At 43.5% G+C, this 288,358-nt stretch overlaps 10 protein-coding genes across 22 annotated transcripts; 4 read left to right on the forward strand and 6 right to left on the reverse strand.

The window, feature by feature from the left end:
* Nucleotides 1-20,192: 20,192 nt before the first annotated feature.
* On the reverse strand, nt 20,193-44,158 carry LOC115168068 (synaptophysin). The gene is made up of 7 exons (XM_029722953.1): nt 44,039-44,158; nt 42,480-42,545; nt 25,367-25,491; nt 23,353-23,551; nt 22,959-23,150; nt 22,508-22,840; nt 20,193-22,310 (listed from the first exon to the last, which is right to left on the reverse strand). The coding sequence occupies exons 1-6, from the start codon at nt 44,054-44,056 to the stop codon at nt 22,538-22,540; spliced, it is 903 nt and encodes a 300-aa protein (XP_029578813.1). The 5' UTR covers nt 44,057-44,158; the 3' UTR covers nt 20,193-22,310; nt 22,508-22,537.
* An 882-nt stretch (nt 44,159-45,040) lies between these two features.
* LOC115168069 (voltage-dependent L-type calcium channel subunit alpha-1D-like) lies at nt 45,041-75,483 on the reverse strand. Its single transcript, XM_029722954.1, has 47 exons — nt 74,715-75,483; nt 70,830-71,031; nt 69,255-69,360; nt 66,136-66,275; nt 65,895-66,040; nt 65,406-65,558; nt 64,940-65,136; nt 64,429-64,532; nt 64,160-64,302; nt 63,976-64,041; nt 62,107-62,173; nt 61,989-62,015; nt 60,922-61,082; nt 60,479-60,704; nt 59,779-59,986; nt 59,420-59,540; nt 59,088-59,163; nt 58,885-58,945; nt 58,639-58,696; nt 58,446-58,539; nt 58,200-58,329; nt 57,762-57,821; nt 57,517-57,623; nt 56,475-56,562; nt 53,806-53,913; nt 53,669-53,721; nt 53,389-53,535; nt 53,089-53,290; nt 52,775-52,933; nt 52,469-52,579; nt 51,885-51,968; nt 51,567-51,587; nt 51,211-51,396; nt 51,022-51,087; nt 50,845-50,936; nt 50,414-50,573; nt 50,130-50,257; nt 49,839-49,935; nt 49,585-49,687; nt 49,373-49,474; nt 49,007-49,131; nt 48,450-48,560; nt 47,660-48,255; nt 47,179-47,489; nt 46,962-47,074; nt 46,443-46,811; nt 45,041-46,117 (listed from the first exon to the last, which is right to left on the reverse strand). Exons 1-47 carry the CDS (start codon nt 74,725-74,727, stop codon nt 45,911-45,913), a joined length of 6,405 nt encoding a protein of 2,134 aa, XP_029578814.1. The 5' UTR covers nt 74,728-75,483; the 3' UTR covers nt 45,041-45,910.
* Nucleotides 75,484-77,904: 2,421 nt separating this feature from the next.
* praf2 (PRA1 domain family, member 2) lies at nt 77,905-79,943 on the reverse strand. The gene is made up of 3 exons (XM_029722956.1): nt 79,642-79,943; nt 79,180-79,397; nt 77,905-79,046 (listed from the first exon to the last, which is right to left on the reverse strand). Exons 1-3 carry the CDS (start codon nt 79,848-79,850, stop codon nt 78,907-78,909), a joined length of 567 nt encoding a protein of 188 aa, XP_029578816.1. The 5' UTR covers nt 79,851-79,943; the 3' UTR covers nt 77,905-78,906.
* A 27-nt stretch (nt 79,944-79,970) lies between these two features.
* Nucleotides 79,971-86,409, reverse strand: LOC115168073 (mitochondrial import inner membrane translocase subunit Tim17-B). Of its 2 annotated transcripts, XM_029722958.1 has the most exons (7): nt 86,138-86,409; nt 85,471-85,554; nt 85,144-85,243; nt 84,986-85,049; nt 84,641-84,769; nt 84,345-84,455; nt 79,971-81,077 (listed from the first exon to the last, which is right to left on the reverse strand). In XM_029722958.1, the coding sequence occupies exons 3-7, from the start codon at nt 85,201-85,203 to the stop codon at nt 81,004-81,006; spliced, it is 438 nt and encodes a 145-aa protein (XP_029578818.1). In that variant the 5' UTR covers nt 85,204-85,243; nt 85,471-85,554; nt 86,138-86,409; the 3' UTR covers nt 79,971-81,003. The 2 variants fall into 2 exon arrangements, with proteins under 2 accessions (XP_029578818.1, XP_029578817.1); XM_029722957.1 differs by lacking the exon at nt 85,471-85,554.
* A 37-nt stretch (nt 86,410-86,446) lies between these two features.
* Nucleotides 86,447-93,275, forward strand: pqbp1 (polyglutamine binding protein 1). The gene is made up of 7 exons (XM_029722955.1): nt 86,447-86,561; nt 86,777-86,844; nt 86,930-87,041; nt 87,186-87,286; nt 87,655-87,837; nt 87,947-88,004; nt 92,842-93,275. Exons 2-7 carry the CDS (start codon nt 86,778-86,780, stop codon nt 93,005-93,007), a joined length of 687 nt encoding a protein of 228 aa, XP_029578815.1. The 5' UTR covers nt 86,447-86,561; nt 86,777; the 3' UTR covers nt 93,008-93,275.
* Nucleotides 93,276-96,629: 3,354 nt separating this feature from the next.
* On the reverse strand, nt 96,630-112,582 carry LOC115168074 (G-patch domain and KOW motifs-containing protein). Its single transcript, XM_029722960.1, has 11 exons — nt 112,337-112,582; nt 103,701-103,894; nt 103,432-103,571; nt 101,037-101,143; nt 99,200-99,401; nt 98,808-98,940; nt 97,998-98,172; nt 97,628-97,739; nt 97,435-97,504; nt 97,223-97,308; nt 96,630-97,075 (listed from the first exon to the last, which is right to left on the reverse strand). Exons 1-11 carry the CDS (start codon nt 112,546-112,548, stop codon nt 96,947-96,949), a joined length of 1,560 nt encoding a protein of 519 aa, XP_029578820.1. The 5' UTR covers nt 112,549-112,582; the 3' UTR covers nt 96,630-96,946.
* A 2,962-nt stretch (nt 112,583-115,544) lies between these two features.
* On the forward strand, nt 115,545-165,281 carry magixb (MAGI family member, X-linked b). Of its 2 annotated transcripts, XM_029722962.1 has the most exons (18): nt 115,545-115,613; nt 126,869-127,158; nt 129,287-129,403; nt 140,411-140,530; nt 141,526-141,726; nt 148,100-148,274; nt 148,433-148,509; nt 149,602-149,769; nt 150,976-151,666; nt 151,923-152,481; nt 152,587-152,650; nt 152,798-153,208; nt 162,155-162,355; nt 162,588-162,664; nt 162,840-162,986; nt 163,101-163,239; nt 164,420-164,507; nt 165,186-165,281. In XM_029722962.1, exons 1-18 carry the CDS (start codon nt 115,588-115,590, stop codon nt 165,190-165,192), a joined length of 3,558 nt encoding a protein of 1,185 aa, XP_029578822.1. In that variant the 5' UTR covers nt 115,545-115,587; the 3' UTR covers nt 165,193-165,281. The 2 variants fall into 2 exon arrangements, with proteins under 2 accessions (XP_029578822.1, XP_029578821.1); XM_029722961.1 differs by lacking the exon at nt 165,186-165,281 and having other exon boundaries at nt 164,420-165,172.
* A 5,289-nt stretch (nt 165,282-170,570) lies between these two features.
* LOC115168076 (IQ motif and SEC7 domain-containing protein 2) lies at nt 170,571-221,889 on the forward strand. 7 transcript variants are annotated; one of them, XM_029722964.1, is made up of 16 exons: nt 170,571-171,449; nt 171,569-172,596; nt 196,076-196,243; nt 210,400-210,724; nt 210,870-211,190; nt 211,366-212,381; nt 212,584-212,745; nt 212,872-212,994; nt 213,174-213,340; nt 213,699-213,838; nt 214,036-214,161; nt 214,332-214,431; nt 214,717-214,878; nt 215,086-215,277; nt 216,975-217,024; nt 218,020-221,889. In XM_029722964.1, exons 2-16 carry the CDS (start codon nt 172,115-172,117, stop codon nt 219,400-219,402), a joined length of 4,917 nt encoding a protein of 1,638 aa, XP_029578824.1. In that variant the 5' UTR covers nt 170,571-171,449; nt 171,569-172,114; the 3' UTR covers nt 219,403-221,889. The 7 variants fall into 7 exon arrangements, with proteins under 7 accessions (XP_029578824.1, XP_029578825.1, XP_029578823.1 ...); XM_029722965.1 differs by having other exon boundaries at nt 171,673-172,596; XM_029722963.1 differs by having other exon boundaries at nt 170,571-172,596.
* An 8,150-nt stretch (nt 221,890-230,039) lies between these two features.
* Nucleotides 230,040-249,305, forward strand: LOC115168078 (lysine-specific demethylase 5C). Of its 5 annotated transcripts, none has more exons than XM_029722971.1 (28): nt 230,040-230,321; nt 232,220-232,367; nt 232,619-232,696; nt 233,134-233,256; nt 233,431-233,601; nt 233,802-233,933; nt 236,230-236,289; nt 237,326-237,449; nt 237,593-237,873; nt 238,205-238,363; nt 239,541-239,660; nt 239,820-239,978; nt 240,211-240,392; nt 240,644-240,806; nt 243,783-243,902; nt 244,032-244,226; nt 244,493-244,674; nt 244,781-244,905; nt 245,069-245,216; nt 245,302-245,386; nt 245,512-245,885; nt 246,041-246,179; nt 246,394-246,573; nt 246,881-247,000; nt 247,202-248,045; nt 248,141-248,340; nt 248,519-248,704; nt 249,195-249,305. In XM_029722971.1, exons 1-28 carry the CDS (start codon nt 230,287-230,289, stop codon nt 249,201-249,203), a joined length of 4,842 nt encoding a protein of 1,613 aa, XP_029578831.1. In that variant the 5' UTR covers nt 230,040-230,286; the 3' UTR covers nt 249,204-249,305. The 5 variants fall into 5 exon arrangements, with proteins under 5 accessions (XP_029578831.1, XP_029578830.1, XP_029578835.1 ...); XM_029722970.1 differs by having other exon boundaries at nt 230,041-230,321; nt 233,799-233,933; XM_029722972.1 differs by having other exon boundaries at nt 230,042-230,829; nt 233,799-233,933.
* A 1,386-nt stretch (nt 249,306-250,691) lies between these two features.
* Nucleotides 250,692-279,019, reverse strand: LOC115168079 (PDZ domain-containing protein 4). The gene is made up of 7 exons (XM_029722976.1): nt 275,954-279,019; nt 263,272-263,588; nt 263,064-263,154; nt 262,826-262,924; nt 262,680-262,742; nt 262,490-262,591; nt 250,692-253,689 (listed from the first exon to the last, which is right to left on the reverse strand). Exons 1-7 carry the CDS (start codon nt 276,011-276,013, stop codon nt 251,674-251,676), a joined length of 2,748 nt encoding a protein of 915 aa, XP_029578836.1. The 5' UTR covers nt 276,014-279,019; the 3' UTR covers nt 250,692-251,673.
* Between the last annotated feature and the right edge of the window lie 9,339 nt (nt 279,020-288,358).

A 288,358-nucleotide genomic window follows, 5' to 3' on the forward strand; every position in this document is an offset into this window, starting at 1 on the left:
GTAAACAAATATGGGTAGGTTTAGTGAGGGGAGGGGGTTCCCTTCGCCAACCCTACCCATATTTCTAGAGAAAACTGAAATATAGGGGGCTGTTTGCGCAGGAGGGTGGTTTTGCTGTTGGTTTGATTCACTGTTAGTTTGGGATTTCTGAAAGTAACAGTATGTGCCATTCAACATGGTTTCAAATCTAGTGGGTAGAACCGGAAAGCAGTATCTATCCTATGCAGTTTTTGTGTGACAAGCCTCTGCTTTGGCAACAGCGTGGACTATGTTCTTTACAACTAGAACTGCCTACTGATAGGCTACTGGTAGGCCTGAAAGTTGCAGGCTATAAAGTCACTTCCCTTATGTGCCCAACAGTACTGTTGGCGCATACTTGTCAGGCACATACGAGAAGCCACTTTATAGCGCGCACCTTTCTTACCCAGGGGGATGTGAGCAGTTGTTTTTAGAGCAAACAAGACTGGGAACAGCTGCCGCTGTGCTAAGGGATGTATGACACATGATCTTTTATAAAATGTGTTATTTCACTTAGGTCTGCTTTGCTCTATGCAGAATAGAATGGTATAGAATTGGAATAGGAATATAATAAGACTTTGTTGTTTATTGATTGTTCATTAAACCCAAGTATTGGACGATTTAGAATTATTCCTGTATTTATTCAAACAGCTGAGATTTTTTTTAAACCATATTAAAAATGCTTTGAATATTTTACCAACACTGATTATGAAAAAACATTAATTGCGTTTCAACTGTAGAATTCTGGAAAAGAGAGATATCATGCCATCATGTGGCAAAGCAGCAGAGCTACATGTGTTTACAAGTAGCAGAACTGCATGTGTATGGAAGATGGTGACGTGTGCCATGTGATGTAGACTTGCCTCGTAGTAGGCCTATTTACCTTATACCCTCAGTGAACCTCATAATGAGCTCCGGGCACTGCTGAACATCAGCACATAGAGTACAACTGTGTTGTTTATTGATTGTTCATTAGTGAGAGGTGACAGTTGTCAAGGCCTTTGGGCCCAACAAGTGGCGGGAGTCTTTGAAGCCCCATTTAAGGCCACCTCCCGCTGTTCAAAGACCATCCACTGGCATTTTCTACAAGAAATCTGCCTCCAGAAATAAAAGCTTCTCCCAAGTGGGTGTGACACCTACCCCCATTGCCTGCTGAACTGCTGCTTGGATTCCACCTGGCGTTCTGTTCACCGTCTGCCCTAGCCTGCCTCCCACTGTCTAGTACAGGTACCCCCACCACACTCCCCCCCTCTCCCGAGCTTTCGCTCGCCTCCAGCACACATGCACTGTTGGGGCGAGTCACTCTGAACTTACAATGGCTAGCCCCAAGACGTTATATATATATATTTTTTTTTTCTTGTTCATTTTGCTATTTTGCTATTTGCCTCATGACTCCAGCATTCTTTGTTGACTACGAACTTTCTTTACCAGACCGTGGGACAGACTAAGTTTGTTCCCACACTCGGGAGTCTGACTCTCTATTGGTTACACAGACTTTTGGCCTCCCGTCCTATTCTAACCACCTCTCGCCAGCTTTGTTTTCATGTTACCTGATGAAATTGCTGTACAATATGATCTTGTTGCCATCTGATGCACATTCAGATGTCATAAATCAGCACTGCAGAGCTCTCCCTGTCCTATGCCGTGCCCTGATTGTATTACTGTTGATGATATGTGGAAATGTGCATGTACACCCTGGCCCATCTAATGTTGCTAGTCCCAATTCTGACTTGTGCTCTGATATCTGCTTCACTGATTTCTGTTCTCGTAAAAGCCTGGGTTTTCTGCACGTTAACACTAGAAGCTTATTACCTAAAATGGATCAATTGAAAGTGTGGGTTCACAGCTCCAATCCAGATGTGTTGGTCATTACTGAGACATGGTTAAGGAAGAGTGTTTTGAATACTGATGTTAACCTTTCTGGTTATAACCTTTTTTGGCAACACAGATCTTCCAAAGTTGGGGGAGTGGCAATCTTTACCAAGGATCACCTTCAGTGCTCGGTTGTCTCCACCAAGTCTGTCCCTAAACAATTTGATTTGCTGGTTTTAAGCATTAAACATTCAAATAGCTCTTTGTTGACTGTTGTTGGGTGCTATCGTCCCCCATCAGCGCCGGCCTGTACCCTACCTGCCCTAAGCTCTCTCCTGGCCCCTTACACTGAGTCTGAATTTGTCCTGCTAGGTGACCCAAACTGGGACATGCTTAAACCACCTGACCAAGTCCTAAAGCAATGGGACTCCCTAAATCTTTCTCAGATTATTACCAATCCCACAAGGTATGACTCCAAACATCCAGAAAATGCTACTCTCCTCGATGTTATCCTCACAAATAATCCTGATGGATATCAGTCTGGTGTTTTCTGTAATGACCTTAGTGATCACTGCTTTACAGCCTGTGTTCGTAATGGCTGCTCAGTGAAACGACCTGTTGTGATTTGTCATAGACGCTTGCTAAAAACATTGATTGAGCAAGCCTTCCTTCTTGAATTGGCCTCTGTAAAATGTTATAGAATCAGCTTGATCCCCTCTGTTGAAGATGCTTGGACCTTCTTTTTTAATATTTTCAGTGTTATTGTTAACAAACATGCATAAAGAAAATGAAAATGAAAAACAGGTTCAGCCTCTGGTTCGAACGTGATCTTGCAGAGTTACCCCACCTCAAGAATTGCATTTGGCGAAAGCTCGGCACACGCATACTCAGGCTGACTGGCTCTGGTTCAGGCAAATGAGAAAAAAGTGCAGTCAGGCTCAAGTTAGTGATAAGAGAATTATCTAATGAAGGTAAATGAATCAATAATCCATTATGAATTAGTAGTTATGTAGCATGGATAATAAACTCTAAGTCAATGTGCATAACGTTAGTCCAATCAAGTCTAGACATGGGTGTGTGAGAGATTAGGGTGTGTGTGAGATTAGGAGCCTTCAAGGTTCTCATAATCTATGGGGAAAGGAACAGGCAGTGCTGGAACAGTGGTGGGAGGTCAAGGAAGATATACTGTTCACTTACTGTCTGTGCGTATGTGTGTGCATAGGTTATCTACTTTTGGGTGGGGATGTGTGTGCGTAAGCGGAGAGAGAGGATAAAATGAACATCTTGCCTCTGAGTCCTTGCCTAATTATTAACCCAGTGTCTTACAAACCCTGGGGATTAGTCAAGGCTTATTGATTGTTCATTTATAGCATTAGGATAGAAAATTCCTTAGACAATTGGTCCTTCGAGCTCGGATCTCAATATCTGCTTCTGTCGGTCCAGGAAGACACTGAAACCATGCACGGGCAGATGAAATATCCGTAGATCAAAGACCTGGCCCCTTGCTAAGGGTTCTTTACAGGCCGGTGGCAAACTGGTATGCGACAGAGGCGGTGATGAAATTTTACCCACATTGAAACCTCAGCTGCAAAAAAGAATAAGGTCAGTGCTCTTTATTCACAGATTTGGGGGATAGCACCTGTATGATTGCATTAAATGTTGAATTGACTGATGGTGAGAGTGAAAGGCGGGAGTGTTTATAAAGGATTTTAATGTACTCTGGGTGTTAGACGCTGGTATATCCGAGGGGGTTTATATCTGGTGACCTGTCTTTATGATTTTGTGTAGAGAAAAATGTTTTAAAGGCAACCAAGTATTCTGTGCAAATGGAAGATAGGAATTGGGTATAAATCCAAACAGGAGGATGGAGGCCGTGCCCGAAATGACCCTGTGCAACCGTGGCCACTGCAGAAAACAAAACTAGCTTATGGTGAGACCTGAAAACGTAAAAAAGGGTCGAAAGACATAAGGAGAGATTCGTAAATTGGAGGGCGGAATATAGTAATAGAATTATGAGGGAGGAGGTCAGAGTCATGATTGTATTGATATAGATCGTCTATCTAAATAACGACGATAGAAAGGGATGGTCAGATCTTCCGGAGGCGCAAATCTAGGTCTGATTATCCATTGAAGAAGGGAAACCTAATATAGCGGAATGAGATACGAGATATTAAAGTCAAAAGTTACAAGGAGCAACAGATAAATAGGCCGTTAACTAGGGCTTTACGACCCCTGGAAAATAGCTTATAGTTGCATACGTATGCAACCTAATGTCCGATCAAAAGACAACTCTATAGAAAAAGTTTCGAGAGAGATAGAGGAGACATAGACTACAGCACACACACATAGATTGTAAAGTGAAAAGCACCCACATAGAGAGGAAATTAACAGTGGGTAAGGAGTGACAAACACATAGATGCATTGGGAAATTTCCACAGGGGTAAGAGGATAATTGCGTGTGAGATAGATGAGAGGGTCAAAAGCCATATACATGTGAGACCTAATGGACCTATCAAAAGTCATGAAAGAAATTATTCTGGGATCCTAGAGGAAATTACCAGTAGGTAAGAGATACACATAGAATATAATAGCGGTAAAAAGCACACACAGAGATGAATAGAAAAACACACATAGAATTGGAAGATAATTAGTCGCATGTGAGGTGAATATATTGTTCAGTCAACAGTCGCGAGAAAAGACAGGTATTGGTTCGTCTACGCATGAGATATGAATGTGTCAGGGTCCATACGAATAATTATTCTTCAATTCTAGATTAACAACGGTAAATAGCTTACAGATAAAGATTAATAGCAAGTAGACACAGGTTGTAATTGAATCAGAGTTTAAAAAGAAATAAATAAAAAAAGCACAAAGAATAAGAAGATAATTCAAGATTCATACAAATACTCCTTCTAAAATTCTAGATTGTGAGAAGGAGCAGAATAACTACGATAGTAATAACTGTGTTCAAGAAAAAAAGAAAAGAAAAAATGGATAGGAAAAAGGCAAATACATGTTTCAACTGTCAGAAGTCGGGGCATTATGCAAGAGACTGTAAAACACCCTGTGAACATTGTGACCGAGTAGGACACAACTACCGACATTGCAAACATAAGCAATAGCATTTGCTTAAAATTTGAGGTGCGGATTGTCATTCAACTGTTGGTATGTTTTGCCTGGAAAGATACGGTTGTTAGTGGTTGTTTAAGATATAAACCGAATGTTTTGAATGCTTGTTAAGTTTAAATTGAAGAGACAGTTACCTAAATCTAATGAATTATAATGAGCGGATAGGTGATTGCGATAGAATAGTACTGAGCGAAATGGGTTTTTTTATTTGAAAGGAGTTGTATTAAGTATTTTATAAATTTGGAGATTTACATGGTACATTTAAGCTCATAGACATTTCATAAGTGTGAAGCCAAAAGAAAGGAGTAAGTTGTAACATATGTTTTAAACCTACGATAGAGGTTAGGCAGAACGTTGTTTGAGCGCTCGCAGGGATATATATATATATATTGGCTGTAAAGCGGTTCAGGTTTGGATAGTTGAATCGTAAAAGCTCTGTGATAGTTTCTGGTTATTGATTCTTGGTTCGATTATTTAGTAACATCAGTGGATTGAGAAGGAAGTGAATGGATTCTAGTCTTATAATCTTTTTCCATTACGTGTTGCAGTCCACTATGAGCAGCACGGAAAAAGTGAGAGAGAAAAGAAGGAACGGAAGGGTAGAGGTGGGGAAGGGTAGAGGTGACAAAAGAGAACGGAATAGCAGGACAGCAGAGAGGGATTCAGATGTTTCAATTGTGACAAGCCAGGACATTTTGCTGGAAATTGTGAAGCACCGTGTAACCACTGCAATAAAGTAGGCCATAATCACCGAAATTGTAAAAATAAAGAAGACAGGAGAGGCAAGAGAGGGGGTCGAGACAAATACAGAGAGAAAAAGGTCAGGCGCCCACAGGATTTTCAGGATTTGGTTATAAACAGTGATTGTTAAGTTTTTGAATTGGCTACGATTGATTTGGCATTACAACAGGACCAGAAACCCTATTTGACACTAACAGTAATGGGAAAGAGAATCACATTTCTGTGTGATACTGGGGCGTGTCGCACAGCAATCGGTGCAGACGAGGCTCCCAAAGGGATAAAAAGTAATGGGGAACAGATAATAGTACGGTCAGCATCAGGACATCGATTCATGGAATGGTTATCTGCTCCTATAACCCTGAAACATTAGTCATCTGGGGGAGAAGCCACTGTCCCTGTTCTAATATCTAAACTATGCCCAGTAAACTTGTTGGGCAGAGACATGATGACGAATATGGTCGTCTGTGGGGACGGGGAACCATATTATTGGTACAGTCAGGATTTGCTGATGGGGGGGGGGGGGTAACAGATATTCCTAAAACCTTGATGGAACTCTCAGAACAACTAGTATCAGGACTCATTAAAATGTCTCCCGATGACTTACACTGTACTCTCTGGTATAACAAACACCCAGGTCCAGATCCTGTCTATGAGGAAGCATTACTTAGAACCCCAGAGAGAACTATAGGGTTAAAGTGGTTACACTATGACAGCACTCATGTTGCTGCGGAAGCGGAGCTACTTCCAAAGAACCAGACATTGTTCAGAGAAAGATGGAGCCCCCATGTATCTCTCGCCAGGGAGCTCTCAGAAAGGTGGGAGGACATGGGCCAATGGGTGTCACAGGGGAGGAAAATCACAGACTGGGTAGACATGATTAGTGGAGATCAACACAGTTCCTCAACCGATAGGTATCGCAAGAAGCTAAATTGGAGAGCTAATAGTGTTCCTTCTGTACACCTAGAAGCCACGATATCTTAAAGGGGTATACACACATATGGAATCTTAAAAGTTATAAACACATGGAATCGTTGAAGTTTTGTTTTCTGAGTTTCAATTAAACACGTGAAATTATTTTGATAGGGAATGTTCTGGGAACCTGGCATACAAAATGTAGATAAAGTTCTTAGCTTTCATTTGTCTACTGTAGTAAGAAACCCGGTTCTGAAAGGGTGGTATGACTTTTGACCCCTCTGGTGACTTTTCCTTTGCAGTCTGATCAGCCTCATTGAAAAGCCATTTGGATAGTGAATTTAAGGTCATTTGTAATACTAATTTTAAGGGAATTTGTATAACTGATAATGATGATGGAGTTTAAAGTTCTTATACATATTTGTAATTGGAACCAATGAGAAGACTGAAAGGGCAAAGCCTTAGACTAAGGGTAGGCTTCCTTAAGTCTATTTTCCTAGAACGATAAGGGTACAATAATTTTCCTTTGTGGAGTAGTTCAGATTAGTCATTTTGATCTGATTATGTTATTTGAATATCTTTTGACCAGTAGTAGTATTTTTATACATTATTTAGATAAGTATTTTCCTTTAGGTAATCAGCTGTTGTTGTATTCAGTGGAAGAGATTTAACACAACAAGGCTGTGGAATTGATATAATAAGTATTATTATATTTTGTTATTGAACAAGGTTATTGAGTTAGCAAGAAAAGTTTAACTTGTTATGGATAGGGGGCAGTATTTTCACGGCCGGATAAAAAACGTACCCGATTTAATCTGATTATTACTCCTGCCCAGAAACTAGATTATACATATAATTATTAGCTTTGGATAGAAAACACTCCAAAGTTTCTAAAACTGTTTGAATGGTGTCTGTGAGTATAACAGAACTCATTTGGCAGGCCAAAACCTGAGAAGATTCCAAACAGGAAGCGCCCTCTCTGACCATTTCTTGGCCTTCTTGATAATCTCTATCCAAAACAGGGGATCTCTGCTGTAACGTGACATTTTCTAACGCTCCCATAGGCTCTCAGAAGGCGCCAGAACGTTGAATGATGACTTTGCAGGCCATGGCTAAAAAACAGTAGCGCATTTGGTAAGTGGTCGATATGAGAACAATGAGACTGGTGCGCGCGTGCACGAGACGACTCCATGTTTACATTTTCAGTCTTTGAACGAAAACAACGACTCCCGGTCGGAATATTATTGCTTTTTTACGAGAAAAATTGCATAAAAATTGATTTTAAACAGCGTTTGACATGCTTCGAAGTACGGTAATGGAATATTTTGAATTTTTTTGTCACGAAACGCGCTGGGCGCGTCACCCTTCGTTACCCTTCGGATAGTGTCTTGAACGCACAACAAAACGCCGCTATTTGGATATAACTATGGATTATTTGGAACCAAACCAACATTTGTTATTGAAGTAGAAGTCCTGGGAGTGCATTCTGACGAAGAACAGCAAAGGTAATCCAATTTTTCTTATAGTAAATCTGAGTTTGGTGAGTACCAAACTTGGTGGGTGTCAAAATAGCTAGCCATGATGGCCGGGCTATCTACTCAGAATATTGCAAAATGTGCTTTCACCGAAAAGCTATTTTAAAATCGGACACCGCAATTGCATAAAGGAGTTCTGTATCTATAATTCTTAAAATAATTGTTATGTTTTTTGTGAACGTTTATCATGAGTAATTTAGTAAATTCACCGGAAGGGTTCGGTGGGAATGCTAGTTCTGAACGTCACATGCTAATGTAAAAAGCTGGTTTTTGATATAAATATGAACTTGATTGAACAAAACATGCATGTATTGTATAACATAATGTCCTAGGAGTGTCATCTGATGAAGATCATCAAAGGTTAGTGCTGCAATTAGCTGTGGTTTTGTTTTTTGTGACATTATATGCTAGCTTGAAAAATGGGTGTCTGATTATTTCTGGCTGGGTACTCTGCTGACATAATCTAATGTTTTGTTTTTGCTGTAAAGCCTTTTTGAAATCGGACAGTGTGGTTAGATAAAAGAGAGTCTTGTCTTTAAAATGGTGTAAAATAGTCATATGTTTGAAAAATTGAAGTTTTCAGATTTTTGAGGAGTTTGTATTTCGCGCCACGCCTATCATTGGATATTGGAGCAGGTGTTCCGCTAGCAAAACGTCTAGATGTAAGAGGTTAATAATGGTAGACTTATGTCAAGTGTTTAGGATATATTCTAAGCCAACGGGACAGGAATATATGACATCTGTAGGTGATCCAGGATCATTGAAGGTATCGAGATAAATTCAAGTAGCTATGGAATAATCTTGATATTAAGACTATAGACATGTTGATTTTTCTAAAATATTTGGAAACAACCCATATTTGATACTGACTGTTATGAGAAAAAGCTACAGACAGATAGAAGGAAGGGCAGACGGAGAAGTCCTCCCCTGCACTGCTGAAACCTTGAGGGTTGGGGAGTAGCAGGAAGAAAGGAGGGGGGCCAGCAGGAGAAGATAGATTCTCAAGGATGAAGGCCCCAGGGAGAATTGGACATGTGAGGTCTGACATAAGGATAATTTACTAATCTTACCAAAGACATTGTTTAGATATGCAGCAATATTGATACATGGGCTAAGCCATGTATCAATAGGGGGGAAGAATGGTAGAGCAGGTAATAGAACAGGTTAGGATAATTACTTAAACAATTTTTTTTGTAGAATATCCATTCCAACATTTTGAAACGGACTTATTGAACTATTCCAAAGTGAGGGGAAGAAGGGGTGTTTAACAATAATAGATAAGTATAGCAAATGGGTAGAAGCGGTACCAACTTACTTGGTGGACATGATTATGGTAGCTAAAATATGAGGTCAAGATATCATCCCTAGAGTTGGTTTACTAGGATCTATCTCTTTAAATGATGGATGACATTTTAGCTAATCGGGTTGAACAAATAGAACATTAGAGTTAGAGATACCAGAACAGGTAGACATAGAAGTTGAAGAAAACGGTTTGTTAACCAAACGTGTATGTCCAAGATTGTGTGTCCAACAGGTGAATTACAGGAGAAGGTGATTCACTCAATCCAACCAGGAGACTGGGTGTGAATCCAGTCCCTGAGGAGAAAAGACGTGAAGCAGCCCCGTTGGGAAGGCCCATACCAGGTTCTGTTAAACCACTGCCTTTGCCATTAGAAAAGCTGAGAGAGTCACTGGGGTCCACGTTACCCACTGCAAGAAGGTATGTACACATATGAGCACTGCTGAGCACACACAGAGTTAGGAGAAGAACCGAGTACCAACATGGTCCGGGGGTTACCTCCTTAACCTGTTAGGGTATAGGGGGCAGTATTTTCACGGCTGGATAAAAAAATGTACCCGATTTAATCTGGTTACTAATCCTACCCAGTAACTAGAATATGCATATACTTATTATATATGGATAGAAAACACCCTAAAGTTTCTAAAACTGTTTGAATGGTGTCTGTGAGTATAACAGAACTCATTTGGCAGGCAAAACCCTGAGACAGATTCTGACAGGAAGTGGATACCTGATGTGTTGAATTGACTTTAAGACTATGCCAATGAAAAACAAAGGGGCTGAGGAATGTTTTGGCACTTCTTATTGCTTCCACTAGATGTCACCAGCCTTTACAAAGTGTTTTGAGTCTTATACTGTGAGATCTGACCGAATAAGAGACTTGGAACTGTGATGGCCGATTAGACCCCTGGCGCGCGTGTTGATGGTGGGTACTCTCGTTCCGAAACGTTTTAAAAGAGATCCCAATCGTCCGCCTTGAATTTTATTCATGTTCTGGTTAACCTCTCTGGCGCATGTGGGACGAACTCGTCCCACCTACGTAACAGCCACTGAAATCCAGTGGCGCGATTTTTGAATCGTTAGAAATACTATTACTTCAATTTCTCAAACATATGACTATTTTACAGCTATTTAAAGACAAGAATCTCGTTAATCTAACCCCACTGTCCGATTTCAAAAAGGCTTTACAACGAAAACAAAACATTAGATTATGTCAGCAGAGTGCCCAGCCAGAAAAAATCAGACACCCATTTTTGAAGCTAGCATATCATGTCACATAAACCCAAACCACAGCTAAATGCAGCACTAACCTTTTATGATCTTCATCAGATGACACACCTAGGACATTGTGTTATACAATACATGCATGTCTGTTCAATCAAGTTCATATTTATATCAAAAAACAGCTTTTTACATTAGCATGTGACGTTCAGAAAAAGCATAACCCCCGCAAACTTCCGGGGAATTTACTAACAGTTTGCTAAATTACTCACGATAAACGTTCACAAAAAGCATAACAATCATTTTAAGAATTATAGATACATTACTCCTCTATGCACTCGATATGTCCGATTTTAAAATAGCTTTTCGGATGAAGCACATTTTGCAATAATCTAAGTACATAGCCCGGCATCACAGGGCTAGCTATTTAGATACCCACCCAGGTCAGCCTCCACCAAAATCACATTTCCTATAAGAAAAATACCTTGCTTGTTCTTCGTCAGAATACACTGCCAGGACTTCTACTTCAATAACAAATGTTGGTTTGGTCCCAAATAATCCATCGTTATATCCAAACAGCGACGTTTTGTTCGTGAGTTCTAGACACTATCAGAATGCTTCATCACGGTGTCGCGCATGGCGCATTGGCGTGTCAAAAATGTCTAAATATTCCATTACCGTACTTCGAAGCATGTCAACCACTGTTTAAAACCAATTTTTATGCCATTTATCTCGTAGATAAGTGATAATATTCCGACCGGGAATATGCATTGAGCCTAAACAGCCGAATAAAATTTATCCTCAGGAGCGAATCGTGCACGCGCATCATTCAAAGGTCCTCTGAGCAGCCACTTACAAAAGGTGATAATGTGTTTCAGCCTGAGGCTCCCTCGTAAACCTTCAGTTATTTCCCGGGCTCTGAGAGCCTATTGGAGCCCTGGGAATTGTCACGTTACAGCTAAGATCCTTACTTTTCAATAAAAAGATGCAAGACGCACGACTCCTTGTCAGACAGGGTACTTCCTGCTTGAAACCTTGTCAGGTTTTTGCCTGCCATAGGAGTTCTGTTATACTCACAGACACCATTCAAACAGTTTTAGAAAATTCAGAGTGTTTTCTATCCAAACCTGAACAATAATATGCATATTCTAGCTTCTGAGTTGGTGTAGGAGGCAGTTAAAAATGGGAACATATTTTTTCCAAAATTCTCAATACTGCCCCCTATCCCCAAAAGGTTAAAAAAGGCACTAATGATTTAAGCTATACAACGTTTGACATGTTTGAACGAACATAAATATATTTTTTCCGTTCGTGAAGTGAAGTGAAGTCCGGCTGGCTTAGATCATGTGCTAACAACACGGAGGTTTTTGGACATAAATGATGAGCTTTTTTGAACAAAACAACATTTGTTATGGACCTGGGATTCTTTGGAAGTGACATCTGATGAAGAGAATCAAAGGTAATGGATTATTTACATAGTATTTTCGATTTTAGATCTCTACAACATGGCGGTTAGTCTGTATCGCAATGCGTATTTTTCTGGGCGCAGTGCTCAGATTATTGCAAAGTGTGATTTCCCAGTAAGGTTAATTTTAAATCTGGCAAGTCCATTGCGTTCAAGAGATGTAAATCTATAATTCTTTGAATGACAATATAATATTTTACCAATGTTTTCTAATATTAATTAATTATTTTGTTGTCATGACTTGACTGCCGGTATTGGAGGGAAACGATTTCCTGAACATCAACGCCATAGTAAAACGCTGTTTTTAGATATAAATATGAACTTGATAGAACTAAAAATGCATGCATTGTCTAACATAATGTCCTAGGAGTGTCATCTGATGGAGATTGTAAAAGGTTAGTGCATAATTTTTGCTGATTTTATGGTTTTGGTGACGCCTGTCTTTGAATCGACAATACATTATACAAAGCTATTGTCAATGTACTCTCCTAACATAACCTAACTTTATGCTTTCCCCGTAAAACCTTTTTGAAATCGGACAACGTGGTTAGATTAAGGAGATGTTTATCTTTCAAAGGGTGTAAGTTAGTTGTATGTTTGAGAAATTTGAATTTTGACATTTATTTGGTTTCAAATTTGCCGCTCTTGAAATGCACCTGCTGTTGATAGGGTGCGCCACGGGTGGCACGCTAACGTCCCACATAGCCCCAAGAAGTTAATGAAGATTTCCTATCCCGACCGTTCATCACTGTGTGTCCTCCTAGGGGTGTGAGTTTGCGGCAGTACCTAGCAGATCGACTAAGTGCAGGACAGGGTTGGCGGTTTTTGGGAAGAGTAGAAACTCTGAGCTGCATCGTAGTCTTTGTAACCTTTCTGATACATTCAGATCAACCACCTTCCGGTACTAATCATACGACACTGTTGTCATTTATAAGAATGAAAAGATAAACTATATAATAAACTGATGAGTAACTTACAGAATAGGAGTCAATGAAGGTCAGGATGTAGGTTCAAGGTAAACATTGAACAATTTCTTGGGAAAGCAAATAACTATACAGGGATTGGGTTGGCCAGATTGAAGTACTCAGCCAACCCACCTCGGTTCACTTTAACTCCTGATGAATACCAGTGTTATAGATACAAGAATGGCACCGAGAACTTAGATGATTTTAATGGCTGAAAGGTAGTCGTTAATGTGACTGACTTAGGTTTAGAAGTACAGGAGAAAATTCTTAACCTCACCGCACCTATAACTGATGTAGGGTGGGCTAGTACCAGCAAAGGACGCATACAACAGAAATTACCACAAAGGGTGGTTAGGAACTTGCGCCTGGGGTTATAGGTCCAACCAGTTCAAGTTAGTCATCAGAGGCCAGTTATAGGAGGCTAAAGTAGGCATAGGAGGAGTTTTGACCAGGATGGGAGTAGCTTTGTCTAGATGGATGCTATTGGCATCCTCAGGGAAGTTCCAGATGAATACAAAGCTATGAATCAAATATGTGAAGGCTTTAACACTACATTATTCTGGTGGTTGACAATAAATAAAAATGTGGATTGGATTAATGACATCTTTTATAATCAACAGAGTTTCATGAATGAAACCGGGGATGCAGTAAAGAGGTTCTCTGACCAATTGTCCGCCACCTCCCTCATGACCTGGTAAAATAGACTGACTCTCGATATGTTATTGGCAGAAGAGGGCGGTGTAGGTAAAATGATTAGGTTCATTGCTGTACGTACATTCCTGATAACACAGCTCATGTTTGGGAAATGGAAAAGTGTTGTAAGAACTGTATAATGGGCTGCTTTCACCTGTATGAGTGTGCTGATATTGTGTGATTGATGAGTATATGCCATGTGTGAGAGGTTTAATCACCAATCACTCCGATCAGTGGGAGGATGAACACGTGCCTCCAGGCCAGGAAGATATCTCTGTTTCTTTTAACCATGAGGAGCCAATGTTTGATGAAACCATTTTCAACGCTTAGATTAACTGTTCCTTTAATGATAATTATGATGAAAATCCTGTAAACGAAGTGTCATAATTGGAAATAGGCCAAGGACAGTCATTGATGAGTATCGGATGTATATACATGTATTGGTTTGGTTAATCCTTGTATCACAATTGTGTTTCCATATAGCATTTGATAATCAATGTGTATTATTAGTCATTTAAGGGTGGAATGATAAGATAATTATCTAATGAAGGTAAATGAATCAATAATCCATTATGAATTAGTAGTTATGTAGCATGGATAATAAACTGTAAGTCAATGTGCATAACGTTAGTCCCATCAAGTCTAGACATGGGTGTGTGAGATACCGGGAGGAGCCTTCAAGGTTCTCCTAATCTATGGGGAAAGGAACAGGCAGTGCTGGAACAGTGGTGGGAGGTCAAGGAAGAGATTCTGTTCACCTACTGTCTGTGCGTATGTGTGTGCATAGGTTATCTACTTTTGGGTGGGGATGTGTGTGCGTAAGCGGAGAGAGAGGATAAAATGAACATCTTTGTTATTTGGACCTCAGAACGTTCTCTGAATAAAGCCGAATGAACCTTTTGCAGAAAGCTGAGTCCTTGCCTAATTATTAACCCAGTGTTTTACAAACCCTGGGGATTAGTCAAGGCATATTGATTGTTAATTTATAGCATTAGGATATAAAATTCCTTTGACAGTTATTTACTTTAAGGTCACTGCCCAGATCATCGCCAAACTTATCACCAACCTTTTTAACTTGTCTTTCCTTTCTGGGAAGGTTCCCATTGCTTGGAAGGCAGCCACAGTTTGTCCTATATTTCAATTTGAATGGTGCCGAAGAACATGGCTGACGTTTACATTCTCCCAATCAATGGTGCTATTTTGTTAGTTTTTTTGAGTTTTGTGTAACTTATTTTTTTACTTATTTTGTACGTAATGTTGCTGCTACCGTCACCTATGACCAAAAATAACTTCTGGACATCAGAACAGCGATTACTCACTGCGGACTCAAAGAAAGGTTTTCCTTTAACGAGTCCGACGAGAAGAATATACTGTTTTCACGGGAACAGGCCGAGATCCCCATCATTTGCTTGAAGAAAAGACGCAGGAAAAGGGGTCGCAGATCGGGCTGCCTTCTGAGAATCCGTAGGCAAGCGAGTAAACTCCCACTGCCATCCGTTCTTCTTGCTAACGTGCAATCATTGTAAAATAAAATTGATGACCTACGATTAAGATTATCCTACCAATGGGACATTAAAAACTGTAATATCTTATGTTTCACTGAGACGTGGCTGAACGACGATATGGATAATATAGAGCTGGCGGGATTTTCCATGCTCCATTTTTAATGCTCGCCTAAGGTAGAGTACCTTATGATAAGCTGTAGACCACACTATCTACCAAGAGAGTTCTCATCTATATTATTCATAGCCGTCTATTTATCACCACAGAACGAAGCTGGCACTAAGACCGCTCTCAACCAACTCTATAAGGCCATCAGCAAAGAAGAAAATGCTCACCCATATGCGGCGCTCCTAGTGGCCGGGGACTTTAATACAGGCAAATTTAAACCAGTTTTACCACATTTTTACCAGCATGTCACATGTGCAACCAGAGGAAAGAAAATCCTAGACCACCTTTACTCCACACACAGAAATGCATACAAAGCTCTCCCTCGCCCTACATTTGGCAAATCTGACCATAATTCTATCCTCCTGATTCCTGCTTACAAGCAAAAACGGATGCAGGAAGAACCAGTGACTCGCTCAATACGGAAGTGGTCAGATTACGCGGATGCAACACTACAGGACTGTTTTGCTAGCACAGACTGGAAATTGTTCCGGGATTCATCCAATGGCATTGAGGAGTACACCACCTCAGTCATCGGCTTCATCAATAAGTGCATTAACGAGGTCGTCCCCACAGTGACCGTACAAACATATCCCAACCAGAAGCCATGGATTACAGGAAACATCCGCATCGAGCTAAAGGCTAGAGCTGCCACTTTCAAGGAGCGGGAGACTAATCCGGATGCTTATAAGATGCCCTTAGACGAACCATCAAACAAGCGAAGCGTCAGTACAGGATTAAGATGTAATCCTACTACACCAGCTCTGACGCTCGTCGGATGTGGAAGGGCTTGAAAACTATTACGGACTACAAAGTGAAACCCAGACGCAAGCTGCCCAGTGACGCGAGCCTACCAGACGAGCTAAACGCCTTTTATGCTCACTTCGAGGCAAGCAACACTGAAGCATGCACGAGAGCACCAGCTGTTCTGGATGACTGTGTGATAACTTTCTCGGTAGCCGATGTGAACAAAACCTTTAAACAGGTCAACATTCACAAAGCCGCTGGGCCAGACTGATTACCAGGACGTGTACTCAAAGCATGTGCGGACCAACTGTCAAGTGTCTTCACTGACATTTTCAACCTCTCCCTGACCGAGACTGTAATACCTCTATTTTTCAAGCAGACCAGGATAGTCCCTGTGCCCAAGGAAGCAAAGGTAACCTGCCTAAATGGTTACCGCCCCGTAGCACTCACGTCGGTAGCCATGAAGTGCTTTGAAAGGCTGGTTATGGCTCACATCAACAGCATCCACCCGGACACCCTAGACCCACTCCAATTCGCATACCACCCCAACAGATCCACAGTTGATGCGATCTCAATCGCACTCCACACTGCCCTTTCCCATCTGGGCAAAAGGAACACCTATGTGAGAATGCTGTTCACTGACTACAGCTCAGCGTTCAACACCATAGTGCCCACGAAGCTCATCACTAAGCTAAGGACTCTGGGACTGAACACCTGCCTCTGCAACTGGATCCTGGACTTCCCGACGGTCCGTCCCCAGGTAGTAAGAGTAGGCAACAACACATCTGCCACGCTGATCCTTAACACTGTGGCCCCTCAGGGGTGTGTACTTAGTCCCCTCCTGTACTCCCTGTTCACCCACGACTGCGTGGCCAAACACGACTCCAATACCATCATTAAGTTTGCAGACGACACAACAGTGGTAGGCCTGATCACAAACAACGATGAGACGGCCTATAGGGAGGAGGTCAGGGAACTGGCAGTGTGGTGCTAGGACAATAACTTCTCCCTCAATGTGAGCAAGACAAAGGAGCTGATCGTGGACTACAGGAAAAGGCGGGCCGAACAGGCCCCCATTAACATCGATGGGGCTGTAGTGGAGAGTTTCAAGTTCCTTGGTGTCCACATCACCAACGAACTATCATGGTCCAAACATACCAAGACAGTCGTGAGGAGGGCACGACAAAACCTTTTCCCCCCCTGGAGACTGAAAAGATTTGGAATGGGTCCCCAGATCCTCAAAAGGTTCTACAGCTGCATCATCGAGAGCATCCTGACCGGTTGCATCACCGCCTGGTATGGCAACTGCTCGGCATCTGAGGGTAGTGCGTACGGCCCAGTAAATCACTGGGGCCAGGTTTCCTGCCATCCAGGACCTATGTAATAGGCGGTGCCAGAGGAAAGCCCATAAAACTGTCAGAGACTCCAGTCACCCAAGTCATAGACTGTTTTCTCTGCTTCCGCAAGGCAAGCGGTACCGGAAGGCCAAAAGGCTCCTCAACAGCTTCTATCCCAAAGCCGTAAGACTGCTGAACAATTAATCAAATCGCCAGTGGACTATTTCCATTGACCCCCCCCTCCCTTTTGTACACTGCTGCAACTCACTGTTTATTATCTATGCATAGTCACTTCACCCCTACCAACATGTGCAAATTACCTCAACTAACCTGTACCCCAGCACACTGACTTGGTACCGGTACCCCCTGTATATAGCCTCGTTATTGTTATTCTTATTGTGTTACTTTTTCTTATTATTTTTTACTTTAGTCTATTTGGTAAATATTTTCTTAACTCTTCTTTAACTGCACTGTTGGTTAAGGGCTTGTAAGTAAGCATTTCATGGTAAGGTCTACACTTGTTTTATTTGGTGAATGTGACAAATAAAGTTTGATTTGATTTGATTTAATATGCCTATTCCTATTTTGCCCTGTTTATCAAAAGTGTTGGAAAAACTTGTCAATAATCAACTGACTGGATTTCTTGATGTCTATAGTATTCTCTCTGGTATGCAATCTGGTTTCCGCTCAGGTTAGGGATGTGTCACTACAACCTTAAAGGTCCTCAATGATGTCACCATTGCCCTTGATTCTAAGCAACATTGTTCTGCTATTTTTATTGACTTGGCCAATGCTTTTGATACGGTAGACCATTCCATTCTTGTGGGCCGGCTAAGGAGTATTGGTGTCTCTGAGGGGTCTTTGGCTTGGTTTGCTAACTAGCTCTCTCAATGAGTGCAGTGTATAAAGTCAGAAAATCTGCTGTCTCAGCCACTGCCTGTCACCAAGGGAGTAGCCCAAGGCCTGATCCTAGGCCCCACACTCTTCTCAATTTACATTAACAACATAGCTCAGGCAGTACAAAGCTCTCTCATCCATTTATATGAAGATGATACAGTCTTATACTCAGCTGGCCCCTCCCCGGATTTTGTGTTAAATGCTCTACAACAAAGCTTTCTTAGTGTCCAACAAACTTTCTCTACCCTTGGCCTTGTTCTGAACACCAAAACAAAGGTTATGTGGTTTGGTAAGAAGAATGCCCCTCTCCCCACAGGTGTGATTACTACCTCTGAGGGTTTAGAGCTTGAGGTAGTCACCTCATACAAGTACTTGGGAGTATGGCTAGATGGTACACTGTCCTTCTCTCAACACATATCAAAGCTGCAGGCTAAAGTTAAATCTAGACTTGGTTTCCTCTATCGTAATCGCTCCTCTTTCACGCCAGCTGCAAAACTCACCCTGATTCAGATGACCATCCTACCCATGCTAGATTACGAGGACATTATTTATAGATCGGCAGGTAAGGATGCTCTCGAGAGGCTAGATGATTTTTACCATTCGGCCATCAGATTTGCCGCCAATGCTCCTTATAGGACACATCTCTGCACTCTATACTCCTCTGTAAACTGGTCATCTCTGTATACCCGTCGCAAGACCCACTGGTTGATGCTTATTTATAAAACCCTCTTAGGCCTCACTCCCTCCTTTCTGAGATATCTACTGCAGCCCTCATCCTCCACATAAAACACCCGTTCTGCCAGTCAGGTTCTGTTAAAGGTCCCCAAATCACACACATCTGTAACGTGGGTCGTATAAAGGGGACCAAGGCGCAGCGTGTATAGTGCTCATATTTACTTTTTAATGATTACACAAAACAACAAAACGACAACAGTTCCGTCAGGTGACATACACTAAACAGAAAACAACTACCCACAAAACCCAGGAAGAAAATCGAGGATCAGCTGCCTCCAATTGGAGATCAACCCAAACAACCCCAACATAGAAATAGAAAAACTAGAACTAAAACATAGAAATAGAAAATATAGAAAAACACAAAACACCCCCTGTCATGCCCTGACCTACTCTACTATAGAAAATGACATTTTACTAGGGTCAGGATGTGACAACATCCCTAAGTTGCTCCTCTTTTCAGTACCCTGCAGCTAGCGACTGGAACAAGCTGCAACAAACACTCAAACTGAACAGTTTTATCTCAATCACTTCATTCAAAGACTCAATCATGGACACACTTACTGACAGTTGTGGCTGCTTTGCGTGATGTACTGTTGTCTCTACCTTCTTGCCTTTTGTGCTGTCTGTGCCCAATAATGTTTGTACCATGTTTTGTGCTGCTACCATGTTGTGTTGCTACCATGTTGTTGTCATGTTGTGTTGCTACCATGCTGTGTTGTCATGTGTTGCTGCCGTGCTATGTTGTTTTCTAAGGTCTCTCTTTATGTAGCGTTGTGTTGTCTCTCTTGTCGTGATGTGTGTTTTGTCCTACATTTATATATATAGTTCATTTTTTAATCCCAGCCGCGTCCCCACAGGAGGCGTTTTGCCTTTTGGTAGGCTGTCATTGTCGAAAGGAATTTGTTCTTAACTGACTTGCCTAGTTAAATAAAGGTTATATAAAAATGAATAAAAAATAAACATAGTACAGCATAAACAATACATATGATCGCTAAGATTAGAGACATAGACAAGACATTTAACCTTCAACAGAATAATTTCAAGTTTATTTGATTTTGTTTCACATGGATTCCATAGAATAAGAATAGAATGGATATATTGTCATAGTCATTATCATAAATACTAATAAGAATACATCATACACAATAAACACAGCACTATCCAAAGGCGTAAAGAGTATCACAAGACATCATTCACCACTAACAACAGAGTATATGTACTTCATTGAGCATATTTATAAGAACTACAGAGAGAGAGAAAAAGAGAGAGCGAGGGAAAGAGAGAGATAGAAAGTCAGGTGTCTCTACACAGCCTGATAAAAAAAAAAATTATACAAAAATGAATTAATCCAAAACTGCATAAAGGAATAATATGAATGAAAAACAATATCAGTTTCCATTGTGATGATAACTATGGAAGCAAAATCTATCGCTCAATACACACCTGTCCTGTCACCATTTGGCAAAACAGTTTTTCTTCTACCCAAACAGAGGATTGGCAGTACAGCGGGTAAGCCAACCTGATTATTGTAGCACATGTACTCTGTGTGATTTGTGTGAAATATATCGGAGCTGCTCTGTGCTGTCACCTTATGATGAGCCAAACATACATCATATTACGTAATATGCTCTAACAGGGTTAGGGTTAGGGTTAGGGGGAAAGGCCACTTGCCTTTCCCCCTTCACTTTTGTTCCAGGCTGCTTTTAGTCCAAGAGTCAGACATGCAAAACCTCCTTTGTTTTGAGAGTAAACGGGTGTTGTGGGGGTGGGGGATGCAGGATTTATGTTTTTACATGGAAATAAGATATTGTTCAGAACACCTCAGTTGGCTATATTAATATGTTAAAAGTACTGTAGCTATTTCCTATGGCTTGTGTATGGTCTTGAAAACGGCGCAAATTGTGCCATACTGATTTAGTTCTGTGTAAATATTTGCATGCATTATGATCAGACGAGCATTAGAAATGGTGATTAAACATGATGACTAACTCTGTCTGATGACTCATCCCAAGACTTCATAAAAATAGGAATGGTTCTGGACCAAATTTTTCAGATGCCGATTTCTAAACTACATTTACAATCCAAAGAAATAAAAAAACGATGCCCCTCGACATCAGTTGGCTTCCCTGATTCACAACCTAAACTCATCTCTAAATAAGAGTGTTGATAGAACACTACGTACAGCAGTTTTTAGCAACAGCATAATATTAGCAAAATACCAAGTGCTACCATGCTAACTACTTTTTCATTATCCTAGATGCATTTCTGACTTTTTACATTTCAGCTTTTAAGAGATTCTCTGGAACAAACATAGCTTAATCATTGCTTGAGTAATATTTCGATGGAAAAACATAAATGGCAATGAACACAAGTTGTAATGAACGTAACCTATGTTAAACACATAAATCACTGCTAACAACTCTCCACTGCTGTCACAATCACAAACTCGCTCAGTAATGTTGAACAAATAAAAAAGCACAATGAGAAAATAGAAAAGAGGTAACTCTATTCTGAAAATGGATAAACAAAAACATCAAAATGAGAAATAAAAACGAATATGGAGAAATAAAATAAACACACAACATAAATATTAGAGCACTATGAGGGTTGAACTATGTGACCTAAACAGAACTGAAGTAAATACAATTGAATAACTCTGTGCTCTACATTTGTTGTATAACAACTAATATGGAGTGCACAATTATTCAACTGTGTACATATATGAATATATTAATTTGTTGATATTTACACAGCACAGACAAATACATTCTCCCAAGTTAAATACTACTACCATTATTGTCCATTTAAATGTTATTCCCTTATAAGATTGATCTTAGTGGGTTTTTTTTAATATTGTATTCAAGTTTTTCCTCACATGATCAAATGGAAAACCCCCTGTTGTCTTCTACAGTTAAATACATCAACAGAAGAAACAGCATGTTACTGTAAGGACCCATTTCCCCCTCACCAAAATAACCCAAACGGACACGGTGTTGCTAAATTCCCCTCCCAAAACCTCACCTTCTTCCATCCCTCCCTCCTCTTGTCAACTCATAGATGCACAAACAGACAAACAGAGGAGTATGGAATTGTGGATGGTGGTCAGGCACCACACACCTAAATCACAGGGTGGCCCTGGAGAGAGCGAGAGAGAGCGAGAGAGAGAGAGAGAGAGAGCGAGAGAGAGAGAGAGAGAGAAATAAATTACAACTAATGTATACATAAAGCCACATAGTCTGTATTCCCTTAGGAAGAGTAACATTAATACAGTATTTCTCAGTCGTTTACCTCGGTATTCTCAGTGTTGCTCCAACATATGTACTGACACTCACCAGCTTCCAGATGCTGTAGGGTGGACCAGCTCACATCTGATTGGCGAAGGAGGTGGGCTGCTGTTCGTATCCCCCCTGCTGATAGTCTCCTCCTCCCTCGGTGTAGCCGCCCTGGCCATAGTCAGGCTGGTAGCCTCCCTGGGTGCCGGCATAGGCGTCCCCCTGCTGTGCATAGCCCTCTTGCCCATAGCCTTCCTGGCCAAAGGACTCTGGAGCAGGCGCCTTCTCCTGGGAAGGTGCATACGTGCCTCCGAAGGCTGCCATCCAGCCGGTCTCTTTGAACACAAACCACAGGTTTCCTCCCCACAGGATCAGGTTCAGGAAGCCAAACGCCTGGGGGATGAATTGAAAAAAGAAGAAGAAGAAGTCAATATGTTGTAGTACAGGTTTTTTCTGTCATATCCTCAGCAGTCAACACTTTTACTAAATACACCATTCCTGAAAAACTTACCACAGATGTGTTGAGACCAGAGACGACAGGGTCGTGGACTTCACGGCAGCGGTTCTCCGGTTCGTCGCATGCCTCGATCAGTAAGAGGACCTTGTCTGGGTCGGTGGCTGCCTTCACATCCGACAAACCTTTAGCCCAGGCAGAAGAAGCCACCAGCCAGAAGAAGGTGAACACAGACGTCACAACGAAGTCCTGAGGAGCATCAAGTTATAAATCATTAGCAACATACATCATCATCAATCTCAAATCCTCAACAGAAACGTAATCAATCTCATCATTGTCATCAGCATTAACATCATTATCATTACTAGGATATTAATAATAGTAGCAGAGGTAGTGGAATATGGTATGGAAGATGCCTACTAGATACAAGAAGATCGAAAGACAAACTCACAATCTGGGCTCCCTTGCAGCCTTGACGGTATTTCTCCAGAATGAAAACGTACACAGAAAGGGCTGCCATGGAGTAGAGGAAGGAGAAGACCCCGACGGTGACAAAGAACTCAGCTGAGGAGGAGTAGTCTCCTATCAGGAACAGACGCTCAGGGCTTTCCCCCTTACAGGTTGGGGCATCGAAGTACACCTGATGTAGCCTGGTAAGGACAAGGGACCGAGAAAGACAGAGAAGATGGGAATCAGAGAGAGAGAGAGAGAGAGAGAGAGAGAGAGAGAGACGAAGAGAGACGTCATATTGGGTTAATATATACTGCTCAAAAAAATAAAGGAAACACTTAAACAACACATCCTAGATCTGAATGAAAGAAATAATCTTATTAAATACTTTTTTCTTTACATAGTTGAATGTGCTGACAACAAAATCACACAAAAATAATCAATGGAAATCGAATTTATCAACCCATGGAGGTCTGGATTTGGAGTCACACTCAAACTTAAAGTGGAAAACCACACTACAGGCTGATCCAACTTTGATGTAATGTCCTTAAAACAAGTCAAAATGAGGCTCAGTAGTGTGTGTGGCCTCCACGTGCCTGTATGACCTCCCTACAATGCCTGGGCATGCTCCTGATGAGGTGGCGGATGGTCTCCTGAGGGATCTCCTCCCAGACCTGGACTAAAGCATCCGCCAACTCCTAGACAGTCTGTTGTGCAACGTGGCGTTGGTGGATGGAGCGAGACATGATGTCCCAGATGTGCTCAATTGGATTCAGGTCTGGGGAACGGGCGTGCCAGTCCATAGCATCAATGCCTTCTTCTTGCAGGAACTGCTGACACACTCCAGCCACATGAGGTCTAGCATTGTCTTGCATTAGGAGGAACCCAGGGCCAACCGCACAAGCATATGGTCTCAGAAAGGGTCTGAGGATCTCATCTCGATACCTAATGGAAGTCAGGCTACCTCTGGCGAGCACATGGAGGGCTGTGCGGCCCCCCAAAGAAATGCCACCTCACACCATGACTGACCCACCGCCAAACCGGTCATGCTGGAGGATGTTGCAGGCAGCAGAACGTTCTCCACGGCGTCTCCAGACTCTGTCACGTCTGTCACATGTGCTCAGTGTGAACCTGCTTTCATCTGTGAAGAGCACAGGGCGCCAGTGGCGAATTTGCCAATCTTGGTGTTCTCTGGAAAATGCCAAACGTCCTGCACGGTGTTGGGCTGTAAGCACAAACCCCACCTGTGGACGTCGGGCCCTCATACCACCCTCATGGAGTCTGTTTCTGACCGTTTGAGCAGACACATGCACATTTGTGGCCTGCTGGAGGTCATTTTGCAGGGTTCTGGCAGTGCTTCTCCTGCTCCTCCTTGCACAAAGGCGGAGGTAGCGGTCCTGCTGCTGGGTTGTTGCCCTCCTACGGCCTCCTCCACGTCTCCTGATGTACTGGCCTGTCTCCTGGTAGCACCTCCATGCTCTGGACACTACGCTGACAGACACAGCAAACCTTCTTGCCACAGCTCGCATTGATGTGCCATCCTGGATGAGCTGCACTACCTGAGCCACTTGTGTGGGTTGTAGACTCCGTCTCATGCTACCACTGAGTGAAAGCACCGCAAGCATTCAAAAGTGACCAAAACATCAGCCAGGAAGCATAGGAACTGAGAAGTGGTCTGTGGTCCCCACCTGCAGAACCACTCCTTTATTGGGGGTGTCTTGCTAATTGCCTATAATTTCCACCTGTTGTCTATTCCATTTGCACAACTGCATGTGAAATTTATTGTCAATCAGTGTTGCTTCCTAAGTGGACAGTTTGATTTCACAGAAGTGTGATTGACTTGGAGTTACATTGTGTTGTTTAAGTGTTCCCTTTATTTTTTTGAGCAGTGTAGTTTAATATAGATTAATATTCCATCCGTGACGTTTGCAGCCCAGTGGTACTGTAAAAATGACAGACAAACCATATTTGTGCGTGTTCAGGGGGCTACGTGTGACTGATTTAGGCATACTGACCTGAATGGATACTCAAACTCCACCTCAATGCTCAGGTCACTCTCTGACCGGTTTTTACACTCCACACTCATCTTGAACATGCCAGAGTAGCTGCCGCATGTCGAGAAAGCAAAGATAGCAAAGATCTGAAAGATACAGAGGGGGGAAGAGAAGATGACAAGAGTTAGAGACAGGACGTCGAAGTAAAAGGGAAGTGAAAGAGAAGGGGCCGAACAATTTACAGTAGTAGTGAGATCAAAGGAATGGGAAAGAATAGGGTTGTAAGAATGAGACATGTTGGGAGAAGCAAAATACATGTATTAAATTGCACTAATACTGGAATGATTCTTTGGAGATTGAGTTTGGTCTGAAATAGGTGTTGATGAAAGGAAAGTCCATGCAGTATAATGGCAACCCCCGCTAAAGGTCTACTGTTACTGAAGAAGCTGACACTGAGGTTTCACCACCTGCTGTGTCTTCTGCACTCCAATGTTCCACCAATCACAGCAGGCTGTCGACAAAGGCACCCAGAGTGCAAATCAATGTAGCTATATCGCCAGGTTACAGAGCTACACCTGTTGCCATGGTTACTCCGACACCTAAAGTTGTGCACTTGAGGTATTAAGAAAATACATGTTTGGTTGATATGGATGTACTATCTTTTGTACCAAATAAGTTATGATCTACTCTATGTATCAGGCTACATTACTACAGTACTAAAGTAATGTAACCCAGCGCTTGTGCAAGTGAACGCTTATCTACTCTCTTACAAACACGAGCGTGCACATAGACACACTCTCACACATAGGAGATTAGAAAGCCAGCTATTTTTACCACACCCTCCCTTCCCTGCAGGCCAGATCCGATTGGATGGAAAATACGGCTATTAATCTGACGGAGGTGCTCCTCCATCTGTCACTAAAGGACGCTGCACAGGGCTACTGTACACACACACTCACACACAGTCATGGACGCATGTGTGCGCAGCTGCAAAAATACACACACACGGACAAATGCACATATCTGTATACCAACCTGCTCTCATACTCTGGAATACATTGCTGTAAATACTCAGAATATATTTCAACATGGCTTCATCGAGCCTTCGAATACACACAGATTCATCCACACTCCTCTATTGATGAAAAACTGTACAGATGGTTCACATAACTTATTTCCTTGTCTCATTTTTATCTACAGCACTAACACAGTCACACCTCCTCCACTTCCTCTCCTTATCAACAGGTTTTAATAATGATTGTAGAGGACTGTGAGGGGAGACGATGCTACGTTTTGTATGAGGAAAATGCAGATCTAGCACCAGGATACTTAGCTCTCCCACATCCTTCAACATAGTTACTCTAAATTTACAACGTTTGCCAAATGATCCTCTTGTAAGATTGTAGTCTAGCATACACAGTAACATAGATGATCATCATTTTCCTTGATCTGCAACAAACAAGAACTTCTTGGCCTGGTTAATTAAGATGCTTTGTCTGTTCACACTGATTTACTGGTTGCAACAAGCATTACCACACTGTTATTGCTGTTATTATTGCCGGTGCAGCGCAAAAATTCAACCAATATGTTATGTGTTTAATGTAACTACTTGTAAAGCCTTTATAAATCCTTTATACCATACACCTTAATGTTAAGTGTTACCAATTTGACTATGGTTTCACTAACAAGAGGTTGAGGTTAAAAAAAGGGCAAAGGAATGAATGGAAAGATGTTAAAGAAAGAGAGACGGAGAGGCAGGCTGCACACAGTGTCAGATACTATGGTAACGCTATTGGCAACATAGAGCATAGAGGGTGGAGTGGGCACAGGGAGGTTTCCACTGACATGTTGCAGTGCGCTCACATAAATTCACTACCACTATTCAAACATGCACAAACACACGCACACATGCATAAAACAAATACGAGTATGTCACACATGCAGCAAACCAAAATATATGGAAATGTCTACTCTACTCAAAATGAAAGAAAATTGTGATAAATAAAAAAGTATACCAGTTTCATTTAAGGACCAAAATATGTACAGCTGTGCCATATAGATTGCAAAAAAGTTGGGTAGAGATTTTCAATGTACCGATTCCATGGCATATGGTTTTATGAACTGATACACACAACGACACTGTATTCAAAACGTAAGAGTTTTTACATTTAAATGATTATACAAAATTCTTGCAACCAATATAATGTTATATATATGGGGGATACAACCATCCCAGCTCTGCAGATTTTGCTATGAAGAGACAGACTCATTAGATCATTTGTTTTGGTGCTGTCCAAATGCAGCTTGTTTTTGGTTGCAGGTTCAGGAATGGATGAAGAAATGCAACATAACTCTGAAATTAGCACTGCTGGGTGATTTGAAAAGTAATAGTCAATCGATCAATATTATAATAACACTTTCAGCAAAAATGTTTATCTTTAATTTACAATCTGTAGAAACTATGAAAAAAGAAAGGTTCAGAACTGGGCCTCCCGAGTGGCGCAGCGGTCTAAGGCACTGCTTAGCAGTGTTGCGGCGTCACTACAGCCTGGGGTTCGATCCGGGTTAGTTGTCCGGGTTAGGAGAGGCTTTGGCCGGGGGGATGAACAGTGTTTCCTCATACACATTGGTGCAGCTTCCGGGTTAAGTGAGTGGGTGTTAAGAAGCGTGATTTGGCAAGTCATGTATCGCAGGACGCATGACTCGACCTTGGCCTCTCCCTAGTCCTTTGGGGAGTTGCAAAGATAAGACAAGATCGTAATTGTCACGTCCTGACCAGTAAAGGTTCTGTTTGTTATTGTAGTTTGGTCAGGGGGTGTTTGTTTAGGGTGTTTCGGGGTTGTTTGGGTTATGTTCTATGTTTGTGTATTTCTATGTTATTTCTAGTTGGTCTATTTGGTGTTTATTGGGTTGACCTTCAATTGGAGGCAGCTGCTTCTCGTTGCCTCTGATTGAAGGTCCTATTTATAGGGGTGTTTGTTCTATGGGGGTTTGTGGGTAGTTGTTTCCTGGTTTAGTGTTTGTTGCACCTGACGGGACTGTTTGGACTCGTTTATTTTTGTATGCGTGTTTATTTTGTTTTTCCTTCTTCAAATAAAAAAGAAGATGAGTATACATTTTCCCGCTGCGTTTTGGTCCACTCCTTACGACAATCGTGACAGAACTACCCACCACAAACGGACCAAGCAGCGGAGGAAGGAGCAGCAGGAGGAATATAAGGATTCATGGACATGGGAGGAGATCCTGGACAGGGCAGGACCTTGGCACCAGGCTGGGGAGTACCAGCGCCCTAAGGAGGAGCTGGAGGCAGCCAAGGCGGAAAGGCGCCATTACGAGGTGTTATACACGCCGATTGGCAAGTGCGAGAGGCAGCCCCAAGAAATGTTTTGGGGGGGCACACGGGGAGAGTGGCTAGGTCAGGTAATAGACCTAAGCCAACTCCCCGTGCTTATTATGGGGAGCAACGGATCATGAGAGCACCGGTGTATGCGGAAGTGCGCACGATCTCGCCCATGCGCACGCACGGTCCGGTGCGAGCGATCCCAGCCCCTCGCAAGTGCCGTGCTAGAGTGGGCATCCAGCCGGGTAGGAGTATGCCTGCACAGCACATCTGGCCACCAATGCGCCTCCTAGGCCCAGGCTACCCTACGCCTGCTCTACGCACGGCAGCCATCAGGCCTCTGCACAGCCCAGTTCGCCCTGTGCCAGCACTCCGCTCGTGCAGGGCTACTGTTACCATCCAGCCAGGATGGGTTGTGCAGGCGGTGCGCTCCAGACCGCCGGTGCCTACTAATGACCTAGTGTATCCAGTTCCCGCTCCTCGCACTAGCCTTGAGGTGCGTGTTTCCAGTCTGGCGCCTCCAAAGCCAGCACCACGCACCAGGCCTCCAGTGCGTCAGCCCAGTCCAGTACGTCCTGTTCCCGCTCCTCGCACTAGCCTTGGGGTGCATGTCTCCAGTCTGGTACCTCCAGTACCAGCCCCACGCACCAGGCCTCCAGTGCGTCAGCCCAGTCCAGTTCGTCCTGCTCCTGCTCCTCGCACTAGCCCTGTGGTGCGTGTCCCTCGTCTGGCGCCTCCTAAGCCAGTCCCATGCATCAGGCCTTCAGTGCGCAGTCCCCGTCCAGAGCTTCCGATGACAGTTCCCCATCCAGAGCTTCCGACGACAGTTTCCCGTCCAGAGCTTCCGGTGACAGTTCCCCGTCCAGAGCTTCCGGTGACCGTTCCCCGTCCAGAGCTTCCGGTGACAGTTCCCCGTCCAGAGCTTCCGGTGACAGTTCCCCGTCCAGAGCTCCCGGTGACAGTTCCCCGTCCAGAGCTTCTGGCGACAGTTCCCCGTCCAGAGCTTCTGGCGACAGTGCCCCGTCCGGAGCTTCCGGCGTCAGTGCCCCGTCTAGAGATGGCCCACAGTTCGGAGCCTGCAGAGACGGCCCACAGTCCGAAGCATGCAGAGACGGCCCACAGTCCGGAGCCTGCAGAGACGGCCCACAGTCCGGAGCCAGCAGAGACGGCCCACAGTCCGGAGCCAGCAGGGACGGCCCACAGTCCGGAGCCAGCAGAGACGGCCCACAGTCCGGAGCCAGCAGAGACGGCCCACAGTCCGGAGCCAGCAGAGACGGCCCACAGTCCGGAGCCAGCAGAGATGGCCCACAGTCCGGAGCCAGCAGAGAAGGCCCACAGTCCGGAGCCAGCAGAGACGGCCCACAGTCCGGAGCCAGCAGAGACGGCCCACAGTCCGGAGCCAGCAGAGACGGCCCTCCAGTCCGGAGCTCCCAGAGACGGCCCTCCAGTCCGGAGCTCCCAGAGACGGCCCTCCAGTCCGGAGCTCCCAGAGACGGCCCTCCAGACCGGAGCTCCCAGAGACGGCCCTCCAGTCCGGAGCTCCCAATGACGGCCCTCCAGTCCGGAGCTCCCAGAGACGGCCCTCCAGTCCGGAGCTCCCAGAGACGGCCCTCCAGTCCGGAGCTCCCAGAGACGGCCCTCCAGTCCGGAGCTCCCAGAGACGGCCCTCCAGTCCGGAGCTCCCAGAGACGGCCCTCCAGTCCGGAGCTCCCAGAGACGGCCCTCCAGTCCGGAGCTCCCAGATTCGGCCCTCCAGTCCGGAGCTCCCAGAGTCGGCCCTCCAGTCCGGAGCTCCCAGAGTCGGCCCTCCAGTCCGGAGCTCCCAGCGACGCACATCAGCCCGAGGTCTCCAGCGACGCGCATCAGCCCGAGGTCTCCAGCGACGCGCATCAGCCCGAGGTCTCCAGCGACACACATCAGCCTGAGGTCTCCAGCGATGCGCCTTAGTCCAGAGACTTCGGGAGGGGTAAATGATAATAAGCAGTTAGCGGGGGTGGACAGGTTAGGTTGGGGAGTAAGGCCGGAGCCTGAGCCACCTCCGTAGTAGGAGGTTGGGGAGGGGGGGTGTAGCACAAGAACCGTCGGTGACGGTGGCCACCCTCTCCTCCCTTTAGTTAGGGGATTATTTTTGTGTTGGGGTTTATTTTTTATTTGATTTTTGTGTTTAATGTGCATCCGGGGTCTGCACCTTTGGGGGGGGTACTGTCACGTCCTGACCAGTAAAGTGGCTGTTTGTTATTGTAGTTTGGTCAGGGCGTGGCAGGGGGTGTTTGTTTAGGGTGTTTCGGGGTTGTTTGGGTTATGTTCTATGTTTGTGTATTTCTATGTTATTTCTAGTTGGTCTATTTGGTGTTTATTGGGTTGACCTTCAATTGGAGGCAGCTGCTTCTCGTTGCCTCTGATTGAAGGTCCTATTTATAGGGGTGTTTGTTCTATGGGGGTTTGTGGGTAGTTATTTCCTGGTTTAGTGTTTGTTGCACCTGACGGGACTGTTTGGACTCGTTTATTTTTGTATACGTGTTTATTTTGTTTTTCCTTCTTCAAATAAAAAAGAAGATGACTATACATATTCCCACTGTGTTTTGGTCCACTCCTTACGACAATCGTGACAGTAATTGGATATCACGAAATTGGGGAGAAAAAGGGGGTAAATTTTTTTATAAAAATAGAAAGGTTCAACATAACAGCACAGTTGAAATATATTTAGCAAATAGAAATCAAAACTGGATGATGTTCAGAGAAAGATGGGAGGGGATGAGTGGAGCTGAAGGGTGGGACTAAAAATAACAAGATAACTAACGTAAAGTATACTGCGTCCGTAAAATGTATATACTGTACGTTCAGAACTTTTGTGAAACAACACAGTTAAACATACAGTTGAAGTCGGAAGTTGACATACACCTTAGCCAAATACATTTAAACTCAGTTTTTCACAATTCCTGACATTTAATCCTCGTAAAAATGCCCCGTCTTAGGCCAGTTAAGATCACCACTTTATTTTAAGAATGTGAAATGTCAGAATAATAGTAGAGAGAATGATTTATTTCAGCTTTTATTTCTTTCACCACATTCCCAGTGGGTCAGAAGTTTACATACACTCAATTAGTATTTGGTAGCATTGCCTTTAAATTGTTTAACTCGGGTCAAACGTTTTGGGTAGCCTTCCACAAGCTTCCCACAATAAGTTGGGTGAATTTTGGCCCATTCCTCCTGACAGAGCTGGTGCAACTGAGTCCGGTTTGTGGCCTCCTTGCTCGCACATGTTTTTTCAGTTCTGCCCACAAATTTTCTATAGGATTGAGGTCAGGCTTTGTGATGGCCACTCCAATACCTTGACTTTGTTGTCCTTAAGCCATTTTGCCACAACTTTGGAAGTACGCTTGGGGTCAATCAAAACTGGATGGTCTTCAGAGATAGATGGGAGGGGTTGAGGGTAGTTGTAGGATGGGACTTAAAACAAACAAAAGATAACTATTGTAAAATATACTGTGTCCGTAAAATGTATACAGTATGTATAAGCTGGAAGTAGAAGCCTAAGAATTGTTGTCCATTAGTTTACTCCAATTAGGAGAGGGGTGGTAGGGTTAGAGGAAAATAATAAAGGGAAATATATTTTAAAGAAATGTATACAGTACCAGTCAAAATGTTGGACACACCTATAGTACTCATTTAAGGGTTTTTCTTTATTTTTACTGTTTTCTACATTGTAGAAAAATAGTGAAGACATCATAGCTATGAAATAACACATGGAATTATTTAGTAACCAAAAAAGTGTTAAACAAATCAAAATATATTTTATATTTGAGATTCTTCAAAGTAGCCACCCTTTATCTTGATGACAGCTTTGCACACTCTTGGCATTCTCTCAACCAACTTCATGAGGTAGTCACGTTGAATACATTTAAATTAACAGGTGTGCCTTGTTAAAAGTTCATTTGTCTAATTTCTTTCCTTCTCAATGTGTTTGAGCCAATCAGTTACGTTGTGACAAGGTAGGGGTGATATACAGTAGATAGCCCTATTTGGTAAAAGACCAAGTCCATATTATGGCAAGAACAGCTCAAATAAGCAAAGAGAAATGACAGTCTATCATTACTTTAAGACATGAAGGTCAGTCAATCCGGAAAATGTCAAAACTTTCTTCAAGTGCATTCGCAGAAACCATCAAGCACTATGATTAAACTGGCTCTCATGATGACCACCACAGGAAAGGAAGACCCAGAGTTAACTCTGCTGCAGAGGGTAAGTTCATTAGAGTTACCAACCTCAGAAATTGCAGGCCAAAATAAATGTTTCACAGAGTTCAAGTAACAGACATCCCAACATCAACTGTTCAGAGGAAATTGTGTGAATGCACAGAAGAAAAAAAAAATAATGTATGAAATGTATGCATTCACTACTGTAAGTCGCTCTGGATAAGAGCGTCTGCTAAAATGACAAAAAAAAAATGAATCAGACCTTCATGGTCAAATTGCTGCAAAGAAACCACTACTAAAGCACACCAATAAGAAGGAGAGACTTGATTGGGCTAAGAAACACGAGCAATGGACATTAGACCGGTGGAAATCTGTCCTTTGGTCTGATGAGTCCAAATTTTAGATTTTGGGTTCCAACTACCGTGTCTTTGTGAGACACAGAGTAGGTGAACGGATGATCTCCGCATGTGTGGTTCCCACCGTGAAGCCTGGAGGAGGAGGTGTGATGGTGTGAGGGTGCTTTGCTGGGGACACTGTCTGTGATTTATTTAGAATTCAAGACACACTTAACCAGCATGGCTACCACAGCATTCTGCAGCGATACGCCATCCCATCTGGTTTGCACTTCGTGGGACTATCATTTGTTTTTCAACAGGACAATGACCCAACACACCTACAGGCTGTGTAAGCTCTATTTGACCAAGAAAGAGCGTGCTGGAGTGCTGCATCAGTTGACATGGCCTCCACAACCACCCGACCTCAACTCAATTGAGATGGTTTGGGATGAGTTGGACCACAGAGTGAAGAAAAAGCAGCCAACAAGTGCTCAGCATATGTGGGAACTCCTTCAAGACTGTTGGAAAAGCATTTCAGGTGAAGCTGGTTGAGAGAATGTCAAGAGTGTGCAAAGCTGTCATCAATGCAAAGGGTGGCTGCTTTGAAGAATCCAAAATCTAAAATAAAATCTAAAATATTTTGATTTGTTTAACACTTTTTTGGTTACTAAATGATTCCATATGTTATTTCATAGTTTTGATGTCTTCACTAGTATTCTACAATGTAGAAAATAGTGAAAATAAAGAAAAACCCTTGAATGAGTAGGTGTGTCCAAACTTTTGACTGGTACTGTCACGCCCTGATCTGTTTCACTTGTCCTTGTGCTTGTCTCCACCCCCTCCAGGTGTCGTTCATCATCCCCAGTGTATTTATCCCTGTGTTTTCTGTCACTCTGTGCCAGTTCGTCTTGTTTGCCAAATCAACCAGCATTTGTCTCCTAGCTCCTATTTTTCCCAGTCTCTGTTTTTCCAAGTCCTCTTGGTTTGGGCCCTTGCCTGTCCTGACAGAGAATCCGCCTGCCTGACCATTCTTCCTGCCCTGACCTCGAGCCTGCCTAACGCCTTGTACTGTTTGGACTCAGACCTGGTTACTGAACCCCTGCCTGTCCTGACCTCGAGACTGTCTAACGCCCTGTACTGTTTGGACTCTGATCTGGTTTATGAACTCTCGCCTGTACCCGACCTGCCTTTTGCCTACCCCTTATGTTATAATAAATATCGGAACTCAACCATCTGCCTCCTGTGTCTGCATATGGGTCTCGCCTTGTGCCCTTATAGGTACTGTATATATGGGGGATTGGAAGTTATGCAGACAATTATATTGATGGAAGCCACAATCTATCTGCAATATTAAAACTGACAATATTAAAGCTGATAATATCCCACTATGCCCTCCGACAAACCATCAAACAGGCAAAGCGTCAATACAGGACTAAGATCGAATCGTACTACACCGGCTCTAACACTTGTCGGATGTGGCAGGGCTTGCAAACCATTACAGACTACAAAGTGAAGCACAGCAGAGAGCTGCCCAGTGACACAAGCCTATCAGATGAGCTAAACTACTTCTATGCTCGCTTCGAGGCAAATAACACTGAAACATGCAGGAGAGCACCAGCAGTTCCGGAAGACTGTGATCACGCTGTCCGCAGCAGATGTGAGTAAGACCTTTAAAAAGGTCAACATTCACAAGGCCGCAGGGCCAAATGGATGACCAGGATGTGTACTGCGAGCATGCGCTGACCAACTGGCAAGTATCTTCACTGGCATTTTCAACCTCTCCCTGTCCGAGTCTGTAATACCAACATGTTTCAAGCAGACCACCATAGTCCATGTGCCCAAGTACACTAAGGTAACCTGCCTAAATGACTACCGACCCATAGCACTCACGTCTGTAGCCATGAAGTGCTTTGAAAGGTTGGTCATGGCTCACATCAACACCATTATCCCAGAAACCCTAGACCCACTCCAATTTGCTTACCGCCCTAACAGATCCACAGATGATGCAATCTCTATTGCACTGCCCTTTCCCACCTGGACAAAAGGAACACCTATGTGAGAATGCTATTCATTGACTACGGCTCAGCATTCAACACCATAGTGCCCTCAAAGCTCATTAATAAGCTAAGGTCCCTGGGACTGAACACCTCCCTCTGCAACTGGATCCTGGACTTCCTGACGGGCCGTCCCCAGGTGGTAAGGGTAGGTAACAACACATATGCCACGCTGATCCTCAACAGAGGGTCCCCTCAGGGGTGCGTACTCAGTCCCCTCCTGTAATTTGTAAGTCGCTCTGGATAAGAGTGTCTCCTAAATGACGTAAATGTAAATGTACTCCCTATTCACTTATGACTGCACAGCCAGGCCCAACTCCAACACCATCATTAAGTTTGCCAATGACACAACAGTGGTAGGCCTGATCACCGACAATGACGGGACTGCCTACAGGGAGGAGGTGAGAGAGCTGGCTGTGTGCTGCCAGGACAACCTCTCCCTCAACATGATCAAGACAAAGGAGATGATTGTGGACTATAGGAAAAAGATGACCGAGCACGCCCCCATTCTCATCAATGGGGCTCTAGAGGAGCAGGTTGATGTCACGTGACAGGGGTTTTTTCTAGTTTAGTTTTTCTATGTTGTTATGTTCTAGTTTTGTATTTCTATGTTGTGGTTTGTTTGGGATGATCTCCAATTAGAGGCAGCTGGTCCTCGTTGTCTCTAATTGGAGATCATACTTAACTTGTTATGGATAGGGGGCAGTATTTTCACGGCCGGATAAAAAACGTACCCGATTTAATCTGATTATTACTCCTGCCCAGAAATGAGAATATGCATATAATTATTAGCTTTGGATAGAAAACACTCCAAAGTTTCTAAAACTGTTTGAATGGTGTCTGTGAGTATAACAGAACTCATTTGGCAGGCCAAAACCTGAGAAGATTCCAAACAGGAAGCACCCTCTCTGACTATTTCTTGGCCTTCTTGATCATCTCTATACAAAACAGGAGATCTCTGCTGTAACGTGACATTTTCTAACGCTCCCATAGGCTCTCAGAAGGCACCAGAACGGGGAATGATGACTTTGCAAGCCATGGCTGAAAAACAGTAGTGCATTTGGATAGTGGTCGATCTGAGAACAATGAGACTGGGGGTGCGTGCACGAGAAGACTCCATGTTTTTATTTTTTCGTCTTTGAACGAAAACAGGGTTTCCCGGTCGGAATATTATCGCTTTTTTACGAGAAAAATCGCATAAAAATTGATTTTAAACAGCGTTTGACATGCTTCGAAGTACGGTAATGGAATATTTTGCATTTTTTTGTCACGAAACGCGCCGGGCGCATCACCCTTCTTTACCCTTCGGATAGTGTCTTGAACGCACGAACAAAACGCCGCTATTTGGATATAACTATGGATTATTTGGAACCAAACCAACATTTGTTATTGAAGTAGAAGTCCTGGGAGTGCATTCTGACGAAGAACAGCAAAGGTAATCCAATTTTTCTTATAGTAAATCGGAGTTTGGTGAGTACCAAACTTGGTGGGTGTCAAAATAGCTAGCCATGATGGCCAGGCTATCTACTCAGAATATTGCAAAATGTGCTTTCACCGAAAAGCTATTTTAAAATCGGACATAGCGATTGCATAAAGGAGTTCTGTATCTATAATTCTTAAAATAATTGTTATGTTTTTTGTGAACGTTTATCGTGAGTAATTTAGTAAATTCACCGGAAGGGTTCGGTGGGAATGCTAGTTCTGAACGTCACATGCTAATGTAAAAAGCTGGTTTTTGATATAAATATGAACTTGATTGAACAAAACATGCATGTATTGTATAACATAATGTCCTAGGAGTGTCATCTGATGAAGATCATCAAAGGTTAGTGCTGCATTTAGCTGTGGTTTTGTTTTTTGTGACATTATATGCTAGCTTGAAAAATGGGTGTCTGATTATTTCTGGCTGGGTACTCTGCTGACATAATCTAATGTTTTTCTTTCGCTGTAAAGCCTTTTTGAAATCGGACAGTGTGGTTAGATAAGTCTTGTCTTTAAAATGGTGTAAAATAGTCATATGTTTGAAAAATTGAAGTTTTGGGATTTTTGAGGAATTTGTCATTCGCGCCACGCCTATCATTGGATATTGGAGTAGGTGTTCCGCTAGCGGAACGTCTAAATGTAAGAGGTAGGTGTTTTTCCCACCTGGGTTTGTGGGAGATTGTCTTTGAGTTAGTGTATGTTTCACCTCTGCGTCACGGTTTGTTGTTTTGTTATTCAGTTTATTTATATGTATTGCATAGTTTCACAGTTTAATAAAAATGTGGAACGATAATCATGCTGCACTTTGGTCCGCTCCTTCCTACGACAGCCGTGACAGTTGAAAGATTCAAGTTCCTTGGTGTCCACATCACCAACAAACTAACATGGTCCAAGCACACCAAGACAGTCGTGAAGAGGGCACGACAAAACCTATTCTCCCTCAGGAGACTGAAAAGATTTGGCATGGGTCCTCAGATCCTCAAAAGGTTCTTCAGCTGCACCATCGAGAGCATCCTGACTGGTTGCATCACTGCCTGGTATGGCAACTGCCCGGCCTCCAACTGCAAGGCACTACAGAGGGTAGTGCGTACGGCCCAGTACATCACTGGGGCAAAGCTTCCTGCCATCCAGGGCCTCTATACCAGGCGGTGTCAGAGGAAGGCCCTAAAAATTGTCAAAGACTCCAGTCACCCTAATCATAGATTGTTCTCTCTGCTACCGCACGGCAAGCAATACCAGAGCGCCAAGTCTAGGTCCAAGAGGCTTCTAAACAGCTTCTACCCCCAAGCCACAAGACTCCTGGACATCTAATCAAATGGCTGCCCAGACTATTTGCATTGCCCCCCCCCCCCCCCTTATACACTACTACTCTTGCTACTCTCTGTTGTTATCATCTATGCATAGTCACTTCAATAACTCTACCTACATGAATATATTACCTCAATTACCTCGACTAACCGGTGCCCCCGCACATTGACTCTCTACCGGTACCCCCCCTGTCTATAGTCTCGCTATTGTTATTTTACTGCTGCTCTTTAATTACTTGTTACGTTTATTTCTTAATCTTATTTGTATTTTTTTTATTTTTTTATTTAAATGCATTGTTGGTTAAGGGCTTGTAAGTAAGCATTTAATTGTAAGATCTACACCTGTTGTATTCGGCGCATGTGACTAATAAAATTTGATTTGATTTGACCCCCCCCAAAAAAACACACGAGTACACACACTCTCTGAGTTAAAATCAGCAACGTTTATAAATACCTGCTCATCAGATTTTATAGCTGAGTCAGACAAGACTGAAACCACAGATATTCCTAAATAAACGTGGGTAAATGGATAACTGACGTCAATACATTGATTGATACATGAGTATAAATGGACGTTGTAGGACCACAAGTCTAGCCATCAACATGTAAGTACTGTATGTATGCTCTCAAGCTTATTTCTGCTGCAGAGTTTGGCAGGAACCCAAAGTGTGATGGAACTAACAGCTTCAACCAATCACACCTCCTCTAAGCAAGGGGCAGTGGAGTGGGCAGAAAGCCCTGGCAATAAGTCTGCAAAGCTTTAACATATAAACTCCTCACACTATACACTCCTACAATCAGCAGCTTTGATGAGCAACACCTGTAATAGAATACTCAAATCAAGTCACATTATATTTCTCACATCCGCCTAATATAACAGGTGTAGACCTTACAGTGAAATGCTTACTGACAAGCCCTTAACCAACAGTGCAGAGCGAGAAAATATTTTCTAAATAAACCAAAGTAAAAAAAAAAATAACACAATAAAATAACAATAACGAAGCTATATACGGGGGTACCAATACCAAATCAATGTTCAGGGATTCAGGTTAGTCTAAGTAATTGAGGTCATATGTACATATAGGTAGGGGTAAAGTGACTGTACATAGATAATAAACAGTGAGTAGCAGCAGTGTCAAAAAAGGGAGTAAATGCAAATAGTCCAGGTAGCCATTTGATGAACTGTTCATCTGTACTGGCTAGAGTGTTACAGATCTGAGGGATACATTATTATCAATTCAATGGATAGTTCAACTGAAGTCCAGCTCTGTCAATGTATTGACCACACAGTATGAAAACTGTTCTTACAGTACATGATGCACTGAGTGAATCACTAAAGCAAATATGTAAATTGAGCAGTTAACTGTAAATCCCAGGTTAAGACACAATGACCCTATTTCACAAGCATAACCTGGGGCAGGGTGTTGTTATGGTAGACACAGTGGTTAACCACTCTCTATACAGCTTTAAGTTTGTTTGGGGAGATTTCGATGTGTCTCCCATCATCCATCAAAACTAGGCTTCGTCAGCACACAGCTCCCAAGAGAGAGTACAACAGCAATGAGTCATACACACGCACACACACTAATACACTCATACACATACACTCTCTCCCATACACACACTCGCTGTCTCCATCTCTCTCTCTCTCTCACACACACACACACACACACACACACACACACACACACACACACACACACACACACACACACACACACACACACACACACACACACACACACATATACATACATACATACATACATACATACATACATACATACATACATACATACATACATACATACATACATACATACATACATACATACATACATACATACATACATACATACATACATACACACATAGCATAGGCATGTTTCATCATTGATTCCTTCTCAAAAAAACACAAAACAGGGTTGAGGATCCTAAAGCACAAACATATATTTTCCGTACTACACATTAGAAGAATCTAGGCAATAGTGACAGTCCATTTATCTCGCTGTACTACAGAGGGCAACACCCTAGGACTTCTGCTTTCAGAAGATTAATAATTCAAACCAAAAACACCCATGTGACCTTCAAATCCCTAACACACGCAGAAAATCAGGAACAGCAAGGTGTGTGTGTACTGTACAGGTACTGTATTGCCATATGAATGAACTGACATGACGCATGATTATAGGTAGGCTAATCTGTCGTGGATAGACTACGTAATATATAGTATGGTAAGGTCACAGTAGTTCCGGTGCTTTGGTTTTCCGTCACTGGTTAGTTGGATTCGGTGACAGTGGTGCTGAAAGTGGGGGCGGGATTTCAAGCAATGATTTGAACCAGAACGTATTTGGAAGGTGTGGGGGGGGGGGGGGGGTTGGTTGGCTGAGAATTTCGGTTTAGGGGGTTGTGGAGACTTATCTTCTCTGGCGCAACTACACAAGATTTTAGTTCCGGGTTTCCGAGATTTTAGCTAGACCTATCGTCAATGAATGTAATGCAACCTAGGAGCTACATGTGACTTGTAAATGGGTAGAATGCTCTGGTCTTCTGCCTGTGTGCTGCTGCATCCATGGAGGTTTGTTAACCATGTGACCCAGAGAAGCAGCAATGTGATGTTCAAGCACTAGCAGTCCCCCGGGGAAGGACTACAGACAAAGTCATGCTGTCAGATTTGTCCTCTCAGTCTCTGCTGCCCTGTGTTATTCTGCCCTGCTGTGAATTAGAGTAGAACATTGTTTGGGTATCTTCTGCTGATAACCTGATGTTGCTTTGTGTATGTAGGTCTATGTGTCTTCTCATATATTCATCCTATTCTTTCAATCAACCAATTGTCATGGCGTTCTACCAAAGTGAGTCAAAATGGAACATGGAAGGAAGCGATGTCATTACTTTTACCTTCCTCAATGAGGACATACATTGTTCTGTTTAGCGACAGTGTGTGTGAGTAAGTGGTGAGTAATAGCTGTGTATCGTCAGCATGTGTGTGTGTGTTTGTGTGTGTGTGTGTGCTAGTTCTTATGCTGTAATTACAAATAGTTGAGAAAGAAGTGGTAAAGTGCTGGAGAGGTGTTCCTAATTACAAATTGCGTACATAGTACACAGTACATTCATATTTTGTCCAAATGATTACAGTAATTCCTGCGTTACATCATTATTCTGAGAAGGAGACTCGGTGAGATTCAATGAGACTCTTCTTTGTAGAATTGAGAGAGCCTATCTTCATAGAGGAATACATCTAGCCCTTGGCACAAAACACTTTGGCAGAGGGGTCACCCTGTGCCTACAAGGTTACTGAATAAAGAGAAAAAAGAGATCATGAATTGATGTGCATGCCAAGTACATTTTGTGATATCGGCCTGTGGAATGCTTTATCACAGATTCATCATCAATTGTCCATCAAAGATTGTCATGCTGCAGCACAATACAACAAATAGTCGCGATGTATAATATAGAGCATTGTGGTGATTTTGTAACATGAAGAATTGTAAAGGTAAACAGACTTGTAAAGGTAAGCAAATAGCACTTACAGCGGAGATTCAGATTCAGCACCATGGATAGCGGTCAATTAAAACCTGCGATTTGACATTTCAGAACCCCTGACAGTGGACAGTGCCTGTTTCAGGGGGATGCTGCAGCAATGTCAATGGCCAGGTTTAAGTTAGGTGTAGGCCTATACTTAATCTTTATGTGCCACTTCCAAAACATGAAATTGTATTTAAAAATAAAAGGTAACACTATGTGATTAGCCCTAGGAGTGAGCAACTACACAACTTGTAAAGAAGCAACTATAGTAACTACACCTAAATGCATGAAATATGGTCACTAGATAGATTACAGGTCAAACGGTTAAGGCGAGAACCATACGGTGGATCAGATAGGCTATACAACAAACTCCACAGGAGAGGAGACAGAAACAGTGGGCTGGATGATTTGAACAGAGATTTGGAACAGTTACCATGATCGAATTACAGTAACATGGTATAACTGAAACGACATCGAGCTTTCAAGAGTCCTGCTTGCCGGTGGTGACCGAGTAGCAGCAACGAGTGGGAGGATGGGCAGTGTCATCCGCCTTGCGCTGCCTGTGTGTCGTCACGAGCACAAAGCTTCACGTAGCTTTTTCTGACCTCTGCGTGACAGAAGGACACGTTCTGACACGGTACAGAGACACAACATGACTATAACAGGGCCTACCTACAGCATAATATATTGGCCTATCATTTATAGCTTTTAAGTGTATTGGTTGAAACCATCACAGTGAGATTTTATGCATGCAATAGTCCTACGTAATACTCTCCGTGGACTTCCATACCCACGCATGCGCGCAGAAAGGATACGTGCGCGCACTTTGACATCTCACACACTCACTCCCATCATAAACCAAATAATGAAACATTGTATGAAAACGGTAACTTACCCATTGTAGGATTTTCATAAATCCCAAAGGCTGTTTGATTATGGTGAACTGCCCGGTGGCCACCAACTATCAACACAGAAATCCACATTGTCTTCAGAATTTGTCGAAAAGCTTAGATTCTATACAAATTAAAACACTCGAATGAGTGCTCACAATCATAAGCCGTGCGCACAATCAAGCAACAGGACACAGGTTATCTGACAGACTCGAATAATCGTTTGGATGCTTGTAGTGTGTATGCCTACTGTCGCCTACATGAATTGTCAGCATATATGTTGTTACCCCACAGTTTGCACCTGTCAATTATTTTCAATGTATCTTTCGGGAGCGGTGATACGATAATCTTTCTCATGCTGTCATTTGTTCGCATGGTCATCACAAAAGGCTAGTACGCTACAGTAATTGTATTGTTTTACTTGGGGCGCGACAGGCCGGGTGACAAAGCACACATCGTTTAGGGGAGACGAGGGAGAGGGAAGGAGAGACAGAGCGAGAGAGGGAGGGAGGGAGGGAGGGAGAGATAGACTGCCAGTATTAGAATTAGGCAAAGCTGCTTATCACACACGTTTCTCTGTTCCCCAACGCTTGACTGACAAGCACTCTACTAGGAATTGAGACAGAACTAAAAGCTCAAGTCACCGGGGTGGGCCCTTAGTTTTTGCTATAATTTGTAAACCCTTGCCATGTGCGGGTGATTGCGCCCCATCAGTCGCAAATGAAGGCGGTGTGTCCGTCTGTGAGCCCCACGCTGAAGCCATAGCCTATCGATTCACCTCGCAATATTTTACTTTTAACCCCCGGTAGGTCTGCCGGCCCTAACAAATTGATAGGCCTATAATAAACCTTGCTACATTTAGAGACGCACCACGTCTTATATTGCGGTATTGACAAAATAGGGTCAGTCGCTATTCCTCTTGATTTTCACTCTCCTTTCCACCTCTGACATAGGCTCCCCTGCACACAACACATAAGCTTAATAGATAGACTACGAGACAAATAACCCCCTCACAGCACATTCAGTCAACGATTCTGTTAGTTAAATAGCAGTGGCTGTGTGCAGTGCAGAGCAATTATCTCTGCATATCCTACTACCAATAGATGTCAGCTCAAATAATAACATGGATGTGTTGGGCCTATTTGTCTGCGTGTTTTGAAATGCCGTTCAAAAAATAATCATTGCGCAGAGTATCGTGTCCAATTCTTTGGACTTTTGGACCATGGTCTATTTATGAGCCAACCGTTCCACTGCACCAGTCCACTGCTGGTGCAAAATTGGCTAAACCACATGCAATCTATCACGCCGGTATTGCGGTGTTTTGCGGTCAGTGCACGGCAATTCGTTCACATGAGACGACCACTAAAAGCACTGCATTTCAGACTAACGGTCCGCGGCTTTACAATTACAGCGCGCCCTGTTATAATGATGGTATATTGTTTCCCCCAAACCGCTACAGTGTCAAAGTGCGCATTCTGCAGGAGTGCCAAACGATGGCTCATCAGATATTTCAATTCAATGAAAACAATGTTTGATATTGCTGATTTTCATCCCAGAGCCCTACCTGGTTCACAACATCCATCTTGGCCGCCTGCTTGTAGATAAGAGGATCAGATGGGTGGAGGGAGGGAGGCGTTTCATCCTGAAGAGCCCACCGGGGGACGAGGGTAAAGAGATGGGAATAGCTGTAATACGTCACAAACTCGTCGGGGACATCTGGAGCGTAAAGACGTCAGAGAAGTCATTGGACATAGAGTAATGACGCGCTTGACAGCCTGGCCAATCATATGGCTGCATTATTCTAGGGGACTACAGAGATTGCCACAGGGATAACAGAGAGACTACACCAATGTGTGCGTGCTTACGTCTTTTACTACGTTGGTTAGGAGGTGGGCACTGGGCAGGTTTTACATTTCAACATCATATTGTAGAAGAGAATCGAGCTGCACTGCCAACAAGTCTAAGCTTCAGGGCTTCAGTTTGACGCGCATACATTTGTAAACCATACATTTGTAAACCATTTCACACGGTTTGATACTATTAAGCCTACTAACATTTTGTTTAATTGTCACATACACCAACATGACAGACAACGGATCTAAAGGTGCTTAATACATCTATGGAATTATATTATATCTGCTTATAACACAGTCTTTTTTTAATCACCTTTCAGGCTGCTCATGATGTGAGGAATCAAACAAGATCTCCAGTAGCCTAGTTTAAGTGGGTGCTGACCATGACCAGCCTTGTAAGTCTTTATTTATCTTCCTTTCTGAAAAACAATAACACCTGAAAATCATCCACTAAACCAAGTGTTGCCATGGTAATTAAAGAGGAGTTTCTAAATGTAGAATGGAGTGGGCCAAGGAAACACAGATGTTCTCCATCTGCCAATGCACTAATGAGTCATTATGTAATTCATGTGTTTCTTTTGTGCGTTTTGTTCCTTAAGATCACTCTCTATAGTTGTTTAGATATATACAGTGCTTACCAGATTACAAATAACTACATGCTTACCAGTTATTTAATACAAGTCCTGTCTCCACTAAATGATCTGCATTACAACTTTGAGAAAAAGACATGACACTTTATTAATGTACACACATAAATACCTGACATTTCAAAGTATTAGCATTCCCAATAAAACAAAACTAGCAATTGTTATTATTACGTTTACAAGCTGCTTTCCTCTTGACCATACATGTACATAAATACTACTTCAAAGTTTCTCACTGAGGAAGATTATGATGACTTTCAGAATCTTCTGTGGCATTTCTGTTGATATAATTATACATGACATGGTTCAAATGTCTAATGCTAAGCTAATGCTTCACTGGGCAACTGACATGACACACACAGACCCTGTTTCATGATCTATAGTTACAACTGGAGCTCACTTGCACAACAGACAAGGGGTTTATTTATTTGTTGGATTTATGCCTGCTTTTAATATATTTCTATGGTCTTAGCAGGGTGATTGTATGATTTGGGGTTACATAAAGGGACAGCAAATCAAGCTCAGTACAAAATGGAAATACAAGGCAAAAATGCTGCTTTTGAAATAGCGATAAATACTTCATAGTAGAATAAGAATTGTAATCACGTTTGGAAGGCTATAGTACTGTGCACTCTTCCATTGGAAATAACTGTTTAAGAGTATTGTGGCCAAACCTCAATAGATACTCTATGTATGTGCTGTCAAATGTAGTATGGTTATTTCAGGCTCTTGTTCAAGACACACTGACACTTTCAACAAAGCCAAATTACCCGAGAAGATCTGGAAAATACCCTGATCAAAGAGACATTGACAGTTTGCTAAGATCAATAGCTTGCCTCACCATTCTTACCCCCTATGTTGATGGAGACAAAAAGGTAAGGATCTATCTCATTGCCCTCCAACTCTCCCTCCCTTCCTCTCTGTTTCCTCTCTCTAGTCTCAGTAGGAAATCACACAGTTCATCTCGTCAGCCAGCTCCTCCTCGAAGCGTCCTATTGGCTGGCCCGCTGAACGGGTCAGCAGGTCTGTGGCTGCGTTCTCCATCTCATCAATGGTCATGTTACATGCGTCCGCGATCTCTCGCTTGGCGAAGTTCACGAACTTTGGGTCTCTTGCATAGAGGCCCAAGCCTTCCGATATCAGGATCTGTGGGAGAGTAAGGAGAGTTGTGAAACAGTGAACACAAATATCTCTCTCTCTTTCTCTCTCTCCCACCTACAGCATACACATGTTTATTGAATATTCATAAATAGAGGAACTTTCATGGGGTTTAAATCACTGACTAACTTACACTGTAGGCAAAATGAAATTCATAGCAAAGATTTTTTTGAGGTGAATTACTGAGGCTTGGAGTGCTCTTGACTTTTCCACTCACTATTACCCTGATAAGTACTGTATATCCTAAGCAGTATGTAGCCTTGGGACTTTTATCTTACTCTCATCAGGACATCCTATTTCATCCATCACTTACCGACTCCACCAGGCTGTCTGCACTGCCCTTCTCGATGAGGCTCTGGCTGATCTGGGAGGGCACCCTGCCATTGGTGTAGCTCCTGTTCTGGGGGGTGGGCACAGGGAGTGTCGGGGCTCCAGGGTACCAGCCACTGGGCCTGGTTGCAATAGCAGGGAGGCTGGAGGTGGCCTGGGTCCTGTCTCCCCACACCTGCTTGGTGCCCCTGCCCTCATCCACCAGCATCAGAGGGGCGTAGAGCAGACGCCCTCTCTTCGCTGATGCTGCCGACACCCCTGCTCCTGGCGTCGACCCTGCATGTCCTCCTCCGTTGTTGGCCCAGGAGGCAGAGGACATGGAGGAGGCACTGCTGCGGCGGGAGTCAAGGGGCTGGAGGAGGATGGAGGACAATGATTAAAATCTTGATTTCTATTATTACATTCAAACGCTTTCAATTCCAAATTTGGCACCAAATGAAAATGTGTCTCTGATTCATGTAAGCATTGGTTGACTATTCTTTTGCATGTGTCTGTGTCTTACCAGTCTGGATCTACATGGGGGCGAGTTACTCTCGTACGTGCCAGGGATGGGGATGTCATCTGCGCTATGCTGTGCCCTCAGACACTGGATGTTAAAGGAGGGCGGCTTGCGACCTGGAAGAGAAAATACATGGAAATGTACTAAGACGGTCACTGGTTTCTAGTTCTACTGATTCTACTGGTGTTGAGGAGAAAGACTGAGACCATGTGATGATTACCTGCAGGAGTGGGAGGAAGAACACGTCTCCGGACATACTGCTCAAATGCGTTACCGTTGCCATTGTAGCCGTTTCCATTGTAGCCATTTCCATTGTAACCATTGCCAGTGTAGCCACTCATGCTACTTCCGGTGATGCTACCTCCATTCACACTACCTCCATTCGTACCGCCATTGTAGACGTTCCCATTCATGCCGTTTCCATTGGCGTAGGGCACTCCTGCAGCTCTCCCATTGGTGAAGTTAGGAGTAGGACTCTGCATGTAGTCTGACGGGATAGGGGATGCTACAGGTTGCTCTTGATACACATGACTGTGAAGTTGAGGGAAAGGGAACAGATATGAATACACACACACACACACACACACACACACACACACACACACACACACACACACACACACACACACACACACACACACACACACACTGACTCTTCAACCCCTTTCACCCAGATCCTCTTCTCTCCCTTTTCCACTCACCCATTGTTTGTTGGTCTGTCCACTGGGTACTGTGGGTAGTACACCTGCTGTGGAGTGGAAGTTTCACCTCCTCTTCCCTCCATCAATGGCTCTGGTTGAGGTGGGGCAGGGGCTGCCTCTAACACTATTTGAGGTGCCTCTGGTTCTGGTGGGGCTAACACTATTTGAGGTGGGGATTGAGCAACCACCTGTGGTGGAGAAGCAACATTTGGTGAGGATGCAACAGGGGCTGGTTGGGGCTGGGATGGGGCATTTGGTGGGTTTGCGGCTGGTGCTGGTTGGGGAGGGGATGGATCTTTTGGTGGTGATGCGGCTGGGGCTGGTTGGGGCGGGGCTGGGGCTGGTGTGTCTTCTGGTGGAGGGATGGCCTCAGATCTCGTGGGCTGTTCCATCACTACATCAAAGGATGAGAGAGCCGATTCTGGTTTCTCGCTGACTGTCAATGGCTGTTCTGTGACCACGTTGCTGGATATTGTGGGCTCGATGAAGGGCTCCATGAAGATAGTGGTGGTGCCCTCCTCTATGTCAGCTGGCATGTGAGTGGTGGATGGAGTACTTGTGGCAGAAGTGCCAGGATCTTCGAAAACGTTGTCATTCTGGAGGGAGGGGGAAACAAAGAGATTTGCTTTAATATACAGTCAACTGTTTTTTGTTGTAAATATTATAAACATTTATTTTGCTTACCTATTGTATGTGATATTTGCTTATTTGAGCAATGTCAAATACAGAGAACAGACAAATCACTTCAGTATATACTGTTTTGATACACTAATGACAGTCAATCACTTACCTTGAAGAACTCTTCATCCAACTCTCCCTCCACACCCTCCTCATCCTCTCCCTCCATTGCCAAGGCCAGATGCAACTCTGGGGCCAGTGCCTGCAGTGACCTGAGCCCTGCCTGACACACAAACACACACAGTGTGATACACAAACACATACACAAAGACACCAAACAGTAACAACACGTTGTGGTATCCCAGGAGGTCTACCCCGGGGGATGGTAATAGAGGGGAGATACGTGAGGCGACGTTGGCTCCCTCTGCTGGGAAGACGGGAGCTGGGCACCCTGACACAGACAGCTCTAAGTGGAGGTAATTAGAGGAAAGTGCCAACCAGCCGTGGAGGCCAAATAAAAGGAGCACAGTGGCGCACCGCAAGAGAGAACGGGGAGAGACTGACACCAAGCAAAAGGAGAGTCAAATGTCTACTGTTTGTTATGTTTATTTTCTGTATTATTAAAGTTGTTTTAATGTACTAAGGCCTCCCTGTCTCTGTGTCAATCTCTGCACGCTCAACCCAACACCCCATGGTTTACCACAACATGTTAACAGGTAACTGGTATACCTGGAGTGAGTCTTTCTTGTCCTTTCCCTTCTTCTTCCTCTCCCGCTCCTTCCTCTTGCGGAACTTTTTAAAGTAGTCCTGGATCAGGAAGCTGGCATAGAACTTCCCACAAGTCACCTCTTCCCCTGAGTCAGGAAGAATCGCAACAGAGGAGGAGAACAGGGAAAAAATATATCTTAAACAAAGGGAGGAGGCAAATAGGAATGTGATAGGGACGAACTAAGAGAAAAAAACACAGACAATAGGGAGATACAGAAAGAAACCTGAAAATGCATAAACTACCATTAGAGTGGTCTGTGTGGTTATACGGTAGTATACAGTAATACGTCTCTCTAGTTGGTTGAAATGGCACCTCCTATGGTTTACCTCTAGGGGGTGGAATGACCTCTTCAAGGAGCTTGGGCTTAGTGCGCTTCCATATCTTCTTAATGATGGCCCTGAGCTCCTCGTTGTCCTGGTCAACAGGCCCTAGTGGAGAGACACAAGACCTTTAAAAACATAGGAGTAAAGGCCGCAAGCACCACTGCACTAAATAATAATGTGTGAATGATACACTCTGTGTATGTGACCTGACTGACCCTCGGTCTTGATCTTCAGTGAGGTTCTGACCAGCGCAAACAGGGTGGCATTGAAGGTGACTGTCCCGTCGCTGTGCAGCGGCACGTTCATAGCAACCAGCCTCTAACAGGACAAGCAAGCAGATGAAATAGAGTCAATTCTCACTGCACAATATCTGACATATATCAAACATTCAATTATATAAATATAAGAAGTAAATACTTTTATCATTTCATTTATTCAACCTTTACCATTAAAATGTGATGTGCCCTACCTTGCAGGCCACACGATGGGGGCAAAGTTTGCCAAAACCAAGGGGTGGCTGGATCCTGCGCAGCATAGTGACCACATCGATATGTTTGATTCGACCCCTGCAATACAGACAAAAACAGCACAATTAAAGGACCAAATGGGGGAAAGGGATGGACGAGAAGAGAGTAAGAAGTAAAAGGAAGATAGAGGACAGAGATACAGAAGGGGTTTCCTGAATAAAGGCCATATCCCGTTTATCCTTTTTCAATTTGAAAAGAAAAATCTAAAAGCGATAGAGAGAGCGGTCTCTTACGTGGCCTCTGGGTCATAATCCGACCAGACTCGTTTGAACTCGTCCAGGTGATGAGTACCCAGTACGGTCCAATCTCTGGTCAGGTACTCAAAGTTGTCCATGATGACAGCAATGAACAAGTTAATGATCTGAGAAGAGGAACACAGAGTGTATCAATCACAGCTGGTCTGCTTCAGATTGGCTGCAATCAACATCTTTTTAATGAACCTTTATGTACACAAGTTGGTCTCATTGAGATGAATTTGTCTTTTGCAAAAGACACCTCTCACAGACAGTTGTCTCACCAGGAAAGCGCAGAGCATGAAGAAGCTGATGAAGTAGATGTAAGCCAGGTTGCTGCCGCACATGTTGTCATCCCCGGGCTCAAAGTCTGACTCGGGGTCACAGGGTCTCCCTGGCAACGCTGCCAACATGATCTCCTGCCACTGCTCTCCGGTGGCACACCTGCAGGAAGAGCACACACGTTAGGACTAAGGAAAGGAAAGTTGACACAGGAGGAAGAGGAGAGAAGACACAGGAGGAAGAGGAGAGAAGACACAGGAGGGAGAGGAGAGGAGAGGAGAGGAGAGGAGAGGAGAGGAGAGGAGAGGAGAGGAGAGGAGAGGAGAGGAGAGGAGAGAAAAATAAGAGCAGAAATGGAAGTGGAGAGTTGGGGGAGAAAAATAGACTGTGGTTGAGCTTCTAACTATCTACCTCTCTTTCCTGCAAAACTCACCTGAAGAGCAGCAGGACAGACATGAAGAAGGTCTGGAAGTTGTTGTTCCTGTTGATATGTGAGTTGTCATCTATAGCAATCTTTCCAAATGTCTGCGAAAGGTTAGAGCATAGGTCATATTGTCACCAGTTGCATTTTAAAGACTTAAGGGGATACAATGAATGGGAGGAGACCCACCTGCATGCCGATCACAGCGTAGATGAAGAAAATCATTGCAATAAGTAGACCGACATATGGCAAGGCCTGTGAAAGAGGGGGAGGTATAAACATACATTTTATTTACCAAATCTAAATTATAATTATACACCAGTGTCTGTCTGTCTCTCTGTCTGTGTGTCTTGACATCTGTTTGAACATAGCACTGACCTGGAGGGACTTGACAAAAGTCCAGAGGAGGGTTCGAATGCCCTCCCCTTTGCTGAGCAGCTTGACCAATCGCAAGACTCGGAACAAACGAAAGAATGTGATGGACACTTTTCCGCTTTCCTTCTTGGCCCCGGGCGGAGCTCCGGGAACGGCTACAGCTGCAGCTTGAGCTGCAGCCTCGATGGCCTGGAGAGAAACAGAGGTTTAGGGAACAGCTGCTTGTTTTCACACTATTCACGGAGAGACAGAGGAAAGGAAATATGTTATTTTTTTCAAATGAGAGAGAGAGGGACAAATAGTAACAGAGATAAAGAAAGAGAGAGAGAGAGAAAATTGTGTTCCTGTCGTGGTCTTACTTCAACATCCTCGTCTCCTCCCTGGATTGATGAGAAGTTTCAAAGATACCAGAGACAAGAAGAAAACAGAAAATATACATATAAGATACAATATAAGATATCATTTAGTATTTGACAGAACATACACAAGAGGTTTATAAAGCTATTTGTTTGTTAAACAGAGATGTTACAATGAATAACTGTACACAAATCGTTTTGCAGGCCTTTATTGCAAGCATTTTCTAAGTATCACGTTTCCCTGAAGTAAAGAAAAGGGTTGAAGATGGAAGAGATGAGGAAACATGAAGCAGCTAAAGGAGAGACAGAGAGCGTACTCACACTAAGCTCTGAGACCACGATGTCTAGCACACTGCCCACAACGATCAGAGCGTCAAAGGAGTTCCAGGCATCAATGAAATATTGCTGGATACACGGAACACCATCAATAGTATGGAACATTAGAACATGGTATCGGAACATTAGAACATGTTATTGGAACATGGTATCGGAACATTAGAACATGGTATCGGAACATTAGAACATGCCATCGGAACATTAGAACATGGTACCGGAACATTAGAACATGGTATCGGAACATTAGAACATGGTATCGGAACATGGTACCGGATCATTAGAACATGGTATTGGAACATTAGAACATGGTACCGGAACATCGGAACATGGTATTGGAACATGGTATCGGAACATTAGAACATGCCATCGGAACATTCGAACATGGTATCGGAACATTCGAACATGGTATCGGAACATTCGAACATGCCATCGGAAAATTAGAACATGGCATCGGAACATTAGAACATGGCATTGGAACATTAGAATCTGGTATCAGAACATCAGAACATGGAACATTAGAACACAGTATTGATATCAAAATGTGTCCAGCGAAAGCCTGTTGAACTCACATGTGTTCTGAGAGCCAGTAGCTTGATGATCATCTCTATGGTAAATAGGGCTGTGAAGATCAAGTTGAGGATGTCCATCACAGAGTTGAATGTTTTAGACTGCTGATAATGCTGCAGGGGGAGGACAGAGACACATAGCAATACATTACCATTCATTTATTTGAATTTGGATTTATCTTCCTCATGATAAACTATGTAAAATATTTCCAATCACTTTCTAAAAAAATGATTTACAATCTTATTCCTGTTGTAATATACATGATGTGTACATTATGACTGGGCGTAGTAGGAACTGCAGTATTGTACCTGCACAGCCAAGGTGAGGGTGTTGAGAAGAATTAAGACAAACATGATGTACTCAAATTGGCTGGAGGCGATGATTTTCCAGAACTTTAGCTGGGACGGGTTTCTGGGAATGTAGATCTTGATGGGCTTGGCTTTCAGAGCGTACTGTACACACTGTCTCTGTGAAGGGCAGGACAGGAGACACAGGGAAGGTGGGAAGTGAAGTGAAAACTCGCAATCTCAGTAGACTGAAGGGCTTTCACACGATAATAAGGTATAGTAGCTTTGTGATTATGATGAGCGTCGTAATAAGTTATTCAAGGAAAATAACTAACTTGATTTTTGTTCAGTTCGCAGTTTTTGAACTCAGATTCTCCCTGTTCACGGAAAGTGATGATGACGAAGCCCACGAAGATGTTCATCATGAAGAAGGCGATGATGATGATGTAGATGATGAAGAATATGGAGATTTCCACACGGTAGTTGTAGATAGGGCCGTGGTTCGCAGCATTGGCGTCGATGGCCTTGTACAGCAGCCTACGAGTTTATAATAAGAGAGATTTAAACAAGAACAACAGCTATAATATATAAACAGATAGTCATCATACGTACTAATGCGTGGTCTTGGTACTCACTGTGGCCAGCCTTCAAATGTAGACACAGTGAAAAGGGCCAGCATGCCCTGCAGCACATTGTCAAAGTTGAATTCACTGTTTTGCCATTTCCTCTCTCTCACCATAGGGTGATTCATATCACCGTCCTTATACACCACAAACGTCCCCCTAAACACAAAACGCAAGCACACATACACAAAGCTATGCTTATTAGTAATAAAATATAGTATGTAATGACAGGAATTTGAGTGAGGCATTGGCTAAGAGAAAGACAAATAAAAGACAAAAAATAAAGTCTTACATGCACTCATATGGAGTGTGTTTAGCTTCATCGGTGCAACTGTAGAATCTTCCCTGTAACACACAGAGCAGACAAACATTACTTTATAACGAGAAGACACCACACGGATTGTTTTCAAAAAAGCAATGACCAAGTACCTTGAAGAGCTGCACTCCAATACAAGCAAACATGAACTGGAGGAGCGTTGTGACGATCAAGATGTTTCCGATGGTTTTGATTGCCACAAACACGCACTGCACTACATTCTGTCAACAAAAGCACAGGCACAAGAGCACGTTTGTACAGTTATTTGAGAGAGAGAGAGAGAGAGATGGGATTGAATAATCCATAGAATCTAACCACTTCTGGGTAAATTGGAACACACTAAACAAACAACAACACAAAGAGCTATCTATCCAAAATGGAGATGTATGGATAAACCACTTCTCCAATCTTTTCGGACATATAAGAAAGAACCAAGAGCAAAAATATATACATGATAATTTACAAAACTTACAATCAGCTATTAAAGACTACCAGAAGCCACTGGATTCTCCAATTACATTGGATGAGCTACAGGACAAAATAAAAACCCTCCAACCCAAAAAGTTGGTGTTGATTGTATACTAAACAAAATGCTAAAATATACAGACCACAAATTCAAATGGACTATTCTTAAACTCTTCAACATTATCCTCAACTCTGGCATCTTCCCTAATATTTGGAACCAAGGCCCAATCAACCCAATCCACAAAAGTGAAGACAAATTTGACCCCAATAATTACTGTGGAATATGGGTCAGCAGAAAACTCCCCAGGAGTATCATCGACAGAAGACTAAGACATTTCCTCAGTGAAAACAATGTCCTGAGCAAATGTCAAATTGGCTTCTTACCAAAATACCATACGACAGACCATGTGTAAACCCTGCACGCAATTGTTGACAAACAATCAAAGCAAAACAAAAGCAAAGTCTTCTCATGCTTTGTTGATTTCAAAAAAGCTTTTTACTCAATTTGGCAACAGGGTCTGCTATACAAATTGATGGAAATCAGTGTTGGGGGGAAAGCATTTGACATTATAAAATCAATGTACCCAAACAACAAGTGTGCAGTAAAAATTGGCAATAAACACACAGATTTCTTTCCTCAGGGCCGTGGACTGAGACAGGGATGCAGCTTGAGCCCCACCCTCTTCGACATATATATCAAGGAATTGGCGAGGTCACAAGAACAGGCTGCAGCACCTGGCCTCACCCTACTGAACTCAGAAGTCAAATGTCTACTGTTTGCAGATGATCATGTGCTTCTGACCCCCACCAAGAAGGGCCTACTGCAGCACCTAGATCTTCTGCACAGATTCTGTCAGACTTGGGCCCTGACAGTGGGTCTCAATAAGACAAGAATAATGCTGTTCCAAAAAAGGTCCAGTAGCAAAGACAGCGAATACAAATTCTATCTAGGCACTGTTGCTCTAGGGCACACAAAGAATTATACCTACCTCGGCCTAAACAGCCACACCACAGGTAACTTCCACAAGGCTGTGAACGATCTAAGAGACAAGGCAAGAAGGGCCTTCTATGCCATCCAAAGGAATATAAAACTCAACTCCCCAATTAGGATCTGGCAAAAAATACTTAAAGCCGTTATCGAACCCATTGCCTTCTATGGTTGTGAGGTCTGGGGTCCACTCACCAACCAAGAATTCACAAAATGGGACCAACACCCATTTGAGAGATTGCCTGCAGAATTCTGCAAAAATATACCTTGTGTACAACGCAAAACCCCAAACAATGCAGATCAGAATGAGGACTATACACACTAGTTATCAACATCCAGAAAACAGCTGTTCAATTCTACAACCACCTAAAAGGAAGCGATGCCCACACATTCCACCACAAAGCCATCACCTACAGAGAGATAAACCTAGAGAAGAGTCTTTTAAGCCAGCTGGTTCTGGAGCTCTGTTCACAAACACAAACAGACCCCACAGAGCTCCAGGATAGAAACACATTTAGACGCAACTAAATTATATGAAAGCAAAAACATAACTATTTGGCACACTGGAAAGAATCAAACAAAAAGCGGAGTAAATTGGAATGCTATCTGGCCCTAAACAGAGAGTACACAGTGGCAGAATACCTGACCACTGTGACTGACCCCAAATTAAGAAAATCCTTTACTAAAATCCTTGACTATGTACAGACTCAGTGAGCATAGCCTTACTATTGAGAGAAGCCGCCATAGACAAGTTATGTGCCCACTGTCCACAAATTGAGGTGGAAACTGAGCTGCACTTTCTAACTTCCTGCCAAATGTATGACCACATTAGAGACACATATTTCTCAAAGATCACACAGACCCACAAAGAATTTGAAAACTAATCAAACATTGATAAACTCCCATATCTGTTAGGCGAAATACTGCGGTGTGCAGTAACAGCAGAAAGATTTGTGGCCCGTTTCCATGAGAAAGGGGCAACCAGTGGAGAACAAACAACATTGTAAATACAACCTATATTTATCTGTTAATTTGTTCCCCCTTTTCATAATTGTACTACTTGCACATTGTTACAACACCGTACATAGCCAATAATATAACATTTGAAATGTCTATATTCTTTTAAAACATTTGTAAGAGTTAATGCTTACTAATGTTTCCCTTTTATTAATTGTCTATTCCATTTGCTTTGGCAATGTAAACGTATGTTTCCCATGCCAATAAAGTCCTTGAATTCGATTGAGAGAGAGAGAGAGAGAGAGAGAGAGAGAGAGAGAGAGAGAGAGAGAGAGAAAGAGAGAGAGGTGGTTAAAGTGGTCAAATGATTACCTTGAGTCCCTTGGCTCTGTTGATTGCTCGAAGAGGCCTGAGCACTTTGAGTACCCTGAAAATCTTGACCACAGAGATAGCGCTGGAACTGAGAGTACAGGAGAAGCAGATATGAGTGTTGGAATGATCCACACAGCACTTTTCTTGTCTGACCTGCAGAGAGTGCTGTTACAGTATTATGTCTATACAATCAGGGCCAATACTATCCATTGACCTGTAAAGGAACAGCAGTTCATCACCCTTCCAATGTCCCTTTTAGGACCGAACCAATTCAATTCAAACTTTATTGTCTTTGCAAATGGGAAATGTATTGTGTAGCCAGAGTATGTATTTCGTAAGACACAAATACAGTATACATAACAATATGCGCACACACACACACACACACACCGATAGCTGATCAAATCTTACATTCATCTGTATAGCTAGCTAACTAGCTTGTGATGGCCGTTGAGTTGATGGTCCATTAAAGTCTTGGTACAGTTATTTTCAACCAACATTTACTTGGTGATACTTTCTTCGTTCTTGATTCAGAAGACACCAGTGTCTTACAAACGTCTGTTCACAGTTGCTGCTGGAATCCAAAAAGCTGAGAATATTCAGAAAAATATGAACTGAAATGTCTGTGCTGCATGAGGAGTTTCCTCACCATTTTAGCTGCCAGACATCTGGCATTTCACAACAGCTTAGCAGGAACTAGTCATTTGTAAGCGAAACAGCCACATGTAGAATAAGGCGTCACACAGTGCGATCCAAACAACACAAACAAAGATTTACACGTGAGAGGCCATTTCTCACTCTCTACAAAAAGTTAATTTAATATCTATTCTCTGGTTTTTGGAGTTCCAACTGCAAATGGAAACAGAAGTTTATGAGACACCGGAGCCTTCCGAATAACGAAGACAGTATCACTAAGTAAAGGTTGGTTGAAAATGGTTGTACCATACTGTTAATGGCCCTCCTGCTCGAATTCAGGCACAAGCTTTTCAGCTATGCGCCTGAGGTTCGAGCCCGCTTGGCTAATATTCCGACAGATACTCACTGGAGGAAGAAGGACGCGAGAGACACACTGACAACCAGCAGGTCCAGGAGGTTGAAGGCATTCCTACAGAAGGAACCAGGATGAAGGAACGCACCAAAAACCGTCACCTGGAGAGGGAGAAAAATCACAAGAGTTAAGAGTGATTCTAAATGGTATTTACGCTGCCATGTGCACTCCTGTATATGTTTATAGATAGACATAGATCTACTGCCTGAAGGAAAGGAAAGATAGGAAAGACATTTTACCTTCAGTATGATTTCCACAGTGAATATGGAGGTGAATGCATAATCAGCGTAGCCAAGCATCTGAAGATAGAGAAGATATTCCACGTCAACATCATGACAACAATACAGAAACACTATTTGGTGGTGGAAAGGGAAAGGGAAAGGGGGATACCTAGTCAGTTGTACGACTGAATGCATTCAGCTGAAATGTGTCTTCCGCATTTAACCCAACCCCGGTGGGCAGGGTAAGGTGAGTATGAGAACAGCAGTTTTGGTTGAAACCATTGAGCAGTGAGGGTAGATATATGGTAGTTGAGTGAGAGTGTGAACGGATAGTTTTGAATGCCAGTTATAGACTATAGATATTGATTGGGCGCTAGGTAGTGCTTGGTTGTGAGGGCGGGACTGACAGTTGGATGAGTAGATATCTAGAGGGATTTTTTTTTTTTATTGCCTTACGTTGTTCCTAAAGGAGTGAGCTCTGATTGGATCCTCAGCGGCCAGAGAAATACTACTGGCGATGATGAAGACGAGGATGAGATTGGTGAAGTAGGAGTGGTGGATGAGATTGTGACAGGCCACTCGAAGGCTGAGGGGAGAGGAGAGACCATGCAAGTGACATGGGTGCTCTGAAATGGCACACAATTCCCTATATAGTGCATTACTTTTGACCAGGGTCCATAGGGCTCTGTGACTGTGACTTACCAGTTTCTCTTTCCAAGAATGAAAAAGGAGCTCCCATCTGGAATGGGTTCAATCTTCTCTTTCGGAGCAGATTCAGGCTTCACAGGCATGATTCCTAGAGAGGGTAGTTGATCAGATCAGTCGATTTAGAGAACAATCCATGTGTCACACAGTCTGAGGAGAACCCTTCTGAGGTATACGGAACGACACTTACCCTCCAGACCCTCGATGGCTCTCAACTCCTCATTCTCCTCCCAGTCATCCATCTCATTCTGCACAAGGAAAGAGAGAGCAAGAAAGAAATGCAAACATGAGATTCTTTTTTATCTTTAAAACACTGAGGAGCACAGATACTCCTTCCAAACCATTATCAGTTAGATAAGGTTGCAGCCCATAAGAGTAGCTGCTGTAGAAAATATTGTACTGAGTTGGTCCCCTGAAACAACATTTAGGTACATACCGCCGCATCTTCCTCTTTGTCTTCATCTTCATCCCAGTCCTCTTCATCATCCTTTTTCTCTCTGCAAAACCATTAATTCACCACTTTGCTTTTGTTCACCATCTACTTATTCTCCTCATTACTGATGCTACTTAGCTATGTCCAGTGATATAACCAGACCATCAAATTATACATTTTATTAGTTTGGCTTCTGTGATACTTACTCTACTTGCTTTTTTCCACCATCACCACCTGCCAAGTTGTCCACAGCGATAGCCAAGAAGACATTGAGCAGGATATCTGATCAAGAGATATCAAGGAATTGACCAAGAGCTTGACAACATCAGTGAATACCGATCTTATAGAGTACAGTCTGTATTGATAGAGGTTTGTGTACATGCAATGACTTTGTAGGCCGTCATTGTAAATAAGATTTTGTTCTTAACTGACTTGCCTAGTTAAATAAAGGTTAAATAAAAATAAATAAATAAATTGTACAAATGCAGATTATATATATATAACCAACTCTCTCTGTCTTGGTTAATAGAAAGGATACAGTTGCCGACAACAAAGAGGGAGACGAAGTAGACACACACAATCATCTGTGGGAAGACTGGCCCGCCATAAGCCATGATCCCATCATACATCACAGCATTCCAGTCCTCTCCTGTAAGGATCTACAGAGGAGAAAAGGAGAAGGAGAGAGGGGGGAGAGAGAAAGAAATAGAGACAAAGAGAGAGAGAGAGAGAGAGAGAGAGAGAGAGAGAGAGAGAGATAGACAAAGAGAGAGAGAGAGAGAGAGAGAGAGAGAGACAGACAGAGACAGATAGAGACAGAGACAGAGAGAGGGCGGCTGTAATGAAAAGCATGTAGAATCTGATAGTAGCGTGAGGAGTGTTAGAATTATAAGTCACCTGGAAGCAGGTGAGCAGGGCCTGGGGGAAAGTGTCGAACGTGCTTCTCTTCATCTGAGTCTCATCAAAGTTGAACTTGCCCCCAAACAGCTGCATCCCCAGCAGGGAGAAGATGATGAGGAAGAGGAAAAGCAGGAGCAGCAGGGAGCAGATAGCCTTCATGGAGTTGAGCAGGGAATTGACCAGGTTTGATAGGGCTGCCCAGTGCCTAAACAGGAGACAGGTAGTTTCAGTGTTTGAGAGTAAAGAATCAAGGTATGTAGTAGCCTTCCATACTGAATACATGTATGAAATGTATCAATTGCTGAGTGACATTCCATATAGTGCTTTCAAAAGTGCATTTGACTTGCATACCAGCGTATTCCGGAAAGATCTGGGACCAAGCTAGCAAGTCAGCCCACACAGACCTGTGACCAAGCTAGCAAGACCATAGACAATATGAGCAAGACAACACAAACAGAACTGGAACCAAGCAAGCAAGACAGACCAAACAGATCTGGGACCAGGCTAGCAAGACCGTAGGCAATATGAGGAAGACAACACAAACAGAACTGGGACCAAGCTAGCAAGACAGACCAAACAGATCTGGGACCAGGCTAGCAAGACCGTAGGCAATATGAGCAAGACAACACAAACAGAACTGGGACCAAGCTAGCAAGACAGACCAAACAGATCTGGGACCAGGCTAGCAGTTACCGACCGTGTCACTTTGAACACCCTGAGCAGGCGGACACAGCGCAGCACAGAGATGCCGATGGGAGGGATGATTTGCAACTCTACCAAGACTGTCTCCAGGATGCCACCACACACCACGAAGCAGTCGAAGCGGTTAAACAGAGCCATGAAGTGAATCTGGAAACCGAAACTGTACATCTTTAACAGCATCTCCAGCGTGAACAACATCAACAGGATCTTATTGGCCCGCTCTGAAGAAAAGACCAAGGAAAATAAAGGTTATTTATTGATTTATGTATATATATTTTTCCTGATGTCTATGTCAACATTTCAACCTGCTGAATTAGGGATAAAATTACATAGAGAAAAGGAAAGAGGGGAGGAGGACATGCAGAAACAAATAGAAACAGGTAGGTGGAGAGAGAAAGAATAACAGGAAGAGATGTAGAGAAGAGAGTGTATCCTGACCCTGCATCTCAGTGAGCCACTTGGGCTGGCCGTAGTGTTCAGAGGCACTGGCTGCAGTGTTGAGAAACACCAGAAGAAGCACCAGCCAATAGAAGTTCTGGGATTTGACTGCTACACGGCAGTTTTTCCGAAAGGCGTGGTTCAGTTGGCATAGCTGTTCACTGAGTGAAGAGAGAAACAGGAGACAAGTTATATGAGGAGCGGAAGGGTCAGAAACCGGCTTTGTCAAAAGTCTGTAGTGTAGTGTACTTTCTCATTAAAAAAAACTGAAAATAAAACATTGTGTATATTCTTAGAACTGTCATGACATTGCCCTGTTGGGTGAGGTTTATGACTCCCCCCCATAAATACCTTTCCCCCTTTTCTCTCCACTCTACAGAATGGACTCTTGGAAAGCCCTTTGTACCACAGAGAAACTATGGTAACATCAAAAGGTTGGGGAATGGAACAATATTTCCCTTTCTCAATCAGTTGAAAGTGTCAATTGGTACTTAAAGAATATGATGTCAGATCAGTTGTTGTCTGGGACATTATATCTGATGACAGTCCGACATAAATTGTATCTTGGAAAGTCTACACATTCTAGTTATCAGATTCACATGGAATTGTTGCACAATTTAAATGTTTAAATATGAAACTATTTGTGAGAAGACAAAATCTGATTTTAGCTTCTAAATGAGAGAATTGTTTTCATAAGTACACTTATGCTCACTCATTGGCTACGCCCAAGTGAACAGACATTGGTTGGAGAGGGATGAAACACGCCCTTCTCTTCCCCAGTACAAAAACCCCTGTGACCCAATTGACGTTAGATTAAGCAAACCCCGGCTTGAGTTGTGGTTGCGAACGGTTGAAAGACTACTCTATCTAACAAAATGTACATGAGACCAGATCCCCACGCTGGAATGGTGAATTTCGACTAGACCAGCCAGAATACAGCATGAGCTGATTATGGCAACTTCGTATGAACTTTGAACTGTTATTCACTAAAGAATCGATTTGATAAAATAGCATGTCATATAATTGAATCATAGTCAGACACAACTGAGCTATCCTACTCAACTTACCAGAAACTGTTGGCCATCATTTTAGCCCTGAAAAAAAAGGCGAAAGAAGCATTACATGACAACAATGACATCTAATTAACAAAGAATGAAATTCAAATACATTTGTTTATTTCCTTACATAAGAGATGCGCAGCAGCCATTGTCGTCATCTAGATATGCTTCAAATTCAGAGTCTGAATCCGATTCTGTTGAACACGTAGCAGAGCCATGGATTAGACTACAGAGAGCCAAGTAGTACAAATCAAATCAAACTGGATTTGTCACATGCGCCGAATACAACAGGTGTAGACCTTACCGTGAAATGCCTACTTACAAGCCCTTAAAGAACATTGCAGAGTGAGAAAATATTTGCAAAATAAACTAAAGTTAAAAAAAGTTACACAATAAAATAATAATAACTAGGCTATATAGAGGGGATACCGGTTCCAAATTAATGTGCAGGGGTACAGGTAAATCAAGGTAATTGAGGTCATATGTACATGTAGGTAGGGGTAAAGTGACTATGCATAGATAATAAACAGTGAGTAGCAGCAGCATAAAAAAGGGGGTCAATGCAAATAGTCCGGGTAGCCATATGATTAACTGTTTAGCAGTCTTATGGCTTGGGGGTAGAAGCTGTTAAGGAGCCTTTTGGACCTAGACTTGTCGCTCCGGTACCGCTTGCCGTGCAGTAGCAGAGAAAGTAGTCTATAACTAGGGTGGCTGGAGTCTTTGACATTTTTAGGGCCTTCCTCTGACACCACCTGGTTTAAAGGTCCTGGATGGCAGGAAGCTTGGCCCCAGTGATGTACTGGGCCGTACGCATTACCCTCTGTAGCCCCTTGCAGTCAGATGCCGAGCAGTTGCCATACCAGGCAGTGATGCAACCAGCCAGGATGCTCTCGATGGTGCAGCTGTATAACTTTTTGAGGATCTGAGGACCCATGCCAAATCTTTGCAGTCTCCTGGGGGGGAATATGTGTTGTCGTGCCCTCTTCACAGCTGTCTTGGTGTGTTTGGACCATGATAGTTTGTTGATGATATGGACACCAAGAAACTTGAAGCTCTCGACCCGCTCCACTACAGCCCTGTCGATGTGAATGGGGCGTGTTCGGCCCTCCTTTTCCTGTAGTTCACGATCAGCTCCTTTGTCTTGCTCACGTTGAGGGAGAGGTTGTTATCCTGGTACCACACTACCAGATCTCTGACCTCCTCCCAATATGCTATCTCATCATTGTTGGTGATCAGGCCTACCACCGTTGTGTCGTCGGCAAACTTAATGATGGTGTTGGAGTCGTGTTTGGCCATGCAGTCGTGGGTGAACAGGGAGTACAGGAGGGGACTAAGCATGCACGCCTGAGAGTCAGTGAAGACACTTGCCAGTTGGTCAGCGCATGCTCTGAGTACACGTCCTGGGAATCCGTCTGGCCCTGCGGCCTTGTGAATGTTGATCTGTTTAAAGGTCTTACTCACATTGGCTACAGAGAGCGTGATCACACAGAACAGCTTGTGCTTTCATGCATGCTCCAGTGTTGCTTGCCTCGAAGCACACATAGAAGCCATTTAGCTTGTCTGATAGGCTTGTGTCATTGGACAGCTCGCGGCTGGTCTTCCCTTTGTAATCCGTAATGGTTTGCAAGCCCTGACACATCTGACAAGCGTCAGAACCGCTGTAGTAGGATTCAATCATATTCCTGTATTAACGCTTTGCCTGTTTGATGGTTCATTGGAGGGCATAGCAGGATTTCTTATAAGCGTCCGGATTAGTGTCTCGCTCCTTGAAAGCAGCAGCTCTACCCTTTAGCTCGGTGCGGATGTTGCCTGTAATCCATGACTTGTGGTTGGGATATGAACGTACAGCCTCTGTGGGGACGATGAAGGTGGTCTAGAGTTTTTTTTCTTCTGGTTGCACATGTGACATGCTGGTAGAAACTAGGTAAAACGGATTGAAGTTTTCCTGCATTAACACACAGACAGTAACAGTGAGAAGAGTGACAGGGCATCATACCTCCGTCCTCGCTGTGTTTATACCAGCCAAACTTCTTCATCATTTTCTTCTTGGCAACAGCAGCACCTTATTTGGAGACAAAGGAAAGGTTGACTATATGAGTGCAAGGCTGTGTTTGTATGCGTGTGTATTTATTTGTGTGTTTATATGTGCGTGTGTATCTCAGTCAGTCAGTTAACCATACGTTTGTTTCCTTCCTCATCCACATCCTCGGCCTCGATAAGCCAGTCCATGTAACCACACATATCCTCCTCCATCTGTTTCTTATTCTGGGCGTCCTGCAGCTCTCCACGAGCCACGGCCTTCTCTCTTTCCTTGGAGAACTCTCTGCACATACAGACACACGTACAGACGCACATATAGACGGTCAGCACATGACCTACACTCGGACAAGGCCTTCACACACAAACGTAACAACAAGACAAACATTCACACAGACTTCCACTCACTCACCCGCTCAACACTCCCAATACAAGGTTGAGTACGAAAAACGAGCCAAAGATGACCAGAGAGACAAAGTACACCCAGGGTATTTCAAAGCCAATTGCATCATTCATCTGCAGGAATACAGAAAGAGACAGAGGGAGATTAAGCATTGTTAATCGTGCTTCTACATCTGCATTGGGGTGTTTTACGCTGGGTTTCTGTATAAGCACTTTGCGATAACTGCTGATTTAAAAAGGGCTTTATAAATACATTTGATTGATTGATTGTTTGATAGATAGATAGATAGATAATCAGAAACTATTCCATATTTATATGAAGATAGATAATTCAATTAAATCAGAGGAGTAGTTAAGAATAGGAAGAAAAGTACTAGGGGTGCATTCAAAATGACACCCTTTTCCCTATGTAGTGCATTACCTTTGACCAGGGTCCACAGGTCTCTGGTCAAAGTACCACACTATAGGGAGTAGGGTACCATTTATGATGCAGCCAAGAAAGAAAGAGAGTGTGATGTTACCCAGTAGAGCACATCGGTCCAGCCCTCCATGGTGATACACTGGAACACAGTCAACATGGCAAAAAAGATGTTGTCAAAGTTGGTGATCCCGCCGTTAGGCCCCTCCCACGGTCCTCTGCACTCGGTCCCGTTGCCCACACAATCGCGCCCATTCCCAGCAAACGCACACGGTGTGGGGTCATCATCCACGTTCAGTTCTGGGAGAGAGGAAAACACGAGGAGGTCACTCATCGTGACAAATGTCTTAGTCTTCTTAGTAAAAAGATGGAAATCTCATAAAATCCAGGCTTACAAAGCATTAGCTGGTAACAAACTTGTATGTAAATAACTTGTTTTACCCCTGTCTGCGTACAATGACTCAAATGCAACTCTTTAATATAGTTTTAGGATGTGTATGTACAGTATAGAGCAGTGTATGTACAGTACAGTGCAGTATACTTGTTTGTGTTGTAAGTGAAGTTTGTACCTGTGCCCAAGTAGAAACAGGTCTTGTGCATCCTGCCGAGGAAGAGCTCCAGGCCGATGATGGCATAGATGATGATGACAAACATGACCAGCAGACCAATGTGGAGTAGGGGAACCATGGCCTTCATGATGGAGTTCAAGACAATCTGGAGACCTGCACACACACACACACACACACACACACACACACACACACACACACACACACACACACACACACACACACACACACACACACACACACACACACACACACATTCACCCAGCAGAGAGATGGGTTTTACTGAAACACACACACACATTCACCCAGCAGAGAGATGGGTTTTACTGAAACACACACACACACACACACACACACACACACACACACACACACACACACACACACACACACACACACACGCACACATTCACCCAGCAGAGAGATGGGTTTTACTGAAACACACACACACACACGTACACACACACGTACACACACACGCAAACCTACTGGGTACGCCAGACACCAGCCTAAGGGGTCGTAGCACCCTGAAGGCTCTGAGAGCTTTGACATCCAGTCCTCCTGGTTTGCCTGCTGCGTGGTGGGCCTCTCCAGGCTTGTGGTCGGCCGTCCCCTCAGCAACCACACTGAACAACCTGCAACAACAGCCGCACAACAACAATACAGCTAAAACACCATAAACAGAATGGAGGGTGTAACAGAAGAGGAATGGAGACATGAGCTAGCGTACCCGACGACAACGATGACAAAATCAAGCAAATTCCAGCCACTGCGGATGTAGGCGCTAGGGTGCATGACCAAGCCATAGGCCAGGATCTTAGTGAAGGTTTCAATGGTGAAGATGACCAGGAAGACATACTCTACTTGTTCCTGCACTCACAGAGAGGGAGAAGACAGCATGGTCAAATATACATACTTCCTCATTTGTCCATTACTGTAATCAGTGAAGAGCAAAGACATCTGTTGGGAAAATGAGGTAAAGACATTTTACAAGATGTCTGTGGATGTTCATAATGCAGGGTTAATATCCGTCTAATATCCAATTCATATGTTATATTCAGGGATGTAATGTTTAATGTTGATATATCTACTGCATGTGGGGTGGCAAGGAAGCCAGGCACTGTCACGTTGATGGCTTATACTGTACATGTATACTTTAGGTCAAAATTAGTGCACAGGAATAGGGAGCCATTTCGGAAGTAGCCAGAGTCTGTCCTGTAGGTAGTGATTACAGTAGCTTCAGCCCTGTTAACTTACAGCCTAAAACAGGCTTAATAAGCCAGTCACTAGTGCGCTAGTCAGTAACCCTTGGACTAATGCTTCTTAACGCTGCTAATCTTTGGCACCACAGTCGCTAGGCATCAGGCTGGAATAGGAATGCAGCCAAAAGCTGGCTATAGCATCGTGGTCAAACAAGGTGATGTGACCGATTAGAAGGTACAGTACCTTCACTATGGAACGATAAGCTGTAGTGTAATGAATGAAGACAGCGATTGCATCGTTCTATTCAAATCAGGACAGCTGTCGCCCCTGAAGTGAGGACCATTACCCTATAAGTATTTCTTAACACCATACTACATGACCAAAAGTATGTGGACACCTGCTCATTGAACATCTCTCTCCAAAATCATGGGCATTAATATGGAGTTGGTCCCCCCTCTGGTGCTATAACAGCCTCCACTAGCCTCCACAAGGCTATCCACTAGATGGTGGAACTTTGATGTGGGGACTTGCTTCCATTCAGCCACAAGAGCATCATTTAGGTTGGGCACTGATGTTGGGCGATTAGTCCTGGCTCGCAGTCGGTGTTCCAATTCATACAAACAAGATGGGAACCACACCTTTTTGTTTGTCTGAATTTGCGGGTTTTACACACCAGCCAAGCTTCTGGGAGAGCATGATGGTTCTCTTTTGATGAGGCGTTCCAATTCATCCCAAAGGTGTTTAATGGAGTTGAGGTCAGGGCTCTGTGCAGGCCAGTCAAGTTCTTCCACACCGATCTCAACAAACCATTTCTGTATGGGCCTCACTTTGTGCACAGGGGCATTGCCATGCTGAAACAGGAAAGGGACTTTCCCAAACTGTTGCCACAAAGTTGGAAGCACAGAATTGTCTAGAATGTCATTGTATGCTGTAGCACTAAGTTTTCCCTTCACTGGAACTAAGGGGCCTAGCCCGAACCATGAAAAACAACCCCAGACCATTATTCCTCCTCCACCAAACTTTACAGTTGGCACTATGCATTGGGGCAGGTAGCGTTCTCCTAGCATCCACCAAACCCAGATTCGTTGGACTGCCAGATGGTGAAGTGTGATTCATCACTCCAGAGAACGTGTTGCCACTGCTCCAGAGTCCAATGGCGGCGAGCTTTACACCACTCCAGCCGACACTTGGCATTCTGTATGGTGATTTTAGGCTCGTGTGTGCCTGCTCGGCCATGGAAACCCATTTCATGAAGTTCCCGACAAACAGTTAATCTGCTGATGTTGCTTCTATAGGCAGTTTGGAACTCGGTAGTGAGTTTTGCAACCGAGGACAGACGATTTTTACGTGCTACGCGCTTCAGCACTCGGCAGTCCCGTTCTGTGAGCTTGTGTGGCCTACCACATTGCTGCTGAGCCGTTGTTTCTCCTAGACGTTTCCACTTCACAAGAACAGCACTTACAGTTGACACGGGCAGCTTTAGCAGGGCAAAAATTTGACGAACTAAGTTGTTGGAAAGGTGGCATCCTATGATGGTGTCACGTTGAAAGTCACTGAGCTCTTCAGTAAGGCCATTCTACTGCCAGTGTTTGTCTATGGAGATTGCATGCTTGATTTTATACACCTGTCAGCAACGGGTGTGGCTGAAATAGCAGAATCCACTAATTTAAAGGGGTGTCTACATACTTGTGTATATATAGTGTATATATAGTGTATGTTATGTATGAGTGTTAATGTGCTGTAAACTACCGTAAAGATTTCATACTGGAATCCCTATAGTAGGGAGGGGGGTATTACAGTGAAGCGTCAGACTTCAGCTTGAGGTCCCTTCCACAAGTCTAATCCAATAAAGGGATCCACGCCGGAGAGATTTAAGTACAGTACTAACCAACCACTGTCCTGCCCCACAGCCAAGCAGATGGACTAGACAGACTCAGCATGATGAGGTTGTGTACTACCCCCCATCCCCACACTTCACTCCCCTTAGAGGAATTCCCTCATATCACTCTACTAAAAGATTACATTGTCTATACCTTCCCTGCTATCTGTATGCATCCTATAGTCCCCCATATCTCTACCTCTAAATGTCGTGCTTTATTCTGCTCATGTAGACCTTTTTGTTTATTATGAGTGAGCTTTAACCTCTGGCATAAAGAGGGGGTGGGGGGGGCTGGTTGAGGGGCTTAATGTGGGGGTGGAGTCAGACCCCCAACTTTTCCTCTTTAACACTATTATGCTTTAGGATTACACCCCTAACTTCTCTGAAACTGTTGTAATCTACCTGTTTTCCATGGTATTTTGATACATCCTTTGATATGCCACATCTCACAACGAGGCTTCCAGGCTTTTCTGATCACCTCTCGTCATTTGATTCAATTGACATGGGTTCAAGTAGTATTTGAAATTGTTCAAATAGTTTGAGCATTTGCTTGAGCCTGCCTGAGTCCCAGATGGATTTAGCACTTTAAGAAGTATTCCACTGATTAAACTGCGGCAAGCAAGCTAAATGAATCAGATTTCAAATATCTCTATTTTAACCCAGGTTTGGTCCTCATATAGCACTCCCAAAATAACCCTCTCTTCAGCCTCTATGATCTCCATGACTGACACCTCAGCCTCTGTATCAGCCGCCGTGCACCAACTCACCAGGTTGTGGTTGGTGGAATTGGAGTCCTCCTCAGGGAAGGGTTTAGATACACCCAGGGCCACACAGTTGGCAAATATAGCAAGTAGAATGAAGATATCAAAAGGTCTGCAGGACCACAGTTAAGGGTAAATGCTAAACACCACATTGAATGCATCATTGACTTACAGTTTTTCTCAATCGCGTACAAGCAATTTTGGATCTGTGTTGAAACGTATCTACAGCAGAACAGCAATGATCAAATGCTCAAATACATTTACAGAACTTCTGATCATTTTCTTGCCTTGTACCTGACTTGCATATCTAAGCCCACTTTTTGCAAAACTTTAAATACAAATGTCATCAATGAATACAAAATTCAGTGTTACGTTGGGACTGTGTAGTCTTTATGATTTTTTTTTTCAACATTGTGGACATGCAGAGATGCAGCGAATGAAGTTGGGTTACTTCTAAGTAACTTTGGTTTACTCCTAAGTCATCATCTCCAACATTTTGACCTTCCATTATAGTAGGGCCGGGATGATACCAGTACCACAATATTTTTTCCATGACAAAAATGAAAACACAAAGCATATCTGACCCTTTGGTCCTTTACAAACCTGCTTTATGTAAAATGTTGTGTGCTATAGCTTTAAAATAAATATATGTGATTCTGGATGACAACAAAATTATATTTGTTTCCAACATTAGGGCAGTTTTTCTAAAGAAGTTAAATCCGCTTCGTGTTTTTTTCCTTGACACGGCACAAACGAGTATTGCAACACTGGTATCATCCCTACATTATGGAGCTTTGCTTTGGTGTGGATTGAGGCCTATACATTCATATCAGTTGAGTTACTCTATTGAAATCACCTTTCCTTATTTCTATTTTGTGTTGCTATGAGCAAACCAGCCTATGATTTGAATACATGGAATTGGATTGTGATGATCACAATAAATGAATCCTGCACACAATGTCCTTATTTAAAATGTTATTTTTTCTAAGGAATAATATTTGATTTGACGTGTATGAAATTGTTTGATGAAATATACATAAAAGGAGAGTAGTTGCTCATAATTCTGCACCTTTGGATAGTTGTTCTTCCAGTTTTGATCGTCATGATTTAGTGACGACAAAGAAAATGTATTGATCTACTGGGATTTTCAAAAGACAGACTTACTTTCTGTTTTGCCTGCTTGGACTCAAGAGATAAGTATGGTTGCACTCTTTTGATAAATGTATTTTGAATTTTGGTGGTATAATATAGTTATGATGAATGTATTTATGTTTTGGCCACTGCATTTTGAAAATGCATTTACTGTTTTGCAAAAGGCCACAGGGTTCTGTGTCTCTTAGACTCTGTTTTGAACATCAACAACATTTGTTCCTAAAAATGCTTGTACGCGATTGAGATAACTTTAATAGGGTCTCTCAACACAGTAGGCGGTTTAAATGCTCTCACGCACACACACACACACACACAAAAAACACACACACACACACACACACACACACACACACACACACACACACACACACACACACACACACACACACACACACACAGAGAGAGAGGTACATCATCATTGAAGGATATTTCCATTCAACAAGGGCTAAGGCAGCCATGCGGATGGGGTTACTGAGGGTGAGGCAGCAGAGTGCTCGAGGGGCTCGGAGAGCAGATTTGTTGGCTTGTATCTGCTTCTTCTGTCCACCACCCCTCTTCTTGCCCGAGGCAGCAGAGCCGAGGGTGTCGGACTTGTCCCCGGCAACCGAGCCGGCCAAGGAGACGCCATCCTCTGCAGGAGACAGAGAGAAGATAGTCACCATTCATTTACCAAGTTCATTATCTAGGTTATTGTTATGTAGTTACTATGCGGCAGGGTAGCCTAGTGGTTAGAGTGTTGGGCTAGTAACTCAAAGGTTGCAAGTTCAAATCCCTGAGCTGACAAGGTACAAATCTGTCATTCTGCCCCTGAACAAGGCAGTTAACCCACTGTTCCTATGCTGTCATTGAAAATAAGAATTTGTTCTTAACTGGCTTGCCTAGTTAAATAAAATAAAAAAAACAGTGTGTGTAAAATGTTGTGGACCATTTGTTTTCACTTTGTTTTTCAGTCTTCAATATCTATCAAGTGACCTACTCTTTAATATTGTGTCAATTACTAAAAAATTGGCCAATATTCATTGACAGTAATGAAACAAGAGTAAGTGAATAGCCTTGCATGAGCTGGAACGGCTCATAGGAGCAGGAGCCTATCTCCTGTTTCTGTAGCGTGAGGCAGCTTGATGTACAAGTACACCCCCTGGACAGAACGCTAGTCCTTTGCAGGGACTTACCCCCAATCTATCTCCTTAATACTGAGTGCCAAGCAGAGACGCATTGTGTCACATTTTTACAATCATTGGTATGACCCAGCCGAGGATCAAACTCCAAACCTTTCAATCTGAGAGGGGCACTGTAACCACAAGGCCACTGAGATGGCTAATGAAACAACAGTATTATTAACATATTGGATAAGATGATTGACATGTGGCCAGGGGTTAGGCAGGTATTGGTTTCAGCCTGGACATGACTGGAATACCTACAAGGTACAGTAATGCATGATAGGCCTACAGATTATATAAAAGGTATGGTAGGCTTACAGGGTACATTAAGGTATGATAGGCCTATAGGGTACAGTAAGGTATGACAGGCCTATAGGGTACATTAAGGTATGATAGGCCTATAGGGTACATTAAGGTGTGATAGGCCTATAGGGTACAGTAAGGTATGACAGGCCTATAGGGTACATTAAGGTATGACAGGCCTATAGGGTACATTAAGGTATGATAGGCCTATAGGGTACAGTAAGGTATGATAGGCCTATAGGGTACATTAAGGTATGATAGGCCTATAGGGTACAGTAAGGTATGATAGGCCTATAGGGTACAGTAAGGTATGATAGGCTTACAGGGTACATTAAGGTATGATAGGCCTATAGGGTACAGTAAGGTATGATAGGCCTATAGGGTACATTAAGGTATGATAGGCCTACAGGGTACAGTAAGGTATGATAGGCCTATAGGGTACATTAAGGTATGATAGGCCTATAGGGTACAGTAAGGTATGATAGGCCTATAGGGTACAGTAAGGTATGATAGGCTTACAGGGTACATTAAGGTATGATAGGCCTATAGGGTACAGTAAGGTATGATAGGCCTATAGGGTACAGTAAGGTATGATAGGCTTACAGGGTACATTAAGGTATGATAGGCCTATAGGGTACAGTAAGGTATGATAGGCTTACAGGGTACATTAAGGTATGATAGGCTTACAGATTATATAAAAGGTATGATAGGCCTATAGGGTACATTAAGGTATGATAGGCCTACAGATTATATAAAAGGTATGATAGGCTTACAGGGTACATTAAGGTATGATAGGCCTACAGGGTACATTAAGGTATGATAGGCCTATAGGGTACATTAAGGTATGATAGGCCTATAGGGTACAGTAAGGTGTGATAGGCCTATAGGGTACATTAAGGTGTGATAGGCCTATAGGGTACAGTAAGGTGTGATAGGCCTATAGGGTACAGTAAGGTGTGATAGGCTTATAGGGTACATTAAGGTATGACAGGCCTATAGGGTACATTAAGGTGTGATAGGCCTATAGGGTACATTAAGGTAAGATAGGCCTATAGGGTACATTAAGGTGTGATAGGCCTATAGGGTACATTAAGGTATGATAGGCCTATAGGGTACATTAAGGTATGACAGGCCTATAGGGTACATTAAGGTATGATAGGCCTATAGGGTACATTAAGGTATGATAGGCCTATAGGGTACATTAAGGTATGATAGGCCTATAGGGTACATTAAGGTATGACAGGCCTATAGGGTACATTAAGGTATGATAGGCCTATAGGGTACATTAAGGTATGACAGACCTATAGGGTACATTAAGGTATGATAGGCCTATAGGGTACATTAAGGTATGATAGGCCTATAGGGTACATTAAGGTGTGATAGGCCTACAGGGTACATTAAGGTGTGATAGGCCTATAGGGTACATTAAGGTATGATAGGCCTATAGGGTACATTAAGGTATGATAGGCCTATAGAGTACATTAAGGTATGATGGGCCTATAGGGTACATTAAGGTATGATAGGCCTATAGGGTACATTAAGGTATGATAGGCCTACAGGGTACATTAAGGTGTGATAGGCCTATAGGGTACATTAAGGTATGATAGGCCTATAGGGTACATTAATGTATGATAGGCCTATAGGGTACATTAAGGTATGATAGGCCTATAGGGTACATTAATGTATGACAGGCCTATAGGGTACATTAATGTATGACAGGCCTATAGGGTACATTAATGTATGACAGGCCTATAGGGTACATTAATGTATGATAGGCCTATTGGGTACATTAAGGTATGATAGGCCTATAGAGTACATTAAGGTATGATAGGCCTATAGGGTACATTAAGGTATGATAGGCCTATAGAGTACATTAAGGTATGATAGGCCTATAGGGTACATTAAGGTATGATAGGCCTATAGAGTACATTAAGGTATGATAGGCCTATAGGGTACATTAAGGTATGATAGGCCTATAGGGTACATTAAGGTATGATAGGCCTATAGGGTACATTAAGGTATGATAGGCCTATAGGGTACATTAAGGTATGATAGGCCTATAGGGTACATTAAGGTATGATAGGCCTATAGGGTACATTAAGGTATGATAGGCCTATAGGGTACATTAAGGTATGACAGGCCTATAGGGTACATTAAGGTATGACAGGCCTATAGGGTACATTAATGTATGACAGGCCTATAGGGTACATTAAGGTATGACAGGCCTATAGGGTACATTAAGGTATGACAGGCCTATAGGGTACATTAAGGTATGATAGGCCTACATGGAACCATAAGATGCCATATTGAGTAGAACAGCTGTGATAAAAGGGCTGTTTGACAATGTGCCTGCCCACTGCCCCCAGCCACAAGTGTTGGCTATAATTCCTTATTGTGTTTCGTGACAATGGTACTGTATGTAGGCCTAATTGGATAAAGACACAAAGCTGACAATAGTTGTTATTGAAAGTGACTAGGACTAACGGTTTATGATGTAAGAGATCTTTGAGTTATTATATTAATACATTATATTACAGACATTATGCCCATTGATTCTTGAAGGATATTAAAAGCCTTATGAGTCATAAGTACCCTATTATAACCCCAAATCTGAGGTTGTATGACATCATTGTTTGTTGTTTTTGCATTGGCATTTGTAAATAAACAAAGTATAGTTTCAAGATACGTTTAGAATTACAGTATCATGACAATCTCATGGACGTTCAGTCCTTGCATGGACACTTTCTCAGCTGTCCCTTACTCCGTTTACAAAACAAAGTCACAGGGTCAGCCGTTTACAAGTACAGATTGGGACCAACCAAAACGACGTTTTGCATTGCAAATATTTTACCTTTTCCTGCCATGTCGCAGTTCAAAACCACGATATGCCTTCAGCTTCAGGGAAAGAGCCACCATCAAATAATTTTGCAAGTTGCAGAGTTTGACTGACAACCAATGTTGAAATTGGCTGTGCACCGCGTATTGAAAAACAAAACACGTATAGAGAGTTAGCAAGCCATTTCACAATCCGTGTCAGTGCTCCACACCGATAATTGGTCCATCCTTGTCGAATTATTTCTACAGCAATTACTCATGAAATCTGATATTTGTATTTATTGGTCCAATGCAGCAGCATTTTTTTAAAAACATGTAAGCACAGATAAAAATGTACAAATAATAGTAATAAACTCGTCCCCACACACTCTGCAGGTTGCTAACGATCTGCTGTAGTCAGCCTTGAACTCAGGATTAGAGTAATTGAGCTGTTTAAAGGGATGACCGTGAAATCTTTTAAAGGGAGGGTGGAGGGAACGTTGAGGAACTTCTGGTCAGTGTGGTCCATGGATATGATTAATACAATTCTTTAAAAATGGGGACTACTAGACCATCTTGCGCCAAGTCCTTTTGGACGCATTTTCAGCACCATGGACAGCAAGCGATCAGTCACGGACAGACGGAGAAGTGGTGCAGGAGAGTTGCTGCAGTGCACACATTGTGGGGTTTACTTTCCTCGTAAATGTCAACAAAAAATGTACCGACGGTAACGTCTATTGGACGTCCTCAAAAATTTTTTTTACAGTACATTACAGTAAAGTACACACACTGTACAGAAAAGTATAGTACAGTACAGTAGAGCACAGTAGAGTACAGTAAAGTGAAGAAATGTAGTGTATTGTATTGTACCCTACTTTAATCTAATGTACTCTATTCTACTGAACTAAACTGTACTGTATTCTACTGAATTAAACTATATTGTACTGTACTGTACTCTAATGAATTAAACAATACTCTACTGTAATGTACTGTACCATACTGTACTCTACTCTACTGAATAAAACTCTACTGTATTGTACCGTACCATACTGTACTGTACTCTACTGTACTAAATTGTGCCGTACTGTACTGTGATGTTCAAACGTGTGAAAGATAGCCTAGAAGTCTATGATTGTTCAGACTTGAATCTGGTCCATTCTGACCAAATGTGTACTTGTTTGGGTGGGCGGAGCTCATTAAAATATAATATCCAGCATGCTGTGCAAGTATTATTTTGTTTTTTACATTTACATTTTGGTCATTCAGCAGACACTCTTATCAGTACGAATGTAAACAAAACAAAATACATTAGACAAGATGGGATCTTTATGTGTTGGTAAAATTAATTATGCGAGAAATGGCAGTGGAAACGCTTTTATGCCGAAATATTTATAAAATAACCATCATATCGAAGTAAACTGGGACTCACACGATGACATGTTGTGTGGTCCTCACACTCATTTGTATATTTTATCATTAATAACATTAGCATGCTGCACAGAATATTTGGGTCCCCCGTGCTGGCCTCTGCTGACCTCTGCTGGTGCATGTTTCAGTTGTTATTGTGCGACCAGGCAGGATGTACAGTCGTGGTCAAAAGTTTTGAGAATGACACAAATATAAATTTTCACAAAGTCTGCTGCCTCAGTTTGTATGATGGCAATTTGCATATACTCCAGAATGTTATGAAGAGTGATCAGATAAATTGCAATCAACTGCAAAGTCCCTCTTTGCCATGCAAATTAACTGAATCCCCCAAAAACATTTCCACTGCATTTCAGCCCTGCCAAAAAAGGACCAGCTGACATCATGTCAGTGATTCTCTCGTTAACACAGGTGTGAGTGTTAACGAGGACAAGGCTGGAGATCACTCTGTCATGCTGATTGAGTTCGAATAACAGACTGGAAGCTTCAAAAGGAGGGTGGTGCTTGGAATCATTGTTCTTCCTCTGTCAACCATGGTTACCTGCAAGGAAACACATGCCGTCATCATTGCTTTGCACAAAAAAGGGCTTCACAGGCAAGGACATTGCTGCCAGTAAGATTGCACCTAAATCAACCATTTATCGGATCATCAAGAACTTCAAGGAGAGCGGTTCAATTGTTGTGAAGAAGGCTTCATGGCACCCAAGAAAGTCCAGCAAGCACCAGGGCCGTCTCCTAAAGTTGATTCAGCTGTGGGATCGGGGCACCATCAGTACAGAGCTTGCTCAGGAATGGCAGCAGGCAGGTGTAAGTGCATCTGCACACACAGTGAGGCGAAGACTTTTGGAGGATGGCCTGGTGTCAAGAAGGGCAGCAAAGAAGCCACTTCTCTCCAGGAAAAACATCAGGGACAGACTGATATTTGGCAAAAGGTACAGGGATTGGACTGCTGAGGACTGGGGTAAAGTCATTTTCTCGGATGAATCCGCTTTCCGATTGTTTGGGGCATCCGGAAAAAAGCTTGTCCGGAGAAGACAAGGTGAGCGCTACCATCAGTCCTGTGTCATGCCAACAGTAAAGCATCCTGAAACCATTCATGTGTGGGGTTGCTTCTCGGCCAAGGGTGTGGGCTCACTCACAATTTTGCCTAAGAACACAGCCATGAATAAAGAATGGTACCAACACATCCTCCGAGAGCAACTTCTCCCAACCATCCAGGAACGGTTTGGTGATGAACAATGTCTTTTCCAGCATGATGGAGCACCTTGCCATAAGGCAAAAGTGATAACTAAGTGGCACGGGGAACAAAACATCGATATTTTGGGTCCATGGCCAGGAAACTCCCCAGACCTTAATCCCATTGAGAACTTGTGGTCAATCCTCAAGAGGCGGGGGGACAAACAAAAACCCACAAATTCTGACAAACTCCAAGCATTGATTATGCAAGAATGGGCTGCCATCAGTCAGGATGCGGCCCAGCAGTTAATTGACAGCTTGCCAGGACAGATTGCAGAGGTCTTGAAAAAGAAGGGTCAACACTGCAAATATTGACTCTTTGCATCAACTTCATGTAATTGTCAATAAAAGCCTTTGACACCTATGAAATGCTTGTAATTATACTTCAGTATTCCATAGTAACATCTGACAAAAATATCTAGACACTGAAGCAGCAAACTTTGTGAAAATTAATATTTGTGTCATTCTCAAAACTTTTGGCCACGACTGTATCTATTCTTCGACTTTGATCGTCAAATCTAATAATTTAAAATAGGCTGATTGCAGAATAACATAATGACAAGATATTGCAAATGTAAGGTATATTATTTAGTAAATGAAGTGTAAATACATGTTGACAGCATTGTAAAAAAAAAAAGCACACATTAAGTCCATAGAAGGCAATGATCAAAGAAATACAAAATATTCTCAATTGAATAGAATTTTACACAATGAAGGCAGACTGACATTAATGTTCTTGGCACCAAATAACGCGTGGACAGAGGCATAAATAATCCCGGTAAACATTCTTGGAATAATAAAATCATAGAAGTAGAATTAATTATATTTCTATGCAAAGCATACAGTTGTTCCACTGTTGCCCTTCTATCCCAAAACACATTTAAACTTTCAACTGCATTAAATTGCAAAACCCAACAATAGTAGATGTACAATAACACAAAAAGCAGTGTGGTCAGGAGTCACAGAGTAGTGACTCATCAAACACCTTTAGGTTTCTATGTAAAATCATTTCTGTAACCATAACACTGGCGTTAAATCGCATTTTAAAAACCATCTTATTGTAGCACTTACAACACACGTCTGTTAGGAGGCCACGTTTACTTCTCAGCGCAGATTTTCAGCTCACGTCTTTTTTTATTTCTGAGGATACAATGTAAACTATATTAGGAGCTTGTCAAGGGGTGCAAAATGACTTACATTGTGGGAGAAAGAACCCACATCAGTTAGCGTGTGCATTACATAGGCCTAATAGATTCCACAGAATTTGCAATCTGTTACACCACTTTTGTGACACTGAGATATCATAATAATCATTGCACCTTTGCTTTACTTCCCTCCTCTCTTCCTCTACTTTTCTTGCACTCTCAGTATGAGGCCTCATTCCATTTAAGTCTCTAGCCCCTACCCCTGTGATTACATATCTGGGCAGGACAGGATATATGATGGAACTTAGCTTCATCACCATATTGCTAACATTTATCCATTCCTTTCAGATTTGGGCATACCAAAAGGAGCAAGAGGCAAGAGACTGAAATAGAACAGGGCACATATCTCTCCTTTTTCCTCCTCTAAGATCCAGCTTCCTGTTCCTGTCCTAGTGACTCCAATAGGAGCCCCATAGGTGTTCTCTTCAGACCAATGCTCTCCAGCTTGTTCTCCAACTTGTTCTTGAGGCTCCGCAGCCTAACAGAGGCGTGGATCAATATCACTGTAACAGCGATAGAGGGAAAGAGAATATAGAGGTCAGGGGCATAACAAAGGGAGAGGGGGAGAGAGAGATGTATATGTTTACATTGTGGCAACAAGAATGGGGGGAGGTGAAAGAGAGAATAAATACTAACATAAGATGGGGAAGGCTATGCCGAAGAGGAAGACGGCCACTCCCCCAAGCACTGTGAGGAAGAGGTAGCTGGCCCCCAGAATGGCACCCAGGGCCAGGGACGGGTGGTTCCGGCGGAACCGTCTGATGGGGGCCTGGTTCTCTGCTGCCCACACAAACCCCATGAATACCAATGTCACAACTGTGGCCCCCAAGAAGAGATTGAAGGGTTGGAAATACCTGTCAGACCAGGAGGGATATAGAGATGGCTGATGTTAGTTGACTTTTCTCTATAGGTTATAACTCATTATGTCCCATTGGACCATGAATCCAATAAAATGTCGATTAGCTAATATGTGATTATGGAACATGGACCCATCACACCCATATCCACAGAATTTGTGATGACTCGTACTACAATACAAAAGCAGCTAACAAAAGCAGCTGTGCTTGCATGCAGAAAACGTCCACGTCAGAAACTTACCCTACTATTCCCAGGATTGTCAAAAACGAGACAAAATAGTTGGACTGGTAATACAGCAAGTTGTTTATGATCCGATTGTTCCATCTCTCCAGATTACGAATATCTGGCACGGCGAACTGAGCCGAGCCCAAAACAAAATCATCTAAGGTTCGGATAGGCGGCGGCTGCACGTCCATTTTTTCCATGTTCAATCTAATAACAGACCACATCTCCCATAATTCAAAGCATAGTAGAGGGCGTGTTCGGTTACGGACTTACGTAGGATAATCAACCACCCCCATATTGCTGCGTACTTGATTGCATCAGAGGGGATGGATAATAAGCCATACAGAATCAACAATTTAATATATTTTTTTCCAGTCAATTACACTGTTAACACTTATTTTTCTGCATCATAAATAAATTAAAATCAACAAATATGGTACAGCATTCTATACATTACATTTCACATGTTTTGAATGACAAAATTATATCTAATTGTGTCAAAAACCATCTCCATCTCAAGTTTTATTACCATAATAACAAATAAAGAGATGGAGTAGGAAAGTGCTCTGGTTTAACAAAGTGGATAGACCTTATAGTGCTTAGGCATTGGAAATGTGTGGGAATGCATGGCATAGTAGCAATAAAGGGAGCGACGTAAACAGCAGAACAAAGAACAGCGGAGCAGAACACATGAGCTGTGAATGTATATGGACATGGCATTCCATTCCAGCCTTCTGAGTTTGCAAATGGAATCAAAAGATTGGTGTTTGTGATGTGACCCTGAATCCTTACCGTTATAAGCCTCACAGTTATGAAAGCTGCCATAAGGAGAGGAAATGGAATGATAGTGCAGTTCTCCTCCCTCGGTGCATTACATTTTACAAGCAAAATCGATTACATCAGTTTTGAACAGCATTGATTTTGTCACCCCGACACTAATTCTAATCCTAAATACAGTCATTACATTCTCACACATACCTGTATTAATGCCTATTCATGATTAGCTACCCATTCTATTTCTGTAACTGCGGTTATACAGCACCAAAAGTCTTAGTCACCACAAAATGCTGGTTTTGTGCATAAATTAATCTGATAAATGTGGGTATAATTCAGGACCAGTCAGAAGGAACACTGGTGAACCGATATACACAAACATATTCGATATACACAAACAAATAACTCAAATAACCTGTAATCTACCCCTGAGGAATAATAACAATAATAAAGTGCATCTACATTCTTATGACCAATGGGAGGATGGTTCAGGGTGAGGTTGCTTACACCAGTGAGGTCAGGTTTCAGAGCACCCCTCTCCTCTCTAGTCTGAGATTGTCACAGTTCGCAGGGCTGTAGTTAGGCCCAGCAGCTCCATGGAACCTACTGGAACCCAGTCTGCTGTTGGCTGGCATCCTTAGGAGGAAGCTGGCTGGGGTCATCCACAAAGGGACTCGCTGGATAGGAGAAAGAACCATATTTCTACTGTGGTAGTTACTGCTGTGTGGGGGTTTTCAGAGGAATACAACTAGGGTTGTGACATTTATTCAATTCCCATTAAAATGTACAGTACCAGTCAAAAGTTTGGGAACACCTACTCATTCAAGAGTTTTTCTTTATTTTTACTATTTTCTACACTGTAGAATAATAGTGAAGACATCTTTACCCTGAAATAACACATTTGGAATCATTTAGTAACCAAAAGTGTTGAACAAAATATATTTAATATTTGAGATTCTTCAAAGTAGCCACCCTTTGCCTTCATGACAGCTTTGCACACTCTTGGCATTCTCTCAACCAGCTTCATGAGGAATGCTTTTCCAACAGTCTTGAAGGAGTTCCCACATATGCTAAGAACTTGTTGGCTGCTTTTCCTTCACTCTGCAGTCTAACTCATCCCAAACCATCTCAATTGGCTTGAGGTCGGGTGATTGTGGAAGCTAGGTCATCTGATGCACCACTCCATCACTCTGCTTCTTGGTCAAATAGCCCTTACACAGCCTGGAGGTGTGTTGGGTCATTGTCCTGTTAAAAAACAAATGATAGTCCCACTAAGCTCAAGATGGGATGGGATGGCGTATCGCTGCAGAATGCTGTGTAGCAATGCAGGTTAAGTATGCCTTGAATTCTAAATTGAAAAAAATTATTTATTTTTTATTTATTTCACCTTTATTTAACCAGGTAGGCAAGTTGAGAACAAGTTCTCATTTACAATTGCGACCTGGCCAAGATAAAGCAAAGCAGTTCGACAACATACAACAACACAGAGTTACACATGGAGTAAACAACATACAATCAATGATGCAGTAGAAAAAAATAAGACTATATACAATGTGAGCACATGATGTGAGATAAGGGAGGTAAAGGCAAAAAAATGCCATGGTGGCAAAGTAAATAAAGTATTGCAAGAAAAACACTGGAATGGTAGATTTGTAGTTTGAAGAAAGTTCAAAGTTAAATATAAATAATATGGTGCAAAGGAGCAAAATAAATAAAATAAATAAATACAGTAGGGGAAGAGGTAGTAGTTTGGGCTAAATTATAGATGGGCTATGTACAGGTGCAGTGATCTGTGAGCTGCTCTGACAGCTGGTGCTTAAAGCTAGTGAGGGAGATAAGTGTTTCCAGTTTCAGAGATTTTTGTAGTTCGTTCCAGTCATTGGCAGCAGAGAACTGGAAGGAGAGACGACCAAAGGAGGAGTTGGCTTTAGGGGTGACCAGAGAGATATACCTGCTGGAGCGCGTGCTACAGGTGGGTGCTGCTATGGTGACCAGTGAGCGGAGATAAGGGGGGACTTTACCTAGCAGGGTCTTGTAGATGACCTGGAGCCAATGTGTTTGGCGACGATTATGAAGCGAAGGCCAGCCAACGATTTTTGTAAATGACATCGCCGAAGTCGAGGATTGGTAGGATGGTCAGTTTTACGAGGGTATGTTTGGCAGCATGAGTGAAGGATGCTTTGTTGCAAAATAGGAAGCCAATTCTAGATTTCACTTTGGATTGGAGATGATTGATGTGAGTCTGGAAGGAGAGTTTACAGTCTAACCAGACACCTAGGTATTTGTAGTTGTCCACAAATTCTAAGTCAGAACCGTCCAGAGAAGTTATGCTGGACGGGCGGGCAGGTGCAGGCAGCGATCGGTTGAAGAGCATGCATTTAGTTTTACTTGTGTTTAGGAGCAGTTGGAGACCATGGAAGGAGAGTTGAATGGCATTGAAGCTCGTCTGGAGGGTTGTTAACACAGTGTCCAAAGAAGGGCCAGAAGTATACAGAATGGTGTCGTCTGCGTAGAGGTGGATCAGAGATTCACCAGCAGCAAGAGCGACATCATTTATGTATACAGAGAAAAGAGTTGGCCCAAGAATTGAACCCTGTGGTACCCCCATAGAGACTGCCAGAGGTCCAGACAGTAGGCCCTCCGATTTAACACACTGAACTCTATCAGAGAAGTAGTTGGTGAACCAGGCGACGCAATCGTTTGAGAAACCAAGGCTACTGAGTCTGCCGATGATCAGTGACAGTGTCACCAGAAAATCACCCCCACACCTCTTCCTCCATGCTTCCGGTGGGAACCACACATGCGGAGATCATCCATTCACCTACTCTGCGTCTCACAAAGACACGGCGGTTGGAACCAAAAATCTCAAATTTGGACTCATCACACCAAAGGACAATTTTCCACCGGTCTAATGTCCATTGCTCGTGTTTCATGGCCCAAGCAATTCGCTTCTTTTTATTGGTGCCCTTTAGTAGTGGTTTCTTTGCAGAAATTTGACCATGAAGGCCTGATTCACGCAGTCTCCTCTGAACAGTTGATGTTGAGATGGATCTGTTACTTGAACTCTGTGAAGCATTTATTTGGGCTGCAATCTGAGGTGCAGTTAACTCTAATGAACTTATCCTCTGCAGCAGAGGTAACTCTGGGTCTTCCTTTCCTGTGGCGGTCCTCATGAGAGCCAGTTTCATCATAGCGCTTGATGGTTTTTGCAACTGCACTTAAGAAACTTTTAAAGTTCTTGAAATATTCCGTATTGACTGACCTTCATGTCTTAAAGTAATGATGGACTGTCATTTCTCTTTGCTTATTTACATTTTACATTTTAGTCATTTAGCAGACGCTCTTATCCAGAGCGACTTACAGTAGTGAATGCATACATTTCATACATTTTTTTTTCTGTGCTGGCCCCCCGTGGGAATCGAACCCACAACCCTGGTGTTGCAAACACCATGCTCTACCAACTGAGCTAGAGGGAAGGCCACCTTATGTGAGCTGTTCTTGCCATAATATGGACTTGGTCTTTTACCAAATAGGACTATCTTCTGTAAACCACCCCAATTGATTGGCTCAAAGAAATTCCACCAATTAACTTTTAACAAGGCACACCTGTTAATTGAAATGCATTCCAGGTGACTACCTCATGGAGCTAGTTGAGAGAATGCCAAGAGTGTGCAAAGCTGTCATCAAGGCAAAGGGTGACTACTTTAAATAATCTCAAATATAAAATATATTTTGATTTGTTTAAAACTTTTTTGGTTACTACATGATTCCATATGTTATTTCACTATTATTCTACTAAGTAGAAAATAGTAAAAATAAAGAAAAACCCTGGAATTAGTAGGTGTGTCACTGACCTGACTGCACTGCTTGATTTGACTGCATACAGAGTTCAGTCAAATCAGGCTTCTACAACGGTTCCAGGGATGTCTCTTAACATTACTTACGGTTCTGAAACTGCTGTGCGGTGTATCTGGTGAGAAGGATCCCAAAGCCCTCGATCAAGGCCAACAGGATGCCCCCCATCATGGCTGACCCCACCATAGCCAAAGGCCCACCTGAGGAGAGCACAAAGCCAACAGTCAAGCCCTTGAGCTAATCTGACTTTGTTGGGTGGATGGGGCAAGATGGTCAGGCAGGAGGTGGAGATCAGAGGGTCTTGAAAAAAAAAAAATGAAATATACTAAATCTGTTACATGTAGAATAAATGTATTGTCAAATAAATGTTTGTCTCAACACTCACTGCGCGCAGCCAGGACTGCCCCAGTCATCGCCCCACTAGTTATAGAGTTCCAGGGGTCCTCTTTCCCTCGAATACGGACCAGACCACAGTCGATTGTAGAGAAGAGTCCACCCCACACAGCAAAGCTACCTGCAGGAACATCACACACACCGTTAGTGATATATAGGGCTGGCACAATTACTGTATAACATGTAACCAACGGTTATGGATAAAGACCATCATGAAAATAAAATAACCATCATAACCAGCTGACTGATGACTGGACGGCCGGCATTCGTGATGATGAATGGTGTTTGTACTTTGTGCAGTACAAGAGAGAACTATTGTAAAGACAGTGACCCTTACCGCCGATCTGTGGAGCTCTTAATCTCACAGCATTGGCGCTACCTTTTAGTCTATGCCGAAAGCCCTGTGCAGAGATGGAGACATTTCTTATCGATCACTGTTCTTATATTGATCTTAAAATATCTTTCATAAGCTAAGAGAGACTCTTTCAAACTCACCACCGGAGCATTCCGAAAGCCCTTGACTGACTGGAACACCCCTCCGCCGATGGCCCCCATGGTGAACGCACCACCACAGTCATCTACTATTCTCCAGGGACTGAGAAGTGTGTGTAAAGGCCATGGGTAAATAAACCACAATACAGATATATTAACGAGAAACCACTTGTCTATCTATGCATAAATATGTAGGCCTATTGCTGGTATATAAACGATTTACCTAATATACTGTAGCAACCCGCTTGGACAGTTATATGACTGTGTTCTGATGTGTGGTTATCAGGGCACGTTTATCAGTGTGCTCTGGGTTTGGCGGATCCAGCATACCTGCATACATACCAGTCCCCCTTGCTGTCTGCCAATCAAAGGAGTGCCTGGAATGTTTCAGTGCCAGGCATCCTTGTGTGAGTTCTGGTTAATAAAACGTTAAATTTGAAAACGCCATCCTCTGTTGTGGACATTCTTTCATGTATGAGCTATCAAGGTCTTTACAATACTATAACTATCTACCTAATACTAGTTAATAGTAATATTAGCTTGGATACGAATTATAAACCATTAACAAACCTTTTATATAGATCATTTATAATGGCGAGTTTAAAGCAAGAACCAGTGTAAGCACCAGTTTTGTCACATCATTTACTAGTTCAGACCTAAATCTTCCACATCCTTAGACAATGTCAAGCGAGCTAGCTATGCCTGGCTAGTTGTAGCAATGTTACGCAACATGTTTAGCAAGCTAGCTATGGTTAAGTTACTGCTAGCGGACAAAACTCCACTCCATGGTGAAGGAACTTCGTCAAAAACTTCCTTCATCATGGATGGAGTGGAGTTTAGTCTGCTAGTTAGCTAATTCAACCATCATTTGCGTAATGACTCGGGCATAAAAGGCATAATAACCATTATGGTGAAGCAGAAAAGTATGTTGGCTAAAGAGAGATAGCACCAACATTGACAACCCTCTACTTAATTGTCTGTCTGAAATGTACTTTACCAAGGTTCACGGGCATATTCCTCCATGTTTGTTGTTGCTGTCCGTGCTATGACGACACATTTCTGAGACTAATACCACAATCGGGAACAGGAAACAAATCGGAATTCCGACCAAAGGGCGTTCAAAACAACTGGGAACTCGGGAAAAAAAATGAGCTCCAATTGGGAAAAAAACAATTTGAACAATCATTCAACTCAGAATTCTAACACAGGAACTCGGGCCTCTTTCTAGAGCTCCGACTTTCCGACCTGAAGACCACTGACGTCAGGATTTGATCTCGTATGTTTCCGAATTCCCAGCTATTTTGAACGCGGCAACCGACTCCCTCCCCCAACTAATGACGCAATCAGTGTGCGCTTGAGCTGTGCGACTAGCTAGATTTCGATCCACATCTGAACTAAAGTAAGGACACATTTGGATGCAGGTAATTATAAACGGGTATTCACATTTGATTACATTAACGTTTTCCCTATACGACTAATTTTGATTGGCTGCAAACGTTAGTTAGCTAGCCACTGACGGTGGGTAGCGAGTGAGATAGCTAGCTACACGTTAGAAAATAGTATGTATGGCTAGTTAGCTAGTTTGGTACCATCGACTCAACGGGCTATAACGTTAATCGTTCATTTTCTCCTGTAGGATGCCTCTGCCCCCGGCGTTACTGGCTCGCCTAGCCAAAAGAGGGATTCTTAAGCACTCAGATCAAGGTATGGCTACAACAACAAATAAATAATTTTTACTCACTGCAAAAATGCTAGCTGGTAGGTAAAATCTTTCACGTCCTTTCTCTAGATGCGGATGAGGAGATCATTGCTGAGGACTATGATGACAACAATGTAGATTATGAAGCCACTGCACGTGAGAATTTACCTCCCAACTGGTACAAAGTATTTGACCCTATTTGGTAAGCACTCTTTTTCAGATTCTCCACTAAACATGTAAATTGCACAACACCTATTGGGTATGGCTAGCGGACAGCAGCTATTATGGAGTGATTTGTTTTTGGTTGTGGACTGACTTTAAAATTCCATGTATTTTGTATCCTTAGTGGTCTGCCATACTACTGGAATGTGGAATCTGACCTGGTTGCCTGGCTGTCCCCAACTGACCCCACATCTGTGATAACCAAAGCTGCCAAGAAGTCAAGGGGTAAGAATAGTTCTAGCTTGACCACTAAGTAGAGCGGAGACTGTTTAATGTATTTAGGATGGATTTGATTCTGACAATCTTGGTCTTGCTGCTGCTCCAGTTTCAACTGCTCTGCCTACGGCTATGGAACCCTAACCAGTTCACCGGATGTGCTACCTTGTCCCGGACCTGCTGTTTTTGACTCTCTTTCTCTCTATCGTAGCTGCTGTCTGTAACTCTGAATGCTCGGCTATGAAAAGCCAACTGGGTTTTAGGCTGGCTTTCTGTATAGCACTTTGTGACATCGGCTGATGTAAAAAGGGCTTTATAAATACATTTGATTGATTGATCTTACTAACTGAAATATTCTCTGTATTTCTATCTTACAGCAGAGGTTGCGGAGGACAGAGGAGAGAGACAAATTGAGAAGCCAGACAGAGAGAGGGAGCGAGAGAGGGACAAAGATCGGGAACCAGAAATGGAGAGGGAAAGAGGGAGGAATGATGGGAGGGAAAGAGACAGGCGGATGCAGAGGAGAGAAGACTTTGCTCCCTACAGCAAGAACAAACGAGGTAAAGATTCATAACATTGCATCTCTTGCTCAAAACAAATATTGCAACCATACCCAAATCAAATGGCTTATGTACACTTGCTAACAGGTTTCTGTAAACTATTTTGCAGGGAGGAAGGATGAGGAGATGGACCCAATGGATCCCAGTGCTTATTCTGATGCTCCCAAGTAAGGCCACTGACCCAATCATTCATTGCTACCTTTCCTTGCATCATAAGCTTATGTCCATTGTCAGAAATCCCTGGCACTCTTTTTCTCCTGCCCTGTATGTAGGGCTGTGGTGGTCATCAAATTATGTCAACTGGTAACTGTCATGCAAATAACTGCCGTCGCACGGTAATTGACCATTAATTAACATAAACACAATTACCATAGCCTACAAGCCACTGATCCGGACCTTTGGAACATCTACATTTTAAAAAGTGTTGTCAATCCATTTAATATTGCCTACACCATCTCAATAAACCCATTATTTATTTTGGGCAGTTCTAAATAAATATTATATGAAGTAAATGTAGCCTATTTCGGAAGAATAGAATAGCATATTCTGAGTCATCCTTATGTTAGGCCCTGATCTGGCTATGCCATATGGCTGTGGGCTACACTAGTTCATTTAGCAGGCAAGATTGCTTATACTTCCTGTGGCATTATTTTATAGTAAGAACAATACAAATGAACATCGCTAAATAAAATAGAAAGGATATTTTTCCCCAAACGATTTCAGAGGGAGTGCGCACATATATTGGCATTCCACATGAGAAAGGTTGCCGACTCCTCGTGTAGCATATTACCGGCAACTTCAGGAGAATAATGGCAGAATCTGCGAATGTCAGCAGGAGCGGGAGGAGAATAGTTGGGTCAGGTATTTTTACTTCTGGTTATCAAGATCTATCTAGATCTCTGGCGCCCTCTTGAGGCATCAAACCGTAAGCTTAAAGCATCAGACAAGCTCAATGCATTTAGTTGGTTTTATTAAAACATATAGGGTGTGTCTATATATAGAGAAATACACTTTACACATTTCGGCTCATCGATTGGTCAAAAGAACAGACTACTTTTGGTCGACTAAGATTTTTTTTTTGTCGGGGATAAGCCCTAAAATTAACCATATAGGAGGACCTGTTTCAAATGATCACTTTATTTTTGTGTTGAGTGGTTAATAAAGTGATCATTTGAAACAGGTCCTCCTATATGCCTAAGTTTATACCACGGGTATGACAAAACATGTATTTTTACTGTTCTAATTATGTTTGTAACAGCCAAAAGGGACCTTGGGGGTTTGTGGTATATGGCCAATATGTAAGGGCTGTATCCAGGCACTCCGTATTGCGTTGTGCATAAGACCAGCCCTTAGCCGTGGTATATTGGCCATATACCACACCCCCTCATGCATTATTGCTTTATTTTATAGGAAGTAACTGTAAAAGTACTACTGGTGATATATGTAATGGGGAATTGACATACACTAGTTATGAAACAATGAATGTGCACAATTTGGCTGGAGAGAGTGCATTCTGCGGTCAATCTGACATCTGCATCGGCCATGCAGCATTTACGGTGATATGGCCTCAACAGAAGTCAGGGCATTCATGCTTCTTGCGCTTCACGGGGCAGTGCAGAGCTGTTGTCAAGGAAGTGAGTTTGTGTTTATACAGGATGTACTGCCCCCACCTACCATCAACCAATCATGTCAATGCAGCACTATACAGTGCCCTCTGTATTGTTACAATATTAGGGAGGCGCATGGCGACGCGCTACAGAGCTCTATTTGGCCTATGGAGACTCACAATTGCATCATAACCTCCATATGGAGCCTCCAACCACATTTCTGAATCAAGCATAAATGTTTTTTTTTGTCTAGGCCTCCAATGGATTCATTCACTGAGATGGCTGCAAATTTATATAGTGTATTCAGACCCCTTGACTTTTTCCACATTTTGTTACGTTACAGCCTTATTCTAAAATTGATTCAATTGTTTCTTTTATCTCATCAATCTACACACAATACCCCATAAAGATAAAGTAAAAACTATTTTTTTAATACATTTTTGCAAATGTATAAAAAACCAACTGAAATCACATTTACATAAGTATTCAGACCCTTTACTCAGTACTTTGTGGAAGCACCTTTGGCAGCGATTACAGCCCCAAGTCTTCTTGGGTATGACCCTACAAGCTTGGCACACCTGTATTTGTGGAGTTTCTCCCAAACTCCAAGTGGGCTGTCATGTGCCTTTGACTGAGGAGTGGCTTCCGTCTGGCCACTCTACCATAAAGGTCTGATTGGTGAAGTGCTGCAGAGATGGTTGTCCTTCTGGAAGGTTTTCCCATCTCCACAGAGGAACTGGAGCTCTGTCAGGGTGACCATCTGGTTCTTGGCCACCTCCCTGACCAAGGCCCTTCTCTCCTGATTGGTCAGGCGAGTTTTGGTGGTTCCAAACTTCTTCCATTTAAGAATGATGGAGGCCACTGTGTTCTTGGGGACCTTCAATGCTGCAGAAATGTTTTGGTACCCTTCCCCAGATCTGTGCCTCGACACAATCCAGTCTCGGCGCTCTAACGACAATTCCTTCTGCCTTTTTGCTCTGACATGCACGGTCAACTGTGGGACCTTATATAGACAGGTGTGTGCCTTTCCAAATCATGTCCAATCAATTGAATTTACCACAGGTGGACTCCAATCAAGTTGTAGAAACATCTCAAGGATGATCAATGGAAACAGGATGCACCTGAGCCCAATTTCAAGTCTCATAGCAAAGGGTCTGAATACTTATGTAAATAAGGTTTGTTTTTCATTACATTTGCAGAAATATCTAAAAACAAGTTTTTGCTTTGTCATTATGGGGTATTGTGTGTAGATTGAGGGGGGTTAAAAATAATTGTATCCATTTTAGAATAAGGCTGTAACGTAACAAAATGTGGGAAAATGGAAGGGGTCTGAATACTTTCCGAATGCACTCTGTGTGAAATAATTTTTTAGAATGGTCTACAAAAAAAGGTGTCATCCATAGCCTACTTGAATGGAGGAAGCGCTTCACGCAGTTACGTTTTTAATATGCCTGGTAGGCTACAGCTGTTGTAAAGGGGTTTAATGTGCTTCATTTTAAGAATTGAGTAATAAATATAGCAGCATGAGAAAGCTTGGAAACTCTTTGAAATAGTGGCCAGTCAAAACAATTTTACACGCGATTGTGTAATGACTTGGCTTATAAGAACACGTCTCACTAGGCTCTGTAGGCCATGGGCTTTCCAACCCTGTTCAGGGGTGCTATGTCTATAGGCTACGCTTAGTTATTTGGCCACTTTAGTTGTGATACGAACCTTTTCAAAACATGTATGCCTAGGCTAGCTACAAAAATGCATGTGCTGTTTCTTGCATTAGACTGCACACGCTGGGAAAGTGAGGATATTCTCACCTATCAGACTATTCTCAATTTAATATTGTCCTTACATATACTAAGTAATATATGTTTGAAATTAGTTATGACTTAGAATGGGTCATTATCATGGACCCTAATGTGACCAATAACATTTTATTGGTAACATACACGTGGTTAGCAGATGTTATTGTGCGAGTAGTGAAATGCTTGTGCTTCTAGTTCCGACAGTGCAGTAATATCTAACAAGTAATCTAACAATTCCCCAACAACTACCTAATACACACAAATCTAAGTAAAGGGATGGAATAAGAATATATACATATAATATATTGATGAGCAACTACCGAGCAGCATAGGCAAGATGCAATAGATGGTATAAAATACAGAATATACATATGGGATGAGAATGCAAGATACGTAAACATTAAAGTGGCATTATTAAAGTGGCATTATTAAAGTGACTAGTGATCCATTTATTAAAGTGGCCAATGATTTCAAGTCTGTATGTAGGCAGCATAATAGCGAATGGAGGGCGCTTCTCCTGCGGTTCATTTTCATGCCAGCCAGGCAGGCTTCTCCGGTTGTTTATTTAACTAGGCAAGTCAGTTAAGAACAAATTCTTATTTACAATGACGGCCTAGACCGGCCAAACCCTAACGACGATGGGCCAATTGTGCGCCACCCAATGGGACTCCCAATCACGGCCGGTTGTGATACGGCCTGGAATTGAACCAGGTCTGTAGTGATGCCTCTAGCACTGAGATGCAGTGCCTTAGACTCGGGAGTGAAGCAATGTGCTTAATATTAGGAAAGTGGAAATATAGTAAGCCTAGTGGTGTTGGAGGGCCAGTAGGAGGCACTCTTTCCTCTGGTCTAAAAAAAATATCCCAATGCCCAGGGCAGTGATTGGGGACATTGCCCTGTGTAGGGTGCCGTCTTTTGGATGGGACGTTAAACGGGTGTCCTGGCTCTCTGTGGTCACTAAAGTCCCATGGCACTTATCGTAAGAGTAGGAGTGTTAACCACGATGTCCTGGCTAAATTCCCAACCTGGTCTTCATACTGTACCATCATGGCCACCTAATCATCCCCAGCTTTCAATTGGTTCATTCATCCCCCCCTCCTCTGAAACTATTCCCCAGGTCGTTGCTGTAAATGAGAACGTGTTCTCAGTCAACTTACTTGCTAAAATAAGGGTTAAATAAAAAAGCCTATGGGATCCTCTTTTGTAAGAGGCCATTAACTCAGTTCTCACGCTATTGCATAGCATATAGAAATATTGTGAAACATGGGCGACAGAAACACTTATTTCATGCCATGCATCAACCAGCTATTAGGAGCTGGCTTTAGCCGCTCACTCTGAATGTCAGGGCTCTCATTAAGAGTTTGATTTGATTGCATTTTCAGTGACGTCAGTGTTTAGAGGGACAATGGAGCAATGAGTACCCGGCCATTATCAAGTTCGGTAGGCTACTAATGACCAACGGCATTCAGAGTGCAGTGTTGAAGAAGCCTAGCTACCGTGACTCAATAGTCACGTGGAAATTTAACTGCGGTCATGACTCGTAACACGGTCACCGTAACAGCCTTTCTGCATGCATCTAAAATGTATTTTTATCCACACAGGGGCAATTGGTCCACTGGCTTGCCCAAGCGTAATGAGGCGAAGACTGGGGCAGACACCACGGCAGCAGGGCCTCTGTTCCAGCAGCGGCCGTACCCCAGCCCTGGAGCTGTACTCAGGGCCAACGCAGCCAATAAAAAGCCCCCCAGTGATGATGACGACGACTGACCACAGGGGTTCACACTCAGCAGGAAACAGAACTGTGGGCTCCTTGCCTGCTACGTTTGGATGAAGTTACCTTTCTATTCTCAGTCCATACTCTACATGGAATGTGAGACCCCTGCTGACAAAGCTTATCTGGTGAGGCGGAAACAAGTTGTGCTTCTGCACGTGTAAATATTACTTGGTATTCTTTTGGTATGACTGGAATGTTAACTGTAGGCTACCATTGATCATCAGATGAGTGGCATTTGCTAAATAAATGCTAAATAAATGACTTGCGCAGTTTTTTTCCCCTTTTGAAAAGAGGCTACATGTGCAATGCTATTGCAGTAATAATGGCAAATAAAGAGCATCATTCTGAATATATTAGTATTACCATTATACATACATACATACATACATACATACATACATACATACAGTGGGGCAAAAAAGTATTTAGTCAGCCACCAATTGTGCAAGTTCTCCCACTTAAAAAGATGAGGCCTGTAATTTATCATAGGTACACGTCACCTATGACAGACAAAATAAGGAAAATAAATCCAGAAAATCACATTGTAGGATTTTTAATGAATTTATTTGCAAATTATGGTGGAAAATAAGTATTTGGTCACCTACAAACAAGCAAGATTTCTGGCTCTCACAGACCTGTAACTTCTTTAAGAGGCTCCTCTGTCCTCCACTCGTTACCTGTATTAATGGCACCTGTTTGAACTTGTTATCAGTATAAAAGACACCTGTCCACAACCTCAAACAGTCACACTCCAAACTCCACTATGGCCAAGACCAAAGAGCTGTCACAGGACACCAGAAACAAAATTGTAGACCTGCACCAGGCTGGGAAGACTGAATCTGCAATAGGTAAGCAGCTTGGTTTGAAGAAATCAACTGTGGGAGCAATTATTAGGAAATGGAAGACCACTGATAATCTCCCTAGATCTGGGGCTCCACGCAAGATCTCACCCCGTGGGGTCAAAATGATCACAAGAACGGTGAGCAAAAATCCCAGAACCACACGGGGGGACCTAGTGAATGACCTGCAGAGAGCTGGGACCAAAGTAACAAAGCCTACCATCAGTAACACACTACGCCGCCAGGGACTCAAATCCTGCAGTGCCAGACGTGTCCCCCTGCTTAAGCCAGTACATGTCCAGGCCCGTCTGAAGTTTTGCTAGAGAGCATTTGGATGATGTCATATGGTCAGATGAAACCAAAATATAACTTTTTGGTAAAAACTCAACTTGTCGTGTTTGGAGGACAAAGAATGCTGAGTTGCATCCAAAGCACACCATACCTACTGTGAAGCATGGGGGTGGAAACATCATGCTTTGGGGCTGTTTTTCTGCAAAGGGACCAGGACGACTGATCCGTGTAAAGGAAAGAATGAATGGGGCCATGTATCGTGAGATTTTGAGTGAAAACCTCCTTCCATCAGCAAGGGCATTGAAGATGAAACGTGGCTGGGTCATTCAGCATGACAATGATCCCAAACACACCGCCCGGGCAACGAAGGAGTGGCTTCGTAAGAAGCATTTCAAGGTCCTGGAGTGGCCTAGCCAGTCTCCAGATCTCAACCCCATAGAAAATCTTTGGAGGGAGTTGAAAGTCCGTGTTGCCCAGCGACAGCCCCAAAACATCACTGCTCTAGAGGAGATCTGCATGGAGGAATGGGCCAAAATACCAGCAACAGTGTGTGAAAACCTTGTGAAGACTTACAGAAAACATTTGACCTGTGTCATTGCCAACAAAGGGTATATAAAAGTATTGAGAAACTTTTGTTATTGACCAAATACTTATTTTCCACCATAATTTGCAAATAAATTCATAAAAAATTCTACAATGTGATTTTCTGGATTTTTCTTCTCATTTTTTCTGTCATAGTTGAAGTGTACCTATGATGAAAATTACAGGCCTCATCTTTTTAAGTGGGAGAACGTGCACAATTGGTGGCTGACTAAATACTTTTTTGCCCCACTGTACGTACATACATACACACACACACACACACACACATACATACATAGTTGAAGTTGGAAGTTTACATACACCTTAGCCAAATATATTTAAACTCAGTTTTTCACAATTCCTGACATTTAATCCTGGTAAAAAATTCCTGTCTTAGGTCAGTTAGGATCACCACTTTATTTTAAGAATGTGAAATGTCAGAATAATAGTAGAGAATTATTTATTTCAGCTTTTATTTCTTTCATCACATTCCCAGTGGGTCAGAAGTTTACATACTCAATTAGTATTTGGTAGCATTGCCTTTAAATTGTTTAATTTGGGTCAAACGTTTCAGGTAGCCTTCCACAAGCTTCCCACAATAAGTTGGGTGAAGTGAGCCTCCTTGCTCACACATGCTTTTCCAGTTCTGCCCACACATTTTCTATAGGATTGAGGTCGGGGCTTTGTGATGGCCACTCCAATACCTTGACTTTGTTGTCCTTAAGCCATTTTGCCACAACTTTGGAAATATGCTTGGGGTCATTGTCCATTTGGAAGACCCATTTGCGACCAAGATTTAACTTCCTGACTGATGTCTTGAGATGTTGCTTCAATATATCCACATAATTTTCCTGCCTCATGATGCCATCTATTTTGTGAAGTGCACCAGTGCCTCCTGCAGCAAAGCACCCCCACAACATGATGCTGCCACCCCCGTGCTTCACAGTTGGGATGGTGTTCTTCAGCTTGCAAGTCTCCCCCTTTTTCCTCCAAACATAACAATGGTCATTATGGCCAAACAGTTCTATTTTTGTTTCATCAGTCCAGAGGACATTTCTCCAAAAAGTATGATCTTTGTCCCCATTTGCGGTTCCAACCGTAGTCTGGCTTTTTATGGCGGTTTTGGAGCAGTGGCTTCTTCCTTGCTGAGCGGCCTTTCAGGCTATGTCGATATAGGACTCGTTTTACTGTGGATATAGATACTTTTGTACCTGTTTTCTCCAGCATCTTCACAAGGTTGACTTGCACTTTTCACACCAAAGTATGTTCATCTCTAGGAGACAGAACGCGTCTCCTTCCTGAGCGGTTTGACAGCTGCGTGGTCCCATGGTGTTAATACTTGTGTACTATTGTTTGTACAGATGAACGTGGTATCTTCAGGCGTTTTGAAATTGCTCCCAAGGATGAACCAGACTTTGAGGTCTACAATTTTTTTGCTGAGGTCTTGGCTGACTTCTTTGGATTTTCCCATGTCAAGCAAAGAGGCACTGAGTTTGAAGGTAGGCCTTGAAATACATCCACAGGTAGACTTCCAATTGACTCAAATTGTCAATTAGCCTATCAGAAGCTTCTAAAGCAATGACATTTTCTTGAATTTTCCAAGCTTTTTAAAGGCACAGTCAACTTAGTGTATGTAAACTTCTGACCCACTGGAATTGTGATTAAGTGAAATAATCTGTCTGTGAAAAATTACTTGTGTCATGCACAAAGTAGATGTCCTAACTGGCTTGCCAAAACTATAGTTTGTTAACAAGAAATTTGTGGAGTGGTTGAAAAACGAGTTTTAATGACTCCAACCTAAGTGTATGTAAACTTCAATATATATATTAGTATTGCTAACAGCATGATTATGCCATTACTGTTGTAATATTGCCACTTGAGTCAGGACAAAGGACAAAATGGCTTTGCTGTTGACATGATTTTATTACAAAGATACACTGACAAAAGTTACTCACTGTACATACACACTCTTGCATTTTATGACTAAACTTTGTAAAATGAAAACGACATATCCACTGTAAGAAGATGTTTGGGGCAGGTTGAGATCAGTGTTGAAGTGGAGGATAAACGCTCTTGAACACTTTACGCACCTTTTTATTTTGCGCAATCATTTACCCACCTAATGTGGAAAAATGCATTGAACGTATAGGGAGGGTTACTTTATTCCCCCACCAATATTTTAACACTACATCACTAGTTATATGGTAAAAGCGGAGGGTATCAGTGATCTCCCCCTCCTACGTAATGGCAGATGGAGTCATAGTCCAGGGTGAAGACTTTCTCCTCATATCTGTCCAGCTGCACCATGGCTCTGCTCCTGTCTCGGTCCCTCTGGAGGATACGACCTACCTGAAACACACCATGTCATTAACAACGGACACTTAAATATTCAACATTTTGTACTTCAATCCAATCAGTAATGAAAGCAATGAAACAAATCCGCATGGATATTTTACAGGCAAAGTGATGTGCCAACCCATTCATTCACTCACTCACCTGCCCCCTGTGTTCGCCGAGTACAACCATGACGTCCTCAGAGTCAGTCTTCGGCACAATGGTCTCCAGCATCGTCTGTTTCACATCTACGTTATCATGAAGACATAAGGGCATCATTGAAGGAAAAATAGATGAGTAGAGGGAACACCAGTTGAAAGAATATGGGTTGGAGTAGGTAGAATGGAATTCAGCAGTAAACCTTGAGAACTCACCATCTAAGAATCTGCCCTCCTCAGTACGACACACACAGATGTTTGGCGACAAGACATCCTCTATTCGCATCTTCAAAAAAACAGCATAGGACCTTCATTAAACTGATTCTAAAGATCAACAACACAGGACTGTAGTGGGCCGTAACGTGTCAACAGGCAATGAATTGTGTACCAGTGCCCCAAGTGTTAATACCTTTGAATTGTAGTATTTTCCCCCTTTGAAGGCTTTATCTACAAAGCGAACTTTCAGGTCTCTCTGGAGCCAGGAGGGGGCAGCAGGAGGTAGCTTTGCCTGGGGCTTCTCTCTAAGGAGAGAAGGGAAAAGGCGATACAAACAACAAAAAAATATATATATTTGAAGCAATTATTTATTCTCAAATCCTTTCATTATGTGTTATCAAATGAAATGGTGTGAGTAAATAATTGCTTTAGATTTATAATTTATGAAGGAGTACTATAATCCAACATAAACACTAACTAATCCAAGTCATTAGTTAACCTCTTGTATTTAAAAATAAATAAATCCTACACTTCCAACATCCCATATTTTCAGGATCCTCTACCTGTCCTGACTAGAATCCCGGTGTTTCCTTTTTCTCTGGTCCTTCCCTCCATCTCTGTCCCTCTCAGAAGATCTACTTTTCTTCCTCTCCTCTTCCTTATTACTCTTCTCTTTCTCCTCCCGTCTCTGCCGTTCCTTCTCTTTCTCCTTCTCTTTGTGGGCCCTGCTGAGGCGACCTTATTGGTAGAAAGATAGTGTTACAATTGCAACGTCACTAACAGTCCAAGGGGACTCCATTAAACAGTTTCATCACAATGATCAAGTAGTCTCATCTGCATTATTGCTATGGTAGTGCTGATACATATCGACCTACTCAGCAATAACAAATAAGCCACATGAGAGCAGTACAATTTGCCTGTTCACAAACAGTACCAGTGTGAACCTCCCTCCACTCCAGAAACGGGTCCTTCTGATTACTGACAATAAGAGCAGTGACAGCATGGCTGTTTTGGGTTGGAATGGTAAAGGCCAGATGGCTCCTTTTCACACAGAGGCTCAAATGTCACTTAGCTAAAGGAGAGAGAGCCTATAGAATCAGCCCAGCTCATCACTCAACAACAGACCAGTCTGCCCTTTCGGCTGTTTTTTTCCCCCTTGTTCTGGTCTAGAACCTTCCATCCATGTAGTGAGTGGGTGTCTCAGTATTGCCAAGAAGACAATATTGGAAATAGTAATGGAAAGAACATTTCCATGACCCTGTATGACATCTCTGTTTGCTCAACTAAATTATTCCAATATTTTACGGTAAACAGGTTCAATGTCATTTCAGAGAGCAATCACAATAACTAACATGGTGGTAGGAGAGACTTACTGAGGTCTTTGCCGTTTTTGTCATATTCTGTGCGGTCAACCAGTTTCAGTGCATATTGACTGATTGTCACAGTCTTGCTACCAATCGCAAGCTTGACCACTACTCGTGCATTGTCCGGATCAACTCCTTCAATCTGTAACATAGGAATGTTGGGGCAATAGGAGGGGTGTGGCGAGGAGGGGGAGACAAAACAGTCAATCAGTGTGCAAAGGCACAAGTAGAGAGAGTTACATTTGAGCAAAGTAAAGCTAATTGTCTTGTTCTAAAACAACAACTATGACGCCTAAGATGACCTACAAGATGGTGATATGCCACAGTGTCATGTTCTCAGGAGATTGCTGTTGCTTTCTGTAGTTCCAGAGAGTCCAGACAAACAAAGCCAGATATCTCACCTTCCCGTACAGGTCCTTGTGTGCCCCAGACTCCACCAGCACATGGCCTCCAGGCCCCAGGGTCAGGGTCTCCTCCTTCCGCTCATCGCCTGGCTTGGGGGGCCTCCGGGGCCCGCTGGGCTCCAGGTCCCTTATAGCAGAGCGGTCAGCTCCCAGACCCAGACCCTTCGGCCTCAGCTGGTGCTCTATGGGCTTCACGTCCCTAGAGAGAGAGGGGAGAGAGATTAGGTGGGAGCAGGGTGAAAGTAGATTCTTCCTGGTACGCAGTCCTTCCTGTGTGTGAATGCGCTTTTTAAAATCAACTTAAAAAAAAAAAAAAAATCATGGGCTTAATCATAGAATGACATATGGAATCCGTATTCATTTCATAGCATCTCTATGGGCCTAATAGTCAAGATGTGTCATTTAACTTTTAAAATGTATTAGCCTACCTTTTCATGTGGCATAAACACAACCTGTCATGTATTAATCTGATTGTCTAACAATTACTTCAAAAGGCTCATGGAGTCTACTTGTGCATGTTACTCAAGGACGGTGGTTTTTCAGCCTCATTCAGATATTCTTCTGCTTATAATTTCCACCATTTTGTTAGTCAACTTGTCTATAATTAGATAGCCTACATGCAGCTTCTCTTCTGTCATTACTTGATGCTTGTCTAGAATTCTAAATAAAGCCTTGCTCCCCAGAACAATGTCATAAATCGATAGAATGATCAATGCGTCATCAACAATCTAGTTGACATCGGTAAAGTTCTTTCATTTCTGCTTCTCTCACGGAGCGAGGATTTAGGGACAATGGAGATTTCCAAATGAAGCCAGTTTGCCGGTTTCAAGGAAATCAAAAGCTTTGAAAACGATCCAACATGTTTCTGATAGTATTTCAGTTCATCTTGGATGCATATTTTACGTGGTTGAAAATGAAATACTGTCAGCTTTAATGTTGCTGAAAGAAATTGCTACACAACAGGTCCCTGAGTGCATATTTTCATTCTTTCAAGATGCTGAAAGGAATCCTATTTCTCCACTCCTATTCCCGAGACAAAATGTAGATTGGTTCTGTAATTTTACTGCGAGGAACACTTCATTCTGCATGAGTTAACATTATAATAGGCTATATGTGAGGCCTACTGTCAGTGTTCAGACTTTAGCTACTATTCCAACTATTAGGCTACTCCACTCTAAAATAATTCCCGCATCCATACAGTGCCATTTGATAGGCCTAAATGTAAAGAGACATCACTTACAAAACACCAAAAAGTGTTATGAATGACATTGACAATTGCCCATTCATTAGGTCTACACAAGTCTATTCGCTAATTTTCCATGCGGTCATGATAAAGTGTAATAGCCTACAGTTTTCATGGAACCTGTGTATTAATGATCGTGATAGGCTCATATTTTTACCGGTATTGTGAACCCCACACTATTTGCTTTGCTGGGACTTCGTACCGGACCGTTCCGGCTTACTGTCAACCCTGGGTGGGAGTGAACTAGGAAGTATAATGGGATGAGATCGACCCCTATGTCTATGAGTCAATGGGTTTATATTTGCAGACTAGCAAACAGATGGGCTTGAAGAGTAAAAACAACAGTGGCCAACCACAGTAAGATTGCATTACTACGACTACATTATTTACTGTACTCTGGGAAAAACAGCATAATCATCTTATGTCATTACTTATTTTCTGTAATATAAGTCCCATGCCAAAAACCTGATGCAACAAGAATGGATAATATTGGCATTATAAATAAAGCAGACATAGCAAACCAGATATTTAAATGGCATTAAAAATAACACAGGGATTGGGGATGAAGACCGACTATGAGAGAATACGCACTGTTTGAAGGTCCGCCCGATGCCCTCTCCGGCCTTCCAGCCCATCCCCTTCAGCATGGCTAACCCGTACGCCTCCACAGGAACACTGTCATAGTCTGCATCTGTGGACTGAACACACAGCAGCTGATCAGACACACGTCACATTCTATATGCAGTCTCAGATAGGGAGAAAAACAGACATCACTCTTTATACACCCACTGGTAGTCTAATGCTCTGTACATCTGATTGTCATGTGTCAGCCTGCCAGATAGTGTTTCTATAGACTGACAGATGCTTGTGTATGTCCGGACTCCATACACAGACAGAAATAGCTGATTCCAATGTTGTTGTTACACAATCCTTTGGCTCTAGGCTGACAGACTCAGTCAGACCAAGTTGACTGAGGTCACCAACCACATCACAGCAGTGTAGAGACATGCTGCTGTCATTAATGTGGGTGCTGTCTGTCCCAGTGCCATGCTCCTCACTAGCTCCCTTATGGGCTCTGTCTGCTCTAGGGGAAGCTGGGCTCGCTACAGTAGTGGGAGAAGCATGAAGGTGGAATGAGCCAGCTCCTCAGCCCCTCCCTAATTCAGTGCCTTCAAAAAGTATTCATACCCCTTGACTTATTCCCCATTGTTCTGTTACAGCCTGCCTTCAAAATAAATAATAATTCTCACCCATCTACACACAATAACAAAGTGACTTTTAGAAAATTAAATACTGAAATATCTCATTTACATAAGTATTCACACCCCCAGTCAATACTCTGTAGAATTAATTTCCCACAGTCTGGTGGAAAGCAGACTGAACCAGGTTTTCCTCTAGTATTTTTTCTGTGCTTAGCTCCATTAAGTTTATTTTTTGTCTTGAAAAACTCCCCAGTCCTTAATGATTACAAGCATACCCATAACATGATGCAGCTACCACTTATGCTTGAAAATATGTAGAGTGGTACTCAGTAATGTGTTGTATTTTCCCCCAAACATAACACGTTGTATTCAGGACAAAAAGTTAATTGCTTTGCCACATTTTTGGCAGTATTACTTTAGTACCTTTTTGCAAACAGAATGCATGTTTTGGAATAGTTTAATACGCTACAGGCTTCCTTTTCACTGTCAATTAGGTTAGTATTGTGGAGTAACTTCAATGTTGTTGATCCATCCTCAGTTTTCTATCAAATCATTAAAACTCTATAACTGTTTTAAAGTCACCATTGGCCTCATGGTGAAATCCCCGAGCGGTTTCCTTCCTCTCCGGCAAATGTAGTTAGGAAAGATGCCTGTATCTTTGTAGTGACTGGGTGTAGTGATGCACCATCCAAAGTGTAATTCATAACTTCACAATGCTCAAAGGGATATACAATGTCTGCTTTAAAAATACAAAAAATACCCATCTACCAAAAGGTGCCCTTTGCGAGGCATTGAAAAACCTTCCTGGTCTTTGTGGTCGAATCTGTGTTTAAAATTCACTGCTTGACTGAGGGACCCTACAGATAATTGTATGTGTGGGGTACAGAGATGAGGTTGTCATTAAAAAAATAATGTTAAACAATATTATTGCACACAGAGAGTCCATGTGACTTGTTAAGCACATTTTTACTCCTGAAGTTATTTAGGCTTTCCATAACAAAAGGGGTTGAATACTTATTGACTCAAGACATTTCAGCTTTTCATTTTTAATTACTTTACAATTTTTTTTATTTGAAAAACATAATTGAACTGACATGAGGCATTGTCTGTAGGCCAGTGACAAAAAAAAGAAAAAATGTAATCAATTTTAAATTCAGGCTGTAACAACAAAATGTGGAAACATTTCAAGGGGTATGAATACTTTCTGAAGGCACTGTATCTACATTCAAGACAGATGTGAGATGACAGTGATGAGAGGGTGGGGGATGGGTGATGAGGAAGAGATGCACAAAGGAAGATGACTGTTGGTCTCTAGGGAGAGGGAGGGCAAGCGAGTGTCATCTCGTTCGTAAGATGCTGTCAGATCTGAAGTGAGTACGTGTCACACACACTTCTCTGTTGGTTCGGTTTGGTGGAAATATCCTGCGGTCAGCACTTTCACACAGTCTCTGGTTTCAGTCCCAGTTAAACTGGTCAGTCCACCTCCATCTGTCATCGCACAGATGGAGGTTGATCTGACTTTCACACACTTGTTAATCCATCGCGCGCTCTCCTTCACTCATGCTTATCATAACGTTCCATCTCTGTTTACGAATCAACTTCTCTCTTGTAACCTGACACAACTTTCAGTCGCCCTCTGTTAAAGTTGCCTGTCCTAATTTTATTTCACACATAACATTTGCTGTGAAAACGCATTGAATTTACTTCACAGTCTATTGACACAACAAGACCCAAGAACCAGACGGTCACGGCTAAGGTTCCTCTGACCCTCGCCCCATACTTACAGACTCTGGTCGCAGGTCCACCTTGATATGGTCTCCATCCTCAAACCCACGTGGAGCCTGGTTCTGCATCAGCAGGGGGATGGTGAGGTTGGGGTCTGCTTGGTCCCCATTTTTCCACTGGTCAAGCTGCCTCTGAGATTCTGAAAGAGAGAGGTGACATTGAAAGAGTGATTAAAAGTATTAACGGTGGATTCACAACATTAGGATAAGGTGCTAATTTCTGAGAGGCATCTTCACTGAATTAGTAACTGAAGCTGACGAACACAAACCTTCAATAATTTCTTTGACAGCCTGTGATTCCACTGAGTCCTGCTCCTGAGAGGGGGGGTGTGTTTTGGCCTTATCCCCTCCTCCATCACCGTGCCCCTGGACCTGGCCAGCTCTGTTTTCCTGCCTGCTGCACCAGCGATTCCTTTGGATGAGTGGAATGATCAGCTCCTTCGGCTTCTCCACAGGCTTGATACTAAGACGGACAAAGGAGGTAGAAAGCATTTACTAACTAGACAACAATTAGCCATTGCAAAGCTATGTCCCAATTATCTCTCCTTCCTCACAAAGTGTGCACTTGTTTGCTTTCCTTCACTGACTTGAAAGGAAATGACTGGTATAAGAGATAGTGAAAATTCCCACAAGCCCATGGCTCCACCAATCCAGATTTTTGGGAAGTAGTGAGGGATTGTACACATTTCAGGAGAAAGTAGATATTGGGACACACCCCCAGGCCTTTTCTCAATTCGATTGCGTCCTTTTGAAATGGGTCAAAGGTAAATCGAGGGGAGGCCGCGAGGAGAGGGGAACGTCAATGACTGTTTATTTGAATGGACAAAGCCATCGATCACGTGACACTATTCATTCCTATGTGTAGACTCAATAGTGCATTTGAAGCCAAGGGAGTCGGTTAAGATGGTGTCTAATGTTGTAAATTTATGTAGACATACATTTGAGTTTGAGCTACCCCAGAAAGTAATGTTGCAAGCTAGCTCAGTGCTGCCCCCTCTCATTGAGTATCTCAAGCTACTGCAGGCTGCCATTAGCTACAAAGTCAATTATCCTTATTACTTTTCCTTATAACTTCTTTAAAATAATTGGTTCAAGGACATACATCTGATGTAATAGAAGCAATTATTGGTACTGTGATTGTCTTCAAGAAATGTATTTATTTACATGAAGATGGACCATGAAGATTGTCATTTTCCCCTTCACTATAAATGGGGATTCTGTTCTCTGCAAACAATGCCTGCAGTACTGAGGTCGGCTTTGAACTTTGTGGGTTCAATGAGAGGGGGCAGTCGTTCTGGTGAACGTGGACAAAAATGGCTTGTATAAAACATACTGAACATCGTGCAATGTGAATGGGCTAAATAACAATGTGATTTAAATGTGTTTTCTGAAGTTGATTATTATAATAATAATAAAATATTTAGGCTATTAACTATTTTCCTTTTTTGATATGGTTAAATAAAATTCTAAGTCTGCTAACATTTCCTAATAACATTTTACAAATTTTGACCATTATTATTTTTTACCATCTTCATTGCGGGACTTCTATTTTGAAGAGAAATCGCCAGGTCACAGCCTTATTCTTTCTATGTCTTGCTTATTCTTGCTTGCTTCTCAGAGGTTCTATCGAGGAGGGGAGGACACTCTTCAGTTAGCCTACTAACGAATTGACATCTCCTCGGACACTTACCGGTTTCCATGTCACGGAGGAGAGAGAGTGGAGGAAAAGGGAAAAGGCACAGCAAGTCGGAAGTTTACATACACTTAGGTTGGAGTCGTTTTTCAACCACTCCACAAATTTCTTGTTAACAAACTATAGTTTTGGCAAGTCGGTTAGGATATCTACTTTGTGCATGACACAAGTCATTTTTCCCATAATTGTTTACAGACAGATTATTTCACTTATAATACACCGTATCACAATTCCAGTGGGTCAAAAGTTTACATACACTAAGTTGACTGTGCCTTTAAACAGCTTGGAAAATTCCAGAAAATTATGTCATGGCTTTAGAAGCTTCTGATAGGCTAATTGACATCCTTTGAGTCAATGCCTACCTTCAAACTCAGTGCCTCTTTGCTTGACATCATGGGAAAATCTAAAGAAATCAGCCAAAATCTCAGAAAAAGAATTGCAGACCTCCACAAGTCTGGAAATTGCTCCCAAGGATGAACCAAACACCTGAAGGTACCACGTTCATCTGTACAAACAATAGTACGCAAGTATAAACACCATGGGACCACGCAGCCGTCATACCGCTCAGGAAGGAGACGTGTTCTGTCTCCTAGAGATGAACGTACCTTGGTGCGAAAAAGTGCAAATCAATCCCAGAACAACAGCAAAGGACCTTGTGAAGACACTGGAGGAAACAGGTACAAAAGTATCTATATCCACAGTAAAACGAGTCCTATACCGACATAACCTGAAAGGCCACTCAGCAAGGAAGAAGCCACTGCTCCAAAACTGCCATAAAAAAGCCAGACTACGGTTGGAACCGCAAATGGGGACAAAGATCATACTTTTTGGAGAAATGTCCTCTGGACTGATGAAACAAAAATAGAACTGTTTGGCCATAATAACCATCGTTATGTTTGGAGGAAAAAGGGGGAGGCTTGCAAGCTGAAGAACACTATCCCAACTGTGAAGCACGGGGGTGGCAGCATCATGTTGTGGGGGTGCTTTGCTACAGGAGGGACTGGTGCACTTCACAAAATAAATGGCATCATGAGGGAGGAAAATGATGTGGATATATTGAAGCAACATCTCAAGACATCAGTCAGGAAGTTAAAGCTTGGTCGCAAATGGGTCTTCCAAATGAACAATGACCCCAAGCATACTTCCAAAGTTGTGGCAAAATGGCTTAAGGACAACAAAGTCAAGGTATTGGAGTGGCCATCACAAAGCCCTGACCTCAATCCTATAGAAAATGTGTGAGCAGAACTGAAAAGGTGTGGGCAAGCAAGGCCTACAAACCTGACTCAGTTACACCACCTCTGTCGGGAGGAATGGGCCAAAATTCACCTAACTTATTGTGGGAAGCTTGTGGAAGGCTACCCGAAACATTTCACTCAAGTTAAACAATTTAAAGCCAATGCTACCAAATACTAATTGAGTGTGTGTAAACGTTTGACCCACTGGGAATGTGATGAAAGAAATAAAAGCTGAAATAAATCACTCTACTATTATTCTGACATTTAACATTCTTAAAATAAAGTGGTGATCCTAACTGACCTAAAACAGGGAATTTTTACTGGGATTAAATGTCAGGAATTGTGAAAAACTGAGTTTAAATGTATTTGGCTAAAGTGTATGTAAACTTCCGACTTCAACTCTAGGTGTCCTAGCCTACCTCTTTCAGGTAATACATTCAATGCAGTATTAGCCTTATATTTAACTAATTCATGATGGGTTATACATAATAAGCTTCTAACCTGTGTCTCATGCGCAATACGCAAGCACCTGTACTCCGCTGGCCTCTCAAAAAAACTCCTTAGCTCTTGGAGTCTCATATAGGAAAAGCTAAACTCGAATAGCTTACTGGACATAGTTTTTTCAGCATTTCTTATACCAATAGATGAGGGAAGCAAGCTCTTTTTCCCCTGAATGTTAAATACAGCAGCCGATAGATGCTCGATGGCGGTAGGCTTTTAGCAGTTATTTATTCAGACCCATAACCATTCAATCTGTGAAGAGAAGTGAAAGCCTTCATCTAATTCTAGTCCTATACTATTCAAGGATGTCATTAGAAGATATCTTCTAATCTAAGGACAACAAAACGTATTTCATCTAACTGTTGAAAGCAAGGAAGAAAAGAAGCAGCAATAGAGAAAGGTAGGCTAATAACTTTAGGGGAAATATAATGAAAGGTATATACACACACGAGTCAGCCTACTAATTATACAGTGCATTCAGAAAGTATTCAGACCCCTTGACTTTTTCCACATTTTGTTACGTTACAGCTTTATTCTAAAATGGATTCGTGTTTTTTCCCCCTCATCAAATCTACACCTCATAATGACAAAGCAAAAACTGGTTTTATACATTTTTGCAAATTAAAAACTTAAATATCACATTTACACAAGTATTCAGACCCTTACTCAGTACTTTATTGAAGCACTTTTGGCAGCAATTACAGCCTTGAGTCTTTCGGGGTATGATGCTACAAGCTTGGCACACCTGTATTTGGGGAGGTTCTCCCACTCTTCTCTGCAGATCCTCTCAAGCTCTGTCAGGTTGGATGGGGAGCGTCGCTGCACAGCTATTTTCAGGTCTCTCCAGAGATGTTTGATCGCGTTCAAGTCCGGGCTCTGGCTGGGCCAGTCAAGGACATTCAGACACTTGTCCCGAAGCCACTCCTGCGTTGTCTTGGCTGTGTGCTTAGCGTTGTTGTCCTATTGGAAGGTGAACCTTCACCCCAGTCTGAGGTCCTGAGCAGGTTTTCATCAAGGATCTCTCTGTACTTTGCTCCTTTCATTTTTCCCTCGATTCCAACTAGTCTCCCAGTCCCTGCCGCTGAAAAAGCATCCCCACAGCATGATGCTGCCACCACCATGCTTCACCGTAGGGATGCTATTTGCCAGACGATAAGCGGTGCCTGGTTTCCTCCAGATGTGACACTTGGCATTCAGGCCAAAGTGTTCAATCTGGGTTTCATCAGACCAGAGAATCTTGTTTCTCATGGTCAGAGTCCTTTAGGTGCCTTTTTGGCACTGAGGAGTGGCTTCCGTCTGGTCACTCTATCATAAAGGCCTGGTGGAGTGCTGCAGAGATGGTTGTCCTTCTGGAAAGTTCAGAGGAACTCCGGAGCTCTGTCTAGTGACCATCAGTTTATTGGTCACCTCCCTGACCAAGGCCCTTCTCCACTGATTGCTCAGTTTGGCCAGGCGGCCAGCTCTAGGAAGAGTCTTGGTGGTTCCAAACTTCTTCCACTTAAGAATGATGAGGCCACTGTGTTCTTGGGGACCTTCAATGCTGCAGAAATGTTTTGGTACCCTTCCCCAGATCTGTGCCTCGACACAATCCTGTCTCGGAGATCTACGGACAATTCCTTTGACCTCATGGCTTGGTTTTTGCTCTGACATGCATTGTCAACTGTGGGACATTTATATAGGCAGGTGTGTGCCTTTCCTAATCATGTCCAATGAATTGAATTTACCACAGGTGGACTCCAATCAAGTTGTAGAAACATCTCAATGATGATCAATGGAAACAGGATGCACCTGAGCTCAATTTCGAGTCTCACAGCAAAGGGTCTGAATACGTCTGTAAATAAGGTATCCATTTAAATTTTTTAATACATTTGAAAAACTTTTTTTTTTTTAAACTGTTTTTGCTTTATCATTAAAACCTTCCTAATATTGAGTTGCAGGCCCCTTTTACCCTCACAACAGCCTGATCGAGGTGATGCTGGCCCATGTTGACTCCAATGCTGTTATCATTTGCTTTATCATATGCTTTATAATGCTTTTGAATGACACTTCCGGTTTTGGCGGGAAATACCAGGTTACCCGGGAAAAAAGTGATTTATTCTCGGGATGGCACGCTTGTAAAATACCGGGAAAATATTCAACCCTAGTGTAGATGAACGGAAGGACGCAGGTTAAAGAAGGATTTTCAAGCCTTGAGACAATTGAGACATGAATTGTGTATATGTGCCATTCAGAGGGTGAAAAATGTAAGTGCCTGTGAATGTGGTATGGAAGTAGGTGCCAGGTGCGCGGTTTGTGTCAAGACCTGCAACGCTGCTGGGTTTTTCCACACTCAAGTTTCCCGTGTGTATCAAGAATGGTCCACCACCCAAAGGACATCCTGACAACTGTGGGAAGAATTGGAGTCAACATGGGCCAGCATCACCTCAATGAATTGAGGCTGTTGTGAGGGTAAAAGGGGGCTGCAACTCAATATTAGGAAGGTTTTAATGTTTGGTATACTCAGTGTATAAATCATTGGTTCAAACAAATGTACCGGTAGAAAGCCAACTGACCGAGGCGGAGAAATCATGGCGGAAGTGAATTCCGAGTTTGAAATGAGAAGCGAGTTGAGTTGTAGAAGAGGAAAGGACAACAGAAGTCTCGAAGAATGGAATGAAAAATAAAAAGTATTGATAGTTGAAGGGGATGATGGTATATATCGGACAAGGATTTGTTTCTTGTTGGGATACGATTTTTTGATGAGTGTCTCGAAGAGGGTAAATCATATGTTGGGAAAGGTTAAGTCAGAGTGACCAGGAGTGGGCTTGTCCTGACTAATTGTGTGTTTGAGAAACTGAGGAAGAGGGCCTCAAAAGAATCGAGTCACCTGAAGTATCATGCTTTGAACTCCAGAGTAGAACACCTGTTATTAAGGGATTCATTTCCGGGGCGTCGATGGAAGTTAAGGAGAACAACCTAGTGACGAGAATCCCAGGTGTGGTTAGTGGCTGTTGCTTGACCCGCATGGTGGATGGAAGAAAGAAAGTTTGTCGGTTCAATCGTTTTTTTTTATGATGAGCACCTCCCTACTCATGTAAAGCTGAGGTATATGAGGTATGCATTAAGAGCTTTTGTCCCCAAACCATTACAGTGCAGAAATTGTAAAGAATTTGACCATGTTTTAAGTGTGTGCAGACTGGTGGAGTATACAGAAGATTGGAGTGAAGAACATCCATTTGCAATGGAGTTGGGGAGTGCCCCGTAAGGGTGAAGGAGGTTGATGAGGCAAAAGTTAGGGCGGTCCATCGGATCTCAAAAGAGCAAGTGAAGTTGAAGAAATAAAAGTAGTTGCAGCAATGCCCATAGTGAATAGGACTATTTTCCAACCAAGAGATCCGGGCATGCTGTATGTAAAGAAAGTGGATGTTGTGGCGTTCACTGCAACTGTGATAAACTGCACGGCTCAAGTATAAAGGAACTCAAAGAAATAGGACATCATTGTGGCTGCGGCAGGAAGGTATCTGGGGCGGCAGGAAGGTATCTGGGGCAGCAGGAAAATATCTGGAGCTTCAGGAATTCACAGCAGAAGATTTACAAAGGTTATTGGCGATGGAAGATGTGCAAGGCTCCTACTGTGTAGGGATCTGACATGGATCATTAATTTTAACAGATGAGGCATGGAGCATGTTGATGAGTGATTTTCAGGTAGACGGTATGAGGTTTTTTTTATCCACATTTGTCTTTGAGGATCTTTTATTTTTATCCCACACACTTGGTGGTGACAATACACATTTTCGCGTGTAGTTCACTATAAAACCCAAAGAAGAAGAAATGTAACTATGGAGGGACATTGTGGCTATGTGGTGGGGGTAAAGGACAGGAAAAAAAGGAGAAAAGTGGAACATATAAGTAAATATGAAATGGGGGAATGCACACACCTTCTGGAAGATCTGATGAAGGTGAAGATGGTGGACAGAAAAAAAAGGTGGAACATATTTGGAGTGAATATGGAGTGGTGGATTACACATACCTTTTGGAAGAGCTACAGAAGGAAATTGAACATGACGAGAGAAGATTAATTAACTGCGGTGGCAGGTGCAGTGAAGACCACCGAGTTTGAGCCTTGTCAGGACAAGAGCAACAACTCAGGAGTTGATTCTGGCCCAGTGTGAGTGAGATTTTTGGATAAAATGGATCCTTGCCTTCTGGCAGATCCATATGTGGTGTTAGGTTGGGTGGAGAAGAGGTTGGGGAATGTTGGGTGGGTGAAAGTGACTTGAAGTGGAATTGTGTTGATTTTTTGCGTTTCTGCCATCCACTAGGAGCATGCGCTCTGCACCACGTGACTGGGGACAAGAACTGTGACTTGCTTTCCTCTGGAGCAGGGCACCGTTGAAAGGAGTGACAACTGGAGTGGCGCTAAGTGTTGAGGAGGATCGACTGAAGTTGAAGCTTCCCGGTGTCTGTGACACCTGCCATTTGGTGCGATGCAAACCCGTTGGAGAGAAGTGTGAAACACACAAGACACGGTCTGTACTCGAGTTTTGATGCAGGCTTTACCAGATAAAGTCAAGTTAGGATGTGTCAGTTATCCCGTGAGAGTTTTTGTCCCGAATCCATTGCGGTGTTTTAGGTGTCAAGCTTATGGTCATGTGGCAGCAGTGTGTAGGAGGGAAACTCCTAAATGTGAGAAGTGTGCAGGAGGACATGAGACAAAAAAATGTGTATTGGTGGAAAAAAATGTGTGTGTGTAAACTGTACAGGTACCCATGGTGCTGGATATCACAGCTGCCCAGTGAGAGAAAGGCAGGTTCAGGTTGCCAGGATCAGAGTAGTGCGGAAGGTGTTGTATGCTGAGGCAGTGAAGAGAGTAGTAGAAGAAGACTGGTCCAGGGTGAGGGATCCTAAGAGGATTCCTGTGAGTAGGCAGAGGCCAGTAGAGAGTGATAGGAATAGCATGTGCTTCAGTAAGGTTGTTTTTTGGCGTTAATGGCTATGGATGTCAATTGTACCGCAGGAATGGAATGTAAAAATCACAGAGAATAGGTACAACATTTTACTGCAGAAAAGTTACATGTTTTGACCAATAGTGTCCCATCCTCCCAGGCTGCTGGCCTTGAGTAGGATTAGATGGGTCCAAATTAGTGGAATTGTGTAGATGTTTTAATGGGTGCAGCCAGGGTTAGTTAGTATGGTAATTTTTCACAAAGTGTCATGAATTCATACAAGAGAATAGTAGCCAATGCTACTACAGAATAGTAACATGCACCAATACCAAAGAAGAAGAAATGTAGCTACCGGCAAATAGTTTCTAAACCGTAAAGTCTTTGCTACCGGTGGCTAAATACATAGCTAACTAGCGAATACATAAAGGGACAGCAACATGTTTATTCAACATACAGGCTAGTAACGTTATTAGCTGACTACTAGGCAACAATATGTATTAATACAACTGTATTTAGACACCAACATTAGAAGCTAGCTAACGTTAGCTTACCTTAGCAATTCTTTCCCATCGACTCCGGTTAAATAATCTCGCTCATCTGCGTTGATAGCTTCATCCCGACTAGATTTTAATTTACTTACAGTTTTGCTAAAACCAAAAGATATAGCTCCTGATTTCCTCTCTCCTTGTTGTTGATGTGCACTAGATGTTGATGTATCAACATGAACGTTCCTGCTGTTTTGCTCCTGTTGAGAGGCCGCCATGTTTGCAAGGGAAATGCTATAGGGGATGCTTGGGACGTCCCGAACCTAAACATAACCCTTGCATAACCATTTTACATTTTACAAAGTTGGGATATGGGATATGCACGGACCCAGATAGCACGGAGCATGTTTTTTGCGATGTATGAGGAGAGAAAATAGAGTTTTGGGTAATGCAGTTTTATGTGGGCCGACAGCGCGACTTGATGGCTCAGTTTAGATACCAGGTAGCGGTGCCTGGGTAAAATCACTGGGGTAATTGCGTTGTTTGCTCAATAGCATGTTAATTAATATGCCTTGCAACTGTGATATATAGGCCTAAAGGCCGAGACAATAAGAATAATAAATTCAACCACACCTTTGTTTTATCACAAAACCGGGTAGCAACTTCTGTCCAGTGAAGTCCACAAAGCATATTGTGACAGATAGGTACATGACCTACAGCACGGTCAAGCAAGTTAATGTTTTGGACATTTTTGGACCACTAAACAACTATTGATTTAGAACAACAAAGAGTTAACGCAAGTTGCAAAGAAAACAGGAGTTGACTCCACTATTCCAGCACCATTTCAACATCAACAAATCTCCTCTGACCGCTTAGTCTAATTCAGTGACAACTAAAATATACCAAAAAACTATTTAGTCCAATCATCGTAAGCTAAATATGATGTGGCTGTCCATGGTTCTGATTTCTGTGTGTGTTGACTCACCCTACTTGTAGAGAAACACCAATGCCATCCTCTTTTTCATGTTGACAAAACGGTCTATCACTCTGTCATACAGTACACATTTTTATTTAGTGTTGTCCTTGGCTAAAACGCGTGCTCGCTAGCCTAACTTCCATTTATGGGCAACATTAGCTAGTTAACATTAGCCTTCTACGTCTAGCTACATATTGAACTTCCATTCTCTGGCCAGGGGCACAACAATGTATGAATTAATAGTTGGATCAGAATCGCCGTTATAATCATTGGCCAGACTGAAAATGAAGGAAAACCATAAGTCCAAATCCCTATCTCCATCCATGGCTAATTTAGGAAAGGGACAATTTTAGCTAGCAGGCTAGCTAGCCACCGGAGGACAACAACACAACTAGATGCAACAATTCACGTTTTTCTGTCCATTATGTTTGCTCTCAATGGGATTTGATAGGAGTAACGCCAAAATTCAAGCTGGCATCCCCTAACACTTTTTTTGGGGTGCGCCAGGACCATTCACAGCTGATTTTGCTCAGTTTACTCAACGCTGATTGGCAAATTTGTTATACTTTTTTTTGTCAGAAGAGGCCAGATGCTTGCTGGCTTCCCTTGCCTTCAATGCTAATGCCGGCAACAATGTCATACTTGTTTGGACCAGACAACATCAGATAGATGGCCTACACGTAGAGAGACAGAGGGGCGCTGTCTCGCTCACTCGGATGCTTTCTCCTGTGAGATACATTCAGCCTCTTGCGAATTGAACGAAAATGATGAAACATAGACAAAAGATACATGATTGTATGTATATATTTTTTTATATTGGTACATTTTTGGGGGAAGCCTGGCATCCATGAATACATGCCACTGTTTGACACTACATTTCCCAAAATGCCTTTATTAAAGGTAATTTTCTGTTGCACAACTGAATGCATTCAACCGATATGTGTCTTCCCCATTTAACCAAACCCCTCTGAATCAGAAAGGTGCGTGGCTGCCTTAATTTACATCATCAGCGCCCAGGGAGCAGTTGTTGTTTGGGGTTAACTGCCTTGCTAAAGGGCAAAATAGCAGGTTTCCCACCTTGTTGGCTCAGGGATTCGAATCAGCGACTTTTAGGTTACTGGCCCATCGCTCTTAACTACTAGGCTTCCTGCCGCCACATGTACATAGTCTTATTGTACAGCCAACCACTTTTATTTTTTTAGGCTGAAAAGTAGTCGATTGTACATTTAATATATGTTGTATTTTATATTAGAATAGGCGTTGCAGATTCGATGCCCAACCTGAGTTAGTCCAATTTGTTATTTAAGTTTAGTCCATTACTTCAACTTCAGCATACTGTGTTTGATGTTTATCATGTCAACCTCTCCAGACTAGCCTAATGCTAAAAGATGAGCGGATCGGACAAACTAAATAAAGTGAAGGATAATACTGTAGGCCTGCACTGTAGGGGCGGTTCTTTTTCCCCATCTTCATTCCCTCCCCCAAACCCCCACGTCCCTTGGTGCTCATTTGCGTTTTCATTGTTTCTCTTTGCTTTTTGTGACCGAGAACATTATGCTAAAGTCCCACGCAATTTTGACCTGTTCAACTGCCGCAAGGCATCGCTAACGCGCTCTGGCAGCATCGCATCTCCAGCTCCGTAACACCTCTGTCCAGTTAAAATCAATATCGTCGCGTGTCTTTTCTTTACATCATTGGCCTCAACTACAGTGTAAAAAATCGGTTTAACGTCTATAACCAAACTGATTTATCAAAAGAAGATAAAAACCAAAGGGATATGCCGAGAAGAAAGCCGGAATTATGAAGGTGAGCATCGGTGTCTGGACGGGGTTCGTTTGTTAGCCGATCATTTCTGTTACCACCAATAAGTGAGAGTTAAACATAGACATAGCCCATGTTAAGTTAACCACCCATGCCATGCATCCATTATCACAACTAACCCCAGGCTGTCCATTGAATAGCCTACCAGGCTCTTGATTTATAGAGTAAACCTGTCAGATTTGCAGTTTTTTTTTGCCCGACTGTTTTTTTCCTCTGTCAGATCACGGGTCTCGTGCTCAGCTGTAGAGCATCCTGTACAACAGTGTCCAAATACTCCGTCTGGCGTGCACATCGCGTCTGAGTGGCTCTACAGAAACTATCGATAACAGCTGTCAATAAACTCGCGTAGTCCGATTTCAAATAGCTTGAATTCAATACATTTAGAATAGAAACGTATTTTCCATTTTTTTTTTTTCATATTCAATTGTGACCGTTGGGGTCAAGTGTAGTTTCGGTCGGGTCAATGTATATAGACGCGTTTAAACGTCTCCTCTTTGAACGGCTAAATTGCTTGAAAAGAATGTGCATATGTCAGCGCCAAGGCAGGTCAGTATTTTCCCCTAAATATTAGGATACCAATGTGACCAGGTGTTATGAGAGTGTGGGCTCCTTATACAGAGGATGAGGGAGGGAGATCTTCCTGATAAAGGTGACAGTTGACTGGTCAAAGTTGACCTGTAGGTTAGCTTTCAGTTTTAGCTTCTTGAATGTTTTCTTTGTGCAGTATTGTCAGAATGTGATTGTTCACCAATTTTTTTTTCTATTATTGTCTAAGAAGTAGACAAGATAATCAAGACAGTCTCAACATTGTAAGAAATATAATTTAGTTTCATGCCTTGATTCCGTGTGATACCCAAACAAAAATGTAAAACAGTTAATAATGACAGAATTAATATAAGTAGTCGTCCTACTGTAATAGTAGTATTGCACATGTTCAATGGACTTATGCCAGTTTAGCAATTAGTGTTGTCATAGACACAGCTTTTACATATTTCATGCCTGCAAAATCTACTGTGCAGTGTGTGTTTGTGTGACAAACGGCTTGTATGTTGTTAATCAAATGAAATGCACACATGTTCTTGAATAAGTAAGCATTTGTATAATTGTGTGTGTGTGTGCTTGTGCATGTTTTTTTGTGTCTCTGTGTGTGTTTCACTATCAATTGGTGTGCAGGGTGTGTCCCTGCTTGTTTTGAAGTGATGGATGTGTGACCCTGACTTCACACAGAGTGTTGCTTTGGGCTCTGGGAGCAGTCAAGGTTATAGTGGTATTATGAATCATGAATTAAGTCCAGGCGAACCAGAAACATGTGGCGCTATCCCAGCCACTTGTACTTGGAGACCACTGTCCCTCCACAGCTTCGCACACACTGTATCCCTGAGAGAACTGATCTTTCTCTCTCATCTCCTCACCCATTGACACCCACAGGTCTACCCATTTTAGGACTCAGTTGCCGATGGCATATCCTTGACTTTTCAAGGTCTTGTTTTTGGCATGTGCTTTATCTCTTCATATCTCCTTCTCTTCATCACCCTTTTTTTCTATCCATTCTTTCACATAGTCTTAACCATCTGTAATTAACCTGAAATATATTTGGCCGTTTGCCAGCAGTCATCAACATTTTCCCCACTAACCAGCTAATGAGAGAATAGCAGATTAAGTGGGAAGTGACATTCTCTTGTGTAGTATTACTTTATGTCACCAGGGAGTTGTTGATTCTCTAATGATGTGCTTGTTCTTCCCTTCACACTCATGCATATTCATGATTTTAAGGTGTGGTTAGGGGAGGAGGAGGTGGCGGACGGAGGATGTGCGGTAGTTTACCCTTGACAGGGCAGGGCTACACAGACACTCCCCCATCTGTGGACCGAATCTTTGCTCTCTGTTACTGCATTGGAATTCTGTAGTTGTAGCGTTCACTGTCTATTCTAAGACCTTGTCTCAAGTGTAGCAGTTAATGTTTGGGTTGGCCATTCTATTATTAGTACTGAACAGAACTGGCACACATTTCCAAGATTGTTTCTTTCCTGTTTAATGTGTGTTGCTCATCTATCCATATAATTTGATAGGCACACAGACATACAGCAGTACTTTGACCAGATACGTGTTTGCTAAGTGTGCCGACGTAAATAACCCTCCAATCAAGCGTGCAGATCAATTTAATGACAAATCAATTACAGCGTGTGAAATAACAATTGCACTGCAATAATTTGAAAAGCCTGATGGTGGTATGCTTGAGTCAGTGTGAAAACTAGGATCAATGTCAGGTGGCAGGGAACTGTCGGAGCAGTGTGGAGGGAGGGTCACCTTCACCCATCCATACTGAATCAGCACAATCCCCCACACACTCTAACACACATGCACACGCACACAGGCTCTCCAACTCCCGCTCAGTTCTGCCTCAGGTTACTGTACTGTGATCTCGCAAAACACAAAACCACACCTCTCCTCCTCCCTTTTATCAGTTCATTGCTTCTCCAGAAAGACAGCCAGCCATAATGGTTTCATCTTTCCTTTATTTCCTGCTCCTCTCTCTTTCTTGTGCTTTCCTTTATTTTTTAAATTCTTACTTTCTCTCTCTTTTCTTTCTCTTTTTATCCCATTCCCTTTCATTCTTTCTCCCTTCGTTCCTTTCTGCTTTTCATTCTCCGCTCCGTCTCATGTTTTAGAGAGAGTACTTATCCCTAATCTGAGCCAAAGGAGCTACGATGCCTCACTGACCCTTTTAATTAAAGTGAGCTCTCCGCCTGACGATGAGAGCTCATCGCTGACCTCACTGAGGAGTGATATGCTTCCTGGCAGACTTATAAGGAACCTGTTGTTGTATTTTTCTTCATAGGAGTGGAGTACTACTGGATGGCTAAATAACACCGCTTACTTGCCCCATGCATTACTGTGTTCATTTGAGGTTCAACTGAATGTTTCTGTACTTCACTCCTTAGGGAGTCACCTTTACTTAGACTGCCATCTAAAGAGAGGCGTTGTGTTTATGTCTGCACGTTTCATTTTCCGTCGATCCTCAGATCACTCCCATTCTGTACTGTGTGTTAAGCACCATTGTGAGAGGTGTACAAAAGGATGACATGAATAGACTAGAGGCGCACACAATTCATGGAGGGGAAGAGAACATCTCTGATTGAGGGTATTGAATGGAATATCTATCGGATAGACGGGTTTACAAACAAATGCATCTTACATTGGGGTTAATGTATGCCACAGGTTTTGTGTGTGTGTGTGTGTCCATGCTAGCATGTTTGACACAGAGGGAGTTATTTTTAGTTTTTCATCCCACAAGCATTTAATCTTTTATTTTTAAATCTGCCACTGCTGTCTGTTTTGTGTTGAGCAATCCCATGTCCTAGATTTAATAGTGAGTGAGCATCAGAGACTTTTAACACACGTTGCTGCACAGCTAGTTTGCGTAGATATTCTGCAGGGGAGGTCCAAAAACAAGATGCTGATCAAGATTAAAATTTAACGCTAGAAGAAACCCTCATTTGCATTTCCTGTCTGTTAAAGAGAGTGGCCTCGCTGTATACATTCTATTAGTTACAATGATATTTAAGGTCGCTGGCTATTTAACATGCTTTGTTAGGCTGACCTCCAACACGGACAAGCCACTGTAGGATAGTGTAAGATCATGCACCATCAAGAGCATTCTGTCTGGTTGTATCACTGCCTGGTACGGCAACTACACTGCCCGCAACCGCAGGGCTCTCCATAGGTTGGTGCAATCAGCTGACTCAGCCCAACACATCCCGGGGGCCACACTGCCTGCCCTCCAAGACATCTACAGCACCCAGTGTCACAGGAAGGCAAGAAGATCATCAAGGACCTCAGCCACCCGAGCCACAGCCTGTTCTCACTGCTAACAAGCGGAGACAGTAAAGGTGCATCAAAGCTTGGACCAAGAGACTGAAAAACAGCTTCTATCTCCAGGCCATCAGACTGTTAAACAGTCATCACTAGTCGGCCTCTGCCCGGTACCCTGCCCTGAACCTCAGACATTGTCACTAGCCGGCTACCACCCAGTACTTTACCCTGCACCTTGGATACTGCTGCCCTACTGTATGTACTGTAAATCTGTGTACGCAGTGGTGGAAAAAGTACCCAATTGTCATACGTAAAGTAAAACTAAAGATACCTTAATAGTAAATTACTCAAGTAATAATAAAATACTACTTGAGTAAAAGTCTTAAGGTATTTGCTTTTAATATACTTAAGTATCAAAGTAAGTGTAATTGCTAAAATATACTTAAGTATCAAAAGTAAAAGTATAAATCATTTCAAATTCCTTATGTTAAGCAAATCAGATGGCACCATTTTCTTGTTATTTTAATGTACGCATAGCCAGTGGCACACTCCAACATTCAGACATAATTTACAAACAAAGCATGTGTGTTTAGTGAGTCCGGCAGATCCGAGGCAGTAGGATGACCAGGGATGTTCTCTTGATAAGTGTGTGAATTGGACCATTTTCCTGTCCTGCTAAGCAGTAAAAATGGAACGAGTACCTTTGGGTGTCAGGGAAAATGTATGGAGTAAAAAGTACATTATTTTCTTTAGGAATGTAGTGAAGTAAAAGTAAAAGTAGACAAAAGTATAAATAGTAAAGTAAAGTACAGATACCCTGAAAAACTACTTAAGTAGTACTTTAAAGGATTTTTTACTTAAGTACCTTACACCACTGTGTGTACGCAACTAATAAACGTTGATTTGATTTTGATTTGAGTTGAGATTAGGAGCAGAGAGCTCAGATAAATACAAGTTAGAGTTAATGAAGGAAAGGGCTTAGTGCAGTAGAAGGGTAAGATATTGTGACAGTGGGTTAGATTTAAGGAATAAACCGGAGGTTGATTTATCCAACAGGTTAGGCTTCCAATCATGTTGATTCAGTTATACAATACCAGCTTGGCAACAGAAACCACTGTGTTCAATATTTACAGTGTGTTCAATCTCTACAAATGCGTTTTAAATGCTTATACTAGGGGCATTTAAATAGTGTTAATGCTTGTAAATGTGTATAAATACAGACCTCATTCCAGCAGCACTTGAAAACGTGTTTTGTCTTAGTTTCTCCACTTTATAATGTCTGAACAAAGTTTTCTGTGATCAGAGTAGATCTTGTCGGGAGAGATAAAGCTACCGCTACATATAAAAACACATTGACGTGGATGAAGGATGGCAGATAGATTGACACTAGAAGCACTGAGATACTCAACAGATCTGACAGTCTCTTCACCGTGAAGGCATTGTGTAATATCGCTACAGAGGCGATACCAGGCGAGATACTGGGTGAGATAGCAAGAAGCATGGGGCTACTGTAGCAGGACTGAGATAGCCTATTGCCTGTGTTGTGTCCGGACCAATGGCCTTTTAAAGTATAGCATACGCTGCTCCAAATGATGCCTGTCTAAATGCTCTCTCCCCCTCGTTTTCTCCAGTCCTGTCCTGATAAATCTGCAGAGCGCCACAATTTTTCCATATTCCAACACACTGCAGGAGCTGCTTAGCTGTGGAATTCAATTAGCCACTGTCTTAATTGAGGCGTTTTGCTTACACCGTTTTCTTGAAGGTTTTTGAGTATTGTACGCTCTCCAATGTCTTGACTTGTTTTCTTTTTTTTACTAGACCTTGAATGATTGAACTAAACCCAAGGCCTCATCTGAAACGGTGTTCTCTTTAGTGGGGAACTAATGTTGTGAATAAATTATCACCCTTGAGGTCTAACCTGAACTGAAAGAAGCGGCGGGAAAATTGACCATGAAATTAAAGATATTGCTTGGTTCTAGGGTCTTCCCATTGTGCAGTTTCTCGCTGTTTGGGGTACTGTTTGGGGTGCTGCTTGGGGTGCTGTTTGGGGTACTGTTTGGGGTGCTGTTTGGGGGTACTGTTTGGGGTGCTGTTTGGGGTACTGTTTGGGGTACTGTTTGGGGTACTGTTTGGGGTACTGTTTGGGGTGCTGTTTGGGGTACTGTTTGGGGTGCTGTTTGGGGTACTGTTTGGGGTGCTGTTTGGGGTGCTGTTTGGAGTGCTGTTTGGGGTACTGTTTGGGGTGCTGTTTGGGGTGCTGTTTGGGGTGCTGTTTGGGGTGCTCTTTGGGGTACTGTTTGGGGTGCTGTTTGGTGGCATTTATATTACAACGAGAGGATCAGGTGGGTGATATGTGAGTGTGTGATACAGTATGTGACTGTTTGGTTTTGGTTTGTATCTTAGTATTCAATCCTAGTACTGCCTGTTTTCACAGGAGGAAGATAAATGAACTATTTACAATCCGGTATAGTAAATGGATTGTTAAGTATTCAATGCAAGAAAACAAGCATGTTGTATGTCCCTCAGAGCTGAAAAGTACATACTTCAAATGGAGAAAAACAAATGCCTGTTTATGCTTTTCATGTTTTCCCTCTATATGTAGCCTGAAGCAGTAGCTATTCATACTTCCTTAATTAAAGAATAACGATCAGATAGGAATGAAGATTGACCTCCAAGAATAGCTTCCACGGGGAGATGAATATGTTAAGGTCTCTGTCAGGACGGACTGGTATGAAATTACCTCTGAAAGACAAGATGGCAGAACAGATCACTGGGAGGAGGAAGTCTGTGAAATAGGATACGTATTGGTCAGCTCTTCCCTCTGCTAAAGGCCAGCATTTTCAATACTGGGTGGTTTTTATAGTGCTAGATATCCTTGAATCTGTATAGTGTGTTCTCCTCTGTCAAGCCATTCAATTGCAGTCTGAAGTATTGCTGTTTTTATTTGGAGTAAGAGTCTTTCAGAGAGTTATCGACTTACTGAAGGATTCTCTACAGAAGTTGAAGTGTGATTTCTTTTGACAGCTCTTGTGTCTTGCAAATTTAGCAATGTGTTGTTGAACCATCTTTTAACGGTCAGGTTTTCCTAACTGTATGTTATATAGAATTCAGGACAGATACACACATTTTTTCTTTCTTTAAATATTCAAATGTTCAACGTATTGTATGTTTCTTAGGGCAACTTTGTTATGAATACAACTAGTGGAAAGAAGGACATTTCAGTACATTCACACAGCACTAGAGACAAAGTCTAGGGAACTATGCTGTGTTGACTGGCTGTCTCTGTGTGAGAACAGGACTCTAAGGACTCAGCCTCACCAGAGCTGACACTGTTGTCCCTGAAGCTACAGAGATCAAGACAGCAGCTATGAACACCACACCACAGCGGGCATCTCTTGTAAATCTGACCACAGCCAGAGGCAGAGCCATGCAAAACCCAAACATGGGGGAACCAGATAGGATAATACATCAGAAAATAGCATTTAAGCATTTATAGCTCAGAAGATGAAAATCTTTAGATAGAGCGCTTGGGATCTCAAAACGTACTTACATTTCATTCAGGCATGATGGAGTCAGGGTAATGCTTTCGGAAAGATGAAAAGATCACATATGTCGATGCTAATATCATTTGTCATGCGTTATTGTTTTCTTATACAATAGCATTGTTGAATATTTGTTTCTGATTGTCTCGAAGGGCATTCTAGAGTGTACATTCCCTATAACGCATGTTATATTTGCAGAGTAGAATTCAATGGTTATAGTTCATTCTTACATGTTTGAGCTGCTTTTGAAAGCAAAAGTTGAATTGAAAACATTGTTGAATTCAACTTCCTTAATTACCTTTATTTAACTAGGCAAGTCAGTTAAGAACAAATTCTTATTTTCAATGACGGCCTAGGAACAGTGGGTTAACTGCCTTGTTCAGGTGCAGAACAACAGATTCGTACCTTGTCGGCTCGGGGATTCGATCTTGCAACCTTTTGGTTACTAGTCCAACACTCTAACCACTAGGCTATGCTGCCACCCCATAATGGCAAGCTTGGACCGATGGTTAGCTAAACGAGCAAGTCTGTTTGTTTGGTTATCACGGTAGCTACTGTAGCTACACTCCATGACCAAAAGTATGTGGTCACCTGCTCGTCAAACATCTCATTCTGAAATCATGGGCTTTAATATTGAGTTGGTCCCCTCTTTGCTGCTATAACAGCCTCCACTCTTCTTGGAAGGCTTTCCACTAGATGTTGGAACATTGCTGTGGGGACTTGCTTCCATTCAGCCACAACAGCATTAGTGAGGCCAGGCACTGATGTTGGGCGATTAGGCCTGGCTCGCAGTCGACGTTCCAATTCATCACTTTGTGCATGGGGGCATTGTAAGCTGAAACAGGAAAGGGCCTTCCCCAAACTGTTGTCACAAAGTTTGAAGCACAGAATCGTCAGCAATGTCATTGTATGCTGTAGCGTTAAGATTTCCCTCCACTGGAACTATTGGCCTAGCCCAAACCATGACAAACAGCCACAGACAACTATTCCTCCTCCACCAAACTTTACAGTTGGCACTATGCCTTGGGGCAGGTAGCGTTGTCCTGGCATCCACCAAACCCAGATTCGTCCGTCGGACTGCCAGATGGTGAAGCGTGATTCATCACTCCAAAGAAAGCGTTTCCACTGCTCCAGAGTCCAATGGTGGAGAGCTTTACACCACACCAGCCGACGCTTGGCATTGTGCATGGTGATCTTAGGCTTGTGTGCGGCTGCCTGGCCATGGAAACCCATTTCATGAAGCTCCCGATGAACAGTTATTGCACTGACGTTGCTTCCAGAGGCAGTTTGGAACTCAGTAGTGAGTGTTGCAACCGAGGACAGACTATTTTTACGCGCTACGCCCTTCAGCACTGGTTAGTCCCGTTCTGTGAGCTTGTGTGGCCTACCACTTTGCGGCTGAGCCGTCGTTCCTCCTAGACGTTTCCACTTCACAATAACAGCACTTACAGTTGACCGGGGCAGCTCTAGCAGGGCAGAAATTTGACGAACTGACTTGTTGAAAAGGTGGCATCCTATAACGGTGCCACATTGAAAGTCACTGAGCTCTTCAGTAAGGCCATTCTACTGCCAATGTTTGTCTATGGAGATTGCATAGCTATGTGCTCGATTTTATACACCTGTCAGCAACGGGTGTGGCTGAAGTAGCCGAATACATTCATTTGAATGGGTGTCCACATACTTTTGTATATATATTGTATCTAGTAAACTTGCTAGCGACTTCAGTGGATGTTGAACACATTTCTACTGGCAAATGAACACATTTCTCACGGCATGTGTTAAATTATAGGGATAATCAACTTGGGGCTCTATGCGTTCTCTGGAAAATAATGCAACTTCGTGGAAGAATAGTTCCACTCGGCTAGTGCGTCGTGGAACACACCTTCCATGTCGTTAATTATTTTCCATAGGAAGCATAGCCTCTCGTTGATTATCCCTTACATATGGTATTAGATTGTGTATGCCTTGTTTCATGCTCATTCTGTATTTGGTGCATGTGTTTTATTGATTGGGGGACTTCTTTGTTTGTGTGTACTCTGTGTGTGGGTGGAAGGATGTATGGTTGGGAAGTTCTGCTGCAGAAGGTCTCACAGCAGGACAGAAAGAGAGGGAGTGTGCAGAGAGGACAATTAGCGATCAATTAAGAAATAAGCATCATTTTTCACAGATGTTTTTTCTCTGGAAACAGTACCTACTCATGACTTTGCTCTTTTATCAATTCAATTCGCAGACTCACTTGGCTCTGGATGAACAGAAGCCAAATAAAACAGAAATCATTGGCCCCCATAGAGCAGACCAGACTGTAACCAAGCTCTGGCTCCTGCCGCCCTGCAAGGTCAAACTGGCGACTCCACTGCCAACCCCAGGCTGTATGGTGCCTCTCTTTCTCTCTCTCTCTCTCTCTCTCTCGCTCTCTCTGTCTCTATCTGTCTCTGTCTCTCGCTTTCTCTCCCACTCTCTCTCCCCCTCTCCCCACACCCACGCTCTCGCTATCCCCCTCTATCGCTCCCACCTCTCCCTCTGCCCTCTCTCCTCCCCTTTCACTACCCCTCCCTCGTCCTATCAGCTGTGGCGCCACCAGCCAGGGGAGAGGGAGGAGATGAGATGGAAGATGGAGGAGGATACATGGCTGATCAGCCAGCCAGTCAGTCAAGAGGAAGTGATTAGGCGTGTCCCTTGCTCACACTATATAAATTAGCCTCATTAGGTGTGCTGACCCTGGGCAGGTGGGCCTGGGGGGAGACTATGCTGTCCTCACTTCCTCTGCTAAAAGCCAGCCTTCCTGTCCCTCCATCCCTGGGTCACTAAGTCACCGCATGTTAAGGTATCAACACAGGGAGCCTTCTGTGATAACAGAGATAACTCATTATTAGGACAAAAAATAATTACACAGTGCTTAAACATGACACTTTTTGTTCTCCCTGCCTTTCATTATATGTCAGTCCCTCAGTGCCGTGTGTCTCGCTTAAAATCGATCTTTATTTTTGGCTGTCTCACCGTCTTTCATCCATACACCTACCCCATCCGTCCCTGTGTTGGGTAAGTGTAACGTCTCTTTGTCTCTAAGATCCGTGTGTCTCCTGTGTAACAGTCTGACAGTACTACTCCCATCCTGTCAGACCGAGGCACTCTCTCTCAGTCACGGTGTAGGAGCACCTGCCCTCTCACTGAGCCGCCCACCTGCCCTCTCTCACTGAGCCGCCCACCTGCCCTCTCTCACTGAGCCGCCCACCTGCCCTCTCTCACTGAGCCGCCCACCTGCCCTCTCTCACTGAGCCGCCCACCTGCCCTCTCTCACTGAGCCGCCCACCTGCCCTCTCTCACTGAGCCGCCCACCTGCCCTCTCTCACTGAGCCGCCCACCTGCCCTCTCTCACTGAGCCGCCCACCTGCCCTCTCTCACTGAGCCGCCCACCTGCCCTCTCTCACTGAGCCGCCCACCTGCCCTCTCTCACTGAGCCACCCACCTGCCCTCTCTCACTGAGCCGCCCACCTGCCCTCTCTCACTGAGCCGCCCACCTGCCACTTCACTGGTTCTCAACAAAGACCTTTAAAAGTCAACTGTTGGAAGAGGCATCACACTTAACTTACAATGCTGTTCTTTTGGAATTCTAGACATAGTGGTGAATCATGCAATTCACATAGCCTTCAGTGCAACATGTCCAGTGCAACAGCACTGTTTTGACTGCATACTAATTTCCATAGGCTGCAATATCTGACTCGAAAGCAAACGTTTCCTAAGCAGGAGTTTCAGTGCACATGGAATAATCATGATAGAAAGAGGATTTATAGAAGTATATTACAGTAAATGCAATTCTTAGTAGATATAATTGAGACACCACAACATTTTACTGTCAATTTATTTCAGATTTTTCTGTTTGTATTGAATTACCCATATCAATAACAGACATTCATTTCCAGTACCCTATGAGGTCTCCCTGGCAACAGACTAGATCTTTCCATCAGGCTGCCATGATGAGAATATACCTACCTGTATGTTTTGTGTGTTTATGTTGCATATTGTGTATATACAATAGAAAAGGTGTTCCATTGAGGTAAAGAAGCATCCGTATTGAGTGTGACAGTTGAGCGTTTGACAGTTTGTTTACTGTATTTCTGTTCGACCCACGGTCAAGTACACAGTGTTTGTATAACACACACAGTTTCCATGTCATTCTGCTTCACATGCAGGTCCTCTGTGCTAAAGGAGGGAGTGCTTGAACTCAGTGCAGTCCTTTTACTGCAATTGTTTTGTATTGAGGATATTTACATTTTCTCAACAGTACCTTGGGAAACGTCAGGTTAATGAAATCCTGAGACATGAAATCACACCTTAATAACACGATTGTGTCAGTGGCACTGTCTTCCCTGTTTCTGTCTCACACCCTCTCTCTCCCTCTCTCGCTCTCTCTCTCCCTCTCGCTCTCCCTCTCTCCCCCCTCCTCAGCTCTTTTGCCATGTCTAAGGCAGCCGTGAGGAAGCTGCACTGGCGCTCCAAGGTCCAGGAGAGCTTCATCCCCCTGGTTGGTTCCTCTGGGGAACTGGGCGTGGCCGTGGGCGGCGGAGCTGACTATGGAGAGTTCCCATTCGTCACCGCAGCCCCCGGGGGTGGGTTCACAGTAGGCGACGTCATCCTAGAGATTGGGGGAACCCCTGTGTTAGGGATGACACTAGGAGATGTCCGCGGGGTCCTTAACTCCTGCCTCCATCCCATCCGCATCAAGACGGTCTCACCAGGTACTGTATGGCTCAGTGTGGTAACTTACTCCTTGGTCTGGGGACACATTGTGAATGCTGCTGCTTCATCCGTCAATGACTAACATCGTTGTCAACCCCAACTTCTCCTTCACATGGTAACACCATGTGAATGGTCACACTGCCTCCCTTAGGCAACTCATAGAATAACACGCTTCCCAAGTGGTCATCCAAACATAGCTGAATAATCACTGATACTGGAGAAACAAACTTGACAGCTGCAAGGCTCAGTCTAACCACCAGAGTTTGCTGGCCCGGGGTACTTAGCACCTCTGAACGTAATTTGTGAACCGGGTCTGCACTGATTTTACACGTAGAATCGCCTGAAAAGTGGCAGTAGTCAGACGTCTGCTGCGGGCGGTCCCTAAAACACAGTGTGTGGAGAGAGGGAAGTCTTCATGACACATGTGACAAGGAGTCCAGGGAGGGCTGTGCCGATGTGACGATACAGTTGTCTATCACCCTGGAGGGGCCTTGGAATTTATAGAGGGGGGTGGGGTGACGGATGTCTTTGTTAGGTCTGAACGGAGCAATATGTCAGCACTATGTCACCTGGCCGTGGCTCCCCATGGCCTTGCTGGGGTAGATTGATGGCTAAATCGCCAGCAGGACTGTAAATGGGGCCCTTTAATCCTGATCCCTCTGCCGCTGCTCCATCCATTATCATTCTGTGAGCCAGGCGGTCAGGCCAACCTCCCTACCTGGGTATTCCGACTGCATGTACTCTGAACAGAGATGGATGGGCTGAGCTGTAATGTGCTGCTGTACTGCCTGTGCTCTAGGCCTACACCTCCTCATTTCTCCTCCCCCTCATGCTCCTCCTCTTCCTCCCCTTCCCCCTCCTCCACCTCCGCCTTCTACACATCCTCCTTCCGCCTCCTCCTCCACCTTCTCCTCCTCCACAGTCCAGGCTGTCAGGGACACCATCGTGTTTTCAGGCTTTACACCACTAATGATATGATATGAGACTAAGTAAGTGTGGCAAATGATCCCTTCATTATATCTGTGTGACACAAGGATTAAAGGGCTTGTACCAACCCTGTCCATGCTTTGACAGACAAACACTATCATTACTGTCTACGATGACCTTGAAAGCTGTTGTGTAGGACAACACCTTACTTAACTGTGATGTGCCATATTGTGTTGTGGTGAAGCAGTGTTCATGGATGTACATCATATGTGCTTTTGTCTAGTGCATTCTGTTGTTTCTGTGAAAACAACATAGCTCTGTGAAAGCAAGCACTCCAGTTCATTTTACTCACAGTATATATGACAACATTAGTCTGACGTATTTTTTATATTCATCAAGCACAATGCTGGACAGCTGTTTCACAATGCCAACAAAAGCTTCTCATTATTTCTCCCAGGAAGCTGCAGGCCCGGGTCTTGCGCGTCATACTGGCCATATGTGGCGGGTCATGTGTGGGTGTAGGAGACTACCTGTGCTAATAACGTTTTATTACAGAGACGTTTTAATAGCAGCACAGCGGATTCAATCTGCACTCACATCTGGGCCCAGCTTAGAGTACAGGCCACTTTACCAGAGACAGAGGGTTGGGAAGCAGTAGCAGCAGGGGCAGGCGAGGAGTGGATGTGGTGGTCGTCTGTCAGTGTGACGAGCAGGGAGATGCTCTCAGGCCATCCATAACACCAAGTGACTTGTCATCAGAGGCCATAAAGCACTTGAGATTAAAGGAATAGATCAGAGAGTGAAATAAGTGCCTGGGCCAACAGCCTAGCCTCCTGTGTGACAGCACCACACCGCCTCTGTGTTATTAGGCTATGCATGAGAGGCCGGGAAATAATATATTATGCACTCGGGATGACTGATAAAGTGTTAAGAAGGAGATGTAGTGTTTATTAGAGAGGGAGGGATTGGGAAGGAGGGGGTTGGAATGATATAGGGGTAAATCAAAGCTACTATAGCGATACAGTCTGGGGAATGTTGGCTTGGGCTGTCACTCTCCTTTTGACAGGGTATACAAATATTTACACAATTCGTCAGTTTTTGACTGTTGAGCTGATTTAGCAAGTTCTCTCCGTCTGTCTCCGTCTCCCCCCCCCCTCTTTCTGTTTCTCTCCCCTCTCTCTCCCTGTCTCTGCCTCTCAGGCTCTGCCTTGTGTAAGGACCTCAGGCTGTATCTGAGTAAGTGCTTCACTCCAGGCTCCATGGACAGCCAGCTTCAGCAGGTCATCCGGGAGAACCTCTACCTCCGAGCGGTGCCATGTGAGTCCCATGACGCTGTGCCCAGCACCTCTCCCTCACACTGTGCCCGTTACTGACCCCTGTTGCTGTAACTTGCGAGTCCCCTTTAAGTCCTTTGCAGCTATGCCCTCTAAATCCGTTGGGACGCTATAATTGTGAGTCCACCTCTCCCGAGTCCACACCTGTATCTGTTCCAGAGTCTGTAACATGCGAGTCCATTCTAGGTTAGTAAGTACTTTTTAATAAGAGAAATAGGAATTAGTATCTCTATGCTCATTACATATCTGGACATCGCATCTCAACATTTAAACACTTCAACAATTTCCTTCATTTAGATTTAGAGTAGACCTACATGGCTGTCACTATGAAAACAGTGTTAATTGGTGTGCAATCACAATCAGAGTCAGGAAAGCTGTTTTTGCCACGACCGTGTGTAAATATATGCGCATAGACATGTGTTGAGTGGATTTAAAAAGTGATTTCTCAACCCTGGCTTCATCAGTCAAACATTCAATTACAAGTCAAGTTTAGGTGAGAGAAGCACCTAGAGGAATATTCCCTAGGATATTTCCATGGCAGCTATCTGTATTGTTACACTGGTAACTTTATCCAGTTTGTATCGGTAGCTTTTTCTGTCTTCATTTTCTGCTATTTCACAGGTTCATGTCTGTCTCTTTCTTGTTTGGTTACATATTACTTTTTCTCTTTATTTTGTATGTGTTTTCATCTATTTATATAGTTAACCTCAATTACTTTGTTCAATGATAATGATTTAAGGTTGTCTAAAACATTTGAAGCAAAGACTTCTGGGTATATAGAGCGTCGGTTGCTCTCTCAATCCTCTCTCTAAGGGCCAGAGGGATGTCACAGTGAGAGTGGACTGGAGAGGACTATGGTGTGGATTTCTGTGAAGCTCTTATTTTGGTGTCATATCACTGACTGGTGTAATATCTGTCTGATAGGTTTGGCTTGTGTCATGTTTTCTCTCTTAAACTGTCATTAGTCTGCCTGGCGGGCTGGCCACAGACCACTCTGGCCAGCCCACGGCGATGGGGAGTTTGGCGCTAATCTCATGTTTAGCCAGGAAGTAGGTCATGTGGAACAGTCTGCCAAACCAGTCAGCATCTCCGCCACGTCTCTCTCTCACACACACACACACACACGCGCGCAGGTTAAAACTCCCAAGAATACGCCAGAAAACAACAAGACATTCTGTGTCTTTGAGCTTTGAACATTGAGATATACAGGACGTTCACATAAAAGAGGCATACACATTCTCCAAGCCAAAGTCCTTTTACATAACAATTCCATTTATCCAGTTTGTAATTAGATGGGGGTGATGGATCAGTCTGATCTTTAGTCTGTAGCATCTGTACTATAAATATGCTCAGCATTTATGGATTATGGATTAGAGAGCGTGGTGTACAGCCGCCCTGGTGCTGCTGGACCCGGGTGGAGATAGACTTGTGACACAACTTCCTGCCTGGCTCTCTAAGTTGGAGTGACAGCGAGGCGGCACGCTCATCCCCTGGCTGTGTAATCCTCTGATCTGCAGGAGATGGATGACACAGTAAGATGCTGCTGCTCTCCCGCTCCCTTCTATACCATCATAGACAAACACTGTAACAATGTTGAAATCCTAGTTTAGCCCACTTGCAAAAACACGAGCAAGTCAGCTCAAATGACACTCTTGTATTACTTCATGATATACATCTATGCTCCTACTTATATTCCAGGACACAAACAACCTATTGGGGGAATGAAATGTGTTGTTTATACAAATGTAAAAGCATTGAGGTAAATGAAGCGAGTTACCAAGTGTAGATCACAGACAGGGGTGAATGGTGTATCAATGTAGTCCATCTGAAAGCCCCTTATGTACTTTGCTAGGCCTGCTTTACTGTCTCAGATCAATATGTTTTTAAGATGAGGTGGCAAACCATGGCTTAGCTGGCAGTTAGCAGTGGATAATAAGTTGCATCCTATTATGTTCATGTTTTTTTGGATGTATTGCCTTTTTAAACAAGTGGTTCATGTTTTTAATATTTTATTTGGAACTATAGGCAAAAGAAAAATGTGAATTGCTATTTGAACAAAGTTAGTGTGTGGATATTCTCACTGTATTTGTCTTTTGTTCTTAGAAGAACTGAGAAATAATGGATGTGCATTTTGCTTTGAAAGTATCTCAATCCCCTCGCTATTTAAAACATACTGTGTACTCTACTCTACATTATGTTGCCCCTGGCAAGAAATATGTTTACACACAGTGACTCTCATAAGAGCATGACATGATTTTTTTTTACGCTAAACAGAATGAAGTAAATGCAAGTCATTTATCAATAATTTCGAGGCAGAATGAAATGAAAAGCAGTTCGTGCCTCGGGGGAGGGCGGGCAGTAGACAGCTACCTAATATCTCCATGGGTTGTTGTGGTGCATCCAGTCATTAGACAGAGACACAACATTATCATAATTCATTTGGGAACTACATACCACATACTCTCTTCTAGGAACTATTTGTGCATATGTCTAGTTGCATCAAACTGTGTGTCTCTCCTATCTGCCCTTTACTTTGCATAGGATGACTCAATTTTAGGAAAGACTCAAGGACAGCTGAATTCTTTACTATCCCTAGTAAAGAATGGAGTGATCTCCATGAATTCTAAATTACTAACATATAAAAACTGTTGTATTATTTACATTATTTTACATTTGGTATATGTTGGCCAGTAATGATGTTGGCCAGTAGTGATGTTGGCCTGTGGTGATGTTGGCCTGTAGTGATGTTGGCCTGTAGTGATGTTGGCCTGTAGTGATGTTGGCCAGTAGTGATGTTGGCCAGTAGTGATGTTGGCCTGTAGTGATGTTGGCCTGTAGTGATGTTGGCCTGTGGTGATGTTGGCCTGTAGTGATGTTGGCCTGTAGTGATGTTGGCCAGTAGTGATGTTGGCCTGTGGTGATGTTGGCCTGTGGTGATGTTGGCCTGTGGTGATGTTGGCCTGTGGTGATGTTGGCCTGTGGTGATGTTGGCCTGTAGTGATGTTGGCCAGTAGTGATGTTGGCCTGTAGTGATGTTGGCCTGTAGTGATGTTGGCCTGTAGTGATGTTGGCCTGTAGTGATGTTGGCCTGTAGTGATGTTGGCCAGTAGTGATGTTGGCCAGTAGTGATGTTGGCCTGTGGTGATGTTGGCCTGTGGTGATGTTGGCATGTGGTGATGTTGGCATGTGATGATGTTGGCCTGTGGTGATGTTGGCCTGTAGTGATGTTGGCCTGTGGTGATGTTGGCCTGTGGTGATGTTGGCCTGTGGTGATGTTGGCCTGTAGTGATGTTGGCATGTGGTGATGGCCTGTAGTGATGTTGGCCTGTAGTGATGTTGGCCAGTAGTGATGTTGGCCTGTAGTGATGTTGGCATGTGATGATGTTGGCCTGTGGTGATGTTGGCCTGTGGTGATGTTGGCCTGTGGTGATGTTGGCCTGTAGTGATGTTGGCCTGTGGTGATGTTGGCATGTGGTGATGTTGGCATGTGATGATGTTGGCCTGTGGTGATGTTGGCCTGTAGTGATGTTGGCCTGTAGTGATGTTGGCATGTGGTGATGTTGGCCTGTGGTGATGTTAGCCTGTGGTGATGTTAGCCTGTGGTGATGTTAGCCTGTAGTGATGTTGGCATGTGGTGATGGCCTGTAGTGATGTTGGCATGTGGTGATGGCCTGTAGTGATGTTGGCCTGTAGTGATGTTAGCCTGTAGTGATGTTGGCATGTGGTGATGGCCTGTGGTGATGTTGGCCTGTAGTGATGTTGGCCTGTAGCGACGTTGGCCTGTAGCGACGTTGGCCTGTAGTGATATTGGCCTGTAGTGATGTTGGCCTGTAGTGATGTTGGCCTGTAGTGATGTTGGCCTGTAGTGATGTTGGCCTGTAGTGATGTTGGCCTGTAGTGATGTTAGCCTGTAGTGATGTTGGCCTGTGGTGATGTTGGCCTGTAGTGATGTTGGCATGTGGTGATGGCCTGTAGTGATGTTGGCATGTGGTGATGGCCTGTAGTGATGTTGGCCTGTAGTGATGTTGGCATGTGGTGATGGTCTGTGGTGATGTTGGCCTGTAGTGATGTTGGCCTGTAGTGATGTTGGCCTGTAGTGATGTTGGCCTGTAGTGATGTTAGCCTGTAGTGATGTTGGCCTGTAGTGATGTTAGCCTGTAGTGATGTTAGCCTGTAGTGATGTTGGCCTGTAGTGATGTTAGCCTGTAGTGATGTTGGCTTGTGGTGATGTTGGCCTGTAGTGATGTTGGCCAGTTGTGATGTTGGCCTGTAGTGATGTTAGCCTGTAGTGATGTTGGCCTGTAGTGATGTTGGCCTGTGGTGATGTTGGCCTGTGGTGATGGCCTGTAGTGATGTTGGCCTGTAGTGATGTTGGCATGTGGTGATGTTAGCCTGTAGTGATGTTGGCATGTGGTGATGGCCTGTAGTGATGTTGGCATGTGGTGATGGCCTGTAGTGATGTTGGCCTGTAGTGATGTTAGCCTGTAGTGATGTTGGCATGTGGTGATGGCCTGTGGTGATGTTGGCCTGTAGTGATGTTGGCCTGTAGCGACGTTGGCCTGTAGCGACGTTGGCCTGTAGTGATATTGGCCTGTAGTGATGTTAGCCTGTAGTGATGTTGGCCTGTAGTGATGTTGGCCTGTAGTGATGTTGGCCTGTAGTGATGTTGGCCTGTAGTGATGTTAGCCTGTAGTGATGTTGGCCTGTGGTGATGTTGGCCTGTAGTGATGTTGGCATGTGGTGATGGCCTGTAGTGATGTTGGCATGTGGTGATGGCCTGTAGTGATGTTGGCCTGTAGTGATGTTGGCATGTGGTGATGGTCTGTGGTGATGTTGGCCTGTAGTGATGTTGGCCTGTAGTGATGTTGGCCTGTAGTGATGTTGGCCTGTAGTGATGTTAGCCTGTAGTGATGTTGGCCTGTAGTGATGTTAGCCTGTAGTGATGTTAGCCTGTAGTGATGTTGGCCTGTAGTGATGTTAGCCTGTAGTGATGTTGGCCTGTGGTGATGTTGGCCTGTAGTGATGTTGGCCAGTTGTGATGTTGGCCTGTAGTGATGTTAGCCTGTAGTGATGTTGGCCTGTAGTGATGTTGGCCTGTGGTGATGTTGGCCTGTGGTGATGGCCTGTAGTGATGTTGGCCTGTAGTGATGTTGGCATGTGGTGATGGCCTGTAGTGATGTTGGCCTGTAGTGATGTTGGCCTGTAGTGATGTTGGCCTGTAGTGATGTTAGCCTGTGGTGATGTTAGCCTGTGGTGATGTTGGCATGTGGTGATGTTGGCATGTGGTGATGGCCTGTGGTGATGTTGGCCTGTAGCGATGTTGGCCTGTAGCGATGTTGGCCTGTAGTGATGTTAGCCTGTAGTGATGTTGGCCTGTAGTGATGTTGGCCTGTAGTAATGTTAGCCTGTAGTGATGTTGGCCTGTGGTGATGTTGGCCTGTGGTGATGTTGGCCTGTAGTGATGTTGGCCAGTGGTGATGTTGGCCTGTGGTGATGTTGGCCAGTGGTGATGTTGGCCTGTAGTGATGTTGGCCTGTAGTGATGTTGGCCTGTAGTGATGTTGGCCTGTAGTGATGTTGGCCTGTGGTGATGTTGGCCTGTGGTGATGTTGGCATGTGGTGATGGCCTGTGGTGATGTTGACATGTGGTGATGTTGGCCTGTAGTGATGTTGGCCTGTAGTGATGTTGGCCTGTAGTGATGTTGGCCTGTAGTGATGTTGGCCTGTAGTGATGTTAGCCTGTAGTGATGTTGGCCTGTAGTGATGTTGGCCTGTAGTGATGTTGGCCTGTAGTGATGTTGGCCTGTGGTGATGTTGGCCTGTGGTGATGGCCTGTAGTGATGTTGGCCTGTAGTGATGTTGGCATGTGGTGATGGCCTGTAGTGATGTTGGCCTGTAGTGATGTTGGCCTGTAGTGATGTTAGCCTGTGGTGATGTTAGCCTGTGGTGATGTTGGCATGTGGTGATGTTGGCATGTGGTGATGTTGGCCTGTAGCGATGTTGGCCTGTAGTGATGTTGGCCTGTAGTGATGTTAGCCTGTAGTGATGTTGGCCTGTAGTGATGTTGGCCTGTAGTAATGTTAGCCTGTAGTGATGTTGGCCTGTAGTGATGTTGGCCTGTGGTGATGTTGGCCTGTAGTGATGTTGGCCAGTGGTGATGTTGGCCTGTGGTGATGTTGGCCAGTGGTGATGTTGGCCAGTGGTGATGTTGGCCTGTAGTGATGTTGGCCTGTAGTGATGTTGGCCTGTAGTGATGTTGGCCTGTGGTGATGTTGGCATGTGGTGATGGCCTGTGGTGATGTTGACATGTGGTGATGTTGACATGTGGTTATGTTGGCCTGTAGTGATGTTGGCCTGTAGTGATGTTGGCCTGTAGTGATGTTGGCCTGTAGTGATGTTAGCCTGTAGTGATGTTGGCCTGTGGTGATGTTGGCTAGTCAGTTTTGCCCACTGTGGGTTTGATCATGACAAGTTCTGACTCCTATCCTGTCTTTGACTGACAGCTGTGTCTTGGTGTTGATAAGAAGCTCTGCTTAATTACCCCTCTACTCCTAAAACTCCTCCTATCTCGCTCACTCTTTCTCCCTCTCTCTCCCTCTCTCCCCTGGCCAATGGGATCAGTGGGGGGCCTGAGGGGAGACACATGGAGGAATATGTCAATAATCCCAGCTATCTCCTGCTGACATGTTATATATATCTCAGAGGAGGGCATTGGTAATGAGTCCTAGCCACACACACACACACACACACACACACACACACACACACAGACATTTCCTACTTCCTCAGAATTAGCATTAGTGAGTCTACTCTGTCCTGAGGGGAGGAGAATAATTCTACACACGTCAGAGGGCATCAGGAGATTTGCTATCAGATGTTTTATTAGAGACAGAGCCTCATCTTCTGTTGCTGATTGGGACATATTAACAGGCTCTAACACAGTATAAAGAGGAGAGGCAGGCAGTGTTGTGTGTCTGTGTGTCATTGTCATTGTAGTGTGGAGTGCTGTGCCCTCCCTGATGGTGAGACAGCAGTGCATTAATCATATGTTTTATGGAGTAACTGGGTTTGACTCCCTCCTACTGGCCCCACTCTGCCATGATACAGTATGAGCTCCTCCAGGAGAAGGAGAAGGACATGAATTTGACCTTAGCTTGCTGTTTGGAAGGGATTCATTTCAAACTGAGGCCTGATTAGGTTTTTTTTGGAAGGTTTACAAGCAAGTTTCACCCATGCTGACATGTAACAAGTAAGCATTGATTTAACCCCTTGCACTCGTGGGAATTGGCATATATGGATGGGGCTAAATTGAAATGTTTCTTACAGAAGAAATATGGAAAGCATATGCGTAACTATGATAGCTATTAAAGGGGAAGAGTTTGGAGATTAATGGAAAAGTATTAGACTAATGGTGTGGACACAACAGTTCACCTGACACAAGACTGAATCCAAACACTACACTGTTGATTTTATGTGCATTTTACATATACTGTACTTTTTGCAGCATTAAAATGATATTTTTCTAAAATTTGATTAGGTGAAACATAAGACAAAAAAATGACAAGGCTTTGAGTGAGAGGTCTAACTGGTGTCTCCAAGTGGACACACACCTCTCCAAAGTGTGAACAGTTCCTCTGTAATTTTAATGCGCTTTTATGACTCAAAGAAGTCTTCAACTATAAGGTGCTTTTTTGAGCTCTCCGAGCTGTGCCATTGAGGAACTAGAGTAAGCACACACAATTTCCCTTCCAGCTGTCACGTCCTGACCCTAGTAAGATGTCATTTTCTATAGTAGAGTAGGGCAGGACGTGACAGGGGGTGTTTTGGGATGTTCTATGTTTTCTATTTCTAAGTTTAAGTTCTAGTTTGTCTATTTCTATGTTGGGATCGTTTGGGGTTGATCTCTAATTGGAGGCAGCTGATCCTCATTGCCTCTGATTAGAGATCATATTTAAGTAGGGGTTTTTCTCATTGTTGTTTGTGGGTTATTATCTTTTGAGTAGTGTGTTTTCCTCTCTGCGTCAAGGTTTGTTGTTTTTGTGGTGTCAAGTTATTTATGTATTGCATTCAGTTTCACGTCTAATAAATATGTGGAACTACGAACACGCTGCATTTTGGTCCGCTCCTTCAAACAGCCGTGACACCAGCAAACAAAAATTGGTTCTGTGAAAGTTCCCAGAACTTTTGTTAGGTGTTCTCATAACAAAAATTGTCCAGTCATGCTGATAATTATAGAATGTCTGGATAAAACATTCGCCTGATGTTGCAAGAATGTTCTCAGAACACATTTCGTCTGTTCTTTTAACGGTTCCCAGAATGTTTAATTAAGTTGTGGGAACAGTCTGGTGGGAACATTGTTGGGGACATCACAAAAGATATGTTCCCACAACACAAAAACTATCCAGTTGTGCGGATGATTCTACAATGTTTCTATAAGGGTGAAAAAAATGTGTTGTCCGCAGCAAATTTTCTTTACAATACAACAAATATAGGCTCATTCTGTTCAGGACAACCCAGGGTATAAAGCCATGTCATCTTGTAACTACATCCAACATAGTGATCATAAATGTTGACGCTGTATATTACATGAGTTTCAGGATATGGAAATTTGAAGGGCACATTTGGACTCACGGGTGTTTGGTTTGCTTGTATGACATCAAAGCAGTATTTATTATAATCCTCAACGTCTCATTTTTCGAGTCCTCTTAATTTACAGCATTTCCTCACTCAGAATATCTTCTTTTTTTTTTTTTACTAAAGTTGCCCAATTAGCGGGAGGGATGGGGTCAACTTCTTGTCATGTGCGGTGCTCAAGTTCAGAAAGTCTGTCACTCAAAACCCATACAGAGCTGTGAAGCGCAGAGCCTGAGCTCTGAAACCATTTATAGCATGTTACTGTACAGCCACAGCATTCCAATTTAGGCACTTATCAGTGTACAAATCTGCAATTTTCAACTTGTATACGGGTACAAGTGTAGAAGGCTACTAATCAACCTACAGATATTGGATCTTAATTTGACCAGTATTGTTGCAACAATATAATTTTTTGCTGGAACAAGTTGAGTCCATTCACACGTTTCTGCTGATGTAATGTCGCTTGATCAGTGGTTAGGCTATTAGCTGGCCAAAATTAGGCAACATGAAAAGTACAGTACTGTCACGCCCTGACCATAGAGAGCCCTTGGTTCTCTATGGTGTAGTAGGTCAGGGCGTGACTACAGGGTGTTCTAGTTCAATATTTCTATGTTGGTGTTTTGTATGGTTCCCAATTAGAGGCAGCTGGTAATCGTTGCCTCTAATTGGGGATCATATTTAGGTAGCCATTTTTCCCACCTATGTTTGTGGGATATTGTTTGTGTTGGTGCTTGTGTCACCATGTAGTCACGTTGTGTTGCTTGTTTATTGTTTTGGTTAAAGAAGTTTCACTTTAAATACATATGTGGAACTCAACACTCTTATACAACAAGTACTGTTAATATAGCCATGTGTTATTGTGGATTTACACTGAATTTCTGTTAATCCTGTGGTGCAGGAAAAGTCTCAGCACTAACAGGGTGATCAAATTATGATCTGACATCTGTACCTTCCTTTCATCTCTAAGAAAGAATATGAAGTGTTGTAGACTACAGTGCCTTCAGAAAGTATTCATTTCCCTTGATTAATTCCACATTTTGTTGTGTTACAGCCTGAATTCAAAATGGATTAATACAATTTTTTCTCTCACCTGTCTACACACAATACTCCATAATGACAAGTGAAAACATGTTTTTAGAAATGTTTGCACATTTATTGAAAATGAAATACAAAAATCTAATTTACATAATTATTCACATGTTAGAATCACCTTCGTCAGCAATTACAGCTGTGAGTCTTTCTGGGTAAGTCTCTAATAGCTTTGTATACCTGGATTGTACAATATTTGCAGTTTATCATTTTTTGAATTCTTCAAGCATTGTCACGTTGGTTGTTGATCATCGTCTGCCATTTTCAAGTGTTTCTATTGATTTTCAAGCCAATTTAAGTCAAAACTGTAACTAAGCCACTGAGGAACATTCAATGTTGTTTTGTTAAGCTACGCCAGTGTATATTTGGCCTTGTGTTTTAGGTTATTGTCCTGCTGAAAGGTGAATTTGTCTTCCAGTGTCTGTTGGAAAGCAGACTGAAGCAGGTTTTCCTCTAGGATTTTGACTGTGCTTAGCTCTATTACGTTTATTTTTATCCCTTAAAAAACTCAATTGCAGGTGACAAACATACCCATAACATGATGCAGCCACCACCATACTTGAAAATATGAAGAGTGGTACTCTGTGATGTGTTGTGTTGGATATGCCCCAGACATAACACTTTGTATTCAGGACATAACGTTAATTTGCCACATTCTTTGAAGTTTTACTTTAGTGCCTTATTTGCAAACAGGATGCATGTTTTGGAATAGTTTATTCTGTGCATGCTTCCTTCTTTACACTGTCAATTATGTTAGTATTGTTGAGTAACTACAATGTTGTTGATCCATCCTCAGTTTTCTCCTATTACAGCCATTCAACTCTGTAACGGTTAAAGGCACCATTGGCCTCATGGTGAAATCCCTGAGTGGTCCTCTTCCTCTCCGGGAACTGAGTTACGAACGACACCTGTATTTTTTTATCTTTGTAGTGACTAGGTTTATTGATACACCATCCAAAGTGTAATTAATAACTTCATCATGCTCAAAGGGATATTCAATATCGACTGAGCTTACAGATAATTGTATGTGTGGGGTACAGATATGAGGTAGTCATTCAAAAATCATGTTAAACACTATTATTGCATGCAGAATGAGTCCTTGCAACGTATTATGTGACTGTACATATCCTAATTGCACATGCTATATACAGTATCAGGTTCAATACTTTTTGTTTCATTTCATGAGGGGTATGCTAATGCATTAAGTTCTAACAGTGAACTGTGGAGACAGATTGGGATGTGTAACTTTCTCTCGTCTCACTCTCCAGGCACGACCAGACTGCCCCATGATGGGGAGATCTCAGGGGTGGACTACAACTTTGTCTCCATAGAAGAGTTCTTCTCTTTGGAGGAGTCAGGAGCTCTTCTGGAGAGCGGCAAGTTCAAAGGTGAGGAGAGGAGAGGTATTTACTTCGCTAAGTCATCTCCCTCTGACTTCAACTGCATTTCATTTCATAGACATTATCTCATGATCAACACACTGTAGGTCGTATACTGTATATTGCAGATAGAGCATGCTAGTCTATCTATAGGGGTAGAGGGTTAACTCACAAACCAGTCCACACAGTCTCTTACCAGGCAGGCACATGGCTGGTGAATATCATTAATATAATAGGATATAAGATCATTTTCTCAGAGGAAGCCTTATTACTTCCATGTAGTTAATGACACCAGGTCTTGAACAGGTCTCAGTCGCTCCAACCTGCACAACCCACCCCAGTCAGGGGAGGGTTAAAGTTGGACCGCTTCCTCTGATTAAAAAAGCAACCCCGGATTAGCATGCATAATTCATATGACTTTAATGGGCACAATAAATGCCATCTTCACTTTGCCTCACATGTGACATTGACGGCGGTACGGCTCCTGCAAAGCAATCCGGAGAATCAGCGAGTCTGCAGCACAGTGACACTATGGTGGGATAACCTTGACGAGTACATCAACAACCTAATGTTTCTCTGTACTGGAGCTGAAGGAATAGATTTAAGTCATTTGATTTGTACTCTAGCTGCCACAACAGAAGGATATAGTTGAAGATGGAAAACGTTTACTGTACTGTACTGATCCCTAGGTTGGATGGTAAATCTATGTGATGTATGCATTGCACTGGAACACTGCCATCATAATATTTCAGATTTACTGTATTTTCTATATTTCATATAATGATAGCTATTTCAACTGTGTGTTTGGGATCTCTAGATTGAATCGCTTTACCTCTTATCCTTTTTATCCTTTTCACAATCATATTTGTTTTATTTATTTATGTATTTTTATTCTTGGCATTTAAGACCAAAAGCCAAAAGTACCAATATGCTTCTAACAATACAAATATATCTTATTACCTCACTTTATACGTCACTCTCTCTCCCATCCTGTTTTCTCCCAGGGAACTACTACGGCACCCCCCGGCCAGTACACATTGGTCCAGAGAGTCCTCCCATCACCTACCAGGAACACCGCAACCTACTCCGGAACTTCCGAACACGCAGCAAGTCGCTTAGCAACCTGGAGAAAGCAGCCGAGGAGGGGGAGAACAGCGAGGAAGATTCTGGCCTGTCAGGCAGGTTTACCAAAGACAGACTGTCCCGTAAGATTATATGGGTGACCAATCTACTACAGTCATATAGTGGTAATAAGTAGTAGTTGTATTAGTAGTAATTATAGTAGAAGTAGTAACAGTTGTGGCAGTAAATCATGTTTAATTCAAAACCTTTTTGTGATTTTAAGTTGCCAAAATGTGTGATTTGTTTTCCGCCATTTTATTTAGCTAAGTATGGTGGCCAACAGCTACTGTAAACTGTATAGACTGCCTTGTCCCTCTGTACCTCTGAGGTTTATTTATTTATTTAGCTAAGTATGGTGGCCAACAGCTACTGTAAACTGTATAGACTGCCTTGTCCCTCTGTACCTCTGAGGTTTATTTATTTATTTAGCTAAGTATGGTGGCCAACAGCTACTGTAAACTGTATAGACTGCCTTGTCCCTCTGTACCTCTGAGGTTTATTTATTTATTTAGCTAAGTATGGTGGCCAACAGCTACTGTAAACTGTATAGACTGCCTTGTCCCTCTGTACCTCTGAGGTTTATTTATTTATTTAGCTAAGTATGGTGGCCAACAGCTACTGTAAACTGTATAGACTGCCTTGTCCCTCTGTACCTCTGAGGTTTATTTATTTATTTAGCTAAGTATGGTGGCCAACAGCTACTGTAAACTGTATAGACTGCCTTGTCCCTCTGTACCTCTGAGGTTTATTTATTTATTTAGCTAAGTATGGTGGCCAACAGCTACTGTAAACTGTATAGACTGCCTTGTCCCTCTGTACCTCTGAGGTTTATTTATTTATTTAGCTAAGTATGGTGGCCAACAGCTACTGTAAACTGTATAGACTGCCTTGTCCCTCTGTACCTCTGAGGTTTATTTATTTATTTAGCTAAGTATGGTGGCCAACAGCTACTGTAAACTGTATAGACTGCCTTGTCCCTCTGTACCTCTGAGGTTTATTTATTTATTTAGCTAAGTATGGTGGCCAACAGCTACTGTAAACTGTATAGACTGCCTTGTCCCTCTGTACCTCTGAGGTTTATTTATTTATTTAGCTAAGTATGGTGGCCAACAGCTACTGTAAACTGTATAGACTGCCTTGTCCCTCTGTACCTCTGAGGTTTATTTATTTATTTAGCTAAGTATGGTGGCCAACAGCTACTGTAAACTGTATAGACTGCCTTGTCCCTCTGTACCTCTGAGGTTTATTTATTTATTTAGCTAAGTATGGTGGCCAACAGCTACTGTAAACTGTATAGACTGCCTTGTCCCTCTGTACCTCTGAGGTTTATTTATTTATTTAGCTAAGTATGGTGGCCAACAGCTACTGTAAACTGTATAGACTGCCTTGTCCCTCTGTACCTCTGAGGTTTATTTATTTATTTAGCTAAGTATGGTGGCCAACAGCTACTGTAAACTGTATAGACTGCCTTGTCCCTCTGTACCTCTGAGGTTTATTTATTTATTTAGCTAAGTATGGTGGCCAACAGCTACTGTAAACTGTATAGACTGCCTTGTCCCTCTGTACCTCTGAGGTTTATTTATTTATTTAGCTAAGTATGGTGGCCAACAGCTACTGTAAACTGTATAGACTGCCTTGTCCCTCTGTACCTCTGAGGTTTATTTATTTATTTAGCTAAGTATGGTGGCCAACAGCTACTGTAAACTGTATAGACTGCCTTGTCCCTCTGTACCTCTGAGGTTTATTTATTTATTTAGCTAAGTATGGTGGCCAACAGCTACTGTAAACTGTATAGACTGCCTTGTCCCTCTGTACCTCTGAGGTTTATTTATTTATTTAGCTAAGTATGGTGGCCAACAGCTACTGTAAACTGTATAGACTGCCTTGTCCCTCTGTACCTCTGAGGTTTATTTATTTATTTAGCTAAGTATGGTGGCCAACAGCTACTGTAAACTGTATAGACTGCCTTGTCCCTCTGTACCTCTGAGGTTTATTTATTTATTTAGCTAAGTATGGTGGCCAACAGCTACTGTAAACTGTATAGACTGCCTTGTCCCTCTGTACCTCTGAGGTTTATTTATTTATTTAGCTAAGTATGGTGGCCAACAGCTACTGTAAACTGTATAGACTGCCTTGTCCCTCTGTACCTCTGAGGTTTATTTATTTATTTAGCTAAGTATGGTGGCCAACAGCTACTGTAAACTGTATAGACTGCCTTGTCCCTCTGTACCTCTGAGGTTTATTTATTTATTTAGCTAAGTATGGTGGCCAACAGCTACTGTAAACTGTATAGACTGCCTTGTCCCTCTGTACCTCTGAGGTTTATTTATTTATTTAGCTAAGTATGGTGGCCAACAGCTACTGTAAACTGTATAGACTGCCTTGTCCCTCTGTACCTCTGAGGTTTATTTATTTATTTAGCTAAGTATGGTGGCCAACAGCTACTGTAAACTGTATAGACTGCCTTGTCCCTCTGTACCTCTGAGGTTTATTTATTTATTTAGCTAAGTATGGTGGCCAACAGCTACTGTAAACTGTATAGACTGCCTTGTCCCTCTGTACCTCTGAGGTTTATTTATTTATTTAGCTAAGTATGGTGGCCAACAGCTACTGTAAACTGTATAGACTGCCTTGTCCCTCTGTACCTCTGAGGTTTATTTATTTATTTAGCTAAGTATGGTGGCCAACAGCTACTGTAAACTGTATAGACTGCCTTGTCCCTCTGTACCTCTGAGGTTTATTTATTTATTTAGCTAAGTATGGTGGCCAACAGCTACTGTAAACTGTATAGACTGCCTTGTCCCTCTGTACCTCTGAGGTTTATTTATTTATTTAGCTAAGTATGGTGGCCAACAGCTACTGTAAACTGTATAGACTGCCTTGTCCCTCTGTACCTCTGAGGTTTATTTATTTATTTAGCTAAGTATGGTGGCCAACAGCTACTGTAAACTGTATAGACTGCCTTGTCCCTCTGTACCTCTGAGGTTTATTTATTTATTTAGCTAAGTATGGTGGCCAACAGCTACTGTAAACTGTATAGACTGCCTTGTCCCTCTGTACCTCTGAGGTTTATTTATTTATTTAGCTAAGTATGGTGGCCAACAGCTACTGTAAACTGTATAGACTGCCTTGTCCCTCTGTACCTCTGAGGTTTATTTATTTATTTAGCTAAGTATGGTGGCCAACAGCTACTGTAAACTGTATAGACTGCCTTGTCCCTCTGTACCTCTGAGGTTTATTTATTTATTTAGCTAAGTATGGTGGCCAACAGCTACTGTAAACTGTATAGACTGCCTTGTCCCTCTGTACCTCTGAGGTTTATTTATTTATTTAGCTAAGTATGGTGGCCAACAGCTACTGTAAACTGTATAGACTGCCTTGTCCCTCTGTACCTCTGAGGTTTATTTATTTATTTAGCTAAGTATGGTGGCCAACAGCTACTGTAAACTGTATAGACTGCCTTGTCCCTCTGTACCTCTGAGGTTTATTTATTTATTTAGCTAAGTATGGTGGCCAACAGCTACTGTAAACTGTATAGACTGCCTTGTCCCTCTGTACCTCTGAGGTTTATTTATTTATTTAGCTAAGTATGGTGGCCAACAGCTACTGTAAACTGTATAGACTGCCTTGTCCCTCTGTACCTCTGAGGTTTATTTATTTATTTAGCTAAGTATGGTGGCCAACAGCTACTGTAAACTGTATAGACTGCCTTGTCCCTCTGTACCTCTGAGGTTTATTTATTTATTTAGCTAAGTATGGTGGCCAACAGCTACTGTAAACTGTATAGACTGCCTTGTCCCTCTGTACCTCTGAGGTTTATTTATTTATTTAGCTAAGTATGGTGGCCAACAGCTACTGTAAACTGTATAGACTGCCTTGTCCCTCTGTACCTCTGAGGTTTATTTATTTATTTAGCTAAGTATGGTGGCCAACAGCTACTGTAAACTGTATAGACTGCCTTGTCCCTCTGTACCTCTGAGGTTTATTTATTTATTTAGCTAAGTATGGTGGCCAACAGCTACTGTAAACTGTATAGACTGCCTTGTCCCTCTGTACCTCTGAGGTTTATTTATTTATTTAGCTAAGTATGGTGGCCAACAGCTACTGTAAACTGTATAGACTGCCTTGTCCCTCTGTACCTCTGAGGTTTATTTATTTATTTAGCTAAGTATGGTGGCCAACAGCTACTGTAAACTGTATAGACTGCCTTGTCCCTCTGTACCTCTGAGGTTTATTTATTTATTTAGCTAAGTATGGTGGCCAACAGCTACTGTAAACTGTATAGACTGCCTTGTCCCTCTGTACCTCTGAGGTTTATTTATTTATTTAGCTAAGTATGGTGGCCAACAGCTACTGTAAACTGTATAGACTGCCTTGTCCCTCTGTACCTCTGAGGTTTATTTATTTATTTAGCTAAGTATGGTGGCCAACAGCTACTGTAAACTGTATAGACTGCCTTGTCCCTCTGTACCTCTGAGGTTTATTTATTTATTTAGCTAAGTATGGTGGCCAACAGCTACTGTAAACTGTATAGACTGCCTTGTCCCTCTGTACCTCTGAGGTTTATTTATTTATTTAGCTAAGTATGGTGGCCAACAGCTACTGTAAACTGTATAGACTGCCTTGTCCCTCTGTACCTCTGAGGTTTATTTATTTATTTAGCTAAGTATGGTGGCCAACAGCTACTGTAAACTGTATAGACTGCCTTGTCCCTCTGTACCTCTGAGGTTTATTTATTTATTTAGCTAAGTATGGTGGCCAACAGCTACTGTAAACTGTATAGACTGCCTTGTCCCTCTGTACCTCTGAGGTTTATTTATTTATTTAGCTAAGTATGGTGGCCAACAGCTACTGTAAACTGTATAGACTGCCTTGTCCCTCTGTACCTCTGAGGTTTTTGATGGCCAAATGAATCAATGATGGGCATGATTAGTATGCTCCTAGCTCTTTGTGGGGCTGTGGCTGCATCGATCGCTGGACCTGCTCCAGAGGAGGGTCTAGCTAACCGCGGGCAGGCTAATCTGTGTGGCAGGCAGGGAACAGGCAGAGGAGCAGGGAGTTGTCCATGGTCCTGACCTGTGCTGCTGAGTCATCTATCGCCAGGTCAGGTGGTGCTGAACAGAGCGCTTGCTGGGCTGGCTCTGACTGCAGCCCTGGGTGTGCAGCAGGCCACATCCTCCCACGCCTAGTACATTCTAAAGGACAGGAGGGTCGGGAAAAGCTGTTTAAATATAGTTTTGAAGTTGTATTAGTCGTATATACGGGATACGCATGGTATACATCGTCCAACTAAATGCTTATATGCAGGTTCCTTCTCGACAATGCAACAACAATAAGAAATAGTAAAAAAATAAGAAAATGAACATAAAGTAAATGACAGTAGAATAGAATAAACGTTTGAGCATAAATATAATACTGGAAGGCACAATTTATAGTACAAAATTTACACGTGTATTGAGGAAGGGGGGGAAGGAGGGGTAGTGTATAAACTGGGCATTACAATAAGATTCTGATAACAGCAGTTGTGACGTGTGTGTAGCATGAATGCATATATGTGTGTGTGTGTATGTCTCCGTGGGTGTGTGCATGAGTAAGTGCATGTGTGCTAAGGTGAAGAGAATCAGAGCAGGTGGTCAGTCCAGTTCAAGTGTTCAGCAGTCTGATGGCTTGTAGATAGAAACTGTCTCCGAGCCTGTTGGTATCAGATATCATGCTCCGATACCGCCTGCCCAACGGTAAGGGAGAGAACAGCTAATGTGTGGGGTCCTTCATGATGCTGTGTACCTTCCTCAGGAACTGTTTTAAGTGGATGTCTTGGATGGGTGGGAGCATGGTCCCAGTCATGTTCTGGGCCATCTTCACCACGTGCTGGAGGGCCTTGCTGCCATGGACGGAGCAATTCCCGTACCTGGCCATGATGCAACCGGTCAGAACGCTCTCGATGGTGCAACGGTAGTATTTGGAGAGGACCCGGGGCGGCATGCCGAATTTGAACAGGGAGTACAGCAGAGGACTGAGGACACACTCCTGTTGGGCCCCCTGTGTTAAGAACCAGTGTGGAGAAGGTGTTGTTCCCAATCCTCACAGCCTGTGGTCTGCCCGTCAGGAAGTCCAGGATCCAGTTGCAGTGGGGGGTGACCAGACTCAGGGCTCTGAGCTTGGTGTCGAGCTTGGAGGGAACCATGTTGTTACTGAACTGTAGTCAATGAACAGCAGTGCATGCCTTGCCTTTTGCGATTTTTGAAACACTTAACTCAATGGATATGGATCTGTGAATGTGGATTTAAAGCTGTAAACTACATTCAGTGTAGCCAATGTCCATGATTTCAGAGAGTAAGTTATTCAATGGTTCTATTTTCACTGAGTGTAGGCTATCTGAGAACTTCTATAGTAAGATGTGTCAAACACAAGTTTTCAGTGACATACTTTTCACTGTCCTCTTTATTGACGCTCCAGGTGGATTAGTGGGTATCAGCAATGCACATCCCGTCTCCTTGTCCAGAGGATCCAGTGGAGGGGATGGCAGTGCCATGGAGAACGGCCATGGCAGCACCAGTGCCAGGGTGCGAGCAGTGATGCCTAAAAACTGGGAGGTGGCCTACAGTGACTCAGGAGAGCCTTTCTACATCGAGTGAGTGACTATTCCATATGGATAGACACTCTCTTTGACTGGTCCAGGATCAGTTTCCTCTAAATCTTGAATGTGTTGACTTGTAAATACTGTTATATAGCATTACCATAGTGATTGATTGGTGACTTTGAGGTGGCCTGTTTGTCACTCTCTTTCAGCCATAACTCCAAGATGACCAGCTGGCAGGATCCTCGTGCACAGAGCAGCAGAGAGACAACGCTTGACAAAAATACATGTGAGCTCTCTCCCATGGAAGTACTGCTGGAGCGTTTAACTCAGGGTTTCCCAAACTCGGTCCTCGGGACCCCAAGGTGTGCATGTGTTGGTTTTTGCCCTAGGACTACGCAACTGATTCAAATAATCAACTAATCATCCAGCTTTGATGATTTGAATCAGCTGTGTAGTGTTAGGGCAAAAACCAACATGTGCCCACCTTGAGGTCCCGAAGACCGACTTTGAGAAACGATGGTTTAACTGTTGCACTGCCTAATAATGCTGTCTGTACATGAATTAGACTAGGATCATAGGACCATAGGCACAGTGAGCCTGTTAATAGAGTCAAATGAAATTAATTGAGCTTTTAGTAGAATTTAGATACTGTGTAGTGATTAAGCCCTAACCCGATAACAGCAAGCCAGAACCTGGAACTAATGGCAGGGAGCCATTTTGCTAGCTGCTATGTCTGACAGAGGCCATGTGTTGGGCATGACACTGACAACCTACTATCATAATTATGTTATGTGGTTCACAGATAACACAATAATACATCAACGTTTGACCATTATAGCTGATTATAGCAGTGAGAGATCCCATCTGCCAGAATATCATGAGTAAAGCTGGTCTGAATCTGTTGAGGGGGTTGCAGTTTACTGTTGTAACCAGCAGGGGGCGATACATATCAGCCAGAGAGTTTGTTTTCCTTTCAAGGTGCTTGAATCTTCACTGTGGGATATTATGACAGGACAGAAAAAACACTTTGCCTGCATGTCAATTTATTTCTAAACGTTTTGCACTAAGTGCCATCTGGCCATGAATTTTCAGTGTTGTGCATCTCTCAACTCAGCTCTAAGTGGCACATTCTAAGCAGTTTACACATTCACACACACAGGGTGCAACCTCTCTCTGTCTCTCTCTCTCTCTCTCTCTCTGTCGTTCTCTCAACCTCTTCATAGTGACCTTTATTTCCTCTTTACCTTCCAATTGCACAAAACCTCGCTGTCTTTCTCCCTCATGTTGTAAGCCTCTCTCTCTGTGTTTCTTTGCCCTTCTCGCTCTTTTCTATATCTTTCCCCCCCTCTCTTTCCATCCCTCCATCGCTCTTTCTCAGTACCAGGGTTCACAGACGAGCCAGGGGAGCTGAGGGGTTACTCTATCCACACACGCTTCTCTAAAGGTCCCAGAGGGTTTGGTTTCAACATTGTGGGGGGCAGCAGAGCCAGGGAGTTCCTCCAGGTCTACAGTGTCACGCCAGGGGGACCTGGAGCGCTCAACACAGGTAGGAGAGGAGGAGGAAGGGAGGGGAGGGACAGGACAATATACAGAGATGATTGTAATTTATGCAAAGTTGTAAAGTTGTGAATGGGATTTGAAACAACAAAAATGCATTTAAAACTTTCTTTGATAGTAGAAAGCAGACTTTTCTAGGGCTATGTTAGATTCAGCTTCTCTACGGTATCATAACTGGGCCAATGTTGATATCATGTTCCTCGTAAATGCCCTCCCATGCCCAACTAATACTGTGCCCGTGCCCAGTCATGTGAAATCCATAGATTAGGGCCTAATACATTTATTTCAGTTGGCTGATTTCCTTATATGAACTATAACTCGGTAAAATGTTATAAGCATTTCGCTACACTCGCAATAACATCTGCTAACCATGTGTATGTGACCAATAAAATTTTATTTGTTTTGAATTCTTAGAAATTGTTTTTGTTCAGTATATATACATTTCTCTCTCTCCCTCCTCTCCCTCAATCTCTCGTTCTGTCATTCTCTCTCTCCTGACTGGAGATGGATTATAGTAGTGGGATTGTTCTGTGATCTCTCACAGAGAGTATATCTCAATCAATCCCTAATGGTTTGAATGCCATAATCTATCATCCCATGCATCAACACACGTACAGTACCAGTCAAAAGTTTAGGCACTACTCATTACAGGGTTTTTCTTTATTTTTACTGTTTTCTACATTGTAGAATAATAGTGAAGACATCAAAACCATGAAATAACTCATATGGAATCATGTAGCAACCAAAAATACATTTTAGATTTTAGATTCTTCAAAGTAGCCAACCTTTGACTTGATGACAGCTTTGCACACTTGGCATTCTCTCAACCAGTAGTATTATGTAGTGCTATGTAGTTTTATGTAGTATTATGTAGTGTTATGTAGTGTTATGTAGTGTTATGTATATTATATTATGTATTTTATTTGTCTTTTTGTTTCCTGATTGGAGCCCAGGAAGCAAGGCAGCAGCTAATTGGGGATCCCAATTAAACATGAAACACTACTACACACACCCAAAAACACATGTACACAACAGTATACGTAGATAGTATACCATTTATGAACTACAGTACATTGTTGTGTCCCTTCAAATGATCTGTAAAGTACAGTACAGAGTGTAGGTTTGAAATGTATACTAATGCAATGGGATAACTTCACCAGACCTCCCTCTCAACCTCTCCTATTTGTCCATACAGCAGATATCCTGGTTTACATCAACGGCGTCTGTGTCCTGGGAACGTCCCACAAAGAAGTGGTAGAGATGCTGAAGGCAGTTCCTGTGGGCCACAGTGTGGACATGGTCCTCCGGAGGGGATACCCCATGCTCTACAACCCCGACGGCTGCCCCAAGCAGCCCCATCCTGGGTTCACCGACATCTGTGACCCCTTCCTCGCACCCACCACCACCCAGCCCCAGCCCTTACACCAGCGCCTCCCACTCCTCCGCCCATCCACAGCCCCAACCCAGACCCAGTATCATAATCTAAACGGCGTCCTTTCTCACCATGAGGACGTGGGTTATATGGGTCCAGGAGTGAGGCCAGGACTCGATGCCAATGGGAATGCCACCTCCACAGCGACCCGACCACCATCCTCTTACAGACACTCCAGCGGTCATCTTTCCCACTCCGCTGACCCACCATCGTACAGACTGTCTAGTGGGCACCTTGCTCACTCCGCTGACCCACCCTCGTACAGACGATCCAGTCGCTACCTATCTGACTCCACCTCCCCTACACCCCCCTCATACAGACAATCCAGTGGTAGCATCACTCCCACCACCCCCCCGGTCCGCCCGCCCCGCTCCCTGAGGGGCCTCGCCCGCCTGCAGGCCTCTGACAACTGCCAGAGTGACAGCGAAGTGGTCTCAGCCATCGGCTCACACAGGTACAGTAGAACACGCAGACACACACTCACACACACACACACACACTCTCACACACACACACACACACACACACACACACACACACACACACACACTCACTCTCACACACTCACACACTCACTCACACACTCACACTCACACTCACACACTCACACACTCACACTCACACACTCACACACAAACAATGTAATTTAGAGATCATTTACTCTCATAGAGAACCCTGACTATCTTTCTTTCTCTTTTCATTCTCTGCAGGGCATTCATGATCCGTAACCACAACAATAACTCCCTCTCTACCCCCCCTCAGCCCCTGCGCTACAGAACCTCTAAGAGTGACCTGTCTGAGAGCGCCCTGTCCACCTCCTCCACCCTCCCTGTGTCCAGACTGCCTCTGCCCCAGTCAGAGACACCCCGTCTCTCGTCCTCCCCTGGCGGAGGGGCGTACTCCCGCCTCATCAGGCCCCAGGCCTCCCTGCTGAGACCCCCTCCCACCCCTGACAGCCCTCACCTCAGCTTCAATGGCTTCCATGGCAATACCAGCGGCAGCGGCAGCCCCATAAGCATCTCGTCTCCCGGGGTGATGAGCCTGGTCAGTGGCTTTGGGGTGGGAGGTGGAGGGGAGCTGGTGCCAGTGGCCCTGGCTCAGTGTGAGGGTAGAGGGGGAATGGGTTTCAGTGTGACGGCCGGGGGACAAGGGGGCAGGCTGGCCCTTGTCAAGAGGGTCTGGGACAGGAGGCAGTGCTCCTCCCTACAGCCAGGGGACGCCATCATGAAGATCAACGGAGCAGACGTCCAGAGTCTCAGCTTTGCACAGGTACTGAGGAGGGAAAAGAGCAGAGAAAGAAGATAAGGAAAGAGACGGAGAATAAGTATAGGGACATTTAGATCAGAGATAATAAAGTGATGCTTTTCCATCCAGGTACAACAGGTTCTCCAGGAACACACCAAACAAGGAGAAGTAGTCTTATTGGTTCACAGAAGAGGTAAGAACATGAGCTAGTTTCCTGCAAACTTGTTCTCAAGAGTTTTATTTTATTTATGACTATATTCTCAGCCCAAGTGATGAATAGAGACTCAAAACATTTCTCAAGAATTCCTTTGTCTTTAGTGACGTTATTTCTCTTCTTCAGGTTCACACCGTTCTTCCATCTCCCCCAACTCTATGCAAAGAGTCCCCTCACCACTCCTCTGCCCCCATCCTCCACCCGTGGCGTCAGACAACAATCCTTCACCCCCTGCGGACGTCCTGATCCTACCCCGTCCCTCCTCCACCCCTCCTCCCCCGACCATGGTGCGCTCCTCTCTGGTCCAAAGCACCAGTTTCCTGGAGTCAGTCCCAGTCACCCTCACCATGGAACCCAAAGACTGGCTGAACGAGGGCATGGAGGATGAGGGGGACAGGGAGGTGGTGATCCCAGGACCAGGGCAGAAGGGAGGGGGACGGAACCGTGTGCCCCGGGGGTTTGATGTGGAGTTGAGGAGGAAGCCAGGAGAGGGGTTTGGATTTGTCATCGCTTCAGAGGATGTAGAGAACAGGAAAGGTGAGAACTGATTGATTTGTAGCAGAGCACTTGCCACGTTACCTCTTCTAATTGGTTGGATTGATGACTTACACTTTTCCCAATTTCCCCCCTCTCTTGAATGGTTAGGTATTGTAATGGAGTTACTGCAGAAAATAGGAAGCATACTTTTTAAGACCAAATCCCTTATCGTGTCCCTTAACAAATGTCATCGCCAAGTGAAAAGATGGCCTTCAGCGTGAAGAGAAAAGCTTCCCAATTGGCCGTACTGTTCTGTAGGATGTTGAATATATTATGATGGCTGCATGACAGTCACTGAGGCATGATGTTGAGTCATAGGTCTCTGTCACGTAAAGACAGACCTCCCCACCCCCAGTAGTCCCATGATGACATCATCCTGCTCGTTATGTATTTAGTATTTTGAACAGCACTACAGAGACTATGGAGTCAGAAAACACAGTAACAGTCCAATGACAGCATTTAATGCACTACGTGTATCATCATTATGCTAAAGCTGGGGTGTTGTGCTGCTTAATTCCTTGTGTGTGCGCACGTGTGTGTGTGTGTGTGTGTGTGTGTGTGTGTGTGTGTGTGTGTGTGTGTGTGTGTGCTTATCTGTATCAAGGTGTTATGTTGTTGTTATAGGGTGTAATATTTTGTGTGGTGGTGCCCAAGTGTGCAAGTGCATTTGATTAATATTTGTTAGTGTGTGTGTGTGTATGGGTATCGCATGTGAACTCGCTGCACCTCATGAAAATCAATGGAATCGATAGTGAGATTATCCAGCGTGAAGCCCCATGCCACAGGGCTATTAGGAGCTAAGCCACATAGGGTTTTATATGTGTCAGTGCTCTTATCTAAATCAGCCTGTCAGCTCCATTTGCCTCCCACAGAATAACCTTCTGATATAACACACTGCTTTACACTCATAGTCTTAATGCTATTGTAACCCTACACAGTACACTGCATCTCTATCCCATTTAGTTAACAGCACAGGGATTCTTGAAAGTTAGATCAATCCTTGTCCGGCAGGGACATTTATTTTTATAGTTAACCATTTTTGATTTTGTTGCATTATTTAAGCTTACAAATTATATTTAGGGGAATTTGCTTTTGGAATTTTCAAAATATTTTCTATATTATTCATTTCCACGTCGGCTCTATGCCCGTAATTGCCCTTATCCGGAGCAAGGGATCCCAATTTCAAACCCTCCAAAAAAGTGTTTAAAATTCAACAACTGGCAGTAATGAACATGAAATGAAAAAGGATATTTGTAGTTTCTTGCAATAGCCCTCTCTGACTTTAAATAATATTTCTCTCAAAACTGTGATTTCTAAAAAATGTGTCTGGGGATTTGGTCAACTCAGTCAGATTTGTCTAAAATCCTAAATGAATCAGGAAGTAGCAGGGTCAGCGACACCACAGGGTCAGCGACACCACAGGGTCAGCGACGCCATCTTCATGTCTTCATTACATGTAGTGCAACAAGACCACTCATGGTCTGGAAAGTTCTCTACTTTTGATAGATTTAAAGAAATAATATTGAAATCACCATGGTCACAACCATAAACTGTCAACTCCATCTGCCTGATAGATTAAGATAAGATATGAATTTTGGTTCAAATATGTTTATTTTAATTAGGTTTTAGAGTCATGAAGCAACTGATGAAAAATTCAATTGCTACTTTGTATACCACTTGAATGAAGAAGACAAATAACATCAACTCTGTCAGAATTTTGTCTAACATCAACTCCGTCAGGTTGTTGAAAGCTCTGATAGAATGGTGATGTTTTAACTGGGGATTTTCAAGTGAATCATTTTCTATATTTTACAAATGTTTAAATTTAACTTTTATTTTTAGAGGCAAAAATACGTCTGTTTTAAGTATTTGTTGTCAACTTGTCAGTGGCTTGTCAACTCCCGTAAGATACATTTTTGTTGTTGTCAATATTCAGAAAAAATATTTGAATCACTGTTCTGCAACATATGCTTAAACTATTGACGTGTTTGATGAGTTAGATCTGATCTAATGTTTGCTTTATAAATGTTGTTTCATGTTCTGAATCTAGAAAACATGCCAAAATGCTAACGACATTTGCCCTGGAACATTATATAGCGCTATAAAATAAAACGTTTGAAGATTTGTATTGCATATTCGACGCGTACGAACACAACACTATGTCCTCAATGCGAGCAGTTTATTTCTGGATGCAGTGTTCAGACAGTCAACAGAAGTAGCAACAACAAAATTTGAGGGCCGCCGCCGGTTAACTTTCCTGTTGGGTAAAAATCACATTTTAGAACAATGAGCGCTTTCTGACATCACGTTCATAAAAGACTCACGCTGGTGGAACCGTTAGAGAAATTTGGAACGCACGCTGTAAAAAGGAAATGCCTTTTATCTTGTCTGACAGAGTTGACATAAATCCAGTACTTTGCATTTTCTGAAAATATGAAATCATTATTAGGTTGTTCCTTTACATGGTGTGATAGCTGATACTTTGGTCTATCAAAATATATATTTCAAATGTTGTTAATATTAAGACAAATGTTTGTGAGAAAAAAGTAGATTGTCTCGTCTTTCAAGAATCTCTGAGCACAATGAAGCTAGTTTGTGTAATCATTCTGGCTGTGAAGGGGAAACATCCCACCTGATTAGCTATTAGCTAGAGGGCACTAATTATATAGCGTAAAACGTCAATTAAATGGCGAGTCTCAAATAGCCACCTGATCCTTTTAATAGCCAGGCAACAGCACACATTTCAGCAAATAAATGCCTGTTTCAAGTAAACACCAGGTGTAAATTAAATGTTTACAAGGTTACCATGAATTGTTTACAAGGTTTACCGTTTGCTTTGTTCCATAAAATAATTCAGTAATGGCTCGTAGAAATGATGGCAATCGTCCTTTTTTATCGGCAGTAAGAAACTGCTAACAGCTGAGAACTGCTGCTAGCTAACTTGCAAGCACAACAAATCAACAACTTAGGTTATTATAATCAGGTGTCCTGGATGAGGATTGGAGTGAAAACCTACAGGACGGTAGCCCCCCGAGGAACAGGACGGTAGCCCCCCGAGGAACAGGACGGTAGCCCCCCGAGGAACAGGACGGTAGCCCCCCGAGGAACAGGGTTGGAGAGCCCTGGTGTAGATGATAACACAGTATACTATCCATTCCATGTGATTCATTATCTCACTGGTCTGTCCTCTCTTTGTATTTGCCTATCTGACCATTCAACTCTAATGCAGTTCAATTTTCTTTATGGGCAAAGCTACCATACATTAATGTTGTCGTAGCAGGATTAAGGTTGTAGGTCTTTCGTTTTCTCGCCTCGGACAGGACAAAGGCTGTCTCTCGCTCCATTATCTTCTCTCTCACCCACATTTCACCCCTGTCTTATCTCAATAACTCTTCTCTCCCTCTCCATCCCTCCCTCTCTCTTTCTGTATCTCACTCCTCCCATCTATTATTTTCTATATACCTCACCTCACTCTCCCTCTCGTGAGCACCCGCCCCCTCTATCGCTTTCCACACCCATTCGCTCTGCAGTAAAAGGGTTCAGTCTGGTTTCTCTAAAGATTAAAGCTCTCTCTCCTCTCTCTCTCTCTCTCTCTCTCTCCCTTCCGCCCTCTCTCTGACTTCAGTGAGACGCTACGCTGAAGCTTTCCTCAGCAGAGCAACACCAGGGATATGTTTTAGTTCATTGTTTCCTATTGATCTCACTCCCATGCATTTGGATCTAAGCATCTCCTGGCTGTTTGAAGGGAATTCAGGATTTTCTTTGCGCTACGTATGTTATTCTAAGAGTCATGTTGGAAAGACTACAGTCTGCTTTGAAAACTGTCAAGGACTCCAAACGTAATTATGTTGCGTCGTTTACGTTTAATGCACTTAGCTTTGGATAGTGCTGGTATTTATATGTACGTGTTTTGGCTTTCTGGTTTCTGGCTGAATGCTGTCTGTCAAAGTTTGATGCTTTGCTTGAATTGTCACACTGTATGAGTGTGTGTGTGTGTGTGTGTGTGTGTGTGTGTGTGAGAGAGAGAATTTTGTTTAATTTAAATTAACATTACAGATTTGCACCAGATGCTGTCAATTAGTTCAACAGCTGCAATATGTTTCTCGTCTTTTGTTTCCTCGAGCACCATTGGCGTTTGAGTCATTCATGATATACTGTAAGCAGTAGCTTAAACAGTTGTTGTACTGTAATTGAGGATGTAATCCTACAAGTGGTTATAGTACTGGTAAAAGAATCAGTAGTAGTAACATTAGTAATTGCAACAGTAGTGGTAGTGTTAGCAGTTTAACAGTGGCAGCTTAGGTAGCAGCCAGCAGGTATGATAGTACAGTAGTACTGTAGTAATGGCAGTAGCAGGTTTAATAGTAACATCTGTTGACGTAGCTGCGTAGCAATCATGCTCGTTATCAGTTGTGCTAATAGCATTAGCAAGCATGTAACGTGCCCACTGCCTCTCCTGGCTTTAACACATTTCCTCTATATGCGGCCTGCGGTGCTGGAGGGATCTCTGCACTGCCTGATTGCCTGATGCATGGGAGCTGTAGAGGTACTGTTATCAGTACTGAGCGGTGATCAATGCAGCGCATCACAGTCACAGTCAGCCTGCTCTGCTACTGGGCATACTTTACTGCAGTGGGATTACTACTGACAGACAGGAGAACAAGGAGAGCCAGAGGAAGTGTGTGTGTGTGTGTGTGTGTGTGTGTGTGTGTGTGTGTGTGTGTGTGTGTGTGTGTGTGTGTGTGTGTGTGTGTGTGTGTGTGTGTGTGTGTGTGTGTGTGCGCGCGCGCACGCATATTGCTGATGCATTATGCATGATAACACTATCTTATAAAACTCTGCTCTGATTTGACCTGATTGCAGTTTCATGCCTGGGTCACCCAGATTGTACTCAGATCTGGAGAGAGAACAGTCCTTTGACTAATTTAAAACAATGATTATCCGGATGTGATCCCCCGCACACCACATCTGCCTGACTATCATAGTCTGGGATTACACTCTTGTTGATTGTACAATAACAACGGGACAGATCAGGAAGTACTTAGTGTATGGTTTTCATACTAAGACTAGGAGGAGGGAAGGGGAGAGAGTGTGGCATCTCTGATGCATGGGTATCTGTCTCTGGGTGTTGATGTTGTCTGATTGGTTATATAATGACGATGGCAACACAGGACAGCCAGCTGTCACCACCCACAGCCCAGTACACCTAGGAGAAGAAGAGAGAGAGAGGAGGGAAGGCGGTTGACAGATGGTCCTGTAAGAAGCTTTTCAAATCAAATCAAATTCTATAGGTCACATCCACATATTTAGCAGATGTTATTGCGGGTGTAGCGAAATGCTTGTCCTTCTAGTTCCCACAGTGCAGTAAAATCGAACAATTCACAACAATACACACAAATCTAAAGTAAAAGAATCGAGTTAAGAAATATGTAAATATTAGGATGAGCAATGTCAGAGTGGCATTGACTAAAATACAGTATAAACATATGAGATGAGTAAAGTAGTATGTAAACATTATTAAAGTGACTATTGTTCCATTGTTAAAGTGACCAGTGATTCCATGTCTATGTACAGTTGAAGTCGGAAGTTTACATACACTTAGGTTGGAGTCATTAAAACTCGTTTTTCAACCACTCCACAAATTTCTTGTTAACAAACTATAGTTTTGGCAAGTCAGTTAGGACATCTACTTTGTGCATGACACAAGTCATTTTTCCAACAGTTGTTTACAGACAGATTATTTCACTTATAATTCACTGTATCACAATTCCAGAAGTTTACATACACTAAATTGACCGTGCCTTTAAACAGCTTGGAAAATTACAGAAAATAATGTCATGGCTTTAGAAGCTTCTGATAGGCTAATTGACATCATTTGAGTCAATTGGAGGTGTACCTGTGGATGTATTTCAAGGCCTACCTTCAAACTCAGTGACTCTTTGCTTGACATCATGGGAAAATCAAAAGGAATCAGCCAAGACCTCAGAAAAAGAATTGTAGACTTCCCCAAGTCTGGTTCATCCTTGGGTCTTCCAAATGAACAATGACCCCATGCATACTTTCAAAGTTGTGGCAAAATGGCTTAAGGACAACAAAGTCAAGGTATTGGAGTGGCCATCACAAAGCCCTGACCTCAATCCCATAGAAAATGTGTGGGCAGAACTGAAAAAGCGTGTGCCAGCAAGGAGGCCTACAAACCTGACTCAGTTACACCAGCTCTGTCAGGAGGAATGGGCCAAAATTCACCCAACTTATTGTGGGAAGCTTGTGGAAGGCTACCCAAAACTAATTGAGTTTATGTAAACTTCTGACCCACTGGGAATGTGATGAAAGAAATAAAAGCTGAAATAAATCATTTTCTCTACTATTATTCTGACATTTCACATTCTTAATATAAAATGGTGATCCTAACTGACCTAAGACAGGGAATTCTTACTAGGATTAAATGTCAGGAATTGTGAAAAACTGAGTTTAAGTGTATTTGGCTAAAGTGTATGTAAACTTCCGACTTCAACTGTATATAGGACAGCAGGGTTGAGTAACCGGGTGGTAGGCGGCTAGTGATGGCTATTTAACAGTCTGATGGCCTTGAGATAGAAGCTGTTTTTCAGTCTCTTGGTCCCAGCTTTGATGCACCTGTACTGACCTCACCTTCTGGATGATAGCGGGGTGAACAGGCCGTGGTTCGGGTGGTTGATGTCCTTGATGATATTTTTGGCCTTCCTGTGACATCGGGTGATGTAGGTGTCCTGGAGGTCAGGCAGTGTGCCCCTGGTGATGCATTGGGCAGACCGCACCGCCCTTTGGAGAGCCCTGCAGTTGCGGGAAGTGCAGTTGCCGTACCAGGCGGTGATACAGCCCGACAGGATGCTCTCAATTGTGCATCTCTAATGGTTTTTTAGGGTTTTAGGGGCCAAGCTGAATTTCTTTAGCCTCCTGAGGTTGAAGAGGCGCTGTTGCGCCTTCTTCACCACGCTGTCTGTGTGGGTGGACCTTTTCAGATCGTCGGTGATGTGTACGTCGAGGAACTTGAAGCTTTTCACCTTCTCTACTGTGGTCCCGTCGATGTTGATAGGGGTGTGCTCTCTCTGTTGTTTCCTGAAGTCCACGATCAGCTCCTTCATTTTGTTGACGTTGAGGGAGAGGTTATTTTCCTGGCATCTCACCTCCTCCCTGTAGGCTGTGTCGTCATTGTTGGTAATCAGGCCTACAACTGTTGTGTCGTCTGTAAACTTGATGATTGAGTTGGAGGCATGCGTAGCCATGCATTCATGGGTGAACAGGGAATACAGGAGGGGGCTGAGCATGCACCCCTGTGGGGCCCATGTGTTGAGGATCAGCGAAGTGGAGGTGTTGTTTCCTACCTTCACTACCTGGGGTCGGCCCGTCAGGAAGTTCAGGACCCAGTTGCACAGGGCAGGGTTAAAACCCAGGGCCTCCGAGCTTAATGATGAGTTTGGAGGGTACTATGGTGTTGAAGGCTGAGCTGTAGTCAATGAACAGCATTCTTACATAGGTATTCCTCTTGTCCAGATGGGATAGGGCAGTGTGCAGTGCGATGGCGATGCATCGTCTGTGGATCTATTGGGGCGGTAGGCAAATTGGAGTGAGTCTAGGCTGTCAGGTAAGATTCTTAACTAGCCTCTCAATATGATCCTTAACTAGTCTTTAAGCTGAGTTAGTTTAGGAGATTAATGAATGAAGCCAATGGGTTAATTTTCGTAATTTCAGTGAATTATTGCAACATACTTTTTAACGATATTGGTTCAGTTTTTAGGGTTGAGATTGCATTTTTCATGGAAACAGACATGACATTTTAGAACGGATTATCCATTTCCCATGTCAATCCTCAGTTATGATCTAACATTTTTTCAGAGAAGCACAAACACACACACACACACACACACACACACACACACACCATGGGCCACCTTAGCTGCAGTCTGTGTCTCTGATGTTGTGCATGACAGTGAGGGTGAGTCAATGCAGTGTGAGTGATGTTTTGTAAGCTGAGTTGAGGGAGGTGGGGCTTGGAAATGCTGGACAGTGTTCTTCTCACAGTCAGGGAAAATGTCAACCAAGCACAAACATCATAGACTGAATAAAGTGTGTGGTTTGGTGTGTGTGTGTGTGTGTGTGTGTATATGAAAGAGAGAGTGTATTTAAATAGGTCAGTATAGACCAGGTTACTGTCCTTTGCTAATTGTAGGCTAATTATGCAACCCATTTCTTGCCTACAGTTTAGAAAAGGACTGCAGTATTGGGATAGCGAAATGGACAGAGGGAATTATTACATTATGTATAGAGTTTATAAGAGTCAACCATTCTTTGCTTGTCTCTGGTACTAAAAAAGGTTGAAACACACACAGTTAGAAGACATGTCGTACTTGAAAATGTTGTCAAATGAATAAGGGCAAAAACTTGTCCTTGGCGTGTCAGGGGGATGGAGGGATAGGCTGATTGATGGGGAAATGAAGGAGGAGAGGAGACCTTTGGAGATGGGAAGAGGGAGAGTGTACAGACTAAGTGCAGTCATTTATTATATAGCCCTGCCAAAAACAGCATAGGCTTAATTACAGCTTGTTTTGAGGGATTCTGGCCCGAACCAGGATGATTTAGATCCCCTCTCTCTGTTCCCACGTGTCCCTTTTAGATGACCTCACTCAATAGCTCTTCACTCTAATTAGCAACCAATTCAAACAAAAATACAAGTATTGGTGAGAAGCAGGTTAGTGTCAATCTCTCTCTTCAAGTGTTAACGTTTCTACTGTATCTACAAGTTTCTACTGCAGCACTGTACTTCAACCAATGTTTTGGTGTCTGAGATTTGAGGAACATGTGCTCTTGTATGATCCTGTATGATACAGGTCTAATTAGGGGTTTATGAGATGGTGGAACTGTGGAACTTCACTATCTCTCTCTCTCGCTCTCGCGCTCTCTCTCCAGCCGCCTCCCTCCTCCCTCACCGGTTCGTGACGGTGCGTCGGGGCAGTCCTTCGGCGAGGAGCGGTCAGATCCGGCCTGGTGACCGGTTGGAGGCGGTCGATGGGCGTTCTGTGGTGACCCTACCCCACCGGGAGCTCGCCCATATCCTGCGCCGAGCTGGAAACACCCTACGCCTCACCATCATCCCCCGTCCTAGCACATGTGAGTACATAGAAACGCACCTGTATACACACACACACACACACACACACACACACACACACACACACAGCCTATACACTCACATTTAAGAAGAAAATAAACTCATCACCTCCCCATTGTAGTTCACACGGTCACTAAGACACTGTCAATGTTCTCTGTGTGTACATGCATCCAGTACCTGTTTGCTCTCTGTCTTCATTGGCATGCTAACCTCACCCCTCCTCTCTCTCAGACTCATCCAGCCTATCGGAGACCGCAGACTATGACCCCAATTACAGAAGCAGAAAAGGGCACAGGTCACGAACCAAGGTGAGGGCAGAGGCCATCCATCCATTATGTGTGTCTGTGTGAGTGTATAATGTCCTCGGGTCCGTGGCTCCTTTCCACAGAGACACTCGCTTTCACCGTTTCTCTGTCTGTGTATCTTTCTCTCCTCCGGAGACTGATATGCACCTCTCTCTCTCCCTCTCTGTTTCTTCTTTAGCATGACTCTAGGTATTACAGTGTGGATCTGGACCGCGGCCCAACAGGTTTTGGGTTCAGTCTGCGAGGGGGAAATGAGTACAACATGAGTCTGTACGTACTGGGACTGATGGAGGGAGGACCTGCCTCACGCAGCCACAAAATACAGGCGAGTGTATTGTTTTAGAATGCCGGACCAACCGAAGGTACCTCTTTACAGAAGCGTTGTCTAATGTTTCCCTGTAAAACTGTAAGTTACCTCAACTTGAGGACTGTGCTGTAGGTGAGTGACCAGTTGGTGGAGATCAACGGGGACAGCACAGCAGGGATGACCCACAGCTTGGCTGTAGAGCAGATACGCAGGGGAGGACACCGCATACACCTGGTGCTAAAGAAAGGCAACGGATACGTACCAGACTACGGTAAGATACAGAAAAGGACCGGGGGGGTAGAAGCACTGTAAAACCCCAGAGACACTCCTCCCACAGCACAAACTGTCACTCAGTTTCACTTGATTTTAACAGACTAGGTGGGATGACGACTGAGGATAAGGTGGCGGTAGACTAGAGAGAATCAGGACATTCAACTGAGCATAACCACTACAGAATCTACCTCAAACTTTCAAACTTCTGTTGTTTATCTCTCTTGGTTGTATTATATCTCTCTTGGTTGTATTATATCTCTCTTGGCTGTATTATATATCTCTTGGCTGTATTATATATCTCTTGGCTGTATTATATATCTCTTGGCTGTATTATATCTCTCTTGGGTGTATTATATATCTCTTGGGTGTATTATATCTCTCTTGGGTGTATTATATATCTCTTGGCTGTATTATATCTCTCTTGGGTGTATTATATATCTCTTGGGTGTATTATATCTCTCTTGGGTGTATTATATATCTCTTGGGTGTATTATATCTCTCTTGGGTGTATTATATATCTCTTGGGTGTATTATATCTCTCTTGGGTGTATTATATCTCTCTTGGGTGTATTATATCTCTTGGGTGTATTATATATCTCTTGGGTGTATTATATCTCTCTTGGGTGTATTATATCTCTCTTGGGTGTATTATATCTCTCTTGGGTGTATTATATCTCTCTTGGGTGTATTATATCTCTCTTGGGTGTATTATATCTCTCTTGGGTGTATTATATCTCTCTTGGGTGTATTATATCTCTCTTGGGTGTATTATATCTCTCTTGGGTGTATTATATCTCTCTTGGGTGTATTATATCTCTCTTGGGTGTATTATATCTCTCTTGGGTGTATTATATCTCTCTTGGGTGTATTATATCTCTCTTGGGTGTATTATATCTCTCTTGGGTGTATCACCTCTTTCGCGTCTACTGAATTACTAATAACGCTTTTCTTTTTTCTCATTTTGGGGCTTTCCTTCCTTTTATTATTTCTCTTATTTTCTTGTGATTCATTCTTTGAACCCTCCATCTCTCACCTTCTCTCTTACCTTCCCTCTTACCTCCCCACCACGTTTTCCTTTGCTCTCTCTTTATTTCCTGTCTTCTTTCCCTGTTTTCATTTTACTCCACATCTTTCTCTTCTTCTTTGCTCTTCCTCCGTTCCTCTTCTCTCCCCGTCAGTGGAGCTGTCCAGTCTGTCTCTATGTATGACCAACTCCAAGCTAGGCGAGCCTTGCTTCTATGTCATCGGCCGGACAGAGAATACGCGGTTGGTAATCGTTCCTGTTAGTCCTCCATTTATTTGTCTCCTTACATTCCTCTCCTCCTCAATCCCTATCTTGTCTCTACTGTTGTCTTTACTGTTGTCTTTAATGTCGTCTCTATTATGTATCTGCTGTTGTCTTTACTGTTGTCTCTACTGTTGTCATTGTTGAAAATACCTTTTGTGTACTGTGCGTTGAAACCCTCATTGTGAGACCATGATCATCCACATGTTGAAATGTTGAGACAGGGGTATAACTAATGACTCAAACCTCAGTTTTAACAAAAACAAATGGCCAGTTAAGTCAATGAGAACAATATCCCTTGGTTGAATTGATTCGTGTGCCACTAGAATCTTCTAAGTGTTGCTCAATGCAGAAGAGAGCTAGTGATCTCTGTGCTTCAACAATGCAGGAGACATTTGCATGAGAGCACACAACGTTGATATACTGTAATGGTTATAACGAAGGGTTACCTGGAGGTCAGGAAAGTAGCAGCTGTTGAGACAACACAATCTACACACATACACCTACAGTTTCTTACAAGGATTCCCTGTGAACTCTGGAGTTCCTCTACAGTGGTTATGTAACATCACCTGCTTCTCTAACTCTCCTCATTCTCTCCACCTGTTCAATGTGTTCTCTTTGTTCCCTACTTCCTGGGTTCCTCCCTGTGTGTTCATCAGGCCGTGAGCGCAGAGTCCCCTCCCCCTTCCTCCCGCTGCAGCACCCCGAGGAGCAGAGTGTGGCTGCAGTAGACCTGGCCCGCCGGGCGAGCCGCAGCTACAGGTCCAAGGTGAAGAAGCGGGGGAGGTCTTCGACAGGGAGAGAAAAGAAGAAGAAAGGAAGTAGGTCAGGGAGAGGCAGAAGCAGCAGCTCAGAGGGAGAGGAAGGAGCAGGGGAAGTTGGACACTGTCTTGATTCAGACCCTGGTCCTGAGAGACAGGAGGAGGAGGACAGTGAGACAGGAGGCAGCGGCCTGAGAGAGAGGACTCAGGTGAGAGGGAGGGATAGGAGGAGGAAGAACAGGAACAAGGGAGGCTCTCACAGTTTACCCAGAGATGCCCTGAGGAAACATAACAATGATAACATACACATAGAGGCAGAGAGGGGGAATGAGAGAGGGAGGGAGAGAGAGAGGAGGAGAGATAGAAAAAGGAAAAGCAAGAGTGAGGAGAGGGTCAGGAAGAGGGAGAACAACGGGAAAACAGAGGAAGAGGAGGAGGTGAAGGAAAGAGAGGAGAAGAAGGATGTGGAGGAAGAAGAGGTGGAAGAGGAGGAGGAAGATGAAGAGGAGGAAGATGCTTATCTCCCCATTACTAACAAAAGGCTGCCCAGGCCAAAGCAAGACTGGGAGGAAGAGTATGAGGAAGAGAGGGAGAGGAAAAGGAGAGAATGGGACATGGAAAGAGAAAGGGAGTTGGAGAGTGAGAGATTGAGGGACAGAGAGTGGGAGAGGGAGGATGGGAGGTTGAGGGAGATAAAGTGGGAGAGGAAGAGGATACATGATGAGGAGAGAGAAAGGTCTCAGTCCCTGAACAACCTGCTCTCCTTGGAGTCTCGCGTGGCCTCTCCACTACAGAGAGATCCCTTCTCCTTCCTAACTCCCTCCTCTGAGCTGGAGTATGCAGAGTCAGTAGCCAGCCACTCAGATGGCAGTGTGTATGCTGCCAGTGTCTCTGGCCTCTCGCTGGCCCTCACAGAGGGGTCTGTTCTGGGGACCCCGGCCCTGCTGCTCCCAGGCCCCTGGCTCAAACCCAGCCAACAGAGGATCACTGAGGTCATACAGGAGAACAGGCTTGCAGGAGAACAGAGAAAAAGAGGGAGAGGAAGGGGAAGAGGAGTCATGGAAGAATCAGGAATATAGATAGCAAAGCAAAAGTATACATGCTGTTAGAGGAAACCGTTATTATATCAAGAGTTCATGATCAAGAAGAGTACCAAACTGTATCCCCTCTCACATACCGGTATATGCTTGCTTTTTAAGACTATACTCAACACAGTTTGTTTTATTGTGATGCTTTTGATATGTCATATTATTTAGTAATATTCTTTGTGCCTTTTGACAGCTGGTTTCTGACTGATGTTACTGTTGACAATGTTCATTTGTAAATATTTTAAGATGTTCCAGTGGAACAAAAATCAGTTTCTCTCTTCTCCTCTGTGGAAATCCTTTCTGTACACAGCACCTTTCTCTGCTCTCCTTCAGGAGTTGCAATACAATTGTCCTCCTGCAGTTTTTAGGAACTGGCATGGTCTTTCTCTCTGTAGTGATACATGCCACTGTACATAAGTATTGAAGTTTCAGTTCCCTTCCACTGGAGATAGAGAGACAGCATAATACCTCATGATACTGAGCAATAATATGCAACAATCCCAGGCTCCACTTTGTCCTGGGATTGTGAAGGGAAGGGGTGGTATTGTATAGTACCTGCAACTCCTACTGTCCATCCAACTGTTCTGACATAGATGCTGTTGTGTGTGTTCATTTGATTGTGATGACTTTCAGAGGACCGTGGCTTTGACAGCCAGTTTGTGCTGTGTGTGCAATCTATATACTGTCTAAATATTTGTATTAAATACATATCTAAATGCTATTGTATATACAATATTTAATGGAGCCCTGAATAGTATTGTTGGTTCTGTGAAATATAATAATACATATAAAAGATAAAGGCTACTGAAAACATTTTAATCAACATTATAGACTTGGGATTTCATGTTATTGAAATGAATGTTGTGATATTAGTTAAGTATCAGGGTAAACCCTTCTATCAAACAAATCTTACCAAAGTAACACAGCATGCATAAATATTTAAATTGTCAAAATGTTATTTCCTGGAAATAAGAACTGAGCCACTATTTATTCTACAGTAGTGCTGTGCCCTCTTCAATAGTGGTGGAGAGTTGACTCCAAAAGAGTTGATTCCTTGACCACAGAGTCAGAGTCGACTCTTAAAACCCCGGTAGGGTCATACCTAATCACGCCACTGATGCTGTGAGACATACGAGATGAGACAGGATGTATGTTACCTCCAGCAACAGTGTGTGTGGTGTCTCTCTTGTCGTGATGGTGTGTTTTGTCCTACATTTTATTTTATTTTGTATTTTTAATCCCAGCCCCCGTCCCCGCAGGAGGCCTTTTTCCTTTTAGTAGGCCGTCATTGTAAATAAGAATTTGTTCTTAACTGACTTGCCTTGTTAAATAAAGGTTAAAAAACAATAAAAATACTAGCTAGCTGCACAAGCAACCGTGGTTAACACTACTCCCTGGACCAGAGCTAGTGTTCACAGACAACACTGTGGTTAACACTACTCCCTGGACCAGAGCTAGTGTTCACAGACAACACGGCGTCAGCACACATAATCTGCAGCGAGATGCTTAAAAAAATCATAGAGTCGTTCAAAGAAATGTGCCATGGGAACTAGGCTGATGTTGGCTACTGGTTAAGCCTAGAATATTTTGGTTATTAGTGTCAAATGGCTCCATATGCATTGCTAATCAATCACCCAGTTCAGCGCACACACTCTGACATTGCAGCTGTAGCTAATTTGAGCTAATTTTGGAATGTTTTGTCAAATTGAAGTCAGAGTCGGGAAAGAGCCGACTCCAACCGCTCTGATAGCAGGAGTCGGAGTCGGATTCAACTCCCAAAATCCCGGAGTCGTTCACCACTACTCTTAAGTGCCACTTGCAGTTGCCTTGGTAACCAAACTCATACTGAACCATTAAGCTGGCTCATACTGTGTATGTGGCATTTGGATAATGAATGAGTAGTGGGTGTGTCGTTATAGTCCCCTGTCATGACTAAAATGATCAAATATCTACGTATTTTTCTTGTCTATTGATCTTCAGTAAAAACAGCCAATGGCTCCTAACATTGAGTTATCTGAATAAATAAAGGACAAGATATTAAATCAATCTGTCATTGCTTTGCCAAACAATTGGTAACTGGTAAGCCAGTTATGGGAGTTGGGGCCCAAATAGGATATTTTTGTACAGATGTATTTTTTAAATCCCCAGGTATTGAGATGTATAATCGATAAACCAATATATATATTAAGTTAAAGGACTGAAAACTAAATACAGGAAGACACATATTGCTTTCAATTGACATTCTATTCAAGACATTTGGAGATGGCGCTGTCTGCATTGAATTATCTGACCCACCGAAACAGTGTTGTGAGGGAAGCAACTGAGTATGTATAAATTAAGATGTCTAATTTTAGAGACAGTTTTTACATTCTTTTTCTCATGCCAATGGAAGAAAAAGCAGAGGTGTCACTTCACAACTGGCACAGCACGTCTCCAGTGTTAACCAGAACATGAATAAAGGATTACACATCAGCACATGACTACCAAACCAGTCCAGTTAAGCTCCATTTTTTATTGAGACTGTTGTTGTTACTGTTGTAACTTATGTTTTTGAATGCTTCTTCTTTTCATTTTCATAAAGAAGATAATAGCCAATAAATTGTTAACAAACTTAAAATAAACTGCTAATAAAATATTTATATTACTTTACATCATTTTCTCATCTATTTTGACAATACTTGTGTGAGTATGAGACGAGGTTCATTGAGAAGATGTTTTCTACTTAAAGCAGTAGATGGCAGTAAAATTTGGTACAGTGCGGAGGGTGAGGGTGGAAATGCATCTAAAAAAGTGTGTGTGTGTGTGTACGTGCGTGTGTTTTCATCCATCTTATCTTTGGTATCACTGGAGGGCAGTGCTTCAGAGCACATAAGAACCCTCTTCTCCTCTACCCTGTACTGAAGTTGACAGCCATCAAATCAACATCTCCAAAATCCCCACTGAGTCAGAGTTGAGACTCATAGAGGCTTACAAACAAACAAGAGATAAAAACAAGGAGCAGAAGAGAGCTGGAAAGGAAGATGGCATAGAGAGATACAGTATATGGGAGTGAAAAAGGAGAGAAATTGGAATGAGAGATGTATAGCAGGAGTGAAAGGGGGAGAGAGGTGGGGTCTGAATAGCTTCAGTGTTAGCATGGCAGATGGAGTATGTATGGGAATGTTTAGATGCGCCTGGAAAGAGAATGCATGAGAGGGAGAGGAGGAACAGGGCACACAGGGTGTGTGTGTGTGTGTGTGTGTGTGTGTGTGTGTGTGTGTGGCAGATGTATGAGTATCAGGAAAGGGCAAATGGCTGATCTTTTAGTAACACATGAATGATTTACCAAGCTCTGTGGAAGAGCAGGGATTTCACATCTCTCCATGTACTCTCTTATCTAATATCAGGCTTTTTACTATTAGTGTACAACAAATTGCCTCACCTTTAACACATGCACACCCACATGCATGCACTCTCTCTCTCTCCATCTGTCTTTCTCCCACATACACATACACACACAGTTATTGTGACATGAGCAATTACACAAAGACCTTTACAAACTTTGTACCGGAAAATGGCAGTTATTTAATCCTGTATTACAAAAAATATTGTGGCACAGAGGCCCTTTAGTGGACTATTTTGGCTATAGTCTGACGCTTCATTGAAGTAGTGAAGTGTCATTAGGCTTACTCTGACGAAAATGCACATAGGGAGCCATGAGAGGAGGCAATAGCCTATTACCAATAGTGACATATTACTGTAGGCCTATGCTGGTAATGACTAGGTTCTCCTCAGCATAGCGGTTTGCAATTAAAGTTATTGATAGCGCAGAAAGCCAGCGCCCTCTGGATTTTCTCCAGCTGAGTCAAGTGCGAAATGAATCGGCTTTAGGAAATTACTTTAACTTCCCTTCACTGTGGAGATTTTGGGGAATGTTTACAAAGAATTAGACTTACATCAAACCAGTAATCTATATAGCCATAATGCCTCAAAACCAATAAGAAAAACAGTTCAACAGTTGGAATTAAAGCCATTGATAAATGCATATCATATGCACATAACAATTTCGTTAAATTGATCATTGCAGACCATATTTCAATCAAAACGTTTTAGAAAAATATACATTTTAAGGTGCCGATGCTCTAGCCTACATTTGTCAATCGCCTATAATGTGCATCATACGTTGCGCGTCCGCACAAGAGCGCTCCTGAGCCCCACGCGCGCTCATAGCCTGCAGTTCACAGATTTGCCAGGAGTCCATCTCTTCGTATATCTGTACCACCACTGGTGTGACGTTACTGCGACTCTTACCATAGTGGATTACAGATGGGTAAAACATTGACAATCGTTTGATAAATGCACTTTATTTGTTTTAATCACATGGGATTTTAGAAAGTGCGCAGCGGACTGTTTTATTGGTTTTCCCTGAAACGTCGGGAACAGGACACAGGCAAGTGGAAACTCCTTATACAGATCAAGTATGTGTATTGAAGACATGTGGAGTATTTTACAGTTATATCATTTTTCAGCTAACAATTTTCGGAAAGAAATTGACCTGTCTAAAGATTTTTAAAAGACTCGAGTTCGAGTAGGCAACTCTTCGTCATGGACGCGTGAGGTGAAGCTACACGTTGCGGTGATCTACGAGGGGCACTCGGGCAAAATCTATAGCCTAAACCATCCTCTGGCTTTTGGATGGGGTCTGTACAGGGCAGGGGTGAATACTTGGACCTCTAACTATGACATGAATCAGTCTTCTAACGTCTTAATTTTGTCTTTTCCAAAGACACATCTAGTTATGGGGTGAAGAGGATGAGGTAGGGACTGCAGGGATAGTCTATGTGGGAGGGAACATGGAATGTTTTATATTATATAATCTTTGACAAAACTGCTTATTAGTGGGAGAACATAACAAGCCAATTTCCCTGACCCCTTTCCCCCTCCCCTCTTCATCGGGAAGACAGAACACTTTTTGTGATCATTGATCATTTTGGAGAGAATCAACCTGTTTTCAGACAAATTGGCTGTTGAAACGATAACACATCTTGACTGAAGTTGACAAGGAGAACACTGGGGTCTATGACAAGAGTCACTGGTGTGTATTATTGTTATTTCACTGATCTCGTATTACACAGTAACCCCCTCTGTCTGCCTCTCCATAGGAGAGAGGAATATTGAATTACCAAGATGGCTAATGTGCATTTATTGTTTCAGATTTCAACTATACCTCTCTGTCTCTTTTTTCTCTGCCTTGATCCATCTCTCTTTTTTATTGTTTGATTTTGGTTGATCATTTGGAATGACACCTGATGCCCAAGGTCCTGGATTTCTATCTTCCGTCATCCTTCATGATGCTGAATTTAAAGACACTAAGCCTTCAGCTAACCACACTCAGTTGTACCCCTTACTTGTTTTTCACCTTTGCACTCTTTTCTTTGTGAAGCCATCTTTTGTGGACGTAGAACAATTGCAACCAACCCCGTCTTGCTGTGAGATACTGTGATATGTCATCATTCGAGAAGCTGTCGACACACCGTTGTGTCCCTTGCCGTCTCTGAATCTCTGAAAGGCTTTTTGCGTAAAGTAGAAAGGGAAAAAAACAATCCACAAGTTAATTTTCCTCCAGCCCCCCTGTCCGTCCTCCCTCCCCTCTCCCCCCCCACTCATCAGGGCTGGTGGGGGGGTGGGATCTGGAGCTCCAGGGTCGTAACGGCGGAGGTGGTGGAACCCTGGAGCCTCCTTGTAGCAAGGCCTCCCATCATGGAGACCAGTCCAGAGAGCCCCAACCGGGCCGTGGAGTACCTCCTGGAGCTCAACAACATCATCGAGAGCCAGGCCAAGCTCATGGAGACCCAGCGGCGGCGCATCGAGGAGCTGGAAGGCCAGCTGGACCGAGTCAGCCAGGAGAACCAGGACCTGAGGCTGGAGAAACCCACTCCTCCACGAGCCCCGGAGCTCCCCGAACAGAACCATAGCAACACCAACCACAGAGCAGAGCAGCCCCTCTCCCTGCCCATCCACCCTGGCAGCAGTAGTGGAGGTAGTGGCAGCACCCCCAGCCCCATCACCGCCCCACCCCCTGCTGTGGTGGTGCCCCCTGCAGGGCCGAGCCGGGAGAGACGTGCCCACACCAGGCTGACCCGGGGCATGTCCTGTGGCTCGAACCCAGCTGAGAGGGAGCAGCGGGACAGATTGGACCACACAGACAGCTCTGACACCAACAGCTCCACCATCCGCAGAAAGTGAGTTCTGTTTCTCTTTTGTATAATTCCCATGTTTCCCCCCAGTGCATTCTTTCCACAACCCACTGAAGCATGGGTTCGTTGATGGATATGGTGTTATGATTTTATTCCCTGACTGAGTAAAACATTGTCACTAATTGTCACTGTTCCTTGATGGTAGTCTCTCAGCATCAGCTGGATGTTCCCAACATGCCCAAATTATTCATGCCCAATGTGTCCCCTGTGGCGGATTTGACTTAATCTGGCTTAAAAGGAGTTGGCATACTGTTCATTTAATTGTGATCAGACAAACAAACAGCTCTGCTACAGTTATATAACTCCTCTGTCTACCTCAGGGAGTGACATCACCACTGAGTAAAAGTGAAGGGATATTTGCATCCAGATCACATTAGTTTGAAGGGAAGTGATGTGCTCACTGTAACCACACTGTCTCAAATAGGTGTAGTTGTGTTCAAGGCGTGAGTGTGTGACACACCGAGGACTACAGGATGATTAGATATTGATGAAGATGCTTGGAGCTTTGCTTTATGGATCCTGTGTGTACTTAGGGGGTTAGGGTTTCATTTTACACAGGCTGACCGTTACTGGAATACCTTCTAAGTTTTAGTTCAGCGAGAGCAGAGTATAGTCACTGCATTGTGTGTTCTGTTCAACGCAGTGACTTGCGTGTTTGTGTGTGTTCCTCTTTCTGTGGGAGTTCCATTTTATGAGTGTGCTGATTTTGTTAGCGGGGTTGTGAGATCTGTGTGAAGGAGTGATTCTTTGATGCTTTATGTGTAGGAGTGGGATGTGTAATGTGCAGAGGAAGACAGTGTGTAGTGTGTGTGTGTGTGTGTGTGTGTGTGTGTGTGTGTGTGTGTGTGTGTGTGTGTGTGTGTGTAGAAACCATATGAAATGATTATGCTTTGCTCCGTGCCTTTGTCCTTCAAAATCATCAAAATATAGCTTGACGCCCACGTCTGCTCAGAAATGCACTTTCCTTTAGGTTCGTTTCTGAGTGAGAGGTCATGCCTTATTGGCCATGAATCTTTAGCTAGAGGTCAAGCTAAAGTGAAGGTCTGGAACACACTTCTGTGGCAAACAATATAATCCTCTTTTCAGTTTTACTTCCACACACAGATAATAATATTTGGTCTAATATGTTCAGGTACTAGGCGTATTATCTAAGCTGTTTGGGTGGAGGCAGATCCCTGTAAAAATACTATTGTATACTAATATATGACCATTTGTAGCAAGTTTTTTTTTTTTACAGTATGTGTTATGAAGGCATAATAACATCACCAAATCATATTAATCCTATCATATTATTTCTCATTTTGGTGGACTACGACTTAATTCCCTCCTTTTGACTTCATCTTCATTTATTTGTTCTCATTAATTGGTTCTCAGTCTCTCATCAGATTGATTCAGACTCTTGACTAGACAAAATCCCCTATTGATAGAAACACATATTAGTTATTTATGTGGGTGTTAAACACACTGATGAATTGCAAATGTAGGACAGTTTGCAGATTCAACCCCTGTTAATGGTAGTGCTTGTGACACATTAGCTCTCTAGTTTAGGTTTTAAGCTAATAGCTGTTGTTCTTCAATTTAAGTACCACATTCAATACATGTAGTATACTTAGCTTGGTTGTTAAAGGAATTGCTACTGCTCTTCAAGTGCCACATTTACAGTAATATGGAGTAGTGGTTTATTTTAGGTTATCCTGGGTTGGTTTCTTCTCTGCCCTGACCTTGTCCTCAAACCCTTACCCAACTCACACCGTTCAGCTCATTACCCAACTCACACCGTTCAGCTCATTACCCAACTCACACCGTTCAGCTCATTACCCAACTCACACCGTTCAGCTCATTACCCAACTCACACCGTTCAGCTCATTACCCAACTCACACCGTTCAGCTCATTCTCAGGCCACTGGTGAGGCCTGTCATCTGTCAACAACAACCCACTAATATACACAATATTTACAACATCCATGTTTAGGTCACCCTCAGCCATCTAAATATGGTTCAGATCAAAGAGAGAGAGAGAGACAGAGGGAGGAGGGATATAGAGATGAAGGGAGGGAGATAGAGAAGAGAGGATGGGAAAGAGAGAGAGAGCGACCCCGACTCAGCATGTTTCACTCTAAAAGGGAAACAGTGGAACACACACACTGGTTCACCATCTGTTATCAGGGAGGTAAAGAGAGATGGAGGAAGATAGAGGTAGCGAGCTAGAGAGATGGAGGAGGAGGGAGGGCAGGACAAAGGGGCTAGGTTTAGAGACTAGGTTTTTGTGGGCACTTAGTTTGTCTGTTGGAAGAAAATGTACTATCTCAACATTGCCCCTGTGACTGTCCGGTCCTCGTGCTCTGATTTCTAGGGCTGTGATGTTCAGTAGAATGGCCTGATTTAAAGGATGATAAACTATGTCCCTTCTGCTTCTGAACCACAGTAACAACAACACAAACTAGCCCATCTCTTCTTCCAGCAGCACAGCGGTGTATCCCAAACAGCTGTCCCATATTCCATTCCCTCTGCATCCACTAATGGGAAGATGAACAGTGAGAGTTGCAGGCCTTCGGGCATAGCCACGGGAAGTAAGGGTTCTGGGGGATACATTGAAATCATTTAGCAAAAATTAGGCTATACAAAACAATTTCCCCAAAAATTATATTTGTCCTGTCTGAAGAGACATAAATAAAATAATTCTAAATACTACACCAGAGAGCATCATTTAGCCACAGAGGATAGCTTCTCCAATAACATTTGTGGAGTAAGTTTTATCACAAACACTTACAGTCGGGGAGGCAGCAATTTGGGAAACACGCACTCCAACAGTGTGGCCATAGATATAATCCATAGAAGGATTTTGGAACCTCGAACCTTAGCACTTTGATTGTTAAACTTTGACTGAATATGTGGCGCCTGACAAGTGACTGGGAAGATGTTTTAGTTTATCGGACATTTGAGAAATTTACTGGCCATCCATAATGCACTGGGTGCGTAACCCATTGGGGTTTTTCCACCCACGCAGCCAGGGTCGTCAATAAACGAGGGATATAGACTAAATGAGCCACATTTACATGTCCTTACAAACAGACTATAACAAATTACAAAAACACTGTTCGTTGTGTTTGGATGTGTATCATATGTGTCACGTTGGTATAAAGAGTTGGGAGACGTTTTTTTTATTGACCCAAATTAAAGCGTGCCATGTGAAGGTACAGGGACGAAGACCAAACAAACACGTATACAAAACACAGGGTTAAACCCAAACAAAAGAGCGAGGAGTACCTCGAATACATACACGGATTGAGACACGAAAACACAGCACAGGTACTCACACGACCAACGGACATTGTAACAATAATCGACAGCTCAATGGAGAACCAAAGAGCACATTTATACAAATCGATCAGTGGGAAATAGGAACCAGGTGTGCGTAATTTGACAGTTCCGGAGGGATCCGTGACAGTACCCCCCTCTGACACACTGCACTAGCAGCGCAACAACGCCAGCCTTGAGGACGATCACAGGAACGCAGTGCGGGTCGATCAGGACCCGATGCAGCTGCCGAAGTTGCGTCGTCGTCAGACGGACCAGTAGCAGTGGCCTCGGACAGACCAGTTGTGGCGGCGTTGGACGGGCCAGTTGTAGCTCCTGAATTTCAGGCGGCACAGGATGGACCAGTCGCAGCGTCATCGGACGGGCCATTCCCGCTGTCTCCCTTAATGGTCGATTATTGTGTCACGTTGGTATAAAGGGTCAGGAGACAGACGCAGGAATGCGTAATAGGGTTTTTTATTTACCCAAATTAAAGCGTGCCATGTGAAGGCACAGGGACGAAGACCAAACAAACACGTATACAAAATACAGGGTTAAACCCAAACAAAAGAGTGAGGAGTACCTCGAATACATACACGGGGTGAGACACGAAAACACAGCACAGGTACTCACACAACCAATGGACATTGTAACAATAATCGACAGCCCAGTGGAGAACCAAAGAGCACATTTATACAAATCAATCAGTGGGAAATAGGAACCAGGTGTGCGTAATTTGACAGTTCCGGAGGGATCCCTGACAATATGCAAAACTTGTTTGCCTTTTTTTGTATTGTTTTTTACTTTCCTAAAACAATAAATGTCCACCTCACGGTTCAGCTGTCAGAGATTTGAGCACTAAATGCATCAGGGCATTGCATGCATAGACCTATAGGCTTAGGTGTCCACTGTATGATATTAATATTAAACAAAGAAATATAAAGGAAGAGAAGCGTATGCCCCAGAGAGAGACAGAGAAATGCTACCGGTATGCTACGACACCAGCATGCATTTCTTTAACCTTGTCAGATAGGCTACTGCGTCTGCTATACAGATACAGGCGTACAGAAGAAGACAAATTTTACACTTTTCAATCAGAATATTTTTTATAAATATAATCATTATATTGTTAGATTCTGGGAGTAACTCTGGTAGGCCTTAAACATTCTTCCTCACCTCAAGTTCAACTGTCTGGAGTCAGGTGGAGTGCCGGTGCTCACTGCCTTCATATCATAGGCCTGCAGTATAATAGGCTAATAGCCACACCACACCAAAACTTCACAAAAGTTTCTAAACTTTATTAGGGGAGTATCAAAAGTAAGTCAAGTCATTGTTTATAGGGGAAATACGAGCAGGATATTATATCGCGGCAAACATAACATTACAGTTTGAACTTAATTTGGCCGTAGAAAATGTCTCAATAGAATAAAACAAAACATTTGCGAACTGGTTTAAGCCTTAACAAAAGTTTTAACAGGCTATATAACAGCAATTACCAAGAAAGGCTAGTGCCTACAGTATCCCTCCCCCCAAAATAAAAAAATATGTTTTATTGTCACACACCAGATAGGTGCAGTGAAATGTGTTGTTTTACAGGGTCAGCCATAGTAGTATGGCACACCTGGAGCAAATTGGGGTAAAGTGCCTTGCTCAAGGGCACATCAACAGATGTTTTACCTTGTCAGCTCGGTCTTATCGAACCAGCGACCTTTCAGTTACTGTTCCCACACTCTAACCGCTAGGCTACCTGCCACCCTAATAAACAAGTTACAGCAATATGCTAATTATATTTATTTTACAAACGGCCTACTTATAACCTATCTTAAACTAAATACAGAGCACACAGTTAAAAAGACAGATCAAACTTAATTTAGCCAACAAAAAAGTCTGAACAGAATTAAACAAACACGTTTTGTCACTTATACTCCCTCTCCGGCCTCTAGGTCATCAGGCTGCTGATTATCCTGCACACCTGTCACCATCGTCAAGCGCACCAGCGCCTCATGACACTCACCTGGACTCCATCACCCCCGTGATTATCTTCCCTAAATCTGTCACTCCCCTTGGTTCTTTCCTCAGGTGTTATTGACTCTGTTTTCATGTTTGTGCGTTGTTTGTGTTACGTGTTCATTTTATTTATTAAAACACTCACTCCCTGAACTTGCTTCCCGACTCTCAGTGCACTCGTTACAGTTTTGCATATTTAAAGAATTACCTTAGATTAATAAATAGGCCTACAATAATATACAATAATAATAATGATGAAACACAGTGTTATAAATACAAAAAAAGGAATAAATAAAGTAAAAAAATGGCATCCTACCTGAATAGCGAGTTGCACAGTAGTAGCCTGCATTTGGCCATTTGTGTGGTATTAAAATATATTCTTCTGATGTCTTCTACCATGTAAAAGACGTAGAATTGCATGAAATGTGTTTATAAAAGGACCATACAAAAAATAAATAATCCCCATGTGTGGAAAGTAAAAACGTGTCTTCTCAGCGGTATGCCAACTGTATGCCACCCCCCCCATCCCCCCCCATCCCCCCATCCCCAACACAAAACATCTTCCCTTTGGGTTATTGAATCTGACGTGACGTCAATCCCTTCATCTCTCCAGTGGGGTCAGCAGAGTTGAGGTCATCAACACAGTCTTAGTCCATGGAAGTGGATGCGTCCCAAATGGCGCCCTATTCCCTACATAGTGCACTACTTTCCCATGGTCTGTGGTCAAAATTTGTGCACTTGTGAATAGAGTATAATTTGGGATGCAGAGAGTTTGTTTGTATTCTGTTATGTAAGTGTGTGTGCGTTTTTGCATGCTTGTGCAAATGTTTGGGAGTGTCTGACTGTGTGAAATAGAGAGGGAGACCCACACAGAGGGAGTTTGGAAGATTAATTAGTGTGACCTTAGTATAATTACTCCTGGCCCAGGGGTGATAGTTATTTGGGTGTGGGTGTGTGTGTGGGTGTGTGTGTGGGTGTGTGTGTGTGTGAATGACCTCATGGGATGTCCATTATTAGACAGTCAACACTCCTGGTATCTTATGGCTATCATGGCTATTATGGTCTTTTAATGGGAGGATATGACAGTTCTCCCCATGGTGAAAGACTGCACCTCTGTAGCACGTGCAGTAACTTTGATCTAGGTGAAAATTGCTTTCTCATAACATTTCCCTATTGACTTTCTGAGTATTGCTTCTGTGTTATATAATACAGAAGAAAGGAAATAGTTGGAGCTTCCCCTCTTCCTCATTTTCTCATGAGGTTGAGAACCTCAAATCAGCATTGTGCAGGTGGTGGCTGTTTTTTACTCTCTCTCCTCCCTCCCCCTCTGCCTCTTCCTCTCCTCCCTCCCCTCTCTGCCTCTTCCTCTCCTCCCTCCCCCTCTGCCTCTTCCTCTCCTCCCTCCCCTCTCTGCCTCTTCCTCTCCTCCCTCCCCTCTCTGCCTCTTCCTCTCCTCCCTCCCCTCTCTGCCTCTCTTCAGGGCACTACATGTAGATATTTCCTCTGCTTTGTAGGCTGACATTTATTCCGTTTTGAAATGCAGGGGATGGTATGGGCTTTTGTTGCAGAGGAAGCTAATTCTGTTGAATCTCTCACACACTCACTCTCTCTTTCTCTTCCTTTCCACTCCATCCTTCTCTCTATCTCTCTCTCTTTCTTTTTCTACACTCCATATTTTTCACTCACCCACCACTTCCTCTCTCTCTCTCTCTCTCTCTCTCTCTCTCTCTCTCTCTCTCTCTCTCACTCTCTCACTCTCTCTCGCTCTCCCCCTCACTGTTTCTGTTTCTCTCTGCTGCAGATATGACTCAGAGGAGCTGCAAAAATTACTTTTGAATCCTCTCACCCTCCCTCCCTCCCTCCCTCCCATCACTCACTCCCTCTTTTCTCCTCCATCACCATCTGGTTCACCCTTTCTCCTTTTTTGACTGAAGGAATGATAGATGTTGACGATAATCATCAATGATTACATCGTTCATTTGGTTATCTGACAGAAGCCCCCTCAAGCCTCTTTAACATGGAAGTACTGCTGAAAAGAACGTTGCCTCAGGCAGATCTGGGAATAGGATTTAGCTCAACCTGCTTGACCAATACCAATAAAGAGCAGTATGCTATATACGATAATAAGATCTCTCTGGACCCTCTCTAGTAAAGATGCCCTGAAGGCAGCAGCATCCTCTTCAACAAGTAGTCCATCTCCTCCCACTACATCCCCTACATGGAAGCTTTTCTGGTTGTGTAGTCTACTCTCACATTCTACCCTACAGTCACAAAAACACTTTCCTTTTATACTTTCTTGAGAGAAAAGGCATATTCTATCTAAGAATTGTGATGATGCAATGTATCATATTGTTTGATATTATATTGTGCGTTTCTCCACAATGAGGGGACTGTAATCTGAGACTGCAGCCTATTCCTCGACCATGGGAGTGTTGTCTCCTGTGATGTCGGTCTTTATGAGGTCAGGTAGTGTCATGGCCATGATGACCATGTCCAATTGGACCTGAGCCCCCGTCACTGTCTCCCGAGTGGCTCGACCGATGACCTTGGCTCTCTCTGGACGTGCTCGTACTGTATTCACCACTCAGTGGAACTCCCAGGGATTTCATGTCACTGCACAGCAATCGAAGCCAAGGTCTCAACCCTACACACCTCTACTCCCTGTGGAGAGACAGACAGTGTGTTTCTTTAGGTTGTTTCTTTATATTCAATTCTATAGAAACATTTAGGGGTTTTGTCGGTCCACTCTGTTTGGTATTCAGTTCTAGCTCTAGTAGGCTTGGACATAAAGTTCTGCTGCAATGCTTCAAAAACCTTAGTGTGACCTTCTGAAGTGTGAAGACAGATTGTTGGATATTGATATTGATTGATGTTAAAGTGGAGTGCGCTGTCCTTATCTTAGGTTTATAAAATATTGTGTAAAACATGGTTGCTGTGGAAACTGTAAAGCGTTCCCTAAGGCAGTTCCGATGTTGTGCTTCCATCCTCTACCCTGCCTCTCCCAGAACCCCTCACTTCACATATTCACACAGGGTTGGGTGGGTTGACGCTGGGTCTGAACACCCCCACCTCCTCCGCTGATGTCACAGCAGCTTGGAGCTAGAACGATCACGATTAGTCATTTGCTCCTGTAAATTAGTGGTTGTGTACAGAACAACAGTTCAGAGTGGTGACATAGTCATTTAGAGTTGCACTGTGGTAATCAGCACAGAGGCAGGAAATTACAATGATGACTTATGACACATTCTTTTGTTGACACATGAGTAGGTTAACTATTATAAAAGATGCACTCTTGACCCCTAGAATGTGGATTCAGTTTAGCATGTATTTTATTTGAGTGTAAGCTATGAGTTTGTTTTCAGTGTTGCACAGTAGACTGCTTTATCATATGAGCTCCAGTACTGGGTCAACTGTAAGAAGGAAAATTCAAAATACATACACCATACACACACACACACCACACACCACACACACACACACACAGAGCAGCCCTTTACATAATCTCCTCCAATAACTACATTTGGGCAACAATTCTCTACAGGGTGTTCCTAGTGTCCCAGATGTAGGGGTTAACATTTAGGGGGATGGTACTGTACAGCAGAGAAACTATAGGAATTGTCATTTGGAAATGTTATTCTGAGTGCTGTAGGAAGGTTTAGCATTGACTGACTGAGGACATTATATCTGCATTATTACTATACTGATCTGTCCATATATCTATCTATGGCTGTGATTGGACTGAGCCAGTTCGCTGTAGTTGACATGTCAGCTATCCTTTGGCCACTGGCCATTGTGGATTGCTTAACTATTACTTGATTCAGTGGCTTTGGCATTCAGATGTAGACAAGTGGCAGTTTGACGACGTGACGCGGTGGAACACATGTGCACGCAGCGCTGTGGAGCAGAAGACTGGTTACCGTGGGAACGCTGTGAGCTCCTCTGTAAAGAACTCTGTGGGCGAGAGAGAGAATAGAGAGAGGGAGAGAAGCGAAGAGAGGAGAGGGTAGGAGTGAGACCAGGAGAGGAGTGAAAGACAGGCGATAGTATGGAGAGAAGAGAGAGAGATAGAGAGAGAGAGAGAGAGAGAGAGAGAGAGAGAGAGGAGAGAGAGAGAGAGAGAGAGAGAGAGAGAGAGAGAGAGAGAGAGAGAGAGAGAGAGAGAGAGAGAGAGAGAGAGAGAGAGAGAGAGAGGGAGAAATAGTCATTTTTCATTGGAGGGTAAGCTACAGGTCTCCTCAATTGGTAAAGTTGGGCCACTTTTTCTTTGGTCAAATGATATGAGGGATCATTATAATTTTCACACTGACTAACTGATCCTGTGTCAGCCTGACATAATGTCAGTCTCTTGAGTAAATCTGGCTTCCCACCTCTTCTACTCTTAATGAAACCTAATTGTGTCTCTCCAAACAAGCACCAGAAAACACATCTGATAGTAAAACCCACCCACCCAGCATAGTATTAAAACCCTCATTTTAGGTTAGTACACACAGTGGTATTGTTTACTCTACTAGAGAGCTCCAATAGATAGCAGGTGCTGCTGCTACATGGATGGAGGTAATTGTAATCATGCCCCTCTTCTTCTCCGGTAAATGAGCGCCTCTATCGCCTGGCACTCAGTACCAAACGCCCACACAGGCAGTGCGCGCTGTTGCCAAGCAGCGGGAGACTCGGAGCCCAGAATAGGGGGAGGGGGTTTTGAAAAACACTTAACTTTAGGCTAGAGGCAGCGCACACGGGGAAGGGGGAGGGGGAGGGGGGGGCGGCTCCCCCACACACACATTCTCATCTGTAGAGGGGGGGGGGGGTATGACGCAGTAGGCTCCCACACACACACTCCCATCTGTAGATAGTGAATAGAAAAATGTAAATGTTGAAATAAAAGGGTTTTCAAGAGGCTTGTGCTTCAGCTGGTTAAAGTAGGTTTGTGCCTGGTTACTGGCGCAGGCTAGTGAATGTGAATCCTTACTGGCCATGAACTGTAATGTGTATCAGAGTTGAAATGTTCAAGATGTACGACGCGAAACAGGTAAAGATACTCACCCAATGGCAGATATAACTGTACAGTGCATTCGGAAAGTAATCAGACCCCTTCCCTTTTTCCACATTTTGTTACATTACAGCCTTATTCTAAAATGGATTAAATAAATACAAATCCTCATCAATCTACACACAATACCCCATAATGACATCACATGTAACGGCCGTTGTCAGAAAGAGACCAAGGTGCAGTGGAGGATGTGTTCATCATAAAGGATTTAATGAATCGCATGAACACTATAAAATAAACAAAACGACCAGCAACAGTTCTGTCCGGTTACACACTAAACAGAAAACATAGAAAAATAAACATAGAACGCCCACCCAATGTAACACCCTCGCCTAACCAAAATAAAGAACAAAAACCCCTCTCTATGGCCAGGGCGTTACAGTACCCCCCCCCCCAAAGGTGCGGACACCGGGCGCTAAACCTGACTCTGAAGGGGAGGGTCCGGGTGGGCCTTCTTACGGCGGCGGCACAGGTGCGGGACGTGGCCTCCGTTCCACCCTCGGCGTCGCCCACGTAGGTGGCGCCCCTGGCCGCGCCGGAGGACTGGTGGGCGACCCTGACTGCGCCCGCCTGGCGGGCGATTCTGGCTGTGCCCGGCTGGCGGGCGACCCTGGCTGTGCCCGGCTGGCGGGCGACCCTGGCTGTGCCCGGCTGGCGGGCAACCCTGGCGGCTCTGGCCCAGGATTCACCAGGCTGGGGAGACATGAAGCAGGCCTGGCCCTGGGCACAGGCACAGGACTCACCAGGCTGGGGGGCGGCTCTGGCGGCTCCGGACAGGCGGGCGGCTCTGGCTGCTCCGGACAGGCGGGCGGCTCTGGCTGCTCCGGACAGGCGGGCGGCTCTGGCGGCTCCGGACTGGCGGGCGGCTCCGGACTGACGGGCGGCTCCGGGACTGGCTCTGGCGGCTCTGGCCCAGGACTCACCAGGCTGGGGAGACATGAAGGAGGCCTGGCTCTGGGCGCAGGCATTGGACTCACCAGGCTGGGGAGACCCACTGGAGGCCTGGTCCATGGAGGAGGCACAGGACTGACCAGGATGGGGAGACCCACTGGAGGCCTGGTCCGTGGAGGAGGCACAGGCTTGACCAGGATGGGGAGACCCCCTGGAGGCCTGGTCTGTGGAGGAGGCACAGGACTGACCAGGATGGGGAGACCCACTGGAGGCCTGGTCCGTGGATGAGGCACAGGCTTGACCAGGATGGGGAGACCCCCTGGAGGCCTGGTCTGTGGAGGAGGCACAGGACTGACCAGGATGGGGAGACCCACTGGAGGCCTGGTCCGAGGAGGAGGCACAGGATAAACCGGGCTGTGGGGGAGCACTGGAGTTCTGGTACGTAGGCTCTTTACCCACACTCCAGGCTGAATGCCCACTTTGGCCCGGCACGGGCGGAGCGCAGGCATTGGGCGAACTGGACCCTCCCAGCGCCCTGGAGACACAGTGCGCAGAGCCAGTGCAGGATAACCTGGACCGAAAAGGCGCACTGGAGACCAGACGCTCTGAGCTGGCACCATCCGTCCTGGCTCAATGCCTGCACTCGCATGGCACTTGCGGGGGGCTGGCCTATAGCGCACCGGGCTATGAACGCGCACTGCAGACACCGTGCGCTTAACCTCTCTAGGGCATGTGGGACGAAATCGTCCCACCTACTCAACAGCCAGTGGAATCCCGTGGCGCGATATTCAAATACCTTAGAAATGCTATTACTTCAATTTCTCAAACATATGACTATTTTACACCATTTTAAAGACAAGACTCTCGTTAATCTAACCACACTGTCCGATTTCAAAAAGGCTTTACAACGAAAGCAAAACATTAGATTATGTCAGCAGAGTACCCAGCCAGAAATAATCAGACACCCATTTTTCAAGCTAGCATATAATGTCACAAAAACCAAAACCACAGCTAAATGCAGCACTAACCTTTGATGATCTTCATCAGATGACACTCCTAGGACATTATGTTATACAATACATGCATGTTTTGTTCAATCAAGTTCATATTTATATCAAAAAACAGCTTTTTACATTAGCATGTGATGTTCAGAACTAGCATACCCACCGCAAACTTCCGGTGAATTTACTAAATTACTCACGATAAACGTTCACAAAAAGCATAACAATTATTTGAAGAATTATAAATACAGAACTCCTTTATGCAATCGCGGTGTACGATTTTAAAATAGCTTTTCGGCAAAAGCACATTTTGCAATATTCTGAGTAGATAGCTCGCCATCACGGGCTAGCTATTTTGACACCCACCAAGTTTGGTACTCACCAAACTCAGATTTACTATAAGAAAAATTGGATTACCTTTGCTGTTCTTCGTCAGAATGTACTCCCAGGACTTCTACTTCATCCACAAATGTTGTTTTGGTTCAAAATAATCCATAGTTATGTTCAAATATCCTCTGTTTTGTTCTTGCGTTCAAGACACTATCCGAACGGTGACGCGCGGACGCGTATCGTGACAAAAAATTCTAAATATTCCATTACCGTACTTCGAAGCATGTCAAACGCTGTTTAAAATGAATTTTTATGCGATTTTTCTCGTAAAAAAGCGATAATATTCCAGACCGGGAAACCCTGTTTTTGTTCAAAGACTCAAAATCTAAAATGGACTCTTCACGTGCATGCGCGCCCCCGTCTCATTGTTCTCAGATCGACCACTTACCAAATGCGCTACTGTTTTTCAGCCATGGGCTGCAAAGTCATCATTCAACGTTCTGGCGCCTTCTGAGAGCCTATGGGAGCCTTAGAAAATGTCACGTTACAGCAGAGATCCTCAGTTTTCAATAAAGAGAGTGTAGAAGGCCAAGAAATGGTCAGAGAGGGCACTTCCTGTACAGAATCTTCTCAGGTTTTTGCCTGCCATATGAGTTCTGTTATACTCACAGACACCATTGAAGCAGTTTTAGAAACTTTAGGGTATTTTCTATCCAGATCAAACAATTATATGCATATTCTATTTTCTGGGCAGTAGTAATAACCAGATTAAATCGGGTACGTTTTTTTTCCCGGATGTGAAAATACTGCCCCCTATCCTAGAGAGGTTAACCGCATAACACGGTGCCTGACCAGTACTGCGCTGCCTCCAGTAAGCACGGGGAGTTGGCTCAGGTCTACCACCTGACTCCGCCAATCTCCCCGTGTGCCCCCTCCCCAAAAATGTTTGGGGCTGCCTCCCGTGTCCGTCGCTCTCCCTCGGCAGGTTGTTGCAGTGGTCAAATAATTGATCCCATGTCCAGTCAATCCTTGACTCCAACACCTCCAGCGACCAGGATGCCATGACCTCCCGAGCACGCTGCTTCATCCCCTCCTTGTGCTGCTCCTTCCTTCGCTGCTTGGTCCGTTTTTGGTGGGTGATTCTGTAACGGCCGTCATCAGAAAGAGACCAAGGTGCAGCGGAAGATGTGTTCATCATAAAGGATTTAATGAATCGCATGAACACTATAAAATAAACAAAACGACCAGCAACAGTTCTGTCCGGTTACACACTAAACAAAAAACATAGAAAAATGAACATAGAACGCCCACCCAATGTAACACCCTGGCCTAACCAAAATAAAGAACAAAAACCCCTCTCTATGGCCAGGGCGTTACATCACAATACTCCATAATGACATCACAATACCCCATAATGACATTTTTGCAAATGTATAAAAAAACTAAAACAGAAACACCTTATTTACATAAGTATTCAGACCCTTTTCTATGAGACTCAAAATTGAGCTCAGGTGACTCCTTTTTCCATTGATCATCCTTGAGATGTTTCTACAACTTGATTTTAGTCCACCTGTGGTAAATTCATTGATTGTACATGATTTGGAAAGGCACACACCTGTCTATATAAGGTCCCACAGTTGACAGTTCATGTCAGACCAAAAAAACCAAGCCGTGAGGTCGAAGGAATTGTCAGTAGAGCTCCTAGACAGGATTGTGTCGAGGCACAGATCTGGAGAAGGGTACCAAAACATTTCTGCAGCATTGAAGGTCCCCAAGAACACAGTGGCCTCCATCATTCTTAAATGGAAAAAGTTTGGAGCCACCAAGACTCTTCCTAGAACTGAGACATCAGGGTAAAAGGTCTTGGTCAGGGAGGTGACCAATAACCTGATGATCACTCTGACAGAGCTCTAGTGTTCCTTAGTGGAGATGGGAGAACCTTCCAGAAGGACAACCATCTCTGCAGCACTCCACCAATCAGGCCTTTATGGTAGAGTTGCCAGACGGAAGCCACTCCTCAGTAAAAGGCACATGACAGCCTGCTTGGAATTTGTCAAAAGGCACCTAAAGGACTCAGACCATGATAAACAAGATTCTCTGGTCTGATGAAGCCAAGATTGAACTCTTTGGCCTGAATGCCAAGTGTCACATCTGGAGGAAACCTGACACCATCCCTACTGTGAAGCATGGTGGTGGCAGCATCATGCTGTGGGGATGTTTTTCAGTGGCAGTGACTGGGAGACTAGTCAGGATGGAGGGAAAGACGAATGGAGCAATGTACAGAGAGATCCTTGATGAAAACCTGCTCCAGAGCTCTCAGGACCTCAGACTGGGGCAAAGGTTCACCTTCCAACAGAACAACGACCCTAAGCACACAGCCAAGACAACGCAGGATTGGCTTCGGGACAAGTCTCTGAATGTCCTTGAGTGGCCCAACCATAGCCCGGACTTGAACCTGATCGAACATCTCTGGAGAGACCTGAAAATAGCTTTGCAGCGACGCTCCCCATCCAACCTCACAGAGCTTGAGAGGATCTGCAGAGAAAAATGGGAGAAACTCCCCAAATACAGGTGTGCCAAGCTTGTAGCGTCATACCCAAGAAGACTTGAGGCTTCTTAAACTGTAAACTGTATCCAATACTGTAAGTTGTTATGAGTGTCTCTTATTCTTCCTCTATAGATAGATAGACTCACCTACACACTGACATGTCCTGACACTCTATTTACCCTGCTGTGTGTTGGAGGAAGTCCTTTATTTGTACTGTGAACACCCCTCCACACACCATATTTCCGTTGCCTCTTCCACTTTCACCTATCCTCTCCTCTCCTCCGCTCCTCTTCACTTGATCATTTTCACCCCTTGGCCTCCTCCGTATACAACCTCTGTCCTTCTCTCTCTCCTCCCACTCTTCGCTTCCTCTCTCCATCCAATTGGCTACAAATTTTCATACGAATATAAACAAATCTGCAGGGAAAACAATATGCGCATTTTTCCACCAGAGATGTGTTTCCTTCAAATGGACTTGTTTACGGATAAAAGGCTGTTGAGATAACGTAGTTAAATTTGCAGTTACATTTAATCGCATTTTCAACTGTACTGATTGTTTTGTCACAAAGAAAGTTTGCATTATATAGAGAATGTGTCCACTGATATTTGCATGCAGCCAACAGCTTGCAGATACGGTGCGGATATAGCCTACATTATGAGATTATTATGGACAAAAGAACAAGATAATTGTTATTTGTCAAATGGCAGCCAAGCATCGATCATCATATCACCAGAATAAGACCCTAGCTATTTATTGGAAAGGAGCATCAAGCTCATCACCGTGCACTTCCACCACCCAGTGAAGTTCATCATTTATTTAATCTGTAGCCTAATACACTGCATGGTTTCCTGGGTCATAGTGGAAAGATCACACAACATATCATTGCGTGACTCCAAGTTTCCCTCGATATGGTGGTTATTATGTTTACAGTGCATTCGGAAAGTATTCAGACAACTTGACTTTTTCCAGATTACAGCCTTATTCTAAAATGGATTGAATAAATGTTTTTCCTCATTAATCTACACACAATACCCCATAATGACAAACCAAAAACAGGTTTTTAGAAATGTGTGCAAATATATTACAAATGTCAAACTGAACTATCACATTTACATAAGTATTCAGACCTTTTACTCAGTACTTTGTTGAAGCACTTTTGGCAGTGACTACAGCCTCGAGTCCTCTTGGGTATGACGCTACAAGCTTGGCACACCTGTATTTGGGGAGTTTCTCCCATTCTTCTCTGCAGATCCTCTCAAGCTCTGTCAGGTTGGATGGGGAGCGTTCTATTTTCGATCGCGTTCAAGTCCGGGTTCTGGCTGGGCCACTCAAGGACATCCTGTTAGAAGGAGAACCTTCGCCCAGTCTGAGGTCCTGAGCGCTCTGGAGCAGGTTTTCATCAAGGATCTCTCTGTACTTTGCTCCGTTCATCTTTCCCTCGATCCTGACTAGTCTCCCAGTCCCTGCCACTGAAAAACATCCCCACAGCATGATGCTGCCACCCCCATGCTTCACTGCAGCGATGGTGCCAGGTTTCCTCCAGACATGACACTTGGCATTTAGGCCAAAGAGTTCAATCTTGGTTTCATCAGAGCTTCTCATGGTCTGACAGTCCTTTAGGTGCCTCTTGGCAAACTCCAAGCGGGCTGTCATGTGCCTTTTACTGAGGAGTGGCTTCCGTCTGGTCACTCTACCATAAAGGCCTGATTGGTGGAGTGCTGTAGAGATGGTTGTCCTCCGGGAAGGTTCTCCCATCTCCACACAGGAACTCTGGAGCTCTGTCAGAGTGACCATCGGGTTCTTGGTCACCTCCCTGACCAAAGCCCTTCTCCCCCGATTGCTCAGTTTATCCAGGGGGCCACATTTAGAAAGAGTCTTGGTGGTTCCAAACTTCTTCCATTTAAGAATGATGGAGACCATTATGTTCTTGGGGACATTCAATGCTGCAGAAATATGTTGGTACCCTACCCCAGATCTGTGCCTCGACACAATCATGTCTCGGAGCTCTATGGACAATTCCTTCGACCTCATTGTTTGGTTTTTGCTCTGACATGCACTGTCAACAGTGTAACCTTATATAGACAGGCGTGTGCCTTTCCAAATCATGTCCAATCAATTGAATTTACCACAGGTGGACTCCAATCAAGTTGTAGAAACATCTCAAGGATGATCAATGAAAACAGGATGCACCTGAGCTCAATTTCGAGTCTCATAGCAAAGGGTCTGAATACTTATATAACTAAGGTATTTCTGTTTTTTTTAATCCATTTTAGAATAAGGCTGTAACAAAATGTGGAAAAAGGGAAGGGGTTTGAATACTTTCCGATTGCACTGTATATCAATATTTGCACATAAAAGCATTTCCACCGCCATTCCTCACATAATGCATTTTACAGATATCCGAGTTCATCTAGTGTATTTTGTTTTGTCAAAATTTGGAAAGTTAACTGACAAATTAGCTGTTTCCATCAGCACTGTCGTGACATTTTTTTATCCGACATGTACTTTACTTGCATAGAAAGGTTGGATGAAAACCTGGTTAGTGTCACTCTCCTTATTCACTCCCTGTGTGTTGCTATCGTACTCGGCTCCACGAGGGCCAAAAAGGGGCTTAACCCCCTCAGTTGAAATTTGGGACAGAGCGTGCCATGGTGTGTGTAGGGGGACTATGGAAAGCCACCGAGGCACAGAGTTTCCGTTAGCCGGTAATTGCCAACTTTTGTCCGATAAATAAATTAAAAGCCAATAAATAAAAATATAGCCCTTCAAATTGTTCAGGGATGCCCTGATGCTGAGGAGAGAGAGCCTTGGCTTAGGCCACTGTTGATTGTGAAGATGGAGGCCTTTTTTACTGAAATAAAACAAAAGTTAGAAAGTATGCCTATAGTGAAAAGCCTACAAGGCAAGGCTCCAGACTGCAAACATTTGGTCGCATTTTGCAACCCTTTGACACCTGGTTGTGGGAGAGAAAAAAAAGTACTGGTTGCATCGGTGCAGTCCTCATTATCCTCATGATTCCTGTAATGAAAGTGTCTGCCTGCCTGTCCCTGTAACTGTTTTGCTGGGGCCTGTTGCTGTGGAGCAGAAAAATAGTTTTCTGATTGTTTAACAAAAAATCCAATTGTTGGGAAAAGCCAGCTATCCTGTTGTCGCAGATGAAGAGAGGATGTTCTCAGCTGTTTGTAGTTATGCTTTTTATTTCTCAACTCTCAATTATGAGCTCAATAGCAACTATTTTACAAAGATATTTGATATTGAGATGCGAAATGTGCATTGGCCATTGCGAGTGCATAGGCCGCATTGGACAGTAGGCTACAACTGCAACGTTTTTTTTGCATTAAATGTACAGTTAGATTAATACATGGCTACTATGAGTGGTTATTATCTTTAGAATTAGTGATATAGTTAATGTGTTTTGAGTTTCCACTTACTCATGTGGTGAATTAGCCCTAAATAAATTAGCCTATGATTTCAGAACACATAATGATACAGGAATATTAATCTCTAAACCAAAATATTCTGGAGCCCTATTTTAACAGTAATATTTATTTGGCAAGACAGCTGTGCATGGCTGCATCTCACTGTAGTAGGATGTAGGATATGTTTTGGTTTGAATTTCCATTCACCTTTTGTTTACTGCGTTTGTTTACTGTTAATGTAACCAGCCTAAATATGGATTGTGTCATGATTTTATCGATACAATATTTTATTTACTAGGCCTACCACTTGGTACTGCTGTTTCATTCATTCTCTTTCGCAGTTGTGTCGGTATTCTAAGCCAAACTGCTATTCAGTATGTTTGTTTGCATGCATGAGTAACTAGGCTACTACTTTCAGCATTTAGTCTGCATTATTTTGGTAAGACAACTGCGTGTGCGGCTGCATTCACATAGGCTGTTTGTAATAGGTGAATTACCCTATCTATCTTGTAGCCTATATTCATTACCAAAATGACCTTGCTTTAGTGTGTAGGGCGATGTCTATTGTGCTGATACAGCGCAGCGGAGATTGGCGCGAAATCTGTAGCCTACCTGTCACTTCAAAAGCACTCAATGATCTTGGAGTCTCTGCATTTGAACTGTATGTTTATTGTGGTATAGCGGGATATAAGCAGAATTCAATATATACTGAACAAAATATGAAAATATTTTCAAAGACTTTACTGAGTTACAGTTCATATAGGAAATGAGCAATTAAAATACATTTCTCCTAGAGATGAACGCACTTTGGTGCGAAAAGTGCAAATCAATCCCAGACCAACAGTAAAGGACCTTGTGAAGATGCTGGAGGAAACAGGTACAAAAATATCTATATCCACAGTAAAACGAGTCCTAGATCGACATAACCTGAAAGGCCGCTCAGCAAGGAAGAAGCCACTGCTACGGTTTGCAACTGCACAGGGGAACAAAGATCATACTTTTTGGAGAAATGTCCTCTGGTCTGATGAAACAAAAATAGAACTGTTTGGCCATAATGACCATCGTTATGTTTGGAGGAAAAAAGGGGAGGCTTGCAAGCCAAAGAACACCATCCCAACCGTGAAGCACGGGGGTGGCAGCATCATGTTGTGGGGGTGCTTTGCTGCAGGAGGGACTGGTGCACTTCACAAAATAGATGGCATCATGAGGGAGGAAAATTATGTGGATATGTTGAAGCAACATCTCAAGACATCAGTCAGGAAGTTAAAGCTTGGTCGCAAATGGGTCTTCCAAATGGACAATGACCCCAAGCATACTTCCAAAGTTGTGGCAAAATGGCTTAAGGACAACAAAGTCAAGGTATTGGAGTGGCCGTCACAAAGCCCTGACCTCAAACCTATAGAAAATTTGTGGGCAGAACTGAAAAGGTGTGTGCGAGCAAGGAGGCCTACAAACCTGACCCAGTTACACCAGCTCTGTCAGGAGGAATGGGCCAAATTCACCGAACTTATTGTGGGAAGCTTGTGGAAGGCTACTCAAAACGTTTGACCCAAGTTAAACAATTTAAAGGCAATGCTATTAAATACTAGTTGAGTGTATGTAAACTTCTGACCCACTGGGAATGTGATGAAAGAAATAAAAGCTGAAATAAATAATTCTCTCTACTATTATTCTGACATTTCACATTCTTAAAATAAAGTGGTGATCCTAACTGACCTAAGACAGGGAATTTTTACAAGAATTAAATGTCAGGAATTGTGAAAAACTGAGTTTAAATGTATTTGGCTAAGGTGTATGTAAACCTCCGACTTCAACTTTATGTCATGACAGAGTAAAAAAGTGTTCACATTCAGATTTGGTCTGAATCCTTTCCCTAGTGTTCTGCTCTATAGGATTCCTATAACATTTGAATAAAATGCCTTAATATTTATGCGGAAAGCTTTTTCATCAGTACAGAAATAGCTGTACTGTTACCTGTATTTAATCTGTATAAATAGGGATGTGCTATGATCTCAGCTACCACATTCAGCATTATCAAAGCCACTGCTGACAGGTTCTTCTGCTTTAATTGGAACTCTTATCATCAGCCACGCTACACAAACGAGCGCTGCCTCTGCAATGTCTGCATAATTATAATCCTTAGTCATTTTGAACCTCTTTCATTTTCTCTCTAAGCCACTATCTCCCTGTAGCTGCTTATGCTGATACACTGATTTCTTTGGGACCCTGTCACACCCAACGTTTTGGTCAATTCCAGTTGAAGTCTGATGAATTGGAATTCAAGTCATGAGAAGAAAACGTATCAATATAGGAGGATGCATGACATAGTTCCAATAGAACGCAACCTTCTTGTTACTCTCCCAGCTTCTTGTTACTCTCCCAGCTTATTGTTACTCTCCCAGCTTCTTGTTACTCTCCCAGCTTCTTGTTACTCTCCCAGTTTATTGTTACTCTCCCAGCTTATTGTTACTCTCCCAGCTTCTTGTTACTCTCCCAGCTTCTTGTTACTCTCCCAGCTTCTTGTTACTCTCCCAGCTTCTTGTTACTCTCCCAGTTTATTGTCACTCTCCCAGCTTATTGTTACTCTCCCAGTTTATTGTCACTCTCCCAGCTTCTTGTTACTCTCCCAGTTTATTGTCACTCTCCCAGCTTATTGTTACTCTCCCAGCTTCTTGTTACTCTCCCAGCTTATTGTCACTCTCCCAGCTTATTGTTACTCTCCCAGCTTCTTGTTACTCTCCCAGCTTATTGTTACTCTCCCAGCTTATTGTTACTCTCCCAGCTTATTGTTACTCTTCCAGCTTCTTGTTACTCTCCCAGCTTCTTGTTACTCTCCCAGCTTATTGTTACTCTTCCAGCTTCTTGTTACTCTCCCAGCTTATTGTTACTCTCCCAGCTTCTTGTTACTCTCCCAGCTTCTTGTTACTCTCCCATTTTATTGTTACTCTCCCAGCTTATTGTTACTCTCCCAGCTTCTTGTTATTCGCCCAGCTTCTTGTTACTCTCCCAGCTTCTTGTTACTCTCCCAGCTTATTGTTACTCTCCCAGCTTCTTGTTACTCTCCCAGCTTCTTGTTACTCTCCCAGCTTCTTGTTACTCTCCCAGCTTCTTGTTACTCTCCCAGTTTATTGTTACTCTCCCAGCTTATTGTTACTCTCCCAGTTTATTGTTACTCTCCCAGCTTATTGTTACTCTCCCAGTTTATTGTTACTCTCCCAGTTTATTGTTACTCTCCCAGCTTATTGTTACTCTCCCAGTTTATTGTTACTCTCCCAGCTTCTTGTTACTCTCCCAGTTTATTGTTACTCTCCCAGCTTCTTGTTACTCTCCCAGCTTATTGTTACTCTCCCAGCTTCTTGTTATTCGCCCAGCTTCTTGTTACTCTCCCAGCTTATTGTTACTCTCCCAGCTTCTTGTTACTCTCCCAGCTTCTTGTTACTCTCCCAGTTTATTGTTACTCTCCCAGCTTATTGTTACTCTCCCAGTTTATTGTTACTCTCCCAGCTTATTGTTACTCTCCCAGTTTATTGTTACTCTCCCAGTTTATTGTTACTCTCCCAGCTTATTGTTACTCTCCCAGTTTATTGTTACTCTCCCAGCTTATTGTTACTCTCCCAGTTTATTGTTACTCTCCCAGTTTATTGTTACTCTCCCAGCTTATTGTTACCGGCACTCTCTCAGTGTCTCTAGTCGCTTGGCTAACTCTTTTCCATAAATACCTCATAGTTATCCGCAATTTCATAGTTAAATGCAATTTCTTTCCCCCAAATATTTGAAACTCCACTCGCTTCCTCTAACCCATTTAGCTACTTCTGTCTGAGGGACCAGTTTAAAACTACTTTCCTGGTCAGGTATAATTAATCCAGGTGACCTGCTGGATCTTTCAGTGAGCGGCCTCTCTCCCTGGCCTCTGTACCACACGCAGCGGGGCCCCAATTTGAAATGACTTGGACTGTCACTGAGTGGGAGGACTGTCGTCTGAGTGGGAGGCCTGCTGTTATCACTCTAATCTAACTCATCCAAGAGCTTTCCTATCTCTGCTCTCTCTCTCATCTCTGTCATCTCTCTCTATCCTCTTCGTTCAGGCGTTTAGATTCTGCAGATGGAATTACTCTGATTTTTTGGTAGAGGAGAATTTAGATTCTAGACTGACTTCAAAAAGCTTACGGATTTTATGTGCACTTGTACTGTATTACGGAGAGTGGTCGAACTTTTTTATAGAAGACTGCAGAAGACCGGTACAGTGTGGCAGAGTGCAGTGTTGGGTTATATAATCCGTTAGTGTTGGAGTTTTCAGATATAATCCTCCCTCTCTCTCTCTCTTTTTCTTTTTCTTTCTCACTCCCTTTTTATATATCCCTCATTCTTTCTATCTCTCTCTCCTTTTCTCTCCGTCCATCCACCCTCTCTCTCTCTTTCTCTCTCTGTCTCTCTTTCGCTGTCTCCTCTCTTTATCACACACTGTCTATTATCAGGCCTATTTACTGTACATGCCTGTATTTTTCTTCTCTAACTCATGTCCTCTGTCCAGGTTTTTCTGGAGTTGGATGCCATCCTTGACCTTTTTCCAGACAGTCAATAGACGATGATGATGAGAGGTCAGGGTGGTTGGCTGACTGGATGACTGAGGAACACCATTGTTTGCAGAAGCTCTGTACCTTTGTTGTCCCTCACTCCTGAGTTTGTTAGTCACTTCAGTAGGACAGTCATGTACATTGCAATTCATGATACATTTTTTTATTTGAATCTCTCTTATGTCTTTCTTCTGTTTACTACCATTGCTGCTTCACTCAATGACAATGTTCTTGTGTGTTGCTTCAATTCAATTGTCTCTCTCTTTCTTCATTTTTGCTCCGTCTCTCTGTCTCCGTCTCTTTTCCTCTCTCTCTGTACATCTGTCTTTCTTTCTTGGTCTTTCTTAAGTGTCAGGCAGTCACCATCTTACTCAAGCTATCCAATCTCTGCTCCCACAAGCCCTACTGCAGCCAGCCCCTATGCCACCCTCCTCCCCACCAGTCTGACTGTTAACAGCTTCTTCAGCCTCCATCAGTACTGCTGCCCCTCGTCTGCCAAGCACTCGCAGCAGGCAAGGTAAGGGCCACCTAAGGGCCTTCAAAAGAACCCCAAGAACCCTTTAATACCTCACAACAATCCTTACCTCCTGCAAGACCCTTAGAACCCTAAACAGATCCTCAGTCCTCCCCTGGTCACCAACCCTTACTTCAAAGCTTGCCCTCCCTTTCCTCTTCCTACAAAACCCCTTCACTCCCCTGGTTAACCCCCTGGTTACCCGTCACCCTAAGACCCTTACCCTTTACCCAGCCCCTGACCTGTGCAAGAACCCTCCATTGCTATGTCACCTCATCGTTGTTTCACCCTTTTTCACCACCTGCTTTGCCTTTCATCACCTGGTCTCCCATACACCTGTGGGAATGTGTCACCAGTTCACTCCTGACCCTGGCCTATGCCATACTGCCATGCTGCCTCCTCATCTTTCTTGACTATCAGAGAGTCCTCACTGTTGTCTCCATCTTAACCGCTGTGTCTGAGAGGGGAGTAGAGGGGATGGCCGTCTTTAAAGGGTGAATCAGCAGTTGCTACATACATTTTTGGACTTAAAAATGGATGATATGTACCCATTGATTCTTGAAGAATATAACTTAATGCCTCATGAGCTTAATTCACTGTCGGACCCCATCAGAACCAATAATATAAGCTTATTTTACTTCAATATTTGTAAACAAAAGTAAATGTAAACAAACACTGTATAGCCTCAAAACGTGGTTAAAACTATAATGTTGACATCATGGATGGTCAGTCCTTTCATCCATAGCTCTGTCTAGGAATTTGAGAGTGGTTCCATTTCTCCAGCTCCATCCAACACCTTTTACCAAAAAGGGTCAGGGGGAGAATGCCTTGTTGTTGTTTCCACTGCTGATTGCTACTTTAACAGCTTAACACAGAGAGACAGAGAACTCACTTAAAAGGGCCATTTTACAAAGAGAGAGAGAGAGAGAGAGAGAGAGAGATGTCCCCACTTAGAGAAGAGAAAAAGCAATCTTCTTGAGTGGAGGGTCTGAAGGTAGTCTGAGTCACCACTAAACCCACTGAATCTTCACCTTCTCTCTCTCTCTCAACATGACCCTGCGATATACTGGAGCAGACGCCAGCTTCAGTGCATCATGGTACAGGACTGCCATCTTGTGGGATATACAGGCCTAGTGTGCAGTCAGTGAGCGCTAGTTAGCATTGTTGCCTGGACAGAATACTATGGAAATATGACCTAGAATACAGCAGCTGATAGCTAAGAAACACAAATGATTATTGTTTATTATTTTTTTACACAGGATATGACATGAACATTTAAGACAGCATCCTGCTCCTCTCTTCTCTCAGTATCATTTCCACTACTGTATGCGTTGATCAGCTTTTTCTCACGTATTTATGTCTCATGCCTTTTCTCTTTTTCTTGATGTTTTTCTCTGTTTCTCTGTGTATTCGTCTGTCTGTCTGTCTGCCTCTGTGCCTGTCTCCCTGCCTACTTCCCTGTCTGTCTGTCTGTCTGTCTGTCTGTCTGTCTGTCTGTCTGTCTGTCTGTCTGTCTGTCTGTCTGTCTGTCTGTCTGTCTGTCTGTCTGTCTGTCTGTCTGTCTCCTTCCCTTCCTATTTATCTGTCTATCAACCTGTCTCTTTTCCTCTCTGTCTGTCTATTTGCCCATTCCCGTTGGTTCCTCAGAGAGGAGTGCAAGGATGTGCCCTCCCATCAGTTCTGTTGTCCCTCCTCAGGGTGCAGTAGCCCCTCCTCTCGGTAACCCTGGGCTTTGATTGGTCTCTTGGCATCAGTCTGGACAAGTGATTGGTCTCTTTGTGCCTAACTGGACAGCTTACCCAATCCACCTGAGTCGGACCCTCTGGGGGACTCTTGTTATTTACTGAGAGAAAACTGGAAGCCTCCTCAATACAGTTTAACATATGAATGACTCTGGAGGGAGCCTCATCTGGCTGGATTTAATCTGATCATCTTCAGAGTTGCATGCAAATTCTAGTATTATGATAGTTAGTGATAGTGATTTACCAGATACAGTGCCTTTGGAAAGTATTCAGACCCCTTCAGTTTTTCCACATTTTGTTACATTACAGCCTTATTCTAAAATGGATTAAATAAATAAAAATCCTCAGCAAAATACACACAATACCCCATAATGACATCACAATACCCCATAATGACATCACAATACCCCATAATGACATCACAATACCCCATAACGACAAAGAGAAAACAGGTTTTTAGACACTTATGCAGATTTATTGAAAATAAAAACAGAAATACCTTATTTACATAAGTATTCAGACCCTTTGCTATGAGACTGGAAATTGAGCTCAGGTGACTCCTTTTTCCATTGATCATCCTTGAGATGTTTCTACAACTTGATTTGAGTCCACCTGTGGTAAATTCAATTCATTGTACATGATTTGGAAAGGCACACACCTGTCTGTATAAGGTTCCACAGTTGACAGTGCATGTCAGAGCAAAAAACCAAGCCGTGAGGTCGAAGGAATTCTCCATAGAGCTCCTAGACAGGATTGTGTCCAGGCACAGATCTGGAGAAGGGTACCAAAACATTTATGCAGCATTTAAGGTCCCCAAGAACACAGTGGCCTCCATCATTCTTAAATGGAAAAAGTTTGGAGCCACCAAGACTCTTCCTAGAACTGAGACATCAGGGTAAAAGGGTCTTGGTCAGGGAGGTGACCAATAACCTAATGATCACTCTGACAGAGCTCTAGTGTTCCTTAGTGGAGATGGGAGAACCTTCCAGAAGGACAACCATCTCTGCAGCACTCCACCAATCAGGCCTTTATGGTAGAGTGACCAGACAGAAGCCACTCCTCAGTAAAAGGCACATGACAGCCTGCTTGGAGTTTGCCAAGAGGCACCTAAAGACTCTCCGACCATGATAAAGAAGATTCTCTGGTCTCATGAAACCAAGATTGAACTCTTTGGCCTGAATGCCAAGCATCACATCTGGAGGAAACCTGGCACCGTCCCTACAGTGAAGCATTGGGGTGGCAGCATCATGCTGTGGGGATGTTTTTCAGCGGCAGAGACTGGGAGACTAGTCAGGATCGAGGCAAAGATAAACAGAGCAAAGTACAGAGAGATCCTTGATGAAAACCTGCTCCAGACTCCTCAGGACCTCAGACTGGGGCAAAGGTTCACCTTCCAACAGGACAACGACCCTAAGCACACAGCCAAGACAACGCAGGAGTGAGTCCCTGAGCGGCCCAGCCAGAGCCCGGACTTGAACCCGATCGAACATCTCTGGAGAGACCTGAAAATAGCTGTGCAGCAATGCTCCCCATCCAACCTGACAGAGCTTGAGAGGATCTGCAGAGAAAAATGGGAGAAACTCCCAAATACAGGTGTGCCAAGCTTGTAGCGTCATAACCAGGAAGACTTGAGGCTGTAATCACTGCCAAAGGTGCTTCAACAAAGTACTGAGTAAAGGGTCTGAATACTTTTGTAAATATGATATTTTCATATATTTTTTTAATTAGCAAACATTTCTAAAAACCTGTTTTTGGTTTGTCATTATGGGTATTGTGTGTAGATTTATGAGGAAACAAACAATTTAATACATTTTAGAATGAGGCTATAATCTGACAAAATGTGGAAAAAGTCAAGGGGTCTGAATACTTTCCGAAGGCACTGTATTATGACTCCACAGTAGACTCATGAACCATGATGATCTCCTCACTTTGTATATCCATCCTCTGTCTCACTGCCTAACATGATTAGCTTTTCTCTGCTCGTCTTCACACCTATCACCTCTGTTTTAAGTAGTCGTTCTCTATGTTCAGTAGCTACTACACTGCCACCCAAGTCTGTGAGAAGCTAGGCTTATCATAACTCAATGAAATCTAAGAGAAAAAAAAGCAATTTCAATGTCATGTCCTGGTATTTGTTTGTGTTTGTTTAGAAATGTTAGATGATGTTGCTCCATATCTGAAATAAACATATCATGTTTGGTGCATAGAAGAATATATCTTTTTTTCTGATGTACTGTAGACCTCTGGACAGCAGGGGGCATAGTTATTATATTCTCAACGGTAGAGTTGTCCTACTTCTCAACTTTGTCTCTGAGACACATACAGTAGTTGACCAGTAACTGTGGGCACAGGCATCTTCAATAAATGTTGGTGGCCAATAGAACATTATATCTGTGTGAATTTATGATCTATGTGTGTTTTCTTTACTCTAATCATACACTAGGTGCTATCTAGAACCTAAAAGGGTTCTTCAGCTGTCCACGTAGGAGAACCTTTTAAAGAACCCTTGTTGGTTCCAGGTAGAACCCTTTTGGTTCCAAGTAGAACCGTTTTGGGTTCCATGTAGAACCCTTTCCACAGAGGGTTCTACATGCAACCCAAAATGGTTCTACCTGGAACCAAAGGGGGACTACCTGGACCCAGAAAGGGTTATCCTATGAGGACAGCCAAAGAACATGATCACACTCATCAAGGTAAACTACAGAGTAAAGCAGAAATGCAGTATGACATCATATACACCAGGTATGGAGATACATAGAGCTGTATATACACTACCGTTCAAAAGTTTGGGGTCACTTAGAAATGTCCTTGTTTTTGAAAGAAAAGCACATTTTTTGTCCATTAAAATAACATCAAATTGATCAGAAATACAATGTAGACATTGTTAATGTTGCAAATGACTATTGTAGCTGGAAACGGCTGATTTCTAATGGAATATCTACATAGGCGTACAGAGGCCCATTATCAGCAACCATCACTCCTGTGTTCCAATGGCACGCTGTGATAGCTAACCCAAGTTTATCATTTTAAAAGGCTAATTGGTCATTAGAAAACCCTTTTGCAATGATGTTAGCACAGCTGAAAACTGTTGTGCTGATTAAGGAAGCAAAAGAACTGGCCTTCTTTAGACTAGTTGAATATCTGGAGCATCAGCATTTGTGGGTTCAATTACAGGCTCAAAATGGCCAGAAACAAGGACTTTCTTCTGAAACTCGTCAGTATATTCTTGTTCTGAGAAATGAAGGCTATTCCATGCGAGAAATTGACAAGAAACTGAAGATCTCGTACAACGCTGTGTAATACTCCCTTCACAGAACAGCGCAAACTGTCTCTAACCAGAATAGATAGAGTAGTGGGACACCCCGGTTTTATTGCTTCTTTAATCAGAACAACAGTTTTCAGCTGTGCTAACATAATTGCAAAGTGGTTTTCTAATGATCAATTAGACGTTTTAAATGATAAACTTGGATTAGCTAACACAACGTGCCATTGGAACATAGGAGTGATGGTTGCTGATAATGGGCCTCTGTACACCTATGTAGATATTCTATTAAAAATCAGCCGTTCCCAGCTACAATAGTCATTTACAACATTAACAATGTCTACACTGTATTTCTGATCAATTCTATGTTATTTTAATGGACCAAAAATGTGCTTTTCTTTCAAAAACAAGGACATTTCTAAGTGACCCCAAACTCTTGAACGGTAGTGTAGGCCTGACTCCATCCCCTTATTGTTGGAATTTGAATGAGAAGTACATTACCACTCCCTCCTCTCTGTCCCTTTTCTCTCCCAGCTTTTCTGTTGTGACTGGTGTGTGTGCTTGTTCTATTTGTCGTTATGTAATAGTGTGCCTCCCTGTCAGTCAGCTGGGTAAAGTGAGATAGCAAGGTGCAGGAGGAGGGAGGTTGAGAGAGTTTGGGCGGGGTGAGTAAGTTCCGAGGTGTCAAAAGGCTGAAGAATGTAGCCTTGCAGCTCTGCAGGGTGAGCGAGAGAATGTGAGTGTGTGTGTGTGTTCGTGAAGTGTGTGTTTGTTAGGGTGTGTTTGTTATCACGCTCCACCAGTCCGTGTGGGACCTCTCTTTAACCGTAGGAGCACGGTAAGGACCTTTGAATTCACTCCTAAACTTTCTGTACAGAACAACAGAGATGACATGCTGTAACTAGTGGTAAGTCTTGAGTGATTGTCAGTTGGAATGTATGCAATACTTGTGTATGCACGGTTTGTGCTTATTATAGAGCTGACTGAGTCAGTATCTCAGTATGGTGAGCCTACTGTGCAGCGTACATGAGTGTTGCGAAGGCTGTTGAATTCAGCTTTATGTATTTATTTCTATTTAAATAGCTTTTATAGATACTATCAATGTGGATGTGCAGTTTATTGTAGACAATGGTGTTGAAAGTGTCTAGTGAGGATAGTCAGGGTTTTTGATAGCGTTCACTACAGTTCATTACAGTAAGTTCATGTTTATGACAGTGAGAGGTTACATTCAGTATCAAAAGCATGTAGGACCGAGGGAGGAAGTAGATTGAGTGAAATTCACAAGAAGATGTCTGAGTGTGATAATGAATGGGTGTGACCTGTGACAGAGTGTATGTCATTACACTGACAGAGAACAGAGCAGTTGGGTTATGCTAGAGGCTGTCTCCCTGTTGCCATCGCAAACAAACTCACTCACTCACTCACTCACTCACTCACTCACTCAGTGAGCGTTACAGTAGTGTGCGCATACAGCATGTACAGTGTCAGTGTGTGTGTGTGTAATGTCTGTGAGGAGAGAGAGTAAAAACAACATTTATGTTGGAGATTATAAGAGAGGCAGTTAGATGGTGGATTGGAATCAGTGGATAGAGTGTAGGAGGCAGAAGAATGCTTGGATGTGACAGATGAATGATTAGATTGTTCTCACAGTATTCACTTCTTCTGAGTTCTACAATAGAAGTTCTTCAACTCGTGGGTAAATGTGTTCTTCCTGTTTCACACATGACGTGAGAGCCATTATCGACATTTCCATCGTTACAACACTAGAGTGGTTTGAAGATGTGACGTTGTCTAATAGCAGTGAGGGTTCAAAGCTGAGATAAACTAAAGTCTGTTGTTGTTCTCTCTGGATGGATGGATGGATGGATGGATGGATGGTCAGTGTTGTTTCCCTTTGATGGGTCTTGAAAAGGATTGTATTATTCTATCACTAAGCAGAAAGCTTGGGTTGCTCTCACCTCTGGTGTCTGTCTGTAAAGCAAATGGAATCAAATGTATTGGTCACATACATACACGTGTTATGGCAGATGTTATTGAGGGTGTAGTGAAATGCTTGTGCTTCTAGCTCCGACAGTGTAGTAATATCTAACAAGTAACATTAAACAGTTTCACAACATATACCCAAAATACACGTAAATCTAAGTAAGGAATGGATTAATACATATATGTCAGAGCGGCATTGGACTAAGATACCGTAGAATAGTACAGAGTACAGTTTATACATATGAGATGAGTAATGCACGATATGGGGACATTATTAAAGTGGCTAGTGATCCATTTCCTTAAAGTGGCCAGTGATTCCTAATCTATGTCTATAGGCAGCAGCCTCTGATGTGCTGGAGATGGCTGTTTAACAGTCAGTGGTGTAGTATAGAGTACAATACAGTATATACATATTTAATGAGTGACGCAATATGTAAACACAGTATAAAAGTGAGCGTCTCTGATGTGCTAGTGATTGTTGTTTAACAGTCTGTTGTGGAGACAGAACAAGAGAGAGGTGATGGGCAAGTGAGGGGTGACGGACAGACAGAGACAGGGGAGATCAAGAGGACAGGACAAGGAGAATTGTGTGAGAGGAGCCTGTTAAAGTAAGTCTTTGGTCAGTCACAGTGCAGATCAATAGAGTATTATGACTTCTCATCAATGGCAGGGAGCACATGTGTTTTTAAAATCCTAGCCACTCTCACCTGTTGTGGACCCATGGAGACATGCTGCTGCCCTGCCTCTTCAACACACGCTGACAGGCAGTCCATCAATAATGAATATGGAGGAACAGGAGGAACAGGAGGCAGAGGGCAGCTAGCGAGGAAGTGACACTGTTTCACACTGCAGATAATACATCTCTTCCCCACTCACTTCTCTCCTCTTCTCCTCTCTGCTTCTGCTTTCTTCTTCTCGTCACATATTGTCAAAAGTTCCCCATCGGTTTCTAATCTGAATTTCATCCGAAGTGAAGAGAGTTATGTTGGTGCCCTCTGAGTGTACCTGCAGCCCCACAGAGGGCCTCAGTCAGTAGCAGCACTGTGACAGGCCTACAGGAGGCTGATCCATAAAACATGAGGCTCTGATGTGATCTGTGATATGGCCACCCTCATGATTTATACAACAAACTTTTTACTCCAATATAAACTTTGTGTAAGCGTATTATGTGAACACATGAACACAGTCACAAATGCAGGAAAAACATTAACATGTTTAATTCAGTCTAAAGAGTCAAAATATTACAGCGCCCAGTTGTTGGCGCAATAGAAGGTGGAGCATATTTGGGTCCTTTGACAAAAAATGTATATGTTTTATTGTCACGTACCAGTCAAACGTTTGAACACACCTACTCATTCAAGGGTTTTTCTTTATTTTGACTATTTTCTACATATATATATATATATATATATTTTAGATTCTTCAAAGTAGCAACCCTTTGCCTTGATGACAGCTTTGCACACTCTTGGCATTCTCTCAACCAGCTTCACCTGGAATGCTTTTCCAACAGTCTTGAAGGAGTTCCCACATTTGCTGAGCACTTGTTGGCTGCTTTTCCTTCACTCTGCAGTCCAACTCATCCCAAACCATCTCAATTGGGTTGAGGTTGGGTGATTGTGGAGGCCAGGTCATCTGATGCAGCACTCCATTACTCTCCTTCTTGGTCAAATAGCCCTTACACAGCCTAGAGGTGTGTTGGATCATTGTCCTGTTGAAAAACAAATGATAGTCCCACTAAGCGCAAACCAGATGGGATGGCGTATCGCTGCAGAATGCTGTGGTTGTCACGTGTGCTCCCTCTCCGGCCTCTAGGTCACCAGGCTGCTCGTTATGGTGCACACCTGTTACCATCGTTACGTGCACCTGCGCGTCATCAGACTCACCTGGACTCCATCACCTCCTTGATTACCTGCCCTATATATGTCACTCCCTTTGGTTCCTTTGTTTCCATTGTTTCTGTTTCCTGTCTGTGCGTTGTTCGTGTTTCTTGTTTTGTTCATTTGTTTATTAAATGATGCACTCCCTGAACTTGCTTCCCGACTCCCAGCACACTCATTACAGTGGTAGCCATGCTGGTTAAGTGTGCCTTGAATTCTAAATAAATCACTGACAGTGTCACCAGCAAAGCACCCCCACACCATCACACCTCCTACTCCATGCTTCACGGTGGGTACCACACATGCCGAGATCATCTGTTCACCTACTCTGCATCTCACAAAGACACTGCAGTTGGAACCAAAAATCTCCAATTTGGAAATCATCAGACCAAAAGACAGATTTCCACCTGTCTAATGTCCATTGCTCATGTTTCTTGGCCCAAGCAAGTCTCTTCTTCTTTATGGTGTCCTTTAGTATTTTTTTTTTGCAGCAATTTGACCATGAAGGCCTGATTCATGCAGTCTCCTCTGAACAGTTGATGTTACGTAGTCTCCTCTGAACAGTTGATGTTGAGATGTGTCTGTTACTTGAACTCTGCAATTTCTGAGGCTGGTAACTATAATGAAGATATCCTCTGCAGCAGAGGTAACTCTGGGTCTTCCTTTCCTTTGGCGGTCTTCATGAGAGCCAGTTTCATCATAGCACTTGATGGTTTTTGCGACTGCACTGAAGAGTTCTTGAAATTTTCCAGATTGACTAACTTTCATGTCTTAAATTAATGATGGACTGTCATTTCTCTTTGCTTATTTGAGCTGTTCCTGCCATAATATGGACTTGGTCTTTTACCAAATAGGGCTATCTACTGTATATCACCCCTACCTTGTCACAACATAACTGACTGGCTGAAACGCATTAAGAAGGAAAGAAATTCCACAAATTCAACAAGGCATACCTGTTAATTGAAATGCATTCCAGGTGACTACCTCATGAAGCTGGTTGAGAGAATGCGAAGAGTGTGCAAAGCTGTCATCAAGGCAAAGGGTGGCTACTTTGAAGAATCTCAAATATAAAATATATTTTGATTTGTTTAACACTTTTTTGGTTACTACATGATTCCATATGTGTTATTTCATAGTTTTGATGTCTTCACTATTATTTTACAATGTAGAAAATAGTCAAATAAAGAAAACCCCTTGAATGAGTACATTGGATAGGTGCAGTGAAATGTGTTGTTTTACAGTGTCAGCCATCGTAGTACGGCACCCCTGGAGCAAATTAGGGTAAAGTGCCTTGGTCAAGGGCACAGACAGATTGTTCACCTTGTCGGCTCAGGTATTAGAATCAGCGACCTTTCAGTTATTGGCCCAAAGCTCTAACTGCAAGGCTACCTGCCGCCCTAACACACTAACACTCACAGGAGGAGTGGCAACAGCAGGGGTATCAAATTGAGATGAGGAGAGCAGAGAAGGCCTTTGGGAAGGGAGGAGTTAAATGAGAGCAAGGATGTTCAGAGAGTTATCATCAGTAGCCTAGAAAGCATAGTTCAGTATGTTGTGTTTTCATGCGTGATATGATGCAACCTAGGTTTGGATATGGGGGGGAGCCAGACGTAAAAAGGCCATCTGAGTCCTTCTGTGTGATGTGGCAGCCAGCGTGGTGTCCCTATCTTTTGGTGTATAACTGTGTGGCTTTGTCAGCAACTGTCCATGTTTTCCACTCCATAAAAGGAGCACTCTCGTGGTGCACAGTGGTAAATTGTATACTATTTATACGTCAAATGGAAGACAGACCTGCAATAGAGACTGGGTCTGTGAGTTTACTATCTGTTTGTGTGACTAACTACAGTAGCCTGCTCAGTGCTATATATTTATGTGCTGTGTGTAAACACACTGAGTAGATTTGTTGTAACACACACTTGTAGCATTATGCTCATGATGACTGTCCGTCACTTGCGGCCCACAATGCATCTACACCGACCTAAACGGTGTTAATAATCCATCGTCATGGCAACAGTGCTTCTCATCCCTCAACTGCCTCTCCGCCCACATAGGTCTCACAGCAACCGTCACTAAGCAACCCCCTCTTCCTTCTTAGTTTCTGCATTTGTGAGGCTGCGGGGGCAGAGAAAGAAATGGAGTAAGAGATGATGTTACATCAAGAAAATATATCATATATGATGTGACAAAAATATGATATCATATATGATGTGACAAAAATATGATATCATATATGATGTGACAAAAATATGATATCATATATGATGTGACAAAAATATGATATCATATATGATGTGACAAAAATATGATATCATATATGATGTGACAAAAATATTATATATGATGTGACAAAAATATGATATCATATATGATGTGACAAAAATATGATATTATATATGATGTGACAAAAATATGATATTATATATGATGTGAGCCAAGAAAACCCCTGCCATGGACTGGCGCAAGAGGAATGCACTCTTCAGTAACCTATAAACTACATATTTCCTTCCTCCTTTTTGTCTCCCTTTTGCTCTCTCCAAAAGTGCGCATACACACATATACACACACACACGTGAAAGTGTTATTGGTTGTGATTTCATGATTTTCATCATGTGATAATCCTGAATAAGAAACAATGTAATTAACAAAAATGACAAAAATATGATATCATATATGATGTGACAAAAATATGATATCATAAATGATGTGACAAAAATATGATATTGTATATGATATGACCAATGACCCAACAAACCTCCAGGCTGTGTAAGGGCCATTTTACCAAGAAGGAGAGTGAAGGAGGGCTGCATCAGATGACCTGTCCTCCACAATCCCCCGACCTCAATCAAATTGAGATGGTTTGGGATGAGTCGGACCGCAGAGTGAAGGAAAAGCAGCCAACAAGTGTGGGAACTCCTTCAAGACTGTTGGAAAAGCATTCCAGGTGAAGCTGGTTGAGAGAATGCCAAGAGTGTGCAATGCTGTCATTGAAGCAAGGGGTGGCTATTTGAAGAATCTAAAATGTAAAATATATTTTGATTTGTTTAACACTTTTTTGGTTACTACATGATTCCATATGTGTTATTTCATAGTTTTGATATCTTCACTTGATGTCTTCACTATTATTCTAAAATAGTAAAAATAAAGAAAAACCCTTGATGTTCTAAAACTTTTGACCGGTTAAATATGATTAGAAAGTGGTTTTCACTGAAGCTAGAGATCTACAGAGCTTATCAAGAAGATATTGCGATACATTTTTAAAGTCTGATTAAACATAGAGTAGGAGGAAGTTATCTTTATATTACTTGGCCATATGCAACGTGAAGTATAGTACAAGTCACAGAAGGTTTGGTGCGCCTTAATTGGGGAAGACGGCTCGTGGTAATGGCTATAATTAGTGGAATGGTATCAAATACATCAAATACATGGTTTCCATGTGTTTGAGGCCATTCCATTTACTCCATTCCAGCCATTATTATGAGCCGCCCTTCCCTCAGCAGCCTCCACTGATACAAATGTAACAGATATATTGGCCACTAACATTTTTAGAGGTGGTGGAGTGGTCAGAGTTGTGTCTCTGTACAGCTGGCTCCAGTCATTGTGACTACTGTTGTTATTACATGACATGCTATGGTTCCCTGTGTTCAAACAGCCTTTCACAGTATTGTGGCCTTGTTTCACCCTTTTTTATCAGAGAAAACAGTGTATTTCTCGGTACAGGAAATGCTGTTGAAAACCACTATGACATGTGTGCACATGATGGTTGATGGTTGTAACATCAACACTCTATTACACAAATAACACAGCATTCTCAACCTTAACTAATGTGTCTACTGTGGCTGTGTAATTCTATAGTCCTCCAGTGTTCCTTCCTCCCCGTCATATATTTTCTGTCAGCTTCACACCGACCACAGGAAACCACTGCTTCTCAGGGGAAGAGAAGGAAACAGGAAGAAGGGAGGACCAAATAGAGAGAGAAAGAACATAACTTTCCAAATTGTTGTACCCTATTCCTACAAAGCATGTTGTAAACACGCGGGCATTTTACAATGATGTTGGCCTGCTTTATAGTCTGAATAAAGCTTTGCCCACATAAATTTCCATGCTGCCCCAGTTTCTGTTTCCTTGGGCCTCGGCACTGTCATTACGTTTCCTTCAGGAAGTGAGAAAGAACCAGAGGGCAGCGCCTGGGCAGAGTGGGTGTGGCAAGGGAAGGGAGGGAGGGAGGAAGTCAAGGCAGGGGCATGTGACTTGTGACTGTGGTGAGGTGAGGTGGTTACTCACTGACGGACTGGCTGACTGGTTCTCTGGGTGACTGTTGCTACATGAGATAGAGAGCAGGACAGTGGAGTAGCTGTTGGATTACCTGGAAGATCAGGGCCTGAGGGGACTGTTGGGCTGGATAGGAGGCTGCCTGCTTACCCTGTCTGTACATGTCTGTGTGGAGAGATGCAGCTCTGTAGGCTACATACAGTAGGTCAGACAAGTGTGTGTTGTAGTACTGTACAGGCCTAGTGGGAAAAGTTAGCGTTCGTGTGTATGTGTCTGTTTCATAATCTATTTGTCAAAAGTGCAGTCCTGTGCGTGCATGCGATTGGCTGTTATTGTAAACACCTGGTCTTTCCCGACAGGTGTGGAATGAGTGGTATGTGGCACTGGCAGTGAAATGTGTTTGTGGCTAATGACTGCCCTAATGTAAAAAAAAACTGTTATTTTAATGTATGACAGAGAGAGTGTGAGACAGAGAGAGAGAGAGAAGTCTGAACAACGGTACTAAACTCAGTAGTACATTAACTACACAGGGAGTTTTCCGGCCTGGACAAACAAAGAGGGATAGAGAGGGTACAGAAAGAGAGAGAAGGGTCATAGAGGGAGTGAGAGGGCAGAGACTTTGTTTCACAAGGCAGGAAACGACACGTGATTCTGTCAGCTCCAGTGCAAGGAACATTTTGGAGGAATGGGAAATTCTGCTCCGATCACGTTCTATTACCATTTGTGTGACTGGAAGGGTTGCTGCACATGATAAAAAACATATATACAGTGGCTGAGTAAATTCTGATCTTTGTTGTGGTGAGAAGCTAAGTACAAAGTGCCAGCGTGAATGTGAGTAAGTCTGGTCCTCCTCCCTCATGAGATCCAGCAGGAGAAGTTTCCTGCCACGCCGGTCTAATTTCTACATGTGAGTGACTCACCTATGAGTGACAATACATCTGTATTTGGGGCTGGAGATTACTAAGTTAAGTATGTCCCCTTTTCATCAAGCCCTTTCCCCTCTCATTCATCCTTCTGTCCCCACAGTGTGGAAACAGAGACCCAGTGTGCGGAGCCTCCCGGGGCCCACTCAGACGGCCCCTACAGCCAGACCACAGCGTACCTGCGTGGCACAGAGCGCTACAGTGACAGCAGCAGTGGTCCTGGTCCTCCAGGCCCTCGGGGGCCTCCGTGTGTGGCCCCTCCCAGCTCGGCTAGCCTTGCCTGGGCACTGCGAACACGCCATCAGCCTGCCAGCCTGGCCCTCCGCAAGCAGGAGGAGGAGGAGAACAAGAGGTGCAAGCCCAGTCTCTCTGACAGCTATGAGCTCTCCACAGACCTGCAGGACAAGAAGGTACCCTGGGGTATGGGGGTGTGTATACAGAATGTGTCTGTACTGTATGTTTTGAACTCTGTGTCGTTTTGTGTTGTGTGTAGAGAGAGAGAGAGAAACAGCAAGCGTGATAACATGCGTTACTTTACTGTTGTGGTAGCCCTGTCTATAACTCATCTGTCAGGTGGAGATGTTGGAGAGGAAGTATGGTGGCTCCTTTGTGAGCCGCAGAGCAGCCCGGACCATCCAGACAGCCTTCCGCCAGTACCGCATGAACAAGAACTTTGAGCGCCTCCGCAGTTCGGCGTCCGAGAGCCGCATGACGCGACGCATCATCCTGTCCAACATGCGGCTGCAGTACTCGTTTGACGACCGCCAGCCGCAGCAGCAGGGGGCCGGAACGCAGACCAACTTCACACACAGCGTGGGCATCGGCCCTCCTCATTCACCTGACGCAGAAAGGACAAGAGACTACACACACCTGGAGGACTCCTTCACCAAACAGGTTGGTCTGGTGCATTCGCTATAGCAGTGATATGTGGAATCAAGTGACTAGTTAAATTAATTCTCAGTTAGAGATTCTATTCCTGTTTGAGTCTCTGTTTTGTCATACTGCAGGTTGAATATCTGTCCCTTACTATACCAAGATGTTCTATCCTCTCCCTCCATGTGCCGTTCAGGTGAAGTCCCTGGCTGAGTCCATGGACACCGCCCTGACCTGCCGTAGCGGGCGGGATGACTCCCAGGAGGACTTTGGAGAGTGTGTGTGGAGCAGCAGCAGTAACCCCTCCTCTCAGAGAGGCCTGTGTGAGAGACCCCGAGGAGGGGGAGGGGGCCTCAGCATGCATGGAGACAGCACAGCCACCTCCTACAGTGATGTCACTCTATACATGGACGACTGCATGCCCTCCTCGCCCCTCTCACTGGACCGGGCCCCCAGCAGCACAGACACTGAGTACTGGGGCCCTGGGGGAGGCGTGGGGGCCCGTGAGGACAGCAGGGACACTGAGGGAGGGGGTAGCAGTAACAGCCGTCGCAGCACTCCCTGCACGGAGTGTCGAGACTACCGTCTGAGGGGCGCCCACCTGCCCCTGCTCACCATCGAGCCCCCCAGCGACAGCTCCGTGGACATGAGCGACCGCTCGGACCGTGGCTCCCTCAGCAGACAGATCTACGAGCAGGAGCCAGTGGGAGGAGCGGGCTCTCCTCAGGGGACACTCAAACACTCCCCTAACACTCCCCGCTCTGTCTCCACAGCCGCAGCGCAGGGCCAGACCCGCGCCCCCGGCCGGGGCCCCCCCCTGCCCACTCAAATCCCCCACCACGTGGCACACCACCATCACCACCACCCTCACCACCACCAGTACCCAGACACCCCCTCGTCCTCCTCCTCCCCCCAGCAGCCCCCAACCACCCCCCTGTCCTCCTCCTCCTCTGCTGCGCTGCCCCCTGGTGGCCTAGAGCAGCCCTGTCTGTCTGATGGGGACAACGACTCTCTCAACTCCACCACCAACTCCAACGAGACGGTGAACTGCAGCTCCGGCTCCTCGTCTCAGGACAGCCTGAGGGAGCCCCTACCCCCCCTGGGCAAGCAGACCTACCAGAGAGAGAGTAGACACAGCTGGGACTCACCGCCATTCAACAACGACGTGGTACAAAGACGCCAGTACCGCATCGGACTCAACCTATTCAATAAGTAAGACTTTTGCAATCCATTTATATTTTACATTTAAACTACGTAAAACAACCACATGTCACAATCAACCACATATCACAATCATTGAATGTAAAACCTTCGAAACAGGAAAAGTAGTGTCAGGACATAGTGTCAACGAGAGGGAAGTGGGAGTCGTTCTCTTGTGATTTGTCATTGTCTGATTGGTCTCTGTGGTTCTCAGAAAGCCAGAGAAAGGGATCCAGTACCTGATCGAGAGAGGCTTTGTGTCCGACACTCCGGTCGGGATCGCTCGCTTCATCCTGGAGAGGAAGGGCCTTAGCAGACAGATGATCGGAGAATTCCTCGGCAACCGGCAGAAACAGTTCAACAAGGACGTACTGGAGTAAGGGAATGAGGGACGGAGAGGGGGAGGATTCCGAATGGGAGTATACAGTAAACAGGGGATTACTAGAAGTAATTGGAGAGGCTACTGTTACAGTAGTGACTGTGTCTCCTGTGTGTGTTATAGCTGTGTGGTGGACGAGATGGACTTCTCAGGTATGGACCTGGACGATGCTCTGAGGAAGTTCCAGGCCCAGATCAGAGTTCAAGGAGAAGCCCAGAAAGTAGAGAGGCTCATAGAAGCTTTCAGGTGTGTGTATATTGTATGTGTTCAATAGTCAAACTCATGTGTCTATTGTGTTGTTAGACTCTCTGTGGAAATAGATTGAATGTACAGTGAGAATGTGTGTTGTTTTTGGAAATCCCTCTGAAATCTACACTACTACTACTCTTGAAAGTACTTGAAACATATTCTCCTTTCTCCCCCAGTCAGCGGTACTGTGTGTGTAACCCGACGCTGGTCCGCCAGTTCCAGAACCCAGACACCATCTTCATCCTGGCCTTCGCCATCATCCTCCTCAACACGGATATGTACAGCCCCAACGTCAAGGCAGAGAGGAAGATGAAGATAGAGGACTTCATCAAGAACCTCAGAGGTGCAGTTGGAACAAGCAGATCCATACACATGCGCACAAACAAAACACTCCGAGTAACATTGAACTTAAGGTCCTCATGTGAGAAACAAGATTCTCAGGCTGGCCCCCAGACTATAACATGGCAGTATACTGTGATCAGTGATGACTATTTCCACTGCGTTTGTTTCATCCTTTTGGGTTGTATGAGTTTTGAACTTAAAAGTGAGCCTGCTACCTCCCAGACACTCATAATGCAAGACACTTCCCATCAAAGAGTTTTCAATCGAATTAGCAAAATATTTAAACACAGCAGGAAGTAGACTGATGTAGGCGCGTTTAACGCATTAAAAGCCTCTCTCTTTGCCTGTGTGTCTACCAGGAGTGGACAACGGCCAGGACATTCCCAGGGATCTGTTGGTTGGGATCTACCAGCGCATCCAGAAGTGGGAGCTAAGGACCAACGACGACCACGTGTCCCAAGTGCAGGCGGTAGAGAGAGTCATAGTAGGCAAAAAGCCTGTGAGTTGTCTGGGCTTGAAATGTAACTGTAGCCCCGTGTCATTTCCCTGTTTAGCCTGTCAACATCTGTGGTACTATGTGTTGTTGCTATGTGTTACTGCATTGACAAGCTGTAACACCAGTTTGTTCTTTGTGTTACTGCTCAGCCTTAGGGAGATGTAATTCTAAACTATTTTCTTTCTTTGTGTTTTGTGTAGGTGATGTCTCTGCCCCACCGCAGGCTGGTATGCTGCTGTCAGCTCTATGAGGTGCCTGACCCCAACCGACCCCAGAGGACAGGAGTTCACCAACGGGAAGTCTTCCTGTTCAACGACCTGCTGGTGGTGAGGCTTCCTAACACATCCTCCTAACAATGGGAACTCCTATGAGAGCCTCCTGCTAATGCATATGGAGAGTTGGAGACCATCAGGCTATCCGAAACAATGTAGAAATATATATAATGTTCTCTTTTCCCCTCCCTTTACAACCACATGTTCTCCATGTGCCTTCTCAGGTGACTAAGATTTTCCAGAAGAAGAAGACTTCTGTGACGTACAGTTTCAGACAGTCCTTCCCTCTGGTGGAGATGCAAGTCCACATGTTCCAGAACTCATGTGAGAGCCTGTTTCCTCCTCTGCCTCTTCCTCATATTCAACACTAAACCCCTCCAGACATCTGCACATTTACTTATCAGTAGTTTTCTTCTCTGTACGCTCTGTACTCTTTCTCTCCCTCTATTAAGTTGATGAATATGCTCCTCTCGTATCTTTGAATGAGTTCTCTCGTTTCACTCTGTGTGTGTGTCTCTGTCTGTCAACATCGGTCATAAAGTTAACAGCCAGATGGTAAATGTTATGTTTTTACATTATTCTCTTTCTCTGTCTGTCTCGGTCACCCAGACTACCCCCACGGTATCCGTCTGACCTCAGCAGTGTTGGGTGGAGAGAGGAAGGTCCTTATCGTGTTTATGGCTCCCAGCCAGCAGGACCGCACCCGCTTTGTCAGTGATCTTAAAGAGAGTATCGCTGAGGTGCAGGAGATGGAGAAGTACAGAGTGGAGTGTGAGTACACCTCCCCCTGTTGGTCATTATGGGGAACTACAGCTGTGTGTGGCTCGACAGTGTAATAGAGTAACTATTGCTTTCCTGCATCTTACCCTATCCACCTGTAAGTGAAAAACAGGAAGAAAGGTAGTGATGTGTATTAACTATTTCTATTGTCAATCTTCTTCTCTCGGTCTTCCTCTCAATCTCTCTTTCTCTCCGTAGCCGAGTTGGAGAAGCAGAAAGGCGTGATGCGGACTGGCCTGCTGACCGGCTTGGTCGGAGGTGGAGTGGTTGTGAAGGGTGAGGTGGCGAACGGCACCCTGGGAAGGCCCAGTCTAGATGACAACTACTCTGCGGGAGAGGGACTCAAACGCTCTGCGCTCAGCTCATCTCTCCGAGACCTATCAGATGGAGGTAAAATACACACACACACATACACTACCGTTCAAAATGTTGGGGGTCACATAGAAACGTCCTTGTTTTTGAAAGAAAAGCACATTTTTTGTCCATTAAAATAACATAAAATTTATCAGAAATACAGTGTAGACATTGTTAATGTTGTTTTTTTATGGAATATCTACATAGGCGTATAGAGGACCATTATCAGCAACCATCACTCCTGTGTTCCAATGGCATGTTGTGTTAGCTAATCCAAGTTTATCATTTTAAAAGGCTAATTGATCATTAGAAAACCCTTTTGCAATTATGTTAACACAGCTGAAAACTGTTGTGCTGATTAAGGAAGCAAAAGAACTGGCCTTCTTTAGACTAGTTGAGTATCTGGAGCATCAGCATTTGTTGGTTCGATTACAGGCTCAAAATGGCCAGAAACAAAGATCTTTCTTCTGAAACTCATCAGACTATTCTTGTTCTGAGAAATGAAGGCTATTCCATGTGAGAAATTGCCAAGAAACTGAAGATCTCGTACAACGCTTTGTACTACTCCCTTCACAGAACAGCGAAAACTGTCTCTAACCAGAATAGAAAAAGGAGTGGGAGGCCCCGGTGCACAACTGAGCAAGAGGACAAGTATATCAGAGTGTCTAGTTTGAGAAACAGACGCCTCACAAGTCTTCAACTGGCAGCTTCATTAAATAGTACCCGCAAAACACCAGCCTCAACGTCACCAATGAAGAGGCGACTCCGGGATGCTGGCCTTCTAGGCAGAGTTCCTCTGTCCAGTGTCTGTGTTCTTTTACCCATCTTAATCTTTTATTTTTATTGGCCAGTCTGAGATATGGCTTTTTCTTTGCAACTCTGTAAAGAAAAAGAAAGGAAGGTCTTCGTTTCTGGCCATTTTGAGCCTGTAATCGAACCCACAAGTGCTGATGCTCCAGATACTCAACTAGTCTAAAGAAGGCCAGTTTTATTGATTCTTTAATCAAAACAACAGTTTTCAGCTGTGTTAACATAATTGCAAAAGGGTTTTCTAATGATCAATTAGCCTTTTAAAATGATAAACTTGGATTAGCTAACACAACATGCCATTGGAACACAGGAGTGATGGATGCTGATAATGGGCCTCTGTACGCCTATGTAAAGTCTGCCGTTTCCAGCTACAATAGTCATTTGCAACATTAACAATGTCTACACTGTATTTCTGATCAATTTGATGTTATTTTTAATGGACAAAAAATGATATTTTCTTTCAAGAACAAGGACATTTCTAAGTGACCCCAAACTTTTGAACGGTAGTGTATGTGTATATATATGTATATATATATATATATATATATATATATATATGTACATACGAACCACTTCCTGGAAATTGTGTCTTATGCTAATAAAATACTCTCAGTAATCCTGCTGTTTAATAGAGATATTCGATATGCTCTTTTTACTGACTGACTGTGTTCTTTATAATGATTCATAGAAATCCTTCAGACACTAATGTCTGGACACTGAGAGTAGAGGGTACCTGGTCCATGGGGCTGTTTGAGATTCTTCCTTTGCTTCTTCTGGTCTCATCTTGTTCTATTATCTCTGGCAAATGAAAGAACACTAGCTTCTGCAAGCAATATCTTTCACCTCTCTGCAATCTCACTCTGCAACATTCTGTTACTCTATTTCCTCTCTTTTGTAACCTGCCTCTTCCTGGCTGGGTGCAGGTAAACGTGGTCGCAGAAACAGTGTTGGCTCCCTCGACAGTACCATGGAAGTAAGTCTGAATGGACAAACTGAATGGTGTACCTGCCCCTTTAATACGTATACCTCAAACATAGCCATCCCAGTATATCCCTTTAATAGAGCCATAAACGCGTAGTCTTTCCCCTTGTCCTTGTCCTTGACCCTGACCCCTTCCTCAGCATGCTCTGTGTCTTTGACATGTGTGACTGACATGTGCATGTTCTGGAATGAGCTTTTCATACCTCTGTGCTCTTGTAACAGTGTAGGTTCCGTCCCTCTCTTCGCCCCAACCCGGGCTCGAACCAGGGACCCTTGCACACATCAACAACTGACACCCACGAAGCATCGTTACCCATCGCACCACAAAAGCCGCGGCCCTTGCAACGCAAGGGGAAACCCTACTTCAAGTCTCAGAGCGAGTGACGTCACCGATTGAAACGCTATTAGCGCGCACCACCGCTAACTAACTAGCCATTTCACATCGGTTACACTCACCCCCCTTTTGACCTCCTCCTTTTCCGCAGCAACCAATGATCCGGGTCAACAGCATCAATGTAACCGTGTTGGTTCCGTCCCTCTCTTCGCCCCAACCTGGGCTCGAACCAGGGACCCTTGCACACATCAACAACTGACACCCACGAAGCATCGTTACCCATCGCACCACAAAAGCCGCGGCCCTTGCAATGCAAGGGGAACAACCACTTCAGGTCTCAGAGCGAGTGACGTCACCGATTGAAACGCTATTAGCGCGCACCACCGCTAACTAACTAGCCATTTCACATCGGTTACACTCTCACAACAGCCTGTGCATGTTCTTGTTCTCAACTCTTGTTCTTCTCCATTCTTGCATTGTCAAAATCGTTATTTTCATTGGTTTGTTGTTGGTTTGCAGGTGATGTGGTGTTTGTCATTGCAGTGTTCCAGTGATTTGTCCAAGGCGTTCTGATAGGATGTCATATGCATGAATTACTTCCTTTCCAGAACTCCTTCTCAACTCTCCTTCCTCTTCCTCTTTGTCTTCCTCAGGGTTCCATCATTAGCAGCCCCCAGCCGCACCAGCGTTACCCGGTTCCGGGTGTGGTCCCGGGCTGCTACCCTACAGAAGACTACCGGCCGCATCGCCCCATCCTGAGCCCCGGAACGGGGGTGGGGGGTGGGCCGGGGCAACAACACACCACTGCTGGGACAGGAGTTGGGGGGGTTCCCAGCAGTGTAGAGAGAGCGGGGGTGGGGAGTGGCCCTGGGGGGGGCAATACGGGCTCCTTCCTGGGCTCTCTATTCGGCAGCAAACGCGCCAAGCCGCCAAGTCCCCTTATACCACCGGGGCCACCCTACCCCGCCCCTGTCCCCCCACCCACTACGGGAGGGCCCCCTCCTCACTCCCCATCATCTCTGTGCCAGTTGGAGGGGGGCCCTTCCAAGATCCAGGCCCTGCATGCTCAGTACTGCCACACGGCCGCTGTGCAGCCCCCTCCTCCCTACTACCATCACCATCGCTACCACGTCCAAGCTGGCCCTCCTTCCTTGCCAGGCGGGGGCGTGCCCCCTCATATCCTTCAGAGAGGGCCGTTCCCCTGTCGTCCTCCTATTGGCCCCCCTCACGCCCAGCTCCAGCAGCTGGCCCATCTCTCCCAGCTTTCCCAGCATGGCATGCAGGGTCGCTACAGCAACATGGCGGTGGGCTGTCCTCCCCCCCTTTCTCCTCACTCCCAACATTCCCAGAACCCCCAGTTCACCCTGTACCACACACAGCCCACACACTCTATCAGGGCGGGCGCCATGCCAGGCAAACCTCCTCTGACTTTGTCTCACTCCCACCCGCACCCCCACGCACACTCCCACACCCACCCCGGGCACCCCCTCAGTGCCGCACCGCACCCCGCCCCCCACCCACATCAATCTCGCTTCATCTTCGGCACGCTGCCCCACCAACATCAGCAGCCGTCCGCGTCCGTCAACACCCATCACGCTGCGCCCGCCGCCCAGTATCAGCCCCAGTACCCTCCTCTCTCTTCTATCCCCCCTCCCCCCCCCCCACTCCCCTTTACCCCCCCCTTCTACCCCCCTTATCCCTCTTATGCCTCTCTGCCCTCACCCCCCCCAGCACCCCGGGCAGCCTCAGCAGGGGCCCCAGGTGACGGGAGCTGGGGCGACTGGCACAGGGGGCAGCTCCAAATCCAAACCTATCAACCGGATCAGCACGGTGGTGTGACCAGCAGAACGTGGGGCCACAGAAGGCAGAGGTCAGAGGGCAGGATGGAGGAAGGGGGCGGAGCTAGGGACAGGGATAGAGCCAGGGCTAGTAGAGGTGAGCAGGACAGCAGCAGCAGTAACAACAGCGCCAGTGACAAGAAGAAACGCAACTTATTTCGCCTCTGCTACTTTCACCTCCGCTTCCCACACATGTAGACCGAGAGAGCAAAGGAAAGAGAGTTGGAGCTGAATTACCTGAACCCATACAAGACCCACAGGCAGAATAAACACACATAAAGCAATGCCCACATAAATGTAGGCACACAAATATGTTTGGATATAGGCAAATAAGTTTCTCAGGTGAACTCTGTCAGCACACAAACTCATAAGGGAGAGTCACAGGTAGGAGCAACACACACACACACACACAATCAACAATTTCTCTAGCCATAGAACTGATGCTGGTTGTAAATGTACAGTAGAGGGCCTGTACCCAGTGTTTCACTGTCTGAAGTATTATTGGAAACGCTGGACTTTGCCAAGACAGGAGCTTGAGAGTGTTTTAAACATAAGTACCAACATGTAATTGTGCAACGTTATGAATGGGGCAAATCTGACGATGAAAACACGCAAGATTTGGTTCTGGTGTTGTTGAAATAAGGACAATGCTGACCAACAGAAAGACCATCTCCACCCACCTGGATATGAAAAAGACTTCACCACTAAATACATTCCAGCAGGGTTGTGCATTGTAAACAGCCATTGAGGATAGTTGCAAAAAGAATCCCCACGATTTTGCAATAATTTATTCAGCTTCATAATAGGTTTGTCAATTACCACGGCAGGTCTTCATCACTGAAAGGTATCCTTTTTTTAAAGTAGACCTCAGAGACATTTGCTTTGTCTTCAACTTTTATGACTCACAATTCAATGGCAGTCTTAGGCTCTATGGTCTTTTACATGTAAAGAGAAGTCAGCTGGTTTCATAGGATTTACATGCATTCCCTATAGGGTGTGTGGATTAATGATGCTACCAATAATATTTTTGAATGTTTTTAAGCCTTTTTGCTGTTGTATAAATGTTACATATATAATTGCTGAGTATGATGAATATTGTCTAATAACATAACTGTTTTGATCCAGTGATTAATTAGATATTACAGATGTTTGATTGATTAAAAAATGATTATACAGAGGATATATACACTTATTCATTCCCTCATACTTGTATGTAATGAGGGTGTTATAAAGTGTGATTTATTTTTGTTCTCTATGATGGTTGCCATTGATAACTTCTATTATCAGTTATTATTATTGAATGTTAAAAATATTAGTTCATATTTAGGACAATTTTTGTTCTTAGAGAGTTGTGTACCCTATATCTCCCTCCATTTTGTCTGTTTATTTTTAGGAGACTGGTGATTGTGTGAACTAGTAGTTGCACAATGTCAAAAAGAAAATGGTTAATTGGAGTCAAAATGCATATGAATTAATATGCTTTCCCACCTCAGCCCCCTCTGAAAGATCCCCTTAAGGGCTTTGACCATTTACCTGCTCATGGACAATGATCCTCATTTCATTGGTGACCCTGTCGTTTATGTCCTCCCTGTTATCCTCCCTGTTATCCTCCCTGTTATCATGGGACTCACTCAGAAGCATCTGGTCTTGTTGAGAGAGTTTCTCACATGGCGTGTGTTTGGATGGTCTATGTCTTTGAACAAGCACGCTTTGTAATATAGTTTTGTGGTTTTGCACACGTGGTGTCTTAAAGTCAAAAATAAGATTATTTTAAACACCCTCCTCACATACCCCCTTGCCAGTCCTCAGAACACTAATAGCCTACGCCCCAGCATCCTTACTGAATGGGCTTGTCATTAGATCAAACAGGTTTGTTAATCTTCTCATCTCTGTTGACCACCTTTCTTACTTCCTCTCTCTGTTTTTCTATTGCACTGTGTTTGAACAATGGTAGATTGAACAAGGGATTAGTGTTTCAGGAAAAAGGGAATCATTTAGTTTTAGGATGGTGAATTGTACTTAGACATGCTAGACAATACTTGAGGACAAAGAAGAGACAGATTAATGTTAAAAGCCAGAACAAGAATATGGGTAGTCAGGGAAAAATGTAAGGTTTTAGGGGTCGTTGAGGTTGAAGTTTTTTTGTTGGCTTTTTCCTGCATAATTCCCTCTGTATTGTCCCTTTGGGACCCCTCTTGCATGAATATATCTGCACTTATTGAATGGATTGTACTGTATAAATCTGAATGTACATATTATATTGAGGTGTGTGTGTGTGTATGTGTGTGTGTGTGTGTGTGTGTGTGTGTGTGTGTGTGTGTGTGTGTGTGTGTGTGTGTGTGTGTGTGTGTGTGTGTGTGTGTGTGCGTGTGTGCGTGCGTGCGTGCGTGCGTGTATGTGTGTTTGTGGGTGCGTGGGAGTGTGCGTGTGTGAGAGAGAAAGACGAGGAGGGGACTTTGGTTTGAATATTGAATTATTTTTATTTTAGACTGAGGGTGAGAGAATAATTTGCAGTAATTAAGTGTTTGTATGTCAGAGAACTAATTGATATTATTTTAAACATACAAAAAGTATGATCTTAAGACTTTAATTTGTGTATGTAGTAAGTATTAACTGGAAGAGTAGAGAATTGAGATGTGAATATTTATTGCTTCTGATATATTAAAAAGTGTCCTTGCAGTGAAACAATCTTCCGTCTTTTATTGATGTCTTCATGACAGAATAAATGTCTGCAAATGTGATGGACAGCAACACATTTTCTTTATTTATAGCTTACTGTGTAGCACTTTCCCAGCACTTTAGAACACAATGTAGAGGGTATGACATATTGGTCTACTTCCTGCTATTCAAACCTGAAATCAGAACAGAATTATCTTCTACCAATCAAGAGGTACAGCTGTTTTAGGAACCGCATCAACTACTTTCATTAAGCTTACTTCACACTTTTGAATTAACTGCCATAGGGGGGGTTGACAACTTTGGGGGTTGACTGACTCCTGCTATCAGAGTCGTTAGAGTCGACTCTCAAAATTAGCTACAGCTGCAATGTCAGTGTGTGCACACTAATGAATTAAGTGATCGATTAGCAATGCATATGGAGCAAGGTTATTATAGTTTTGCGATTTTCTATTAGTTTTTATTTCTGTTCATTTTTAGAATTGATTTGAAGTTCAGTTCAGTTTCAGTTAGTTTTCAGACTTGATTTGCTAGATTTTATTCAGTTTAATTTTGATAAAAACATGAATATTTCATTTTTACATTATTTAGTTTCAATTTTAGTGTTAGAGACAGAAAGTAGCCTTATGCATGGGAGGCTAGGAGCCATTTATGTGTTGTAGGCCTAAAGCAGGGGTATACTCAAGTACTATTTGAGACAGTCCGGGCACACACATTTCCTGGGTGGCAAAGGTCCGGAACAATATTGTCATTTATCAGCATAATAACAAACCCCCACCTCGCAACCCATGTGACCCCAAATTGTTGAAACTGTTCACAAATTTGCAGGTTTAAAGCTAATTTCCTACAATTCTACAAATGTTTCACATCTTATGTGTGTTCATATGATACCAGGAGTTGAATCCTGGCCAAATTCCAAAAATAAAACAATAGCTCTCTCACCTTGTCTTTATCCTGAAATTCTTTGTGGGTGCTGTTCAGATGAACTTTGAGGTTGGCAGGGTTTTTCCCTTTTATCTCTGTTCCACACGCTGCCATCTTCTGACACTACAATACATTTGTTTTTGTCCGTTCTAGCAATGTACTAAAAAATAATCCCATATGAGGCTTTGTCTTTTGTGACCGACCACTGCTGGTGTTGGGTTTGCAGCCAACATTGTTCACTGGATAGAAAACACTCTGGAGTTTCTAAAACTGTTAAAATAATGTCTGTGAACTGATATGGCAGGCAAAAACCCAAGGAGAATCCATCCAGAATTTTTTTATTTTGAGGTCACAGTCCATTCAAATGCTTGTCTATGGGACATTCAAAGGAATTCCTCCCAGATTGCAGTTCCTATGGCTTCCACTAGATGTCAACCGTCTTTAGAAAGGGTTTCAGGCTTGTTTTTTGAAAAATGAGTTAGTAGTTGTAGTTTTTCAACGTGGCTCTCATTTGGACTGTAGTCTTGTGGCGCGCATGGATGAGGGCGCGCACTTCGCTATTTATCTCCGGTATTGAACATACTACATTCCATCTTAAATTATATCATTTATTTACATATTAGGGTACCTGAGGATTGATTAGAAATGTTGTTTGACTTGTTTGGACGAAGTTTATTGGTAACTTTTGGGATTCCTTTATCTGCATGTTGAACGAGTGAAACGGGTGGATTACTGAATCAAACGCGCCAACTAAACTGACTTTTTTGGGATATAAAGAAGGACTTTATCGAACAAAACAACCATTTGTTATGTAGCTGGGACCCTTGGGATTTCAAACAGAGGAAGATCTTAAAAGGTAAGTGATTTATTTTAGCGCTATTTCTGATTTTTGTGACGCCTCTGCTGGTTTGGAAAATGTTTTTAATGCTGGTGTATGCGGGACACTGTCCTCAGATAATCGCATGGTATGCTTTCGCCGTAAAGCCTTTTTGAAATCTGACAAAGCGGTTGGATTAACAAGAAGTTAAGCTTTTAAATGATGTAAGACACTTGTATTTTCATGAATGTTTAATATTACGATTTTTGTATTTTAAATTTCACGCTCTGCAATTTCACCGGATGTTGTCGAGGTGGGGCGCTAGCGGCACACCTAGCCCAAATTAACCAACAATGCAGTTCAAGAAATATAGTTAAGAAAATATTTACTAAATAAACTTAAGTAAAAAATAAAATAAAAAGTAACACAATATAATAACAATAATGAGGCTATATACAGGGGGTACCAGTACCGAGTAAATGTGTGGGGGTACATCTTAGTAGGTAGGGATAAAGTGACTATGCATAGATAATAAACAGCGAGTAACAGCAGTGTAAAAACAATGGGGGGCTCAATGTAAATAGTCAGGGTGGCCATTTGACTAATTGTTCAGCAGTCTTATGGCTTGGGGGTAGAAGCTGTTAAGGATAATTTTAGACCTAGACTTGGCGCTCCGGTACCGCTTGCCGTGCGGTAGCAGAGAGAACAATCTATGACTTGGGTGACTGGAGTCTTTGACAATTTTTGGGGCCTTTCTCTGACACCGCCTAGTCGGATCCGCCCCCTTTTTTCAATTTTTGCCTAAAATGACATACCCAAATCTAACTGCCTGTAGCTCAGGACCTGAAGCAAGGATGTGTATATTCTTGATACCATTTGAAAGGAAACACTTTGAAGTTTGTGGAAATGTGAAATGAATCTAGGAGAATAACACATTTGATCTGGTAAAAGATAATACAAAGAAAAAAGGGTGTGTTTTTGCGTATTCTTTTGTACCATCATCTTTGAAACACAAGAGAAGGGCCATAATGTATTATTTCAGCCCAGGAGCAATTGAGATTTTAGCCACTAGACGGCAGCAGTGTGTGTGCAAAGTTTAAGACTGATCCAATGAACCATTGCATTTCCGTTCAAAATTTTGTATCAAGATTGCCCAAATGTGCTTAATTGGTTTATTAATAACTTTTCAAGTTCATTACTGTGCACTCTCCTCAAGCAATAGCATGGTATTATTTCACTTTAATAGCTACTGTAAATTGGACAGTGCAGTTAGATTAACAAGAATTTAAGATTTCTGCCAATATCAGATATGTGTATGTCCTGGGAAATGTTCTTGTTACTTACAACCTCATGCTAATCGCATTAGCCTACGTTAGCTCAACTGTCCTGCGGGGGACCCACCAATCCTGTAGAGGATATAGGTCCTGGATGGCCCCGAACCTTGGACCGTAAGGCTCTACAGAGGGTGCACAACTGAGCAAGAGGACAAGTACATTAGAGTATATAGTTTGAGAAACAGACGCCTCACAAGTCCTAAACTGGCACCAGTCTTAACGCCAACAGTGAAGAGGCGACTCCAGGATGCTGGCCTTCTAGGCAGAGTTGCAAAGAAAAAGCCATATCTCAGACTGGCCAATTAAAAGAAAAGATTAAGATGGGCAAAAGAACACAGACACTGGACAGAGGAACTCTGCCTAGAAGGCCAGCATCCCGGAGTCGCCTCTTCACTGTTGATGTTGAGACTGGTGTTTTGCGGGTACTATTTAATAAAGCTGACAGTTGAGGACTTGTGAGGCGTCTGTTTCTCAAACTAGACACTCTAATGTACTTGTCCTCTTGCTCAGTTTTGCACCAGGGCCTCCCACTCCTCTTTCTATTATGGTTAGAGACAGTTTGCGCTGTTCTGTGAAGGGAGTATTACACAGCGTTGTACAAGATCTTCAGTTTCTTGGCAATTTCTCGCATGGAATAGCCTTCATTTCTCAGAAGAAGAATAGACTGATGAGTTTCAGAAGAAAGTTCTTTGTTTCTGGCCATTTTGAGCCTGTAATCGAACCCACAAATCCTGATGCTCCAGATACTCAACGAGTCTAAAGAAGGCCAGTTTTATTGCTTCTTTAATCAGAACAACAGTTTTCAGCTTTGCTAACATAATTGCAAAATGGTTTTCTAATGATCAATTAGCCTTTTAAAATGATAAACTAGGATTAGCTAACACAACATACCATTGGAACACAGGAGTGATGGTTGCTGATAATGAGCCTATGTACGCCTATGTAGATATTCCATTAAAAATCTGCTGTTTCCAGCTACAATAGTCATTTACAACATTAACAATGTCTACACTGTATTTCTGATCAATTTGATGTTATTTTAATGGACATTTCCAAACTTTTGAACGGTAGTGTACATAAAAACACAGAACGTGTGAAATATGGGTCTACTTCTCTGCTATTTAAATCTGAAATCAGAATGTTAACATCTTCTACCAATTCAACAATATAGCTGTTTTGGTAACTACTTTCTCTCAACTTTTACAAACAAATACAATTTTCTCCACTTTCCCAACAACTTACATAAAAACTATGAGCTTATGAAATCTTGGTCTGCTTCTCTGTTTTTCAAATCTGAAATATAAACAGAAATATCTTCTACCAATCAAATGATATCACTGGGAGAGCCCATTTAACTTTTATTTAAGACTGATTGTGCCACACGGCTCACCCCAACCCATAGAAATAGCCCAATATAACAACCCTCATACTCACTAATCAAACTACAATAGTGACCCCACTTCCTATAGCTAACCTGCCTGCAACCTGCCTGCCTGCAATGACCCTGAGCCTGCCTGCCGTTCTGTACCTTGTGACACTGCCCTGGATTACTGAACTCTGCCTGCCTGCCCTGACCCTGAGCCTGCCTGACTTTCTGTACCTTTCGGACTCTGCTCTGGATTACTGACCTCTGCCTGCCCTTGACCTGTTGTTTGCTTGCCACTGTTTTTGTAATAAACTTTTGTTACTTCGAACTGTCTGCATCTGGGTCTTATCCTGAGGTCTGATAATAGGAAATGATGTCATGCTCCTATTGCACAGCAGTACTGTAGCTTACCCATACTGTCAAATATTTTACATAAACTACCGGTCTATTTACTCTGTTGGCAGGATGTTTTAATCTTTAGCAGTAATGTATGCTGCATCTGGAAAATGACTGTCAGTTTCTGAAAGAGAAAACAATGCAAATGGTTGTTCACCTATCCACAGAACGTTTGAATTCAACAATGTTTTGCATTGACTTTTTCCCCAACCTAAATATTCTGAAACATTGTCTAAAAGGCAAGCTACAAAAAAAATAATCAATTACGGTACTTACAGTATCTTACTAAGGCCTACTTCAATGTAGAAGATCAACTGTTAACTTGTTAAATTCGACTGTATAAGCCTACTACTACTACCTAGTCTCCCACTGAAGGCTACTATCAGCTATTTATAAAACAGTCACTCCTTTACAAATTTGTAACAGATTGTATGAATTGGAATTCGTAATATATCATATGAATTGCACAAAAAAAGATATATGGCAGGAGGTAACATATCATACAAAATGAATGACGTTGTACACAATTTTGGCTCGTGAGTTCTACTTTCAGAACTACTGGATAAAAACTACTGGATAAAAAGTATTTAAAACCTCTGGAATGCATCTTTGAAACATTTTTTACTTCTTCAACTACCACACAAATGATTTTAAATAGCTATATTAAGTCACACAATTCTCCATGGAAAATTACCCTCCAGTTGATGTTGATATTGTACTACACTGTTGAGGGTGCTTGCAAGTAAGAGTTTCGCTGCACTTTTTATACCGGTCCTGCTATCTGGGATCCTTGTGACTTCCCTACCCCGTTGAAGTTTAATGTAAAATGGTCGGTGGCGATTTTAGCATGTACATCTTGGTGGGGCAAACTCACTACACAACACTAAACAATACATTAATTGCACTATAACAGTGAAAACCAGTGCCCAGAAACTGTTAGGGCCTACATAAAGCTGTCCCATCAGCAGAGCTTTCTTTTCAGCACCGTGGAGTGAACCCTTACGACATCTACACCTGGGTATCAGCGGATCCTTGTCTGGCAGCGAAACTGTTCATTCAGCCTCATTTACTGACTTTAAAAAACATTGCTGATATGGCTGACTTGCTTAAACAAACGTGGTTTCTACTGACAATTGAGATGTACAAACTATGGCATAAGGGAACGGTGAGCAGATAAGATGCAATCTGTAATTTCAATTAAGACATTAGTGAGCGAGCTAAGATGGACATAGTCAATATAACTATTTGTTCAGCACTTTTGAAATGTACAGGACAGAATTCAGAACATGGGCCATTCTTACAGTATTCTCCGTGTACACCAAGTTTATAACGGTATGACAAATAAAGGGGGCATATAAAGAGACAATGAAAGCTCTTACAATATTCAATGATGACATTTCTCTAAAACAGGTTATAGGCTACATGTGCACCACCAAGTCAGAACAGTAGGCTAAGTTATCAGGGGGAAAGGGACCAAATTATTAGGATGGGGCACATGGGCTACTAACAGCTTACTACACAACATACACTTAGTATTACTTTCTTAGCTACAGTATACATATCTCCCTGGCATATTACATAATTTATGCAGCAGCATATAAGACATGTTTGTCATGAAACGTTGTCATTAAAGTCTGGCATTCTTTGGATTTATGGTGCTTTCAAGACAACTGGGAACTCTGGAAAAAAACAAGGTCAAATCATGACGTCAGTGATCTTCTGGCCTTCTTTAGAGGCCCAAGTTCCCGACTTGGAATTCCCAGTTGGATGACCGCTCAAAACGTATTTTCCCAGTCGGAGCATATTTTTTAAGAGTTCCCAGTTGTCTTGAACTCCTTAAAGTCTTATATTTCCCAGTTCCTAGTTTCCAGTTGTTTTGAACATGGCAGAAGTCATGCAGGATTGACAGCATGGCCAATGTATTCAAGTTTTTCTGGCCCATGGTGTTGCGTGTGAATGTTCATCTTTTGAAGCTTGGATAAGAGACCCTTAAACTCAGACTTGGAACACGCACCTTCTCCACCGAATAGCAGGCAAGGGAAGCAAAAAGTGATTGCTTTGCGACGCTTGCAGTTAGACACTGATTCCTTCCAAACCACTCAATGTTGAATTTGCAATTTCCAACTTGTTGTGTAATGTTTATGTCCAATGGCCGATGAGCACTGATACGTTTTATCTATAATTTCTCTTCATATGACAAGGATTGAAAAGGATTTGCCAATAGATTGTCGATGTGATTCATGATCATGACTGCTTGTCTAGCTTGCTAGCTAAGATTTTGAAAGTATGACTTTGACATGATCATTCCAATCAAAGCTACGATAGATATAACGTGATTTGATGTTGTTTTATCTGTGGCTATGACCTTGAGCCTTCTTGGATAGGCACTTCTAATGTAAATCTATGGCAGATTTACAGTGCTCATCGACCATATCAGTGCTCATCGGCCATTGGACATAAACATTACACAACAAGTTGGAAATTGCAAATTCAACATTGAGTGGTTTAGAAGGAATCAGTGTCTAACTGCAAGCATCACAAAGTTGTCTGAACTTTCTACATCTCCCTGTAGATTTTGCAGCGACATGGTGTCCCCATGAGTGACAGAACACGGAGCCAATGATGGTGCAACTTGAGAAGATTTGTATCCCATACGCTTTGTATTTTCCCTGGCTGCCCCTCCACCACAGAAAGCACTGAGCTAGGCTGAAACACATGCATTTTGGAGCTGCCTTACTCAATAAAGTAAAAAAGAGAACATGTTTTCAGCAGCTTTATAAATTCAATAGATTTTTTTTTTTACATTGTTTGCAAACTGATATGTTATTTTGTATTATTATTAAACATATTTTTTTGCTATACACGTGGGGCTCTGCCCCCACCCGCCCTGAATGAGGAGACTCCACTGAAAATGGTTAAGGTTATGTTAAGGTTATGTTAAGGTTATGTTAAGGTTATGTTAAGGTTATGTTAAGGTTATGGGTAGTGGTAGGGGTTACGTTTAGGGTAGAAACAGCCCAGGGATTCTGGACAGCACTGACCATTTATAGCTACTGTAAACGGTGTACGTGACTAATACCATGCCAGTAGGTATTACTCCGTCCGTGCCACCTGCGTGCATGCATGCACTTCTGCCATCCTCCACATCAGCTTTTTTTTTAAATGGCACACGTTTTAAACTATGTACTAATTTTAATTAGCCAAGCGTGTATTAGTAAATAATTCCGCGAATGGGTATCATAATTCATGAAATAAGTCAAGATCAGAGAAAAAGCGTCTCCGAACTACTTTCTCTAAATCGAACGAGCGTGGAGGGACTAATTCCTGCCCTCTCTTCCACTCAAATAACTCAGCTGTCGTAGTACTAGTAGTTGAAAGACTTGAGGTTGCGCTTAGGCAATGATGAAACTAAGATGGCGTTTAAACCCAGACAGGATGAACGGGGGATAGCGAAATTGGTCACACATTGATTTGATGGGGACATCATTCTCACAGAGATACTCGTTTACAAGCAAACGAGTCTTGAAAGTGGATCATCTTTACACTTATAATCAAACAGAAGTGGGTATATGGGGGAAGCGACGCTGAAAACGGCCAACTTTACGTGAGCTATCTGGACCTTGCTTGCTAGCTAACATTACTAGCTACAGTAGCTAGCTAACCAGCGACAGCTAGCTAACGTAGATAATGTTAGCCAGCCGAGCTAAACAACAACAACACTGTCAACAGGGAGGAGGGTAGTCTCAGGAGAAATAATTGTCTACGGGATTGTCCGGAGTATTTTGATTCAAAATAAAACAATTAATATCTGACTTGGGACAGGTACGAAACAGAGAAGGAACCAATATTTCCAGTGAAACTTCCACGCCAATTCGCAGTGCTACCCGAGACCGGAGGTGCTGCCTGGGATGGGCTGAAAAGTGGAGGCCGTAACGTTAGCTTCAGCCACAGTAATCGTGACCCAGTGCTGAACAATAGACCCCGTGAGCTTTCAAGACACCGACACGGCCCATCATTATTATTGGTGACACCTGAATCCATAATTTCCTCTGATCACGTTGAACGTGTTAGGCAGAGTTGCTGTCCAAGTGCCTGCTAACGTTATCTAACATGTAAGTCTAATAACGTTAGCTATACTCTAGCTAGCCATATTTCTTATCCGGTAAGTTAGCTAAGATGCTAGCTTGAGAAATCCTAGTTAGCAACTAACCAACTAACTACAGTGAAACTTAAAGTAAACCAAACAGCTTGGGATTGTCTTAGCTTGTCAGTCACCAAGGACCTCCCGTTATGTGCTATGTGACAAATGACCCATATTTTGTGATGTTTGACAATGGCTATATTCATTTGTTTCCTAACTTGAATCCCCATATTTGGTCTTGCAAATGGGAGCGTGGATGGATGCAATCAGGCCTTTAAATCCTGTGACGTTTTTATGTTGAGATTAGGGGCTTTAGCTATATTTAGAGAATGTGTCAAGCATTTGTGTAGGAAGCTTCTTCAAATGTCTTTATCATTATTTTCTATTGAAAGGAAATGTAGGAGGCCTTCAGATGGGTCCTGTGAAATCAATTGTAGGAAACAAACCATATCCCAGACAGTATGAGTCTTTTTATATCACCAAGTATCAACATACTTTGTTAGTTAGTGTATTATTTTCTGTTGATGACCAAACACCAATTTGACCTTAAGAGACGACAATGGCACCATGTAAGAAGTGCATTATTTGATATGTCTGTAAGGTAAGGTAGGGGGAGGGGAGAACGGTTACAAAGAACGCCTCCCTCATATTGGGTTAACAGGTTTGGGATTTTGGTGTTTTACTAGATTGAAGGTTCCATGATGTTCCAAAGACTTATTCCAACTATTAGAACATGATTCAATTCAAATACATTATTCACAAGTAGAAGAATCATGTAACGTTTGTGAAACAATGGCCATTCAAAATTGTAGGTTGTGTCCCTTAGGGCCCTTTGTTTGATCTGATGAAAAACATACTCTAAAGCATTGTTAATCTATCCAATTCAATTTATGGTACTGTACATATGCATTTTTGAAGAACTGGTAATCCCATAAGGAAAAATCCCTTGTGATTATTTTCTCCTTAGCCTAACTTTGAACCCGACGTGGACATTTTCAAGAAATGCATTTGAAATATACAATTTTTATAGTAGATGTGTTATGTAGAATGCATTGTTTACAAAGACTCCAATAACTACATAAACAACGGATTAATACAATCTTAGGTTTGGGGTTATGATAGGGTAAAATGGTTTTTCCAGCCTTATAAGACATGCATAAATGTATTCTTCAAGAATCAATGGTTAGCCTATATATAGGGCCTGTATCATTCATTGAAATGACCATTGATTAGCAATAAATCTTACATTGTGCCCGGACTTCTCATGGTGACAGTTATTTTGACTGCCAATCTGTTTAGCTAAGTAAGTAGCTGCACTGTGTAGTGACTTGACATGCAGATTTGACCTTACCTGTTGCCAGGGCGATGGAGGGGGAAGACTTTGTGCCTCCTCCTGAGTGCCCAGTGTTCGAGCCGTCATGGGAGGAGTTTCAGGATCCCCTGGGCTACATTGCCAAGATCCGTCCAATTGCAGAGAAGTCTGGAATCTGCAAGATTCGTCCTCCTGCTGTAAGTGTTTACTGATGACATGCATCTATCATTTAACCCCATGAAACCTGTGTGGAGTTGAATATGGTTGTTTTCCTCTGACCTTAACCAATCTGGTGTAGTCTCACTGTTATTTGTGTTTCTTTGTGTGTCTAGCATACACAAGTACATTTTCTCTTTCTTACAAGCTGAGCACAGGATTGAGTGATTGCAGGATGACAAGTGTTTACATCAAACATTAGACATTGATCAAAGCTTTCCTTTCCCCACAGGACTGGCAGCCACCCTTTGCTGTGGAGGTGGATAGCTTCCGCTTCACACCCCGTATACAGAGACTTAATGAGCTGGAGGTTCGTCTCTCTCCTCATATATTGTACTGTTTAGTCTCAGAAATGGAATGAATAGAACGGCCATCCCCATTCAAGTCAATGATGGCATAATGGGTAGACTGGCATCCATTTTGAGTGTAGCCATGCCAGGAAGTGTACCTGTGCTGTGATTTGAGTCAACTCAACTGACATTACACAAAAGACATTCAATTGAATGAGCTACATCAGTTAGCATGATTTGAAAAAAATATTCTATGTTACCATGGCAATCCATCATCAGGCAGCCATTTCTCATGTTAACATGAGTTTACCAGTCAAATTGCCAGGGTTAGAGCTTCCAAGCCTGTTCTATTCCTATGGGTTGATATTGAAGAACTGTTTTAGCAGTCACATGTTCTGGTTGACCCAAAGATTATATTTTATATTTTATACCCCCCCCCCCCCCCCCCCCCCCCCAGGCAGAGACACGAGTCAAGCTAAACTACTTGGACCGGATTGCCAAGTTCTGGGAGATCCAGGGATCCTCTCTCAAGATCCCAAACATCGAGAGGCGCATCCTGGACCTCTTCAGCCTGTCCAAGGTGCAAGAGCTGACTGACCCATTTTTTATTTCTCAGTAAACCCCCTGTTGCATGTCTTTATTTCTGTAAAACAAAGAAATAACACGTTGAGACTCTTACCATTGCTAACACTATCCAATAGTACTTTAGCCAGTAAAACTGATTTGTCCGCACTTGTATTATTTTGTGTTGTAGGTTGTGATAGAGGAGGGAGGGTTTGATATAGTCAGTAAGGAGAGGCGCTGGGCTCGCGTGGCCCAGAAGCTTGGCTACCCTCCAGGCAAGAACATTGGCTCCCTCCTGCGCTCACACTACGAGAGGATTGTCTACCCCTTTGAGGTGTTCCACACTGGTGCCAGCCTGCCGGTAACGCTACTCACCCACTTTGCTCCTGCTCTTTTGTGCTTACACAAGCGATCTATCAACTCTGATCTATCAAATAGAATTCGACACGCATTGACTTACATTTTTTATTTGTTTAGTCAGTTACACTGTTTATAAATGGTGTCCATCCATAGTCATGAATGCAGAAGAGGGTTTAACCCCAGGATTTCTATGTGTAGCAGACTAAGCCAAAGCTATATGATGGAGAGGAGGTGCATAGAGAATACAAGCCCCACTCCATCCCCCTACGCCAGTCTGTCCAGCCCTCCAAGACGAGCAGCTATGGACGCAGAGCCAATCGTCTCCAGCCAGACGTGAGTGACAGCACCATGCTCCAATGACCGACATACATAATTTCCCTCTTAACAGTATCAGTCGTGTGTATAGTTCACAGATACTAATAGAAGTTGGTTAATTTTACTCATTTCCATGATCATGTTGATCGTTCCAAGGATGTAAGCATTCACTCTCCACAGCCATAATCTGTTAGTAGCCTTATTTAACCAGTCTCGTTCAGAAATGGGGTCCAAATCTATTAATTGGGTGGCGATGTACTGTCTTCTGAGAACTGCTAGTGAAACTACTGATCTGCACCGGTTGACAGATCTCAGCTAGGGTAACACCTGCCATTAACACATCTTACTCGTAGGTTTTTCACACTGATTGTTTTATCTTCTAGGTAGACTATCAGTGACGGATTTGGTTAGGCAGGAAGATAAAGTTGTCATACGCCCATACAATCGTGTAATAATACTCATCTTTTTGGCTTTGAAAAACGGAATTACTTGTCATTCATATCGTTCTATTCCTAACTTAGTCCGATTTGAAATAACGTAATAACAAATTAGTCAGTAATCCAAATGAATTGAATCTGAGTTCCAGCTCTCTCTCTCCAAATTGGAAAGGAACATCTAGATGGACCCGACGATGCGCTCAGAACGCAACCAGCATGCTTGCTCTGTGTACCGCTACGCTGCTGCTATGGTGTCTACTGCTACTGCCTTTTGCCCCATGTTACACTAGCTCTCGTTATATGCTATATGTCACCCTATATCTCCCTCTTCCTTTCTCTCTCTCTCTTTCCCTCTTTAAACACCACTGATTGTTCATTTTGTCACCCCTGCCATTGAACATTGCTAACCCATTGTAGTTACCTGTAGGGTACCCATGTCTTTCACCCATAGAATACATTTTGTTTGTACCATTTTGCATTTTAAAGTGGTGGTGTGGTGAGATCTTTTGATTTGCTTCCTCATATGCCTTACTCCAGATTTGATTTGAACAATGGCAAGAAATGCTAACGGGATAGTGTGAGATTTTGGACATCTACTTCCCCAGAGTTAGATGAACTCATGGATATCATTTTTGTGTGTCTGCCTCCAGTATGAAGGACGTTTAAGGTCGTTTTGTGTGTGAAAGAGAGCTTTCATAACAGCTTCAAGACAAATTAGTAATGAACAGTAGCTTATTTTCCAAATATTCCAACCTAAGAAGGTATTGTCCTAAAGTTGCCACTTTCAAGAATGAAAGTTGATAGCCTAGTCTATTATTTGCAATTAATGTTATTGTCCAGGCTTGTATAGGCTAACCTAACTCACTAAGACAGCCCGGTCCTGATCAAACTCCCATCATTTGTGTGTCACACAGACACACACACACAAACCTGTTCCATGCTGAACTCCTCCACCAGAAATGAACATTAGAAAAGATTTGCCTGCATTTAGCCTCAGCCCAGGCTTTCAACAACATTATCTTAGGTTATGATTCGTCTAGTTGTAGCATTCCATTTCGCACGGTTATTTTAGGCAAGTTAAAAAATAAATGGTTTAAAATAAATGCGAATAGTTGGGTTGGTCAATAACAGTGTTTTATGGGTACATAATCATGATGGGACAAAGGTTGCCCAACCGTAACTGGAAGTCTACCAGAACAGCTAGCACTGGATGCAGAGCCATAAAAATGGTATCCGTGATTTAATCTGACCCTGAGTAAGTAGAGAAAGGGCTTAAAATCTTGCACTGTCCCGTTAAACTTTCCACTGAGATATCATTGGCTTGGTCATAGCCCACCATAAGAATCTGATGATATGGTTTTGTTTTAAACCCACCTATGCATCCTTGTGTGTGTTTAATTTTCCTCCTGAAATGTTTTATTACCTAGACCAGGGGTCTCCAACCCTGTTCCTGGAGAGCTACCCTCCTGTGGACTTTTGCCCCGACCCAAGTTGTCACTAACCTAGTTCAGCTGATCAACTAGCTAATTGATTAGAATCGGGTGTGCTAGATGAGGGTTGGCGTGAACCTGCAGGACAGTAGCTCTCCAGGTACAGGGTTGGAGAGACCTAGGCTATGCGTTCTCTGAGGGCTCAGTTCTAAACAGATCAAAAAGACCTTGTGATGTGATCAGTACAAGCACAGCTATATTTGGCAAACACATGGTCTACCCACGCCTATTATAGTCAAACACAAGTCATTCTATTTCATCACACCAGATTTCCATCTCTCCATATACCTTTTCACTCTTCCAATGGCAGTTTTTTTTTCTCCTTAGCCATTTCTTTTTCTTCCTCCTGTCTCAGTTCTTTGTTGCTGTTGTTGTCTTCCTATGCAGGGTCCAGAGGATTCTGCCCCCCACCCTCTCTCCACTGGCTCTCAACACATCTCTACATCGGTACTGCCTGTCTGTCTTGAGCACAATGCGAGTCCTCGCTCTCTCCCAGGCTTCCCTTGCCCCATGTCTCTATCTGGCTCGGTTTCTCGAGCAGCAAACCCCTCGCTCTCTCCCGGCTCTACCCTTGCCCCATGTCTCTATCTGGCTCGGTTTCTCTAGCAGCAAACCCCTCGCTCTCTCTCTCACTTTTTTTTTTTTTTTTTGCAGCAGGTCCCTTGCCATCCTTTTCTAACGCTTAACAAACATCACCATTCAACAGCCTAGCATCAAGCTTTAGATGTCTTTGGCCCTTATTCCTCTCACCCACCCACCCACTCACTCACTGTTTGTCCCTGGCAACAACTTATGGAAATGCATAAGCAATTATCTGTCTCGCCTGTACTTGTTTATGAAATCTGTGTGAATCTCTCTCCCGTCTTATCTCTTTACTGTTAGTCAGTCTCTGTGCGTCCTTTCTTAATGCTTCCATTCCCTCACTTCTGCAGCGCTATTGTGTGACTGCATGTGTTCTGCTGAGTGCAGTTGAACACCAGTAGGTTGTGTTTGACAAGAACCCTGTTAGACACTCCACTTGGCCTTTTGAGGAAGTAAAATATTTGGAAATGCAAACACAGCTTTGTACATTTTATTCTCTGAAGCATTGCCCCTTCAAAAGTTTTACAGATTTAGGATCTGAGGCAGATGACGCCTCACCACCTCGACTTGAGTCCATTTTTAATTGTATTAGTCACTCAGTTCAGCTGAGTTGAGACTTGTATGTAGGTTCCCCAAATGAGTTTCCTTTGTTGGTACGTGTGTCTAGACGTGTGTTTGGATGCTTTTTCTTATAACACGGTGGTGGGTCATTACCTTTGTTTAATAACTGTCAATAGTCAAAGATGTACTGTATGGAGTACTACTGTTTTCCCTTATCCTCACACCATCTCCTGACCCCTTGACCCTTCTGCTTCTCCATTCCCTCTCAGTATACCTGAAAGTGTATTGGTGTTGCTCCCATCACATCTCCATACTGACTTTTTGCCATCTGTCACCCTAGCCTGATCCCACAGAGGAGGACATAGAGAAGAACCCAGAGCTGAAGAAACTACAGATTTACGGTGCAGGGCCTAAGATGATGGGGCTAGGACTGGTGCCCAGGAATAAGAGCATTCCCAAGAAAGGTAACACAACTCTGCTACAATCCTTCACCCCCCCCCCCTACCTGGGTCTGAAATGTGGGCTCTGGTCATAAAGTAGTATCATATAGAATACGATGCGATTTTGGATGCGCGTTGACCACTTCTCCGATTTCCCCTCCTTCCAGAAGAGCTGCCTCAGACTTTGACTGTCCGGGCTGCAGCTCCTGCTGTCCAGGTCAAGGAGCAGCCAGGGGAGGTCAAAGAGAAAGGAGGAGATGGCAGCACAACCACAACGGCTCCTCCTCCCTCTGATGCCACAATAAAGAGTGAGGTGAAGAAAGAGGAAGAGAAACATGAAGGTGGAGAAGTTCATGACAACGGGGACCAAGACAGTGGTGAAAACGGTGACGGGCCCTGCACCAAGATGACCATGAGGCTGAGACGTAACCTCGGCAACCCTCAGTTTGTAAGGGCCTTGGCCTACATTCACGCTTAGATTAAGGCTTATCCTGGACTAAGAAGCATGATCACTGGAGATTCTCTGTCTGGGAATCCAGCCCTGTATGTTATGTCTGATCCAAAATCAGATGTTATAGATATTTGAATCATAAGGTGGCAATTTAAATGGGCAAATAAATAAAGCTAGTTGAACACCATCTATGCTGCCAGTAATTTAATGGGTAAACAATTTCCATTTACTATTTTGTTAGTCAGCTCCTTTCCAAAGTATTTGAGTGTGGCAATTTAAATGCAGAACTTTAATTCTGTTTCACTGATCCGTTCTGTGTTCTGCTAAGGTGGATTCGTTTGTGTGCCGGATGTGTGGCCGTGGCGACGAGGATGAGAAGCTCCTGCTGTGTGACGGTTGTGATGACAACTACCACACCTTCTGTCTGCTGCCCCCTCTCACTGAGGCCCCCAAGGGCAACTGGCGCTGCCCAAAATGCGTGGCCGAGGTGAGAGCGTCATAAACCACGTTTCCATCCACAGAGTAGTCATACCGTCTAAAAATAAAGCTGTGATGGAAACAGGAAGTTTCGCTACAATTTCATAAATGCTGCCAGGTAATTTGTTCAATCGACATAGTGGGATCTTTTTGTGTCGGTAAAAGTAATTACCGGTATGGGAGAAATGGCAGTGGAAACACGTATTTTTATTTATGCGTAAATATTGATATATTAACCATCATATGGAAGTAAACTTGGAGTCACGTGATGACATGTTGTGTGGTCCTCCCACTGCGACTCATCAGCAGAGCATGTGGTTTATTAGGCTACAGATGAAATAAATGATAAACTTCACTGGGTGGTGGAAGTGCACGGTGATGAGTTTGATGCTCCTTTCCAATAAATATCGAGGGTCTTATTCTGGTGACATGATGATCGATGCTTGGCTGCAGTTTGACAAATGTAAATATTATCTTATCCATAATAATCTCATACTATCCTACCCACACAGCCTACCCCCACTGTATCTGCAAGCTGTTGGCTAGAGTGCACGTGCGTAGACCAGAGTAGACACATTTTCTATTTTACCCAACAGTTTTTGTGACCAAACTATCAGTATTGTAGAAAATATGATGGAAACACATTGAACTTCGATTTTTTTATTCGGTACATGAGAAAGTCCATTTTGTGTGCACTACGTCATCGCGCACAGGTTTTTATCTGCAACAAGTCCGTTTGGTGGAAACGCGCATATTTTCTTTATGCAGATATTTGAATAGTCACATTCATATGTCACCAATTGGATGGAAAACTAGCTATTGAGACCCACAACATCCTGTTTTCAAACAAACATCCTGCTATGTGGCTGCAGCCATCCACCGTCTAATTAATCTGGAGCCTCTGTGTGTATATTTTAACGTGAGGAGTCTGGAGTCATTGAAGCTGTTTTCTGGCAGATGTAGCTTGTAGGGGAAACGTGTGTTTGATGGAACCCGGGGCTGGACGCCTGGTCAGGAGAATTCTGTCTATTGAACACAGGCTATTGACATGTAAACCTGTCAGGAAAAACACTGGGCATAAACGTTTGCCTTATAGTCATCTGTATGTCTGGTAATTATTTGATTTGCCTCCATCCAATCCATTTCTTCAATGGCCTCTTGTCTGCCTCACCTCTTCTTCCCTCCAGGAGTGTAAGAGGCCAGCGGAGGCCTTTGGTTTTGAGCAGGCTACTAGAGAATACACCCTGCAGAGTTTTGGGGAGATGGCCGACACCTTCAAAGCAGACTACTTCAACATGCCTGTCCATGTAAGTGCGCCTGTACAAACTATAAGTGAATGCTTTGCTCTGATGTGGAGATCAACTAGTCCTTACTAATGAAGACATGCTAGTTGATTATATTGATACATTATTCTTCTCCCATATGAGTTTTTTTGTTGGTGTACAAACGTCTGTGTGTGTGTGTAGATGGTTCCGACAGAGCTGGTGGAGAGAGAGTTCTGGCGGTTGGTCAGTAGTATAGAGGAGGACGTGACAGTGGAGTATGGAGCAGACATCCACTCTAAAGATTTTGGCAGTGGATTCCCCATGAACAACGGCATGAAGAACCTCTCACAAGAGGAAGCGGTAACTAGCTATCAGCCTTTTCATATCTCACTCCTTTTGTTTTCTCCTTTTCCTTATATTAGTTCTTTAAATATATATAGTTATTAAATATAGTGTTTGTCTAATCTTCTCTCATTGATATGCCATTGATATGATACTCTTACAACATGTATGAAACAATATATATTACAATATATAAACCTGCACAGTTTAGTCTGACCCTCTTGCTGCCCTCTTCTGTGTCTGTCTGCAGGACTATGCCAGGAGCGGCTGGAACCTGAACGTGATGCCGGTTCTGGAGCAATCCCTGCTGTGCCACATCAACGCAGACATCTCTGGCATGAAGGTGCCCTGGCTTTACGTGGGCATGGTCTTCTCCGCTTTCTGCTGGCACATCGAAGACCACTGGAGCTACTCCATCAACTACCTGCACTGGTAAAGAGGACACTAACTGTACAGTACACAAAACATTACAGCCCCTACAGGAGACACGGGGTATTAATAGCTAGTTCATCTGTAGATGGTTGAGATTGTCCTTTTATGTCCGATAGCTTTATACAGGACAATGTACTGACAGATAGATATGGTTAGTGAGAAACCCTGTTCGCATCTCCCCCTCTCTCTCTGTTCCTCTCTCTCCCCTCGCTGTCCCCTTTACCTCTCCCTGTCCCCCTCTCCTCCTCCAGGGGTGAGCCTAAGACGTGGTACGGAGTTCCCTCTGTAGCAGCAGAGCGGTTAGAGGAGGTGATGAAGAAGCTGACCCCAGAGCTGTTTGAGTTCCAGCCTGACCTCCTTCACCAGCTGGTCACTATTATGAACCCCAACATCCTCATGGCCCACGGGGTCCCGGTAAGTCTCACACACACACCAGAGTATGTGAGCGGAGAGTGGAGCGTTCCCAATTTGACTGGAGCGTGGAGCGAGTTCCCCAAAGGCTGGAGCGTCGGCCTTCTCGCCCGCTTCAATTTCACTTCACAAGCTCAGGGCATGCCCAGCCCAGCATGTATTTGTAGTCTACTTGTGTGCTGCTATAGCCCCTTGCTTTAGCTACTGGTATTTTCATAAAGAAACTGATAAAACACACAGGTGCTAAATCAAGGTGACTGACAGTGAGGGGAAAAAGTATTTGATCCCCTGCTGATTTTGTACGTTTGCCCACTGACAAAGAAATGATCAGTATATAATTTTAATGGTAGGTTTATTTGAACATTGAGAGACAGAATAACAACAACAAAAAATCCAGAAAAACACATGTCAAAAATGTTAAATTGATTTGCATTTTAATGAGGGAAATACGTATTTGACCCCCTCTCAATCAGAAAGATTTCTGGCTCCCAGGTGTCTTTTATGCAGGTAACGAGCTGAGATTAGGAGCACACTTTTAAAGGGAGTGCTCCTAATCTCAGCTTGTTGCCTGTATAAAAGACACCTGTCCACAGAAGCAATCAATCAGATTCCAAACTTTCCACCATGGCCAAGACCAAAGAGCTCTCCAAGGATGTCAGGGACAAGATTGTAGACCTACACAAGGCTGGAATGGGCTACAAGACCATCGCCAAGCAGCTTGGTGAGAAGGTGACAACAGTTGGTGCGATTATTCACAAATGGAAGAAACACAAAAGAAATGTCTTTCTCCCTCGGCCCGGGGCTCCATGCAAGATCTCACCTCGTGGAGTTGCAATGATCATGAGAACGGTGAGGAATCAGCCCAGAACTACATGGGAGGATCTTGTCAATGATCTCAAGGCAGCTGTGACTATAGTTACCAAGAAAACAATTGGTAACACACTATGCCGTGAAGGACTGAAACCCTGCAGCGCCCGCAAGGTCCCCCTGCTCAAGAAAGCACATATACATGCCCGTCTGAAGTTTGCCAATGAACACCTGAATGACTCAGAGGACAACTGGTGAAAGTGTTGTGGTCAGATGAGACCAAAATGGAGCTCTTTGGCATCAACTCAACTCGCCGTGTTTGGAGGAGGAGGAATGCTGCCTATGACCCCAAGAACACCATCCCCACCGTCAAACATGGAGGTGGAAACATTATGCTTTGGGGGTGTTTTTCTGCTAAGGGGACAGGACAACTTCGCCGCATCAAAGGGACGATGGACGGGGCCATGTACCGTCAAATCTTGGGTAAGGAGAACCTTCCCTCAGCCAGGGCATTGAAAATGGGTCGTGGATGGGTATTCCAGCATGACAATGACCCAAAACACATGGCCAAGGCAACAAAGGAGTGGCTCAAGAAGAAGCATATTAAGATCCTGGAGTGGCCTAGCCAGTCTCCAAACCTTAATCCCATAGAAAATCTGTGGAGGGAGCTGAAGGTTCGAGTTGCCAAACGTCAGCCTCGAAACGCTAATGACTTGGAGAAGATCTGCAAGGAGGAGTGGGACAAAATCCCTCCTGAGATGTGTGCAAACCTGGTGGCCAACTACAAGAAACATCTGACCTCTGATTGCCAACAAGGGTTTTGCCACCAAGTACTAAGTCATGTTTTGCAGAGGGGTCAAATACTTATTTCCCTCATTAAAATGCAAATCATTTTATAACATTTTTGACATGCGTTTTTCTGGATTTTTGTTATTCTGTCTCACTGTTCAAATAAACCTACCATTAAAATTATAGACTGATCATTTATTTGTCGGTGGGCAAACGTACAAAATCAGCAGGGGATCAAATACTTTTTTCCCTCACTGTACAAAGATGAAGAGCTAGAGAGGGAGTGTGGCGATGTAATGTCCACAACTAAAGAATCATCGTGGAGTCTGAAAAGACAGGTATCCCGAAAGCATGAGGGTGTCCTTGGTACGTGTGCAGGCTAACAGAAAGAAATGAGGTGGGTAGTTAGCTAAGTGTGTCATTGTAGCAAAGTATTTCTAAACCAAAAATCTGATCACTTAAAAGACAACAGGCAGTCATTGATTTTGGCCCAATAGGCCTGGCATATTACCTCTTCAAGGAGCTTTCTGTTTTTATAGGGTTATTTTACTTAAAATCCTTTAGGCCTACATACAGAAAGAAAAACTACTACACCCAGCCTGGCAAGAGTGGCCCAAAAGGGTGTTTAGCATCCCCAGTGGCTCTGCAAGGCTCCTGGCCTGCTCTCCAGGCACCATCACATGAGCCTGAAGACACAGACTGGCCAAACTTGTGTTTCTAAAATTGAATTCGAAGGCGCTGTGGATGGAGCCTCGTAAGGCATTTTTCGTTTAATTTGTAATTAATTCTAAGTCACAGCCTATATGTGCAATTTAGAGACTGTAATGATTTAATAAAACACGTTTGACCAAATGCTGAGCGCTTAATGTCCCTTCCAGAAAAAAAAATCTTAGCCTTCCTGTCTGGTTCCTGACCTAGTTAGTGTTTTTAAATACCGTTTAATACGACATGACCGCTTCTTAGTCACCTTTTCATGTTCTTTATTAAAATACTTTTCATTAAAATCATATGGTTTGGTTTCAATACTTCAAAACCAGACGGTAGGTCTAGGTAGTAACAAAAATAGATGGGTGTTTAAAAAGTGATTTGAATGAATGGAGCGTATATGGAGCGGCAGAGTGGGGAGGTTTTTTAGGGGAGAGTTGGAGAGGACGTGGAGCACCGCTCCATGAGCGGCTTTTCCCGACCGCTCAACTCCACTCACATACTCTGACACACACACACACACACACACACACTTAGGATTGCAAGTGTAACACACAACCTCTCATACCCATACTACACCTCATTATATTATGGAGTTGAGATTATGACAAATAACTGTGAGAAATATTTGTAGACAATGGCCATTCTGATGACCCCCTTGTGGCTTTTGATCGACAGGTTGTGCGCACCAACCAATGTGCTGGCGAGTTTGTCATCACTTTCCCCAGAGCTTACCACAGCGGCTTCAATCAGGGATACAACTTTGCTGAAGCTGTCAACTTTTGCACTGCAGACTGGGTAAGGCTCTCATCTGTGTCCTGAGAACTAAACTGACTCTAATCTTCCCAACTAGGTCTCTATACCTACCCTAATGGGAGTGTCGTACGTTGTTTTCAAATTGTCTCTTGCATTCACCCCCCCCCCCAGCTGCCCGCAGGGCGCTCCTGTATCGAGCACTACCGTCGTCTGCGAAGGTACTGTGTTTTCTCCCACGAGGAGCTGACCTGTAAGATGGCCGCCTGCCCAGAAAAGCTAGACCTCAACCTGGCCGCTGCCACGCACAGAGAGATGTTCAGCATCGTCCAGGAGGAGAGGGAGCTACGCAAGGGCTTGCTGGAGAGGGTGAGACTAATACATTTGAAGGGAATGGATGTTTACTCTGGGTCTCCTATAGGCCTGTCTGTGGTTTGGTCACTGACTTGAGCAGTCAGTGAAATGACTTTGTGGTGTGTGTTAGCTGTTTGATTGTTGTGGCTTCTTGTGCTATATTGACTGTTTGGTTTATGTGAGTTGGTGGTGTATGTTGTGTAATACTGACTGTGTGTGTAAAGCAGTGTTGCTTGGCTGTGTGTGGTTTCTTAAATCCCTGTGTGTGTGTGTTCTCTCAGGGCATCACAGAGGCTGAGAGGGAGGCCTTTGAGCTGCTACCTGATGATGAGAGGCAGTGTGATAATTGCAAGACCACCTGCTTCCTGTCGGCCCTGGCCTGTTCAAACTGCACTGAACGCCTCGTCTGTCTCTACCACACTCAGGACCTCTGTAACTGCCCCACAGACAAACTCTACCTCAGGTGCGACTGACTGACTGAGTCTCTCTCTCTCGCTCTCTCTACGTATCCTTTCTTTACCGCTAGCGCCTCACACCTGACTCCTCCTCTGTTTTTCTTCTCCCTACAGGTACAGGTACACACTGGATGAGCTGCTGGCCATGTTACACCGGCTCAAAGTGCGAGCCGAGTCGTTTGATTCCTGGGCCAACAGAGTGAAAGAGGCTCTGGAGCAGGAAGAGGGCAACAAGACAGGTCAGAACTACACACCCATAGACACAAACGATACACTTGACAAGTATACCGCTCTATACTCTTGTGTGGCTGAACTACAATTCTGTGGCTGAATAATGTCCCCAAAGAAATGTCTTAAGAGTGAATGAAAATGCATATTGACTTTGAGTTGATGTTTCTCCAGGCGTCACGGATCTGGAGGTGCTGAAGGCAGAGGCAGCAGAGAAGAAGTTTCCTGACAACGAGCTGCTCCAGAGACTCAACACTGCCCTCACTGACACACAGCACTGTCAGCACACCAGCACTGAGCTCCTCAACAAGACACTGACCAGGTAACACACACTGCCATACCCAATGCATTTAGCTCCACGGTGACTCACATACACCATAACAAACATTGCTGTGTATGTGTTGCAGGAGGATGACCCTGGCTGAACTCAAGGCTCTAGTGGAGAAGATGGAGAACCTGCCCTGTGTGATAAGCCAGCTGGAGGACGTACAGGTGAGTAGCCTCCAGCTGGACCTGAGCCACCAGAGAGAACCAGTAACTCTGCTGTAGCGTTGTTAATGTCCGGCCCTCTTCCTTCCCTACTTCCTCTCATTCCTTTTTAATTCCCCCTCTCTCAGGCGGTCCTGCGTACGATAGAGGAGTTCCAGACTCAGGCCCAGGCTCTAGTGAGCGACAGGGACTGGCGGCGAGACGCCCCTCCCCCAGAGCAGCTCCAGGCCCTGTTGGAGCAGGGGGCTGGCTTACCTGTCGATGCCCCTGAGTGTGAGCTCCTGAAGGGGATGCAGGAGCAGAGCCGCTGGCTAGGCGAGGTGCGCCGGACCCTGGGGCCCGAGGGGAGTGAGGTGACCCTGGTGGTCCTCAGGAACCTGATGGAGGCGGGCTGCATCGTGCCCCAGAGCGTCTCTGTGGAAACGGCCATGGCAGAGCTGCAGGAGCTGCTGACGATAGCAGAACGCTGGGAGGAGAAGGCCCAGATCTGTTTGGAGCAACGGTGAGGGACACCGACACCTCATACTGACTCACTCTTTCTCTCCTCACTGTCTCACCCACCCACACACACTCATCTCTCTTTCTTTTAGACTCACTCACAGTTCTCAGGTTGTTTTGCTCTTCCTAATGGCCCTCTCTCTCCTGGTGAGATTGCAGGCAGAAGCACCCTCTGTCCACCTTGGAGGCCATAGTGAACGAGGCCCAGCTCATCCCAGTCAAGCTGCCCAACATCCTGTCTCTCCGGGGCTGTCTGAGCCGGGCCAGGGCCTGGGTCACTGACCTGGAGGAGATCCAGGCAAGTAGCACCAACTCTTACTGTCTGTCATAACCTGGGCCACGTTCAATTGGCAAACGTTGTGCAATGTTGCAGATAGGATATGCATGAATACCGGTCAGAGAAGTATGCTTGTTCTACAATGTACATGTCTATCACATTGTTCCACAAAGTTGTGCCCTACTAAACGTAATCCAGGCTTGTCCTCTTCCTCTCACGTGTGTGTGTACTGTAGAATGGGGAGCACTACCCGTGTCTGGATGACCTGGAGGGCCTGGTGGCGATAGGTAGAGACCTGCCAGTCAGGATGGAGGAGCTGAGGCAGCTGGAGCTGCAGGTAGCCAGCGCCCACTCCTGGAGAGACAAGGCCTCTAAGACCTTCCTGAAGAAGAGCAGCCAGCACAGCCTGCTACAGGTCAGACAGGCCAGGGGTGGAGCTTGTGTGCGCCTGCTTAGTTCTTCATTTACAGTTGTTTTGCACTGCACTGGTTAAAAAGGATTTGCTGCACATATCAATCACGCTTAGTGGATAGGGAGGGAAGCCTTGGGACATAGTCAGTATCCATCTACACACTTTGTTGAACTGAGTCTTGGGTGTATGTGAACATTGTCAGCCCTGACATGTCTTTCTATGTGAGTGTATTAGCCAGTAATGTAGTGTGTGTGTGTTAACATGTGACTCTTACTAACACCTTGAGCCTCACAACTTTGTCTTGCTGTAGGTGTTGTGTCCGTGCGTGGAGAAGCGTAAAGCGAGGGGAGAGGAGACGGGTTGTTTAGATGACACTGATACCAACACTCTGGGGCTTTCTGCTCAGGACCTGAGAGACCCTGGAGCCATTGTGAGTCTGCATGGAGTCTGGCCTAGCCAGGTTCTAGTCTGTTCAGTGTGTTAATGTTACCTACCAGTTTCACAATGTCGTATCCAAACAACTTGATTAGTCTTAAGGCAGTTTCTATTAGGGCTACAGCGATGCTTCAGTCACATACAAACGGCATGCAGAGACCATTAAAAAGTGCATAATCCGTCTGTTCCCCTCTAGGTGACGGCGTTTAAAGAAGGAGAGCACCAGGAGAAAGGGGCTCTGCTGAGGCTCCAGCAGGTCAACCTGTCTAAACCAGGTGTGGAGAAGAAAGCCGGGAAAGAGGTAAAGACTGAGCAGGAGGACAAGGAGAACGGAGGTGGGAGGTGGGGGGAGGACACCATGGAGCTAGACACAGCCCTCCACTCTGAGAACTGTGGAAAGGGGAACGGGGACAGTAACCACACAACGACAGGCAGCAGCACTCCTCCTCAGTCAGTGTGTGTGTGTGGCCGGGCGCCTCGCCCCCCTCTGCTGCGCTGCCACCTGTGTAAAGACTGGTTCCACGGTGGGTGTGTCCCGTTCCCCTCCCTCCTGCTCCCCTCCTCAGCACCCCCCACCAACCCCCTCTGCTGGTGGGACTGGGACTCACGCTTCCTGTGCCCCCGGTGCCAGCGCTCGCGGCGCCCGCGTCTGGAGACCATCCTGGCCCTGCTGGTGGCGCTCCAGAGGCTGCCTGTCCGTCTGCCAGAGGGAGAGGCTCTGCAGTGTCTCACAGAGAGGGCCATCACCTGGCAGGGGCGCGCCAAGGAGGCACTGGACACCCCTGAGATACAGGGGGCACTAGAGAGGCTGCAGGAGCTCAAACAGAACCAGCCTCACAGGGAGGGAGAGGAGGAGGAGGAGGACGGGAAGAAAGGGAACTCTGAGTCGGTGATAGTGCTGTCGGATTCGGAGGGAGGGGAGGGAGAGGGAGTGATAGACCTCACAGAGGAGAACTCTCCCAAGAAGACCCTAAAGAAAGAGATGAACTGTGGCACGCAGGCTGGATGTGAAAACGGCATAAGCCGTTACAATGTAACAGGTCAGTAGCCAATATTGTAACACCTCCAGTCCATGATGTAACCCAGTATACTTTTCCCCCTGTGTCTGACTGTACCCCTCTGAACCTCCACCCAGGTGTGGGCTCTCTGCTGCCGCTGGTCCCGTCACTAAAAGGCCCAGTGATAGATCTGTCCCTGACCACCAGGACCCAGCTAGAGGAGTTACAGCTGGAGGGAGACCTGCTGGAGGTGTCTCTGGACCAGACCAGCACCATCCACAGGGTCCTCCAGGCTGCTTCAGAGCCACAGAGACATACACTCCAAACACTCATACTGGTGAGTGACCAGGAAACCTTTACCCTTTAGCTGTGTATGTTGTAATTGCTTAACTCCAATGGTGTTGGTCCTTTGACATTCCCATTTAGTTACAGTCAGTAGCTCTATTAGTTTTAAACTGTCTGAATAGCATGGGTTGATGTATCATGTTTTGTCCTGACTCCCCCTCTGTCTTCAGATTGAGCTCCAGGAGCAGAAAGGAGCGGGCCGTGGGGGGCGGGCCAAGGACAAGAGGAAGAGGAAGAGCCAGAGGGGCGACACAGGGGCGGAGGGAGGACCCCTGTCCCAGGACACCTCAGAGTCCAAGAAGACCCGGCCCCTCAACCACACTCCCTCCCACATTCCCATCCAGGCACGCCCTGAGGTAACGCTCACCCAGGCACGCCCTGAGGTAACGCTCACCCAGGCACGCCCTGAGGTAACGCTCACCCAGGCACGCCCTGAGGTAACGCTCACCCAGGCACGCCCTGAGGTAACGCTCACCCAGGCACGCCCTGAGGTAACGCTCACCCAGGCACGCCCTGAGGTAACGCTCACCCAGGCACGCCCTGAGGTAACGCTCACCCAGGCACGCCCTGAGGTAACGCTCACCCAGGCACGCCCTGAGGTAACGCTCACCCAGGCACGCCCTGAGGTAACGCTCACCCAGGCACGCCCTGAGGTAACGCTCACCCAGACCCCACTGCTTTTGTTTTGCTCTTTTGTTTATTTTCTATTTTTAGTCCCTCGTGTTTTTTACAACCTTTGTTCAAGGTAATTAGTTGCATTACTTATTTGAAAGAAGTTGAACCAGTTAATCTCATGCTTCTCTCTCTCTCCAACTGTCTTTGTCTCCGTCTCTTCCTCTCCCTCAGATCTTATGATATGGTTATGGATGCAACACTGGAGAAAGGAATGGTCAGACATTTGGAGATAATAGAATGGACAGATCACTCTGGGCCGGAAGACAGCGTCAAACTGTGGAAGGAAAGATGCAGGCCATCCCCCCCCCCGTCTACAGCTTCCCCCCCCCCCCCCCCATCTACAGCCCCGCCGTCTATCCCCCCCGTCTACAGCCCCGCCATCTATCCCCCCGTCTACAGCTCCCCCCCCCCATCTACAGCCCCGCCGTCTATCCCCCCCGTCGACAGCCCCGCCATCTATCCCCCCGTCTACAGCCCCCCCCGTCCGTCTATCCCGTCTTCTTAAACACTAACACAGTGATTCTCTCTTTCTGAGCTCCTACATCTATATTCTACACTCCTGTCTAATTCTCTTGCCCTCCCACTCTATTCTGATCTTTCTCTTCTGCCCTGTACTTTACACCCCCCCTCTCTGTCTTTCGCTATCTACCTCTCTCCATCCCCCCTGTGAACGTTTTCGGAGTGTGTGAGCTGGCTTCGTCATTGGAGAGTCTTAATTAGGGATCCAGGTCAGTCAGTCAGTATGCTGTGTGTTTTCAGCTCTATTAAATGCTAGTTTGGAACAAGCCTCAGACAGACACAGTGATCTGGTTAAGTTGACCCACACATACCCACTTACTGAAGTAGAAATGAATGATATTGATTTATTTTTCTGGGGTTTTTGGGCATGAAGCTTACTTACAGCTGAAGTTCAGTACAGTGGAAGGTTGTGAATCACAGCAGATCATAGGTGTCGATGGTCACCGTGGTAACACTTGTATTTTTTTGTATTTGATCTTGTTTGTTGAGGCTGGGTTGTCAGAGGGGATTTTGCATTTTGAATAAAACCCATTTGGATATTTTGGGAATGTTTTTTGGTGCTACTTTCCCAAAATAGGTATCTCTTTCATTCTTTCACTTTTTCTTGCTCTCTTTCACTACTCTCTTTCATTAGTTTTGATCCCCTCAGATTTATCCTTTTATTCTGTCCTGTTTTTCAGTCTCATATTTCTTCCCCCTCTCTCTCTCTCCTTCCAAACTAAAGTAACACTTCACTTTATCACAATTTACTTTTTCTCCTCTTGGTTAAAATAATTATTATTGGTATTGATATTGCAGACACACAGTTGTCGTGCGTTTGTGTATAAACTTTTCATTTCAATGTTGCCTTTTGTTTCTTTTCACTCTTGTTAGAAAATAAAAGTTTAGTATTGTTTTAGGAATCTTTTGACTCCTGTCCTTTTTTTTCCATCATTTTCTTTTCAAGAGGTTTGACAGAATAGTGAAATTTGTGGTTCTGAATCGATCAGTACACTCCTTGTGTTGTGAACCTAAACCACAGGTGTAGTTGTTCCTGAGCTTCAGCAACTCCCTTGGGACAGTTTTGAGCATGGTGGTGTATGACAGAAAATATGTTAACAATTCAAAAGGACGAAATCACTTCAACTATTTTGAATTAACAAATTATATAAAAAACTTTTATTGTAAAACATTTATGGACCAGACATCACAGTATACCGAACAAACAGCCACATTGTTTTCTAGTCTAAGAATTAAAGAAATTAAGAACATGTCACATCCACAATTTCACACCAACTTTTTGTCACGTTTTTTGAAGTATATGTTACTTTTAACATTTAAAGTCAACATGCAAGTAATCAAATGTCAAAGAACTACTTTCAACTCCTCAGATTGTGCTGTCATACTGTATAAGTAACTCCATCGCAGAATACGATCGTACCAGCCATCAAGAAGACATGTTCAAGAAGATTTCCTCAACTCTCAACCACCAGAGATGGTGGTTGAGAGTTGTTTCCTGTGCTGTGGGATTTGGTGTGCTTTTTTTCCCTCACTGTGCTTCTCAATTTATTCATATTGAAACGTGCTTATCAGATCTTACCACAATGTCGACGTTTCATTCATTAGTCAGTCATTTTGTCCTTTACTTTGTTCTTGTTGGCCAATGTCCTTTGTATACTCTGTAAATGCCATACACAAGCTTATCATTGGGCATTTGTGGCACTATCCTTATAAGAATGGTATAGCAAAAAAACGCTGGTCAATAGCTACAGATTGGTTTATTTCACCAGTGCTTTCTTTTCACTTCTGTTGTCTTGCCTACCTGCCTACGTTCATAATTCTCTCAGGCAGAAATTACAGCTTGCAATATGGGTTACTGGTAATTATGTTCTCTTCTACACTGCACCACTCTCTCCCTTCCCCTCTCTTTTCCTTCGTCACAGCTGTTGGTAACTAAGAAGGTTGTACAGTCTATCACCCAATCTCTCCAATATGCAGTGACAGATCACAGTAGACAGTTGGTTTCTTTCCCTCTCCAAAGCAACCCTCTTCCTCTGGACCATTTATTTCAATCACTCCTACACTTCCTCTCTACCTCACTTTGTTGGTCACCCTCTCCTCTCTCTTCTTTCTCGGTCTTCCACCCTCTCCATTAGACAGTGGTGACTGACAGCAGAGGGTTGTAGACCTTCTTGCCGTCAGGTGACCTGGTTCCGTGGGCCAGCAGTTCCTGGATGGTGATCCAGTTGTCCAGGATCCTGCGGCTCCGTTTCTTCTGGCTCCTCCTGTGGCTCAGCTCCAGGATGGTAGTGGGCTCCTGTCCATGCGGAGCCCCCTGTTGTCCACCGCCACTGGACTCCCTATCCCTCTCCCTCAGGCAGTCCAGCCTGCTCTGCATCATAAACTCCCTGCGTCTGCGCTGTTCCCTGGCCCTGAGAAGCTGCTGCTTCCTTTCCTCCTTGGACCAATAGCGGCCCATCTTCATCTCGCTGACGGCGTCGTCGTCCGTGGTCATGCCGCTGCGCTCCTCCCGGATCTTAATGGCCCGGGCCTTCAGGAGGCGGTCCCTAACGGGCCGCTTGGCAACATAGCGGGATCCGTCGCTGCGTACTTTGACCTTCCACTCCATACGCGGTGAGGTCGGCGGAGGCAGGGGAGGGGGGATGGGTAAGGATGGCATGGACACAGGGCCCTGGGGGATGTCCTTGCATGTGCTCCCCAGGCTCATGGGGCTCTCGCTGCCATCCCTGGGTCTCTCCAGGCCCTCGGATGTGGAGGGGGACCTCAGCTGCATGCAGCTCTGGTAGCGCAGGGGGATTCTGGAGCCAGAGTTGCGGCGGGACAGATAAGGGCTGTTCTCAGCGCTACGCCCTTCCCTCCCCTCCACTGTCCCATTGGCTTTGGGGCATCTCACCCCTCCGTCTGACCCCCTCCTTGCCCCCCCGTCGCGGGACAGGGATCTGAACTTGGCCCCTCTCGGGCTAGAGGTCTTGACTTCTGCTCCCCTCCTGTGTGAGCTAGGGGAGTAGGGCTGGTTCAGGTTAGCCTGCCCCCTCTCACCCCTGCCTCCCCTCTCCCTGTGCCGGCTGGGGGTCCGAGACGGCAAAGAGGCAGAGTCTCCCCCCTCCAAGCTGCTGTGGCCATGTGCAGAGGGGGAGGGATACTGTTCGCTGACCAGAGGGGTGCTCCTGCAGCTCTCCCCTCCTGTGTTGTAGGCGCTGGTGCTGTCCTTGTCGGAGCGCTCCCTCTCAGGCAGCTCATTAATGTCTGACAGCTCATGGTGACAGGACTCCTCACTAACCAAAGGAGCCACCCGCCCAGCCCCGGCCCCACCTCCAGCCCCACTTTCCTCCTCCAGGGGCCATGCCTTGAGACAGCGCTCCCGGAGCTGCTGCATCTTCTGGGCCCTCAGGATGTTACGACACTTGAACTCCAGGTGGCGTAGCTCCTCTTCCACGAGGGCCATCTCATGCTGCATCAGGCTCTCATTCCTGTTCACATCCAGAGGAATCCCCCCATCGCCCCCATGACCCCCCTGTCCCCCATGACCCCCATGCTCCCCCAGCAGCAGAAGAACATTGCTGTTCTTCTCATAATAACACTTGATCTCCAGGAGCTCCCTGTACCTCTCACACTCTTCTTCTGTCAGACCCGGCATCATCATCATCACTGGGTCAGCTGCGTAGACCCTCTCCCCTGCCAGGTCACCACCTCCTCCCCCACCCAGACAGTCCAGACCCAGTAGAGAGTCAGTGCTGAAGTGGAACTCTGTGGAGTGGCCATGTAGAAGGGGTGGGGTGTCCCTGTCCCCTTGGCCAGAGTGGAACCTGCGCATGCTGCCGGGGGTGTTGGTGGCGTTGGTGGTGGGGGCGCTGGTCTGGTCGTCTCCTAGTAGGTCGTGTTCTGAGGACTCCTCATTGCGGGTACTCTCGTCTGTACGGCCCACCCCGCTGTCCAGCTCCTGGCTGTTACTCAGCAACGTGTGGAGCAGGCCTGGAGAGTCACGGTGACCTCGCCCACGGACCACCACCACACCACCCCCACCCACGACCCCTGGTCCTTCACCCAGCATGGAGGCCCTGTTCCTCAGCTGATGGGGGCTGGGCAGGTGGACAGCGTTATCCAGAACCTCCAGGTCCAGTTCATCTGGGTCGAGCTGGTTGTCATTCTAAGTTGGAGAATGTGTTTCACGGATTGTGTTTATTTTGTTTGATTGCCGTTGTGGTTTCGTTATTGAGTTGAAGGTGTCGTTGAGGGGGGAAAAGGGCAAAGGAGAAAGAAAAAGATAGATTGAAATTATATATTAGATTGAACAGGTTCAATTTCTTGTACTCTTGGGAACCTCATACAACATGTTACAGAGGTATGTCTGTTAGCGTTTATCTCAGTCACTAGATGGCAGTAGGACCTAAGGTAATGTGTGATTTCATTACTATTTTAAAGGCATTTTTACTGAGGGGTATTTACCACTGTGCTGTCTGGATGAAAAGAAGGAAAATTGGGCCCATCGTTAAATGTATGCACATGCATGCACACCAACCCACCCAACTATATGCATGCATGCACGTGCACTTACAAGCACGCGTACACACAAACACACACCACCACCACCACTCTGTGCGGTGTTTTTACTACCAGTGAATAGTACAGGAGAATTACAAATTGCTTGTTTTAATTTACTCCCTTTATCCAGATCCCACTGAGATATTGATTAAATGTGCTTTAATTCAGTAAACAAATCACCGCTCAGAGTGGAGTTGATTACATTTAACCCTTAGAAACCTGGACCCAGTTTTCCTTGCATAAACAAAATCAGAAGTGAAAGGAGACTCCAAATAACGTATTTCTGGAAAATAAATATAAAAACTGTTGGTATGCAAAAAAATCTATGCTAATGTGTAGTTTGCATCACTTAATGCCCTATGTTTCATATATATAACAAACTTTCAAGTGACTGAATATTTTTGCTCATAGTGTCATTACAGAGGTCGGCCACCAGATGGTGACAAAAGTGTTTATTGCGATCACTTCAAGTTACTCCTTTTTATGTATTGATCGTGTACAGACACTTTACCAGGTGTTTAAAGACAATGTTACATATATGTAACATTGGGCTTTAAAGGGTTAATTGATTTGGTTTACACTTGAATTGTTTAACTGGATTCAGGTTGAGAGATATTATTATTTAAAAAAAACTTAATTTCATTATTTCTCTGTCGCTCTCTCTTGCTCTTTCCAGACCGTTGAATAAATCCTTAATATCTGCTCATATATACCGTCCTTGGATGATCCCCATCTCTTCTCCTCTCTTCACTATGTGTTTTCAATGTGAGACTATACTTTATCGATGAATCTTATTATTATAGTTTTATTTTTTGTAAGATTACATTTGTTGTCCTTTTTTTTAACAATACTAAGCATACACAAACCATCAACAACATACAGACGCACACAAACATTCATAACATCACCCCTGTACAGACCCACCTGCTCACACCCCCATCTCCCCCTGCCACATGGCCTCAAACTGCACTATTTTGTTTCTCTCCGTCTCCCACACAGTTTCAACATTTAGATAATAAAGCATTAGGCCTTTCCATTGTGTTAACGATAGACGATTGGTTGATTTCCATTTTTTAAGTATATGTTTTTTCAAGATGATTGACTAGAAAAATATCTTCCAACCCATTGGGTATCTCACTGAAGCCTCATATGCCATGTCTTGGAATAGGCAGACAGACAGAGTAAAAGTACATTTAGACTGTAATACTTCTGACAGTCAACTTTCCAACTCCACCCACAACTCATGGGCTTAATTGGGGAATTTTGTCCCTTGTGTAATACATTTGAAACATTAGTTTATACTGGATTAAGCATACATTTTCGTTACCTGTAATTTCGTTAGTTACAATACAGTGAGGGAAAAAAGTATTTGATCCCCTGCTGATTTTGTACGTTTGCCCACTGACAAAGAAATGATCAGTCTATAATTGTAATGGTAGGTTTATTTGAACAGTGAGAGACAGAATAACAACAACAAAAAATCCAGAAAAACACATGTCAAAAATGTTATAAATTGATTAGCATTTTAATGAGGGAAATAAGTATTTGACCCCCTCTCAATCAGAAAGATTTCTGGCTCCCAGGTGTCTTTTATACAGGTAACGAGCTGAGATTAGGAGCACACTCTTAAAGGGAGTGCTCCTATTCTCAGCTTGTTACCTGTATAAAAGACAACTGTCCACAGAAGCAATCAATCAGATTCCAAACTTTCCACCATGGCCAAGACCAAAGAGCTCTCCAAAGATGTCAGGGACAAGATTGTAGACCTACACAAGCCTGGAATGGGCTACAAGACCATCGCCAAGCAGCTTGGTGAGAAGGTGACAACAGTTGGTGCGATTATTCGCAAATGGAAGAGACACAAAAGAAATGTCTTTCTCCCTCGGCCTGGGGCTCCATGCAAGATCTCACCTTGTGGAGTTGCAATGATCATGAGAACGGTGAGGAATCAGCCCAGAACTACATGGGAGGATCTTGTCAATGATCTCAAGGCAGCTGGGACTATAGTCACCAAGAAAACAATTGGTAACACACTATGCCGTGAAGGACTGAAACCCTGCAGCGCCCGCAAGGTCCCCCTGCTCAAGAAAGCACATATACATGCCCGTCTGAAGTTTGCCAATGAACATCTGAATGATTCAGAGGACAACTGGGTGAAAGTGTTGTGGTCAGATGAGACCAAAATGGAGCTCTTTGGCATCAACTCAACTCGCCGTGTTTGGAGGAGGAGGAATGCTGCCTATGACCCCAAGAACACCATCCCCACCGTCAAACATGGAGGTGGAAACATTATGCTTTGGGGGTGTTTTTCTGCTAAGGGGACAGGACAACTTCACCGCATCAAAGGGACGATGGACGGGGCCATGTACCGTCAAATCTTGGGTAAGGAGAACCTTCCCTCAGCCAGGGCATTGAAAATGGGTCGTGGATGGGTATTCCAGCATGAGAATGACCCAAAACACACGGCCAAGGCAACAAAGGAGTGGCTCAAGAAGAAGCACATTAAGGTCCTGGAGTGGCCTAGCCAGTCTCCAGACCTTAATCCCATAGAAAATCTGTGGAGGGAGCTGAAGGTTCGAGTTGCCAAACATCAGCCTCGAAACCTTAATGACTTGGAGAAGATCTGCAAAGAGCAGTGGGACAAAATCCCTCCTGAGATGTGTGCAAACCTGGTGGCCAACTACAAGAAACGTCTGACCTCTGTGATTGCCAACAAGGGTTTTGGCACCAAGTACTAAGTCTTGTTTTGCAGAGGGGTCAAATACTTATTTCCCTCATTAAAGTGCGAATCATTTTATAACATTTTTTACATGCGTTTTTCTGGATTTTTTTGTTGTTATTCTGTCTCTCACTGTTCAAATAAACCTACCATTAAATTTATAGACTGATCATTTCTTTGTCAGTGGGCAAACGTACAAAATCAGCAGGGGATCAAATACTTTTTTCCTTCATTGTATGTTCCAACATTCCCTCCATCTTGTGTCAAAATCAGTTCTTTTTAATTGGTTCCAATAGTTCATATTTTTTTCGAGGAGATTGTCAGGTAGATATGCCCTCTGCAAGGTTTTGTTTATCTTACCTATCATATGAATAGCATTTTCTGACTCAAATAGGATTGCTCTGACATCCAAAAGATTTCAAATAGAAATATCTTGATATGAAACGTTTAAGTTGCGTGTATTTGAAAATATCTACATTTGTCAGTCCAAAATAGCTTTTTAAGGATTTAATGGAAATGCATTGATTTCCTTTTACCAAGTCATTTACGGTTCTATGCCTTTAGTTTTCCATGTGGACCAATTTATCTGTGAATTCTGAAAAGCTATCCAATGATTGTTCCATAGGGGTGTGTTTTCAGGGAGTGATACTGGTTCTTGTAGAATCCGTTTCATTTTCTTCCATATTGTTATGGTGTTCCTAACCATGAAATTGTATTGTTATTCTAGCTGCAGTTTTAGTCTACCCTGCATCTCACGTCTCTCTGCAGATTCGAGGGTGCCAGATGAATAAAGGGAATTTGAGGGTACTTGCAGTGGTGACTTTGTCTGGGTAGCAGCCTACATTTAATGGCCCTCTCTTAAATCTGCCCTCTAGCTCATTCTGGGCTGAATGTGGACTGCATTCTGATTTCAACACTCTGAGTGTGTCTCAGAGCACACACACATTTGTTTTTGCATGGCTGTGTGTGAGAAGGTATATTGGTGTGTGTCTATGCCTCATGCATCACTCTCAGTATAAAAATGGTAAACTATGCCGTTCCATCTGGAGGTGTGTGTGTTCAGTGACTACCCATTTGCTGGGTGTGTATATATATATATTATGGGATGTCCCGGGACTGTGTCCTTATGTCTGTTGAGCTGTGACCTTGAGGGAAACAAAGCAATGCCACATTGGCACGTACTGAAAACAACCAGGCTCTCCCTCTCCTCGCTAGCTATCGCTCCCGTCCAGCTCCGTTTCTCCCTATCTGTCTCCCTCTTACTCCTCTCACCTTTCCTGTCTCCTTACATGGGTTAACAGGGTAGGGGGAGATTCATAGCTCCAGTCTTATTTCTTTTACACAAATGGTGTGTCTCTAGTGTAGAGGTTCCGATATGACCTTTCTTTATGTCATTTCTTATGTCATTTCTGTTAAGAAACTAGTTGACTTGAATTTGAATGAATTTTGGTGTGAAGAATGAAACAACTTTGGTGGTTATATGGTATTTACTGTACTGTAGTTATCCTGGTCTGGGTTGGTTTGTTTATATGGTATTTACTGTACTGTAGTTATCCTGGTCTTGGTTGGTTTGTTTATATGGTATTTACTGTACTGTAGTTATCCTGGTCTGGGTTGGTTTGTTTATATGGTATTTACTGTACTGTAGTTATCCTGGTCTGGGTTGGTTTGTTTATATGGTATTTACTGTACTGTACTTATCCTGGTCTGGGTTGGTTTGTTTATATGGTATTTACTGTACTGTAGTTATCCTGGTCTTGGTTGGTTTGTTTATATGGTATTTACTGTACTGTACTTATCCTGATCTTGGTTGGTTTGTTTATATGGTATTTACTGTACTGTACTTATCCTGGTCTGGGTTGGTTTGTTTATATGGTATTTACTGTACTGTAGTTATCCTGGTCTTGGTTGGTTTGTTTATATGGTATTTACTGTACTGTACTTATCCTGGTCTTGGTTGGTTTGTTTATATGGTATTTACTGTACTGTAGTTATCCTGGTCTTGGTTGGTTTGTTTATATGGTATTTACTGTACTGTACTTATCCTGGTCTTGGTTGGTTTGTTTATATGGTATTTACTGTACTGTAGTTATCCTGGTCTGGGTTGGTTTGTTTATATGGTATTTACTGTACTGTAGTTATCCTGGTCTGGGTTGGTTTGTTTATATGGTATTTACTGTACTGTACTTATCCTGGTCTTGGTTGGTTTGTTTATATGGTATTTACTGTACTGTAGTTATCCTGGTCTGGGTTGGTTTGTTTATATGGTATTTACTGTACTGTACTTATCCTGGTCTTGGTTGGTTTGTTTATATGGTATTTACTGTACTGCAGTTATCCTGGTCTGGGTTGGTTTGTTTATATGGTATTTACTGTACTGTACTTATCCTGGTCTTGGTTGGTTTGTTTATATGGTATTTACTGTACTGTAGTTATCCTGGTCTTGGTTGGTTTGTTTATATGGTATTTACTGTACTGTAGTTATCCTGGTCTGGGTTGGTTTGTTTATATGGTATTTACTGTACTGTACTTATCCTGGTCTGGGTTGGTTTGTTTATATGGTATTTACTGTACTGTAGTTATCCTGGTCTTGGTTGGTTTGTTTATATGGTATTTACTGTACTGTAGTTATCCTGGTCTGGGTTGGTTTGTTTATATGGTATTTACTGTACTGTAGTTATCCTGGTCTTGGTTGGTTTGTTTATATGGTATTTACTGTACTGTAGTTATCCTGGTCTGGGTTGGTTTGTTTATATGGTATTTACTGTACTGTAGTTATCCTGGTCTTGGTTGGTTTGTTTATATGGTATTTACTGTACTGTAGTTATCCTGGTCTGGGTTGGTTTGTTTATATGGTATTTACTGTACTGTAGTTATCCTGGTCTTGGTTGGTTTGTTTATATGGTATTTACTGTACTGTAGTTATCCTATTCTGGGTTGGTTTGTTTATATGGTATTTACTGTACTGTACTTATCCTGGTCTTGGTTGGTTTGTTTATATGGTATTTACTGTACTGTAGTTATCCTGGTCTGGGTTGGTTTGTTTATATGGTATTTACTGTACTGTACTTATCCTGGTCTTGGTTGGTTTGTTTATATGGTATTTACTGTACTGTAGTTATCCTGGTCTGGGTTGGTTTGTTTATATGGTATTTACTGTACTGTACTTATCCTGGTCTGGGTTGGTTTGTTTATATGGTATTTACTGTACTGTAGTTATCCTGGTCTGGGTTGGTTTGTTTATATGGTATTTACTGTACTGTACTTATCCTGGTCTTGGTTGGTTTGTTTATATGGTATTTACTGTACTGTAGTTATCCTGGTCTGGGTTGGTTTGTTTATATGGTATTTACTGTACTGTACTTATCCTGGTCTTGGTTGGTTTGTTTATATGGTATTTACTGTACTGTAGTTATCCTGGTCTGGGTTGGTTTGTTTATATGGTATTTACTGTACTGTACTTATCCTGGTCTTGGTTGGTTTGTTTATATGGTATTTACTGTACTGTAGTTATCCTGGTCTGGGTTGGTTTGTTTATATGGTATTTACTGTACTGTAGTTATCCTGGTCTTGGTTGGTTTGTTTATATGGTATTTACTGTACTGTAGTTATCCTGGTCTGGGTTGGTTTGTTTATATGGTATTTACTGTACTGTAGTTATCCTGGTCTTGGTTGGTTTGTATATATGGTATTTACTGTACTGTACTTATCCTGGTCTTGGTTGGTTTGTTTATATGGTATTTACTGTACTGTAGTTATCCTGGTCTTGGTTGGTTTGTTTATATGGTATTTACTGTACTGTAGTTATCCTGGTCTGGGTTGGTTTGTTTATATGGTATTTACTGTACTGTAGTTATCCTGGTCTGGGTTGGTTTGTTTATATGTTATTTACTGTACTGTAGTTATCCTGGTCTTGGTTGGTTTGTTTATATGGTATTTACTGTACTGTAGTTATCCTGGTCTGGGTTGGTTTGTTTATATGGTATTTACTGTACTGTACTTATCCTGGTCTTGGTTGGTTTGTTTATATGGTATTTACTGTACTGTACTTATCCTGATCTTGGTTGGTTTGTTTATATGGTATTTACTGTACTGTAGTTATCCTGGTCTGGGTTGGTTTGTTTATATGGTATTTACTGTACTGTACTTATCCTGGTCTTGGTTGGTTTGTTTATATGGTATTTACTGTACTGTAGTTATCCTGGTCTTGGTTGGTTTGTTTATATGGTATTTACTGTACTGTACTTATCCTGGTCTTGGTTGGTTTGTTTATATGGTATTTACTGTACTGTACTTATCCTGGTCTGGGTTGGTTTGTTTATATGGTATTTACTGTACTGTAGTTATCCTGGTCTGGGTTGGTTTGTTTATATGGTATTTACTGTACTGTAGTTATCCTGGTCTGGGTTGGTTTGTTTATATGGTATTTACTGTACTGTACTTATCCTGGTCTTGGTTGGTTTGTTTATATGGTATTTACTGTACTGTACTTATCCTGGTCTTGGTTGGTTTGTTTATATGGTATTTACTGTACTGTAGTTATCCTGGTCTTGGTTGGTTTGTTTATATGGTATTTACTGTACTGTAGTTATCCTGGTCTTGGTTGGTTTGTTTATATGGTATTTACTGTACTGTACTTATCCTGGTCTTGGTTGGTTTGTTTATATGGTATTTACTGTACTGTAGTTATCCTGGTCTTGGTTGGTTTGTTTATATGGTATTTACTGTACTGTAGTTATCCTGGTCTTGGTTGGTTTGTTTATATGGTATTTACTGTACTGTACTTATCCTGGTCTTGGTTGGTTTGTTTATATGGTATTTACTGTACTGTACTTATCCTGGTCTGGGTTGGTTTGTTTATATGGTATTTACTGTACTGTAGTTATCCTGGTCTGGGTTGGTTTGTTTATATGGTATTTACTGTACTGTAGTTATCCTGGTCTGGGTTGGTTTGTTTATATGGTATTTACTGTACTGTACTTATCCTGGTCTTGGTTGGTTTGTTTATATGGTATTTACTGTACTGTACTTATCCTGGTCTTGGTTGGTTTGTTTATATGGTATTTACTGTACTGTAGTTATCCTGGTCTTGGTTGGTTTGTTTATATGGTATTTACTGTACTGTAGTTATCCTGGTCTTGGTTGGTTTGTTTATATGGTATTTACTGTACTGTACTTATCCTGGTCTTGGTTGGTTTGTTTATATGGTATTTACTGTACTGTAGTTATCCTGGTCTTGGTTGGTTTGTTTATATGGTATTTACTGTACTGTAGTTATCCTGGTCTTGGTTGGTTTGTTTATATGGTATTTACTGTACTGTACTTATCCTGGTCTTGGTTGGTTTGTTTATATGGTATTTACTGTACTGTACTTATCCTGGTCTGGGTTGGTTTGTTTATATGGTATTTACTGTACTGTAGTTATCCTGGTCTTGGTTGGTTTGTTTATATGGTATTTACTGTACTGTACTTATCCTGGTCTTGGTTGGTTTGTTTATATGGTATTTACTGTACTGTACTTATCCTGGTCTTGGTTGGTTTGTTTATATGGTATTTACTGTACTGTAGTTATCCTGGTCTGGGTTGGTTTGTTTATATGGTATTTACTGTACTGTAGTTATCCTGGTCTTGGTTGGTTTGTTTATATGGTATATCAGATAGTAAACCAGTTCAGAGGGTCTCTCACCTCTATTTCAGGCCGGGCCAGGAGCAGGGAGATGTTGGTGCTGTCCTCCTGGGTCAGAATGGCCACCGCCTCCTCTCTGTTCTGGATGTCCACCCCGTTTATCTGAGACACATCAGAAATGTTCTTGTCTGACCCTGCTTTCTGCCATAAATTATAATAGAACGTTACCTAAAATCTTCAACAATCCTACCTGTAATATTCTATCCCCCTCTCGGATACGGCCGTCCATAGCAGCTATACTATTGGGGTTGACCTGGAGAGAGAGAGGATTAGGTTAGCTGGCAAACAGGCGATCAGAGCGAGGCTAACCCTCATCCTCACCCCCATCCTCCTCACCTCGCCCACATAGATCCCCAGGTCCTCCTCATCGTCTGTCCGGTAGCACACCGTTAACCCCAGTTTGTCCTGCTGACGAGACTTATACAGCTCCACCTCCTATTGAAATGTGTGGCAGACAAAACACACAAGTTAAACACATGAACACTGGTAATGGAGATGGAGAGGGCATGAAGAATGGGATTGCTGTTGAATTACACGGTAGGCAATTTGATTTGACAGGAAAATGTGGCCTCACCTCGTACTCCAACTCATCCTGCCTGAGATCCACCTCGTGCTGAGTGATGTCAAAGTAGTCATTGGGGTCATAATATTCAGGCTCTAAAAGGCTGAGAAGAAAACATAGAGAATATGTCAGTGTATCAACATTTAAGCAGAGCTACAAACGGCAGAGCTTTCAAACATCTTATGGAAATTGAAAAGTAAATTGAATTCACTCCACTCACAGCTCGTTGATCAGGTTGGGTTCCAGGATGGGTGGCAGTGGAGGGGAGGGGGGCGGGTGAGGGGGCGGGGCTCCACCTTGGTGGTGGGAGGTCCTTCCCAGAGTCAACATGTGTTGGAAGCTGATGTCAGTCTGAGTGCCGCTGTCCACACAGTCAGTCAGCCCCCCTGGAACTGCTGCTGTCCCGTCCAGCCCCACTAGTCGCCCTGCCAGTCCAGCCCGCCGCCGGGCCCCCCTTTTCAACACGTGAGACAGCAGGGGGTCTCGCACATCCAGGGTGGGGTCCCGTGAGAGGCAGGACAGCTCCTTACCATTCACCTAGAGGAGGGGAGCGAGACCAGAGGTCAGATAGGAGAAGGTCGTGGAAAAGGAGAAAAAAGGAAGAGTAGGGGAGTGCTGTCTAGAACCCAAAACGGTTCTTCGGATATCCCCATAGGAGAACCCTTTGAAGAACCCTTTTGGGTTCCATGTAAAACCCTTTACAAAGAGGGTTCTAGATGGAACCCAAAAGAGTGCTACCTGGAACCAAAACGGGTTCTGCCTGACACCAAAAAGGGTTCTCCTATGGGGACAGCCTAAGAACCCTTTTGGAACCCTTTTTTCTAAGTGTGGTGAAGAATGATTAAACACAAAGGAGTACCAGGGCACATACAGAGGGAGACGTGGAGAAATTGAAAGAGAGTAACACAAAGATGGAAAACAAGCAGTTTATAGAGAGAAGAGGCAATGAGGGGAGAGAGTGTGTGATTACAAAACAGGTGCACCCAACAGGAGTATAGATAGCAGACTTTGAGCCACATTAGAGGATCTCTCGCTAGACATACAGACAGACCAGGTTAGTTCACTGTGTGTTAGACTGAGCCACAACACAAGGACTGAGGAGGAGAATACATGAACGCAACACATACAGACAGGCCTAAAACACAGAACTAGGGTTAGACAGCCAACAGATAGCCATTGAAGATAACAGAGAATAACACATAGGGAAATGTGTAGGTTTAGTGTATGTTAATAATACACACATCACATGTAGGGTTACAAAGGCACATCACAGTACGTGGTACATTTCTCTCAACTTAAAAGGTTTTGATATCACACAGCGGGGGAGAAGAAAAACTTTATACTGAGACCTTCAATCGACCTTCTCCATCAAAAGGACACAGCGGGTTACTTATTTGACCCTTCTGTTGAGAGAGGGGGGGGAGAGCAATGGAATCATTAGAGAAGACAAGACTTACGTTAATAGGGTAGGTTCTGAGGAAAAGGTGAAAGTGCAATGTTGTTGTAAGGAAATGGGTTATTACTGGTTGAGAGAAATGCTGCCTGTTGGTAGACTAATCTCTGTATTAGTCCTAAATCCCTCTGCATGTGTCTAACCATCCTGTACATGATCCTCTCTCTAGCCTCATTTATACCTTGTGCTAACATGTGTCCTTTGTCCTGATCTTGTCCACATTCTGTTTGTTTTTCATTCTCAGAAATATGTCTACACATGGTATTAAAATGTGTCTCTTATCAATCCACTGTGTACACATTGTGACCACATTTCCTGTTCCCTCCCTGTATGCAAATTATTTGACAGCTATTCTTTCAAAATAATACTTATTTTCCCTATTTTAATACACATTTTGATGTCATAAGTCAATGATGCCACCTGTCAATGATTTCAGAAGGTGGGATAATGATGATTTAAATGGTTTCACTGTCCAGATCCCTCTACACTTGCTAACATATGCCTGACTACCTCCGTAGGTAGTCACAATGCGTCTTTTAATCGTCTACACCTGTCTGGAAATGTGGGCACAATCAGAATGTGGACAGGATTATGACAGAAGATGCATATCAGAACCAGGTATAAACTGGGCTTCTGTGAACCAACACAACTCAGTCACATAGAATACATCTAACCATCACAGCTCAGTCACATAGAATACATCTCTGTGTAAATCAACGTGTGCCAACCCAGCCTAATAGATAAACCCTCTCTAGTTTCCTATATCTACATGTCTGTGAAGCCAGTTTCATAGTTCTCTCTCTCTCTCTCTCTCTCTCTCTCTCTCTCTCTCTCTCTCTCTCTCTCTCTCTCTCTCTCTCTCTCTCTCTCTCTCTGTATCTCCATATCTATGATGTTTGCCCCCTGCCAGTTGCTACAGATAAAGGGGGATTTATAATTAGGGATTATGGGTGTAGATCTGCTGGGGGAATCAGATTGAAATAGCTGGGATGTTGATTTGGAGGCGACTGAACTTTCTCCGTGAGAGAAGCAGTGATCCTGGTAAACTGATGCAAGACCCCCCCAACATTACGTTTGTTAAGAGGTGAAACATCAAACCACCATTTACACCCCTCTGACCAAATGGTAATGTGCTTTTTGGTGTTTATACAGTCTGCTGCTTGAAGTCATGAGCATACTGCACACAGCTGGGTGAATGTGCGTGAGGGTGTGTCACAAGTGTGTCTCCATATGTTTTAATGGAGACCTGTAGACAGTATCGAGGTGCTCTGAGTGACAGAAGACAGACACCTGGGCATACAGATATCGTGTTAGTGCATTCATGGTCACACACCGACCTTGGCTGTCTGGAGATTTCCACATCTTTATACCCTGCTTCCATGCCTCCATCGTTCCCCTCTCTTTTCCTGTCCCCTTCAAATAATTGCAATTCAAATCGATGTTCCCCTGTGCAGTCAACCACAAAAACGTTCTTGCCACATTCGCTCTCAATTCTTTTCCATTTGGTTCTGGCTCTCCATGCCTTTCTGTACCTCCTCTCTCCATGCCTTTCTCTACCTCCTCTCTCCCTCTCCATGCCTTTCTGTACCTCCTCTCTCCCTCTCCATGCCTTTCTGTACCTCCTCTCTCCCTCTCCATGCCTTTCTGTACCTCCTCTCTCCATGCCTTTCTGTACCTCCTCTCTCCCTCTCCATGCCTTTCTGTACCTCCTCTCTCCCTCTCCATGCCTTTCTGTACCTCCTCTCTCCATGCCTTTCTGTACCTCCTCTCTCCCTCTCCATGCCTTTCTCTACCTCCTCTCTCCATGCCTTTCTGTACCTCCTCTCTCCCTCTCCATGCCTTTCTGTACCTCCTCTCTCCCTCTCCATGCCTTTCTGTACCTCCTCTCTCCCTCTCCATGATTTCTTTGCTCACACCTCTTTCCAAACCTCTCTCTCTCTCTCTCTCTCTCTCTCTATATATATATATATATATATATATATCACTCACTCACTCCCTATATCGCTCTCTCTCCTCATGCTGCCTCAGCACTCTTCTTTCTCCAGCCCCTCCCAAGAGGATACAAAACATGCTCTAATATCTGTGCCGTTTCCTTCCCTTGCCCGTGTGTCCTTCCTATACTAATGACTCTCCATACATCTCTGTCTCTCTCACCCTCTTAATTAGTTATTTCACTTGAAGACAAAATAAGAAACCTCATTTTTTTTGCATGGCATCTTCCGCCACGCCAAATGGAGTTAACAGTGTGAAGCCTAACTGTATTTTTTATTTGCCAAGTCTGATGAAATTGTCCCTTTACAAAAGCTTGTCCTGCAACTTGTATTTTTTTCCTCTCTCTTCTTTTGTCTACACATGACAGGAACCAGGTGAGATGGAGCATTTGAGACAATGAGTTGTTTTTCTCCTGTAACACCATCATCAGGACCAATGAGGGATAGGGTATATAAAAGACCAGCCCTTTGGCCATTGTTGACAGTCTGAGAACACTTAGAGAGAGGATGGAGGGGGACGTCGCTGCATTCATTATCAATGAGAGGCAGTGAGATGGCTTTGAGGATGGCTTCGTACAGGTTCATGGTTGTTGTGCATTAGATTGGAAGGATAACTCATCTTGACGTGTTGTGCAATGCATTATACATCCACTGGTCCATTATGTCAGCTGATTTCATGACCTATAACCTCTGACCTTTGCAGTGTCTCACATTATCCAATGACAGTCAAGACGAATTGCCAATGAGAGAGAGAGAGCAGGGTGTGTATTGCTCATTCTTCCACTAAAGTTATATTAAATAACAGGCGTGAATTGAGACTGAGTTCCGTGCCGTTCTATATTCCTGTTATTCTCTACGTTATTCGGAGTAGCACAGTAGGGGGGTGGTTGGGAGAGGCTGTGGAACGAGGGGTGGGGTGAAAGAGAGAGGGAGATGAAAGAGAAGCAGGTAGTTCAAAGGGATGAGAGAAAAAGCGAGGGAGAGGCGCTGATGGAGAGCAGCACCGGGGGAAGGGGAGGTAAAATGATGAAGGGTGGTGAAGAAAGAGGAGTGGAATACAAGGACAAAGAAAGAGGGAAGGAGCTTTCGAGGACTCGTAGATTGTAAGTTTCTAATACAATTTTACTCATTTTGGGTGTGAATGTCTCATAGCTCCATGCTTGTTGGTAAAGTAAATAGTGGAAACACACAGAGGAACCTCCAGGGAGATGTAGTGGTAGAGGCTTAATGAGGCTTTATCGCCAACCTTTTAGCTGCAGTTTGATGGAATATCTACAGTACACCAGACTCTGGGTGGTGTACTGTACACCCAACCCAAACATATGAGCAGTAAAGGAGGATTTGACAAATGTATCGACTCATAAACTCTATACTGACTCGTATTCTTCCCTGTGAATAATTTACATTTACATTTACATTTAAATTTAGCTTATCACTAAAACAATTTGCATAAAAATGAATAATAAACAATCCAAATGGTTTCCCTCCTTCTTTTGTAATGGCTGCGTGCTGACCGTGCCCTGCTGCCCTGCTGCCCTGCTGCCCTGCTGCCCTGCTGCCCTGCTGCCCTTCACATATTCAATTCTACTTGTTGGGTAATTGATTTTTCTCATCTCTCATGCTTTGAAGGGTCTAGTCCCCTCTTCACAAAATCAATTATATCTGGAGACATGCTCTGCACTGTCTGGTTCTAACCCCAGCTGTTTGATATCGCAGGAGGACATTTACACAGGCCAGTGGGCAGTGGTTGAGCTCAGACAGACAAAGATGAGCTGCTATTGACTTGGGGACTATTCAAACATTCAGGGAAATTGGGAAACTAATAAACTAACAAGCATATTTTGGGTTAATAGATTGATTCTCAGAAACACCATTATCAACAGAGCTATCAATAACTACACTCTAAGAAAAGAGGTCTTCGGCTGTCTCGATAGGAGAAGCCTTTTTGGTTCCACGCCGAACCCTTTTGGGTTCCATGTAGAATCCTCTGTAGAAAGAGCTCTACAGAGAATCGAAAGGGTTCTACCTGGAACCAGAAAGTGTTCTTCAAATGGTTCTCAAAAGGGCCGAAGAACCGTAGATAGATAGCGTAGGCTAGAGTGTAGGCAGATTTGTTTTTCTTGTATTTTTTAACGCTTATTTTGGAGCTGTATGTATTTATTATTGTCTAAGAAAGTGGTAATGTATTCTTTCTCTCTCTCTCCCTCTCTCTCTCTCTCTCTCTCTCTCTCTCACTCTCTCTCACACACATCCTGACATGACCAGACATACAACCCATAAACCCCCTCTCCTCCCTTTATGACCTCCAACCTAATCACACGCACACACTTAATCATACAAATACAAATTTACCAGAGAGAGGTGTTCCCAAGGGAGAAGATACAGGCCCCATGATAAAGAGGCAGATGAGTTGAATAATAAAAGTACCAAGCCAATTAGTGAGAGTCAACAGATATTTCCATTTACAGATCTTTCTCTATGGAAGGCCCATAGACCGTGAACCCAGGAAAGGTTTATCTTCGTCTATGGGAAAATCATATCTATAAAAGAGGTTTTATAATTTATGTATGAGGAGAATTCCCTCTGAATGTGACTGTCTTTTCGCTTAGTTTTTTCAGAGCAAGAGAGTGATGGAAGACAGAAGGAGACAGAAGGTGGAAGCGGAATCTCTGTGGGTGTGACTGTGGGGAGCCGTTTAGATATTTGTAGCCAGAGAAGAAGTAAGTCAATACACAGATGCTGAGAGGAAGAGAGGAAGAGAGGAAGAGGGAAAGAGGGACAGATAGGATTCAATCTAAGACAGGTGAAGGAGACAATGAGAGAGACAGATATTGGTTTGGATACAGAAACATGTCTGAGGGCAAAGTCAATCTCAATGTCAGGTTGGCATATCACAGCACTCATCGTTGGGATATGTCAATATAATTAAATTGTTTTTTTATGTGCGTTGATATGAGTGAGTGAGCGTGTGTGTGTATGTGCGTGCATGTCATCTGTGTATGTTTGTCTGTGTACTCTATACACATGTTAGTAGGTTATCTGTGAGTGGCCATGTGTTTGCACAGTGTGCATGTCAGAACTTTCAGTATGAAAAAGGCACATTAGGCTTGTTTAATGACTTCAGTTGCCGTGGCAACGGCCTCGCATTGCAACCCATTCTACAGAGAGGGAGAGCGAGACCGGAGGAGGTAGAGACTGAGGGGCGGAGGGGGAGACTGAAGAGGGGTGGGTGGTGCAGCACAAAATGGATACTGTGCTCACTGTGTGGTGTAGATACATGAATGTTCTGGTTAGTTTGCTATGCATTACCCATAAACTCAACTAATGCTTATTGTAAATACATAGACTCATGTAAGCTGTAGACACTGATATATGAGGTGACCTTCACCACTTTCACCTGGGGAGTGACAGGAGGCAGAATATAAAATATGGGTGTGTACCATACACAAGACAGGTGCACCTATCGTACATGAATACGTTCCTCCAGCAAGAGAAGATTTTATTCAGACAGACACAACTACCTTTCAGTTTAACGTTATGTTTGCGTTATATGAAGAGTCTAAATTTGAATAATAAGCACGAAAACCTCAAACATGCAGTGTTTTAGAAAGCAATGCAATGCAAATGTAATTACATTTGCATGATGACACATTTTAATTGTTGGTATTTTATTTGGCATCATGGAGTTTAAAAACAATCAACCTTCTTTCCTGTTAGAAATTCTGTATTTACAACATTGCCTGGAGTTCTATCAATTCAATAAATTTAATTAAATGGAAATACAAAGGGCCTTTGGATGGATAGCATATTTTATGCCTGAATGTTACTCTCTGTGTGACATTCAGAAGCTTCATCTTCTGCAATCAAACCGTCAGTGTATTCTGTTTGGAATGCTGATGGTCTATCTACATGCCTACCTGCTCCTCTTGACACACCATTTGCCATCTGGCCTTCCCAAGTTGGGAACACCGATCACCCTATATTTCTGCCAATAGAAGGGGTGTTGGTGTCTCAGTTCTGTGTCTCCTATGTCTATCTCTAACCTCTGTGGTCTTTGTAAGCATTGGGTACACACTTAGAAAAAAAGGTGCTATCTAGAACCCAAAAGGGTTATACGGCTGTCCCCATTGCAGAACCCTTTTTGGTTTCGGGTAGAACCCTTTTTGGTTCCAGATAGGGTTCTAGATAGAGTTCTACCTGGAACCAAAAAGGGTTCTACCTGGAACCAAAAAGGTCTATGGGTGTCACGTCCTGACCAGTAAAAGGGGATATTTGTCATTGTAGTTTGGTCAGGGCGTGGCAGGGGGTGTTTGTTTTGTGTGTTTTGGGTTTAGGTTCTATGTTTTCTATTTCTATGTTTAAATCTAGTTTTCTATTTCTATGTTGGGTTTTTGGCAATGACCTCCAATTAGAGGCAGCTGGTTGTCGTTGTCTCTAATTGGAGGCCATATTTAGTGGTGTTTGTTTCACTTGTGTTTTGTGGGTGGTTGTTTCCTGTATAGCCTGTGTTGCCTTACGGAACTGTTTCGTCGTTTTGTTTAAGTGTTATCTTTAAATAAATTAAGAAGATGAGCACTATACCCGCTGTGCCTTGGTCCTATCCTTACGACGCTTATGACAATGGGGACATCCAAAGAACCCTTTTGGAACCCTTTTTTATAAGAGTATACAGACTGATTGGATCACAGAGCAAACAGACACGCTCCTTGCTACATCACCCAGATGGGACAGAGAACAGCTCTCTGCTGCTATGGCAGAGGAATCAGTGATAAACCACCAGTGTTTTACTCCCTACCACTCCCTGTCTGGATCTCACACAGGGGACTCAGTCTGCCAGTCTGTGGATTTTGTTGTCTGTAAAAGCTGAGCACATTTTTGTATTACTTGAGCTCGCTTCCTTGGGCATACCTTTATGCACAGCTTATTACACAATTGTGTGAATGCTTGATCAGTGAAGTGATATAATCTTCCACTTTATCAAAACACTGACCCCGCATGTGGTCTCTGTCATCATGGCTGACCTCTGTATTGGGGTCACTGAATTTACTGCCATTCTCCCTTACATGCTCCAGACTACGCACACGCGCACACACACACACACACACCCACACACACACACACACAGACACAGATACACACACGAGGGATCAGCAAAGCCACACAAGCCTACCTATTCATCCCAGCTCTGTGAAGCGTTCAAATCAATTACTCCTGTCACCTGAGGGCAATCAACAGAAACAAAGTCCTCTCCTCCCTCCCTTCCCCTTTCTTTTTTCCATCTTGTCCTCTCCTTTCTTTGACTCATTACTCTACCACTGGCAGTGTTCATGTCATCCCCTGTTGTTCGCTGCTATGGCTTTGCCTTGGGCACCAAGTGCAGTTCTGATGACTGGTACAGACTCACATGTCCGGACTCTCTGTCATAAAACCATAAAAATAGAATAACAACACATACAGTATATATCACTATGCATTTGACAGATCATGTTGTGATTGGATATTGAAGCTGATTCCTGGGTATTATATTTTTATGTTTCATTTTTATTCAGTCTCACAGGCATTACCGCTAAGCAAAACCAGCCCTTAAAGTTGATTGACACGCCTGCACGTCACACGGTGACGTCATTTTGAATATTGAACAGCTTGCTAGAGACCATTTCTTGCAGTGGCTGCAGCTCATGCCGCGTTCAGAACAACTGGGAACTTGGAAGTCTCCGACTTTCAACTTCAGTGCGTTCAAGACAACTGGGAACTTGGGGAAAAAACAAGTTCCGACTGGGATTTATTTTTTGAATGGTTGTCCAACTCGGAATTCCAAGTCGGAAACTCGGGCATCTTTCTAGAGCACCGACTTTCCGACTTGAAGATCAGGAGTTCCCAGTTGTCTTGAAAGCGGCAGGTAGCCTAGTGGTCAGAGGGTTGATGGGCCAGTAACCGAAAGGTTGCTGGATCGAGTCCCTGAGCTGACAAGGTAAAAATCTGTCGTTCTTCCCCTGAGCAAGGCAGTTAACCCACTGTTCCCTGGGTGCTGAAGACGTGAATGTCTATTATGACAGCCCCCTGCATCTCTCTGATTCAGAGGGGTTGGGTTAAATGCAGAAGATGCAGTTAGTTGTACAGCTGACTAGCCTTTCCCAATCCCCTCTTTCTGCCGATATAAAGTTTGTATCTGTTCCATAACATGAGGCTTGTGAAAGCGGTGTTTTTCTGCACATGAGAGGATCCGGACAAAAACATCATCAGGAAATTGTCTGTAAAACCCGAACTATTTGAGCTACAAACTAATAAGTCACCACCATTGAAAGATGAGACTCTAACGAACACGGCCACAGAGTTTCTAAACCCAGAGGCACAACACCGCGAGAATTCCGCGAACACAAAACAGACCAGGCTGGGGATTGGGATTTGAGACGACAATGAGATAAGTGAAAAATGATTCCTTAGCTCTTAATTTCCTAGAAATCTCAAGGCACATCCTGGATTCGAGACGATGTCATCTTAAGTTGAACAAAACAACTTTACATCGAAGGAGGGCCTTTGCTATGACGGGCTGCACATGCGCAGTTCGATGCGAGACGACCGTTAGACCAGATGACAACCCAAACAACACTGTCGTGTCAGAGACAGTATAATATAAAGATAGGCACAAACTGTTTCCCCAATAGAAATCCCCGATCCCACTTGTTGGCGATGTCATAGCGATGTTTGCTAGCTAATGCTGTCTTCAAAACAACTGGGAACTCAGAAATATTCGACTTCCAACTTCAATGCTTTCAAGACAACTGGGAACTCGGAAAAAAAACAAGGTCAAATCATGAAGTCAGTAAAAGTCGGAAAGTCTGGGCTCTAGAAAGATGCCAAAGTTTCCGACTTCGAATTCTGAGTTGAATGACCATTCAAAATGATTTTTCACAGTGTAAGCTATTTTCCCCCCCAGAGTCCTCAGTTGTCTTTAACGCACTGAAGTTGGAAGTTGAAGATTTCCGAGTTCCCAGTTGTTTTGAAGCTAGCCAACATCACCATGACATTGCCTACAAGTGGGATCTGGGATTTTTATTTGAGAAGCAGTTTGTGCCCATCTTCATACTGTACTGTCTTTGACATGAAAGTGCCATTTGTTTTGCTTTACATTTTAGTCATTTAGCAGACGCTCTTATCCAGAGCGACTTAGAGTAGTGAATGCATACATTTCATACATTTAAAAAAAAAAAATCCATACTGGTCCCACGTGGGAATTGAACCCACAACCCTGGCATTGCAAACACCATGCTCTACCAACTGAACCACACGACATCCACATTGTGGATTCAATAAGCTTTTCGGCAGTTGTCTGAAGATAAATGGCACAACGAGTATAGGGGGTAAAAAATGGCACGAATAAAGTGACCAAACCTGGGTAAAAAAAAAATTCTCTCAGATATAGGACAGACAATTCAAAACCTTATTCCTTATGATTTATTTTTGGACTGTCTGTTTTGCCATGTACAAATGTGTTAATCAATGCGTTTATATGGGCTATTCTAAAGCCAAATTCAGTTTTTTTCATCAAACACATTTATTATTAAAAAAATTATACCTACAGGGTCCTAAAATTCCAAATCAAATGGCTGAACTATACATGTATTACCATCTTTAAACAATCCAATATGCTAGCTTAGTAGATATTGCGATCGAAGGGCTTAGACCTACCATGGTTAAACCTACGTAGGCTTTGGAACGTACTCCATTTAATATGATATGTTACAAATGGAATAATGGTGTGGTTACCTAACACAAAAATGAAAGTAGGGAGGATGGGTGGGGGATTCCGTGACAGTCTAGCAATCCAAAGGTTGCGTGTTCGAGTCGGTGACAACTGTAGCAATTTAGCTAACCCTTTTCCTAACCTTAACCTAATTCTCCTAACCTTCTACATAAATGATCCTAACCTTTGTTGTTGGTTCTCCTAACCGGCAATGTCAATTTTCCTAGCCTTTGTCAGTAGTTGTCCTAACCTGCAATGTAAATTATCCTAACTTTTGTCATTATGACACAACAAGCAGCATGGTCTCAGAGCAAGACGTATAATACTATACGTCTTCCAAGATGTATGAAACATTACGTCCTCCAATTCGTATAATATTGTACAACCGCTTTCCATTTGTAACGTACATAACATATCATACTAAATGGAGGGATACCAATTTACATCCCAAATCCTAAAAATTGGAATGCCCAAGGGGCCAGCTTGGCAAAACCTACATAAGACTTGCACACCTAGATGTGCTTGCACATGTACCATCTCTCAGTTGCTAAATACTGCTGTTGCTTAGGCTGTAACCGTGGCAACCCTTCAGCGCAACCCCTTGACAATAACTATTTTGCCGTTGAGCTAAAACCAAAGCATCTTACACTATTCCCTGCAGCATCCCAGTGAAAATCTGGCCCCTCAGTGTCTCCCTCTCAGATGTAATTGGGCTCTACAGGGCTTTTCACAATAATTACAATAATTATAACAGAGTATGAACATAGTTATGATTATTAAAAGGACATGATTGCTGCAACTGCGAGTAAAAAAGTAAAAATGTATTTTATCCATAGCCTATGCCTTATTTAATCATGTAAATGCCTGTGTTTAATGAATCATGAATACTTGGTAAATAATATAAGAATGAATATGCCTGCATTATGAATTTTGTCACAATAATAATCCTATTCTGTAGATTGATGATGTTGTTATTTTTCTCATATGTTTTGTTCCTCCAAAAATCTGTCATCATTATGGCTGTTGTAATTACATTGTTCATAATCATTTTATTGTGAGCCCCTCTGTAAAAGCTTGCATTGCTTGTTCATGTGGATGGAGTGTTAAAGTCATCGTTGTGAAAATGATCTGTCAGTTGGTTGTGATGGATGATGGACATTAGACCTATATAACGTCAGCATGTGTCAAGACAGCAAGAGAGGAGGAGAGAGGAGGAGAGAGGAGGAGAAGAGAGGAGGAGAAAGGAGGAGAGAGGAGGAGAGAGGAGGAGAGAGGAGGAGGAGAGAGGAGGAGAAAGGAGGAGAGAGGAGGAGAGAGGAGGAGAAAGGAGGAGAGAGGAGGAGAGAGGAGGAGGAGGAGAGAGGAGGAGAGAGGAGGAGAAAGGAGGAGAGAGGAGGAGAGAGGAGGAGAAAGGAGGAGAAAGGAGGAGAGAGGAGGAGAGAGGAGTGTTAATAGAGTTGGTACTACTGTAAGCTAGACGGAAGAGAAAGAGAGAGAGTGAGAGAGAAAGCGAGAGAGAGCGTGAGATGGCGAGAGGGCAAGAGAGAGAGAAGGCGAGAGAGAGAGAGAGGGGGAAAGAGAGAGAGAGAAAGCGAGAGAGAGAGAGAGAGAGAGAGCGAGGGAGAGAGAGAGAGGGCGAGAGAAAGCAACAAGGGAACAAGAGAAACAAGAGAAAAAGAGAGAGACAGAGAGAGCGAGAGAGAGAATCACTCACCTGGAACATGACTCTGTACTGTTCCTCAGGCTTCTGAACCACACACATGTTGCACCCCATGATGACCTGGACTCAGGCCGGGTGGGGCCAAACCAGTCCAGGAAGTCAGTACCTGAAAACACCCCTCTTTCCCTTTGGGTGTGGCAGTCAGAGAGAGCTCCCCAGCGACCTACAGGGTCTGAGTGTAGACCCCTCTTATGTTAGGGGACCGCGGATTATGAATCCCAGAGGTTCTCTGTTCCCAAAAACAGTCTGTGTCCCTGTCCCTGTGTCCCTGTCCCTGTGTCCTGTTCCTCTCTTCTTTTTAGTCAGATTTCAAGTTTTACCATCCTGTAGTGATCCAGACATTTACAAAAAGGTTTTGAATGTCTTCCCGTCTGTTTCTGTCCCCATCACAGAGTACAACAATCTTTGTTTGTCTTCATAAGCGTGGAGTAGTTAGGTTCAGGTTAGGTTTTGCATGACTCCATCCTGGTCTTTGGATTGGTCCGAAGGAGTAGAAAGGGGAGTGAGGAATGACTAAGGTGACAAGGGAGCTAGTGATGGGTTGGAAAGAAAGACTGACAGATGATCTCTGCTATTGTGTTGTAATGTATCTAAGACGGTCTATCATAACTATATAATGATGATTCAATAACCTAATAACCACTTCTCATTTCTGTGGAACAGTCTCACCATGTGAGCTGTCTCTCTGAACTAGCTGAGGTTTTTCCCAATGGAACTGGAAGTAAACTCACCCATGTTTTTCCCCTGGTCCCAGCACTCTATCAAAGAAACACTTTCAAAGTTTCAGATGCAAACAGGCACCGATATCAAAGAGCTTCTCACCTTCTTTTTCCCTTCCCACCTTCTTCGCTTTCCAGGTTTAGAAGGATTGCTTCAGTCCTTTCCCAGGTGCCGCTCCTCTTTTGCTCTGGTACTTTCACCTCTTCAGGATAAATGGACTCGTCAGAACCTTTTCATTGGTGCTTATGATCATTGACATTTCCTGGTTTACCTCCATTGAAACTGACGAAGAGGAGAGAGAAAGAATCTACCCACTGAACCATCTAGCCTACGGCCTGAAACTCAAGCCCTGGTTGTCGAACTAAGATAAATGGTGTGTATCGGGTACACGAAACCCAATAACACACACACTTGCACACGCATCACAGTGAGGTAACAACACACCAGGAAGTCACTGTTGTCCCAACTACACCTCTTTGCCTGATGATCTGTATCTGTCAGAATAACAACCTCTAAGGACCGCTTTCAGGATGAAGCTCTTTCAGTGAACACGTCTACATACAAAATGTATGTCATTTAAATGTGGAGTATTTGAGGAAAATAGGTTACAGTTGTCTGCTGAAGGGTGTTTGAGACAGACTGGTTGGTTCAGCTAGGTGTTTTGTCAGGTTTCCAGACAGCACTTTTGACGTTATGGTTCATTTATTAACTAATCGAAAGTGTTTCCAATCCACTGGAATACTGGAGGCTACTGCTCCAGGGTGTCACTGAAGAGAAGATTAGAATTCAATTACAGGCCTGTTAGGCAGAGAACAGGAACCATCCTACTTGGTCGTGTTTTAAAAATCAATATCAAATGCACTATGAGATTCAATTGGATGTTGTGCTTGCAGGACTATTATTGGGAGATTCAGGACTCGTTACCATCAAGACCACCAATGATAAGCCATGTGTAAAATACTGTGCTTTTTACTTGAAAGATTGAGGTTAAGGATCTTTCTTTTCCTTATTGAAATGTGTTAATTGAAAGTCTTTTACTTTCTCTTCTCCTCTCATTTGTATCTCTCATTCAACCTGTGCTTCCACTGTCAAAGTGGGATAAATCAGTGTATTGACTTCAATCCTGCACTCATTCTTTAATTACCTTCTGTCTTTCTCTCTCCATCTCTAACATGATGCATGCTCAAGTAGAAAGGTACCACATTATACTGTACCCTTGTAACCATTTCTCCATGGGTGTGTATCTCTCCTGCCTCTCCCCTCTTTGTCTGTCTCATCACCTGGGTTAAACCTTTAAGTCTTATCAGTACCTCCTCCAGGAGACCCTGCGGTCTGAACACCATTCAACACTGTACGCTTTGAAAAGTAAACCAGCCACCCTCCTGGCAGCAACAAGGTGTTAGCTTCTGTAATCCTTCCTCAATGCCTCGCTGACTGCACCTGTAATCTCTCCAGACACTCAGTGTAATCCTTAACACTGACAATATATAACCAACTCCAATATAAAAGACTCACACACACAGAGAGAGACATGCACACACACTTGAAAAACCCCTCCCAGTCTGCTAGGCTAGGCAGTAAGCACTAGAGAGATGCCATTAGCCAGTCTAGTTGTAGAACTGTGGCAGACAGTCACAGCAGGTGCTGAAAGCCAAACAGGCGTGTCAAATGTCCCGATGGTTCCTACGCTCTCTCCATCTCCAGCTCCACATAGAGCCTACCATCGCATGAGGATGTATGTGAATTCTATTCTTACCTGGCTACTACTGTAAAAGCTCCAGTTTGAAACCCAGAGCCTGCCATGTGAATTATCTGAGTCAACAGGTATGGACTCACACAACAGACTCAGGGAGGATAGAAAGAGAGGATACGCAAATTGTAATGATGAGGAAGGATATGAGAGTCCCTCTTCCAGATTATTGCAATAATCACTTCTGTCCCTCTGTGTCCTCACAGACCTAAACAAAGCTCAAACTAGAGCCTCAGAAAAATAAAGTTCATCCATCTTGTGCTGCAGGGAGGAAAGAGCATAAATTCAAGAATGTGAGGCAGCAGCTCTGTAGTAATCCACCTTTTGTCTGTTGGTCATTCTTTTAACAACCCACAATTAGGAACAAAAGCGTTGAGAGGATTCCATCCAGGTGGTGAGTAGAGTCAGAGTGTGAAGTGCTTCTCTCAGGTTCAACATAAATCACCATCAGCAAGATGATAGAAATCACTGACGGCTGATTGGAGGATACTCTTGGCTCCTTCCCTCAGGCGAGACGATAAATGCGCTCCCCCACTGCAGCGGGGAACACAAAGGCGGTTCTGCCGCACCATCAAGCATGCCTGCTGCTACTGCTGAATAAGATTCTACTGGATGCAACACTGTTCTCCCTCCCTCCTTCTCTCTCTCTCTCTCTGGCCCCCTCCCCTAGTCCTCCATATTTTGCCCACACCTCATTTGCTACTCCTCCTCCCCCTCTTCCTCTTTCTATGTCTCTCTCTGTGGGAAACACAGGGCAGGCTCCAAGCAGCCTGATGATCTGTTTGCACAATGCAGGTAGCCTATAACAGGAACGAAGGAGAGAGAGTAAGCTACTACATTAAATAATGCACAATCAAGGTGCACTGTCAATTCACATTTGTCAATATTCATATATCTGTGACATACTGTATGTATCTTGCGTTTCCTTCGGTTCTTGGGAGGATTGCAAGTATCAATTGCTTATATGATAAGGTACCAATAATTATATGGGATATAAACTGTACTAGACAAGCATAAAGCACATAAAAAAAGCCTCTGACCGCCTGTGAATTTAAATGAGTTGATGCCCTGACTCACAGAAAAGAGAGGAACACAATTGGATAACAGGTGTGTGATGGGATGAATTTAAATAGGGAACACAGCCTAGGAATGTGATGTAAATGATTGTGTGGGGGAGAGAGGGGGTGCAGAGAGGGGGTGGGGGGTGGGGAGAGGGCTTTTGGCAGTATAGCTTTCAAAATGCAAACAATACAAACTGCAAAAGCAGTTTGTGGATAACACAAAGGTTAAAATGCTGACAGATATAGATATGCACCTGTTTGGTTTGCACAATACTTGTGTATTACCTCAATTGGTATATCTTCCTTGACCTCCCTTCACACTCTCTCCCTCTATGAATATCAAGCTACATTTTAGTACTGTTCATTGTCTAATTTCAATTTTAAAAATAGCTCTGTTGGCACATTTGCAACAGTCACACTGCAAATTAATTTAGAGCCAAGCAGAGCTATGAGACTAACCAGGGGACAGAGAGGATTAAAGTAGTGAATCACAACGAACTGTACACTGTAGGAAATAACACGTATTTAAATGAGAATGATAGCCTACAAAACACACACACGGTCACACACGCGCAAGCACACACCGCAGTACTCTTATCTTATAAAAATGCATAAAAGTACAGATTTGTCCATAACACCGCAAGACTGCCACAAAGCATTGTCCCATACAGACCACACATGCACTAAATACACCCATTGACTGGCTATGTGTTTGGTACATGGAGCAATAGGCCCTCTGTCTGTCTGAGCCAGTTTGAAACAGGATTTCACGCTATCTGACTGACCCAACAGGCTTACAGACGGTTCAGTTCAGCCCGCGACATTTTACTCAACACCCACACAACCACATACACACGCACACACACGCACACGCACACACACACACACACACGCACACGCACACACGCACACACGCACACACGCACACCCGCACACACACACTTACACACAGACCTCAGACTCGGTTATCCTCATGCTTCACCCTCTCCAAAATGTTAGGCTGCTGAAGATCTTTATCTCGTCAGAAAAGGTCAAAATTGGCAAAAATATCAACTGCCTATTCTGCAAGATGGAACAAAATCAGAGGGCATCTATCTTAGCATAGTGCCTCCTTGGACTTTGATGGTTCCTCGTCTAGCCTAAATGTCATTTCACCATCCATCCGTCACCTCCTTCCCCTCTTCATCTATTCAAGGGCCAGATGTAGAAAAGGGGGCCTCCTCTGTTCTGCAGCCTTGTCTGTGGTTTATCTCTGACTCTATTTTGACTGTATGTATTCACAAGTGCAGTTCTTGTTCTTCTGCTCTGGCGATGGTCTACAGTCTATTGGTGTAGTTTCCACGTCCGCATTTTGTCAACATTACTTCTGTGTTCTGTATGTCTGTCAGTATTCTGTCAACCAGTATGTTATGTTCCATATGGGGGACTGTGCCTCTCTGTGTCTATCTGCATTCTATTGGTCTGCAATTCCACTGTGGTGTATTGACATTGCTGTGTATTGTGGCATACACTCTGAAAATATGCACCGAAATGGAACCAACTACAATGGAACCATTTATGAATTTGCAGTACTGGTGTACGTATTACAAAGTTTGGTTCCAAAACGCCATATCCACCAGTTTTTCACATCTGTGTTTTTTCATCAGAAATGTGTTTTCATATTTGTATTAACATGGGTTTTGTTCCAACACACTATGTATCCATTGTTCCAAGGAAGCGAAGGTAACCTGCCTAAATGATTACCGCCCCGTAGCATTCACGTTGGTAGCCATGAAGTGCTTTGAAGGGCTGGACATGGCTCACATCAACAGTACCATCCCGGACGCTCTAGACCCATTCCAATTCGCATACTGCCCCAACAGATCCACAGATGACGCAATCTCAATCACACTCCACACCGCCCTTTCTCACCTGGACAAAAGGAACACCTATGTGAGAATGCTGTTCATTGACTACAGCTCAGCGTTCAACACCATAGTGCCCACAAAGCTCATCACTAAGCTAAGGACTCTGGGACTAAACACTTCCCTCTGCAACTGGATCTTGGACTTCCTGACGGGCCGCCCCCAGGTGGTAAGAGTAGGCAACAACACGCCTGCCACGCTGATACTTAACACAGGGGCCCCTCAGGGGTGTGTACTTAGTCCCCTCCTGTATTCCCTATTCACCCACGACTGCGTGGCCAAACACGACTCCAACACCATCATTAAGTTTGCTGACGACACAACACTGGTAGGCCTGATCACCGACAACGATGAGATGGCCTATAGGGAGGAGGTCAGAGAACTGGCAGTATGGTGCCTTTGTCTTGGTCACAACATCAATGTGAGCAAGACAAAGGAGCTGATTGTAGACTACAGGAAAAGGTAGGCCCCCATTAACATCGACGGGGCTGTAGTGGAGCGGGTCGAGAGTTTCAAGTTCCTTGGTGTCCACATCACCAACAAACTATCATGGTCCAAACATACCAAGACAGTCGTGAAGAGGGCACGACAAAAGCTTTTCCCCCTCAGGAGACTGAAAAGATTTGGCATGGGCCCCCAGATCCTCAAAAGGTTCTACAGCTGCACCATCGAGAGCATCCTGACCGGTTGCATCACCGCCTGGTATGACAACTGCTCGGCATCTGACCGTAAGGTGCTACAGAGGTTAGTGAGAACGGCCCAGTACATCACTGGGGCCAAGCTTCCTGCCATCCGGGACCTATATAATAGGCGGTGTCAGAGGAAAGCCCATAAAATTGTCAGAGACTCCAGTCACCCAAGTTATAGACTGTTTTCTCTGCTACCGCACGGCAAGCGGTACTGGAGCGCCAAGTCTAGGACCAAAAGGCTCCTCAACAGCGTCTACCCCCAAGACATAAGACTAATGAACAATTCATAAAAATCACCAGCAGACAATATACACAATTTACACAATTTACCAGACAATTGTACACTGCTGCTATTCGCTGTTTGTTGGTTACGTATGCATAGTCACTTCGCCCCCACCTACATGTACAGATTACCTCAACTAGCCTGTACCCCCCGCACTGACTCGGTACCGGTGCCCCCTGTATATAGCCTCGTTATTGTTATTCTTATTGTGTTACTTTTTATTATTATTTTTTATTTTAGCCTACCTGGTAAATATTTTCTTCTTCTTGAACTGCACTGTTGGTTAAGGGCTTGTAATTAAGTATTTCACGGTAAAGTCTACACTTTACCGGCGCATGTGGCAAATAAAGTTTGATTTGATTTGTTTAGCTGGAATGGAATGTTCTTATGCTGTGTATTTTTGACTGTGACGTGGTTATCTCACCTAGCTCTCTTAAGATGAATGCACTGGATAAGATCATCTGCTAAATGACACATGTAAATAGTTTACATACAAATGTCATATTACTGTATTGATTCATTTTTGTACTTTTTTTTTACTGATGTCACAAATGTATCATTGGTACAGCTCTTTATTAAAAATGTAGTTATTTGTCACATTTGACTGTGTGTCACGTCCTGGCCAGTATAAGGGTTAATTGTCATTTTAGTTTGGTCAGGACGTGGCAGAGGGTATTTGTTTTATGTGGTTCAGGGTGGTGTGTTAGTTAGGAGGGCGTTTGATTTATTATTTCCGGGTTTTGAGTTATGGTCTATGTTGATGTATTTCTATGTGTAGTCTGGTTGATCTATTTCTATGTTGAGTTAATTGGGGTGGACTTCCAATTGAAGGCAGCTGTGTGGTGTTGCCTTTGATTGGAAGTCCTATATTAGTTGGGTGTGTTTGTCTGTGTATTTGTGGGAGATTGTTTCTTGTTTAGCGTGAGTGAGCATAACAGGACTGTCTAGAAATCGTGAGTTCGTTTTTGGTATTTTGTATGTTCGTTTTGGAATTTATTAAAAGTTCAAAATGAACTATCTCAACTCTGCTGCATATTGGTCCTCATTTTCCGATGATGATTTCGCCATATTGTCTGACGACGAAGAAATCCTTGACACTGTGTAAAATCTAGCAGTGCGAATATATAGCGTTCTGCAACAAAACATGATTATTTGTCTCTCAGAAATGAAACCATCAAGTGATAGATTTTAAACAAATACATGTCTGTCATTTACCAACGTTTCTGAAAATGGATATATAGTGTTTTGGAATGAAACTCTTCATATACAGACCAAATATAGTGTGTACATATAGACCAAAAGTCTCAATGTTGAATAGGTAAGATATAACGCATGCTAATATTGGGAAATGCAAATAGCTGAAGGTTCTTCAAATTTACACTGATAATATGAGGTGTGTACTGACTGAAAAGCAGAATGAGAATTGTTATCATGCCCATTTCTGTAATGCATTATTGGAATAAGAAAGGACTCATAAGCGCTTGACTTGAAAATGCTAATTGAAATCATTATGTATGCATGAGTGGTAAATGAAAAGCTGAGAGAGAACAGTATTTGACAGAGATTCAAACAGAGAGGGTTTCTGTGATGTTGTGTAGGTGAGGGATAAAAGGTCTGAGGAGCATGACTGAAGGGATGTAGTATGGGCGGAGAGAGGAATATGTTAAGGAGAGATTCCTACCTTTCTAGTAAAGCTTGCTTTTGCATTTGTGAGAGGAGCAAAGGAGAGGGTTGGGAGGTAGAGTGATGGAATACTAGCAGAATTTTAACAATGTTCTCATTACTTATTTACTGCTTGGAAGGAAGTGCTGCCAGTAAATAATACACTTTACTGGGAACCATGAGGCGTGTGTGTGTGTGTGTGTGTGTGTGTGTGTGTGTGTGTGTGTGTGTGTGTGTGTGTGTGTGTGTGTGTGTGTGTGTGTGTGTGTGTGTGTGTGTGTGTGTGTGTGTGTGTGTGTGTGTGTGTGTGATAATAAAAACAGATTATAGGGACTACAGGGAATACAAAAAGATAAGTAGAGGTCAGATGTTATTCGGTCTCTAAGGATGTGATTGTGTCTATGTGCAATTAGGGTCTATGTGTGTGTGTGTGTGTGTGTGTGTGTGTGTGTGTGTGTGAAGTGACCAGTCATCTGAGATCCCAGTCATAGGGCCTGGTTGAGGGGCGTAAGAGTTACGAGGGGTGCCTGAGCTTCTGTTCCCTTGAAGATGACTTAGTTACATTCTGAGGGAGTTGCTCAAAGAGAGACTTCACAGAGGAAAGAAGGAGATGAGGGGCAGAGAGCTCTGTGACAGCCAGGGACAGATAGAGGCAGAGAGATAGGTGGAGCGAGCGAGGCAGAGAGACACAGTGAGACACAGACACAGTGAGACAGACAGACAGACAGACAGACAGACAGACAGACAGACAGACAGACAGACAGACAGACAGACAGACAGACAGACAGACAGACAGACAGACAGACAGACAGACAGACAGACAGACAGACAGACAGACAGATATATTACACAGAACCCCAAAGAATTCGAAAACAAATCCAATTTTGATAAACTCCCATATCTATTGGGTGAAATACCACAGTGTGCAATCACAGCAGCAAGATTTGTGACCTGATGCCACAAGGACAAACACCATTGTAAATACAGCCTATACTTATGTTGATTTATTTTCCCTTTTGTACTTTAACTATTTGCACATCATTACAACACCGTATATTGACATAATATGATATTTGAAATGTCTTTATTCTTTTGGAACTTTTGTGAGTGTAATGTTTACTGTTCATTTTTTATTGTTCATTTAGCTTTGTTTATTATCTATTTCACTTGCTTTGGCAATGTAAACATATGTTTCCCACACTAATAAAGCCCTTGAATTGAATTGGGAGAGAAAGAAAGAAAGAAAGAAAGAAAGAAAGAAAGAAAGAAAGAAAGAAAGAAAGAAAGAAAGAAAGAGAGAGAGAGAGAGGAAGAGGATAATGAAAGTGAGAGACTCATGAGGAATGATGAAGTGCAAAGGAGAGGAAAGCTACCTACATTTTACATGTTACTCATTTAACAGACACTTACATTAGTGCATTCATTTTAAGATAGCTAGGTGAGATAACAACATATCACAATTGTATCAACTATATGTTCAGCAAAGTCAACGCTAGTAGCTCTACATAATCTGTCCTCTTTCCCACTCTCATCTCTCCCTCTATAACCACACTACGACTGAAAGAACATCACTATGTCTCTCTGGTGAGGAATCAGGGGAGTAACTGTTCTTAGACCTCTCCTAGACCCTCTTAAAAATGGATGTATGACATCATCAAAACTGTAATATTGAACTGAATCCGATTGAATTATCGGAATATTTTTGCACTGCTCTCATCCTGAAACTTTTTTGAGAATGTGTCCCTTGCCTGGCATGAATATAACACGGTGTCCTCCTTTCCCCCTCTTCCCATATTTACTGACTGACTGGGGCTTTAGCCTCATCTTCTCTCTTGAACTGTTAGGCTAAAAATGACCTCTTAGATGGGGGCCCAGAGTGGGTGGGTTTAGTTCACCTTGAATAGAGGAAGCTTTGCTCAGAAGATGGGAGGATTCACAGTAAGTCATTGGCTAGAAAACGAGGGGACTAACTCTACTGGAATCAGGATCTATTATTGATTCAAAGTTAAAGAGAGAAGATGAGGCCAAAGACCCAGTCAGTCAGTAAATATGGGAAGAGGAGAAAGGGAGGACAATGTGTTACACTACATGTCCAAAAGTATGTTTACACCTGCTCGACGAACATCTCATTCCAAGTCATGGGTATTAATATGGAGTTGGTCCCCCTTTTGCTGCTATAACAGTCTCCACTCTTCTGGGAAGACTTTCCACTAGATGTTGGAATATTGCTGCGGGGACTTGCTTCCATTCAGCCACAAGAGCGTTAGTGAGGTTGGGCACTGATGTTGGGCAATTAGGCCTGGTTCACAGTCGGCATTCCAATTAAACCCAAAGGTGTTTGATGGAGTTGAGGTCAGGGCTCTGTGCAGGCCAGTCGAGTTCTTCCACACACCGATCTTGATAAACCATTTGTGTATGGACCTCACTTTGTGCACGGGGGCATAGCCATACTGAAACAGGAAAGGGCCTTCACCAAACTGTTGCCACAAAGTTGGAAGCACAGAATCGTCTAGAATGTCATTGTATGCTGTATCGTTAAGATTTCCCTTCAACGGAACTAAGGGGCCTAACCCAAACCATAAAAACAACCCCAGACCATTATTCCTCCTCCACCAAACTTTACAGTTGGCACTTTGCATTGCGGCAGGTAGCGTTATCCTGGCATTCGCCAAACCTAGATTAATCCGTTGGACTGCAAATGGTGAAGTGTGATTCATCACTCCAGAGAACGCGTTTCCATTACTCCAGAGGCAAGCTTTACACCACTCCACCCTCTGCTTGGCATTGCACATGGTGATCTTAGGCTTGGAAACCCATTTCATGAAGCTCCCGACGAACAGTTCTTGTGCTGATGTTGCTTCCAGAGGCAGTTTGGAACTCGTAGTGAGTGTTGCAACAGAGGACAGATGATTTTTTACACGCTATGCACTTCAGCACTTGCTGGTCCCGTTCTGTGAGCTTGCGTGGCCTACCACTTCACGGCTGAGCCGTTGTTTCTCCAAGACATTACCACTTCACAATAACAGCACTTACAGTTGACAGGGGCAGCTCTAGCATTGCAGAAATTTGACAAACGGACTTGTTGGAAAGGGGGCATCCTATGACGGTGCCACGTTGAAAGTCACTGAGTTCTTCAGTATGGCCATTCTGCTGCCAATGTTTGTCTATGGAGATTGCATGGCTGTGTGCTCAATTTTAAACACCTGTTAGCAACGGGCGTGGCTGAAATAGCTGAATCCACTAATTTGAAGGGGTGTCCACATACTTTTGTATATATTGTGTATATTGTGTACATTCATGTACATTCAAATTTTCAGTATGAGAGCAGTGCAAAAATTATGCCCAGCCATCAGCTTTGTCCTGAGACATATTGAGACACTTTTGTTTTCACTTTTGTTCTTCACTCAATGCCACCTTGAGCCATTTTATGTGTGTCTTCAAGACATATCTCAAGACACTAATGTAAAATGGCCCCGGAGGTGATGACTGCCGTTTTACGGACTGCTAACCAACTGTGCTATTTTGTTTGTTTTTTCGCATTGTTTGCAACTTATTTTGTACATAATGTTGCTGCTGCCGCCTCTCATGACCGAAAACAACTTCTGGACATCAGAACAGCGATTACTCACCTTGAACTGGACAAAATGTTTTCTTTAATGAGTCCGATGCGAAGGAGGTGTGTAAGACGAGGGGCGGAGGTGTGTGTCTATTTGTCTATAACAGCTGGTGCGCAATGTCTAATATTAAAGAAGTGTTGAGGCATTGCTCGTCTGAGGTAGAGTGCCTCATGATAAAATGTAGACCACACTATCTACCGAGAGAGTTCTCATCTATATTATTCGTAGCCGCCTATTTACCGCCACAAACCGATGCTGGCACTAGGACTGCACTCAACGAGCTGTATAAGGCCATAAGCAAACAAAAAAATGCTCATCCAGAAGCGTTTTACCAAATTTCTACCAGCATCTCACATGTGCAACCAGAGAAAAAAAAACTCTAGACCATCCTTACTCCACACACAGAGATGCACACAATGCTCTCCCTCACCCTCCATTTGGCAAATCTGACCATAATTCTATCCTCCTGATTCCTGCTTACAAGCAAAAACTAAAGTAGGAAGTACCAGTGATTCGCTCAATAAGGAAGTTGCCAGATGATGTGGATGTTATGCTACAGGACTGTTATGCTAGCACAGACTGGAATATGTTCCGGGATTCATCCAATGGCATTAAGGAGTATACCACCTCAGTCACCGGCTTCATCAATAAGTGCATCGACAACGTCGTCCCCACAGTGAACGTACATACATATCCCAACCAGAAGCCATGGA

The sequence above is a fragment of the Salmo trutta genome, chromosome 30, assembly GCF_901001165.1.
Source record: "Salmo trutta chromosome 30, fSalTru1.1, whole genome shotgun sequence".
NCBI lineage: Eukaryota > Metazoa > Chordata > Actinopteri > Salmoniformes > Salmonidae > Salmo > Salmo trutta.

Coding starts and splice junctions, on each gene's coding strand:
- LOC115168068 (XM_029722953.1), bottom strand. Junction 23,552..25,366: donor GAGTTTGAGTATCCATTCAG/GTCAGTATGCCT, acceptor TGTCCTTACCAG/GCTACATCAGGTGTACTTCG. Junction 22,841..22,958: donor CTGGTCTCAACACATCTGTG/GTAAGTTTTTCA, acceptor TTCATCCCCCAG/GCGTTTGGCTTCCTGAACCT.
- LOC115168069 (XM_029722954.1), bottom strand. Junction 50,574..50,844: donor TCTGTCCTGCTGCTCTTCAG/GTGAGTTTTGCA, acceptor CTCTTCCTGCAG/GTGTGCCACCGGAGAGCAGT. Junction 48,256..48,449: donor TGGATGAAGAGTTCTTCAAG/GTAAGTGATTGA, acceptor CCCTCCCTCCAG/AATGACAACGTTTTCGAAGA.
- praf2 (XM_029722956.1), bottom strand. CDS start 79,850: ATGTGGTCTGTTATTAGATTGAACATGGAAAAAATGGACGTGCAGCCG. Junction 79,398..79,641: donor ACAATCCTGGGAATAGTAGG/GTAAGTTTCTGA, acceptor CTGGTCTGACAG/GTATTTCCAACCCTTCAATC. Junction 79,047..79,179: donor CATAGCCTTCCCCATCTTAT/GTTAGTATTTAT, acceptor TCGCTGTTACAG/TGATATTGATCCACGCCTCT.
- LOC115168073 (XM_029722957.1), bottom strand. CDS start 86,163: ATGGAGGAATATGCCCGTGAACCTTG. Junction 84,456..84,640: donor GGCAGTCCTGGCTGCGCGCA/GTGAGTGTTGAG, acceptor TGCTCTCCTCAG/GTGGGCCTTTGGCTATGGTG. Junction 81,078..84,344: donor CGCACAGCAGTTTCAGAACC/GTAAGTAATGTT, acceptor TCTCCTATCCAG/CGAGTCCCTTTGTGGATGAC.
- pqbp1 (XM_029722955.1), top strand. CDS start 86,778: ATGCCTCTGCCCCCGGCGTTACTGGCTCGCCTAGCCAAAAGAGGGATT. Junction 86,845..86,929: donor TCTTAAGCACTCAGATCAAG/GTATGGCTACAA, acceptor TCCTTTCTCTAG/ATGCGGATGAGGAGATCATT. Junction 88,005..92,841: donor GCTTATTCTGATGCTCCCAA/GTAAGGCCACTG, acceptor TTATCCACACAG/GGGCAATTGGTCCACTGGCT.
- LOC115168074 (XM_029722960.1), bottom strand. CDS start 112,548: ATGGCGGCCTCTCAACAGGAGCAAAACAGCAGGAACGTTCATGTTGAT. Junction 103,895..112,336: donor GATGGGAAAGAATTGCTAAG/GTAAGCTAACGT, acceptor TGTCCGTCTTAG/TATCAAGCCTGTGGAGAAGC. Junction 103,572..103,700: donor TGTCAAAGAAATTATTGAAG/GTTTGTGTTCGT, acceptor TCTCTCTTTCAG/AATCTCAGAGGCAGCTTGAC.
- magixb (XM_029722961.1), top strand. CDS start 115,588: ATGTGCATATGTCAGCGCCAAGGCAG. Junction 148,510..149,601: donor AACGCTTGACAAAAATACAT/GTGAGCTCTCTC, acceptor GCTCTTTCTCAG/TACCAGGGTTCACAGACGAG. Junction 153,209..162,154: donor GGATGTAGAGAACAGGAAAG/GTGAGAACTGAT, acceptor CTCTCTCTCCAG/CCGCCTCCCTCCTCCCTCAC.
- LOC115168076 (XM_029722963.1), top strand. CDS start 172,115: ATGGAGACCAGTCCAGAGAGCCCCAACCGGGCCGTGGAGTACCTCCTG. Junction 210,725..210,869: donor AGGTACCCTGGGGTATGGGG/GTGTGTATACAG, acceptor CTCATCTGTCAG/GTGGAGATGTTGGAGAGGAA. Junction 217,025..218,019: donor CCCTCGACAGTACCATGGAA/GTAAGTCTGAAT, acceptor TGTCTTCCTCAG/GGTTCCATCATTAGCAGCCC.
- LOC115168078 (XM_029722970.1), top strand. CDS start 230,287: ATGGGGGAAGCGACGCTGAAAACGGCCAACTTTAC. Junction 238,364..239,540: donor GCCCAAAATGCGTGGCCGAG/GTGAGAGCGTCA, acceptor TCTTCCCTCCAG/GAGTGTAAGAGGCCAGCGGA. Junction 245,217..245,301: donor CTCAACAAGACACTGACCAG/GTAACACACACT, acceptor TATGTGTTGCAG/GAGGATGACCCTGGCTGAAC.
- LOC115168079 (XM_029722976.1), bottom strand. CDS start 276,013: ATGGGGTGCAACATGTGTGTGGTTCAGAAGCCTGAGGAACAGTACAGA. Junction 262,925..263,063: donor AGGATGAGTTGGAGTACGAG/GTGAGGCCACAT, acceptor ACATTTCAATAG/GAGGTGGAGCTGTATAAGTC. Junction 262,592..262,679: donor AGGGGGATAGAATATTACAG/GTAGGATTGTTG, acceptor GATGTGTCTCAG/ATAAACGGGGTGGACATCCA.